Source organism: Tachypleus tridentatus, chromosome 12 (genome assembly GCF_004210375.1).
Source record: "Tachypleus tridentatus isolate NWPU-2018 chromosome 12, ASM421037v1, whole genome shotgun sequence".
Taxonomy (NCBI): domain Eukaryota; kingdom Metazoa; phylum Arthropoda; class Merostomata; order Xiphosura; family Limulidae; genus Tachypleus; species Tachypleus tridentatus.
Genome location: NC_134836.1, coordinates 40,684,074 through 40,949,742, shown reverse-complemented (window position 1 = coordinate 40,949,742; position 265,669 = coordinate 40,684,074). Strand labels below are relative to the sequence as shown.

At 34.9% G+C, this 265,669-nt stretch overlaps 1 protein-coding gene across 1 annotated transcript; it reads left to right on the top strand.

The window, feature by feature from the left end:
• The first annotated feature begins 58,565 nt into the window (after positions 1 to 58,565).
• LOC143233096 (neuropilin and tolloid-like protein 1) lies at positions 58,566 to 239,089 on the top strand. Its single transcript, XM_076468993.1, has 10 exons — positions 58,566 to 58,919; positions 107,126 to 107,669; positions 166,368 to 166,412; positions 197,810 to 197,971; positions 200,391 to 200,645; positions 202,950 to 202,973; positions 215,670 to 215,806; positions 219,364 to 219,595; positions 234,057 to 234,182; positions 236,288 to 239,089. The coding sequence occupies exons 2-10, from the start codon at positions 107,639 to 107,641 to the stop codon at positions 236,983 to 236,985; spliced, it is 1,710 nt and encodes a 569-aa protein (XP_076325108.1). The 5' UTR covers positions 58,566 to 58,919; positions 107,126 to 107,638; the 3' UTR covers positions 236,986 to 239,089.
• The last annotated feature ends 26,580 nt before the right edge of the window (positions 239,090 to 265,669 follow it).

The window sequence follows — 265,669 nt, the reverse complement described above, 5'->3', positions numbered from 1 at the left end:
CTTTCATTTTGACTACCTTAAAATAATAGGTTATTATAAGCTACAGAAATATCTATAATATAATGATTTTTTTATAAATAAACGTTTCTTGTGACGTCATTATATTAGAAAGGAGAATAAGGACTAACTTATTTTATGAAGGCGATGATACGTCACAAAATGTTGAGTTCGAATAACTAAAAAGACATGTTAATCACTTCTTATTTGGTACTACTTGTATTCAATTCATAATAGGAGAACAATTCAATGGTCAGAAAAAAGAGCTATTTTAAACAGTTGCTTGAAACTAACCCTATTTTTCATATTTTGGATTGTGGCATAGCAGCTCAGAGAATAGCTTTGAGTTTTGTGTTGTTTTCATGCATAAAGTTTTAGTTCGGACTTTCGTCATTTATTGACCGATTTGAGATTTAGTTGCAGTTTCGGACTAGAGAGGTCAAACCCTTTCGATTGGCGTATTTGACCACATCCAAGGTATCATAGATTAATTTATTCTAATTCTGTCTAAAAGAATTTCGATTTCAACCTAGGCTTGTATATATTCTCATGAGTAATACACTTTTGATTTTGTTGGTGCGCAAAAATATAGTGAAGAAAAAGGGGAAAAAAATCTCAGATATTAATTTACTCTAATCTTGTCTCAAATGTTTTAAAATGCCACGCCTATTGAGTATTCTCTCTTATTTGAATTTGTTTCTAAGAAGAAATAGAAATATACTTACTTATGTTCTTGAATTTCACATTTATCTCTCTTTTTCTCCCACAAGTCAGTGCGTAAAAGGTTTTTCGTATGATATCAGAACGAGTAAGTTGGACCTGGCAATGAAAGACAAGAGATTGTCTGAAATGCTAGCTATATATACATATATAATATGTTAAGTATTAAGGTTTAAACGCCGAATGTTAGCGAGGTATTGAAAGCCAATAAGCCTCACAATGGGCTATCTGCGTTCTGTCCATCGCGGAGAATCGTTTGTTTGTTTGTAATTAAACTCAAAGCTACACAGTGGTCTCTCTGTGCTCTGCTAATCACAGCCATTGAAAACTGGCTTCTAGCGGTGTGAGTCCGTAGACATACAGCTGTGCACTGGGGAGCACGAGGAATCGAATCCCGAACTTACCCGCCAGGGGACTTTATAGCAAATAATTACCTACATACAAAAATACTAGTCAAGAAGCTGAATGTATTTGAGTTATAATGAAAGGGTTCAGTTATTTTCGTTGATTAAGATCTTAAGGAGTCAACTAGTGAGGAAAATAGGTTTCTTGGAATGATTCAAATTGGTTAACTACTCCAAATGATTAGGAAGACAATTAGGGTTAGTAGTATTAATTTATATTTATTGTTAACCACTAATTAAGATGCGATTGCTATAATTGAAAAAGAGAAACATTTTGATTCGATATTTCGCTACACACTGAAATGAAAAGAATTTTCATCCTAATTTTTTAGAAAGTTTGTTTTCAGGCTATCAGACAATGTTTGCTTTTAGTGAATTTTAACAATGAATTAAAAAGTGATGTGGAATATATTGGAAGCTTTTTTAAAATAAATTTCTTTTAATATAATGATGTTCATGAAAACAGGAAAAGGATGACAGTGAAAATCCATCTTAATTGATTATCAAAGGCAAAAGAAGAGAAAACCTCGATAAAGACATAAGTTTAAATTAACTGATAGGTTGGGGGATTTAAAGGACTGTAGGAAGGCTGGGGACCTGGATAAGAGAGAAATTAGGAAATTCAAAAGGGTTTATCAAAAACGAGTGCCCTCGAATGGCTCAGCGGTATATCTGCGGTCAAAACTGGGTTTCGATACCCGTGGTGGGTAGAGCACAGGTAGCCCATTGTGTAGCTTTGTGCTTAATTCAAAATACCACCACCACCACCAACAACAACAACAAAAACTAGTGGTTAAGTTAACAGCAAGGATTTTTTTCAAGTACGTTGAAAGTACGTAAAGTGCTAGAATGAATATCGTGACCTTAAAACGTGTCGATGGCAAAATCATTGTTGAATACTATGAAACTACTGAGCTTTAAAATGTTTTCTACTCTTCTATTTTTCAACGAGAAAATATTAGTAATGTTCCTGATATCAAGTATTTTATGGGAAGTATTGGAAAGATTTGATAAATGTAGATATTAATTCCTTGGTGGTAAGTAGAAAGAATGGCATATTAAAACTAGATGAAGCATTGGAGTGAGACAAGGTTTCCTTAGAGTCAGAAAGTTGCTTATTATTGCCTATATTTCTAAACGTAATCATGAGAGTTGATCTTGAAATTATAAGGACAATTAATGTTCTGTAATGGAAAATATCCTAAAAACCATTTAATGAAATATTTCCAATAGCTAACATGTCATCACCAAAGGAAAGTCTTGTCTTACTGGCATCATATTTTTGAGAACATCACTTGTTAATCTAGACAAGTACTTTCTATACTCGTATATCTAAAATCCTTTGATAAGATACCGCGCAAATATTCGCTAAGAAAAATTACACCCGTACGAATCGGGAATAGACTGATTAAATGAGAAGTTAGATGAAAAAAACAAATGATTGTTGCTGTTGAAGTTCTGCTAAAATGGACCTGTGTTTCCACTCAAGTATCTCTCGAGGTCTGTGTTTGCTTATTTGCTCTTTATTTCCTATATTAATGGTACTAATATCGCATAAATAGGAAAGTTTACTGATGAAATTTACTCTGGCAAACTTATAGTTGTACTAGGAATGTTTGAGTACCACAAAACGATTTGGATAAATTGGTGAGATAGAAATATTTGGCAAATGAAGTGTAATTGTAATAAGTTGAAGGTAGTGTATTTAGGTAATCCTAATTTGAATCACACATTTAATACAGATGAGTTTGTTTGTATTTTAGGCCAAAGTCACATTAAGCTGTCTTCTGTTCATTTAGGGAAATAAATCTCGGATTTTAGCTTTGTAAGTAGTCTGTACACTTACCACTGTCGTGGATATTGGAATCAACGCTAAAACATGACTGAAGTTCTAAAAGGATCTTGGTTTATTGGTTGATGAGTTCTTCAAATCACTACTTAGACTTCTCTTGGATTACTGGTCTCATTCATTAAAAAGGTATTGCTATAATGGAAAAGGTCCACAGGAGGACCATTAGGAGAATTCCAGGAATAGAAAGGTTATCTTACAAAGACAAGTTAAGATCTCTCAGCGTATTTTATCTTGAGAAAAGAAGGGTAAGAAGGGATCTTATTGAAGCTTAAAAATTACTCAAAAGATTGATAGGATAAAGGCCTCCAATTGTTTTCTGCAATATTTCGAAGATAATAGGATGAGAGGTCACAAGAAAGAGTAGTGGAGGTCAGTACTTTACAGGTGGCGTTTTACGAGAGGAATCTATTATTTATTAAAGATAAAGAATTATATGACCCGTTGGAATTATATGGTCATAACTATTTTACGTTATGTTATTTTTACAAGAAAATATTAGCAAGACGTGCATTAAAGTAGGAACATATTAACTAACTGTGCGAATTATTGTACACTGATGTAAGAATAGATTAGAGGGACGTGTAATTATATAATACAGATTAACTGAATGTGCATTGTTAGAAGTGCAGTCATGATATTAAAACAGATATCGTTTTAGAAGAGTGAAAAGAAAATAGCCAAAAAGTAAAATGGTTTAGTTTAAGTATTTAATAAAAATAGAGAAATCGTCTAATCATTTTAACTAAACGACTTTAAAATTCAGATTCTGCTTTTTTCAGCTGAAAATTCCTGTGAATAACAAGATACAAGTATGACAGTTATAGAAATGTGTATCGAATTGTTACGACCTTATAATTTTCTTCTTTTTTTTTTTTTTTCAAATGTGAACATTGTTCACAGTTGGGCTTGTTTCGCAGTGGAAAAAGCAACGTTTCGTTGTGGAGTCAGAAAACGTTACAGTCTTAATGTAATTTCTTCTTGGCTCAACTAGACAGAAATGCTTACAAAAACATTAAAGTAGTTAAGTGGTGAGAACCAAAACGTGTGAATCTATGGAAATTCTGATGTAGCTCATGTGGTATAAAGAGAACATAAAATTATAACTGACCCGAGTCCAGTAAAACTGTATTAGTTATAACTAACCCGAGTCTGGTAAAACTGTATTAGTTATAACTAACCCGAGTCTAGTAAAACTGTATTAGTTATAACTAACCCGAGTCCAGTAAAACTGTATTAGTTACAACTAACCCGAGTCCAGTAAAACTGTATTAGTTATAACTAACCCGAGTCTGGTAAAACTGTATTAGTTATAACTAACCCGAGTCTAGTAAAACTGTATTAGTTATAACTAACCCGAGTCTAGTAAAACTGTATTAGTTATAACTAACCCGAGTCTAGTAAAACTGTATTAGTTATAACTAACCCGAGTCTAGTAAAACTGTATTAGTTAAAACTAACCCGAGTCTAGTAAAACTGTATTAGTTATAATTAACCCGAGTCCAGTAAAACTGTATTAGTTATAACTAACCCGAGTCTAGCAAAACTGTATTAGTTATAACTAGCCCGAGTCTAGTAAAACTGTATTAGTTATAACTAACCCGAGTCTAGCAAAACTGTATTAGTTATAACTAGCCCGAGTCTAGTAAAACTGTATTAGTTATAACTAACCCGAGTCCAGTAAAACTGTATTAGTTATAATTAACCCGAGTCCAGTAAAACTGTATTAGTTATAACTAACCCGAGTCTAGCAAAACTGTATTAGTTATAACTAGCCCGAGTCTAGTAAAACTGTATTAGTTATAACTAACCCGAGTCCAGTAAAACTGTATTAGTTATAACTAACCCGAGTCTAGCAAAACTGTATTAGTTATAACTAGCCCGAGTCTAGTAAAACTGTATTAGTTATAACTAACCCGAGTCCAGTAAAACTGTATTAGTTATAACTAACCCGAGTCTAGCAAAACTGTATTAGTTATAACTAGCCCGAGTCTAGTAAAACTGTATTAGTTATAACTAACCCGAGTCTAGCAAAACTGTATTAGTTATAACTAGCCCGAGTCTAGTAAAACTGTATTAGTTATAACTAACCCGAGTCCAGTAAAACTGTATTAGTTATAATTAACCCGAGTCCAGTAAAACTGTATTAGTTATAACTAACCCGAGTCCAGTAAAACTGTATTAGTTATAATTAACCCGAGTCCAGTAAAACTGTATTAGTTATAACTAACCCGAGTCCAGTAAAACTGTATTAGTTATAACTAACCCGAGTCTGGTAAAACTGTATTAGTTATAACTAACCCGAGTCTAGTAAAACTGTATTAGTTATAACTAACCCGAGTCTAGTAAAACTGTATTAGTTATAACTAACCCGAGTCTAGTAAAACTGTATTAGTTATAACTAACCCGAGTCTAGTAAAACTGTATTAGTTAAAACTAACCCGAGTCTAGTAAAACTGTATTAGTTATAATTAACCCGAGTCCAGTAAAACTGTATTAGTTATAACTAACCCGAGTCTAGCAAAACTGTATTAGTTATAACTAGCCCGAGTCTAGTAAAACTGTATTAGTTATAACTAACCCGAGTCTAGCAAAACTGTATTAGTTATAACTAGCCCGAGTCTAGTAAAACTGTATTAGTTATAACTAACCCGAGTCCAGTAAAACTGTATTAGTTATAATTAACCCGAGTCCAGTAAAACTGTATTAGTTATAACTAACCCGAGTCTAGCAAAACTGTATTAGTTATAACTAGCCCGAGTCTAGTAAAACTGTATTAGTTATAACCAACCCGAGTCCAGTAAAACTGTATTAGTTATAACTAACCCGAGTCTAGCAAAACTGTATTAGTTATAACTAGCCCGAGTCTAGTAAAACTGTATTAGTTATAACTAACCCGAGTCCAGTAAAACTGTATTAGTTATAACTAACCCGAGTCTAGCAAAACTGTATTAGTTATAACTAGCCCGAGTCTAGTAAAACTGTATTAGTTATAACTAACCCGAGTCTAGCAAAACTGTATTAGTTATAACTAGCCCGAGTCTAGTAAAACTGTATTAGTTATAACTAACCCGAGTCCAGTAAAACTGTATTAGTTATAATTAACCCGAGTCCAGTAAAACTGTATTAGTTATAACTAACCCGAGTCTAGCAAAACTGTATTAGTTATAACTAGCCCGAGTCTAGTAAAACTGTATTAGTTATAACTAACCCGAGTCCAGTAAAACTGTATTAGTTATAACTAGCCCGAGTCTAGTAAAACTGTATTAGTTATAACTAACCCGAGTCTAGCAAAACTGTATTAGTTATAACTAGCCCGAGTCTAGTAAAACTGTATTAGTTATAACTAACCCGAGTCCAGTAAAACTGTATTAGTTATAATTAACCCGAGTCCAGTAAAACTGTATTAGTTATAACTAACCCGAGTCTAGCAAAACTGTATTAGTTATAACTAGCCCGAGTCTAGTAAAACTGTATTAGTTATAACTAACCCGAGTCCAGTAAAACTGTATTAGTTATAACTAACCCGAGTCTAGCAAAACTGTATTAGTTATAACTAGCCCGAGTCTAGTAAAACTGTATTAGTTATAACTAACCCGAGTCCAGTAAAACTGTATTAGTTATAACTAACCCGAGTCCAGTAAAACTGTATTAGTTATAACTAACCCGAGTCTAGCAAAACTGTATTAGTTATAACTAACCCGAGTCCAGTAAAACTGTATTAGTTATAACTAATCCGAGTCTAGTAAAACTGTATTAGTTACAACTAACCCGAGTCTAGTAAAACTGTATTAGTTACAACTAACCCGAGTCTAGTAAAACTGTATTAGTTACAACTAACCCGAGTCCAGTAAAACTGTATTAGTTATAACTAACCCGAGTCTAGTAAAACTGTATTAGTTATAACTAACCCGAGTCTAGTAAAACTGTATTAGTTATAACTAACCCGAGTCTAATAAAACTGTATTAGTTATAACTAACCCGAGTCTAGTAAAACTGTATTAGTTAAAACTAACCCGAGTCTAGTAAAACTGTATTAGTTATAACTAACCCGAGTCTAGTAAAACTGTATTAGTTATAACTAACCCGAGTCTAGTAAAACTGTATTAGTTATAATTAACCCGAGTCTAGTAAAACTGTATTAGTTATAACTAACCCGAGTCTAGTAAAACTGTATTAGTTATAACTAACCCGAGTCTAGTAAAACTGTATTAGTTATAACTAACCCGAGTCTAGTAAAACTGTATTAGTTATAACTAGCCCGAGTCTAGTAAAACTGTATTAGTGAAGTATATTCTAGAACTCTCTCCCTTCACATCTTATCACTTGATGTACAAAGATATGTATTATTTTTGTAGTGAAATGTGGATCATTTTATAGGTTGAAAATAATTTTTGTGAAATGTTTATATAGAAATAGTGAGAATTATTACAGCAATCATACAGAAAGTGGTAGAATTAATATATTTAATTACGGATACGTAGGAAGACTGAAGGAGTACGATAGCGAGTGCACAAGCAAGAGTTCACACTACGCAATTATGACCTTCAAACAGTTGACCTTACTGACATTTCTAGATAGGAGTAAGCAGATACACAAACAATGATTTCCATTACGCAATTATGGCCTTCGGACAGTTGATTGTGTTGACAGTTCCAGATACGAGTAAGTTTACGCATAGAGTAACATAAAGAATAATATATGTTAAAGCCACTGAGAAATAAAATAAAATATTGTCTTCGATATACATGTTACATAGACATACATTATTCATTGTGGAATTATATAGAAAAATTAGACTATTTTTGGCACTTCTGAGTAATCTCGTATCCAACTTCTATCATCTGTGATTAAAAGTAGTGGTTTGGTTTGTTTTGAAATTCGCGCAAAGCTACGCGAGAACTATTTGCGCTAGCCGTTCCTAATTTAGTAGTGTAAGACTAGAGAGAAGGCAACTAGTCATCACCACCAACCGCCAACTCTTGGGCTACTCTTTTACCAACGAAGAGTGGGATTGACCGTCACATCATAACGCTCCCAAGGCTGAAAAGGCGAGCATATATGGTGCGACGGGGATTCGAACATGTGGATTACCAGCCGAGTGCCTTAATCACCTGGCCATGCCGAGCCTAGAAGTATTGGGCCAATGAAATTTTATAATACGTAGTTTATGACTGCGACAAATAAAAGCATCACAGCGAAGGTTCAGTGGTCTCATTTATGTTTTCTTATAATTTCGCTTATAAGAAAAGCCCTGTAATTCGGAAAGTATTGTGGAAGATTCGTTCAAGTCTGAGAGGATGGTAAAGTTAATATTATGAGCAGTAAAATTCAAAAACTAACTGCGATGCTATAAGAAAACTCCTATAAACGGGTTTCATTTTTTTTGCTAAAAATGAACATCTAGATCACAACTGCGAAGGCGAAAGTGCTCTAAACGTAAAAATCAATATCCCTCTTCTGTACATTCTGGCTTCTACTCTTTTCATTGACCGTTATGATACCAAGGCAGTTAATGGTCTGGTTTTTACGGACAGAGCCCAGCTTTTCCAGTTATCTTCGTTGTCGCTTTCAGGCGAAATTCGTCTACACCACTCACACTTTTACCGACATTTTACCAGGAAACCGGTCCAAAATTGCTTGTCTAGAGCTTTCCTTCGAGATAAGCATACGATATTAAGGCAAAAATTCTAGTTTTAATCTCAATATATTTTATTAGTCAACATCGTTCTCAGGCATATCACTAGCTCATTTTCCGTCTTGCTCGAGAGTTTACAGTACGTTCACGCAGTCAGAAGGTTGAAGATTTTTTTTTAATTTTTCATTCAATTTTCGCGTGGTAGTTTAAGAAATATTACCTTTCGATCTATCTTTAAACTCACATTTTAAAAAATGCAAATGTTGAAATATTATGTAATATAATATCAAAAATATTTTCATAAAAATTATAGTTAATGTCAGAACTTTGTTAACTTTTATAATTTTTGATGAACAACTTTTTGTTTTTGTAATTATTATCTTAGCCTCTAGTTCTGAGACTTAAACACATTTAAGTGTACCTTCTCTTACTTTAATAAATGTTTTTAACGTTTAGTTTTGAATTTCGCTCAAAGCTACTCGAGGGCTATCTGCGCTCGCCGTCCCTATTTTAGCAGCTTAAGACTAGAGGGAAGGCAGCTAGTCATCACCACCCACCGCCAACTCTTGGGCTAATCTTTTACCAACGAATATTGGGATTGATCGATACTTTATAACGTCCCCACGGCTAAAAGGTCGAGCATGTTTGGCACGATTGGGACTCGAACCCGCGACCCTCAGATTACGAGTCGAATGCCTTAACACACCATGCCATGCTGGACCTACTTTAATAAAACAATATCACCAAACTTTATATTAGATTATACAGCCCAGCATGGCCAGGTGGTTAAGGCACTCGACTCGTAATCCGGAAGTCGCGGGTTCGAATCCTTGTCGCACCAAATATGCTCGCCCTTTCAGCCATGGGGACGTTATAATGTGACGGTCAATCCCACTATTCGTTGGTAAAAGAGTGGCCCAAGAGTTGGCTGTGGGTGGTGATGACTAGCCAGCCACTTTCCTTCTAGTCTTACACTGCTAAATTAGGGACGGCTAACGGAGATAGCTCTCGTGTAGCTTTACGCGAAATTCAAAGCAAACCAAACCAGTTAGATTATATTTAGTTAGCCTATGGTTGATGTATACTTACATTAAAGCTATAACAATTACACCTTCGATAAACGTGTTTATTTTGCTACATTTGAGTATCATCCCCGATCAACGATATAAACGTTTTAGAAGTATTATAAGCTCAATTATGCTATAGAGTTGCGACATTGGAGTATATATACAAACAGTAAGGAATATATAACTTCCAACTGTAGTTTAACATTAAAGTTTAAAATTGAAAGCCATGCAGGAATGACCAATGTATGGCTGTATCATTCCTATATTTTTGTTTGCATTCTCTTTGCAATTGCCATTTTTAATACTTAATAATAAAATTATTTTACATAGCTATGAATATTCTAGTAACTTTGTATTTGTGTTTGATTCCAGGCTAAGAAATCCACTGTATGTAATAAATGACTAAATTGTTAAGAAATGTGTGTACGTAATGAATATTTCTATACGTGTGTGTTTTATTAAAAGAAGAACTACAAAATTTTATATAATAGTTTTAAAAATAAAATAGAATAGTATGCAGGTTTTAATGAGTTTTTTTCGGACAAAAATTCAATATTAGGCTCTTTATATTAATTAATTTAAGTTATTTCTGTCATATTATATTTCCTAATAGGTATTGATTAGTTTTATTAAAATACAGTTTGTATCTGTCGGTAAATCGTCGTGTATTCTTCTAACGTGACGGTTCATTGTTGGTAAATGTGCCTCGTGTTTATATAAGATGGAGGTTGAATGCCACTAGTTGTGCCCTATGTTGATATAAGGTGAGGGTTGAATGTTAGTTATGCATTTCTTTATAATATAAGAAAACTGGTAAATGTCAGTTAATGCCCCAAGATGGCGGTTGTTTATCAGTAAATGTGTCTTGTTTTTAGAGTGTTTTTGACATCCATCTGATGGCCCTGCATGACCAAGCGTGTTAAGGCGTGCGAGTCGTAATCTGAGGATCGCGGGTTCGAATCCCGATCGCACCAAACATGCTCGCCCTTTCAGCCGTGGGGGCGTTATAATGTAACGGTCAATTCCACTATTCGTTGGTAAAAGAGTAGCCCAAGAGTTGGCGGTGGGTGGTGATGACTAGCTGCCTTCCCTCTAGTCTTACACTGCTAAATTAGGGACGACTAGTACAGATAGCCCTCGAGTAGCTTTGTGTGAAGTTCTAAAACAAAACAAACAAACATCCATCTGCTCATGACTGTCGTTTGTTTTTTTAAAGTGTGGTTGGTTATCAACAAAACTACTTCTGTTGTTGTAAGACAATGAAAGTATTTTAATTTATACTTGTTAGAGTTGCTTTCGTGTCTTGTTTGATAGATATGAGCGTGAAGAATAATATGTGCTTATATATATGAAAGTAAACTTTTAAAGAAAGTCTTAACTTACCACTGAGGCGAATTTCTGCTGTGGTGAAACTCACTTCCATCCAAACTCAATAATAATCTACTGATTTCTACCAGTTCATTTTTGCTATTATGTAGTCTGTAAAAGTCCTGTATGTCATGCATAAAGTGACGTGTAAAGCTATTCATTTATCTTTCCAGGATTTCCAAAACATCTTTTAGTAATTCTGTTTCTCTTTTTTTCATAGGAAACTTCCCTACCATCATTTTTACAACATCCCAACTTACTATAAATTCTAATGATTTTTCTCCTGATTGCAAATGTGTTTTTTTTCTGGGAATACAAACTGTTTCTCAACTTTCAGTTAATATCAGAATTGCTTATTTTGTATCTGGAGTTAGAAAATTGGCATTAGTTTCCCTCTCTTGACCAAACTCAATTTTTGAGAGAATTCTTTCTTGTTTCAAATATTTCTCGATTTTTCTGAGATTGCCAATTTGACTGGCTTACAAAATTGCTCACGTGATGTTCCTCCTGACTTGCGGTTATTAAAGTGAATTAAATACAAAATATTAAGTTAGCCGAAAATATTCATGCATCACAACCTGTATTGTTTTAAGGAGTGGTTGTTTCTCTACTTCGTTCCACTTGTGGCTCAAATAAGTTCAACATCACGTGTTTTATTCCGGTGAGGTATTTAAAGAGCATCAGAAGATATTTTGATTCACTTTTCATTTCATGGAAGTGTAAAAACTTTTCAGTATCTTTCTGATTCCTTGTGTCATAACCCCGAAGAGTCATACGAATAGTTGCATGTGCTTTATTAATGATTTACCGAGTTTAAGAATAAGGGACGATCCTTTGGTTTTCTGATTTGAAACTCTTCCGCTTAAAATGAGGATAACTCCATGGACTGCATCAAAATGCTTTGGTTTAATAAAGATATCCTGATCCATTCCATATACTTTGATGTTCTAATATCAATAACATTAATTGGCTCATTTTATTGAGAAATATAATGAAGCTTTCTTTGTTTTTTGTTTCCAAGTTTATCAAATCCTGAAGATCTGAATGACAGAGTAAACCAATCATTCTGCACAGTTTATAACTCATTACTCTTTTGCATCTTATAAAGAACTTTCTCTTGTAAATCCGAGCTTTAAATATTTTCTTTGTTTTGGGGCTATTCTTACAGTCTTCATCCTCTGTGTTCTACGAATGAACTACTATAAACATATGTAACTATGCGTCCTCACTTATATATTTAGTACAAAATCAAAAAAGAATAGACCATAATCTTCTTTTTGAATGTTTTCTTCATTTTTTTTTTCGTAGCTCACTTAAGGCTGTTAGCTTTCTTTCTTCTGGAACTAATATTTCGAAAGTGAACACGTTTACAACAAATTTTATAAAGTAGAAATTCTATAGTAAGTTTGTTAAAAGTAGATAATTTTGCTCCATCAGTTTCTTCTTTATGGATCATTAAGTAATGTCTTCCAGTTTTTGCATACATTTTCCTCCTATAGAGAGATCAATACCTTCGAGAATAATCCATTTTACCATCTTAACTATAGTTTACTGCAGGGATTACGATTTTCGAATACTTATCACCAACAGTTGGCTCGTTTGATTACCGTAAAGTTTTGTATGGCAACTAAAAAACAGTACGACAATATACAAAGGCTACTTTGTTTTAGGATCTTTTCTCGAGAAGAAAGAAAAATACACTGAAATACGACACATTTAAAGTTTTTCTAGAATTTTGTAGGAAAAGTCGTGGGACAAGAAGTAGGGCAATGTGATGTTTCAAAAAATATTTTACTTTCCTTAAAAATATCGTGTTAAGATTTAATGTGTTTTTTTGTTCGTTAAGAATGTTAAGCATTAACAACAGTTTTAGTTGCTGATAGTTTGTTTATAGTTAAGCACAAAGCTACATAATGGGCTGTCTGTCCTGTACCTACCACAGGCACCAATACCCGGTTTCTAATGTTATAAGATTGCAGACTTACTGCTGTGTCACTGGGAGAGGGAAATGCTAAATGGATTGGAGCAGATTTTTGAAATGTTTGAAGGACGATAACATTGGTCGACAAAATCGAACTTTTTTCTCTCATAACAGGTGTTTGTTTTGTTTAAATTTCGCGCAGAGCTACACGAGTGCTATCTCCGGTAGCCGTCCCTAAGTTAGCAATGTAAGACTAAAGAACTACTCTTTTACCAACGAATAGTGGGATTAACCGTCACAGTATAATGCCCCGAGGCTGAAAGGCAAGCATGTTTGGTGCGAAGGGGATTCGAACCTGCGACCCTTATATTACGAGTCGAACGCCTTAACCCACCTGACCATGCGGTCCTTTTCCTGTGTACACCTGATAAATTAAACATCAAAGGTGTAAACAATTTTTGTTCAGTCTAGTTTTACATGCTGATTCCAAATCTCTGTTTTCGGTTTCCTTCCAGCACATCTAGTTGTCGATGTATCGTTAGGGTTAATATCAGTAACATTTAGTTAATAATCACACAGTAGGCTAGTTAACGTTACAGCTTTATTCATTATAATTCGAATAAACGCTATACACACAAAACACTTGGTTAAATTGACATAGTACACACTTATGAAAAACAGGAATATTACAACAACTTAAAAACATTGCGAGAACAATTTTCTTTTGAGCACTTTGTGCGAATTGTTACTGTATAACATCCAACAGTAGTACTTAAATATAATTAAGGTGATAACCTTTCAAGTTTGATTGTGTTTTTTCCTAAAAATTTAAGTGCTAGAGTAAAACTAAAAACAGATTTGGAATAAGCTTTTCAAGATCTATCTAGATTATACTTGATGAAAATGACTTGTTGACCAGTGTAATGATTATCTAATAGGTTATCCATTACTGACAAATCTGATTATTTAAAAATTTCTTTCTGAGAGCTCATTTTGTAAATTTTTATTTTTATTTCATCTGATTTACAGCTCAGGTGAACAACAGTAGATTCGCACATAGGTCGAGACCCTTGAATATGACAAGTCACCCTTTTTCATTTACGTTCTTGAAGCGTGTTAAAACTACTATCCAGTACTGTTACATGGAGATGGGCTTTACTGGGTAAAACATAATTTTAGACAAACTTTGTAATTTCTCCTCGAGTTTACGTTGAAATTATTTTTGAATAACATATCTGTAAAATGCGTTCTAAAAGTTTAACTGGGTGAAAACTCCTCTGAATAATAAATACAAATCTTAACAAACATTTTTGAAAACATCATAAGTCGAATATTGCATAAGCTATGGACATTATCGGGAAAAAGATTGTCTGTTTGTTTTCGTGTAATGGTACACAAATAGGCTATCTGCAAATCTCGGATTTTAGCGTTGTAAGTCCGTTAACTTACCGATTGCTATGAAAAGAAGGTTGGGTAGTTCACATTGTAAATACAATATTTTTTTTTTATTAATGTGACAACATTAAATGTTTTATTTATGATAATTCAATGTTTGCAAAACCAAATTCAGTTGGTACACTAAGCCTAACCTAACAGTATTGATAAGAGATTAGTGGCTGAATTTTTTGTTCAGCTCAGATCTTAATTTGCTGATAAGTAAGATCTTTTTATATGTAGACTATTTGTGTTATATCCCCCAGAAAGAATGCTGATGTATATGTATGTGATATTACATTCATGAAGCACGTGATCTCGTCAATCTAGGTGGTAAGGGCGATCGGTTCATCAATAATCGGGGCAGAAAGTACTTACCGTTTCAACTGTGTGTATGTTTTCTTAAAGTAAAGCCTCATCGAGCTATCTGCTGATCCTATCGAGGGGAATCGACCGTTTCAACTGTGGAGCTATTATAACGAGGCGGTTAATCTCACTACTCAATGGCTGATTTCTCTACATATAGTCGACAACTCACACTTAGGGATGGCGGCAGATAGTTTTAGTAAGATTATCACACATACTTGATCTCATATGTTTCACTTATTATAAGTAACTAAATTTACATGGTCTTTCTTGTTAGTTATGTATAATTTCAAAAATCACATCCTGAACTTTGAGGAAAGGCAGCTTGTCGTCACAGCCCAACCACTGCCGTTCCTCTCTTCTTTCACTGTTAAATTAAGGAGAGCTAGCGCAGATTGCCTTCGTGTAGCTTTGCGTGAAATTCAAAACAAACCAAATCAATAACTGTGGCAATAAATTTATCTATCTATAAAACATTTAACAAAATAATAAACTTAATAATGTAGAATATAATACGCAACATTAAGAGGTAAATTAGTAATTATGATCCATTATGCGTGGCCCGGCATGGCCAAGCGTGTTAAGGCATTCGACTCGTAATCCGAGGATCGCGGGTTCGAATCCCGGTCGCGCCAAACCTGCCCGCCCTTTCAGCCGTGGGGGCGTTATAATGTAACAGTCAATCCCACTATTCGTTGGTAAAAGAGTAGCCCAAGAGTTGGCGGTGGGTGGTGATGACTAGCTGCCTTCCCTCTAGTCTTACACTGCTAAAGTAGGGACGGCTAGTGCAGATAGCCCTCGAGTAGCTTTGCGCGAAATTAAAAAAACAACAACAACAAACCATTATGCGTATCTATGTGTACGTTCGTGTTAGGAATCATGCTGCAGAACTGGCCGACTCGATTACCATAATTTTTTTTATATGTGGTAACTGGAAACTGTATTTTCTTATAGCAAAACCACAGCAAACTATCTGCCGTGTCCACCGAGGAGAAACAAATCCCTGCTTTTAGTATTGTAAATCCGAAGACTTACCGCTGTCCCACCGGGGAAGAACGGGAAACTCCCCGACAGCGTAAAAGAACTACTTTCTTTGGGTTTTGTCCTAGAATGAGAATAGAAACATTCTGATATAGAAAATATTTTCACTTGTTTATAGAATTTTAATTTTAATTTAAAGACTCAAGTATTTAATCTGTTAAATTAATCAATTATTACCTTCCTAAACGCAGGGCATATTTGGATTGTTTTGAATTACGCACAAAGCTACGTGAGGGCTATCTGCGCTAGCCGTCCCTAATTTAGCAGTGTAAGACTAGAGGAAAGGCAGCTAGTCATCACCACCCACCGCTAACTCTTGGGCTACTCTTTTCACCAACGAATAGTGGGATTGACCGTCACATTCTAACGCCCCCACGGCTTAAAGGGCGAGCATGTTTGGTACGACGGGGATTCGAACCCACGACCCTCGGATTACAAGTCGAGTGCCCTTACTACCTGGCTATACCAGGCGCAGGATATGCAATTAGTACGTAATGAGGTGATTTTTTAGAAGTTTGTTGAGGAAAGAAGGAAGGAAGGAAACATTGTCCTTTATATCAGTTTCTCTTTCCTAACGGGTATCCCCATCTAGTTATCATAAAGATATCCCTGAATAATAAGGAGCTAAAGTTTTCGCTTAACAAAACAAAATTAAGCTACCAGTCTCTTAATACAAATTTAAGTAATGCTTGCAATGTTTCATAAAATGAAATAACGGAAATGGGATACGGCACTGTTGAGTTATAATATTAAACCGACAACAAGATAAAGACTTTCACAAAGACGTGTGTTTTGTAACTAGGATTACTTCTCTTTGTATTTCCTTTATCCAAGTATGAGTTTTTCAATATTTTGCAGGAACTTTAACTTTAAATTCGGTTTGTTTTTGTCTATTCTAAAGGCCTATATCTGAGGGAAGAAGTTGATTTCTTTGACTTCATAATATAAGAATAATGAATAAAAACTTCTTTTTATCGCTTAGTGGCATGAAATGGAAAGCGAATATATAATGTACAAACTATAATTAAAAGATGATTCTTTGTTTTAGCGTATAGCTAAACACTATAATATATTTGCTCCGTCTAAAGCGTTGTATTGGACACCGGATTTTAGAATTGTACTCATTATGATGTCAAGAAAATTTACTTTTTCGAAGCACGAAGACAAGCAATACCACTTTACATTGTAAATATCTTTTCTGGGGAAAATAGAGCTTCATAAGAAATAAAAACGTAATTTTAAAATAATTCGCTTAGCGTCTACTATATTTTTAACCAAGGACTAGACATTAACTATGCAGGCACCATGTATATATGGAGATTTAGGTGTGCATTGAAAAGCTGAATCTGTGATTCACACCAATGAGAAAGCGTGTTGCGTTGACTCTCAATACAGGAAGGTAGAAAATACGAACTTCTGAGTCAAAACATTTGTTTCGACTAACATACGTTTAATTAGAGTCTTGTGTAGATACATAGGTAAAAATATTGTACCATGTACTACGTACCAAGCACCTTTATTGAAAAACTCCACTGTTGTGATGAGAGGTTTTCAATTAGTCGTTCAAATGTCATCACTTTCTGGCGGCCATCTCGAATATTAAGAAACGCTTGAGTTTCAGGATCCACAGCTAAATATTACAGTGTGTTTTATAGTAATTGGTAGTATAAAATGAAAATAATTTTCAGCATTTTAAAGAAATGTTCAGGCTTATTATAGTACGAGGGCTGTTCAAAAAATACGCAAACTGTTTGAATTGCGCGGCTCCAGTTGGTTCCAGGGGAATCCGCTTGATGTCGCTAAGTTCGCACAAATCAGCTGATTACATTGTTTGTTTACAATTAAGCACAAAGCTACTCAATGGGCTATCTGTGCTTTGCCCACCACGGGTATCGAAACCCGGTTTTTAGTGTGTAAGTCCGCAGACATACCACTGTGCCACTGGGGGGCTCAGCTGATTACAACGCCATTTCCCGATTGCAGATATCTTCATTTGTGTATTAGCTACGTGGTTTTAAGTGAAGTGCGATTTTTCGTTTGGCGGATTTCAGAATGAATGACCTGAAGGAGCAACGACTTGCTGTGAAATTTTGTATTAAACTTGGAAAATCTGCGACAGAAACTTTTGCTATGCTTAACACGGCTTACGGTAATGTTGCTATGAAGCGTACGGCGTGTTTCAAGTGGCATGAACGTTTTAAGGATGGTCGACAGTCCATTGAAGATGATGAGCGTACTGGACGTTCTTCCACGTCAACTGACGACGCACACGTCGACAAAATCAACACCCTGGTGCGGGCAAATCGACGTCTGACTGTCAAGGAGCTCGCTGAAGAGTGTGGGATATCAGTTGGATCTTGTTACGAGATTTTGACCGAAACATTGAAGATGCACCGCGTTGCTGCGAAATTCAGCCCTCAGAACTCGTGAGTTTTTGGCCAAACACTCGATCACTGTTCTTCCCCCTACTCACATGACCTTGCTCCTTGCGATTTTTTCTTGTTCCCAAACTCAAAAGACCCTTGAAAGGAGGAAGATTTGAGACAATTCCCGAGATTAAGGCAAATGCGACGAAGGAGCTGGAGGACATTACAAAAGAAGCGTACCAGGACTGTTTCAACACGTGGAAACACCGTTGGGATAAGTGTGTGCGTTGGGGAGGAGAGTACTTTGAAGGGGTCCCAGACCTGTAACTTTTGAATAAAGTACATTTTGTTTTATGACATCAGTCCGCGTATTTTTTGAACAGACCTCGTATATTTTATATTAGCATTTTATACTAAGATTTGTTGACCAGTTTCTCAAAATTTATTCAGAAGTTATATTAATATATTCAACCGTCAATTCAAAGCATATGGTTTTAGGTTTATTGTGTTTACATTGTAGGGATTAGAAGGAAAAAGATAAGATAGAAAGGGTACACAGTTTAATTATAACTGACAGTTAACGTTACTGTACTGATTGAAATTTTGAAATGTTGTATCTCAACTAATTCATGAAAGCGAGCAGTCTTTGTACGGGGTCTTAATTGATAGCTTTAAATTACTATCTCTATTTTTTATTATACTTATAATTCACTTTTGACTACTGAACTCTACAAAAGTGCTTCAATAATATTACCATAGTCGACACTGTTAACCAACTATCAATTACATGAGCTGCACTTAGATCTATTTAATTATATAAAAATGATAAACAGTTATGTATATTTTAAATAACTAAATGTTTTCTTAATTACATTTTCAAAACTTCCACGAAGGGGAAAGGTGTAAATACCATGTTATTCAAAGGCAGGGGCGAAAATCATAGTAAAGGGCGCTAGTAGTGAGGTAGTTTTTGTTGTGCACGTAGGTGTTAATGATGTATGGAAGGGTCAGTCAAAGTAATTGATTGATAAGTACAGGAAATGTAAAGAGAGGGGTATAACTTAATTCAGTCATAAATAAAGTCGATCTGCTGGTCCTTACGTATTAACTCAAATCTAGCGTTTGGTCCTAGTGATCAACCTAAAATCTTATCTCCACAATAAACAGAGCGAGATGGAGGGCGAGGATGGATGGTTTACACTTTAGTAGCAGCAGGGACTGGCTTGTTTGCAAGAACCGTTCATTGTGTCGTAAAAGTAGCTTTAAACTACGATCAGGATAAGCTAAATACAGAGACGGGGAAAAGTGCATTGTAGAAACAAATAGTAGAAAACTGTTACTATTGTAACGTTAAAACTATTATGAATTACGATTGTAAGAAATTGAACAAAAGAACGTTCTGGTAAAAAGCACCTTCAACAGTAAAGATCCAGTTTAAACAACGACTTAAAACTTTTACTATCGATTGCTAAGACCGTACACATATTAACATACACAAAAACATGCGTGCTAAACTAAGAAGGAAAAGAAAAACAGCCCGTGTTTAGTTCTTCGTCCACTTACTATTATTATCTTACAACAAAAACAGATTGAAATACCTCACCAAACAGTTTTTAGAATACTAAATATGGAACTGCAAAGGTTTTAGGAGTATCGAAAAGTCCATTTGTTTGTTCTATATTTTATATAATTAAAAAAAATATCATAATTCTAGTGTAAACGATGTTATCATTACTCCTTGAAATTAACCTTATAGAAATAACTGGTCTCCCTTTAACCTGTTCAGTGCCGTTGACGAGATAACTCGTCCAAGCCGATCGGTAACACAGTGCCACGGACGAGTTAATTCGTGTCAATAATACCTAACTTCAACGCTAGATATCAGCACCATACACGCATTTGACCTACTTACAAATTGTTTCACTTTCGATTCAAAATGGCGTCACGAAAAATGTTACAAAATGAAGAAGCATTAGAGTTGTATTGTAGCAGCTGAAATACTTGACAGTCAACAGGTTAAAAAGCTTAAGCATAGTGTCAACAACAATTACCAGCATTAAAAAAAACATTAGATGACTATAACAAGTAGAATACCCAATACTTTGTACACTATACAATCGGCGTCTTCATGGAGTCAACTCCAATATTATGTATGAAGTGAAACAGTGAAAGAAATCAGTACACATAATATTAAATTTTATTACACACGTTCGTAGAACAATTATTCTAAAAGACTCGCAGGTTTATTTAAAGCGATATTTCAGACGTATATTTTTATTTAAAAAGCTGCTTTTCTACTGGTAAAATTGTATGGCTACTTCTTGAGGTTGTGTATTACTCTAGTTATGTATTTGCCCATTGCTCTGTATCATATCATATATAAAGATTTAGTTATACAGAAACCATAAACGTTAACTATATTCTCAAACAAATCTCCATGACAACCTCCAGCTGCAGATCAACATTTTACATCTCGAACTAATGTGATAAAATAGTCAGTAGCTACAGTCAATGTTTATTATGTTTATTAATATTACAACCTATAAAGTTAGGACCGTATCATGCAATCCTTTGCTCATAGTAGGGCATAAAAAAGCCAATAAACAAGATAAATAGAGAACTGGGAATTTAAAAACGTTCAGATAGGAGTCGTAAAAAAAGAGAAAGGATACACAGCTGAGATAATGTAGAGTTTATCTACTCAAACTATAAACCGCTGTTTTGGCTCCACGTTGTTACTCAGGATTACATTTGGCGAAGTCAAAATCGGGATTTGTAGTTTCAGTAGATAATGTCTACACTATCTACAGCCTTGTTTACGTACTTTGTATGGCTTCTGTTTGCAAGTTTATAAATTCCCTGTTTTTTACTTATCTTGTTATAAATAAAACAGACGAATGTGAGGACTTGTCGGGCCATAGTATTTTGATTTTATGGAAATATCCGAGACTTGGTTACATGTAAACAGTTCTGATGATAGAAATCGTTTTGAAATATAGAATTATGAATTGTTTAAAGCACTATAAAGATAAGATCAGTGGTTTTAAATGTAATTTATGGTTTATATCTTGTTGAAGTTGATGCTATTAAATTGTTTATTTGTTTGTTTGTTTTCAATTTCGCGCAAAGCTACTCGAGGGCTATCTGCGCTAGCCGTCCCTAATTTAGCAGTGTAAGACTAGACGGGAGGCAGATAGTCATCACCACCAACGCCAACTCTTGGACTACTCTCTTACCAACGAATAGTGGGATTGACCGTCATATTATAACGCCTCCACGGCTTAAAGGGCAAGCATGTTTGGTGCGACCGGGATTCGAACCCGCGACCCTCGGATTACGAGTCGAACGCCTTAACCCACCTGGCCATGCCAAGCCAGTGCTGTTAAATAGAATAACATTAAGGTTGAATTTGGTTTTATGTCAGTTTTTATAAGTTACGGATTACAGTATTAAAAGATGTATAGTGAGATTGAAATTGAAGCTGCAATGAGACCATGATTATAGAAGATTTAATTAATTTTAGGATTTTAGAATTGAATTGTTAAGGAAACAAGATTATAGAAACTATTCAGGATGGTGTTATTCACCATTTGGTCAGGGAACCTACTGTGAACTTCGGTATTTCAGGCTTATTGTTTATTTATAATAATAAAATGGTTGAAAAGGTAGAATTTACTTCTCGTTCAGTTCCTCGCTGGTATAGCGTTAAGTCTACGGATTTACAACGCTAAAATCAGGGGTTCGATTTCCCTCGATAGACTCAGCAGATAGCCAATGTGGCTATGCTATAAAAAAAAACACACACACACACACAAAACACAAACTTCTCGTTTATATAGTGAACTTACAATATCATAATACAGAAACGCTTTTCATGGAACAGGACTATAACCATGAACCCGTAGATTCACAGATCGAACTCGCTGACAACCAGGTCACACCTGGTACGTTAATATAACTAGCAACACGTTCTTAGTATAAGGGAAGATTCAAAGATTTGGGCTAATAACATTAATAAACAACTTGGTGACATATTAGATAACATTTTAAGTTCAAAATACAAATAGTTTCATTAAGCATTGCGTTTTAACGAAACTGTATTAACCTTTATTTTTTTAAATTTACTTTTGTTGGTATATTTATAAAAATGCTTCTGTCAGCAACGCGTTTGTTTCATCTCAAACTGCGCTGCACAACGACGTAGTGGAAATGTGTCTATCATAGGGATTGAACTCCTAATTTCAGCATTATATGATCATACGGTTACCTATGAGCAACCAGGGTTAAAATAAACGCCAGATAAATAAGAAATATGCGTTTACAACACTGATTAAGTTAATTGTTTTTATATTTTATATATGTTAGATAGATGAATTATACTAGCAATCAACCTAAGATGATTTATTGACTGTTATAAATTGTATCTGTGGTACCGTAAATCAAAACAACATTTCTTTCTTAATTAGTATGTTGACAGTTAAAACAATATCCCTCTCGTAATTAGTCTGTTGACAGTTAAAACAATATTCCTTTCTTAATTAGAATGTTGACAGATAAAACAACATTCCTTTCTTAATTAGAATGTTGACAGATAAAACAACATTCCTTTCTTAATTAGAATGTTGACAGATAAAACAACATTCCTTTCTTAATTAGAATGTTAACAGTTAAAACAATATTCCTGTCTTAATTAGTATGTTAACAGTTAAAATAATATTATACTTCAAATTACTTTATTCAATGGTTAAATAATGTTTACCTACAATTATTTATCAGTAGTCAGAATCTACCAATATTTCTATTAACAAGTTAAAAATCTTCGAAAGTGATAGTATTGTTATAATAAACAAGATTTACCGAAGAATTTATTTGTTTTCAAGCCAAGCAGTAATTCCTGTAAATTGTTGTCTGAACTAATTTTACGATTACATAAATAAGAAGCTAGTGCAATGTTGGACTTAGTCCAGTGGTTCATGTGGCAAGCTTCGAATTAAAGAATCCAGAGTTCAAGACTCGATTCTGCTAAACATTATTTTCATTTTCAACTGTTATTGCGATACAAAAGTATTATTCAGTTTAATGTTCGCTATCTGCCATCCATCTGATCAGATCGCTGGAGTCCGTGGGTAAAAATGACAAACAGATTTAATTCCAATATTGAAAAATTGTTAAATCTTACTATTTGAAATCCACAATCTCGACCACTATCGGAAGGTAAACTATCTGAGAGTATAATGGAAACATGAGATATTTAAAACTCATTCTCGTTTTCAATGAATCGATTTGTAGCTTTGTTTGGACTAAGGTATCGTTTTGAATTTCGGGCAAAGCGACACGCTTATCTGCACTAGCCATTTCTAATTCAGCAGTGTAAGACTAGAGGGAAGGCAACTGGTCATCACCACCCACCGCGAACTCTTGGACTATTCTTTTACGTAGATTCAAAGTCTTCTGGTGCCTGAAGTGAAAAGTGGTGATCAACACACGTCACATTTAATTCTTAAGGTGAACATTGTCTTCCATAAAAAATATATCTGTCATTGTAAGGAGAATTGAAAACGTCGTTGACATATTTTTAATTTGAGGGCTCATTTCTTGTCGCGTTATAATTAAATACCTGCTTACTATGGATGTAACAAAGTGTTTTAGTGTGATAGATTTGAACTGTTATTCTAACAAAGGATGATATCACAAATAGTTTTAGTGTGATGATTTTGAACTGTTGTTCTAACAAACTATAATGTAACAAATAGTTCTAGTGTAATAGTTTTAAACTGTATTCTAACAAACTATAATGTAACAAATAGTTTTAGTGTGATAGCTTAAAACTGTATTCTAACAAACTATAATGTAACAAATAGTTTTAGTGTGATAGCTTAAAACTGTATTCTAACAAACTATAATGTAACAAATAGTTTTAGTGAAATAGTTTAGAACTGTTATTCTAACAAACTATGATGTAACAAACAGTTTTAGTGAAATAGTTTAGAACTGTTATTCTAACAAACTATGATGTAACAAACAGTTTTAGTGAAATAGTTTAGAACTGTTATTCTAACAAACTATGATGTAACAAACAGTTTTAGTGAAATAGTTTAGAACTGTTATTCTAACAAACTATGATGTAACAAACAGTTTTAGTGAAATAGTTTTGAACTGTTATTCTAACAAACTATGATGTAACAAACAGTTTTAGTGAAATAGTTTTGAACTGTTATTCTAACAAACTATGATGTAACAACTGTTTTACTGTGATAGTTTTGAACTGTTGTTCTAACAAAACCTTTAACACAAATTGTTGGACTACTCTTACCTGATTGAATAGTGGAATACGTTGCGCGTAGTAGTAGGAAACAAAATGTGAACTCACAGATATACAGCCAGAGCACTCTGACTGGAACTCCACACAGAAGACAATAAATAGTATCACAGAATCAAAGCATTTTTTTGTAGATATTTCACTATCAGTTAAGTCACAGAGAAGATAAATATTTAACAAAATAAATCGATTTATGGAAGAAAAAACTTTGAAACGTAGATAAAGTTTGATGTTTCACAATCATAAATGTGACACTAGAGTTCGAGGTTCAATCTCCAAAGAGGACCATGAAGACCACCATGTCGCTTTATGATTAAATATAAAAACAAATGGGCCCGGCATGGCCAAGCGTGTTAAGGCGTGCGACTCGTAATCTAAGGGTCGCGGGTTCGCATCCCGGTCGCGCCAAACATTCTCGCCCTTTCAGCCGTGGGGGCGTTATAATATTACGGTCAATCCCACTATTCGTTGGTAAAAGAGTAGCCCAAGAGTTGTCGGTGGGTGGTGATGACTAGCTGCCTTCCCTCTAGTCTTACACTGCTAAATTAGGGACGGCTAGCACAGTTAGCCCTCGAGTAGCTTTGTGCGAAATTCCAAAAAAAAATAAAAACTTTTTTACCTTTACGTAGGTCGTGTGCTACCGCCGGAAAGGTTCTTGCTGTCCCAAAACATTCACACAGTTTGATCATAAAAATGTGTTCAGATTTTGTATTTAGATTTTCAATTATGGGGTTATCTCTTGTTTATAATTATATTGGAAAACAAAGGAATATGGATCAACGTGGTGTATTAGGACCATCCTGAAAGAGAACTGAAATAAGCAGTACCACAAATGTGTTAAGTGCAGCATCTTGTAAGAGGTGACAATAATCTAACAAAAAAGTCAGCGACAAAAGCATTGCATGTATCTTAAATAGCAGTACGCAACATAATTAAAAATAATTTTCCTCTGGAAATGAGGCCAACATAGTATAGGTTCACCAACATTAAGCTTCCTGTCATACTTCTTGTTCAACTGTTCCATAACTCAAACAGCTGGAGAATGAAATGAGTAGTCATGCTAATCTATATGAAGACATAACTGTCAAGTCACCAGAAGCAATGATTATGGATTTCTGTGTGACCTCATCTTCGTACATTATATAGACTGTGGATGTTAGCAAGGAGGAGTAGTATACTTGGAACAAGACAACCAGTGGAAACTACACTTCAGATCTGTTGTCAAGAAGAATAGTTGTCAGATAGACCATTATCGGATGTGGTGACATGAAATGTAACAAAGTCGCGTGATTCCAAAATAGTTTTAATATGACGTACTCAACATTTGCATTTTAAAGCAAAGTAAATTGAATTTGGAGGAGTGTTTACGATGAACGCTCCTTTTCATAAGAGAACTAATGCATACGTCCGTTTATGTTTATTTATCTGTCTATATTCAAGTTCAAAATGTATTTTGGCCATCGTTGCTTTTCAATAACAAAAGATAACTGACTTGTACGAAGACGTTCGACGAGTTTGTACGACCAGCGCTACTTTTTATAAGACATTATCAAGCAGCAGATTATAAAAACCAAAATAGAGAAATAAGTTAACCTCATCATGTTCTCTAAAGATATTACATCATTTGTCGGAAAGCTTCAGTTCAAACACGATTCCGTGAATCCATCAATTAATTACCACCTGAATTACTGATTGAAGTAAAAGACATATTTAGGATATTTTTTTAGAAAAAATGTAATTAAAGTTTAGAGTTAAGGAAATTTGAATAAGGAATTATAAAAATTCCATTTTGATGTTTTTAATGAAAAGATTCGAGGGAAATATAAGTAAGCACATGTATTATACATATACAAAAAGTCTTTTCATCTCGTCACAGCTTTCAGATTTATTTACAGTGTGTTCACATATAAAGTAGACGACGATTATAACTGGAGTGACTGGAAGAGGAAGACGATGGTTTCACGCTCTTGATTAACTCATGAAGACTTACTTGAGCTTATTTGGTTTTGATCCGCATCTTACGTTTCATCTTAGACTAATGTGTTCTGTTTGGTTCGTTTAAACGTTGATCGGAACATTTAGTTAGATTAGTCATAAGAGAAGTATATAAGCTGGTCGCAAACCTATATATCTGCAGCCAAAAAAATATTCTGTGATTTTGTTTTTATCTAATTGCGTTACTTTTCAAGCAGTAGTTAGCTCGTCTCACTATTTCTCACTGAAATCGCATAATCAGTAACAAATTGACATGTTCTTATTTGATGGTAACTGCGAAAAGATTTACATTTTAGTTGTGATTTTGTGAGTTTTATTTCTTTAAATGTTTAAGCTAAAATAACATAAGGTACTAAAAAAAATTTGAAAAAAATCTACCTATACTACTGATCGCCCAAAATCTTTTGTGCCTTTGTTGATTAGAATTCCAAATTTCGTCAAATATTGATTTTTGTGACTACAAACATTTGGTATTTTATCATGTTCGTGTGTTTCAACATCTGTCAGTAACTACACAATATATTTTACATCCCGTGTGTGTGTGTGTGTGTGTGTGTGTGAATCTCCGTCAACAACAAAACTGATCAGATTTCCGATATCATAAGTATGCATTTATTTGATGGCTCTTTTGAATTTTTATTCTGTAGAAAAATGCTACTGTGCTAATATTTTCCTTTTGAATTGATATTTTAAGATTTTATATCTCGAGACTTTTTATATAACAGCAAAGTATCACAAACTTTCAAGAATGTATTGAACAGATAGACGTTAAGTCTCAGGTATCATGGGTTTGAAAGTTTCTTTTACAAAAAAGACATTTAAAGTGAAAGGGAAAAATTGTTTAAAAGACAAGAATTCAGAATAGTTTCAAACCTTTCTAGACTAGATTTATTTTTAACTTCTCCAAGGTATCTCCGCGACAAGTTGGAGCGCTTATAACGCTTAAACTCGCGTTCGATACCCACAACTGACAGAAAATTACTGATATAATTGTATTCCTCAACTATAGGCAATAAAATAGTCTGTTTCTCAGTTAGTAAGAATAAGTCATTGAAATCAATATATTTTTTAAGGTAGGAAAATTATTTGGTTTGTAATTTTATTAATTATAATAAGATGAACAATTAAGTTTTCAACAGTAAGTAGGCTCGGCATGGCCAGGTGGTTAGGGCGATCGACTCGCGGTCCGAGGGTCGCGGGTTCGAATCCTCGTCGCACCTAACAAGCTCGCCCTTTCAGCAGTGGGGGCGTCATAATGTTACGGTCAATCCCATTATTCGTTGGTAAAAGAGTAGCCTAAGAGTTGACGGTGGGTGATGATGATTGGCTTTTTTCCCTCTAGTCTTGAACTGCTAAATTAGGGACAAATAGTGCAGATAGCTGTCGTGTAGCTTTGCGCGAAATTAAAAAAACAACAACAAACAAACACAAAACAGTAAGCCAATTGTAAGTTTTATTGCGTTTAGGCCTAACTTTACAAATATCACATATACAAGAACATTGAAGTCTCTTATATGTAAACAAGTCTAATATAAAAGGGTATGCTTTCCGAAACTGTCAAATAGTAATATAGTCATCAACTTTCACGATTCTATCCAATTTCAATGACGGGAAAAGTCTGCGTAAAAAGAAAGCCTAGTTCATTAATTAATTTATTGCTGAAATTTTGTTTATAACTAAGATTAATGCTGTACTCCAACAAACATACTTTACCTTAATTAGAAAAAATAATACATTTGGTACAAATGTACAGTGACTTCGTTAATTAGTTTCAAAAAATAGAAGTCTTATACCAGTTAGCAATATTACATGTTTGGTACCAGAGGATTTTACGAATGTGTATACAACAATCTTGTTAATAACTCACAAAACTTATTAAGTCAACACATACAAATGTATTTTTATAGGTTATATCTTAAAGGATTAAACTACTGTTGCTAATTTATTTCGAAATCGCAGTAAATGATTTCCGTTATGCGCCACAGAAATGTATAAGGTTGAGCAAAAGCAGTTTGAAAGAGAATTAGAAGGTTGCAGCCTGAATAAAACCTTTATCTGCACGTGGGCTAAGCGATCAGGTAAAAAATCTGGTCCTACTATTTTTTAATTAATTTCAAAGAGCAGTAACTGCTGAAACAAGGTTTTTATCTCGTTCTTTGGATAGAATAACGGTAATGAAATTATGTGCCACTCTTATAACGCGCCAAATGTCAGCACGTGGAGCTTGCTGTGCAACTTTGATATGTACAATCCGTGCCGAGCATGCTCAAACATGACCACGTCGAAACGCATATCTCAGGAAGTTAAGTATTGAAATTTATATTTGTTTCTAAGATAACGTCCCAAACCAGAAAACGATATCTATATTTTTATGCATACGGGTAACGAGATTTCTATAAGTAATCTGGAAATGAAAGAAAGTTTTAGTAAAATTTATTCAGCTGAAAGTTTAGCTATACAGTTTAATGAGATCTAACAATTTGCTCCTTATTTATTTTGGTTTCGATAATACATTGTTTGACGATGCGTGTAGCATTACTATGTGTAATAAAACACGTGCTTTAATATCTTATTTTACATATTACCTCCTACAGATAGAAAGTTTTTATATTTTAAAAAGTGTTTGGGTAATTTGTAACAAATCTTTTTTACTGGCCTTATGTGATTCTGCCCAGTGTTAAAAGATTATTACAACATTTCAACTGCATGCATTGAGTTCCTATGTCGTTGCTGACCGGTGCTTTACAAGTTGGTACACTAATGACTGTTACCCAGACGTCTCATGTCCAATTCCGATTCCAGAATCTCTCGTGGCTAATAATTTTTCACTCATATATTTAATATTGATTATTACGGTAATATAAGAATACAATTTTATGGTTTCCTAGTTAGACTTCTATAATATTTCGTTTGGTAGTGGTAAATCAAGTCAACAACTGCAACACAACTTACTGTGGTGATCACACGGTAAATCAAGTCACCAACTGCAACACAACTTACTGTGGTGATCACACGGTAAATCAAGTCAACAACTGCAACACAACTTACTGTGGTGATCACACGGTAAATCAAGTCAACAACTGCAACACAACTTACTGTGGTGATCACACGGTAAATCAAGTCACCAACTGCAACACAACTTACTGTGGTGATAACACGGTAAATCAAGTCAACAACTGCAACACAACTTACTGTGGTGATCACACGGTAAATCAAGTCAACAACTGCAACACAACTTACTGTGGTGATCACACGGTAAATCAAGTCAACAACTGCAACACAACTTACTGTGGTGATCACACGGTAAATCAAGTCAACAACTGCAACACAACTTACTGTGGTGATAACACGGTAAATCAAGTCAACAACTGCAACACAACTTACTGTGGTGATCACACGGTAAATCAAGTCAGGAACTGCAACACAACTTACTGTGGTGGTCACAGTCAGTGTGAGAAATTTTATAGTGAACATTCATGTGAGCAGGTTATACTATTGGATAACTCAGTGGTAGAACACTGGGCTTGTTAGGTAAGGGTGCAAGATTGAAGTCCAGGAGTCTCTTGTTTGTTTTGTGAATTTTGCGTAAAGCTACACGAGGGCTGTCTGCGCTAGCCGTTCCTAATTTAGCAGTGTAAATCTAGAGAGAAGGCATCTAGTCATCACCACTCACCGTCAACACTTGAGTTACTCTTTTTCTAACGAATAGTGGGATTGACCGCCACATTATAATGCCCCCATGGCTGAAAGGGCGAACATGTTTAGAGTGACGGGGATTCGAACTTGCGACCATCAGGTTACGAGTTGAGTGCCCTAACCACCTGGCCATATCGGGCCCAGGAGTTTTTTTCACATAATTATTTTACGAAAATATAATAACCATTTATTAACTTGGATGGTATGTTATTTTTTGTGCGCATCGTTTAACTCAATAATTATTCTTGTTACAAAATACGTAAAAGCCCATTCAAAGTTCATGTAGCTATGCTTTTCACAAGTCACTCAGTTTACATATTTGAAAACGTTGTGTTTGTTTGTTTTGAATTTCGCGCAAAGATATTCGAGGGCTATCTGCGCAAGCCGTCCCTAATTTAGTAGTGTAAGACTAGAGAGAAGGCAGCTAGTCATCACCACCCACCGTCAACTCTTGGGCTACTCTTTTACCAACGTATAGTGGGATTGACCGTCACATTATAACGCCTCCAAGGCTTAAAGGACGAGCACGTTTGGTGTGATGGGGATTCGAACCCGCGGCCCTCGAATTACGAGTCGAGTGCCTTAACCACCGTGGGTGGTGATGACTAGCAGTCCACACTCTAATCTCATATTGCTAAATTAGGGACGGCTAGCGCAGATAGCCCTTGTGTAGCTTTGCGCGAAATTCAAAACAAACAAACATCCGTCATATTTCTCAATATGTTGAGTAAGGTGACATCATTTGATTCCCATGCATATCGAAGGATTTGTTTGTTTGTTTTGAAGTTAAGCACAAAGAAACACAATGGGCCATCTGTGCTCTACCCGTCACTGGTAACGAAACATGGATTTTAGAGTTGTAAGTCCCTAGACATTCCGCTGTGCTACTGGGGAGCGTATATCGAAGAAACATCCACGATTCGTATTTAAGAATGCTAAAGAACTTTGCTACTTAGTTATTTTCAAATGTGATTTCCTTACTACCGTTTTCTCCAACAAAAGAATTGAGTTTATTACATGAACCTGTTAAAGAAAATTACCCTTAATTTATATCCACCAGAGGGCCAATGTTATTTTGCAGACTTATAACGCTAAAATCTTGGGTTAGATTCCTCAGATAATCTATTCTGTAGCTTTTGTATTTATCAGGGGTGGAGTCCTTTTAACATCCATTGATTGGTGGGATTATATATAACATGTGACATCAGAATCGTTAGACGATTTACGTTGTTATTTTTTTCAATTGCATAACACGTTTTTGCTTTTTCAGAAATAAACTACAATTTTCAAAGATGCCAATACTGACTTATGGTAGATATAAAGCATTTATTGAAAATGAAAATGATAATACAGAAACTTTCATGTTGTTTTTACTTTCCACATTGTGTAATTTCCTCAAAAATATATTTTTCCAAGATGGGTTTTTATTCTTAGGAAGAAATATGAATTCTTCAAACTTGTTCGACAAGTTTGAAAGTACATTTCTCCGGGAAACTTTACAGTTTGAGCCTTCAATTCATGTTTTCTAAATTTTTGTTAAAAAGTAAAATTCCTGCATAATACATTCTTCTGTCTATTCTTGTTTTGTTTTCGTCTTGTTCCGAAATATCTTGATTATAAGATGCTACGTAAACGCAGATAATCATAAACAGATTTTTGTTTGTAGTTACATATTTTAGAAATATTTTTGCAACTTTTAACGCTGTTGTTATTCTTCTGCAAACATTACTATTTTAATTATAGTGGCAGCCCCCAGGGCTCTGCGGCATGTCTGCGGATTCTAAAAACCGGGTTTCAATACCCATGGTGGGCAGAACACAGATAGCCCATTGTGTAGCTTGTGCTTAATTCCAAACAAACAAACAAAAAAGATAGTGGCTAGGAATTGGTATAAATGTGTTTGGTCTAATTTTCTATTGCCCTCTAGAGGTAAGCTAAAACAAGGGGTTCGACTACCTGTGGTAGAAAGAAAGGGCAAACACCTTTGGTGTTGCGTTGCGCTAAAACAAAGGAAACTTTTTTTATTTTGATGTTATTTTCTCTCTCTCTCTCTCTCTCTATCTCCCTAGATAGATAGATATTATATTATTCATATGACTATCTGTATGTATGTATATGTTCTTATACATATTTGTATATCTATATAATATATTAAAAAAGGATTGGTCTTTGGTAACGTACATATAAATTGAACCGATGAAGACAATTTGTTTTTAAGTTCTTCCTTCCTTTACTTGACTTAATAAGGTATAATATAGTAGAAACAGTATTATCATTTTTAAATGTTTAACATTCTGTTTGTTTGTTTGTTTTTGAATTTCGCTCAAAACTACACGAGAGCTATCTGCGCTAGCCGTCCCTAATTTAGCAGTGTAAATCTAGAGGGAATGCATCAAATCATCACCATTCACCGTCAACACTTGAGCTACTCTTTTACTAACGAATAGTGGGATTGACCGTACAATTATAACGCCCCCACGGTTGAAAGGACGAGCATGTTTGGCGCGATGGGGATTCGAATTAACATTCTGACAAAAGACACAGGAAAGAGTGTGCATTAGTGTTGTGGTTTTGGTTTTGTTTTCAAGTGTTCACTCTGATAAACACTTGGTAATATATAGTATCAAAGTGAAGACTTGAAAACAAAACCACAACATCAGTGCACACTCCCGTTTCTTTTGAAACACGGAATGAACACCGATGATTTAATCTGTTTATGTGGTTCGTAATTTTTCTGTTAATATGTTATCTCCAATTTGAAGAAAATAACCAACAAAAACGGATTGGAGATATAATAGCAACAGAAAAATTACGGACCACATAAAGAGATTCAATCATCGGTCTTGCTTCTGTGTGGACATTCCAACTAGAAAGCGATACAACTGAGGAGCAACCAACCGGTAAAACGACATATTTATAACATTAAAAATAGGATTTTTGATATCCATGGTGAGCAGAGACACAGTTAACCTATTGTGTAGCTTTGTACTTAACAGTGTAGATGAGGTATAGTACCTCTTTAACAATGTTTGATATTTATGTCTTAATCTGCCTTTAATATTTACTTAATTTCCTTTCAACATGTATTAACAACAATTCTACAACATAATTAAAAAGTACAAATAATTTTTTAAAAAATGTATTGTATAGAAAGAACAATATTTAGGGATTTAGAAATAGAACCATATTTTCTCATGCTTGTTGGAACAGAGTGAAAACTAAATTTCTGAAATAGATTTTTGAAGAAAAAGTATATTTCTTTCAGTTATTTTTTCCACAAAGTTCAATAAAATGGAAGTCAAAGGAAATAAAGTATTATTTGTAGCACCTTTTAAACCTAGAGACGTTTACAAAACGATCTGTTTTGTTTGTCGGCGAGTTTCTTACGATATCCTTATATTGTTAACGACAAATTTTATATTGATTACATAGGCCTGAGGAGTTAACTTTCATAGTTGTTTTGGTTTTAATAACGGATTTTCCATAATTCAGCTACACTGATATCGGGTCCGGTATGGCCAGGTGGTTAAGGCGCTCGACTTGTAATCTGAGGGTTGCGGGTTCGAGTCCCCATCGCATCGAACATGCTCGCCCTTTCATCCGTGGGGACGTTATAAAGTGATTGTCATTCCTACTATTCGTTGGTAAAAGAGTAACGCAAGAGTTGGCTGTGGGTGGTTATGACTAGCTGCCTTCCTTCTAGTCTTACACTGCTAAATAAGGGATGGCTAGAGCAGTTATCCCTTGTGTAACTTTGCGTGAAATTAAAAAACAAACAAAATATAGATATTGAAAATGACATTCGTTTGTTTCTATCACGTAATGACGTTTTACAAATGGGGAAGAAAACTTACAAATTTTTGGCCTGGCATGGCCTAGCGCGTTAAGGCGTGCACTTCGTAATCTGAGGGTCGCGGGTTCGCGCCCGAGTCGCGCCAAAACATGCTCGCCCTCCCAGCCGTGGGGGCGTTATAATGTGACGGTCAATCCTACTTGAGTTGGCGCTGGGTGGTGATGACTAGCTGCCTTCCCTCTTGTCTTACACTGCTAAATTAGGGACGGCTAGCACAGATAGCCCTCGAGTAGCTTTGTGCGAAATTCCAAAACAAACAAACAAATCAAATTTTTATTTCGTTTATCACAATGAACATTTTATATTATCATGTTTATTAACAAAATGAAGAAAATGGAAGAACATTGATGACAAAAGAATGTGCGTCCTCATTAATCCTAACTTTTTTGTTAAATCTACGTCTTTTAGTCTCAAAACTACGTTCTGTTGTCTTTCTTTTATATATTGTGTTTGTAGCAACTGATGACCAGCAGTGACCTGTCATCACACTTCTATGATACCTCCTGTCCATTTCCCTAGTGTTTTGATGAAACCTTTCCAGACGTTTCAGGTTGAAAACTAACCCCTTCTTCATTTCTATTGACATCAGATTCATAATCAGATAAAACTCGATCAATAGAGTCGGGTGAACTGGATAGGGGTACATCAGGTCCATGAGCAACAGGTCTTATAGCAGACTGTATGTTCGGACAAGAAATTTCCTTTTCGTTTCGAGTGTTGTAGCCTTGCACATTACGCGAGCAAAAATAGTAGTTATCTCTATGATTTATAGGCTTAAGTCAGACCACTGGAATTTCAGAACGCAAATACTTGTTTTTACTTTTAGTCTATTGTCTCAACTCTTCGACACAAACGGTGTAAACTTTGTGCGAAGCCTATGCTTTGTCTATGTTCACAAGTTTTATTCAAAAATAGGCATAATACGCTTGTTTGACGAATTCTGTAATATTTCGCCCTTGTTTCTTTATGACACATATACCACAAATATAACAGGATATGTTTGGGTCATTTACCCATTCTTTTGTTGTCATATCAACGAATAAATAATACTGAAAAGAAAAAAAATTAATGTCAAAGTGCACGCACAAATGAATACTATCCAGAAATGATACATCATGCGACCTGTTAACCGTCTATATACTAGAGGTGCGTTTCGCATGGGCTCTTGAACGATCGATAAGACTATCACGTGGCGATTGATCTAGGGAAATTTACAATCATTGGTCGTCAACGTTTTAAGCATAACAATAGTTTACATGTTTTCAATGAAAATGAGTCATTTATATAAATGTACATATGACGCTTTGTGAGAAATTTGTATGTGGCAGAGAAAAATGGATATCATTTTCAGATTAATATACAGGAATTACTTTAAAACATGCAAAAATTAAGATAATAGGACCATTGCAGGCTTGTGTTATTAAAGTGTATTAACTTTTAGGAAACAAAAGATGCCCGAAAGAATCTTTTTGTATTATAGCCCATTTCAGAGGAAAATCGTCTGCAACTGATTTGCAGATGTCAACAGAGAATGACAGTGATGATGTGACATTCTGCTTCACTGTGATCTGGTGTTCTTCCTGGTTAAAGGATATGGCTGGAAGTAAGCTCTTCTAACCAATTTCATACAATACCAGTGCTGTAGATTTTTAAATTGTAGTCTTGAAAGACATCTGTGATGTAGACGACCAGTAACAATGTGCAGATTCAATCTGAATGTCAGAAAACCTTTCGAACAAAACAAAAGATTCAACACTCATCACGAGGATCTTCTTATATGCCATTAATTCTTTTACAGCAGCTGTTTTTTTTAAACAAGAAGTATCATGTAGACCAAGTAGTTTTGTTCTTATTTTTAATTTGTCAAGATACTGAAAGTGTGAATAGTGACTTATCAGATTACGCAGTTTGCACTGTAAGCAACACTGAATCATGGTTTCTTGTTTGCACTTGAGATAAACAGATACGAGAATGGTTATCAACTACAATATTAAAGCTTATCACTACTGTTTACACTTAAGAAAAACGATTTTCAGACAAACGGTTAATATGGGTATGACATAAAAAGGTCGAAATGCTGTTTTGTACTTTATTTTAATTAAAGCTTAATACCCGTACCAGCCGTTTGTAGAATAAATTTTTACTTCAAGCGGGTTTCTCGTCATCATGGGACGTTATCTTATAGTTTATTAGATGGGTGAAATAATAGATTTAGTCACTCTATCTGTCACATACTTTGTTGAATTTATTGATGTCATATAAAGAAAAGATACGGCTAAATGATTGAACAGTTTATTTCAAAGCTTTGTTTCACAACAAAAAATATTTGTTCGAAATATTGTTCATGCTGACGATTTCTTGACTGTCTAAATTCAAAACATCTAAACAACATGTCACGTTGAAACGATATTCTAATTACAATATCTGATAGAAATTGTTAGCTTCAGTTAATGTTTTCTAAGTTAAGTTTGTTTGTTTTGAATTTCGCACAAAGCTACTCGAGGGCTATCTGTGCTAGCCGTCCCTAATTTAGCAGTGTAAGACTAGAGAGAAGGCAGCTAGTCATCACCACCCACCGCCAACTCTTGGGCGATTCTTTTACCAACGAATAGTGGGATTGACCGTCACATTATAACGCTCCTACGGCTGAAAGGGCGAGCATGATTGGCGCGACGGGGATGCGAACCCGCGACCCTCAGATTACGAGTCGCACGCCTTAATACGCTTGGCCATGCCGGGCCTTCTAAGTTAAGCTCAGATTTTTCGACTCCTGTTTCTGATTTCCTTAAATGAAGTTTGATAAGTGGGTTAATCGTTGTTTACAATAAATTATAATCAATTATTCACAATCATTACAGGCTACATGACTACCAGTTACAGTTTTGCTTTTAGCTCGGAAATAAGTGATGTAAATCCAACTTTGTTAGAAAGTGAATAACTTGTTCAGGTTTTTTTCTATTCATTAATAAAGGCAATGCAAAACGTACGAGTAAGAAGGATCAACATAAAACTGGAAAGTAAACATGTAACCATATCTCTTCCTGTTGTTAATTGTCTGTCAACTTTCCATAAATTCAAACAAAATAAACCACTAACGCACCAACCACTAGTAATGATATAATTCTGTCACGTGGCTTTAGAGCAGATCAAGAAGTTCCAAGAGTGTTCACCACATGGGTCAATAGGTGTGGATCATGTCTTTAGTATACTGAAAAAAGCAGACACAAGTTATATTCCTCTAATTAATCACAAAAGAGATGTATATTGTTTAATTTTCTGTATAGTTCAATACTAGGTTATGATTGGAAACGGGTACGAAAGATAAAACCCAGGAAATTCCTATCTGTAACATTTATGAAAATTAAAGAGAATGAATGAGCTCTCTGCTTCGGCTCTTATACTTAAATCTATCGATAGTGTACTAACAGTGGAAATAGAAAACCTTTAAAGTATGTCCAATAAAACATCTCAGACTATTTAACATTGTCGGAAGTTCAAAGGTGTACCGTTATGACCGAATAAGTTTATTTGGCAGAAGAAGTTTAGCTGGAAGTAACGATGAAACAACCGATCAGTTGTTTTGCAAAATTAAACAAACAAAAAAGTAAAAAAATAAGCTTCTTCCTATCTTATTCCAATGTCTTTATTAAATGTGAGAAAGTTACTAATAATATACGTAAATCAGTTACATAGTCATGGTAATGTGATAGGTCAACCAATTGTAGGGAAGCATCAATGACATCTGGATAATATATTACACGTATTTATTTATATCAATTTATTGTGTCAAATGGTTTAAAATTTGTTATTTTGATTTTTCAAAAATACACGGTGAAGTTTCGAAATTCACCATTTCGCTTTGAGTCAGTTTTCATGAGAGGACCAAAAGACATTTTTATGTACTAAGGAGGGGGAGATTCTTAAAACTACCTTAGTTTTTTTTCTTTCAAAATGCAACTAAAACGTGGCTGAACTTAATATATTTGTGACGTATCACTCTTGTTTAATTATATAAGAAATTTAATACTGTTGATTTCTTTGTAGTTAAGCACGAAGCTACACAATGGGCTGTTTGTGCTCTGCCTATCATGGGTATCAAAACCCGATTTGAAGCTTTGTAAGCCCACTGTGCCACTGAGGGAGCTAATCTTTTGAAAGTATGCTATGTTTAGAGCCTCTTGTAAAAACCCAGACTATACAGATTAAAAAATATTACAACGTATGTTAATATTCTTTATAATCCTGAATAGAAGTTATGACGTGAAACTACAAGAATAAAATGCCACTTTGATGTTTCTTTATTTGAAGTTAAGCACAAGGTAACACAATAGGCTATCTGTGCTCTGCCAACCATGTGTATCGAAACTAGGATTCTAGCATTGTAAGTCCGCAGACATACCACTGTACCATTAGGGGAGACTTTCGTGTAATAAAGCTCTTTCCTTATTTTAAGGCAAAGGTAGACTACATTTTGGAAACTGTAAAATACGAACGCTATTCGCTTCTTTAAAAACCCTTTAAGTAAATAAGTTTCACTCCTGGTACAGCGGTAAGTGTTCGGATTCACAACGTTAAAATTAGGGGTTCGGTTCCCCTCGGTGGACTCAGCAGATAGCCCAATGTGGCTTTGCTATAAGAAAACACACATTTCACATGAATTATTTAGTATGGGTAACTTTATTTTCAGAGCTAATCTTTATAACTATGTTTGTTTTATTTTCCAATGTTCAAAATGGTAAAAATATTTTATTTGTTAAATAGAATTTTCTTTTCAGTATCCTTAAACGTTATTTTCATTTTCTCCAAACTTTTTTCTATTGCTGGCATCAACAACACTGTGGTATTTCTCTAAAGTTCAACTGTTACACTCTTTATATTTAATCGGGTCGGGCGTAGCCTAGTGGTTAGAGTGCTGGACATACAATCTGTGAGTCGCGGATTACAGTTAACATCACCGAATGTACTCATCCTTTCGACAATAAAGGCGTTACGATATGAAAATCCATCCCCATTGTTGGAGCAGACTAAGAAAGAACTAGCAGCGGGTGGTGTTGACCTTCTAGTCTGTAACTGTTAAATTAGAGACGGCTACAGCAGAGAGCCCTTTGTAAGCTGATGTTTAATTTTAAATGGTTTCACATGAGCAATTTATTTCCTATAGCTTTATTACATTATTAAATCTATTATATAAATCTCACAAGCTCAATAAGTATACTAAAGAGCCTCCACAATATGCCAGAATGCATACTTTTCTTTCGTAGCTGATTTTTCGACGTGTGTGATCTTTAATTGGTTAGGGTAGCGAATGTAACTTCAAATTCATTTGAAAGATACTCAGTCATATTAAGAACTGGAGACTGCTTAGACCAGGAAAGAAGACAGTAGTTATTATTATGAACTTCGAACCAATTTCGGAGAATAAGTGTATTGAACTGTTACATTATTGTCTTGAAATATTTATTGTCTAACCAAGATAGAAATACAACTTTGTGCAGTCAACATGAAAGTTAAGAGTTTTTTTAAAATGAAACAAAGGGACCAACGCCTGCTATAATAGCTCCACACCACTACACCACCTCTAGCAACATAATTTGTCACAATAGAAAATGTAACGTTAAACAACGTATCTCTAAAAGTATTTCCGATAACTTCCGTTCTACTAGAACTTCATATCGTCCATGGTTTTTTACGTGACTTGCTGATTTGCATATGAAAAATAGTTTTGATGTGACGTACTCAAACCTCAGTATTAACCTAGTAACGTCTAACTATCAAATCCTATCATGTTCAAATCCTTTCTCTTTAACCGTAATAATTACGTATATCACATAAACGAGTTTTACAAACATGGTGAAGTGTATAATCTTTCCTTCATTTAATTTTGTTCAAATAGGAAAATAATTTAGAATGATATAAAGTTTAGCACCTAGTGACGCCCAAGAAAAATAGGAAGGACATGCTGAAACAGAACAAGGCACACATTGTGAACTAAATTAGGCCTGCTTGTAGTGGAACAATATAACATATATATATATATATATATATATGAACAAGAACTTCATCTTCAGAGTGGATTTGTAAAAGTGTGGTACTTATTCGTAAAAAATGAATTTTTATATATACAGTTTTCTATCTTACAGTAATGAATTAAAATAAGCCATGGTTATATATTCACCAACAAATATTTTCAGGGAGAGATTATAATGGCGTCTTTCAATGCTACTGATGTCAGTGTTTTACCAAAGAACCCCGATTCTTTAAACTGAATTAACTTGTTTTTAGTGTTATTTATCAAAGTCTCGAACTTCATTATAAGTCACTTAATTACCTTAGCGCTCGTTTAAGGGTTTAATTTAAACTTGTTAAAGATTCTGTGTTCTTAATTAAAGCACGTTTTACAGATTACTGGATAAAAGGTCGTGACTTTTGGCAGCAGACGATTCTTCAAAGCTTGCAATCATTTCATTGTTAGAATTACGACTAACTTTTGTTTTATGTTTTATACTATCTAGTTTATAGTTGTACTGAGAAACCACTTACATAAATGAAATAACGTTTATGTTTTATACTATCTAGTTTATAGTTGTAATGAGAAACCACTTACATGAATGAAATAACGTTTATGTTTTATACTATCTAGTTTATAGTTGAAATGAGAAACCACTTACATGAATGAAAAAACGTTTATGATTTATACTATCTAGTTTATAGTTGTAATGAGAAACCACTTACATGAATGAAAAAACGTTTATGATTTATACTATCTAGTTTATAGTTGTAATGAGAAACCACTTACATGAATGAAATAACGTTTATGATTTATACTATCTAGTTTATAGTTGTAATGAGAAACCACTTACATGAATGAAATAACGTTTATGATTTATACTATCTAGTTTATAGTTGTAATGAGAAACCACTTACATGAATGAAATAACGTTTATGATTTATACTATCTAGTTTATAGTTGTAATGAGAAACCACTTACATGAATGAAATAACGTTTATGATTTATACTATCTAGTTTATAGTTGTAATGAGAAACCACTTACATGAATGAAATAACGTTTATGATTTATACTATCTAGTTTATAGTTGTAATGAGAAACCACTTACATGAATGAAATAACGTTTATGATTTATACTATCTAGTTTATAGTTGTAATGAGAAACCACTTACATGAATGAAATAACGTTTATGATTTATACTATCTAGTTTATAGTTGTAATGAGAAACCACTTACATGAATGAAATAACGTTTATGATTTATACTATCTAGTTTATAGTTGTAATGAGAAACCACTTACATGAATGAAATAACGTTTATGATTTATACTATCTAGTTTATAGTTGTAATGAGAAACCACTTACATGAATGAAATAACGTTTATGATTTATACTATCTAGTTTATAGTTGTAATGAGAAACCACTTACATGAATGAAATAACGTTTATGATTTATACTATCTAGTTTATAGTTGTAATAAGAAACCACTTACATTTTATTGAAGTTAGGCAGTTTTAATCATATAAATTACAACTTAATGGACTTAAAACTGTAGATAAAAAAATAATCACTTGAGTGGAAATTTTGAAATAAACAGTCGAAGGAGAAAGTATACAATTTACAGTATTAAAAACAATAACAGGTTAAACACACTTATGAGTCCAAAACAGTAAGTAGTTGTAATTAAACGTTATAGTTTTTTTAGTACAGTGAGTTATAACGAGAAAAAGAAGCAGTTATAAAATCCACTACTTTCTTATATTCCCTTTAAATAGAACATTAAATAATTAAAACTTGGCCCTCCATTGAAACACCGGCATGTCTGCTGACTTACAACGCTAAAATACCCGTGATGGGAAGACCACAGACAGCCCGTTGGGAAGCTTTGTGCTTAACTTCAAATAAACTATTGAATGTATAGCGTGTATCAACATATAATACAGTAAACTACTAGTAAAGTCCACATATATGCTGCACACAAAAGAACAGATATATTACAGGAGTATTTGAACTCAAAATGTGCCTGAATTGAAGAATCCCCCTCACACCAAACTGTCCCTAATTTAGCAGTGTAAGACTACAGGGAAGGCAGCTAGTCATTACGACTCACCGCCAACTCTTCGGCTACTCTTTATAGTGGGATTGACCGTCACATTATAATGCTCTCACGGCTCAAAGGGCGAGCATGTTTGGTGTAACGGGGATTCGAACCCACGACCCTCGGATTACGAGTCGAGTACCTTAACCACCTAGCCATGCCGGGCCCAGTAAAGTGTCAACTATAAGCACGCGACTTAAGTTTAGCTCATTTTCACACAGTAAAAAATGTGATTAAATTCCTGTAGTGTTTGTATTTTATACTATTTATCCTCACGGTTTTCATAATTATATCCAGTTCTATGTACATGTTTGCATGTATAGAACGAAAATATAACTTATAAACTTCTCGTTTTTAGTTTGCTTGTTTTTTGTATGAATTAAATTCAACCATAGGTACATTGTGGATCACAAGTTGTATCGAGGCCTTTCCATAACTTAAGCTACTGCAAGCAACATCTGTTTTCAGTGTTATACATTGGTCTTGCAATATCTCACACACTGAAAAGCATTTGATTAAAATCATCAATCTCTTATTGCCGAAAGAATGAAAGAAAAAAGAGAAATAAAAGCAATGAAAGTTTTCCAGGAAAGCAATTTAGGTATGCAATATAATGTGCCTTGGAAACCCTAAATAGCGTGTCTAAACTTTCTTTAATAAAACGTACTAATCTCAGTGTATCTAGTGGAATTTAATTCCATTAAAACAAGTAGTTTTTAAAGTACAGTCATTCCAGATATGGTCTTTTGTATATAATCTCCCTGTTTGTAGGAACTTAAAGCCAGAAATTAGATTTTTAGAGTTTGACGCTAGGCTAACTTAAAAAAAAAAAAACCAACAAGATGATATTCATTTTCTTACAACTCTTGTCGTGCGTGGTTCAGGTGAAGTGTCAACAGTAAAGCTGAAAATTTTCCTCAATTTAAGAAAATAACGCGAAACATAAAAACAAGAAGGATGATGGAAGAATCAAATTATTAATTTTTTTCTGGAAAACTACTTCAGAGACCGTTTGTAAAAAGTCGTCGCATACATTTTGTTTAATATTATTATTTCAGAGGCTTTAATTTGCGAGATTTGACGAAGTTTTACTTGAAACTAAGTTTCAGTTTGTTTTGAATTTTGCGCAAACCTACACGAGGGCTATCTGTGCTCTCCGTCCACAATTTAGCAGTGTAAGACTAAAGGGAAGGCAGCTAGTCATCACCATCCTCCGCCAACTTTTGGGCCACTCTTTTACCAACGAATAATGGGATTGACCGTCATATTATAACGCCCCCACGGCTGAAAGGGCGAGCATGTGTGGTGTGCCAGGGATTCTAACCCGACGAGGCTAAGACGATTAAGAATTTTAATTTACATGAGAATTTAAATGCAAATCAATTGGCCCGACATGGCCAGTTGGGTTAAGGCGTTCGACTCGTAATCTGAGAGTCGCGGGTTCGAATCCCCCTCACACCAAACATGCTCGCCCCTTTCAGCCGTAGGGGTGTAATAATGTCACAGTCAATCCCATTATTCGTTGGTAAAAGAGTAGCCCAAGAGTCGGCGGTGAGTGGTGATAACTAGCTGCATTCCCTCTAGTCTTTCACTGCTAAATTAGGGATGGCTAGCGCAGATAGCCCTCGAGTAGCTTTGCGCAAAATTCAAAAGAGGAAGCAAATAAATTTCATAACATTGTAAGTTGCGAACATAATTGCAGTTTAAACATAACTTTATTTATTGTTAACAAAAATTGAATATTTAGGAGGAAATAATAACATGTATTTATATTTGCAATAACTGGTAACCAAAGTGTTATTTAATTCGACGTGAAAACTACCTTTCATCCAGTAACTTACCAAATGCTTCTCAATCTTAGAAAGACCTCCAGTACCAGAAATATTTGTATTTTCTTAAATTAAAGACTGTCATTTTGTTACTTTTTGTAACAAAAAGTGGCAATTATATTTTATAAACTGAGAGGAGACTAAGAAGCAATATAAATATTTTTATTCTACGTGAACTGATCCTTTTCAGAATAGCAGAATGAAACCATGTGGCCTGTATTTCTCATTTCTAACAAAGTAGTTTACGTAGCAAGATGTATTTGTCTCTAAATACCTGGATGAATGCAGAATCAAACATACCGTTTGTGTGAACGCTCAATAGTTGGCGGTGGGTGGTTATGGCTAGCTGCCTTCCCTCTAATCTTACACTGCTAAATTAGCTCAGATAGCCTTCGAGTAACTTTGCGCGAAATTCAAAACAAACCAAACCGTTTGCATCAGTTTTCAAATACAAAAGAGAATTTGTAACTGGAAGCTCAATCCCTCCCTAAAATACTGGACGAGTTGAATTGGGACGTAAAATGACGAATTAATACTATGAAATTAAACTTCCTAATTAAGTTATCATATCTATCAAAGTTGTATAGTGAACATGTTATAGCTACTTAGTATAAATATACTAAAAAAAAGCAATTTCATGATAGTTCATTGGTATAAATTATATCGGAATTGAGTATTTGATCAAATGACAGCAGAGGGGTGCTCCTATTCATATGGTAAAGACATTAACACTGCACTACAGCTTACCTGTAAAAACAGTTCTGTTTCTGATGCAATTGTATTAACAAAAGTAGCTCAAAATGTTCGTGATGTTCAAAATGTCTGTAAAGGAAATTAGCATGATGTGACTGGTACTGATACAACATATTAGAAAAACAAACTATTCTTTAGTTTCACATGTAGTTCTAAAAAACAACATCCATTGGGTTCAACCACCAAATACCCTAGCAGATCAACTCTAGGGCTCCTTCATCAGGTCAAATGAAAATACCATCAGAGACTGAATAGAACTATTTAGCTACTCGGCAAGAAGAAATTGAAAAGTAAGGACTTTGAGATGTGTTGCCTTCAATGCTCAGTTGCAAGTTACTCCTGATGTTTGTCCAAAAGCACGTATAGCACTTTTGCCACTTTTCTGTGAAAACGGACATCCAAATCTTATAACAAATCGTACCAAAATTTCAAAAGCTACTTAATTTCAGACCAAATTTCAGTTATCGTGGCGAACTAACTACCTTATAGTTGGTCTATACAAATTCAGTATACTTGTGCATATGAACATGATGAATAAAAGTATGTTTCAAAGTCAGGTCAGTCAGTAGTTCTCTAAATGATGTGGAATTCACCTGATGAAATTGAATGGTTTCCAGCTGTAGTTAAGCCTGACATAATACAGCAACATCTGTCAAAGTAGCAGCACTTTATTTTGCTTCAGCAATATGCATCAATATCTATAAACGTTTCACTTCAGGACTGCATACAATAAATTGTTGTAAGAATAGCAAAACTGATTAAAGAGATCATAGAAACTTTTAACACCACAGTGTGCCTTTCAGGTATGACTAACTATGAAGAGCATAAATTCCAGGGAATCTTAATGTTTTAAAAGAGTACTATTTTCCCAGTTTTCTTGTATGTTTGTTTACATGTTAATAATTTTGCTCGTATTCCAAACACACACACATAAAACATGTCTACAAAGTATTAACGTAATCTGAGGGTAGCGGGCTCGCATCTCCGTCGCACCAAACATGCTCGCCTTTTCAGCTGTGGGGGCTTTATAATGTGACAATCAATTCCACTATTCGTTGGTAAAAAGAGTAGCCCAAGAGTTGGCGGTGGGTGGTGATGACTACCTGCATTCTCTCTAGTCTTACACTGCTAAATTAGGGACGGCTAGCGCAGATAACCCTCGAGTAGCTTTGCGCGAAATTAAAAAACAAACAAAATATTAAATGAAAATATAAAAATAATTATTCAAACACGGTTTTCAAAATAATTAACAAAGAAAGCTTTTTTAAATGTTGTATTCCAGTTTAAAATTATTTCTCTAAAACGATTCAGTGTTTCTTGAAAAACAAACTACGAAGCTTATTGTAAATATCTGCTTTTGTGTAGCCTTCGTAGCTCACATCTATTGTACATTATGTACGGTGGAACATTTCGTTTGGTTAACCCGCAAACTTCAGACATGTTTTTAAACTGCCCACTACTGATCGGATCCACATGTTAATCATAATGAGTAGTTATATATATATTTTTTAACGTGTCTATCGAACCTCGAATTTCAGCGTTGAAAGTCGGTAAACTTACTGCTGTCCTGTCGAAGAATCAGTACAGGCTCAAAGTACTGACGAAACAAAAATAGGTGAAATTACTCAGTTTATATGTAAATTAAATAAAAGACCACAACAATAATAACAGTGGGATTATTCGTAATGTTGATGGCATTGTCATTTGTGTTTTATTCTATTATTTATTTTTTAAGACAAACGTATCTTAAAACGCTAGATTTATGGTTCAGGATCCACTGTCACGGAAATACGCTTAGTATTTTGATGATGCGTTATAAGAGTTGCAGCAAAATTTTACTATTCGAACAGAAAAATGTAACCAAAGAATTGACGATGGGTGCTGTAGACTAGTTGCCTTTGCTCTAGTCTATCATCAGGTAGACATTAGGAATAGTTATTGTGGGACTTTACACGAAATTTTGAAACAAGCAAACAAAAATCTGATATATTACAGACAAGTCGAAATTTTATGTTGTAATAGATAATTTTTTTATTTACATTTATCTTTAATATGAGTTTATCAAGAAGTAAAATAAGTGTAATTTGACTGTTTTTTGTATGTAATCACCAGCCTTTAGAATGAATACCAAACACCATATTAAAGATAAAAGAAAAAGCATTGACAAAGGTTTTGTATGTATCCAGTTGTGATATAACATAATAATTTTGAAATCTTAAGGACATTTATTGGTCGTTAGGCGTTGTTAGATAACACTGCATAGAGTTTTGTCAATATTGGACAAAAGAAAAAGAGAGATGCAGCCTCCACTACTGTTAACATGTTAAAAAGAGAGATGCAGCCTCCACTACTGTTAACATGTTAAAAAGAGAGATGTAGCCTCCGCTACTGTTAACATGTTAAAAAGAGAGATGTAGCCTCCGCTACTGTTAACATGTTAAAAAGAGAGATGTAGCCTCCGCTACTGTTAACATGTTAAAAAGAGAGATGTAGCCTCCGCTACTGTTAACATGTTAAAGAGAGATGTAGCCTCCGCTACTGTTAACATGTTAAAAAGAGAGATGTAGCCTCCGCTACTGTTAACATGTTAAAAAGAGAGATGTAGCCTCCGCTACTGTTAACATGTTAAAAAGAGAGATGTAGCCTCCGCTACTGTTAACATGTTAAAAAGAGAGATGTAGCCTCCGCTACTGTTAACATGTTAAAAAGAGAGATGTAGCCTTAGCTACTGTTAATATCTTAAAAAGAGAGATGCAGCCTTAGCTACTGTTAATATCTTAAAAAGAAAGATGCAGCCTTAGCTACTGTTAATATCTTAAAAAGAAAGATGCAGCCTTAGCTACTGTTAATATGTTAAAAAAATAATGATATTCTTTTATTTAAAAATTAGGGAAGATATATCATCTTTACAGAAAGAAAAATCACTTAAAAGTTTGTTTATTTTAGATCAAACTCACATTGAGCTATCTGCTATGTCCGCAACGGGAAATCAGACTCCGGGTTTTAGCGTTGCGAGTCCGTCGAAATACCATCAAAGGAAAATCACTTAAAAAACTCAGAGATTCTAATTTCATGTCACAAAAAGCGGATAATCATGCACTAAGAACGATTATAACCAAACAACTTTATAATAATATGGATTAGGAATATTTAAGTGATACAAATGTTAACCGAAAAAAATTGGAATTTTAAACATATTCACCTTTGTGAGTACAACTCTAGAAAAATTAGTAAATTTTGGGGAAGAAGGTAAGGGAAGTTTAAGCAAACAATATTTTCAGTGATTTAGGAAGAGGTTATTTTCAGGTAGTTTTGAAGACCCATAAATCTAAAAGGTATTAGGAAAACACTGTTGAAAACAACAAATGGATAAATTAATATTGAAAAACCCACTAGTATTTTGGAAATACCAATTATAGGAGATAATTATAAAATTACAGAACCTTTGAATGATCTACTGCAAGTATTATTAAAACCTTTCTTAACTCATATTTCTAGTATTATGAGGCATGATTTTCAATTTACTGAAAGCAATTGCAAGAAAACTAGAGTTTTATTTTTTTAAATGCAGTTTTCCATATTCAAGAATCCGAGGGTCGCAGGTTCTAATCCCCGTCACACCAAACATGCTCGCCCTTTCAGTCGGAAGGAATGATAATGTTACGGTCAATCCCACTATGCGTTGTAAAAGAATAGCCCAAGAGTTGGCTGTGGGTGGTGATGAATAGCTGCCTTCCCATAGTCTCACACTGCTAAATTAGGGACTGCTAGCGCAGATAACCCTCGTGTAGCTTTGCAAGAAATTCAAAACAGTCCAAACCATATTCAAGTATTAAGCATAACTATGGACTTAAAACTGTGGAATATTTCCTGAAACACGAGGAACCTGAAAAGCCCAGTACCTACTCTTACAATTGTTTGTTTATGTTTCTTACCCACGAAGAATAGATTTGCCAACAAATGCCGATACAACATTAGGAAAAACGTCGTTTCAACTTACATTAATATTATATAAAACAATTATTTAATGTGTTATTTAATTATTTTAAAGATAATTTGATGATTTGTTAAAAAGACAAAAAAAAAACAAGAAACAGATTGAAAAAAGATTTCAAGTCTATGGAAGATGCTTAACATGTTTGTAAGTTTATTGGGAATTTGAGTTCGATAAATAAGATGGTTAAATTTAAATTTGAAAGCAGTTAGAATATCATATCCTTTTCAAACGTACTAGTAAGTTTTTCATCAGAAAATAAGATCGTAAACGAAATATATATCTTTTCAAATTTAAAGATTCACATCAGGAAGTAAGTTTTATAGTAAGCATCCAAAACACATGAAGTTAAGTATTCCAATAAATCTTGTGAGAAGTCAATGTTCTATAATTTCTCAAGGATCTAACGGTCTAATTTGAACAAGAAACAATTTATTCACAATAGAAACACTTATAAATAAGTTTAACACTTACCAAAATACAGGTAATAAACATGTGCCTGGCCAAGGCTTTACGAACCAGAAAGAAATATCCGATTCTAAAAACAAATACAGCTAATACTCCAAAAGTATTTTCCAATATCAATAACGAATGACAATCAGCAATAATTATATTTTTCAACAACTATCTCGTAATTTTATCTCTCTTTTGTTTGTTTGATTTTAATTTCGCGCAAAGCTACACGAGGGCTATATAGGTTAGCCGTCCCTAATTTAGCAGTGTAAGACTAGAGGGACGGCAACTAGTCATCACCACCCACCGCCAACTTTGTGCTATTCTTTTACCAACGAACAGTGGGATTGGCCGTCATATTATAATGCCCCCACGGCTGAAAGAGCCAGCATGTTTAGTGTGATGGGGATTCGAACCCTCAGATTACGAGTCGAGTGCTTTAACTTCCTTGCCATGTCGGGCCTATCTCTCTCTCTTAAAGAAACTTCTATTAGAGTATTTATTCACAGAGTAGATCACGAGAGTACAACCTTATGCGATCACAAATTTACATATTCTTTAACTATATTAATAACTGGGAAAGCCGACGTCACTTTCATGATACACACACATATTTACTTAAAATATAAATAATTACGTAGAAGGTGAACTAACGTTTTAATAGAACTAAAAATTCGTAGATAAACCAAGGAGGAAATAATAAATAAACAATAATAACAACCATAATAAAGTTAATAGAGTAGCAGAACTAACCAGTTGTTGCCGTGTAGGATGAACAGGTTATGCACTGCACAGGAGACCATGAGCTCTAGGGGTAGTCCACCAGCCCCTAATTATGTTTGTTTGTTTGTTTGGAAATTTCGCACAAAGCTACTCGAGGGCTATCTGTGCTAGCCGTCCCTAATTTAGCAATGTAAGACTAGAGGGAAGGCAGCTAGTCATCACCACCCACCGCCAACTCTTGGGCTACTCTTTACCAACGAATAGTGGGATTGACCGTCACATTATACACCCCCACGGCTGGGAGGGTGAGCATGTTTGGCGCGACGCGGGCGCGAACCCGCGACCCTCGGATTACGAGTCGCACGCCTTACGCGCTAGGCCATGCCGGGCCGCCCCTAATTCAATTAACTTTAAGAGATCTGCTAATCAATAGGGGGAGACTTTGGACAGCAAAGTTTTCAGAAAGACTGTGATGTCAGAAATTGCGATTAATGTTCTGCCAGTCATCTATAGAACATACTCTGTCCTAACTCTATAAACAATTTTCTTAGGGTTCTCCCTTTGCTCCATTTTAGTTAATTTTTAATTACTTTGTGATGATGCGATATTTATTGTATGTGACAATTCTAACTTTTCCTTTAGAAGCATGATATCTAATAAAGGAAAGAAGATTCGTGACGTTACAAAGCGTGAAAAAAAAAGAAGAGAGCAGAGTTTGAGAGTATAGTAACGAAACTGCCCAAGGTAACAAAACTTTTTTCAAGAAAAATATAAACACCTGTAAATTCAGTTATGGACATTGAAATTCAAGTTGTCAGCAACTGCGCAACTCAAATAAAAATGCAAAACTGTGGAAGGACGATGAAAAACAATCTTCTACTCATGGTATTCAGAGTGCTTCAGAAGAACACGTTCAAGATATAGTTATTGTATCTTCGACTGACAATGTTGATTCAAATTTCTTGAAGGTGACATTGGCATCAAATAAAAAATTATTTATTGTCAAAAATAGCACTTCTGAGTCGAAGGGACTATTTCTTCAATATCCAACAAGTAATATTTGGTTTGTTGTAAGCTACTATGAAATGACGACAAAGTGTAGGACCGCATTAGAGCGTCATTGGCTATGTTACTTTTTTCTTAAACAAAACCTATTGACAACCTTTCTAGATTTTTGGGAAAGCAGTTGGTCCCCTACTTACTAGATATGATGACACCACGAAGAATCAAAATAACATCTTGAAGCATGCTAAGTTCAAGAAACATGGAACATTATGAAATCATTGATGGTGTAATGAATGCTTTAGTAAGAAAGGAAGTTATTGAAAGAAGGTCCTTGAACGTATTGTCAATGTGACCCTAACTCTAGTCAAACAAAACAGCATTTCAAAGTCACAGAGTCGAAACTGATGAAGGGAACGAGTGTGTATTTTCTTATAGCAAAGTCACATCGGGCTATCTGCTGAGTCTACCGAGGGGAATCGAACCCCTGATTTTAGCGTTGTAAATCCTTAGGCTTACCGCTGTACCAGCGATGGACGGAGGGAACGATATATATATAAACCTCTACCTCTATATATATATATATATATATTAACATCAATTATTGAATTGCTTTTAAAATAGGACTCAATGCTTGAGGATCTTTTCTATGAGCCAAGCATAACTGTCAAGTATTTGCATCATAGATGAGATAGTTCAAATGTTGTCTAAGCAAGTGATAAGTTTGTTAAAATCAGTGTCACCATCTGGAGAATGGTATTTTAAGAAGTGTCGAAGTTACTAAGAATAGCATTTACAATTAAAATAAAACATTTGGAAATATAGATGAGTGACATCAAGAGAAGGTTGTACATTTGGTAGAGGTTTATTTTCCAAGTATAAATACTTATATTTCTTACGACAGAGTGTAAGAAAGTAGTATTTGTTTTAAAAGGTACCCTTGTAGGTTATTGAACAGGCTTAATAAAAAGAGCATTTTGTAAGAAAAGTGTTTTAATTTGTGAAAGAAAAAATTTACTTTATGCAATTTAGCTTGTAATAATATCTAAGAACAATAAAAAAGTAATAAAGGAGTTTTCTTGCTCATTAATAATTTATTTTATTAGAATTCAAGAAATACTATAACTCTTAGTTTCCAGACGATATTTTTGTGTAATTTTTCTAGACAGAGATACATTTTTATTATACTGCGTACTGTTGACTTGAGCACGTGGACAGTTTTTTTCACTAACCTGACTTTACTTACAACGGCTGGAGTACGACTTGTTGCAGATCTTTTTCTAGATGTCCTGGACACCCCAAGTTGATCCATATTCCTTTGTTTTCGAATGCCATAATACAAAAGGGATGTATCGATCTTCCAAATAAATTCTAAACCCCCGATCTTAACACATTTTAACAATCCGACTGTAGTAATATTTTAAGTTGAAAAGGTTGTTACATATCCTTTCCTAAAGTTATATAGGCTCAGTTGTAATCACTACCTACGAAATGCTAAACAACGTTAGAAAGTTTTTGCATATGCCATTTCCCTGCGACTTTATATTGGTTGTGTTTGTCACGTGACTTGTTGATTTACATATTCAAAACCGTATGTATATAGCCTATTAAATTTAATTTATTAATAATTACGTAATAAAGCATAAAAACCAAAATAAAATGAATTATTTGCATGTTTTTTACAGTGAATACAGTGACAAATACGTTTTTTTTCTAAGAGCTTCTATTAGGATTTCAAAGTGTTGTGTTATTGTACTACCCCACCCATCGCAATATTATTTCAAACCAGACGTTTTCCTCAAGACAAATAATAAAAGAATCAATATTTTGTTTTAGAAAATTTAAAATGATTATAGAAGTGATAAGTTGCAAAGCAGACTTATATTGGTATTAATCTATGATGTTTAACTCTGTACATAGTGACAATGCCCATATTTCATTGTTTTTAAGACATTTTTCTAAGGCGCTTGAGCAACAAACTGCTCATGAATCGACACTTTTGCTGGTCTTGATTGGTTAGGTTAGGTTTGTTTTGAATTTCGCGCAAAGCATACACGAGGGCTAGCTGTCCCTAATTTAGCAGTGTAAGACTAGATGGAAGGCAGCTACTCATCACCCCTCCCAACTCTTGAGTTACTATTTTACCAACGAATAGTGTGATTGACCGTTACTTATAACGCCTCCACAGCTGAAAGCGAAAGCATGTTTGGTGTGACGGGGGATTCAAACCCTCGACCCTCGGATTACGAATATAGCGCCTTAACCACCTGGCCATTCCGGGCCTTCCTCTAGTATAATATTCCTATTATATTAGGGAAGTCTAGCGCAGATATATCTCGTGTAGCTTTGCGCGAAACTTAAAATAAATAAACAAAAAACAACAACAAAATAATGTTAAAAATATCGATAATGTAATCAATCCGACTAATTAGTGGTAGATTGTTACAGTTATTTCCTATAAAAAATAAATGGTTTCAGTTAATTGTTTTGATATTCTTTACATTAAATACCGTAACTGGCAAAAAAGTAAAATTACTAAACGTAATACAGCCTATGGATATCCTTCATTCGATATGCAAACAAGTCGGTTATTTGAAAATTAAAATATGCTTCGGGGTATAATAGTTTTGTTGATATTATTTGTATTTGAGGAAATTCATCTTTGTCCATCAGTCATAAAAATAGAACGAATGCAGACTTGAGAGTATGGGTAGTTCTCTTTTAATTTTAAGAAATTTCATGTAAAAATAACCACTCTACTCTAGATGTTGCCCTTTCAGCCGTGGGGGCGTTATAATGTGACAATCAATCCCACTATTCGTTGGTAAAAGAGTAGCCCAAGAGTTGGCGGTGGGTGGTGATGACTAGCTGCCCTCCCTCTAGTCTTACACTGCTAAATTAGGGACGGCTAGCGCAGATAGCCCTCGAGTAGCTTTGCGCGAAATTCAAAACAAAACAAACACTTACATGTTGTTAAAGATTCTCAGTGAAATTAATTACACTAAAACGTCGATGCTGCAAAAAATGGGATGTTGTTGTTTTGAATTATGCACAAAGCTACACAATGGGCTATCTGTGCTCTGCCCACCACGGGTATCGAAACCTGGGTTTTAGCGTTGTAAGCCCGCAGCCATACCTCTGAGCCTCTGGGGAAAGAAGAGTGGGAGAAAATGAAAAACATTCTTTAAAGTAAGTGTTATTTGAAGAAGCATAAAAAACATGTGACTTCTGTAGAAAAAGTAATCAAAAATTTGAAATAGAATTCCCTGTAAGCGATCAGCCATCAATATAAATTGCTTATACCCCATTTCTACTTCCTTTTGCTTTTCACAGATGTTCTTTCAGTCATAAATCACTTACAAATTGTCAGTTGGAAAAACTCACGTTATTGTTCACGTTTAAGGCTGCACCTACGTTTTAAGATCCATACATGTAAATCATCAAGCAAACCATTAACTTATAATGAAAATCAGACTCTTAAAAAATAATTACTATTTTTTTTTAACATGAAACACCTAATCATTTTTTTCACGTACCACTGATAGATAAAACGTAAGGACAACCTACCTTAAAGGCCACTTAACCCTTGCACTATCTTTGCGAATGTCCTGGATATAAATGCTGGTTTAAAAGAGGACTTTTCGTGGTTCATAACGATACATCTTAACTAAGAGTCAAATTTACTTAATTTAGTGTAGCTAACTTAAACAAATACTACAATGCATTTCTTAATAGTGTGAATAAATATATATAAATATATATTAGATTCAATTAATCTGTGATACTTCTCCTCTTTTTATTTTTTATTAGTTTTATTTTTGTGCGCCAGCAATACCGAATGTCGGATACATATATATCCGATTCGATTTTATTACTCATCAGGAACCCTACTAATCTACCCTCAAATATAAACTGATTTAAGCAGAATTAGAGTAATTAATCTACGAGACTTTAGGCGTTGTCCAATATATCAGTAGGAAAGATTTGTTCAAAATAAATTATAAAATGCATCTTCACACGATTATAATTTAACTATCAACTGATTTAACTTTCTAATTAATTGGTTTATTTTTAATTTCGCTCAAAGCTACACGAGGGCTAGCCGTCCCTAATTTAGCTGTGTGAGACTAGAAGGAAGGCAGCTAGTCATCACCACCGACCGCCAACTCTTGTGTTACTCTTTAACCAACGATTAGTGGGATTGACCGTCACATTATAACGTCGCCACAGCTAAGAGGGCGAGTATGTTTGCTGCGACGGAATTCGAACCCACGACCCTTGGATTGCGAGTCAAATGCCTTAACCATTTGGCCATGCCCGGCCGACCATTGGTAACAAGAAAACACAAAAGTGTATCCTGAAATCAATTTAGCTTTTGCGATTTTTTGTTCAATAAACTTTTTGTTCTTTTATATAAAAGAAAGGGTAAGAAAGGTTATCTTTCACCGTTTGTGGGGAAGTTATGACGTGTCAGTCAATCCAACTATTTGATGGTAAAAGACTAGTGCAAATGTTGGTGGTGGATGTTAATAACTAGCCGCCTTCCCTCTAGTGTTACAGTGCTAAATTAGAGACATTCAGCGCTGATAGCTTCGTTTAGTTTTGCGCGAAATTCAAAACAAACCAAGCCTTTCACCATCTGTGGAAAATAGAAAGTAATATTTCCCTTTATACAGAAAAGGTTATCATTTTCATTGGCAATGTATCTCTACCAAGTCACGATTGTGTTGCACATTGTTTGGTTTTGAGTTTGCCAGTTTGAAAGGCAAATTGGGTGATGTTATTTGTATTCGATTATAAGTCTTTTCTGTTTTCTCCTTTTATGTATCTTTTTTCTCTTTTATAGAGGATGAAAAGTCTTCTCTCACCTTTTAAAATAAATAGATCATCTTCTACCTGATGTCAACAACATATTTGTGCTATCTTCTATTTTATTAAAAGAAACGTTCACATTATGGTAAAGGAAATACAAATTAATTCATAACATTTATATATATATTTGTATTAAGATAAATAAAGGCATGGCATGGTCAGGTCGGTTAAGGTGTTCGACTCGTCATCGGAGGGTCTCGGGTTCGAATCTCTATCACACCAAACAAACTTACCATTTCAATCGTGATGGCGTTATAAAGTGATGGTCAATCCCCTATTCGTTGGTAAAAGAGTAGCCCAAGAGTTGGCGGTGATGACCAGCTGAGATACTCTTTTACAAACGAATAGTGGGATTGATCGTCACACCATAACGTACCCACGGCAGAAAGGGCGAGCATATTTGGTGTAACAAGGATTCGAACCCACAACCCTCGGATTACGAGTCGAGTGCTTCAACCACCTGACCATGCCAGGCCTAATTATATTTCAAACAGGTTTTACTACGTATAAAACTAGGCATTTCGATTATACTGAGATGCAAAAATATACGAGAAAAGTTGAATTTTTAAAATCAATTGTATGTTCGTAATATATGTATATATAAGTTGAAAAAGGTGGATAAAACTGGGCCTTTCAAAGCAATTAAAATATATTAATATATGTTAAATATAACTATACATTAAAGTTGAAAAATGTATACAGTAGTCGACCTTTTCATCATTTTATCTTGATATCGAATGATGCATTTTTATGCAGTGTTTTAGAAATCGGGGCTGTACCGATCGTTTTTAGCGTCCTCTGCGAGATATAAATTCTGCGCTCGTACGCTATCCTCGCTTAAAAAATACAAACTATGCTCTCTCACGGGTCGACACATGTATTCAAATACATTTTAGTACTAGGGATGTTAGCAACAATGGCGACATAAAAACAAAGCTGTATGAAATGTGAGTTTGGTAGGTTTACTCTGAATTTCGCGCAAAGCTACACAAAGACTATCTGCATTAGCAGTTCCTGATATAACAGCAATAGATTAGAGGAAAGGCAGCTAGTCAACAGCATCTGCCGCCAACTCTTGGGCTACTATTTCACCAACTTAAGGTGAGATTGACCATCACATTATAATGGTCCCTCTTCTGAAAGGACAAGTATCTTCGGTGAGAGTGATTGGAGATCGCGAAGCAAAAATTGCGAGTCAAGTTCTCTAACTGCCAAATTATAAAACGTGAGAAATTTATAAAAATTTGTAAATGGTTTATTTTGTATTCAAAGACATTATTTTTTACAAAACGTTAAATAACAACATTTCTCACCATAAAACAGAGAAAGTACAAGTACATATAAAATTGGTATTTAAATGAAAATACTGTATATGTTACTATAAACAAGTATAATCTAGAAATGAAGTTCGAAATTTCGTTGATACCAGGTTTCAGCAACAAGGGGCCCGACATGGACAGGTTGGTTTAGGAACTCGACTCGTAATCTGAGGGTAATGGATTCGAATCCCCGTCGCACCAAACATGCTCTCCCTTTCAGCCGTAGGGGCGTTATAATGTTATGGTCAATCGCGCTACTCATTTCTAAAAGGCAGGGAAGGCAGCTAGTCATCACCACCCACCGCCAGCTCTTGGGCTATTCTTTTACCAACGAATAGTGGGATTGACCGTAACTTTATAACACCCTTACGGCTGAAAGGGCGATCATGTTTGGTGTGGCGAAGATTCGAATCCGCGATCCTTGGATTACGATTCGAGTGCCTTAACCACCTGGCCATGTTGGGTTCTTTTGGAAGCAACCAACAATCATAAAAAGGGATACAAACTTTCTTTAAAAGAGTTCATAAAAAGGACCTTTTTCTTCATTTTTTCGAAAACTCAAGACCTAAAACATGTTTTTTAACTTGGCCTAAAACTTAAATTAAAAAATTATATTTTTATATCCTATAAAATGAAACCTCCCTCCTGAGTTGCGAAATATTATTTGCGATCTAATGTCCCAAAACAGCTCCAGTATTTTTCACATTCATTTTTAGTGATTTCTCGTCCCATTTTTGAATGAATCAAGTTTAACAAATTTCACATTGTTCGTGAATATTTGACTCAAGTTTATGTTATACTTTCCGAGTTAATCCAATAATATCATCTTTGATTAGTTCTAACTATCATCATTAGTCAAAGGATTCTGTGATTAACTTTAAGAGATACAGGGCTGAAGGTTGGTGTCTCGATATGCAGCTGGATAAGTTCTGCACTTTCAGTTCTGGAGGACATGTAGGTATGAGAGTGTCATCTTGCTGTTCGGACGTAGCCATGTAATCAGTAGGTGCTGCTGGCTGATTGTCTTCTCTTTTGTTAGTAGTTGTAAATTAGGAATGTCTATACATAAGCCTTGGGGCTTCTAACCTGGCCTTTCAGTCCACGTGCCTTTCAGCTTGAAAATATGTAATGCCAAAATATAATTTGTTAATAAATTTTAGGTCTCTTAGTACTTGTACTTTTCTAAGTTAACAATTACTTCTGTGTTTTGGGATTTTTCTTAGTTTCATTGATTGAAAATATTATAGTTTTCCTTCGAGCTTTCACTATGCTCACCAAAACTGTCCAGTCTATTTATACATTCCTTTGAGGATCTGTAATATGATTGAAAACTCAGTTGTTGATTTGCCCTTAAAGGACCTTACTCATGATAAACAAGTTTCCTTTCCTCAATCTCCACTGGTGTCGCTTCGCACGTTACCATGACAACATGCACTATTCGTCTGGTGATCTTGTGTTGCCACAGAATGTGAGACACCACTGACTAGGAACATGTGTCATGAAGGTTAGTGGTATATACAACTTTACTTATGTAAGCGCTTATTATCTGCTCCTCATCAACTTGAGCGTTTCTTGTCTCTCTAGTGTGAAGAGGGCAGTCAGGGCGGAACAGAACACAGCCACGTTTGTGTAGTCGTTTAAAAATCCGACAGTGAAAAAAAATATCAGTGTATAAATACTAGATACAATTTAGATTAATCAACTAGAGTCGAAAATAGTCATTCCAGTTATTCCTTTCTGCTATTTATTTGGTCGTCTACTAAACTATTTGGTCACAGTGGTCATACTTGTGGCTTGTCGAAGCTAAACTAAAACTTTGACAGAAAACTTCAAGGTACGTTTTTTTTTTTATTTCTGCTTTTATTTCATGGCAGAATACGCTAGGTGTTTCTTCTTAAAGTTCCTTTTATGTAGTTCGTTTAGGTTGTTGTTGTTGACGTTTGTACATTGTATAAAGAAACACAGCTTGACAAATAATTTTATAGAGTTTTATTTGTGAAATCGTGAATAACTGAGTTAATTGATTAACTTCATTCAGTTAAAAACGATATGGTTATAGAAAATAATAGCAAGCGACAAGTGGAAGAATAATATTTGCACGCAAGCATACAGTTCACAAATAAAATATAGATGTTATAATGCGTATAAACAAAATGATTGTTTATTAATATTTTTATCTGACAGACGTTTTTATTAAAGTATTGCTTCACGATTGTAATACAACTTTTTTTTAGGTATGCTTCCATTCTTGTAATTAAAGTGGAAATTCTGTTTATTTGCTCTATTTCATCTGTGGCAAGGATAATCATATCCATATGAACTCTATTGTTTTTGCTCTTATAAAGCTGTATTCTCTTTGAGCAATCATAAATTATTATGTCATACAGTGTAAGATCCAGCATAGAAAACTGGTCATATTACCTCTTCATACCTAAAAAGTGATTATTTTAAGTGAATTTTTATTCTTTCATTTGTATGAAGATCATTCAGTTTGGCTTTCTGTATTGTATGTAACTCTCAGAGCTTGGCTTTCATAGTAAGTCAGTCTGCGTGCTTGGTTTTCATTCTTGTAAAAAATGTTACAAAATTTTATTGTTGTGTGTGGACCTCTGTCTTTGACTTTCGTTCCACTACGTGGGCTTCCAAGCTATCACTTAACTCTTTAGATGGGTCATCTTTCTTTCAATGTTTTATCCTCCCACAAACAGATCATCTAATTTTCCCCTTGAGCTAAGACTATGATAACCTAATTTTGCTTTTAATTTTAAAATGAATCATTTAATACTAACCAATTCTTCGTCATTATAAGTAAACATTTATATCAATCAAGCATCCACTCTTAACGTCAACGATGTTCTTCCTAACGATGGTGTTATGAATCTAAAGAAGGCCGTTTTATGTCGCTGTTATTTTTCACACCGGATTGTGTCGTTCAAATGAATAACATTTTTCGTTCTTAAGATTTTTACCTCCTTAAGAGCCAAAGACTATTTTATATGGTTAAAATTTGAATATTTTTCACATTATTTGGGAAAGAAGGGTATTTCCATTTCTGTTTTACTTTTTCACACATGCATGTAAATACCTTTTTATTTTTCATTCGTGATTTCATATTTATGAAAACGCACATCTATATTAAGTAAATTATAGATCACATGTTTACCTTTCAGTCAAAAATTAAATTTAACTGTTTTATATCATAAATATCTCAACCCTCTCTTCTCTTGAACGTTCTACAAATAGCGTAGAACCAACCATTTGTAGAGAGAATTATACCAATACCATGTATTTTTTTGGCAAAGGCAGTAATGCTATCGTTTGCAGTTCCTTATTTTCAAGTATTGAGCAAGTGGGAAAATAGTTTCGTCAGCAGTTCCATATAATCCGCAATTCACGTTTACGGAATTATTATTATCACTTTTATAATGTATTTATAACTTTAAAATACGAGGAATAATCAAATCATCTTAGCTGCTCTGAACTAAGCCTGTGTAACAGGACCAATAACGCTCCCATATTATTTTATTTGATGGAATATTCCTTGGCCCTGTACGTTGAATAGCTTTCTAATTATAGCAACCACAAACACAGAGGGCATTACTTCCAAGATTTCTAAAGATTTTTACACATTTATTTGTACATATATATATATATATATATAGGGTTAGCTAAAGAAAATATACAAATATGTATTTATAATAATTGTAGCAACTGCTCTCTTATCTTACATTTCCGGTTTCTAGCTTAATCACATACCTTTCTTTAGATATTATTAGCCTTATACTAATGCTGCTTGATTTGGTTTTACAATTCTAAATATAATGCACATGAAATGGGTATTAGCTTTACACCTAGTTATGCCTTTTTCATAATTTGCAGTAAAAAGATAACCCACGAAAATCTATGGCATTAAATATGATTTAAAATGTGTTATCAAAAGTGCATGGTGTGGAATAGGCATTTGAAAGGTACGTTGCCTAAAATTTATGGTGTGGATTTTGCAGTTACAAGTACACCTACGAAAGGTAATCAATACAATATATCTTTATGTTAAATGCCCAGATTTTATGCGCTGGAGGAACGTTAATGAGGCTCATTCTAAGACAGGTTTTTCCATATTGTACTAGAAACGTTTCTAATATGCAATACCAGAGGCTACAATGTCAACCAAACGTAAAAAGTTTTCCTTTAAAATTAATGGTGGAGAAGGTTATGTATTCCTTTCGTTATTTTTCCAATCCATTTCAACTTCATAGGATTTGATCAGATGGTTATTTTGGTTTGTATTATTTCATTCTTTCTTTTCTGTTTTCCATTCAGGTGTTTCACATCATCTTGCCAGTGTAGTCGCTGCAAACCAAAAACTATCAATGGGTTTTCTCTGAGTCTCGCTATGTAATTGATGAGGCTAAACGTGATGATGAATATTAAATAATATTCAGCCTTTCAGCAATTTAAAGTGTTACTTTAATATTGGTAACTCTATGGAGATTCTAGTATAATGGACTTTCAATCAGCAAGCCTAACTGTTCATTTTAAGCGTTATTTACTTTAATAAAATATACCACGAAAGGAAGATCTAATTAACGAAAACGACGCTTAACTAGTAGAAATTTTATACTAACGCTGAATATGGTAAATAACACGAGGACCTTAGTTTCTTTACTTATCGTATTTCGAGTTAGATTTACCTCAAGAAAGACATTCCAATGGTGTTTTTGAGACACAACATTTTTCTTTTTAATCAAATTTCTTACAAAATTTATTCCGAGCCATAAAAGAATCACAGTTTCCATGGTAACAGTTCTTTTATTTCAAGTCAAAAAGGCTAGGGTAGAAAGAACTTGGACACTGGCATTACCTGGTTACCCGAAATAGATCTTCCATAACATAATTGGGAGAAACTGTTTGCTACTCATGACTCGACGCACGATGCCTAGCCTAAAGTGAAACCATCACATGAGAAAATGAAAATAAAGAACTAGATGCCTAAATGACGACTAGCCGAGATACTCCTTATTGGGCACAGATGAAACAGAGGGTTTTTGCGTCAATAGTAAAAAAAAAAGTTCAAGATACGATGGAAGTAAAATCTATTTTAGGCACATTTCTTTCTAGCATTTTGATTCGTTTTCAACCGACCGTTTATTTTTGTTATTATTTTTTGCTCTTTGATGTAGCACCAGAAATGGCGCCTAAAATATCTCAGACAAGCGAATACAGATTTTTTTTGCCAATACTTTTCTCTTCGCTTGCCAGTACGTTTTTTTTTAAATTTAGATAAAAAAATAAAAGTAATTTTTACGCATGTCCGAAACAGTTCCTGTTGTCACGAGACTGGGGAGTGAACATCCTCCTCACTGTGCCGTCCCTGGTTCTATGAATGTCTTATTGTCAATTACTGTAGTGATGTGACTGCACAAATCCTTTCAAATGCACTGTGCTTTCGGAAATGGAAATAGCAACAACATATTGTTTTGTTTTTTTTCTCTGATGCACTAACAACCCTCAAGATAGTAACCGAGAAAACAAGAGGTTATTGTTGTTGCTTGTTTGAATTTCGCGCAAAGCGACACGAGAGCTATCTGCGCTAGCTGTTCCTAATTTAGCAGTGTAAGACTAAAGGGGAGCCAGCTAGTCATCACCACCCACCGCCAACTCTTTTAACAACGAATAGTGGGATTGACCGTCACTTTATAACGACCTCACGGCTGAAAGGGCGAGCATGTTTGGTGTGACGGAGATTTGAACCCGCGATCCTCAGATTACGAGTCGAGCACCTTAACCACATGGCCATGCCGGGTCTAAAAAAAAAACCAAGAACATGAGGGACTGCAGAAAATGTAACACAAAGCTGAGCAAATCAAAAACAATGTTTATTAGCTAACAACAAGTGAAATAGGATGAGTGTATCATTATACATGCACAACACTTTTCTGAACGTTAGAAGATTTAGATAAAATATGCTGAATGTTGAAGAATCCTGAATCTAACTACTATGAATTTTTAAATAAACTGAGTCAACTCTGCCAGAGTGTATTACATTAAACATATCACTTCATAATCCCATAAGCAAAAATAGGGAAGATAAAGCACTCACACGTGTTTAAGCCTGTGTATAGTGACGTTTCTAGAAAGATCACCTAGTGACTCAATGGTAAGACACAGAACTTATAACGCTAAAAATCAGGTTTTGCTGAAACACGTGGTGGCCAAAGCACAGATATCTCATTATGTAGCTTTGTACTAACAACAAACAAATAAACAAACTTTCTAGAGAGCACATGGCACAGGACGAAAATATCCCTTCTGCAAATACTTTCCATTAAAAAGTTAAAAAAAATACCTAAAGGATATAACCCTAGTTTGTTTATATGCACAAAGCTGTCTGTGCTATGCCAGCCATGGGTATGAAAACCCAGGTTGTAATGCTATATTTCCGCAGACTTATTGCTGTAAACTGTATACTTGGCACATGAATTCAGGTTACTAAAAACTTAGGCTAATTTGTCTCTATGTGGAAGTTTATATACGTGCATGAATGTGTGTATATTTGAAACATTTAGGAAATTCTGAGTATTTCAATTTTTTAAATTAAATATGTTCCAAACATGATGCTGTCTCAAGTATTACTACCAAATGTTAATATTATGGTGTTTTTCAAGTATAATTACCTCATGTTAATATTATTCAGTGATTAGTTCATGGTGCACGCAATCATTTTCTTAAGATTTGCTTTAGATTTAGAACAAAACAGACACTTGCTCATCTACAACAGACGATTAATCATGAGAAATGTTGAAATTTCTTCCTTTTCTTATGTATAAAAGGCATGTAAATGGGATATTATATGTCATGTATTGTTTCATGTGTTTTGGTAAGAACTGAATATGTAATTCATATAAATAGTATAAACTGTTCACAGTTGAAAACTGTTAAGACTATAAACTTCTTATTTAAGTAACTTGACTTAAAATATTAAAAAAGGAAAAGGAAGGAGAGATCTATTGTAATATAGTAATAAGGGCAACAGAAGGTACACTTATTATGTGTTCTCTTGTCTTATCGTCTGTCATGTTATGCAATAGGTTGTGGGAAGCTGGCTGAACCATAGTCAATAGTGTTTCTGAGGTTCTGTTACTGAGAGGCCGTGAAGACCGAATACTTTGCTATGAGACAGAATAAGGGTATAATATAATTAACTATGAAATAAGTAAGATTTATTGTCTCTACGTTTCTTTCTTTAGAGGCAAGCATAAACTGCGCAATAGGCTGTATGTGCCCTGCCCATCACGAGTATTGAAACACGGTTTCTAGCAGTGTGAGTCTATAGACTAACTGTGTACTAACTCGTGCAGGCAGGTGTGCTTTGAAGATGGTACTAATTGTGCAGGGAGGTGTATCTTGAAAATGGCATACTAACTCGTGCAGGGAGGTTATATCTTGAAGATAGTATTAACTCGTGCAGTCAGGTGTGTCTTGAAGATGGTACAACTCGTGCAGGCAGGTTGTATTTTGGATGTAGTATTGCCCGGTGCAGACAGGTCAAATGTGACTCCAGTTTTTATGAATCATACTTTGGTTAAAGAAGACGAGCAGTTTAACAAACAAACACTTGGTTAGAAACTGAGAGCAAGACAAAACGTAAACCTGCAATTTTTAATCACATGTGCAAAACATTTATTACATTTTTCATTCTTAACAGAGTTTGAACAAAGAATTTTCTTAACATAGTTTTCAGCAGGTACTTAAGTACTTATAACATATTTAAGTAAACCAAAACGGACCCATGACATTTAAGGTTTAAACTAATTTTGAGTTGGAGAGATAGTTATTTTAGCGCATGACAACATTTCGTTATTGTTTTATAGCTTCAAAAGCTAGAGTCCTAAATATTCAGAGGGTTGATTTAAGTGGTGTTTATTCTGCTTTTGCTATTTGCTAATTTATCAGCAAAATTCTCACAAATCAGTGCAGCAATCATGAAACCAATTCAGGTAAAAATATACAAAACCTGCTATTTTTACAAGACAGTAAAGTGACATATATTGAATTGCATATGATAAGAAGCTAATCCTTTTTACATTAATAATGAAATACATATACATACGTATATTACTTGAAGGTTTAATAAAAACAGGATTTCATTTAAAAATATTTTTAAATTACCTAACTGATTAAGAAACATTAAAATAAATGGTCTGTATTCTTCTACAGAATAAATAATTTAAAACGTCGTTAAGGATTTGGTAAATTTGAAATTTATTCATGCAGAATAGCATTCTTGTTGCTCGACTAAGCCTAGCATGGCCTGGTAGTTAGGGCGCTCGACTCGCAATATGAGGTTTGTAAGTTTGAGTTTCCTTCACCAAACACGCTCTTCTGACCGGGCCAGTCACAAGGAAGTCAAAACTTTTGACTGACAAAACTACCGGCCAACTCGAAACCAGTTGGGATTAAAGTCGCAAACAAAAAGTTTGATGATTCCAAATGAAAACTCTGATGTGGTATACGCCTGCTATTGTTTCAAATAAGTAAAATGTACATCGTGAACAAAACTGCAATTTTCCTACTTTCTTTCTTATCCCTCTAACTTTTCATTTAATTATGAAATCAACAAAGTTGCGGTATGGTACAATTTATTTATATATGCATAAAGCAACTGATGATACAATATATCAGTTGATTGCATCAGAGCCTTATATACATAAATTCGAAGTTTTTCAGTAACAGAATATGTTCGAAGACTTTTTTAAAAGGCTATTGAAATATATCTGTCATCTGAATTTATCACCAATAATAAGTAAAAGATAACAGGTTTGACACTTGGAGATAATATTTTACCAACTTTTAGTGATAGCACAAAGCTATACAAAAGGCTATCCGTGTTCTTTTTAAAACGGGTATCGGAACCCAGTTTCTAGCGTTGCAAGACTGTTGTACTGTCGAGGTACTTTAGTGACGGATCGAAAGGAAAAGACAGTTATTGGGTAAGTTTGTAAAGTGCACCAAACTGTGTAACATTTTATCAATTATTTTAATAGTTGTCAGGATTCAACCATTTCTAACATTATCATGTAAAGGGAAGTACAAAAACTGGTCCAAAAATTCGACCCTCTCAGCACTTTATAGCACACAAACCAATGAATGATTGTTTTTGTTTGTTTTTGAATTTCGCGCAAAGCTACTCGAGAGCTATCCGCTCTAGCCGTCCCTAATTTAGCAGTGTAAGACTAGAGGGAAGGCAGCTAGTCGTCACTACCCTCCGCCAACTCTTGGGCTACTCTTTTACAAACAAATAGTGGGATTGACCGTAACATTATAACGCCCTCACGGCTGAAAGGGCAAGCATGTTTGGTGTGATGAGGATTCGAACTCGCGACCCTCGGATTACGAGTCGAGTGCCTTAACTCACCTGGCCATGACGGGACAAAAATCCTAGGACGAAGATTCCTGAGGGTTCGTTATAGCCGTGGCTGCTTTATAACTGACCAAAGAAAGGTCACTCACTCCACAGCTTCCACCATTTACTATACTTTCAATTTAACAGCAAAGTTGACTGCCACAGTTATAATGTTCCTACAGCTAATAGTGCGGCATGCGTACAACAGTATACTGTGTTTCAAACTTTAGGGCTTCCATATTTCAGATTTGCTAACCACAAGGTAATGCCTTTCTCGGGCTCTTATGACGTGTAGATCCTCTAATACAAATATCTTACTATAATAGACGGAGAAACTTATCTGTCTATGTACGTTCATCTTGACATACCTACAGTACTTACAGCAATGGCTAAATGAAGAGATATATTTTTCTCCGTATTTCTCAGAAAGATGTGAAATTCATCAAACGAATTTTTTTTGTACTACTGGTTTGAAACCTCCGTGTTACAGTATAAGTCTTGATCTGTTGCGTGTAGGTGCATAATTACCAAGTAAAAATAAATATTGTTCATTAGTTTCTCTTTACGAACCCGAATAAACACACTCAAGGTTCAGAAGATGCATCGCATGACATCAGCTTGCTGTTAGTGAAATATGATTGGATGCATTAGTCGTAAAGTATATGCATATAACTAAATGTTCCCATTCCGACGAAATGAAACCAAGAAGCAACAAGACAGTGTATCGATTTCTGGTTACTATAGTGAAGCTACTCTTTAACTTGTTTATAACCTATTTATATGCTTACTTGTTTTTAAGATATTAGAGGGTGGTCCAAAACTAGATGATCCATAAAAAATGTTCAACTTGATATAATTTTGATTCAATACACATATGGAATTACTAATTGGTATTTCCTTTTTCCTAAATTTTTTATTTGGCTGAGACTCGATTATTATTGTTTTGGGTTATGTGAATCGTATGTTTGTTTGAAATTTAATATGTTTATAAGAAGTTGAGTCACACTGCAATCACAGTCTTCATTGTACACTATTATTTAAGCTGATAAAGCAGCTGTTTTCTTGTTAACGCATCATTCAAACTAGAAAAAACAAAACACAAAACAGATGTTTAAAACGTGATTGTTTTCTTGGATGAAAGTTTATCATTTTTTTGTTACATCTAGCTCTTTATCTGCTTTATTTTGTCTTTAAAACAAATAATAACAAAATACTTACGTAGAGTATTTGTTAAAGTCAATGTTTAAAGAAGGGTGCCTTGTTTGTTTCTGAAATACCCAAAAGAAAACTTTGTAGGCACGTCTCCTTTCTAGAACAAACGTTAGATAACTGAACGGTTTGAAAGAGACACCATCGTTATGGGAATAAATGCAGAGACCTTTCTTCTTCAACAGCGAATAAGGAAACAAGTATATAAACTAACCTTATTCACTGGCGAATAGAACATGTGAAGGACTACTTAGTCCTTTGATCGCTAGGGAAAGATATCGTTGATAAATATATTACCCTTCGATTTTTAGACGCGATACCGAGTGGTTAATGTGTCGGCCTGTGAATTTTATAATCTGTAATTCGCGTCTCATTTTTGCAAACAAAACAAAACAAAAAACACAACAACAAAAACAAACAAACAAAAAACTCGCAATGATTCTGTAATAAAAACTAGTACGAATAATGAAGAAACTGCGTTGCTAATGTAATACTGAAATAACTTCTGTAAATTGTTTTCCGGATCGAAAAGTGTAAAAGATCTAGAGAATGAATACAAGATTTGAAAGAATAAAACTAATTTTATAACAAATGCGAAGCAATTTGTTTCATAAAGTTTGTCCATTTGAAGAACATTAACTTAATGAAGAATAGACGAAGAAGGCGGGAGTAATTGAAAAGCCCTTTTTTTGTGGTTTATCACTTACGCTAGCTGAATTATTATATTTAACTATCTTGCTAATATGGTGATTTCATATTCAGTTAATGACATGAGAAGCATCTATTAATCAAAAGAAGTTTCTTTCCTTCCAAAAAATTACGATGGAAAAGGCAAAGGAGAACAGAGATAAGAGAACGCACGTAAAAGTACATTCGTGAATATTGTTTTTGTTTTAGTTGGTTGCGAATAACAGTAAACTTGCAAGTCATTATATATAATTTACTTCTGTTCGTTGTTGAACGTAAAGATACACAATGGGCTATCTGTGTTGTAGCCAATTATGTTTAACGTTATAAGCCATAAGTCTTGTTGCTGAGCCAGTGGAGGAAGTACTTTAGTTATTTAATAAAGCAAAACAATATTTTTATTATATTTCATTAAACACTTAACAGGATAATTTTGGTTACATGCCAGTGAAATATGTTGTTACTTATTATTTAAAGCATATTTTTCAAAAATGATTGACCAACGATATTTGAAACCTGTTCATACAGGTATGTAATTCAAGGTGACAGCATTATACGCCCACTTTAAGGTCTGCCTAGAGTCATATCTATATAAAATAAAGTTTAGACATGACATAGGCATGGTTTAGAAAACTCGTTTCTTTAACTTGTGTGTAAGGCGGGTTTCCTTCGTCACACATTAATAAAGGAAATAAAATATGAATAGGATATGACGTAGAAAACCCTCTGTTCTTTTAAGAATTGCGCTTGCTCTGTCACTTTCTTGTACAATAAGTTAACATACAGAAAACAAGAGGAGTTCACTTCACAGACTCCCGTTTCTTAGGCTACACAATAATGAAAGAAAATAAATATAAATACGAAATTATTTAAAAAAGGTTTCTTTCAGAAAAATGTGCTTTTAATACCTCAGTGTTTTTCTCATCACAAATATACGTAGGCACATATTTAGTTATGTATCCAACGCGATCACACTGAATTATACTGAACCTATTTTCCAGACTCGTCTATTCCATAAGAAGCATTGTAAATTACTTATTATTCAAAGTTAAGTCAAACTGCCCTTTCTTATTATCTTTTTTATTAATGATTAAAAATACCATTGTTTACATCATTTAATTATGTAAAACAATATTCTATTTAGTGTGTTTAGACAATATTTTACTTCCTAATATTTGTAGAATTTGTTTTTAGTTATTTTCGGCACAATTTATTTTACTAGTTGCTTGTAACTCCTTTCTCTGAAGCATTAGCGCACGGCTCAAAACTGTTAATGATTGTTACTGTTGTCGTCATGGTGTTTGGTTGGCTGGTCGTTTTCTTCACGCATTATAGAAAAGTCAATAAATGAAATTTGCAAAAAAACAACAACAAAAAAGGTTTGATAATTCTTAGTTTGGTCGCATTTATTTTCGTTCATTATAGTATGAAATGGCAGGGATTTCCAAATTATGTTTCGTCCTGTTATTATAATGTACAAAGTTACAGTCTACGAAATAAATTTTCCTTTGTTGGGGTGCACGTGCAGTACAACAACTAAAAATAATAAAAAAATGACTGCTTTAAATTTCACATTTTCAAGTATAATAGTGGTAAAAAATAGGGGTAAGATCGGTAAAATTAATATCTTCTGTTAAACATGCCATTACAGAATGGACATAATATGAAGAGTTTAGTTTTAAGAAAAATTCAGATGACGCCTGTTTTTATTGTGTGGCAAGCTCTTTGTGGGAAACATAGAAATATATATTTGTGATAACGACACAAATTGAGACTTTAATATTTCCTGAAGTACCAACGCAAATTAGTGTACCCCCCACAAAGTGCTTGTATTCTTCCCGAGATTTAGTGTACCCCTACAGAGTGCTTGCATTCTTCCCGAGATTTAATGCACCCCCACAAAGTGCTTGTATTCTTCCCGAGATTTAATGTACCTCCCACAAAGTGCTTGTATTCTTCCCGAGATTTAATGTACCTCCCACAAAGTGCTTGTATTTTTCCCGAGATTTAATGCTCAGAGTGTTTCTTGGAGATTATATCAGATTTTTATTTCCAATTAAACTACAGTACGACTATTATTAATAGTAATAAATTGCTATAGATGTGGTATGGTAAATAGTGAATCTCATTCTCAATAACACATTACTAATCTTTGCGCTCTTACAATCTTTGTTTTTACTTATTTGTAGTTTAATTTAGAGGGTAGGACAGCCGAGTAGGTCCCATGCTGTCTTGATTGATTGATTTAGTGTTTTATGGCACAAAGCAGCTAGGCTATCTGCTAAAAGTAAAGTAAATGTAGCAAAAATTTGTAAAAGTAAACGAAGGTAGACACAAAACAGCAATTAAAAACAGAAAATTGCATAAAACCGATGTTGACATCCAGTCTATAAAGTTATAAAGGACTTCCTGTAGCAGAATGGTAATGATCATAACCCGCCAGGAAGACTAAAAGACAAGTACTAGAACCATCGTCAGTCACCTGAAGTTGGTCTTTCCAGTCCTGGTTCCGGGTTATGTGTCATTATGGCCAGTACCAAAGGGTAAAGTAATAAAAGTTTAAAAGACATGCAGCAAAATTGGAATAATAACTCGCCAGGTCGACTAACAAACGGTAGTTCAAAGAGCAGCGTTAGTCACCTGAAGTTGGCCTTTCCAGTCCTGGTGTCGAGTTATTTAATGTTCTGGCCATTTTCCAATTTCAAATTGAACTAGAGAAATTGAAACTTTGAAAAGGGAACCACAATTAAAAAGGTGTAATGAATAAATATCTAACACTTAAATGAAATTAAAAAGATTAATGGCCATTAAAAAACTAAAAACTTCATCAAGGTGGACAGTGTCACCATCACCAATAACACAGTCCAATGTGACAGATAAACACTGGGAAAAAACATGTTTAAAATAGTGCCGTCGTTGAGAGTCGTAACGGTGGAAAGAAAGTAAAATGTGGCTTACAGTGATTTGAGTGTTACACAAACTACACACTGGTGCAACAATTCCAGATAAAAGAAAACGATGAGTTAAAAAACTGTGACCAATGCGTAGTCTAGTTAGAACAATTTCCTCCTTCCGAACCTTACGGAAGCTAAATGGCCAAATCCCAATAAAGGGTTTTATTTAGAAAAGTTTGTTGTCGCGTTGCTCACTCCAAGTGGACTGCCAGCTGGCACGGAGCCGAGCCTTGAATACAGAACCATAGTCCATTTACGGAATAGGCACAGTGGTGATAGTGTCAGAGCAGATAGATTTAGCTGCTGTGTCTGCAAGCTCGTTCCTGCGAATACCAACATGGCCTGGTATCCAGAAAAACTGGATAGAAGTAACTGTTAATGAGAAATGGGCCAGTCGGTTTTAAATATCAACGAGAACAGGGTGTGAGCCAACGTGTAGCGATTCCAGGGCTAGTAGAGAACTAAGCGAGTCAGTATAAATAGTGCAGTTGGAGTACTGCTCAGCTTCAATATGATCCAGGGCAAGAGATATGGCATACAGTTCAGCAGTGAACACAGAAGCTGTAGAGGGGGATTCTGCACGCAACCACTGAACCGCAGCAAACCATGGCAGAGCCCACTGAATTACCTGATTTGGAACCATCTGTATAAATTGGAATGAAATGATTGTTTGAAAGATGTTCATTAAATAAAAGACGGTACTTCCAATCTGGAATATCTGCCTTTTTCAGATGACTGAAAGAAAAGTCACATTTGGGGGCTGTAATAAGCCATGGTGGGATGGGCTGACCTGTGGATTCTGCAATGTTATCCAAGGACAGACCCAATTCACCCAACTGTGCCTGGATGCGAAGGCCAAAAGGAGCAATGGCAGATCGTCTGCTCTGAAAACGTACAGCCCACTGAGGAAGGAAAACACATCCCCAGGTGGGATGCTTTGGTAAGGAACGAAGTTTCAAAGAATATAGTAAAGATAGTTGCAAACGGCAAAGGTGCAGAGAAGGTTCATGAGATTCAACGTATAAGCTTTGAACTGGAGAGGTGCGAAAAACCTCAGTGCAGAGTCAAAGTCCTTGGTGATAAATGGGGTCCAGCATCTTTAAGGCCGAGGGTCTGGCAGAGCCATAGACCATTGATCCATAGTCGAGTTTTGATCGAATAAGAGCACGATATATCTTTAACACAGAACATCGATCTGCTCTCCAACTGGCAGTAGAGAGGACACGGAGGATGTTCAGTGCTCTTGTGCATTTGACCCGTAGCTGCTTTAAGTGTGGTATAAAGGTCAGCTTACGGTCAAAGATAAGCCCCAAAAAACTTGGTCTCAGGAACCACTGGCAGCGAAACTTCACCGATATGAAGTTCAGGGTGAATACCTCGTTGGCGGCAAAGGTGCATGCAAACGGTTTTAGAGAGAGAAAAATTAAAGCCGTTTGCCATAGTCCACTTCAGTACACGACTGAGGGCAGTTTGTAGTTGCCACTCAATATATCTCATATTCGACGACTGACACGAGATGTGAAAGTCGTCGACATACAGCCAATTCGCAACAGTGAGAGGGAGTTGTTCAGTGATGGCATTTATCTTTATACTGAAAAGTGTGACACTCAAAACACAACCCTGAGGGACTCCAAGTTCCTGTACAAAAGAACGGGAAAGTGTCGAACCCACACGAACTTGGAATCTCCTGTCTATTAAAAAATTTTCAATAAACATGGGTAAATGGCCACGTAACCCATACATATGGAGGTCTCGCAAAATGCCATACCTCCATGTTGTGTCATAAGCCTTCTCAATGTCAAAGAATATTGACACAAGATGTTGGCATTTGAGAAAGGCTTCTCTGATTGATGTTTCAAGTCGAATTAGGTGGTCTGTGGTGGAGTGCTGTTGTCAGAACCCACACTGGGTGGGTGGGTGGGCGAGAGGAGGTTGTTTGATTCGAGGAACCAAACAAGACGAGCATTAACCATCCTTTCTAAGGTCTTACGGAGACAGCTCGTCAAAGCAATTGGACGGTAGTTTGAAGGAAACTTGGGATCTTTCCTTGGCTTAGAGAAAGGTAAAATAATAGCCTGGCGCCAGGCATCAGGAAAAACATTCTCCTGCCAGATCTGGTTAAAGACAACTCGAAGGACATCAAGAGAAGCAGGAGATAGATGGTGCAGCATGTCATAGTGTACATCATCAGGTCCAACAGATGTACTGCCAGACTGATGAAGGTCCATTTTCAGTTCCACCAGTGTAAAGGGACAATTATAGTAAAAAAGACAGTCAATTCGAAAGGAAAGAGGTGAACGCTCTGCCCGAGTCTTGACGGCTAAGAAGGTGTAGGAACAAGCAGAAGTGCTGGATACCCGGCAAAAGCTTTCACCTAGAGTATCAGCGATGCTCTGGACATTAGCTACCTCTTGGCCATCAGAGAGTAAGATAGAGAGGGAGACAGAATTGTAGTGCCCACTGACCTTTCGAATCCAGCACTGATTAGGTGTGGTAGAAGATATGCTAGTTGTGAACTTAATCCAAGATTCCTTCTGGCTTTGACATCTTACCCATCTAGCATGTGCACGGGCCCGTTGGAAAGCGACGCGGTTCAAAAGTGTGGGGTATCTACGAAAAGTTTCCCAGGCCCGGTTTTGAACCTTCCGTGCTAAGTGGCAAGCAGGATTCCACCACGGACGAGGATATCGTGAAAAACGTGTCGAGGTTTTAGGAATACACTGAGCAGCTGCTTGTATAATACAGCCAGTTACCGCTGCCACAGAGTCGTCTATTGATGGCTGATTCACGATCGCAGGATCACGTTCTGCGAGAGCAGTGAAAGTGGACCAGTCTGCCTGATCCAGCTTCCACTGGGGCACGCGGGTAGGGTGGCATCGACCACGGCCAGTCTCTCTCAAAAGTATAGGAAAATGATCACTGCCTAGTGGATTATTGTCAACCCTCCATGAAAAATGGGAGAATAATGAAGGGGAGCAAACTGAAAGATCAATAGCAGTAAAGGACTGACTAGTTGCACGAAAATAAGTGGAAGAACCAGTACTAAAAAGAGAAAGGTTGTGATCAGAAAGCATACGCTCTACAGAGCGACCCCTCCCATCAATAACAGCACTTCCCCAGAGGGGATGTTGTCCATTAAAGTCCCCCAGGAGTAGAAAGGGAGACGGCAACTGTTCAACGAGAGCATCAAGGTCTGATTGACCATATGTCTCTCCAGGGGACAGGTAGAGGGAACAAACAGTGATGGTATGACTCAAGGAAACACGGATGGCTACGGCCTCAAAGGGTGAGTTGAATGACAAAGACAGGGTGGGCACATGCTGATCAACCAATAGTGCCACCCCTCCATGTACTCGTCCATTACACAGCCTGTCATTTCTGTACAGAGAAAACTGCCGAATGGTGACTGTATCAACAGGTTTTAGAAATGTTTCTTGTAAGGAAAGACATACAGGATGGTAGGAAGCAATCAGTGTTTTGATATCATCCAGATTAGAACATACACCTCGACAGTTCCATTGTATCAAGGTGGCCATGTTTAATGACGGGTAGGCGAAGTGGCTGGAGAACCCTTCTGTTTACGACCACGTCTTTTTTCCTTACTGTCCTCAGTCGGAGGAGGTCTATCAACCTCCATGGATCCTGCCCTGGGTAGATTGGGCAGGTATTTGTTATTGGAAGGGGATTCCAGTGACTGAGAACGCAAACGAATGATTGTTTTGCCTCTTGGGGTGGGAGAAAAAGATGTATCAGAAGAAATGCCTGTATTTGAAACTGAAGGATGTGGATCTCGAGGTTTGTTGGAATGTATGGGAGGAACAGAGATGGGTGTGGAAGTCGATTCATCAACCTTTTTATCCATGGAGGTCAAAAGGCTTTTCATTTGTTTTGAAAATGATTCTCTTGGAGGCACAGAGAGATCTGTCTGCACTCCCAGTGTAGTTGTGGAACGAGGTGCAGCAGCATATGTCCGAGATGGAGTGGCGGGCAGCAATTTCCGAGCCTCAGGATAACTAATGTTATGAGTCGTTTTCAAGCGCTGCACCTCATTCTCCTCCAACCATTTTGGGCAAGAACGAAAGTAGGAAGGGTGAGAACCATTGCAGTTGACGCAGTGTGGATCCATGTCACATTCATAGGCATCGTGGTCCTTGCCACCACAACGAGCACATGTCAGGGAACCACGACATGATGTCTTCGAGTGGCCGAACCTCTGACATTGGAAAAAAACATCGGAGAGGGTTTGGAATGTATGGCCGAACCCTGCAAATTAGATAACCTGCCTTGATGGTGGCAGATTCACATGATGATGTAAATGTCAAAAGAAGAGTATCTGTTGGCAGTGTAACTCCATCTTTACCAGTGGAGATGCGCCTCACTGCAGAAACTCCTTGAGTGGAGAGACCAGCAAGAATCTCTGACTCGTGGACGTTCTTCAAATCCCTCTCAACAATAATTCCTCGTGATGAATGCAAGGTAGCATGAGGGGTAACCTCAATAGGTATATCCCCAATTGCCATTTAATTCAAGAGGAATTCACTGTGTTGGATTGTAGATGTTTCAATTAATATGTCTCCAGATCGAAGCTTCTTTACTGACTTTGGAGAGCCAGCAAGACCCTCTCGTCCCTTCTGAATAAAAAAGGGGGGACAATTGCCCTAAAGGTTTTTCTGAAAGAGAATGTAATATAAGAAAATGAGGTACGTGTGTTACAGATGTTGAAGATTGCTGCTCAGAGTCATCTAGACGTGGTCGTTTACCTATTGACTGTTTTTTCACTATTTTATTTAAAATTTTTGGAGGAACCATGGGAAAAAAGAAAAATTTCGGTACCCACTGACCCCACCCACCATGGAGCCCTACGAGGAGACGCACTACAATGTTATGCAAGGACAATGCAGCAACGCCAGGGTTTCGTGAGCATTATACCCAAACACCAGCATCAGGCACAATGTCCACAACACCCGTTGAGAACTTCTAACACTGGTACTTGGTTGACTCTAGCCCAAGTGGACCAGCCGATTGACCCAAGGGGGGCCACCCAAAGGCCGCCCGTCTACAGGAATTCAAGGCCAAAGTGGTGAGTTAGGGTTGGACCCCTCAACCACCAGAACCCTCTCCTTCCCTTCACGGATCGCCACGCACGGCAAACACGTGGGTAGATGTTTAGATCCCAGAGGAGGTAACCAGACAAAACAGAACCTTCCCTGGGAGGTCCCCTCACCACGTACAGGAATTCACACCGAGGGGCCATGTTGTTTTAAAACATTATCTTTGTTAATCTATTCCAAAGATCTTTTACACAATACGCTGGGATATGTATCTGTCCTGGACGCCCGGCATGGCCAGTTGGGTTAAGGCGTTCGAATTCCCGTCGCATCAAACATGCTCGTCCTTTCAACCTGATAGTCAATGACACTATTCGTTGGTAAAAGAGTTGGCGGTGATGACTAGCTGCCTTCCCTCTAGTCTTACACTGCTAAATTATGTACGGCTAGCGCAGATAGCCCTCGAGTAGCTTTGCGCGAAATTCAAAATAAAACAAACCGTCCTTGGTTCTATGTCTGCCTATAGTATTATATACTGAATGGTAACATTTTTGTTTATTTCTTCACTCAACCAATTTCCTGGCACATTGTTGTATTTTGTGTTTCACAACAAGAAATAAGTGGTGATATTTTGTTGACTGATATGAAAATACGGATAACATTTTAGTACAAACATATTGGTAGCTGGCCATTCCTAACTTACACACACACACACAAAAGTGCTGTGATGAAAGTATAACCTCTCCTATCTTTAACACGTCTTTCCCTCTTGAGGGTTACACTTTTTATTACCTAGAGGTTGAGTAGAGTCATGTCAGCCAAAGAAATTAGTTAGTAAAGATTCTGTATTCTTCCGAACAGACTGTTATTTCTAGATTTATTTCTTGTTAACTGTCAATCTAGAACTATTATTTCTCTTTAGTTATTTCGGCCAATGAGATTGATTATTAAGATTAGCAATAAAGTTTGAAAATGGCTTTTTCCCTTTTATTATGATAAAATAAAATTTCAGTGGTCTGAAAGGGTATTATTTTATTACTGGAAACCCGTATACATAACCCGTTAAAAATAAGTTATTAAAAAATACTACCAGTCTTATGACGAAGTGATGTAATAAAGACTAGAAATTAATATATTGTATTTCGCCAGTGTAAGGTATTATATATATCATAGTAACTTTTATATTGCAAATGACATATAAATATGTTCGTATTTTACATACACATATCACTTGGTGATCTCTGGTATTGAGCAAAAACCCTTATGAATAGTGTCATGTGGTACAGAAGATGTACAATAGAGATGCTATTATATTCTTTTTCACAGAAAATTCGTATTATATGGCCAATAAAGTGGTAGTTATTATCAATACTATTGTGATGTAGTCCTTTATTTGCCAAACAAGGGTCATCAACATCTTTATCTCGACTCGTACTGATGGAATAATAAAGGCAGGATTATGGTTTGAATACGACTCATCAAAACACGTTACATACTTCTAATTATTCGTTGTCTACAATTTCTATTCTAAGCACCACTGAACCTACTTCAAGCCGAAGTAAATGGTTTTCAGGCTGGTTGCCAGCTACTAGTTAACACTTTTTGCAATTTACTTCGCATGGAATTGTTGGAGATAGTTGAATTCTAACCATTATTATAGACACCACTGAGTCATTGCTTGGTGTTCGTTACACTTCACAGGTTTGTCTGATACTATACAGCGGTAAGCGGGCATAGTTTCCATAACGATAGTTGTTGAATGATGATAGATTGTGGTTACAGTTATCTTTATACAACCCCATAGTCTATCAATGAAAAAAAAAAAATTTAAATGATACCTCGCTAGCCGTCTACCCACTAACACACCACTTTGAAAAACAAGAAATATCTGGTTTTTATCATTTGGCTTACTTATCACCCATGATATAAATAAATATCTCCATTTACACAACTCTAACAATAATCAGCTCTATCATTCTCGGTCTATAAAGCAAATGAATTAATGATGACGAGAAACCTGCTTGAAGTGAAAATGTATTCTAAAGACAGCTGGTATGGGAATTAAAACTTTAATTAAATAAAGTACAGAACACATTTCGACCTTCTTAGGTCATCTTCAAGCTGGTAAAGAGAATGTGAAAGTAACCGTTGCTCTGCGCATGTCTTATGGAAGAGTGTGAACGGGTACGAGATTACAGGAGATGTTGCAGTTAGATGTTAGGTTATTAATTAATATAAAGACGCTCCTTTATATTAGTTTGATTTTGATTTGAACCCTTTTATAAGTAGGGTTTCTTTGATTTCACATTTGTTTGTATTTGTTTCTCTTCTGTTTCCGTTTGTTGCTGTTTTCTTTGATTATATTGAGCTTATTTTATTTGCAGTGTTCAAAAACGTGTGAAGGTGTTTTTGTGTGTGTTCTTTGAAATTGATTTCCATTTTTCTGCTTGTTTCTCCAACATGGAAGTTGTGACAGTTATTGCATTGTATTTTGTAAATGATGTTGGTGCTGTGTTTGTCGAAGTATTTTTTTACATAGTATGGATTTTAGTTTCATACCTGGTTTTTGAATGAAATTAGTGTTTACGGGAATGTTATGTTTTGTTGTAAATTTTTTCCAAATGTTGGTTATTTTATTCTTAATATCGCGAAAATATAGTATGCAACATTGTAAGATTTAATGATTAATCGTTTCTTTCAATTTATTATTGTTTGTTTGTTGTTGACTGTTTTGTTGGTCTAAGTGTGTATATTATTTTTTTCAATGGTTTTTGAAGGAAATTTGTTGATGTTGATGAAGAGTGGTTCTGCTTGGTTGATTTCATCGTTAATTTTTCAGGTGAACATAGTTTTGTGGCTGTGTTTATTTGGTTTCTTAATGTGTTGAATTTTAGTTTTGTGTCATGTGCTGAATCCCAGGGAATGTACAGTTCTGTCTGGGTGATTTTTGTGCAGATTTCTGTTTTGAATTTTGGTTAGTTTTCTTGTGTTCACAGGTGAACATAACTTTGGGGTGTATAGAATTAACATGGTTCAAAAAGGGTGTGTTCTGAAGATGTGAATCCATCAATTGTACTATCAACATATCTATACGTTTAGTGAGTATAAGGCTGGATTGAGCGTTTGAGATTCAACCTGTGTCATGAAAATGTTGGCTAGACTTCGGTAGTTGGGACTTCTGTGAAGAGGGAGATTACATCAAAACTGGCTATAAGGCTTTATGGTTTAGTTGATCAAGAATAGATTTAAAGTTAAAAGTCTTTGAAAAGGAAGCCGGCTGATGTTACACATTTAGAAAATATCCATGCGATGTATTTACCGAGGTTATAGTTGAATGGTTAATAGGTCGACATTATGGGTCGTAGTGGACAATCAGATTTGTGAAGTTTTGGGGTACTGTATAGTTGTGGTGTGCATAGGTAGGAATAAATATTTGTTAGATTTATGTGTACTGGCTTAAAGGTTTTGTATATGATAAGATTATGCTCATTTTTTTGAATTTACTCATTTGTGTTCATTATTACTATTGCATTGCCTCCATCTACTTTTATAATGTTAATGTTGTTGTCCTGTTTTAGATTGTTTATAGAATCAATATTTTTTCTGTGTAAGGTTTCTAGTTTTTATTTTCTGTGAAATAATGTCGATGGTTTTGTGTGAGAATTCTTTGGTACTATTTTGGGGTGTTTCGGGAAAATCTATGTTTTCAGTTCTACTCGGAAAGATAGGTTGTTGATTATTGATGAAACTGTTGTCGAAGTTTTATTCTTTCCAGTGGTTGTTTTCACTTGTTTTGTTGGTGTTTTCGGTTTGTGTAGAACGGATCTCTTGTCTTCTAGCTAAGTTTTCCGGACAGGCTTTCATTTCGATGATAGAAGACTCCTTAGTTTTACCGTGAAGCTGAGTCCTTTGTTGAGCAGATGTGTCGTTACAGTCCTTAATTTCCCGTTGGATCTGTGAATTATGAGATTGGTAGACGATTCGTCGTGTTGGCGTCTTTTTTGTTGTTGCAACCTTAGCTGATCCAATTTGTTGTTGTGGCGGATCTTCTTTTCCATACCATTCTTACTGATGATTAGACTGATGTCGCGTTGTACGAGTCCATAAATTTCTGGTTGAATGCAGCAGGCCAGTTGATGGTCCACAGTAATTGTTTTGTTTAACAAGTCATTAAGTTCTTTGTATTTTGAGTTTAACATACCTTTTAATAGTTTCTTCTATAAGTTCTAATTAAAAGTATTGGATACTTTTTACTTTCACAAAAGTAGCAATTAGTTTTTCGTTTCGGCACTGTTAGATAAAAGAAATGTCATTTCTTCTATTGACATTGTGCCTGGCAACGGTCAGCTTCAAACCCTATTTCTTAAGCTGAAGATGACCTAAGAAGGTCGAAACGTTGTTATGTACTTTATTTTAATTAAAGTTTTAATACCCATACCTGCTGTCTTTAAAATACAAAGTACATGAATTATTTTACAAATGTATTTGTGTTGAGAAGAGAAACTAATAAGGTAACCAATCAGTATAAATATATCTTTATAGACAAATATACAATACATGAATATTTTCAAGCTGTTAAGTGTCACAAAACATTAAAAGCTGAGTTTAGTAACTAATATGCTTATGTTTCTTTTTTACGCTGAGTATATTTATTTTCTCTGGTTATCTTTGTAGAAACAGTACTTAGTTATTTGCATATTCCTACAAGCTCTGGGAATAAGTGTGTTCGCACTTTTTGATTAGACGCCACCAATTTGATTACAGTTAATATAATCCTGGAAAAACGTCCTCACGAGAGTCATAGGTCGAGCTGTTCGAAGCCATAAAAGACCAATAAACTCACAGTTCGAAATGTACAGGGTCTTGCCTATTTCAATTTAATCCTTTGTTTTTTTTTTAACTTAACAAAAATAAAACAAATAATTTCATTATATTTTATAACAGTTGTATCTTAATTTCTGCACGCCACTATAAGATGTTAATTTACCTCTTTTTTTGGTTCCTTTTTTAGTTTTGTGATTTCGTATTATTACGTGTTAGAAATTCGTTTCTAGAGTCTGAAACTGACAATGGAGCTTGTGGAGTTTTACCAGAAATATTGAATGGACAGATACTTGGTATAATGTTAACTTAAACTTGATGACGGATTTTAGAAAATCAGTGTGTGTGTGTTTGTTAGACACACGTTTCATGTGTTCTGTTATCAGAATACGGGGCTACATGACTCATTTTGTACGCGCTACTAGTTAAGTACATGCTTCATGTGTTCTATTATGAAAATATAGAGCTATATGGCTTATTTTGTATGTGCCACTTGCTCTGACAGTTACGTTTCAGTGTTGAGTATTTGTTGTTTTTTGGCAAACATTTCAATTTTCGTTACTATATAAATATGCCTACTACTGATGGGTGAGGTTCGCTGATGAAAGTACAAAAAGTCAGAGCCATTCTAGTTTTAAAAGCCAGATACGTGTTTGCTAATTTTAGTGTATCCTGATTCATAGTGAAAAATATGTGGACAAACTGCCACACAAAACTACTCTTTCCACTGTGTAGGGAAGACATATTCATGGAATGTCCATTATGACACGTAATGACGACAAGGTGCACAATATGTTCATTAAGAATTGCCATCTCACTGCTTATAGACACTGAATAAGCTTTAGAACTGCAACTAATATGGTTATTAGTAAGAAAAGGTATGAGATTTGGACGCCATAATTCCAGTTTAAAGATTCATAACGCCGGTTTTAGCTTCACAGGTAACGGACTATATAAAGCCACACACACACTGACAATTTTCTTAAGACCACCGTAATTGACATAAATTCTATTCACAAATCAAACAGAAATGTGCGTCTTCAGAACCAGAAGTTAACGATTTATTCAACAAATATAATGATGTCGGTAAAAATTCATTTTGAATGACTAAAATTACGTATGATCAGGGGTGTAAATCTTATTGTTGTTTTGGTGGTTGATGATATAGCGATGGGATGTTGGATCCAGTTTCATAACCTTTTTTTGATGCAATGGGACATGACTTTGTCCTGATATAGAATTTCGATTGAAACTACTTGAACAAAATTTCTGAAGGTCATTTGAATGACTAGCAAGAGTTCGTCTCCAGAGTCATGAGTTAAATTTATCTTAAGCTTTCCTTCATTTATTGTTGGTATCCTTAGACAATATAATATATCTTTAGGTTTGTAATCTGGAGTAATAAATTATCCTGGAAGATGCCAGTATAAATACAACAATAAAAAAAAACGAAAAAATGAATTCTCAGTTTCATCTATAATACGCTGTTTCAAGTTTCTTTAACTCTTTGGCTGCAAACTGCTCAAGAAAAGACAAAATAGAGAAAACAGGAAAACATTCTATATCTCTGGTTTGTTCAGAAACAGGCAGAAGGCGATAAATCGAAATATATTGTCAGACGATGGCTCAGATTAAACCAAATAAAAATAAATAAATAAATCGAAATTAGATTCTACACCCAATTAAACAGAAGAATAAACAATGTTTGGTAACTCATGTGGTACGGACGAGTAATGAGAGTTAGTTAATTGAATATTTCCTTGAAGTGAGATTCTTGTGTGACCGAAATAGTTCCTACAATGAGTTTTGCGACTGTTTCTTATTGGTACATTTCGAGAAACATAAAAACGTTCACTTTTAGTAACCTATATTTAATTCAGCCAATCTCAGTTTTAATAACTTTTTTATATATTCGTTTTAGCCAATCTCAGTTTTAATAACTTTCTTATATATTCGTTTTAGCCAATCTCAGTGTTAGTATTATCCTGAATGTTTCAGGCAGACAAATACGTATGCTCAGATATATTTTCAGAATTAATTTTATTTTTGGTTTAAAAATAATCAACACAAACACTATGAATCATTTCCACATCCAAGATTTAGCTCTTCACCTCTTCTTTTTTCCCCACTCCCACAAAGTTTGGGCCCCCCGTCATGTTCTAATGGTTAGCGTGTCGGGCTGCAGATCGAACGTACTCTGATGAACCCATTTACCTGGCAAGCACGTAAATAATGTTCAGGTCCACAGTTCCAGTTTCATAAGACTTCCCTGATTTATAAAGTTTGAAATTAGGTCATAATAGAAACCAAAATATGAATGAAAATTTGGCTGTACGGAATAGTCTACTGAGCGCTCACAAGACACCACTTTTTCTCATTGTTGACTTGACGTCATAAGGCAACAAGAGGATAAGAAAGGTAAAGTAAGAGCAGCGTTATCTATTCATCTTTCTCATACTTTTATTAACTGATGGTGCCAGGAGTAAAATTAGCGAAACTTTGTATCAAACCACAGTTTTTATCACGTAGTACTCTTGGTTTGTTTCATATTTTAATTCACAAAAGGCAATAGCGAAACGAAAATGCTAGAAAAACATAACTTTTAGTGACTGTGTTTTCAGCCACAAAGAGGCCCGGAATAGCCAGGTGGGTTAAGGCGTTCGACTCGTAATCTGAGGGTCGCAGGTTCGAATTCCCGTCGCACCAAATATGCTCGCCCCTTTTAGCTGTGAGGACGTTACAATGTTACGGTCAATCCCCGTATTCGTTGGTAAAAAAGTAGCCCAAAAGTTGGCGGTGGGTAGTGATGACTAGTTGCCTTCCCTCTAGTCTTACACTGCGAAATTAGGGACGGCTAGCGCAGATAGCCCTCGTGTAGCTTTGCGCGAAGTTCTAAAACAAACAAACAAACAGCCTCAAAGATCAAAACAAAATTCCTATACATCTTTTGTCACACAGATGATACCCTAGTAGTAGTTTTCGGGTAAGTTTACGGACTTACAACGCTAAAATCTGAATCTCGATTCCCTGTGATGGACACAGTCCAATTTAGGTTTGTTCTTAAATAAACTGAACTTTATTCAATTTTCTCTTTAAGTGTGTCTACCTAATTAAAGTACAGTGCTGAGATTGAAGAGAGCTCAAATTACTTTACCTTGTATTTAGCTTTATGAAACATTTCCTATACACAGCGAAGTTTTCTATTATTCCAATACATTTGCTTATAACCTTATCCGATATGTAAATAAAAGGGAATATAGTGCATGTTTAAAATATCATAGCGCCCCTAGTCTATCTTATATGATAATGTAATAACGAAATTTGAGGTTAGTTTTCTTTTTTAATGTTAATCCGCATCTATAAACCAGGCTAAGATAACGCTTAGGGAATACTCTAGCAATTGAATATATTAAATGTGTACTGGAAATATTTTGACTGGTTTGTTATTCGAGAGTCTATATATAACAAAGTAGTGGAGCCAAAATAACTTTGACCTTAAACAGTTTATCTTTTAGAAGATGATATGAATCACCATCGGTAATTTTAAGATTAAACTATTATTGTACTTTACTTTTGGAAAACTAATTAACTTTGGGATGTTACATTATTTTAGCACGACATTCAGTTTGTTTGTTTGTTTTGTTTTTTGGAATTTCGCACAAAGCTACTCGAGGGCTATCTGTGCTAGCCGTCCCTAATTTAGCAGTGTAAGACTAGAGGGAAGGCAGCTAGTCATCACCACCCACCGCTAACTCTTGGGCTACTCTTTTACCAACGAAAAGTGGGATTGACCGTCACATTATAACGCTCCCACGGCTGGGAGGGCGAGTATGTTTAGCGCGACGCGGGCGCGAACCCGCGACCCTCGGATTACGAGTCGCGCGCCTTACGCGCTTGGCCATGCCGGGTCAGCACGACATTCAAATGGCGATTTTTATTTTCTATATCGAAACGGAATACCTTTTGAAATATCACAGCTCTTACTTCTTGTTGATTTCTTACAGACTACTAAAATATTGGAGAATAATAAACATAAACAAATGAAATATTGATTACTAAAGATTACGAAAATCTGATATATTAGTTTTTGCCTTTAGACGACGCTTAACTAAAGAAACAAATAACTCTCAATGTTTTTTAGTTAAATACCTCGAGTCATGGAAATATTGGGCCATTACTTTTCGAACAACAAATCATTTTCAATATTCTGACATAGATGGAAAATATTGATATGAAACTATCTCAACTTGTGCAGTAAAATATCGTTGAGCTACTACAACAAAATTCTTTTTTTCTTATTTGTGATATCAAACATAAATATCATTGACCTATTTTTGCATAATAAGCTGTAGTATTACAATTATAGTGAGTATAAATTGCTATATACTTTGAAGTAAACTTAATAATAATAGGATAAACGTCACTGTTAATCATAAAAGAACTAGATTTGTGTTTTAATAATCAAGATGACTATATTTAGAGATTTAATATCACTGTTTATAATGGAAACATTATTATTAATAATTAATAAGACTGTTACTTTCAAAAGTGAGGCTACTGTGTTCGTTAAGTCCGAATACCATATTTGGCAATAAAATGATTGTTTATGAGGGTTAGGTTAAAATGCTTATTCTTTACAGATAATATTATTAAGTTTTAAGAAGTAAGGTTATAATAAATAAGTATAATAACTAAACAGTTCAATTATTATTTATTAAAAAAAACCGTATAAAGAACGAATTAATTCGTTATATTCCTTTAAGCCTAATCTTATTTACGAGATAACGAAAAACTCACTTGAAGTAAAAATGTATCTCAAGACGGCTGGTATGGGTATCAAAGCTTTTACTGAAATAAAGTAGAGAACAACGTTTCGACCTTCTTAGATCATCTTCAGATTAACAAAGAGTGTTTGCAGGTACTAACTAGGGAAACAAACGCAAAATCAAAGTAGCCCTACTTATACAACAACTCAAACCAAAAGTAAACAAATATAAAGAAACACCTATACACCTGTACTAATTAATAACCTAACATATACCGCAACGCCCCATACGATCACATACCCGTTTACGCTCTCACTCTAAGACATATGCCAGGCAACGGTTAGATAGTTACATGCAAACTCTCTTTCTTAACCTGAAAATGACTTAAGAAGGTCGAAACGTTTTTCTGTATTTTATTTCAATTAAAGTTTTAATACTCATACTAGCCGTCATAAGATACATTTCTAATCTTATTTAATGAATAATGTCAAAACATAGAAACTAGGCCAATACTTCTTAACAATGCTTTACTTTTGTGTTTTATCGAGTTCATTCAGGCTCTTCTGAAATTATTTTCAGTGGCGTAGCTGGGAAGGGGGCGCGAAAACTGATTTAGTCCCCGGATGCTGAAAACCCTAGCTACGCCACTGATTATTTTACAAAGTTTGTTTAGATTCAGTTTTTAGTTGTGATCTATAATAATAGCAAAATCTGTTTTCTTATGGTAAGAATCAGAAATATTGAAATGATTTCAATTAGTTAAAAGAAAAAAAGGAAGATAATATTGTCGTAAGGTTACTCTGATAGAAACTGTGGCTGAAATAAAAATAACGCCGGAAATAAACTTTGTATTAGTCTACAAAAAATAAGCTACGGGCAAAAATTAACAGTTAAATAAATAATCATTTATAAATTTAGAAAGAAACTGATAATGTGTTAAGAATATTGTGTCGGAAGTTCATAATAGTCAATGATACGGGACATATAGAAATTGTTTTAGGTTAGTTAAGAATGAGGTAGAACAAAATGAGTTTCATATGTAGTTCGTTACGTATCCTTATTGATGAATACTCAACTTAGTTTTGATATGTTTAATGTGTTTTTTATTGCTACTCGATTTCTGTAGGCAACAGAGATGTATTAATATTAACTCCTTAAGTAACGCGTGTGTCCTATGGATGTCTCCAGCTTTTCAAACTCTTTTTTTTTCAAAACTATTTCGCGCCAAAGGTCGGTTTTGTTTGTTTGTTTTGGAATTTCGCACAAAGCTACTCGAGGGCTATCTGTGCTAGCCGTCCCTAATTTAGCAGTGTAAGACTAGAGGGAAGGCAGCTAGTCATCACCACCCAACGCCAACTCTTGGGCTACTCTTTTACCAACGAAAAGTGGGATTGACCGTCACATTATAACGCCCCCACGGCTGGGAGGGCGAGCATGTTTGGCGCGACTCGGGCGCGAACCCGCGACCCTCAGATGACGAAGCACACGCCTTAACGCGCTAGGCCATGCCAGGCCCCCCAAAGGTCGGTAATATTATTCATGCCACACAAAACGTAAAAACAACACCAGCAATATTTCAATTAATTACGCTAATTACTATGTATTTTATACAGTTTAGTTTGGTTTCTTTTGAATTTCGCGCAAAGCTACACGAGGGCTATCTGTGCTAGCCGTCCCTAATTTAGTAGTGTAAAACTAGACGGAAGGCAGCTAGTCATCAATACCCACCGCCAACTCTTGGGCTACTCTTTTACCAACGAACAGTGGAATTGACCGTCACAGTATAACGCCTTCACGGCTGAAAGGGAAGCATGTTTGGTCTGACGGGGATTCGAACCTGCGACCCTCAAATTAGGAGTCGAGTGTCTTAACCACCTGGCCATGCCGGGCGATTTTACACAGAAAATTATTTCCCTCAATTGCTTGCTTAGTTATCTATACTGACTTTTGTAACAAACAGAAATAAAAGAAATGCTTAGTATGATGCAATATTTGGACCCCACCGGCCAAGAACAATATTAAAACAAGTCGATAATCTGAAAGCTAGAACACTTAAAGAAACTGAAGAACGCGAGATATGGATAAATCGTTGTATACTCTTTTGTACTTTTTTATAACAAGCAGAGAAGATAAAAAGAGACGAATGAATTTTCGTGTTCCCGGTCCAGGGATTTCTTTAAAGGTAAACATTCAGCTGTGTGTGTGAATTACATTTTATGCAATTAGCAATCACCAAAATCACTATTATAAGCTTAGATAAGTAATCGCCAATATTTATATACCCTAGTTAAACTTTTCAATCAATAAAATATGTTTTATATGTGTAATTTATAGAAATGAAAACGACAACTAAGTAGAGGTTTATGTTAATAAAAAGTAAATCAACTAAATAAATCAAGGACGAGTCAACAGTAAATGAACATTGAGTGTTGACTAATGGTAACTCAGCGAGACTACCTTCCAATTATGAGGCGAAGGGTTTATTTTCTTTTCAGTGTTTTTCAAAGGTTATTGCGTACGCTCAGAGGGACTCTCACTAATGGCTGGCAACCATTGCCTTTTATCATTCTATAAGATACTGTGGATTCATTTTGGCGAACTAAAACCTGAAACGATACTGTGAATTGAAATTAAAACCCTCTAGATAGTCAACTTGTGAATATCGTAGTGAAACATTCATTAAGTAGGAAAAAAAGACCGAAATTATGGACATATATGTTATATAATATACATCCTTGTCTTTAAAGTAATAACGTAGTATTTTCACTGAGCAACAGGAATACTCTAGTTGTCTCGTCATAGCATCGCAAACGTCTTTGTATTACCACCTAGCAACAAAGAATATCCTAGTATTATTATTTATATAAATGACCTTAGTGTTTTCACTTAGTAACTGAAATACTATAGTATAAGGGTATTTCTTTTGTGTTATTACTTAGGAAATGATATTTATTTGCATCCTTTCCCTGGCAAAGTATTTTGTTTCAGGAGTTTTGCGCAATGTCATATAAAGGACCATCTACACATAACTGTACTAATCTTCAATTGATGGACAAGAGGAAAATCAATTAATTCAAAAGCTCCTACTGCTATCTCTATGGTTACCATTGCCCAACTATGTAGAGGGATTTAACCTACAATCTTATAGTGTACCTAGAGCCCAAAAGTCAAGAGCACTTTCTGAGGCATCGTGTGGCAAACTGTAAATCACTGAATTGGCAGATTGATAACACTAACCGAACAAAGGAATTTTGTTATTATCTCGACTTAACAAAGAAAATACACTAATACCAGCAACATAGACACTGAGTTTAGTATCCACTAATAAACGATCCAGTGTATTTGGTATTTTGTTCAATTGTTTATTTCTATTAAAATATATTAAATACATAAAAATAATCGTGTAAGACTTTTTTTTTATAAAGATATATTATTAAAACGGAGTAAATGCGAAGTTTTCTAAAAGTAAGACAATTGCTTGTGAAGTGTAATGCTTAGTGTTTTCTCACAATTGAACTAAAAATCGGGCCTCGCATGGCCAGGTGGCTAGGACGCTCGACTCGTAATCTGAGGGTCGTGGGTTTGAATCCTCATCAGACCAAACATGCTCGCCCTTTCAGCCGTGGAGGCATTATTCGTTGGTAAAAGAGTAGCCCGAGGGTTGGCGGTGGGATGATGACTAGCTGCTTTCCCTCTAGTCTTACACTGCTAACTTAGGGACGACTAGCACAGATAGCCCTCGTGTAGCTTTGCGTTAAATTAAAAACAAACTGAATCAAACCCGTCCCTTTTCAGCTGTGAGGAAATGTGATAGTGAATCACATTATTTGTTGTTAAAAGAAGAGCTCGAGATTTAGCGATGGATGGTGATGACTAGCTGTCTTTCACTGCTAAATTATGGAAGACTAGCGCAGATAGCACTTGTGTAGTTTTGCGCGAAATAGAATCCGAGCCAAATGTAAGCTGCAATAAATACATTTTTCATGAGATTACCAGTGCATTGATGAAATTGAACATTTTGTTCTATACTATTTTATAATTTTCTTTAGGTCATGAAAAACTAGGATATACAGAAGGATTTAAGCGTACCTTCGTTTCAGCCGGAATGAGATTTCTAATACAATTTTGTCTTGCTGTTTTCACATCCTTAAAAATATTCCCTATTTCAGGAAATAATGCATTTAACAGATAAGTTTATTACTATAATAGTAATGTAAGAAAATAAAGTATTGTTTAAGCTATATTTCTAATATTTTAATTTAGATGTTCGTTTGCTAGAGCGTGTTATTATGTCATGATGACGAAATACCTAGAAATTTGAAAAAGTTTAAAAATTTAGAAGTTTTAAGTAGTATTTGGAAGTAAGATTACACGTTAAATTCAAGATTCAGTGAATTAATGAGGTGTTCGGTTCATTCTCAGTTAGTAAGTTAGACAGTGAGAGTTCATGTGTCTATTTGTACCCAGTTTAGTACTTATTTGTTATAAATTGTTTAATGAGTAAATCTTACAGCACGTTTATTAGAAAGTTAGGCATCAGTTTTAGAGTTCTGTTGAAACAGTTATTTCTAATGTTAGACCCACCAGTCAATGTGGTATCAAACGTTATTGAAAGAATAAATTAATTCGTTGTCCTTAGGTACACTGGAATTGACATTATTTTTACCACGTAACATAATAATTTAAAATATCTCGGCCAACAATAAAACAAGCTATCAAGCGTGTTAAGGCGTGCGATTCGTAATCTGAGGGTCGCGGGTTCACATCTCCGTCGCGCCAAACGTGCTCGCCCTTTCAGCCATGAGAGCGTTATAATGTGATGGCAAATCCCACTATTCGTTGGTAAAAGAGTAGCTCAAGAGTTAGCGGTGGTGGTGATGACTAGCTGCCTTCTCTCTAGTCATACACTGCTAAATTAGGGACGGCTAGCACAGATAGCCCTCGAGTAGCTTTGTGCAAAATTAGAAAAAAACAACAACAAACAAACTGGTATCAAAAGTTGGATTGTTTTGATGAAAATAAAATATAACTTTGACTGAACTTCAAGATCATAACTTGAAGTGAAACAAAAACTTTGGTGGAGTTAATGAAACAAAGGATAAGAAGAAAGATACTAAAACTTTAAAGAAAGGGACAGAAAATTAACAGAAAGGGATAGAAAATTAAATGAAGCACAAGAAAAAAAGACAAAAAATTAGATGAATGAGACGAGAAACCAAGAGAATATTTAAGATTAAAAATAAATAAAATTCTATAAAGCGTTACATACAAAATTAAATTTGGTTAAACACAAGATAGACGGAGCTATTAAAGATACACAGGGGATTTTAATAGTAAGATTGGAACAGTTCAGAAAGGAATCAACAAAGTGTGGAAGTGCTGCAATAAATATGTCGAAGAAGTACAATATAAATTAACGAGTTGGCAAAGGAAATTATGGATAGAGAAAAAAAATAAGGAAAATGATTAAGTAAATGCAAATATCAAACCAATCACATTGGCAACTTGAACTCATTAAAGTCAAAATAAACAGCTAAAGACGTAATCTAAAACCTATTGGATTATCAGATAAAGTGGTATTGATCATTACTCCCTATGATGATAGTCTAGAAGAACTAAAATGATGAGTTAGATAACTAGTTACCCAAAATGGAAGAAATAACCACATGTCTAGACAAGAACCTATTGCTAGGAACTGCAGACAAAATCCTGTATGGAATAAATACTCCACCTAAAGAATACCAGAAAGAGATGATTGTTATAAACATGCCAACTACAGCAAAACCTGTGAGGAATCAACAGTTGCTAATAATCCAAGAAGGTAAATGGAACAAAATCTAGCTAGTCAGGCATCGCAAAAATAGGGATTATGGGGTATTATGAGGTAAGGTTCAGCTCAGAATACTTAATCTGCACCAAATATAATGAAACGTTCATTATTTAAAGAAACCAGTTCACGAGTCTACAGGAATATTCATGGAAAGGTTTACAGTATATTGACCGATGTTGGTTCTACAGTTACATCTGTTCCACCCGATCTAGTAAGGAAGGGAAGAGAACTGCCTCCAGAGTTGAAGAAAAATTGATTTATGTGAACAGCGAGAGGACATGAAGCTCCAACTAAATGAATGTTTGAAGTCAATAACACTATGGGAAGCTTTTCCACACAAAAGGATGTATGGTGAGGATAGACTAGCTTCAAACAGCTTCACAGTAAACGAGCACAAAATCTCTGTACACCAAATGACAATTACTACACTAGAGATTGAACTTTCAGTGATAAAAATGATGGCAGTAATTGTACCACCAAAAACTCAAACAAGTATTTATTGGGAATAAATTTACATCTAGTGACGGTGGTGAAGTAAGACTAAACACTCCAATGTCTCTTGATAAATTAATGCTTGGAAGAACTCTTGTGGATCTGAAGAATAAATGTTATCATTCGAGGCATAAACACAACAGCTTTCTAAGTTAAAATATTAAAAATATAGCATACAGTAGTTTACACATATATGTATGTACATCAATTAAAGACGAGTTTTCATTTTTATTGAACAGTTTTCATAAACTGAAAATAATAAGAAGCAAAACACTTAATTACCGATATAATTTAATATGTTGGCACTAATACTGGAAGTGGAAGGTAAAAATATAAGTCAGTAATTTAAGGGTCAAATCTTTGGAAGTGAATCGAAACAAGTCGATAATTAGGGGTTAAAATCTGCGGAAGGAGATAACACAAGTCAGTGGTTTCAGGTTAAATCTTTTGAAGCAGTTAAGTGAAAGTCGACAATTTCAGGATTAAATCTTTGGTAGTCAATTAGCGTTTTTAAAGGAAGTAGAAATAGAAAAAAATTGCCGAATAGGTAATAGAATGATCACGTATTGTTCTAGTTAGGTGTAAGGTTCACAAAGTATTGCACAAAATAAATTGATCTATGAGGAATTGAAGTCACTGTTCTACGATTCGCCACGTTCGGAGAATACATGATTTAAATTTGAGTTCTTAACATTTCGTGAAAACAAATGACAGTTGTAAAACGCCATTTTTTGCGTTCTATCAAAACTGTTGATTACGAGGAATTTCTTCAAGGAATAAAATATTATTAAAATAAAAGAAGGGAAGGATCTGGCTAGAGATCAAGTTTCGCTTTAATGTGTGCTCTACCTTTCTTTTCAGCATTTTTACTAAAAATTGGCAAAATCACAACCTTTTGCTATTTCTTATTCTCCCAGTGTTATGAAAAACAAATCAAAACAAACATTTTTTTCATTTACTGGTTGAATACTGAGTAATATGTATTTGATGTATTATATGGATACCATCAATAAATACATAGTAGTCTTGTTTGTTTGTAGGTAAGCACAAAGTTACACGATTGATTATTTGTGCTCAACACGGCTATTGAAACTCCGCAGACATACATCTGTGCCACTAGGGGGCTACAGTAGTCAATCCTTAAGTTTTCTTATATAAAAGTTGTGGATGTTTATTTGATGCATTTCTTCTAGTATTTGAGATAACTTACACGGAATGTTTGTAATTCACGTATCTTACAGAGGTGGATCTTTATCGATTATTTAAAAGGTTTAAATCTATACAAATCAGTAATGACTGTTTCTGACACATCTTAAATAATTTGTACGGAGTGTTTTGAAAGACTTATCTTACAGAGAGAAATCTTTATTGTTTCATTGACACGTTTCAGAGCGTCCTGCGGACATATCGCACAGAAAGATATTTACTGTTTCGTTAACACATTTTAAACAGTACGCACATATTCTTTGATAGATTGTTTAGGCAGAATATTCATAATGAAATTTAACTGAATGGTCATTTCAAAATTCTTCCTGAGAACTAAATTTCATCAATATGTACATGGTATTGTGTTCATGATGTTAGAAAGACACGTACGTTGAAGATGTCTTGATATAGATGAATAAAAACCGCATAACCCTTGTGCCACAACGGTATGCCTACTGACTCGCAACACTAGAAACCGGATATCGATATTCGTAGCAGGCAGAGCACAAATAGCCTATCGTGTAGCTTTGCGCTTAACTACAAATAAACGTATCTTTGTTGAACCACAGATTGTTTACCACTAGATTTTAAACAGCGTTATGAAATACTTTATATAGAATTTATTACTTTCATATTTAGCATACCCTATTTGTATTTGACTTTGATCCCATTAAAAACTGTAAATCAGTCCGGAGTGTGAGCTTTGCAAGCTTAAGATGTCCAAACCTTCGTTCGATATAATATATCAAACCTAGGAATTTGTTGACGCCTGGAACAGTTTCTAAATCACTTTCTAGTTATGAAACGCCCGCGTGTCAAAATCTGTTCCAAACAGTTATGTTCAATTTATTAACAGACGGGAAGAGGAAGTCGCTTTTATCAACGTGCATGTTTATTGTTTTATCAAAGTTAATAAGAGTTCTTTGCAATAGTTGCCGTGATAATTTTATCACAGTCAAACAAATAGTAATAAACTGAGGTTGTCAAGTTATAAAACTAATAGTTGTCCAGTAGAAATATTAAGTATTGACTTTATAAGCTAATCAAATATAATTAATTATCCGTTAGATTCAATATGCCGTAGGTCAGGCGTGGTCCAATCATTGGAGTTCTCCGATGAAGAATCGGATATTTCATTGCTACACTGTCATAAATACGTGTCCTGCACCACGTTAACAAGAAAGGTTAAATGTCGCTGTTCTGTCAATCAAGAGTAGTCCTACTCTAAATTATGGATAGTCATGTGCAGAAAGCCGTTTGTGTCGCTTTGAACGAAAATTCTGAAGCGAACAAATAAACAAACATTTTAAAGTAACAATTAATCTCAAAAATATATTTGCCTTCTGGTGAGAGTATAGAAGTAAACTGACCGCCTTTAAGCCCTCATTTCTGACTTTATATGCGGCATATTATAGCAGCCAATCAGAGCAAAGACATTGAAGTAAAAAGAACAAATTTACCCAAAAACAATAAAAAGAATAAGGTGCAGTAAGTATTGATAAAATTATGTTACGTATTGAAGCGAGAAGAAAACGTAATTGAATTTATTAAAACGAAGACTAAGACATAAAAAGTAAAATAACATTTGATGATTAAATACTGGCAAATTAAATTATTAGGTCTTCCTGTATCTTGGGTTTTGCTGATGAATCATGTTGTTCTGGTCTTTAGTTGTTGCTTTTTAATATTAGAATATTACACACAGCCTGAGTATCACAAGTTTCGATGTTGTTGTAAGACTGCTTGCAACAAGTTGGAATATTGTATAAAAGGCTGAATACTACAACTTTGGATGTTAGATTAAGGTTGATGACATAAACCTGGATGTTAGAGGTAGGTAGATGAGCATCATTAATAGGGATGTTGGAGGAAGGTTGTGTGTGTGTGTGTGTTTTATTATAACAAAGCCACCTTGGGCTATCTGCTGAGCCCACCGAGGAGGATCGAACCTCTGATTTTAGTGTTGTAAATCGGTAGACACAAAGGAAGGTTGAGTATCATAAGTATCCTGGATGTTTGTGAAATGTTAAATTGAAGTTGTAGTGTGCAGAAAAATTTTACATCACAAGATGTGTGTGTGCACGTATACCAAAGTTATACTTTATCTGGGTGATACTATTTTGTCTTTTAGTGAAAGTAATCTTTGTGTAAGGTCAATCAATTCGAACTTATATATAAAAACGTTTATTCTTAATGGCAGTGAAACATTAAAAGTAAGCAATTCTGTATCTTACCTACTTCTTAGCATTAAACTGTTGAGTCGTATTTTGCATATATCTCTCCACATTAACAGGATCAGTAAACATAAGAAATTTCTCATTCACTTTCAAATTACCATTAAGGGAATAAAACATAAAACTTATTTAGATTGTGATAAATATTCACCTAGAACGAACCGAATCAGTTTGTTAGCTTCTACTAAGCGCAAAATAACGCTCCATATTCAGAATCACGTGCAATTGTTTCTTTTGGTATAAGTTTAAATATTTTTTATGCATATAGCTAACACGAAGCCTAGATTTTATTTTCACAGATGATTTTTTTATTTTTACTGATAAGTAAAACTCAAGTATCTTCAAAATGTTTTTATTTTTTATTTCATTATTCTCTCTGCGTATTTCATACAGAAAATAAGTGGTTCCATCCATGTTTTCTGTCAATTATTTTCACCGTGTACTTAAATAAGTAGAAATGTAAATATATTTAATATGTTAAACATGTGGAGCAAATCCTACTGAAAAGTAAATGAATATATCGTTGGTTCGAAGACCAATGCTAAACTATTCCAAATGTGCAAATCAAGTATATGTTATTTCCGCTAATGAATTGCAAGTTTCTACACATAAAATTAAGCTCACTAAAAGCATATATGTTTTCTAATAAATATTACATTTTTTATCCGTGTTTCTCAAAGCGGCTGGTGTGGACATTAACACGTTTACCAAAATAAAGTAGAAAATAAAGTTTTGACCTAAGAAGGTCGAAAGGTTATTCTCTGGTTTATTTTGGTAAAGTGTTGTTACCCATACCAGCCGTCTTGAGATACATTTTTTACTTGAAGCGGGTTTCTCGTCAACATGAATTCTTTATCCATGTATATATTTAATAAAAAGTATGTTTTAAAAGTAAACATGTTCTTTCAATGCATCTTAATTCATCTGAATTTCATTCATAACAAAGCGTAGGAAACTCAATAAATGAAAAGCAGCAGGATACGCATAGTGAGTACTCTATGTAAAGTAAACATGTAGGATACTCTAAATTGGCGTTGCAATATCAACGCTAGTGTAGTTTGGCGTTGCTTGATGGTTATTCTTGCATCTCCTTAGACGTTCATAATATAAAACAATTAACAGAGAAATTAAAAAAACAATTTAAGCATTCTAAAATCATTTATATTTTTTCCTTTTTCTGTATCTCAAAAAATAAATAAATTTTCCTCCTTAATACGAGAAAAAGTGGGTGGAGATTGATCTGAAACCAAGGATCTGATAAGATGAATAGATGATTTATTTCAGTTCGCTGTGTAAAGTAACATTAATAATATTATATCGTATTCCTCATAAAAAATAGTATATGTTTGTTCGCATCTCTTTGTGCGTGTTTGATTTTGTTGGTGCGTTTCGTGGAGTTGCAGCTGCCTCAGAATTTCCTACCGTACTGAAATATTTCTTGCAAGTGGTGATGTTCGTAGTTCCTCAATGCTCGAGTGCTATAAAACACAACAATGCAGGTAATTTAACTTTCATCAGAGTTTACTTTGAAAAATTTACTTCAAAAACTTGCCATTTGATGCAATAGATTGAATTACCGACTCGTTAATTGGAACCAACCTGTAACGTACGTATGAACGTTTCTTTTGTTGTTGTTTGTTCGTGCCTCTTCTTAATGATAGTGTCTTGGTTTTGTACGTTTTGCTGATTAAGTCGTGACAGATCAACTAGTTCTGATGACAGATTGTTTTACCTTGTGCATTTAATTTAAACAGATTTATAAACAATTATATGAAAATTTAAGAGCCTTCATTGTTAAAGTAAGTAGCTCTTAGTCACTTAATTCAATATGCTTACCAAGACTTGTTTGGAAACAACCGTGTTTTATTTTAAAATAAAAAGAAATTATTTTGAATGTTGCTTGAGACAAAGATAAGTCACGATCGTGCTTCTGGTTCCATGCTAGATAGATAAGCGCTAAACTTTTTTGACGGGTCTTTCAAATGGAGGATCGGCATGACCAGGTGGTTAGAGCGCTCGTAATCTGTAGGTCGTCGGTTCGAATTCCAGTCATATCAAACAGGCTTACCCTTTCAGCCTTGGAGGTATTATAATGTAACGGCCAATTCCACTATTCGTTGATAAAAGAGTAGCCCAAGAGTTGGCTGTGGGCGATAATGACTAGCTGTTTTCCCTCTACTCTTACACTGCAAAATTAGGAACGGCTAGTGCAGATAGTCTTAGTGTAGTTATGCGCGAAAATTAAAAAAAACAAACAAACTTTGGAATGGTGTGTTCTTAGTAGATTTTCCAAGGGTATGACATAAAGATAAATATCAAATTATTTTGCTATTTTACAAGATTAAAATGAACTACAGTATTATATCGTGATTGGTGGATACTTAAAATTGAAATGAAGGAAAATCAGAGCATAATACGCATAAAGTTTTGGGTGTTCGTTAAACGAGTTTTAATTAAAGACTCAGAGACTTTATTTGTATAAAGAATACTGTAAGTAGTATTAGTAGTATGCATTATGTCTATTCCTCTGGTTTTGTTTTATGTCTTGACAACTTCGAGATGTTAGTCACTTATCTATATCGGTACATTGATAGTTATAGTAGCATCAACTGCTTCTACAGGCTAGTTACTCGTCTATATGATGGCTATTCAGCTAATGTTGTTATACCATTCTTGACTGTTTTCAAAAGCTAGTCAGTTGTCAAGATCATGAATATCAGATGTTTCAGATTTACCCATCTTGACTGTTTCCACTAAATCGCTTAGACTATAATAACTGTTTATTTGGTTCTGTTCTACCAGTCTGACTTCTTCCAGAAGCTAGTAACTCGCTTAGATTATTATGGCTATTCGTTTAGTTTTAGATAATTTACGAACCAAAGTAATTGCTTAGATTGTGATTATTAATCGGGTTTAACTCTACAAACTGATTTTTTTAAACATAGAGAAACATTGTCACAGAGACGATAGAATAAAGCTAAAACAAATCGAAATTAATTAATTAAAAAGGCCTAAGACGTATGACAAAAATCACGAAAATTGCAAATTTTTCACATTACTCTTTTTTCTTATAATCTGTTATAAACTCATCTGCAGTTTACATTATTTTTATTAGAGATTTTAGGATTATTGGTTCCTAATGCTTCATCAGCTTTAGGCGTTTAAGTTAATGAAATGTTTATTATAGTAGGTGCAGAGATAATGTTGTCATGGAGAAGACAAAAAATGAAATTAAAGACGTAACAAAACTAATATTGTTTACATTATCAGTCATACAGTCACGGAGAAGACAGACTAAAATGAAACTAAAGACGTAACGAAACTAACAGGTTGTTTACACTATAAATAGAGACTAGGCCACCGAGAAGACACACTAAAATGAAACTAAAGACGTAACAAAACTAATAGATTGTTAATTATAGTAAAGTTTAAGGAGAGAATTTTGTTCAGAAAAAAAAAACTCTAAAAAAAACATGGGTGAAAGACAAAATAATAAACAGCATATCAGTGTTAATGTTTTACCAAAAGTATACCAATACATAATCATTTGACGTAGGGCATACGTTCGAAACGTACTCAAACAAACAAAAAATTGAGAAGAATTTGTTAGCGCTCTGTTGCTTATAATAGCAATTATAAAGGAATTGTCGTTATGAGCATTTTGTTGTTGTTGTTTTATTAAATTGTTTATAGTATAATAGACATAAAAGTTAAAAATGTAACTAATTCATTGAGACTGTCTCCGTCAGGGATTAGGGTCTAAGTGACAGGTTATCTGCTTACCTGTGCTATTCAGACAGATAATAAAATTTGGTTCATTCTTAAACATTTTTGTAGATTTATTGTCTTTTGTAGAGATGACAAAACATTCAAATTGCGAGTTATCTATTTTAGATGACTAAATAATTAAGACTTTGAAATCTACTCTACTGTTTGGACTGTTGTTTACATTGATAACCTAAGTCGAAACTTTGCAAGTTATTATTGTTTTAATTGTTACTTTGAGAGGTAAAATATTGTTAACTTTGATTATGATCCTTTTTTAAAAGTAATGTGTAATAGCAAATTGAACATTTGTCAAATGATTAGCTCCCTGATGTCATCTTTGCGATAGACAACAACCTTTGTTTAGTAGTAGAGTCTTATAAGATGATCCTGAGATTGGAGTTACCAGATCGTCACTGTAACTTATACCATTTCTTAGTAATACTGACAAGTTGTTTTATTGATCTATATAAAGTTGAAGGTCAGCGGTTAGAAATTACGAAAGCAGCATTTTATTTCACTTGGGATTTAAAGTCGCCCTGAGGATAGAATTAAAATATGAGGTATATTTAAGGAGGAGAGGATAATCTGATAGTCTGAGTTTTTGAACCTTTTATTAACATTTATTCTGAACTTTTAATGTGTCCAGTAAAGTTGTTGGCTTCTACTCTATTGTAGCCACTCCAAATTGGGCTAATAAACTATATCTGATGTATATTCATATCTTGTTAGCTCGTGTTGTTTTATTGTAATCAGTAGCCATTTAGTAGCTTCCACTGGATACGCGGTGACTTATATCTGGTGTATTTCCAATTGTCTCTTTTTTTGGGCTCATGCTCCTATATTGTAATTCATAGCCACTTGTTCACTGGACCTCTGATGCATATTTCTTATACACAGCAATGAACGTTTTTTCTTGAGACTCACGTATTTAATTTAAATCAAAAACAAAAAAATATAAACACATTTCACAATGTTTTTAAGCAGAGTTCATAAGCATGCTCCGTAGTTTTGTTAACGTTTTGTAAAATAAAGCAAAGAGTTGTCCTTTCGTAGGGTAATTTTACCAAACAGCAAGCACTACACATGTTAATTTATCAAACTTAACATTAGACTTGGCGGGTTATAATGAAATCATACTAATGTCTTCATCAAGATGAAAAAAGAAGTCGTAACATTTAACAAAGAGCAACATCTTCCATCCATCTAATCTATGGATGGACAATAGAGCATTGCTTTATTTTGGTGTTTTATCATGATGTGCACATGATGCGACACTCGATTTAAGCGGCAAAGCCAGAGTCCCGAAACTTCAAACAACCCCTCTCAGATTTAGAATTACAGACTGAGAGGACAACAAATAATAACTGCATCATCTACCTGGATAACTACTCTTAATCGAATACTGGTACTGATTATCACTTTATTGTATGACATATCATATATGAAAGAACGGTATTCGTTAAGTGGTGTATTGGGGGATCGAAACATGGACCTTCCGACATGCATCGCAACACGCTAATCACTAAGCCTTGTCCGATATATACCTTTGTTTGAGATCTTGAAGTGCTTATAAATTGTACATACTTTTTTAAAATTCCTGATGTCTAGTCATTGAGAAGATGCGTTATTATTTCAAACTACTGGTTTGGTTTGTTTTGAATTTCGCGCAAAGCTACACGAGGGCTCTCTGCGTTAGTCTTCCCTAATTTAGCAGTGTAAAACTAGAGGGAAGGCAGCTAGTCATCACCACCCACCGCCAACTCTTGGGCTACTCTTTTATCAACGAATAGTGCGACTGATCGTAACATTATAACGCTCTCACGGCTGAAAGAGCAAGCATGTTTGGTGTGACAGTGATTCGAACCAGCGACCCTCGGATTACGATTCGAGCATCTTAACCACCTGGTCATGCCGGGCCTTTAAGCTACTAACTTCAGATGATAATTTACGAATGTAGTGAATTAGACAGCTAAAAGATATTGGAAAGTACCAAAAGTTAACAGCTCGTCTAACATTACAATCGTCTCTGCTGTGTTTGTTATTATTCGTTACCATATAATTTGATGAGACTATTTTAAATACATTTAAAGATGACTTTCAATATTGCCCATCTGTGGATAAGTGTTTGTTTGATTTATTAAAATACAGGTATACTTTAGGTAAAGTTGCTTATCCGGCGTCGAACATGGTTGCAATTTCTGCCTTAAGGCGTTATAATGTAATGATTAATCTTACTATTTATTGGTAAAAGAGTAGTCCAAAAGTGGGCGGTGAGTTCTAACGGCCGGTTGCTTACTCTCTAGACAGCAGTTTAAAACTGAGGTCGATGGCAGAGTCTTGGCATTTTTCTCCTAAGCGAAACAAACAGTTAATTTTAATGGCTTGAGGGAAATGGTAGCTACAGAAGACAATACCCCAAGGAATATCTTGATCACCTGTGCTTATTTTTTGTTTTGCACATTAATAATAAGCAGAATCAATGCTCTTAAATCTTGTAAGCATCCAATAAATTAATTCACCATGTTTACTGGAATCGGGGATTTTAGTGAGAAGACGATATTATAACAAGTATAATTAATTTCCGAATATGAATTGGAATTAGTTAATCACGTTTAAGATTATAGTTGTCAAAAGTAAGAGAAGTTTAATTAATCGTAAAATAAAGTACAAGTTTACCCTAACTACAAAAGTGCCCAAAAATTATTATTCATTGATTAAACTATCGTGGATTAGCATAGATCTAAGTTCTATAACTTAAATACTGGTAGCTATAAAATTTACCTTGAACAAGTCTCAGCATAAATACCTTTTTTTTTTTTTGTCTTTCTGAAAATCAATTTCGAAATAAATAAAGCTGAAAGCGTGTTTGTATTTTTAACACAAAGCTCCACAAAGAGCATGTTTACGCTCTGTACGCCGTGGGGTATAAAATCCTGGATTTCAGCGTTGTAAATCCATAAACTTACTACTAACGTACCAGAGACAAGTCAAAGTGAGCTGATTCGTGTGTGTGTGTGTTTTCTTATAGCAAAGCCGCATTGGGCTATCAGCTGAGGAGCTGATCCGTAGAGAAGAATGGTAAAAAGGTTTTGTTTGCTTCCGCAGTGGCTTAGCAGTAAGCCTGCGGACTTATAACGCTCAAAATTGTGTTTCGATACCCGTGATGGGTAGTACAGTTAGTGCATTGTGCAGCTTTGTGTTTAACAAGAAGCAAACACGCAAACAAGCCTTAACACGCTTGGCCATGCCGGGCCACAAGCAAACAAACATGTTTTGTTTTATTAAAAACTGAAAAAAGCTTTACTTTAAAAATTAATTTCTAATTCTTATTCTCTTGTTTAATAAACTTTTTTTTCTTTTACAATAATAATACAGGCAACACTTGGAGTTTAATTTTTACAGATAATCACAAATTATCGATTTGTTTTTGTCACATTCACTACTGATGAGGTTCACATGGTGCAACATTTTTAGTAACTATATGTTTTGCCTCCTGGAACTCTCAATTTAAAAATTTGACCAAATATATTAGGTAAAACCAACTATTTCATAGGTAAGAAGGGTCGGGCGTAGCCTTGTGGTTGGTATTTAGTAGTGCAGACAGAAAGGTTCGGTTTTCGAGACGTAGTGCATTCAATATATCCTGTACTCTGAGTCGTGAATACACTATAAAAGTAACAATCAATGGTACTGTAAGGTTCATAAAAACCTTTGGGGTTTGTATTGATGGTTGGTTGTAAACTAGGCATGGCTATTACATCTGAAGCTTAAAGGTCTCTAATCTAACCGCTTAGTTCATGTGCACTTTAAAGGTGCCATTCATGTAGAAAATGTCAATTGCACATCTATGTGAAATACATAGGAGGACTGAAGCAGTAATTAATTAACTTAATTGCAATATCAAAAATATGTAGATAAGTCATATAATATTAGAACTCTGTAATTAACAGGGACATGAATAGAAGTAATTCGATCTTATATAATAAGACAAATAGGTGTAAAAGATCTATATGGAATCCTCATTGGTAATTCTAATGGTAAGTACAAAATTACCATGAAACTAGAGTCTGATATCCTCACTCTCCTCATTATGTGATAACTAGAAATGTCCAAACTAAACTCTGCTGCTCTCTAGTGTCGTATTTTACTTTTATAATGTTTTAAAAGTTAACAGAGATTGAGACCATGACAAAGATGATTAAATTATGCTAAATCGTTGGCTTTGGTATTTTTGTTTTTTAAATCGTATATAATTTTTATCTGGTTAATAATAATCATTACTATTTTAATAAGTCCTCAAAATCGCTTTTGCTGGTGACTTAGCAGTATGCCTGAGGTTTTATGACGTTAAAATCGAGTTGCATTACCCGCTATGGGCAAGATCACAGATAGCCTATTGTGAAGCATTGCGCTTAATAACAATAGACTGAACTAAATTTGCACTCGTATAAAATTGAAATCAATTACTGTTGATTGTGAAAAAAACAACAACCTTAAATTTACTCGTGCTCGAGTCCTAAGCTATCAGCTCTAGCTAACTTTGTATTTAATATATATGTTAATTGAATCACAGAGGGAATTCTAATGTCCATACTGTTTTTTATTAAATATTAATTCCAGTTTTATATTTGTGTTCTGTATTTATGATAAAGACACTAAGGCTATCTGAGGTCAACCATAATTTTAAACTGTTGTCTGGAGAGAATACAGCAAGTCAGAAACATCCAGTAAGTTGTCACACTTATAATGTACCTACAACTTAAAGTTCGAGAAATAATTTGTGGTATCGCGTGAATTTAAATCCGGCTCGCCCGCTTCGAAATACAGAGCAGTACCACAGGGCAAACCTGAGTCCGTTTTGTGAAAAATACCTAGGATAAACAAAACAAAAATTTTAATTTTCACTTTGTTGAAGAATAAAAAAGTAAAAAGTAAAAAAAAACAAGCTATTAATTTCTTTCGTTTTTGTTCGGAATTTTATTTGGGACCCGGCATGTCCAGGGGGTTAAAGCGTTCGACTTATAATGTGAGGGTCGCGGGTTCGAATTCCCGTCACACCAAATATGCTCGCCTTTTCAGTCGTGGGGGCGTTATAAATTGACGGACAATTCCACTGTTCGTTGGTAAAAGAGTAGCCCAAGAGTTGGCGATGGGTGGTGATGACTAGCTGCCTTCCCTCTAGTCTTATACTACTAAATTAAGGACGGCTAGCTCAGATAGCCCTCGAGTAGCTTTGTGCGAAATTAAAAAAAAAAGAAACATTCATCTAATTTGGAAAGTTATTATCCGAGCGAGAAAATCTTGTTTCAATTTTGTTATTGTTGTTGTTCTGTAAAAATGGTACACTAACTGTTGTCAACTTTAGTGTTACATTTTTATAACCTCAAAACAATTTTTATTACACCATTATTTTTTATAATCTCAAAACAATTTTTATTACACCATTATTTTTTATAATCTCAAAACAATTTTTATTACACCATTATTTTTTATAATCTCAAAACAATTTTTATTACACCATTTTTTATAATCTCAAAACAATTTTTATTACACCATTATTTTTATAATCTCAAATTAATTTTTATTACACCATTATTTTTTATAATCTCAAAACAATTTTGTTACACCATTATTTTTATAATCTCAAAACAATTTTATTACACCATTATTTTTATAATCTCAAATTAATTTTTATTACACCATTATTTTTATAATCTCAAAACAATTTTTGTTACACCATTATTTTTATAATCTCAAAACAATTTTATTACACCATTATTTTTTATAATCTTAAAACAATTTTTATTACACCATTATTTTTTATAATCTCAAAACAATTTTTATTACACCATTATTTTCTTATAATCTCAAAACAATTTGTATTACACCATTATTTTTTATAATCTCAAAACAATTTTTATTACACCATTATTTTTATAATCTCAAAACAATTTTTATTACACCATTATTTTTATAATCTCAAATTAATTTTTATTACACCATTATTTTTTATAATCTCAAAACAATTTTTGTTACACCATTATTTTTATAATCTCAAAACAATTTTTGTTACACCATTATTTTTATAATCTCAAAACAATTTTTATTACACCATTATTTTTATAATCTCAAATTAATTTTTATTACACCATTATTTTTTATAATCTCAAAACAATTTTTGTTACACCATTATTTTTATAATCTCAAAACAATTTTTATTACACCATTATTTTTTATAATCTTAAAACAATTTTTATTACACCATTATTTTTTATAATCTCAAAACAATTTTTATTACACCATTATTTTCTTATAATCTCAAAACAATTTTTATTACACCATTATTTTTTATAATCTCAAAACAATTTTTATTACACCATTATTTTTTATAATCTCAAAACAATTTTTAATTACACCATTATTTTCTATAATCTCAAAACAATTTTTATTACACCATTATTTTTTATAATCTCAAAACGATTGTTGCCATATCCTTCCTTACCTTTTCATAATTCCAAAACAAATCTTATTACACTGTTACGCGTTCGTGATCCCCAAATGATTCTTCTCACGCTGTGAAAATGTAACAGTAGTAACATTTGTTAAGCAGTAGTCTTCGGGTGTTTTCCTAAAATTCTTTCTTTGTGCGCCGTCTTCTGGTAGGTCAGAGTTAAGCCTGAAGCATTATACTTGTTTTAAATACTTGCGGCTGGCAGAGAGCAGATAGCTTTGGGTAGCTTTGCGCCCGACAGCAAATAAACCTTTGTGAACTTAGTAGATAGCATGCTGGGCTGCTTATCGGAAGACTCGATGGACGATGTGACGTTGAAGAAGTTCCTAAATTTTACTGTAACACTTATAACAATCCATTCTGCTATGTGTTTATGTGTATTAGTGTAGATGATGGGTGGTTCCGATTTATAGATGAGACCTTACTACGTCTGAACTTTGAGACTCGTTTAACCCACGTGTCGCGTATGGTGTCGTCCATGATGAAAACACTAAATGCACACAACATCTGTGCTCTTCTCTAGATATCGGCTGCATAAAAAGTGTTGCAATGGTCGAGAACATACTATTTTATTACAATTTGCCCAGTTATGCTTCTCATAAGTCATAACACATTAGTATTAGGCCTATTATATGTTTTCAAATAGTACATTCTTTATCCCTTGGAGTTTTTCAACAATTACAAGAATGTATAATAGTATTATTCCAATCACGCTATACTTACCATATCTACTGCCAACGATGCATTTCATTCAGTCCAGAGCTCTTGAGACCGGTTTACAACAAACATAGTAGTGGTGGTAACACTATGTATAAAAGCTGTGTTACAACATCATTTGTCATATTGTGAAGGTCTGTTACGAACTAGCGAAGCATGACTCTAATTAATTATACTTATATATTGTTCTAATTCTTGAAAATCCTAAAGGGGCTAAACAACTGCGCGTTTAAAAGTATAACCAGCCTATAACTGATGTAGTATGACAAGTATAATCATTATAATCACGTTTCGGTAATTTCTAATAAACGCTTACACCACTAAAATAACTAAATATCTGTCTTTTCAAAAAGTGTATGACAATCTAATTGTGTAACTTGTTTGTTTCTTCCAGAGCCCACAGATGGATTGGCCATGCAGTAAATTGACCTATTTAATACATGCAAACAGGACAGCTGATGTAAAAATACTTGTTGTTGGTTAATCTGTGACATGTCCGTTTGCTCGAGAAAAGCTGACAAGTATCATGAATTTTAACATGAGAGAAGTTTCTCGCCGTTTCCTCACCAGAGTCACGCGCACGAGAAATTCTCGCACTTCACGTGCAAGTACGTGAGTAGTTTCTGAATATGGTGTTGATACTTGATGTATACTTTTCCTAAACAATGAAGACTGAAGAAAAGCGCTATAGAGGCAGTTATATTTCCTTCGACTTTACTTTCTTAGTTTGAGTCGTAACTGTGGAGCAACTTTTAAGAGTCTTTTCCAACACAACAAACCGATTTTGGCGACGAACCAAAAAAAAAAGAGAGAAAAAGAAAGAAGATTATGCGACTTTTGATTTTTGGAAAAGAATTCCACAAGTTTTGTTCGTATATCTTTTGTTTCCAGGTTTGATGATACCTAAATGTGGTTTCAAAAGAAGTTTCTTCTTCAAGGTAAGAGTTTGGTTTCCCTTTATGAAGTTAGTAAACGTGTTTTTTTCCCTTTATGAAGTTAGTAAACGTGTTTTTTTTTTTCAACGACGAAACGTTAATAATGTTCAGTGAATGTGCAATAATTACATTGTTTGAATTATAAAGTATAATTTAATGTTTATAATGAAGTATGATAAAATATATGGATATTTTGATAAGTGGTGTTATGACATTGTAGCCAGGCGTTAATTACTGTTCGTTGAATAGTACTATTGTGTTGGAGTTATATTTTAATTATTATTTATTGAGTAGTTTTATTATATTTTAGTAAGGTGAAACTTTGTAGAATGGATGGCAACTGCCTGTTGTGGAGACACAAGTGTAGTTGCTGTCCATTTTACAAAGTTTCATCATGAATACTCTGCCTAAACAATCCATCAAAGAATTTTAGTAAAGTGTTCGTTAGTGTTTGTTATGTAATCTTATTTTGTTGTAATTAAGGTATTAATTTGTGTCTGGTGAGAGGTATTATTATTATTGTACTGTTATCAGGTGTTAATTGTGGCTTGCTGAGAAGTACTTTTACACTGTTGTTGGTGTTCCTTTCGAAGGGATATGATAAAAGAGAGAGGGCGCTTTCTACTGCTTACTACTTTCCACAAAAAGCACAGCCTTGTAAATAATTATTGAAACAATGAAGAAAATGAGCATACTATTGAAATAAGTTAGGACTGCTCATTTGTTTTAATTTCTCAAAATGAGCTGTACCAGATTATAGTCGCGTTTTCATACCTTACAATCAGTTGTTATTCAACCAATCAGAAAATGACATTTCAGCATAATACCTATAAAAGTAAAATTCCTCATACTGTTATTCCAAGCAGCAGTATGATGGATACACTGGCTCCCACAGTAGAAATGCCACGAGAGAAACGTGAAAAAAAATCATTTTTTGACTGGCTGTGGTTACCCCTTGCGGCATATTGAGACGAAATTCATGTTTCATTTGGAGTGTTGTGAAAACTCTGAGAAAGGTATGTGAAATTAGCGCTTTAGATTAATGAAGCAGTCAAGGTACAAAGGCCAAAATTTTCAGAAGTAGCAGTAAACTCCTTATGTGATACACAATAACCCAGTAGAGATCTTGCCAATGACTCAACTGTAGATGTGACTGTTATCTCCAGAACAGTAAAATACACGATAGCACAAAGATATGTGTATCTGATGAAAAAAAAAAGGATAAGTAACTCTAACGGAAGATGATATCTGTAGATGAATTTAAATTCAAATGGCTTGGAAGCAATGAATCATAGCTTGTTCAATGGTAGAGAGAAGATCTCGTGGTTAGTGCTCAACATCAAGAGTGAAACTTGCTGAGGGACCATCCTCAACTAATGGTGTTGGAGATATACTCAAATTTAATGGCACCATGGCTGCTGATATGTACAAGTGGGATCCTACTTATCATGTCCCTTAGTAACAACACGTGTTGGGCAGAGATTTATCTGCTAGCAACGCAGTACATTTTGTTTGAAAATGTACCTGGTAAGAAAAAATAAAGAGTAATGGAACACTCACAACCATATCTCGGCCTCCATAAGGACGCGACATGAATATTATGTTACATGGATTCATGTGGTAACTGAAAAAGACAATTATAGTACTTCTACGAAGTGCAAGGATAACAATATTTTACAATATTACAATACTAAACTTATAGTATTATAAAAACAAAACATACTTCTCTCCTTGAAGCAAATACAAAATACTAATATGTGTAAATGTATGACGTATTTCCTTTTTCTCTTTTACTTTATGTAATTTGAACTAATGATAAATTATCCATTCAGTTACAATTACTAATTAATTATTTGTGATTCCTGCACGTGATTACTTCCAAAACTTACTATTACTCCATTCTGCTTAGTAATTAGATTAGTAGTTAGAAGTAAAAAAAAACAAAAAAACACGAACAAGACAACGAATAAACGAGAATTTTCGAATGTTTGAACATAAAATTTTTGGGAAAATGAGAACTAGCGAACATAAAATTATATTTCGAAGGTATGTTTATATCGCTTTTACCGATCACGTTATTGATGCTTAACATATCACATTACTACATTGGTGTGCATTGATGTTTTCTGATCACATTACTACATTGGTGTGTATTGATGTTTTCTGATCACATTACTACATTGGTGTGTATTGATGTTTTCTGATCACATTACTACATTGGTGTGTATTGATGTTTTCTGATCACATTACTACATTGGTGTGTATTGATGTTTTCTGATCACATTACTACATTGGTGTGCATTGATGTTTTCTGATCACATTACTACATTGGTGTGTATTGATGTTTTCTGATCACATTACTACATTGGTGTGTATTGATGTTTTCTGATCACATTACTACATTGGTGTGCATTGATGTTTTCTGATCACATTACTACATTGGTGTGCATTGATGTTTTCTGATCACATCACTACATTGGTGTGTATTGATGTTTTTGATCACGTTACTACATTGGTGTGTATTGATGTTTTTTGATCACGTTACTACATTGGTGTGCATTGATGCTTGCCGATCACGCTGCCAAATGGAGGACTGTTGCGATGTCTAAAACATACAAGTACAGAAGATTGTCTCTAGAGGATGACACTGAAAATATATGTTTTTAATATTTAAAAGGATGAAAAGGAAAGATACTTTAAAATAAAAGTTATTTCAACAGATTAATGAGAGTTTCCAAGTAAAAGAACGTTATTTTTTTCAACTGCTGCTCTGTGAATAAATTATAAATGTTTAAGTTTTATCATCGATATCTTTTGGTACTTTAATTTCGTGTGTTAGATACTTAAAATCAGATGGAATTGAAATCCAAGTATTGCTTGTAACAACTCAATTATGTGGTGTTGTTTCATCACATATTCTACCAACTAATTTGTTTGTTTGGAAATTCACCCAACTTAATTCATTAGTTTGAGCTTTTCTGGGGGGATTGCTGTTTTGATCAGACGAAAGTTAACAGACGAAACCAATCAAAGTTGAGTATCGTTTTAAACAATGCCCATGTGTGTGTGTTTTCTTATAGCAAAGCCATATTGAGCTATCTGCTGAATCCACCGAGGGAAATCGAACTCCTGATTTTAGGGTTGTAGATCCGTAGACTAACCGCTGTACCAGAGGGGGACCGCTTTAAACAAACGATCATGTCCTTGTATAAAAACATTTTTCCAAACAGTAGTTTTCTTTATATATTACGTGATCTGTACTCTTCTGATATAAAGTAATAGATTTTGAAGCTTGTTTCATCAGACGTACGCACACAGATAATTCTTTTTCAGAAATACTTCATGTCGTTAAATGCACCTCAAATTTTTAAATTTAGGGGCAGAAATACAATTGTTATTTAATTAATGGCGGTAATGTTTTTTCTTGTCTCCGGTATTTATAGCATCATCACATACGTGTTAGTCAGACTCAAAACTACTTATTCATATTGTGTTTAATTTAAAATAATAACAAATACAACACAATGACAAATAACACATTAAATTAAACGTTGCTTGAATTTTTATCTCTTAAATACCACTGTAGAGCAAACAACACGATAATGACACGGTACTTTCTAACTTGATATTTCTGTCCAGTGTTTGCAAATGTTTACATACGTATGTATTAGGTTTAATGCTATCACCTCAAAGCTTTGCTAACTGTTACTATATTTCAACTAGTCATATTTAGCAAAGCTTCGAGGAGACAGTTAAATAAATTTAAACCAAGAAAATAACTTTTTTAAAATTAAATTTAGTAAATAATTTTGAAACTTGTGTCTGTTTGCGACACATTTTAAAATTTCCCAGTCGATTTATTTCCTTTCGTTCGCTTGTTGCGTTCAAGAACTATATGATAGTTTGGTGATGAAATGTTGTGTGGAGCTATTACTAACTGGATATAAGTGGACAATTTCAAGATGAATTTTATATTAAAATCTTGAGTTTAGCTGTTACTTGATATTTTTGCAATTTGTCATAATAAGATTAGTTTTTTGGAATATTATATGAAAATATTGTGTTTATGTAAAGTGTGGTTTGGTTTAAGTTCGCACATAGGTACACAAGGACTATTTGTGCTATTCATCCCTAATCTAACAGTTACAGCCTAGAAAGAAAGCAGCTAATCAACACCGCCCACCGCCAACTCCTTTAATAACGAATAGTGGGATTGATCACTACTTATAACGCCCCATGGCTGAAGGGAGAGCGTATTCGGTGACGGGGATTCAAACCCACGACCCACAGATAACGAGCGAGCACTCTAACTACTAGGCCATGCCACGTCCTCTCGTGTTGAGGTGGTGCTTGAGAGCTTTGTGATTAAACATTGTCAACTTTCTGTTGAAACATTATATGAAAATCTTGTGTTTGAAAATAATGTTTATATGTTGTTTTAGTTTTTGTGATTGAACATAATAAGACAACTTTCTGTTGAAGCATTTTCTACAAGGAAATAAGTCTTGTGAAACAATATCTTGTCTGAACGCTATGCAGTCATTTTTGTTTAGATGTTAAACGTGACTGTTGCGTGCCCAAACTTCATGAAACCTAGTCATGTTAGAACATAACAATTTCGTGCTTAGATGTTACGCGTCTACAGTGTGAAATTGTAAAGTAATGGCTTTTACTCGAAACGTTCAACTTCTTAAGAAGATCATGTAAAGATTCGTAGAAACATTCTGTGGTAGACGTTACTGCTTTCTGATGATATTTGAATAAAAATAGTTGAGGTCCCTTTGTACATGCGTCAATGTTTCTCATAAAAGGTTCAAAAAATGTTTTCTTTCGTAGAAAGACAGTGTGAATAATTACTTGGGCGCGAAATGCTGGCAGTATGGTACACCTTGGAAACCGTATATTTGTTCAATGTCGAGTAATTCTTGTGAATGTTCTGAAAAGTTCAACGTAATTCGTACTTCCTTGTTTCAGAAATCGGCCGTGTACGTAACAGTTTCATAATGCACTGGAACTGAACGTGCTCACTCTTTTATGATTCAAAATAGCTAGAGTTGGTTCGTTGTTTAGCATTTTATAGTGCGAGGCAACTAGACTATCTGTAACAAACAATCGGTAAAATATTATATATGCAAAAAACGTTGTTCGCTCCTCTACATAGTGCTTTCTCTATCCATACCAGCCGTTTTTACATATATAATTTTCTCTACAAGTGGGTTTTCTCGTCATTATTGAATTAAAAGTAAAGTAAAATTACTAAAATTCGTAAAAAAAAAAGCATATTAAAACAAAACAAAGTCTAAATTTTGAATTAAAAACTTTAATAGTCTTAAAAAGGCCAATGGCCCTTAACAAACAAAACATTTGTAAGACAGACAGTGTCACTATCGTTAATCACACTGTACAGCGTCAGAGGTAAACCTATAAATAAAACATGTGTAAAATGGTGCCTAGAGAACGGTAGCTGGAGAGAGATTGTTTGTTTTTGAATTTAAAGCAAAGTTACACGAGGGCTATCTGCGTTAGCCGTTCCCAATTTAGCAGTGTAAGACTAGAGGGAAGGCAGCTAGTCATCACCACCCATCGCCAACTTTTGGCCTACTCTTTTACCAACGAATAGTGGGATTGACTGTCACATTATAAGACCACCATGGCTAAAAGGGGGAGCATGTTTGGTGTGAGGGGGATTCAAACCCGCGACCCTCAGATTACGAGTCAAGTGCCTTAACCACCTACCTGGCCATGTCGGGTCACTAGAGAAAGAAGCATTACTGAAATCTTGTATTTAGATGTTAGGTGATAATAAAAGCATCTGTTTATTCTTCCTTAAATAGTTACAGAAAACAAACTGAATTAAACCGGAATATTTCAAATACTAACTGACGTATAAGGAAGTTAACATAACTATTTCACTGTTTCTGAATTTCCGCCCACAGCTACGCAGGTACTATCTGCGCATAGGCATCCCTTAATTTGAAGTGACAGACCACTAGGATTGGGGTGGGGGGTAGCTAACAGCAATCACTATAAACTCTTGGGCTACTTTTTTCTTACCAAATAGTAGGATTTAAATATCCTATGTGTAGTACACCTATGACATCAAAATGCAGAGTGTCTTTTTGCGACAAGGGGACACAAAACTTAAAACTTCGGATTGATCCACTAGACCATGTCCAGCCCAGGTTTCTTTTGTTGCTAATACACTGACTGTCGCAATTTTATTAAATATTTAAAACACATCAAATATGATGTCAGCAAGATTCGGTTAATATGATAATTTCAACACATTGAGAAATAAGTATTAATACATTTCTTAACATTATTTCCCGACACCTTCAATTTGGAAATAGTGTCTGCCGAACAGTAGTAACTTGGATTACTCCATGCTAGTTTCTAATGAACAAGGAATGTGTTACTTTCATATTTGGTATTTTTAACCTGAATGACACCTTATGCCACAGATGGGATAAACAGTCAGATCAGAGTCCAAGGTTCAGGTATAGCCATTCTTTGCTTACAGCTGCTGGCGAAAATCGATACTTTTAAACGAAAAGAGGATTGATTACCACAGCTGAATATGCGAAACATGACTCGAACATTGGGCCTTGGGATTTGCCACGTGACCAACACGCACTTATGAGTAAATTTTTTAAACTGATGTTTTCTAAGACTAGGAGTTTTGCTGATGTCCCTCATTAATTCAGTTGGGAGTTGGTTGTGCCAGCCAGGTGGTAATTAATTAGATTTTAATTTTAACAATGAATTACCTTGTTCATAGGGAGCATGTGTTGTGAGGTAATGTAGATGATTTTAACGCGTAAATTTATATCATATTTCTGTATAGATTGGTAAGTCTAAAGGTGAAATATTTATTTCTACACTTGTATACATATAACTTTAAATGATAAAATCCACTTTTACTTATATAAATAGTACAGAACTCCTTCGAAATTTTATCAATTGTTTGAATAATTGTTCTATCTGTACTTGTTACAGAAATTTTCTTTTCAAGAAGAACACAATGCAACGTCAAAAAAATCGATTTTAGAATAGTAGTCTTACAGAAAATCTCTTGTGTGAGGGAACTGAACTCGTTTACTTTTATTGACCAGCTAAGTAATTTATAAAGACAACCAGTAAGTTGTGTGAAAATAGATTAGCTATAAAACAACGTTTATTTCTTGCATTTCTATCTAGACAATTAATATTATTCAAATCCTGGTTGGCTGCCAATATTCTACACTCATTAAAAAAGGCGTTATTCTGTGTGATCGTGTCCTATTAAAATTACTGAAGAATCACCTAGCAACAGTTTGGTTTCTGAAACCCTAACAGTCTTCTGTGATGTCAGTGACGAAAGGCTACTGATTCATTTACATATAATGTACTCAGTTGGTCTTGTTTTGAAGCACGTGAGATTAATGGACAGTAAGTCTCATTATACGGTAATAATATTGCAAATTAATTATACTTAATTTTGTGGAACTGAATCACTAATAAATAATTTGAAAGTAATATCAATAAATATTAAATAATCCATAATTGTAATTTAACATTTATTTATCTAATTTACATTGAAGTTTTGCGTATAACTGCTAAAAATTCACATAAAAGCGAAATGGACTGTTTAATTTTAAGTCATGTATAAATAACTATCAAAATAATAATAGGTAGGCAAACAACAATTTCTAAGCGTAAGGAAGTGTTTTATTGATGGTGAAATATACTACATGTTTCGACAAGGTTTATCATTCTTTTCACTTCTCAGGTATACATATTACTTAATAGAATGAAATCAGGTATACATATTACTTAATAGAATGAAAAAGTTTTGTCAAAACAAACATGCAATGTGTTCCATCATCAATAAAACATTTCCTTATGCTTAAAAATCGTTGTTTGACAACCTATTATTATAATAGCATAATGTGTTTTCTTACTTAATTAACTGCCAAAATACACGTGGAAATATTAGGAATATGTACTAAAGTTCAAACAATGTGTACACTTGGGTTAAAACAGCCAATATTTTCTTTTAGCTCAAACAGAGCATATGTTATCTCATAAACGCATCAAAACAAAGGTTATTTCTTAATTCGTCACATCAGATTTTCTTCAGTGTTGCTAAGTGATGAATAGGAGCGAAGCTGAATGTAACTCCAGTTTTACAGCACGTGAATAAATTGATGCGATGTGAGAGACTCAAAGTGGCTTTAGTTTTTTGTGTTAAAGAGATATCGCCCACTGTTTAGGCTAAAGCAGAATTTTTGTGATTTTTCTTTCACATTCAAGTCTTTTTCAATGTATTTCACGTATTTTTGTGTTACACCAACACAGGACACACTTTAATCATCACTGTTTGTCTAGACTTTTAAATGGAAGCAACGCATATAGGGAAAAATTATGTATATCATGATATCGTTAATGTTACACACAATATCAAGTAGAATACACGGGACTGAAAAGTTTGTTTCTTTAACTTGTAAAAAAAAGAGCTGAAAGCAGCAGTTACACCGATTGACTGCAGTAAGGAACTCTGTGAACAAAACTAACTAGATAATGGGAACGAGGGTATTTTTCCTCACAAGTGAGGAGGCATGCTTAAAGAGTAATTATTGATTTACAAGTAAAAATAAATTTAGTTGTGTTCTTCCTATAGTTTTAAATACGTGTGACTTAAGTTTCTTATAAGAAGCAACAATAGTGTAAGTGAAACACCAAAGATCTCTTTACAAGTGTCCCTTAGTGGATCGGCGATAAATATAGGGACTTACAATGATGAAACCTGAGTTAGATTTCCTATGAGGCCGCATGACCAAGTGGGTTAAGGCGTTCGACTCGTAATCTGAGGGTCGCGAGTTCGAATCTCTGTCGCACCAAACATGCTCACCCTTTCAGTCGAGGGGGCGTTATAATGTGACGGTCAATCTCACTGTTCGTTGGTAAAAGTGTAGCCCGAGAGTTGGCGGTGGGTGGTGATGACTAGCTGCTTTCCCTCTAGTCTTACACTGCTAAATTATGGACGGCTACAGCATATAGAGCCCTGAGTAGCTTTGTGCGAAATAAAACAAACAAACAAGGATCTCTGTGGTGGCCATCGATGTACATAGCTCCTTATGTGGTTTTGCGCTAAAACAAACAAACAATCTTTACAAAGGCAATTGTATGTTTTGAATTGTTTGTTGTTGTCAATACTATGTAACAGTCAGTTTCACGAAGTTTATTCAGAACGGCACAGCAGTATTTAGTTTTCATGTATGCATCCACACAGAAGGATAATGAAGGATGTTACACATTCAAGTGTTATCTGGTGTGTTTGCCTCATGTTGTTTACGTTGAAACACCGATTGCGTCGTCTCTAACTTTTATCGATCGAAATATTATTGTTGTTTGAGCTGAATTTCGCGTAGAGCTACACGAGAGCTATCTGCGCTAGCCGTCCCTAATTCAGTAGTGTACGACTAGATGGAAGGCAGCTAGTCATCACCACCCACCGCCAACACTTGGACTACCCTTTTACCAACAAATAGTGGGATTGACGGTCGCATTATAAGGTCCCCACGGCTGAATGGGCGAGAATGTTTGGTGCGACGGAGATTCGACCCCGCAACCCTCAGATAACAAGTAGAGTTTAGTTTGTTTCTGAATTTCGCGCAAAGCTACACAATGGCTATCTGAGCAAGCCTTCAATAATTTAGCAGTGTAAGACTAGATGGAAGGCAGCTAGTCATCACCACCCACCGCCAACGCTTGGTCTACTCTTTTATGAACGAATAGTGAGACCGACAGTCACATTATAATGCCCCCAGAGCTCAAAGGGCGAGCATGATTGGTAGGACAGGGATTCGAATATGCGATATTCAGATTGCGAGTCCAGCGTCCTAAACACCTGACTATGCCGGGTGTCGTATTAAAATTATGAATAACAAGTGACATCAGAAAAGAAAAATTACTTTAATTTATCACTAAGGTCAATTAGTTATTTCTTATTTCACTGACAAGGAACTCATCTTCTAAATAAGAATTTATTTCTAAATGAAATACTAGATAATAGTAACAGATAATCGGTAAATAGTCTGAAGGACGGCAAAACAAGAAACTGGTACTGCACTGCAAAATTATGGTGTCATGAACAAAATATGCCAGTGTTACAGCCATTGTCTTTTATGTTAGCCTAAGATAGATGTCAACTTACATGTTCTCTAAAGTTAAAATTAAAATCCGTAATGTTTAGTAATTAATATGAATAAATAACATTCAATACACATAATCAGATGTATCATGCATTTTTTATATATTGTTAACTAGGCAAAAATAACGATTTGCGACATAGATAAAATATGTATTGCTGAAGCCTCTTCTAGATGTTTCTTGGCATTTGTATTGTTGTTTAACGAGATGGAAATTTGACGTAACGTGATAGATGTGGCTTTAATATCGATAAAAGTTGGTTACTGAAGTTCAAGAAGTGATAGAATGTTTCTATTACTTTTTTGTAACTCGTTACGCGGTAAAAAGTAATTACACTACGTAACACAAATTTTGTTACTGGATAATATGTGTTATTTCTTAATTGCTTATGTTGTAAAAGTAGAGAAAATGGTCATTATTCCCTTCAAACTTTGCTTTTGTGACCTGGATAATGAAATTTAGAAATTAACCTATTTTCTATGTAAAAACGGATAAATTTGCACACTTTCATTGACATAAGGTCTGAATTAAACAACATATGAATCAAGATTTACATTTATTTATACTAAAGTTATACAAAAATGAACAAAAATATTTAAAAGTCAGTAGTTTTTCGAGATTTGCGACTGTAATGTAAATCACTTTCACCTATCATCCCCAAAATATAGTCTCCCATCATGTTTTCGTTATACGCTCCCAGGTCACAAAAGCAAAGTTTGAAGAGAAAAATAGGTCTTTTCCATTTACTTTAGGCAAAAGCAACCGGAAAATAACATTTTCTGCCCAAGAACAAGAAAAAGTAAAACTTTTGTTACATAGTGTTATGCTTGAACATTACTTTTATAGAGACTTTGAATCTACATTATATTGTACACTATCACATAATGTTGTTTAAACTTTGAATCTAATTTTATTGTACACTATCACATGATGTTGTTTAAACTTTGAATCTACATTCTATTGTACACTATTACATAATGTTTTAACTTTGAATCTACATTCTATTGTACACTATCACATAATGTTGTTTTAACTTTGAATATAATTTTATTGTACACTATCGCATAATGTTTTAACTTTGAATCTACATTCTATTGTACACTATCACATAATGTTGTTTTAACTTCCTGATTTTGGGACATAGAAGTATGCTGATCATGCAATTATGTCCATAATTTGAAATTTTCAGAGATGTTTGATTTGTTTTGAATTCCGCACAAAACTACACGAGGGCTATCTGCGCCAGCCGTCCCTAATTTAGCAGTGTAAGACCAGAGGGAAATCAGCTAGTCATCACCATCCACCGCCAACTCTTGGGCTGCTCTTTTACCAACGTCACATTATAACGCTTCCACGGCTGAAAGGACGAGCATGTTTCGTGTGACTGAGATTCGAACCCGCGAACCTGAAATTACGAGTCGAGTGTCTTAACCACCTGGCCATGCCGGGCCCATACCATAAATAAACTGATATAAAAATATAACAAACTTTACCATATAACAAGTTATTAGTATAAATACTCAAATGTAATTAATTTCGTTTCGAAAGAAATATAGTACAGAGAAATTTCATTGGCTAGATTGTATGTGGCACTAGCTTTAACGTTTCGTTTCATTTCAGTGAATTGAGTAACTGAATTACATTGCGAGCAATATGAAATGAATATTCGAAAACATATGTGCTTTTATTTACTTATTAATTTGTTAATTTCACGTTCTTTTCAACTAATGTTAATTCATAAACAATTTTTTAAAGAAGTCTTATTTTGAACAACAATTCTTGTGTGGAGAACGTGACGCTACGAGAAATATTGCTGTAGTGAGTGGTTTATGATTTTGTTTTGATTGTTTTTTTTTACTTAGGTGTTTGTACTGTCGTATGAAAAGTGGAGATGTGACATGCGCAATAAGTATTACTTTAACATCTAGAATTGTTTCTAAAATCTTAGGACAGTTTGAGTAACGTAACACTTGATATAATAATTATATTGATCTTATTAATCTGAAATAGTAAGACAATGTTTGAGTGAACATGTCACTTAGTTAACCGAGTAATCAATCCACAATTTAATAAGTTTGTGTATCGATATTAGCTAGTCAGTTAGTTTGAATATGCTTGTAACCAAATACAAGAGGTATGAAATCAATTAAGTGGACGAAAAACTACATTAAAGGGGAAATCGTAAGCCTATCGAAAACCTGGATGTGCGCTCCTTGTTATACGTTCTTTACATCAACATTATGTGTAGTCTTAAATAAAACCAGTAGTACATATAAAGTTAGCTAAGTGATGTGAACGTTGATATCGATTTATGACTCTTACAAATCTCTGAAAAAAAACTAATAAACGAGGAATACGAAAAGTCTGTTTTAAATGTCAGAGACTTCGTGATGTCCGAATTAAGACTCATACCTCTAAAACATAATGGGTATTCATTAAGTTACTCAGGCAGGAAAAGGATATGTACATGTTCCACCAGGTTAATTCGAACGACATTTTGAGTACAAAGCATCAATTTACTTTTGGCTTACAGCCAGAACAAATTTCGACAACAATGTAACAGTACCACACAATTAAGCGAGCACAAACCGTGTACAATAATAATAATAACAGTACATAAGTACTCATATTGCTTGTATTGCAACATAAAATCACAGTTGAAGTGTTTTCACTATTATTCTTTATAGAGAATTCTTTTCGTACTAATACATGTTGTACCAATTATCTCTAAAGGTGTTTTCAGTTACAGAAGTTCAAAGCTGTTAAACGACCGTCGTAACCGGGCGTACTGAGGTAGCCAGGTCCCGCACTTTGGACCTGTGTTTTACTTTCTGTCCTTTGAGTCGTTGTTGCATTATACATGTAACGAGCAAATCCCACTTTTTGGTCTAACAAGAGAAGCCAAAGAGTGGCTGTGGGTGATATTTACTAATTTACTTCCCTCGAGTTTATCACATCAAAATTACGGATGGCTAATACACATAATCATTGCGTAACTTTGGGCGAAATCCATTATTACCGACTGTCGATTACTCGTAAATTTTAGTGTCAAAATAAACAATATGGCAACAGGTAACTCTATAATTATTGATCTCATTATGTTTAAAATAATGTGGATCTATAAATTTGTTACCCGCTCTTTAATACCATGTGAGTCACATAAACAAAAATACCACTAACACTGCAGCGACTCTTACTGAGGCTCGGCATGGCCACGTGTGTTAAGGCGTTCGACTAGTAATCCGAGAGTCTCGGACTCGAATCCCAGGCGCACCAAACGTGCTCGCCCTTTCAGCCGTGGGGGCGTTATAATGTAACGGTCAATTATACTGTTCGTTGGTAAAAGAGTAGCCCAAGAGTTGGCGGTGGATGGCGATGACTAGCTGCCTTCCCTCTAGTCTTATACTGCTAAATTAGGGACGGCTAGCACAGATAGCCCTCGAGTAGCTTTGTGCGAAATTCAAAACAAACAAACAATACAAGACTCTTAATAATTTCAGCGGTGCGACCTTTCTCAGTTATTAAGTACGAAATTCTGATTACGTGATATCAATGTAGCTTTGATCTTCTAACTGCTGTAAAATGCTGGTCAAACGTTTCCTAATTTCCCACGCTTTCAAATTTCGAAACTAACATTTGAACTTGAAACGCGGTTATCTCACTGTCCATTTCCTCAACTTCCACATATTAGGAAGTTGCATGATACATATGTTACACTTACTGACTAAAGCAGAGGCGGAAGGCAAAATTTAAAGGTTTCGAAAACAATGAAACTTCACCAGTAGTTTCACGGTCATATCATCATGTACACTTCATTAACATTAATTCAGAAGTACAGTACAAGTTCTTATTCGATTATTCGGTGACTGCAGTGTGCAAATTGTTTTTAGGTTTTAGCATCTAATTATGCCATGTTGCTTCGTGCTGTCTTTAATAAACGAAAAACAAATTCTGCAAGAAGATATTTCCTTTTATATCGTGCATGTGTTGGTAACCACCAAATTATACACGTGTCTTTCTGTGGTCTGATTTAATGGTCTGGCATAGCAGAGTATTAGCTATAGCCATCATATTATTGGCCACGCAGGAAGTCAAATAAAAGGTCTTGCTAACCAAAAGATCCTGCAATTGAATGAACATTCCTGTTGTTTACGTTTTAGAATGAATAATCATGTCTAGTAAATATTCAATTACTTCTCCATTTTATTCGAGATACCTAACACAAAATAAAGTTGGATCCATCTGTTGTAATCAGGTGTTATTTTGACATAAACAAATGAGTATTTCTCTCTCTTTAACGCCACTTGTAAGCGCTTCACAAACAGTTTTACCACTAGCACAGATCATTTTATTTTGAAATTAATGTGAAATATGATCAGGGAATCACTAGGGACTAATATTAGTATTTTTTTGTAGAAATTCATCGAGATTTAGAGATTCCAGTAAACACTAAGGTCAACAACCTAAGCAAAAACTTCTCTTCTCAATGAGAATTCAGTTTATTTGTGATGAGCCAAGGTATTGATAGCAACAATCAACGGATGTATCACATACCTGCTGCCTCTCCTTGGTTGCTAACAGTTTTCTCTTTTGTGTCAGACTGAGCTACATATCTACCGAATCATTTCTGTTGAAATTGCTCAAAGCTTTTATACATTCAACGTAATGGTAGCCTTTGGCAAACTTGTGAAAGCCTTTCTTATCTTCTGGTACCTATGGCTACTATCTATAGTTATTTTGTTCAAATGTCACTTCATAACGAGGTCCTTCAAAAATCTTGCCATAAAAACATAGACCAGCATGTTTGGTTTTATTATACCCAATCCAAGGACGTGAACTAAACCACAGAGGTTGAAAACATATATTTTCACTATGGAAATGGATCTTGAGATAAGAACGCATGTCTGATACAAACCACTTTACAAAAGGCGATCCACTGGTATAAAGTCATCAAATTCACTTGCATTCTGGAACTGGAACACGGGTGAATTGACATGGAAAGGCATAAAGTTTATTAGACTGAGTTAATATCAGGACTTCAATAGCTGGAGGACACAAAATTTTTAGACATGGTTAGCACCATAAATACAGCAGCTGGATGATAAGTTTATTACACTGGATCAACATCAGGACTACAGCAGCTTTAGGATGAGCGCTTAACATCAGAATTGCAACAGCTGGAATTCAAACTTACTATACGGGGTTAGCTTCAGATTTATAGCAGCTGGAAGACATAAACTTGTTTCTCTAGGTTAAAATCGGAATTGCTGCAGCTTATTAGATGGAGAATATGTGGACATTTAAGCTGCGTCAAGAAGAACGAGCAAATAATTTTCCTATATTAATTCGGTATACATTTGTAAGTATAATACAAATGGTTCATGTTATGTGTAAAATAAAGACATTTATTACTGATATTGTTACTGAATCAGGAAATCAGTGTATAATGTTTGATTAAATGTTTAAATTGACTTGATACATTCTGCACACATTTTGTGCCTATTTCTACCGTTCTCTTGGACATTTGTAAAGACAGTAAGCTTCAAGGAAATATATCCAGCATTTTTCTCTCGTTGTAGGCCACATATTACATTATGAGGTTATATAGGCCTGAGATCTACGAGTTATTTGCAGGTGCGTTTTTCGCATTTTTCTTAATTCTTCGACTGACGGAATGTGCAAAAGTAGACTTTCAGATATATCTTTTATTTCTCACAAGTTACTTCCTTAGAGGCTTATCGCACAATAATAGAACTGATCAGTTTATTTGGACGCTGATAAACAAACAATACTCTGAAAAGCCATACAATATTTTAAAAGTTAGCATTACTTTTTTATTAGCTTATACTTACTACTTTCTAAAGGTTTTCGGGTTTTGTTTTGTGTTTGTTGTTGTTTTGGTAAAGCTATGTACATACTGTTATAAAAGTTATTCACACTAGTCCACTTAATTATAACGAATTAATTTATTTCTTCTTTAACACTTGCTACAAGCTTTGTTCACTTGTAGGCCTAACTTCAAAGAAAGAGTAGTCATACTAATATAATGTTTGCTTTATGTTAACTAATGTCTCTGTACAATACGCGCGTTAATGTCAAGTCGGACACATCTGCAACTACTTAATTTTTGTCCTGTGCTTAATTGGATCATGTTTAAAGAAAACTCCCAGTTGCATATATAATCTACGTCTTAAGAGGTTTAAAATATTTTTAAAACTGGTTCGGCATGGCCAGATGGTTAGGTCGCAGGTTAGAATCCTCGTCACACCACGTTAAAAGTGACGGTCAATCCCACCTTAATTAGCTAAGGAGTAGTCCAAGAGTTGGCGGTGGGTGGTGATGACGAGCTACCTTCTTTCTAGTCTTACACTGCTAAATTAGGAACGGCTAGCGCAGATAGCTCTCGTGTAGCTTTGCGGGAAATTCAGAACAAACAAATTTTTCAACTATAAAATATAAGTTCTTGGAGCAAACTAAAGCACGAAGTAAACCTTCAACACAACTAAACTTTCATACTACATTAACCAATGTATGGAGGAAGTCCTTATGTTATTTCAAAATATGTTAACTAAAACGTTCGAAAAACCCTCATGGTTATGAATGTTGTGTCGTATATTAAGTAATTTCTGCTGAAAACACTCGTGGCTGATAACAGAACTAATTCGTGATGAAAAGACTCATGCCTGCACTTTATTATTAATTAATACCTTATCATTCTACGAACAGAGTGGCCAACGTAACGAAACATTAGTATGTAATACCAATCTATGAATTAGTTCATATCTGAAAAACTTAAAAACTCTCTACAAATTAATAAAAATAATGAATGATGTAGAGATATTTGATTATTCAATTGACGAATGCAGAATATACAAATAAAACATCTAACCAAGCTGGAGTCGGGTTTGGTTTCAAATTATGTTCTTCATAATTAACCATTTTTTAATTTTGAAAACGTTTCCACCTATTAGATGGTTGAATCAACTATGAAAATAAGAAGTTTTACAACATACGTGCATACATAATACATAAGAGCGTATATAACAGGTCAGCTTTTCGGGCGTACACGCCTTTCTTCTGGACCTAACCTTAAAGAAAAATCCTCTGTATTTTTTGTCTGCTCTTTCTATCACATTTTATACAGTGTTTCATCACACCTATAAGTTCCCTGCTGGTACAGTTGTAAGTCTACGGATTTACAACACTAAAATCAGGGGTTCAATTCCACTCACTCGGTGGGCAGATAGCCCGATGTGGGTTTGCTATAAGAAAACACAAACACACCTATAACTCTTCTCTTGTAATTTGTGTAAAGTATTGGTAATATACACTCTTTTCGTGAAAGATTACTACTATTTCAACATGAAGGACATGAAGGAATATTAACCCGAGGTGGGCAGAGCACAAATAGACCATTGTGTAAGTTTGTGCTTAACTTATAAAAGAACAAAGAAAAACAAACAAACGTTAGTATGCTAAATAACGTGACACAAAAATCAAAAGGTACTGTTTATGTTACGATACAAAGATACAAACTGGACTATCTGCGCTTTGTATACTGAGGCCACAACATGGCTAGGTTGTTAGATTCGCAAACTGAGGGTCTCTGGTTCGAATCTCCGTCCCACCAATCATACTCGCCTTTTCACCAATGGGGTGTTATAACGTGAGGTCAAACCCATTATTCGTTGGTAAAGTAACCCAAGAATTGGCGATGGGTGGTAATGGCTAGCTTCTTTCCCTCTAGCCTTACATTGCTAAATTAGGTACGCCTGGCGCAGATAATCCACGTGTAGCTTTGTGCGAAATTATAAACCAACCAAATGATTTAGAGGAGAATTATTTCAACACTCGATTCTTATATCATAATAAGCGATAAAGAAAAGCCTACACTGAAGGCATTGAAATATGGTAAGAAGACCTAATCGTTAGTGGTTCCTGGTGGGGCTTAATCGCTAGTGTGTACAGACTGTAAATCCAGAAATATACTCTTCAAAAAAAGAAACGCAAAAGGCAAAATATGAGACAAATTGTTAACAAGTATATTCCGGGTAGTTCTGTATGACATGTGTGAAACTTTGCACATTCACTACTGCACATTTAAAGTCTGCAAAGGCGAAGTCCACGCTCACTAGTTGACGTTTAACGTCACTCAACGTCAATAACGAGTATGCCCCCCGTGAGCATCAATAACTGCTTGGCATCTCCTGCCCATGGAAGCGATGAGATGACGAATCACATCCTGTGGAATGGCTGTCCACTCAGCCTGCAAAGCTGCTTTAAGCTGAGGTAGAGTCTGCGGTTGAGGTTGTCGCCGTCACAGACGTCGGTTCAACTCGTCCCAAAGATGTTCGATGGGATTTTAATCTGGTGATGTGGAGGGCCAGGGAAGAACGTTGATGTTGTGGTGTCTCAAGAAGACAGTGGTGAGTCGAGCTGTGTGAGGACGGGCGTTGTCATGATGGGTTGCACATGGGGCCTAAGAATCTCGTCGACGGTTGCGTACGGTCTGATGTTGCACTTGCAGAACATGCAGATTTCTCAAACAAATTTATTGGACACGCATGCGTTTTGACGAAAAATCCGATGTTTTCCTCCGTTTTCAAAGTGCACAACTTTTATTATCATTTTGGTCTGACAATCAGTGCCTTAACACGTGTAACATCACATACTCTGAACTTGTAACGTTATTACATATATTTCTCTTTAAAATAAAAAAAATATCCCTTTTGCGTTTCTTGTTTTGAAGAGTATACATAAACGCGCTCCGTACTTTGAGGCTGTAGTTGTAACATGAGAGTGAAGGCCAAATCCCAAGTAGATCAGCTAACTGAAGCCCAAGTGTTGGTGGTGGGTGTTTGCTAACTAGTCGACTTCTTCTAGACTGTCAGTTGAGAATTACGAACAGTTATATACAGGTTTGTGTTGGTTTGCACGAAAAGAAACAAAGTAACTAATTTGTCTCCCGCTGGGACAGCGGTATGTTTTCGGATTTACAACGCTAAAATGAGTTGTTCGATTTCTCTCGGTGGACACAGCAGGTAGCCAAACGTGTCTTTGCTATAAGAAAAATACACACAGTAACTAATGATTAGTGCTACCTGGTGTTTAAAGTTTCAATATTTCTCGTTATAAGCGTGAAACATAATATAAATCCTGAAAAACTCGCCATAAGGTTTTAATGCCGCACTTCGTTTTGTGTCATCAGTTAACAATTTATCATAATTAATAAATCAGTTTCAAGTGCTGTGATCATGTTATTAGTATTAAAGTAATGATGACTCACTTTATTGTCGAATGATATGACACTTTTGCTTGGTAAGTATTGTTAACGTATAGTGTTTATATTGTTAAGAAACGTTCAGAACAAGAATACATTTTCCTTTAGTAATTAAGAAAAAAACATCAGTAAACACGGTGAAATCAAACACGAGAGTAACTGTTTAAGAATCGACACTTTAAAAGAAACTTTGGTTTTTATTCCCAACCAAAACGTATAATGCGCAAACATTCTTAGTTTTAAAGTATTGTACGTAAACAAACTGAACACAATAATAACGTCTTCATAGCACTGAAATAAGAACCTGGACTTTGTAGATATCTGCTCTGGTACACGTTACCAGGAACTCCTCACAATATGTGAACAGTAACGGCTGAGTTTGTGGTGTTAATTTTGTTGTGCACTGTGCTTTCAGTTACCACACCGAAGAACAAGAGTGTGGCATGTAACTGACGTGAATCTGACATCAAGCGAAATGGATGAACATGTAGCTTCTTCCAGCGATTGGAGCCGTCGTCTGGAAAGTGAAATAACTGCATTAACGGAAAATGCTTGGACAAAAAAACAGCTATGGGAAGATTATTTTGTAATGTAGCTATAAGAGATCAGATGGTCATACAGAAAAAACAATAGATAAAAACTACCTTGCAAGGAGTTAGCTAGCCAGCATACAGATAAATAGATAGAAAGACAGGAAAATTGGCAGTTAGGTAGACGGACATCGGAGAAACAGGTTAGCAGTTAGACAGACGGACAGAAAGGAAAAGGTAGCTATATATTAGATGTACTTCCATAGGTTCTCCGAAATGTTCTCTTTTAAGAGTAAATCATACCAAAATTAAAAGTAACACATATTTTTATTTATTGCTTTTGAAGTTCACATCTCATGCTGTGTTGAAGCTTACAGAGTGCACCATTATGATCGTGATTCATGGTATACGAGGTCTGTTCAAAAAATACGCGGACTGACGTCATAAAACAAAATGTACTTTATTCAAAAGTTACAGGTCTGGGACCCCTTCAAAGTACTCTCCTCCCCAACGCACACACTTATCCCAACGGTGTTTCCACTTGTTGAAACAGTCCTGGTACGCTTCTTTTGTAATGTCCTCCAGCTCCTTCGTCGCATTTGCCTTAATCTCGGGAATCGTCTCAAATCTTCTTCCTTTCAAGGGTCTTTTAAGTTTGGGGAACAAGAAAAAATCGCAAAGAGCAAGGTCAGGTGAGTAGGAGGGGTGGGGAAGAACAGTGATCGAGTGTTTGGCCAAAAACTCACGAGTTCTGAGGCACAAATGTCGCAGCAACGCGGTGCATCTTCAATTTTTCGGTCAAAATCTCGTAACAAGATCCAACTGATATCCCACACTCTTCAACAAGCTCCCTGACAGTCAGACGTCGACTTGCCCGCACCAGGGTGTTGATTTTGTCGACGTGTGGGTCGTCAGTTGACGTGGAAGGACGTCCAGGACGCTCACCATCTTCAATGGACTGTCGACCATCCTTAAGACGTTCATGCCACTTGAAACATGCCGTACGCTTCATAGCAACATCACCGTAAGCCGTGTTAAGCATAGCAAAAGTTTCAGTCGCAGATTTTCCAAGTTTAACACAAAATTTCACAGCAAGTCGTTGCTCCTTCAGGTGATTCATTCTGAAATCCGCCAAACGAAAAAATCGCACTTCACTTAAAACCGCGTAGCTAATACACAAATGAAGATATCTGCAATCGGGAAATGGCGTCGTAATCAGCTGATCTGTGCGAACCTAGCGACAACAAGCGGATTTCCCTGGAACCAACTGAAGCCGCGCAATTCAAACAGTCCGCGTATTTTTTGAACAGCCCTCGTATGCACGTTTTGCTGACTAACAGACAACACACTACAATGGTGCGTGTCGTTAAAAACATGTTATCTTTAAACATGATCTTCGCCCCTTGAGAAAATAAACTGACTTTGAGACAGACGAATGGATTAAAATAAGCCTATTACGAGCTTATTTTCTACAAAGTTGCCTACTTTTAATATTAAACGCTCGTTTTTGGTGACATTTCCTATCATAAAAATGTATTTATTATGTTTGAAGATTTTTGTTAAAAAATATAGAATGGATATCCTCTTTACTGCTATTTTTTATTAATAATGAGTCTATGAAATCTACGAGAAAAATTAATGGGTCAGTCTTATAAAACGTTTAGATATAATCTGTTTCTTGTTGGAAATTATTACAACCGCATTTAACATTTTTAGTTATGAGTCAAGAATATAATGTAAAGTGCTTGACAAGAATTTCGCAATTTCAATAATAAGAAACTTGATATAAATAGGTTGTACCTGCAGTTACAGCAAACGATGAAGTTGAACTAACCCTAACACGTGAAATTTACAATTTATTAAGCTTTGTATAAAATAAGTTGTAGCAAGACGTCAGGAAATGACGAAGATGAACAATATATGTTCAATATATTAACTGTTCAGTTGATTTAAGTTTCTTTCATATAAGTTGTAGTCAGATGTCCCGAAATGATGAACTAATTATTATATATCAATTGTACTGTTTATTTAGTTTTTTCTATATAAACTCTTAGACGTCACCAACAGATGAAGACGAAATAACTTCTACCATACAGTCTATTAATTTCCGCGAAATGTACCAGCATTATTTGGATTACTTATCAAGCCCCCGCCCAGTTACAGAAAAATGCATGGAAAAAAAAATCACAACATTCAATTAATGCTTTTCCAGACATCCTAGTAATTCCATCTTACCTCTGATTTTGTGTTAAATTGTGTTCATGAAAACTACTTAATTGCAATATAAGAGTGTAGCGGAATCCCGCACGAACAACTGAACCTCGTCAAATGTGATTTATCTGTTGACAGGGGATACATTACTTTGCAACAATATCGAATTGTTGTTCACAATAGCTAAATACTAAAGGTCTTATCACATTTTTCGTAGGTGGGATTCCGAAACTGTTCTATTATTAAAATCAAAATCGTTACTTTTTGTCCCTCTACTTCTGATTTTTGTCACATTTCTGTAAGGTTTTGTGTGTTGTTTGGTTTGACTTTATTTCACTGTTTTGTAACTTCGTTTTTCGTTTTCTCATTTTTCAAACTTTTATTATATATTTTATTGTCGTTTTCTTTGTTATTTTCTCTTACCTCTCATTTCAGCCTTTATATATCACACGATGCATTTCTTGCATATCATTCTTATCTGATTTTAATTTTAATTGTTATTTTAAATTTCTCTCATCCAAACTATCTTTTTCATATTGTGATTCCTTCCACCATTGTTTTATATTTTCGTAAACTTAAATGCTGTATGAAATTTAAGTAATACAAATACCCAAAACAATATATCACAGTTTGTTTATTTATGTTAGTAGTACAAACCTTAAGTACGTTTGTTAGAAACCTTTTTTGTAAAAAAACTTAAACAAGAAATTAAAAAAAACACTTACTTTTAAAACGACCAACTTACTCGTATAAGGCCCAGCATAACCAGGTGGTTAAGGCGCTCGACTCATTATCTGAGTTCGAATCTCCTTCACGCTAAACATTCGCGCCCTTTCAGCCATATGGGCTTTATAATGCTATGGTCAATTCCACTATTCGTGGGTAAAGAGTTGGCAGTGGGTAATGATGACTAGCTGCCTTCCCTCTAATCTTACACTGTTAAAGTAGGTACGGCTAGCGCAGATAGCCCTCGAGTAGCTTTGCGCGAAATTCAAGAAACAATACTTGAATAAATTATTTTATGTATTTTGTGATAAAAAATACCTGTGTATTTTTGACAAGCATTTACATATTTTCTCTTTTTAAGTTTAGGATATACATTAAGTAATATGTTGCTAAACGCATCGTTTGTGCTGTTAATGCTAGTCTGAAACTGAGGAAGTGTCACATTCTGCTGGTGTTCAGCCATTTCATCGTCTGTCGACCTGAGTCCTTTTATTGCTTCTCTGCGACCAAGGAATTAAGTTCCTGCCTGAAGTTCAGCTCAACATCCATTTTGCAAATATATTTTTTGCATTGTGCGTCTGGATGTCGATAAACATGTTCCTATGGCAACGACCAATCGCCTCTTTCAAGGGAGGCAAGAAAAACAGTTCCTATCTAAATTCCTGTCATACGGCATTACGAGTTATGATGACTTGTTTAAACTTTTTTCTTGTAATATAGCACTTATTAAATGCGTGTAGTATAATAATGGGTTTATTTTTTTAAGGAAAACTTGGAAACAATATATGTTAAGTAGTGATATTATAACTTCCAGAGAACTAAGATAAATCATTAGGTAGATGTTACAAGCTCTGATGGTTGACGATTATGGTTCCGCTTTGTTTTCTATTCCTCGCAGGTTGCACTAACTTTAAATTACCATCTGCAACTCATTTTCTAAATTAATCGAGCCAAATTAGTCTCTTACTATTTCTCGCTCTTCTTACTTTAGATTTACAAATCAATTGTGCATTTTCCTTTTTTTTACATATGCATAGCAGTTGTCTTTTACCCTTTCGCGTTCTATTACATTCTCCTTAATTTATGGATCTCTGTTGCTAGGAGACAAATAGTATTATAATAAATACATAATATTTCACTTGTAACTCCGAGGCCCGGCATGGCCAAGCGTGTTAAGGCGTGCGACTCGTAATCTGAGGGTCGCGGGTTCGCATCCCCGTTACGCCTAAACATGCTCGTTCTTTCAGCCGTGGGGGCGTTATAATGTGACGGTCAATCCCACTATTCGTTGGTAAAAGAGTAGCCCAAGAGTTGGCGGTGGGTGGTGATGACTAGCTGCCTTCTCTCTAGTCTTACACTACTAAATCAGGGACGGCTAGCACAGATAGCCCTCGAGTAGCTTTGTGCGAAATTCAAAACAAACAAACAATGCAACTCCGAACGTGCCCTCTGTCAATAAAGCTAAACACTATACAGTTTAGAAATTCACGTATAAAATAATATTGAAGATAAAAAGTTTAGAGTGTTTGCGTTTGTTTTTCCTTGTTCGCCACACATTTCAAGTTTACCTCTGAGCTTTGAGGGGTAGAGTATGTACAAACTTGGCAAAAAATTGAATAAAAACTCATTTCCGAAATATTACAGTAACATGAAACCAACATATTGAAACGATACAGAAAAAAATGAGCCATGTGTAACAAGTATGCCATAGAACACAAGGCAGCTTAAATTAGTTACAGTTAGTTGGCTACCTCGAAAAAAAAATGGAAGTCGACTACGATTACTAATTTGAAAAAACAACTCGTGAAAGTTGAACAGGTTTCAACGTGTAGTTCAAAGAGGTGGACCAATTATTAACATGATGTTCAAAGACAAACAAGAAATTTCACCGTGTAATCCAATAGCATGGAATAAATCAACCAAGTAAGTCATAAAGATGGATAAAATTCATTTTACAATACAATCAACTACAGTCAACAAAAAGAAGCCAAGTTGACATGCAATTTAATAAATGTAATTTAACTTAAATTAGACTCTTGTAAGGAAATCAATTTACCAATTTAAATATGAAATTTACTTAACGATGAATTTAAGTAACATAATGAAGCCTCAATATGGAACTGAATTAGCTTAAACTAACTTCATCAAAAGACGTTATCTAGCTCAAATCACCCATAACAAGTTATTGACCGAGTTTAAATAAGCCTCAATAATTGTTTAAACTAAATCCAGCTTAAACCTGGACCTTAACTACTTTAAACCAGTCTCAATAAAAAAACTCGCTCAGTTTTAACCAGTCTTAACAAGGAGTTCATCTAGGTTCAACCAGACTCAACAACAGCTTAACTAGTTTTTCTATCATCATTAACGGCGTTCGACTCGTAATCTGAGGGTCGCGGGTTCGAATCCCAGTCACACCAAGCATGCTCGCCCTTTCAGCCGTGGGGGCGTTATAATGTTAGGGTCAATCCCACTATTCGTTGGTAAAAGAGTAGCCCAAGAGTTGGCGGTGGGTGGTGATGACTAGCTGTCTTCCCTCTAGTCTTACACTACTAAATTAGGGACGGCTAGCATAGATAGTTCTCGAGTAGCTTTGCGTGAAATTCAAAAAACAAACAAACTAACATCATTAAATAATTCATTCAATTTGATTAACCCTAAACAAGGAATTTACCAAAATTAAACCACTCTCAAGAAAGAACTTATGTAGTTTAAACCGAATCATGTTCTAGACATTCAATAACAGACATGTTGATGATGGTAAATTCTCACCATCCTTTGCAGACACTGCTTTTCCTTTTAAAGAAACACTGAAGTTGCTGGAAGTACCTTTAGACAGACAACTCAATTTCACTTCAGCCATATTAACAAAGACGTCAATGCAATGAAAGGTGCAGCAAGAAGTAAAGCTGAATAACATCATTGTATAATGTGACGGTCAATCCCACTATTCGTTGGTAAAAGAGTGGCCCAAGAGTTGGCGGTGGGTGGTGATGACTAGCTGCCTTCCCTCTAGTCTTACACTACTAAATTAGGGACGGCTAGCACAGATAGCCCTCGAGTAGCTTTGTGCGAAATTCCAAACAAACAAACAAACAAACGAATAACATCATCTGCTTATACTTCACTAAAGTTTTATCCACTTCATCCTGCACTATGCACTATGAGTGATGTGTAGCTATATGAGATTCAGAAGGTATGAAAATATCAGTTTAAACCTGGTTCTAGTTGTAGTTCAATCGCTTCCATCAAAGCTATTACTATTGAGGCAGTATTGCAGAGCACGAATAGCGTTACAAGCAAAATTATTCACTTGGGCTTTGCAGTGTAAAACAGATTGCATTTCACCATTGCGCCACTATCATTTTAAATTGGGATATTTCACAATATTCCAAAAGAGAGGAGAAAAAAAACAATCAGGAAATTGCCTGAAACGTATCTCAGAAGATTGTCATGAGTGGACAACTGTCATACAGCCACAGCTACGATAGTCCATTAGAAGTCAAAAGATTACTTTTGGAATAAACAATGGCATCTGTAGAAATCAGCCTATACAGAAAATATATTGACTGGGGAGATGGTGAGACAGAAAAAGTCTGTCAGCAGCTAGTTAAAGACCATTGTGGACAGTTAGTTGCTATCATAACCACATATGCTTTTACATCACAAACATATAAAGAGATGGTTAGGCATTCACTGTCTCGTGCAGCAACAATACTCTATATAAGACTGATGAAGTTTTGAATTTTTCCACAAGCAATCCAAGGATGGACCGGGAAACCATAAACCATGTTCTCTAGAAAGATGAAAGCAGTGAATTGCAACTAGACAGTGCCACCAACATAATACACATGGTTAACGCATAACCAGTATTGCGTTGAAGAAAGGAAACAAAGCAACTACATAGTAAGACCATCAGCTGGATTTATTAACAACTTCTTCGCTGTAAAAAATGTTTTCTCAACATTCATTCATAGAACTAGTTTTCTTTCACTGTGTCCGTAATATTAACCAAGTTTTGAATCTTAGCTGTTTGTTTTAAAATGGGTCAATATAACAGAGAAAGAAACTTACTATGTAAAGCGCCCTCGAGGATTTTGTTGATAAAATTGTAAACATCGAATTAGAACGTCGCGATCCCTTGTAGCTCTATATACTTATTGCAAACCCAGTTTATTCGTCTTCAATTAATGTTGATCATTTATAATGTGCAATGTGCAATATGGCAAATTTAATATTCCAAATTTTCTATTGAACAGACATAGAATGACATGTGTAACATGTTCTGTCGGTGGTTAATACGTCCAAAAATATTTCTGTGCTCTATTAATAGACGTTTGAAGAAGGTAGTTCTTGACAAAAGGTAGAGAGTCAAGAGCAGCTTCAATGCTGTGTTTCTATTTCATTTTATCCACTCATTCTTTTTGCCAGTGATATGTCCCTTGGTACACTTCACAACAGAAAGATGACAAAACTTTTTTTTCACAAGTAGACTTTTGAATACGAAGAGAATTTTCTAGCTGGTTCATGATTTATTATCGGAAACGATTTTTTTGGCACCTGTGTACAGAAAATAAAATGAAACTACTAAAGCTAACGGGATGTGCAGCAGATTGAGAGCTAAGTTATTTCTCAGAGGATCTTACGGTATTCATTACAGAGTCATTGAAAGGTGACACTGATAGATGGATGAATGCGTATATATATATGTATATATACCCTTTGACTTACTTTTTATCACAGTTCTCACTGATGACCTTCTATTCTCTGAACATTTTAATTTTGATTAGGTTTAGAATAAAAGAAGGTTTTGATTTGTTATCTACGTGTATGAAGTGTTTCACTGTTGTCCATCTTGGTAAGAATATAAATGTGTGTGTGTTTTCTTATTGCAAAGCCACATCGGGCTATCTGCTGAGTTCACCGAGGGGAATCGAACACTTGATTTTAGCATTGTAAATCCCTAGACTTACCGCTGTACCAGCGGGGGTCAAGAATATAGATTGTTCATACAACTAATGTAAGATCTGGGTGTTTGAATTCATGAATACTGACAAAATTAAACGCATTTTAAATTAACTATAGCTATAAAGATAAAATCTCGTACTTTTTGATTATCCGCCAATGGTTATCGTGCTGGATTGTGAGTCCGAACATTCTTGGTTTGTGTTTCGTTGCCACAAATCATGCTCCGCTCTTTGGGCTCTTCTTTTGCATTGTAATAATGATAATCAAATCCCATTATTAGATTAGACTAGTCCTGGAATTGACTGTGGTTACTGTTAAATAACTACCTTATCCATCAGTTTAAAAATAAGGAAGTTTAGCGTATACAGCCTTTGTGTAGCTCTATATAAATGTACAAAACAAATTTGTTAATGAATAGAAACGTGACGTGAAAAACAAGAACAAGAGATCTAGTAAAGAAAACAATGCAAGACTGTTGTTTTTAACATTGAATTATTTTTGATTTCGCGTAAAGCTACACGAGGGCTCTCTGCGTTGGCCGTCTCTAATTTAGCAGTGTAAGACTAAAGGGAAGGTAGCTAGTTATCACCACCCACCGCCAACTCTTGGGCTACTCTTTTACCAACGAATAGTTGGAATGACTGTCACATTATAACGCCCCCACGGCTGAAAGGGCCAGCATGTCTGGTGTGCGACCGGGATTCGAACCCGCAACACTCGGATTACGAGTCGAACGCCTTAACACGCTTGGCCAGTGCCGGGCCTCTAATAGAAAGGAATGTTCCAATAAAATCGTGTTGTAATTTTAATATCAGAACAAATAAACTGACTGAATTTTACTAAGAAACAAAGTAATTGCCCAATAGAATAGTGCTGTAGTTTTGGCATTAAAATAAACTGTATTACTGAATTTTGTTTACAAACAATGGTAAATCAGTCTCTCGTTTTTCCTAGATTTACGGGTATTATTTTAGTTAGTAGTTTTAAAATATCAAATGGTTTATTTAAATTATAGAACGTTATGTAATAATAAGAGGCTCTAAGATACAAAAATATAGGAAACTCGATTAATTCCTTTGGTAAGGTGTATAATGTTTTATTAAAACAGTCATATAAACCAGTTGTATTTATTATATATGACAACGAACGTAATTTTAGATTTCTAATTATCTATATTTATTACCTATTTGACATTATATAATCCTGAGAATCTATGATTTAACAGCTTTACACCTTCAAGACCACAAACGTTTTTAAAAAGCCTAAAATGTGAGGATTTAAGGCTCAGGCGTATTGTAATAGATAAATTATATATATATATATATTTAGAAACAATATAAATGCATAAGATAAATAAAGTATACTTTCACTTGGGTTGAAGATAAAGATATAATCATTGTCAGTTGTCTGTGATGGATGTATAATATTGTATTTGTTACACCACATACACATTTGTACGTATTAATGCTAATAATATGTTTTTTAAAATCAGAGTGTTATTTATCATGTTCAAATTTTATATCGTTTTATTTTATTCTACTTATATCTGGCCTGGCATGGCCAAGCGTGTTAAGATGCGTGACTAGTAATTTGAGGAGCGCGGGTTCGCATTCCAGTCGCGCCAAACATGCTCGCCCTTTCAGCCGCGGTGGCGTTATAATGTTCGGTCAATCCCACTATTCGTTGGTAAAAAAGTAGCCTAAGAGTTGGCGGTGGGTGGTAATGACTAGCTGCCTTCCCTCTAGTCTTACACTGCTAAATTAGGGATGGCTAGCGCAGATTGCCCTCGTGTAGCTTTGTGCGAAATTCAAAAACCAAAAACAACAAACTATTTATATCTAAATCAGACTTCTTATTTAACGCGTTCGACTAACAGAGTGAGGATCATGGGATCGAAACCCGTCGCTAAACATATTTTTATTTTCAGTTGTGAATGCGTTATAAAGTCACGGTTCATCCGATTATTAGTTAATAAAGGAATGCCCAGGAGTTGTTGGTGAATTAGGAACGGTTAGCGCAGATAACCCTTGAGTAGCTTTGTACGAGAAAGAAACAACAACAAATCATTTTAGGTCTAATTAGTCCCTACGTAACTCGAGTATATAGGTACGTAATCATGGGTAGTTTATAGCTCGAGTATATAGGTACATAATCATGCATAGTTTATAGCTCGTTCTTTTGTCTGGGGGCTTGTGTTCGTTGTGACAGGACTCTTATTTATTTTCTATAGATTGAATTTTTAAGCCTTATAAGTGAAAGCGGGTAACAGCAAACCAAGTTAAAAACTTACTGAATTCTTATACGTGTATGAAAAACAGACATAATAATATGAAAGTAGTACATACAACATAGTACATAGTGCAAGAAATTGAGCAGCATAAAAAACTGATGATTGGTAAAAAAATCTTCAACAAATTTATATTTAGTTGTAATTCAGTGATGAAAGTGACACCTGGTACGTTTTTTGCTAAATGGTCAGTATATTAAATTAGCATGTCATTCGTTCCTGGTATATTATTTGAACAGAAATAATGAATAATATTCTGTATCTTACACGGAGAAAAGTAGAATATTTTTCTTTTAAACGCTAGGATCGAACCAGAGCTGTATTAACCAAAAAACAACAGAAGACCTTGACCAACAATGTTTATTATGAGTTTGCTAACACTCAAACGAGTACTTTGAAGTGCATTCTCTCTTATCGTTATTTAGGTATTTGTATTCGTATATCCGGGAGTATCAGGTTTATTATGATATAGTAAAAGAGAGCTACACGTAGTATAACGTTCCTTCATGACAGAGTAACACATCTTTATATCTAGTACCAAACTCTATCATGGTATAACAACACAATATTGCAAATGATACAAAAATCTATTATGATGTGATATCATAGCTCTGCGAGTCGGAGTAAAATGTCTAATGTCTTAAGATAATTTTAATTAATTATCAGAATGATTCGCCAGCTTAAAAAAGATGTAACAAATGACTTACATAAATAATGTTCCAACTACTGCTGTGTTTGTCTTACTTAATCTGACCTGGCGAGTTACGTATTAAGTGAAACGCATCGTCAGCAATGGATATAACAGAAGTACTATAATACACTGTTTATCATCTTCTTGAAAGACCCTAAGGGAATGAATAAAAGATATGTTGTTCAAAAATATGATCAACTTAATACCAATGTTTCATGACAAATGTATAAAGTTGTGATTCTGTAAGCCTAAATGTGCGTATTGTAATTGGTAAGTGCTAAAGATAAAGTATATCACAAGTGATCTAATCTTTATATCAGAAAATGGTTGATTTCCATAAAGTGATATACGTTGTTCTTAATAGAAGTAAATCAGTCGTAAATATTAGAATATCACTGGCTTTCCTGTTGTCTAAAGTGCTACAGTTTTACTTGTAATGTGGTTTATCAAATGTTTTGGTATTATATGTTGTTGTTTTCTCTACTAAGAGCATATCACAGGTGTGTGTGCCAATATATGCCGAATAGAAATTTATTCTGTTATGTGATATCTGACTTGCACAGTATTTCTTTTAAGAAACAGAAAGGAAATCAACAGATTTTGGAATGACTTGCAAGCAAAGTGTGTGTATGTTTTCATTTCAGCAAAGCCACCTCAGGCTATCTGCTGAGTCCACCGTGGGGAATCGAACCCCTGATTTTAGCGTTGTAAATCCGTAGACTTACCGCTGCACTAGCGGGGGACAACTTGCAAGCAAAATACTGACAAATGGGATATACTTAACTTGAAACTAAGGTTCCGTTTGTGAAAAACAAATTACTCATAATCTCTAATATGTTCGTAAGTAGGACTGTGCGTGACTTGGTAGATAGATTGTCGAATTGTTTGTTTGTTTTCTTATAGCAAAGCCACATCGGGCTATCCTGAGTATAGTATGGGGAATCGAACCCCTGATTTTATCGTTGTAAATAATACTTGCAGCTGTACAAGCGGGGAACTTGTAGAATTGTAGGTCGAAGGTTCGAACCATAATGTGCAAAATATGCAACGTAATTTCAGCTGCAAGTTCTTTACAAAAGTAATAGTCATTACCAATTATTAATTTAAAGAAGCAGATAAGACTTTTTTGATAGCATCTGTTGCTGTTTCGTTACTTTTTCTCTGATTAAAAAAACGAACTGCTATTTAATGACAGTCCTTAACTTGTCTGTTTAGTCTACAATCGTATAAGCCTTATACTATAAGCTGTCCTTCAGGCTGAACATTAGAATGCTCTCACAAATCGTGATCTTTAACTTCTGAAATGTCTGTAATACGTTATAATTAAAATAACTAATTTAGTTTGTTATATTACCTTGCTAATTCCAGTAAATTAAGGCTTGAAATATTATTTTAAAAAATCGTCAATCAGCAGTTGTTTACGTTGTTTTCTCTTAAAATATGTCTCATGTGTCCTGCCCTATCTGTTAATGATTAAATCTGTTTCAATACAACTGGTTAAATATTCTAATACGGTTTCCTTTTTCTAAAACAGAACACTCTGTAAACCTTTCTCTATCATCTAAAGATTTAGCGCCACAACAAATACAGCCAACCAAAGAGTTACTTTTGATGTAAAGATTGTAAACAATCATTCAAATACAAACGAAATGTAAAAGAGCCGCAAAATGTTGAAACTCAAATAAATTAAATTTGAATAATCATGTGTGTTTATCTGTCTTATTTTAAAGTTTATTGGGAAAGGCAAAAATCCAGAATATATCAGAAGTTTAATCTGACTAATGTTAAAATTCATTTATTATCAATGGGTGCAGGTGGGTTCAGTGAAAGAGGAGCTGACGAGTCGGGTTCAAATTCGTGCGATACAACAAGATATTTCCCATACTCTAAGCTGTAGGATCGTTAAAAAAGTAACAAAAATCCCTGAACGTGGATTGTTGATGTTATGGTACTGCTGACTGCCTCCCCTCCTTTTGGTTAGTAGCTCAAATCCTTGAACATGGATAGTTGGTGTCAGGGTACTGCTGACTGCATCCCCCTCCTTTTGGTTAGTAGCTCAAAATTAGAGACGGCGGCAGAAGCCTTAGTAGCTTTGCTAAAACAAAAGGAATGTCTGATCCCGTCACTTAGTACGTGTGTCACATAAGATTCAAGTCTGGTTGAAAATTGTAAAAACATTTTACTTTGGGTAAGTCGTAGTTTAGGAAACTACAATATTTTTTCCATTATAATGGACCCGGCATGGCCAAGCGTGTTAAGGCGTGCGACTCGTAATCTCAGGGTCGCGAGTTCGCATTCCCGTCGCGCCAAACATGCTCGCCCTCCCAACCGTGGGGGCGTTATAATGTTACGGTCAATCCCACTATTCGTTGGTAAAAGAGTAGCCCAAGAGTTGGCGGTGGGTGGTGATGACTAGCTGCCTTCCCTCTAGTCTTACACCGCTAAATTAGGGACGGCTAGCACAGATAGCCCTCGAGTAGCTTTGTGCGAAATTCAAAACAAACAAACAAACAAAAACAAACCATTATAATTCAAATAGTTAAATTTCCATTCTCTGGTACAAGTATTAAATATTTTGTATTGAAATACGTTTTGATAGATTAAGCAAGAACTTTCTGGACGAAATGTGAAAACATTTTCACATATCACAAGACTTACTTATGAAAGTATTGCCAAAGTATCACGAGGTCTACTTATGAAAGTACTTTCAAGATATCCCAAGGTTCTCTTTTAGCGAATTTATATGTAAAAAACGGCTGGTATTGGTAGAGAAAGCCTAATGTTGAGGAGCGAACAACGTTTCGACTTTCTTCGGTCATCGTCAGGTTCACAAAATAAGAAAGAGGTAACTAACCGATAGCTGAACACATGTTTGAAAGCGGTTGTGTAATTGAGTGTAGGAATGTAGAGGGCGTGCTTAGATGTTGTATTATATTTATTAATATAGGTATAAAGGTGTTTTAGCGAATTTGTATTCAAATTATTCTGACAGTAAATTTTTCCTTTCTTTCTGAATTTTTAACATTTTGATACAAAAATGGGTGTAACGAATTGACCAAAACAATTACGTGTAGCTGCTCATTTGCCATGTAAAAAACACATAAAGACCTCAGTAGAAATTATTGGGACTAATTGTAATATTGATAATATTTCTCTATTACATCATCTTATGTGATTTATATGTTATTAGAGACAATTGTGTTGGATTTACTATTATATATTTATTTTAATATCACTGTTTGTTTCAGTTAAATAGATATATATTTACAAATGCATGTAACTTATGCTGTTAAATATGTATTGCGAAAGAATTGTGTAAGATTTAATAATATATGTTTCACGAAAGCACTAGCATATCGTCAGTGTTGTTGGGCTAGTTGACATTTTTAAAAATTCGCCTAACGCTTATAAAACGTAACCAATACGAGGTGCGAAGAAACAGTATATATTATTGGTTTGCTACGGTTGATATATACAAACTTCGGAAACTATAACTGTGATTAACACTTATTAATCGAGAACTTAGGATATTGACCAGGAACATTTGTACATTTTGAGCATTACAGACTGTTTAACTTCAGTGAATTAACATCAGACGTGAGTACTTTCACAAATACATTATATAACTTTAGCTGTGAAAAATTCGCATCTGATCAACGAAGAGCTAGCTAGCTTCCCAATAAGATTCTACCTATATCAACTTAGAATTAATTCGCTCGTTGTGAAATCTTGATAAGATATCAAGGAATTTCAGGAGCAATATTGTTTATAAAACGTTTGTTTATATATCATTATTTGTAATAATCGTTATTATAAATTGTATTATTATTTTTATATTAAAATATATTTGTATAAAAAAGATTGATACATACAGTTTTGTGTGTATCAATCTTGTTGGCAAATATCATAAATTTGATACATATTGACATTTAATTAACTTGTAAATCCAAATTGCAATTTAAAGCTCTTTCTAATTGTAATGCATAACACAATAATACGTAACACTATGTAAACAAAAAAGTCGTGGATCTACAAGCAGTTTGTTTGATACGTAGTTTAGAAAAACATTGTATAAAAAGTCGTTAATTCTGGAGTTAAACATTTATCATCAAAAACACGTTAAGTCTCACCTTTGATGATATAAGTAAGTAATTTATAGGTTTTAGACCCTGTATAAATTTTCCATGAATTATTAACAGTAATGGATTTCTCTTCGTACAATGTAGACAGAAATCTTTAAATGGCAAATATTGTGTTCAATCTTAGATCATGAGAAAGTGCCTGCAATGGGGTGGGTGTGAACATTTTATTTCAGGAGTGTGGAGCAAATTTGAGGCCCCAGCAAAGTTCAAAGGTAACGGTTTCTCTGTAGGTCCAGAAGAAAGGTGGTTTTTAGCATTTTGAGATTACAAAACCACGCATGCTTGCATATTCTTGTGAGTGCAAACTAAGCTTGAAACAATAACTGAGAAAAGTAGAATAAACACAATCACAAGTGGATAAATAGTATTCTATATTTAGTTGTGAGTGCAAACTAAGCTTGAAACAATAACTGAGAAAAGTAGAATAAACACAATCACAAGTGGATAAATAGTATTCTATATTTAGTTGTGAGTGCAAACTAAGCTTGAAACAATAACTGAGAAAAGTAGAATAAACACAATCACAAGTGGATAAATAGTATTCTATATCTACAATCAGAAAATTTAATCTTTTAACAGGGGTCCTGGATAGGTCACAAACTTTTGACCTGCAATGTTTGGTAGCATAAAATGTTATTTATATTATAAGAGCTTTAGTTACATGAAAACTACCGTTATTTTATCATTTAGTTATTTACGTATTACACATGAAGTGTATACATGAATTCGTCGTAATTATTTAACGATCATTTTAGCTGTAAGAAGGTTAGCAAAGATGTGTTTTGTACCAATATGAAAACAAGCTAAAATCTGAAAGTGTGAGACTGATTTTATTCGTATATCTTGATTGTATTCATTCTTTCAAAATGAAAATCATTTTCTTTTTGCCCGTGTGAAAAATCTAAATAAGAACGAAAACGGTCTAATTCGTGATGTGAGTAATCATTGATATTTTACATATCTACCAATAATTAGAGTTATAATAATGCTAAGAAAGACATTCTGAAACTTAGAAAGAAATAAATTTGCTTGTTTTTGAACAAACCCGCATAATTACCCAAGTTTTGTTTGTCTGTAATTAACCACAACAGTATACAATAGACTCTCTGGGCTCTGCCCACCACAGCTATCGGAACCTGGTTTCTATCGGTGTGAGTCCGCAGACATACAGCTGTGCAACTGGGTGAGCTAGTTACCTAAGAGTCCTACTTTTTTAATCTCAAGATCAGAAGAAAATCAAGACAACACCTGCCGTCAACTCATGGGCTGCTCTTCTCTTAGTGAGTGTCACTCTTATAACGCACTCACAACCCTAGAGTGTTTGATGTGATTTTGTATTTTTCTGTGGTAACAGGACGGAAACGTAGGACCCGCAGATTTAGAGTCCTGCACGCTCCGCTGTGGCATAAAGCGTTTCTTTTTGATAAGATGTGTATTTGTGTTTTCTTATAGCAAAGCCACATCGAGCTATCTGCTGGGTCCATCGAGAGGAACCTAGCTCCTGACTTTAGCGTTGTAAATCCGTAGACTTACCGCTGTACCAGCGGGGGACATTTTGATAAGGCAATGAATGATAAAATTACAACATAACTAGACATGTTTGAAAGAATACTTACACGTGCATTATACCCGCTTTGCCATTTCTCTGTCAGTGGTCTGCAGTTCTTCTTGTCATAAGTGATATGTAAACTATCATTTTCACTCCTATCGTCTCAATCGTCTTATCCAAACGTTTATTCATTTTCTTATATTTTCAAACTCACTTTACAAGTTTTGTCAGCAGCAAGTGAATGCGCGAATATGGAAATTAAAAATCACAGCATGCGGAAACGAAAGTTAAAGAGGGTTACAATAAAAACCCGGATTTATACAGATAAAAGAAACGAATCACAGTTACGCAAAAAACATATAAATCAAAATATTCTGGGAATTGGATAGGAAAGATCCACCCGTGTAATGTGCATGACTCAGTGATTAACACAATATCACCTTTTCATTCTATGTCAGTTGGGTCTAGTGATGGATTCACTTTATTCAAAGTACACTACATGGCCAAAAGTATGTGGAAACCTGACCATCACACCCATATGTGATTGTTGAACATCTCATATCAAAACTATGAGCATTAATGTGGAGTTGGTCCCACCCTTACTCCTTGCTATAATAGCTTCCACTCTTCTGGAAAGGCTTTTCAGTAGATATTGGAACATGGCTGCAGGGATTCGCTCCTATTCAGCCACAAGAGCATTGGTGAGATCGGACACTGATGTCGGGCGAGAAATCCTGGCTCGCAGTCGGCGTTCCAATTCATCCCAAAGGTGTTCGATGGGATTGAGGTCATGGCTCTGTGCAGGCAAATCAAGATTTTTCGACACCAACCTCGGTAAACCATGTCTTTATGGATCTTACTTTGTACACGGGGGCATAGTCATGCTGAAACAAAAAAGGGCCTTTCCCAAACCGTTGCCACAACGTTGGAAGCACACAATTCTTTAGAATGTCATTGTATGCTGTATCATTAAGATTTCCCTTCACTGGAGCTAAAAAGCCTAACCCAAGCAATGAAAAACAGCCCCTGACCATTATTCCTCCTCTACAAAGCTTTACAGTTGGCACTATGCATTCAGGCAGGTAGCGTTCTTCTGGCATCTGCGAAACTCAGATTCATCCTTCAGACTGCCAGATAGCGAAAGCGTGATTCGTCGCTCCAGTGAACGCGTTTCCACTGCTCCAGAGTCCAAGGGCGGTGTGTTTTACACCAGTCCAGTCGACGCTTGGCAATGCACATGGTAATCTGAGGTTTGTGTGCGGCTGCTCGGCCATGGAAACCCATTTCATGAAGCTCCCGACGAACAGTTCTTGTGTTGACATTGCTTCTAGAAGCAGTTTGGAACTCGGTAGTGAGTGTTGCAACTGTGGACAGACGATTTTTAAGCGCTACGCGTTTTAGCAGTATTCGGCGGTTTCGTTCTGTGAAATTATGTGGCCTACCGCTTCATGGCTGAGCTGTTGTTGCTCCTAGACGTTTCCATTTCATGACAACAGCACTTACAGTTGACTAAAGCAGCTCTAGCAGGGCATAAATTTGACTGACTAGTTGGAAAGGTGTCATCCTGTGATAGTGCCTATTGAAAGTCACTGAGCTCTTGATTAACACCCACTCTACTGCCAACGTTTCTCTATAGAGATTGCATGAAATAGCCGAACCCACTAATTAGATGGGGTGTTTACATACGTTTAGCCACGTAGTGTGGGTTTTCTTACCCTAACGTACAAAGTATGAAGTGTCTTTCACTAAAAACAACAACCTTTAAAATACGGATTGCTGATTTACTTTTTTTACTTTTTCATGTACGTATAGTACTAAGTACTTCGAAACTCAGTATGTGTAATTCGGGTTTTAAGTTGTGATTGCAATGAAACCCTGAACATACATTTCAACACTTTTCGTTTGTAACCGAACGAAGCTTTAATGTGCTGAGGTGTTTATTGGAAGGTTCAACACTCGAACCTCGAAAAATGCTGACCATTGTCTGAGGGGGACATTTTAACCGTGAAGTTCTGTTATTTAGACAGCGGCTTCTTGTAACCCATCATATGAGCTGCATTTGTAAGTTAGAGAAAGTTTTGTCTGAGTCTTGAAGTGTTTAATGTAGTCATTTAACCCATATATTGCATGGAATGCCACTCAGATTGAAAAACAAAGAAAAGCATCATTTGTAAGTCTTTCGCATCCATTTACAAGGTCACGATAAAGTAACTTAACAAAATCGACAATGTTAGCTTGAGTAAAAATAATTTATCAATATTCATTGCTAAGAAAATAAAATATTTATAACAATTTAATCCATTTTGACGTTACATGTAGATCATGTATAGGATTACAAAGTATGTTCGACATCCTCTAGTGGGTTATACCTTCTTTCTACTAGATAGCTATTATTACTATTCTGATTAAATTACAAGAGGTTTGTTTGCCAAGTGTCAATCACACATTCGTATATTTTGCCAGTTTCTTGTTTTTCTTGAAAGATGTTTTTCCTTGACTTAAGGTAAAGTTAAAAATAAATTTCTGAGAGTGAAAACTGACAATAGTCTTTCTACAGCATTAGATATCGCATTTTAGGATCTTTTTGTTGTTATTCATAGTGTAACATAGACCTGAAGAACATATCAGTGGTTTTCATACTAATTCCAAGAATAGACTACAAGTTATATTTTTAGCACGAGCTCCAAAAACTGTGAGAAGGTTATTTCAAAAGGAGGAGAGAATATGTCTCATATTTGTCTTTTTATCTCCCATCTAACAAAACTGTGACCTTATTATTGATATAACTAAGAAAGAAATGGATGGGCGAAGAAACTATAATGTTGCAAAACATATTATAATTTCAGTTCTTATCCACTAACATTTTACCTGAAAGATTTAATTTGTGACTACGTAACGCATTTTTTCTTGTTGTTCACACATATTCACCTTAACATTAAGTGACTGAGAAATAATTATAATACTTTTTCTGAGATAGAGAATATTGATTCAGTTTTCAGCCCGTTTGGGGACACTACTTAAAGTCCACTTTTCGATTTTTCCATAACTAAGACTGGTAACAGAAAACGTCGTAGATAATAAATGAGCAATTACAAAACCTGCAATCATTTGGAAGTGTTTGTAACAGCCCTTTCTAACACAAAATATTCGTACACTCAGATCAAATGTAATAACTCGGAATACAAGGACCGTCTCGAAAGGGAACTGCAAAGTCTCATAACAAAAACTTGGTAAGCAAAGTGTGATGTCTTGTAACTTGTAAGAATTCACAAACACAAATTCAGTCACAAAAACTTCCCAAGTTTAATTAATATTATGAAAATTATTGAAAAAAAAACAAGGCCAACAGAGTATTGGTTCGCCATGAAAAGATTTCCACCTTACGGTTATAGTTCACGTTCAACCATTGTATACCTCAAGCAGCTAACGAATAAATCAGGTATTCGTGCTATTTCATATGAAAACATAATAGTTAAACCGCCGGACGCAGCGCCAATGGAATTCTGTGTCAAAACTGATACTGGGAACCATTGTACTCGTACATTAGATGAATTATGAAAATCCTGGAGGGAGGTTTTTGTTCTTTTGACTTGTCAGCCTTACGATGGAGCATTTATCAATAGTACTTACGCTGTAGGATTACTGTCAAGATGCACAATCGTCAGATAGAGCACGACTGGACGAGACGACATGTACAGTAACGATGCATTGAGGCTCCAAGATCCTTTTAACATAATTTATTCAATCCTCTGGTGATGACGAAAAACCCACTTGAAGTAAAAATATGTCTCAAGATGGCTAGCATGGGTATTAAAACCTGGTTTGAAATCTTCAGGTTAACCTGATGATGACTTAATAAGGTCGAAACGTTGGTCTCAACTTTATTTTAAATAGTTTCAATACCCATATCAGCCGTCCTGATATACATGTTTTTGTTTGTTTTTTTAATTTCGCGCAAAGCTACTCGAGGGCTATCTGCGCAGCCGTCCCTAATTTAGCAGTGTAAGACTAGAGGGAAGGCAGCTAGTAATTACCACCCACGCCAACTCTGGGGTACTCTTTTACCAACGAATAGTGGGATTGACCGAACATTATAACGCCCCCACGGCTGAAAGGACGAGCATGTTTGGTGTGACGGGGATTCGAACCCACGACCCTCGGATTACGAGTCGAGTGCCTTATTCACCTGGCCATGTTGGGCCTTCGATATACATCTTCAGTCCTCTGTTTCTATAATTGCTCTACCCTTGTGTAATATAGACCAATAAGTTTTGTAAAGTGTAGTCCTTTCCCAGAAATTTAGGCATCCTGCAACGTATTATAAAAAAAAAATGTATATACTTCTTTCTAAAAACCAAAATGGGTTACTTTTCTCTTACGCTGTTTTATGACGTCATTTACAGTTGTAGCACTATTTGTGTTAATACACCAGAACCTAAGCAAATGTAAATTCCCACAATGTTAAATACCGAAAACAGTTTTATTTCGTTTCTTCATCTATTCTTTTGTAAAATACTGCAAGAGCGATAAGTAACTTCTTCATAACCACACTTACTGATAAACATTCGACTAACTATACTGAAGTTAAAAATCTCGCTGAGTTATTGATCCGCCAAAGCCAGAAAAGTGGCTTCCACTATGATTCTAGTGTTAATAACTTAGGCTACGGAAATCTACACTTGGTGGTACATTCCAAAGCTGTGAGATAGTTTAGCACTAAATCACTTAATCGGCCTTTCATTTTATATCTGATATTTAAAATAATCTCAAGCCTTTATATTAATAAAATAAACTATCTTTACCAGTAAATTTCTCCGTTTGACTTCAGTATTTTCAAAGTCCAACTTTCAGTTTTATTAGTAACTAATAATATTATTATGAACAGTTTTGTTCAACACTGTTCTTTCCTGGCATATCTGAGATATGGGCGTTTAACTATAGCTTCATCTAGTGAGAATGTCAAAGTTACTTCAAAAACAAAGAAATAACAATAAAAAGCACGTAATATGTAATTCAGATAAATATATTGCTCGTAGTTGTTATTAGGTATATGTACTGTATAAATAATAAGATTATTCACGAAATACGTGCTCTTGTGGCTATTTGGAACTATATCAGTGGTTCTCATTAGAATGAATGTTGTATTGCATCATCTTTTCCACATGCCTTTCCAGATTTCTGTTACATTTCTTACCGTAGATCAATAGAGGAACAGTTACAGTTCAATCTCAGTGATTGTTGTGTGTGCGAATAATTCCAGTATTCTGTTTTCTGGTTTTCTTCCCTATCTTATTCTTCTTGTCTCTCTATCTTTTTTTCTGACTTATTTCTCCTTCTCTCTCATTATTTTTTCTTTTCTATCTTTTTTTCCTCTAGCCACTATTTTATTAGTGACTTTGGTATTTCTTTTCATGACTAAATTAACTGTAATAACAATTGTAACTGACGAAGCAGAATAAACTCAGAATATTAATAAACCAAAATACTGTTACATTCTTTGTTGTTGTTGTTTCAAATTGGATATTTAAAATTCAGATAAATCCAATACATAAATGTGCCTCCAGGCCTCAAAGCTTACTAAATATAGATTATAAGTGTCTGGGAAATTTTACAAAATGAACAATTACGTTTGAAAATCAAAAGAAAACACACGAAAGCTGGTCAATTACTAAATGTATATAATCGTATTAGAGACATAACAAGCGTATTTTTGGCTTTTCAACTTTAAAATCTGCTAACGTTGTTTTATTTTTTATATTAAATATTCTATTTCGTAGACGTCTATTGAAGAAATACAAACCAATAAAAATTGCGCAAATAAAACTAGTTTTATCGTGATATAATTTGATAAGCGTTTTAGTTATGGTCGATGGTTCTTTGTTAAATGAGATTGTTTTTGAACCTGTTTGTAAATATTGCATCCTTTATTTCAAGTTAACTTGGCCTTTTGTGTTCCCGCATGTAAGCAAGTCAAATTATCTTTATTTCTACCTCTGTTACTATGAGCCCAGTAATATCATTTCTGGTTTTCAATGGTACTGATTTAAGTAAAAGAAAAAAAAAGCCACCTACATTGTGACGAATTTAATATTATGTATTTATTTTAATATCGATATTTGTTTCAGTTAAATATATATTTAAAAATGTGTATAACCTATACTTTTAAATATATATTGCGAAATTCCCGCTCATTTACTGAATTTGCAGAAGATTATCGAATGTAAGAATCAAGAATGTACTATGTGTGTATGTAAATACTAGTGATTTCCAGTACTGTTGCTGTAGCTGAAATGTCTAGAACTTCGCCTAATGATTGTAAAATATGTAGTCATCGCAACGCGAAGAAACAGTATATGTTGTTGGTTTGCGGTTGGTTGGTATAATATAAACCTCGGAAGCTATAACTGTGATTAACGGTTATTAATCTTGAAACTATATATACGTTCGTATTTTTACGAAGACATTATATAACTTCAGCTGTGAAAATATCACGTGTCATCTGTGAAAAGTTAGCTAGTTCCCTGTTGAGTGAATTGTGATTATATCAACTCAGAATTAATTTCTCGTCATGAACCATCGATAAGATGTCAAGGAGGATCTGGACCAAATAGAAAAACGCAATAAGTTTTTGTAAGTTTGTAAAACTTTTGTATATAAATTATTATTTGTAATAGCCGTTACTATAAATTACATTTTTATTTGTGTGTTAAAATACATTTATATAATAAAAAAAAATCTGTATATTAATCTTGCTGGTAAATATGATACATTCCATACATATCAAAATTTAATTAACTTCGAACTCTAAATTACAATTTAATCCAGTTTTAGGTTATTCGAAATTGGTAGCTCGTCTCAGATAAATAAATTATAATACGTTACAACTTAGAAACGCGCATACCATAGGCTTACATCGATAAACATTTTAAAATTCCAAAGTATTAACAAATTAAAATACTTTTTCAGAAAATTTCGAAACCTAAAGGCACAAAATGCAACTAAAAATTATTATTGTTTGTGTTTTCGTAAAAGATGTTTTCCCCCAGAATTAGCAAAAAAATAAATGGATTTCAGAGAATTCGTATTTTCAAACGTTCTATTCCTCCATCCACCTTATCCCGACTGAGGAATTTTTTATTATACATAATAATTCATCTTTATAAAACAAAAGATCTTTTGAAGGGTTTCTAACTATCTTTCAGCAAGCTCAATAAATACAATTTTAATTCTTGTGCTTCCAAACACATTAGTAAAATGCATACAAAACGTATGTTAATAGAGGGTTAGGTTTGAATTTCGCGCAACCCTACTATCTACGATAGTCCTTCCTTAATTTAGCAGTGAAAGACTGGAGGAAAGGCAGCTGGTTATCACAACCCACCGTATACACTTTGGCTACTCTTTTGCCAACAAATGATGGACTGACTGTAACGTTTTAACGCACACACAGCCAAAATGTGAGCATATTTAGTTGGATGGTGGTTCGAACCCATGACCCTCAAACTGCGTCAAGACTTTTAACCACCTAGCTATCTAAAGAGTAGTGAAACGCATGATTAATACCTATCAAATTGTCTTTCACCTTCGATTTACATTTAATTAATTGCTTAGATCACTTTCAAATATCTGAACCAATAAACAGGGGTCAGATCCATTTTCATAGCCAATGGACAAAACCGCTTTCTATGGAAGATTAAAATTGACATAGGCATCTTTGTTGCCAGAAACAGAAGCAGTCACATGCTATTTCATCGTAACAACATGGCTGTATTTACCCTCCTGAGTATTCTATCACATCTTATTTGTCAGCTTAACAATGTTTCTGGATGTCAACATGCAAAATTCATTAAGAACTCTACCCGTCACAGACTGGTTTGACCTCCTTCTAGCCCATCTTCATTATTTTGTCTTTCGAACGTAATAAATAGTGACTGATAAAAGCGTTTATTATTTCTTCCCGGGAATAAGCACACTGGTGCACGTGTTCATTATTTCGGCTTTGGAACAAGCAATATTATTAATAGTGTCACAAAGTAAGTTGGAGAGGGATTGAAGTGTACATATATATTTAAAAATATATAAGAATTATCTTTGTTTATTGTGATGACTTCTAAGAACAGAAATATATTAAACAAACTGACATATCTGCATTTTTTACCTCTCTATAACAAAAACGGGTTTCTAATCAACACAGTACAAAAGTAATGAATAAGTTAATAGCAGAAATGCGTGAAAATGTAATAGTAATGAAATAATTACTTGCACTTTTATTTGAATTGAATAAAAAAGTACATTACGACCATAATTCACATTTCAGATTATGACCCTGATTAGTATTAATTAATTCTGTTACAAAGTTGAATGATTTTTCAATTTCCAACATTTTTTCCGCAGGGAGCGAAATAAATAAATAAATAAATAAAAAACTTTCACTGGAAGAAGCAAGACTGTTAGAATAAGTGAATTAGTCTGGGCTTACAGATATGTTTTGTTGTTCACCACTGTGTGGTTTAACTACCAGTTCTGACCACTTTTTATTTATCACTTTCAGACCATTTTTCACAAAGTTCCTTGTTGGAAACATTCACAAACAGAGAGTTAAATAGTGAATTCATTTGCAAGTTTCTTAGAATAGACAGATGTATAAGAGAGCTCACTGTTTAAATATATGCTTATTTATAATCTCGTTCTGGCTTCCCTCCTCCATTTTATATATATGTATATGCTAATGTGTAGTGTTTGTAGAATGCGTTCGCTTCAGAGCTAGATCACAGAATCATATACATGCAACATATCTTGAATTCTTAAAATATATCATTGTTGTGACCGGAAACTAATTCATTTTCTATAAATTGCATTTTTAAGCCTTATAAGTGAAAGCGGGTAACAGTAAACCAAGTTAAAAACTTGCTGAATTCTTATACGTGTATGAAAAACAGACATAATAATATGAAAGTAGTACATACAACATAGTACATCTCCATAGTACATAGAGCACGAAACTGAGCAACATAAAAAAACAGTGATTGGGAAAAAAAATTTTAAACATGTTTATATTTTGTTGTAATTCAGTAATGAAAGTGACACCTGGTACGTTTTTTGCCAAATGGTCAATATATTAAATTAGCCTGTGATTCGTTCCTGGTATATCATTTGAACAGAAATAATGAATAATATTTTGTATCTTACACGGGGAAAAGTAAAATATATTTCTTTTCTATTTTAAACGCTAGGATAGAACCAGAGCTGGCCTGGAATGGCCGAGCGCGTAAGGCGTGCGACTCGTAATCCGAGGGTCGCGGGTTCGAGCCCGCGTCGCGCTAAACATGCTCGCCCTCCCAGCCGTGGGGGCGTATAATGTTACGGTCAATCCCACTATTCGTTGGTAAAAGAGTAGCCCAAGAGTTGGCGGTGGGTGGTGATGACTAGCTGCCTTCCCTCTAGTCTTACACCACTAAATTAGGGACGGCTAGCACAGATAGCCCTCGAGAAGCTTTGTGCGAAATTTCAAAACAAACAAACAAACAAAAGAACCAGAGCTGTATTAACCAAAAACAACAGAAGACAGTTTCCACTGATCCCACACTAATTGGCCCAGTATGGCCAGGTGGTTAGGGCGTTTGACTCATAATATGAGGGTCGCGGGTTCGAGTCCCTGTCACATCAAACATACTCTCCCTTTCAATCGTGGAGGCGTCATAAAGTGACAGTGAATCCCACTATTCGTTGGTAAGAGAGTAGTCCAAAAGTTGGCGGTGGATGGTGATGACTAGCTACCTTCCCTCTAGTTTTACATTGCTAAATTATTGTCGGCTAGCACAGATAGCCCTCATGTATCTTTGCGCAAAATTGAAAAAAACAAAACCCACAGCAGTTATATTTTATTTAATAACATTGTAAAAAAACTTAAGTTGGAAACTGTGGTATTTCAGTAGTACTATATTTGGTGAAAGTAACCTCGATGGATACAATTTCAATACAGGAAAATATGGCCATAAAGTGACCATGGATCAAAACACCGACTTTAGTGTTATAAGCTTCCATGCTTGCTTCTGAGCTAACGGGGGAAGTGAAGGATATCTGTGGCTGAAACATAACCTTGGGGTTTATTTTTAAAAAGTGAAGGATATCTGTGGCTGAAACATAGCGTTGGGGTTTGTTTAAAAAAAGCGAAGGATATATGTGGCTGAAACATAGCCTTGGGGTTTGTTTTAAAAAAATGAGGTGGCAACAAATATGTAACTAACTTCGTACAATTCATTTCTCTCTAAACCATAATAGTATAAGATTTTGACTGGGCTTCAACCTAATAAGAAACGTTTAATACAAGTAATTTGTCTGCAATATATACGTGATTTACATCTAGATGTTATTTTAACATCATTAGCTTGTGTTATTTGAAACTACAACAATAAATAAAGCAGTTAGCTTTGTAAAGGAGTGTAAACATCTGAATATGAACTGTGTTCAGTTTTATAGCACTAACGTATGCTGTAAAATTTTAAATTATTTACATAAATGACTACATTGCTTCACCTGAGAACTGATTCGGAAAAGTCCGAGAGCTTGGGAAATTATGGCCAATTATTTGTAGATCTATATTTTTATTTTTTCACTACTGAGTCAAATAATTTTATTTTGTTTCTTTGTTTTTTTTATATTTATGGTGTGCATAACAGTGCTTGGTTTTGTATATAGATTTCATCCCAGAGGTGGAGCTTTTAATTATTCATTCTGTGAAATTATTTTTCCATGTATATTTTGTATGCTCCTTTTTTAAAGTTTCTGTAGACCACTTTTACTATTCTAGACAATATCATAAAGTCCAAAAGAGAACTGTCAAATTACGAAATCAGGCAAATACATAATTCATTTAAATTTTAATATATAAACTAATAATAAAATAATGGCTTAGGCATGTTATTCTTAAAAATTAATTGCAAAATAGAATAATATAATTCTTATTCAGTGTCAGAAAAAAAATAGTTAAGGTAAGAAATTTAAAATGATAACAGAGGAAAAACTTTGTTTATAGAAGAACCAAATGATATAATCTTTAATTATTCAAAATAAACTACTGTTGAAAAGTGAAAAAAAAACGTCATTAGTGTACAACAAACCGTTTCTAAACCTTGTGGTACAAGTGTATGTTATAAACGATATTGAAAAGAAAGTTTTAACCTATTGTTTGAAATGTAATATTCCAAATAAGTTGAAGATTTTTTATATGAATTGATTGATTAATTTCTAGCTGTGATTGAAGAATGTTTGACTATGATCCTGGCCCGCATGGCCAGGTGGTTAAGGTTCTCGACTCGTAATCTCGACTGTCACGGGTTCGACTCCCCGTCACACCAAACGTGTTCGCCCTTTCAGCCGTGGGGGCGTTATAATGTGACGATCAATCCCATTATTCGCTGGTAAAAGCGTAGCCCAAGAGTTAGTTGGCAGTGGATGGTGATGACTAGCTGCCTTCCCTCTAGCCTTACCCTACTAAATTAGGGACGGCTAGTCCAAATAGCCCTCCTGTAGCTTTGCGCGACATTGAAAAAAACAAACATACAAAGCTATATCTTATTTCATCGTGCCTATAAAAATGTACGTACTTATGAATTATTTTATTAAGAACATAATATTATCAAAAATGTCTCATGAAAAAGAAAATGTTTTTCTTTTACATTTTCTTTGTTCGAGCTCTTGTTAATAATTTTAACAAGCAAAATTTCCGTAAAACGTGTACCTACAAAGTTCTCAAATACCTGCTGTTACAACTTTAAAATATATTGGTAAGCGTAATAAAACATACAAAAAATCAAAAGTATATCTTCAAGTTTACTTGTAATGTATTATAAGCCTGACTGTATTTTACAGTTTATTTTATTTAACTATCATAATTATTCACTGAAATCATCGAGTGCTGTTTCTAAGTTTATCTGCTTATGTTGGCAGCATTGTTATTTTAAATAAGACAACTTGTGAAGGAATAATATAAGTTTAGGTCTATCAATATATTAAAGTAAATACACAATTGGTAAGTGTGGAGTTGTCATCACTCATTGTTTAATATATTAACAGGACCAATGATGAACATGTGTTAACAAGGCCAATGATGAGCATATATTTACAGGACCAATGATGAATATGTGTTAACAAGATCAGTGATGAACATGTGTTAACAAGGCCAGTGATGAGTATGTATTAACAGGACCAATGATGAACAGGACTTTTGTTTATAAGAGAGCACATTGTTACCACTTTCTTTAGTAATTATTATAAACATATTAAGAGGAATATCATGTCAAATGTCAGATGCTCCTCTAGATGTGTCGTTCAGTAACATACACTACATTTCTAAATACTAAAGCAAAAAAAAAAGCAATACATCTGATGACTACAGAAAGAGAACATATTTCTCATCCATTATAATCACGGAAAATTACAAACAATGTGCTTAATGTGAAGAACTGACTCATCTCGCTCACATTTACTTACACATTATCATTTAATCATTACGTTTAATTTTGAGGCAGCCTTTAGTGTTATAACGGATTGTAAAAATAATTATTAAATCTTCTGAGTGTTTTGAAGTTGCCCGAAAGGCAGTGCTGTCTGTGTAAAACATGCTGAATCAGGTTTTCCTAAATTCAGAAATAACCCATTAATCTCATTGTTTGAAGTTAAGCACAAAGCTACACAATAGGCTATCTGTGTCTGCTCACCACCGGTATCAAAACCCGGTTTCTAGAAGAGCCATTAACACAACAGTTCAGTGAAAAAAAATATATGTTTATTTGCTTACTGGGAGATCATAACTGCTCTATGGACGCGAGAGCTACCTCAATTAAACAGTAATGTGAAACCATTACTGCAACCGTAGCTGGAGTTTAATGTAACGTTATTGATATTTACACCAAACTAATCAGATGTAGATTCATTTAAAAATATTTAATATTTAATATAAAATAACTCCAACTCACAACTCCAACACCTTGTCAAACCAAGTTTCAAGAGATGGTTACATTTGTAACTTCCTCAGGCCATCTGATTGTTTTCAAGAAATATTGCGCAATCCATCTCACAATTCCAACACCTCGTCAGGTCAAGTTTCAAGAGGTGGTTACATTTGTAACTTCCTGAGGCCATCTGGTTGTTCTCAAGAAATAAAGTGCAATTCAGATTTTATTTTCAAAATATAAGTAGTAGAAATAAAGAAATCGTACATTAGGTTGTAACCAGAATTACGATTCGAATACATGTTCTACACTGTGTAAAATGATGACCACGAGGTTTGTGATAAAATCTTATTGCAAATAATTGTTCAATAAAAATTTAGATACTCAGTTTTTTTAAAAAACAGTTAGGGAATACTTGCATTTATGGCAAAGCTGATGAGGCCATTTGCCGTCGTCTTTACTTTTGTTCTACTGAACAGGGAGAGAAGGGGCTAGTCAGCAGCACACTACCACTTACTGTCAACGTTATAGAATTAACTGTCATTCCTCTAACGTACCAGAAGCATATAAAGTGGTGAATAGTTTGTAGCGTCGCACAGATTTGAATATAACTCTCCAGCTCTGAAATTCAGAGAGATTCACTCTGCTCTAATAGATATTTAACATAAAAAATTATATAAAAAATATTCATTATTTTTAACCCAACAGCAAAGGAATTTCAAAATTATCGTTTTTAACTTTAAACAAATTAAAATAAAATTGATTTATTCTCTCAGACTTATAATGTGGAATAAAACTACCAAACAGATATAAATTACAAGTTTCACCCTTTTAGTCGTCTCCAGTGGCAAAGCGGTATGCCTGTGGACTTACAGCGCTAGAAACAGGGTTTTGATACCCCTGGTAGGCAGAGCACAGATAGCCCATTGTGCATCTTTGTGCTTAACTTCAAACAAACGAGATTTTTTTTAAATTTTGGTCAATTAGAGAGCATTCCTCTTTTATATTGTATCTTGCTTGTAACTTTGTTTGCCGATGTTGAAAATGTTAATACACTGTACATAAAACAAAAAAGCTCTCCTTTCACAGGAGAAGCAAAAAGTTTAAAGAAAATTTAAAAAAATAGAAAAACTTACTGCGTGTTTAGCCGCTACTGAGCAGTTTATTAGATGGCTTTGAGTTGTTGTTGTTTTTCAAGTACAAACTTTTATCTCATAATTCCGTCATCTTTTGACCGATTTGAGTTTTCATTACAGTTTTGAACTCAATGGGTTCGAGTGATGTAACTGATCACACCCAAGATTACATAGATTAATTCCTTCTAATCCTGCCTGAAATAATTTCAATTTAAGGGTAAGCTGGTAGATGTCCTGATGAGTAATAAAACTGAAGCGGGTATATCCGCGACCCACACTTGGTATTGCTGAAACACAAAAATATACCAAAAAAAAAATAAAAAGGTCTCAGAGATTAATTTACTCTAATCCTGCTTAAAAGAATTTCAAGTGCCGCGGCTACTGAGGATCCCCTCTTGTTTCTTTTTAAGGAATTGCTGTTATTTAATGCTCTGAAAAAATAACAACAGCTTATTTCATGATTTTTATTGAAAGTACGAGTTAGTTAGCATCTGAGTTCTCTACAGTCACAGAATGAAAAACTCTGTATTTGAAACAAAGTCGAAAGAAATCTGTAATTCCCATTTGACATTTGTGAAACTGCAACTAATATGAAATCGCCTATAAAGGCTTAAAATTATAAAAAAGAAATGGTTAAGTCCTTTCCATCTCGTGAGACTTAAGCAAGTTAGATAATAATGCTATTTGCATGATATATACGTTAAAAACTTATCACCGGGCTTGGTTGATGCGTAATTTACTGGGCTGTGATAAGAGTGACAATCAAGCTCGCTATTCGATAAAATCCGGAAAGAGCGCGTGAGACGGCGGGCGCTACCTTGTCTCTAGATGGTAGCTCAAAATTAAAAGCGGCTACACCTGAACACTGGAATCTAGCCATTTAGCACATATGTCCATAAGGTACCATCCAAGTTGATCACTTCGCCTCTTCTTCTACTTACTTTAATATGGTTTCTAGTAATTACTTGTGCCAATGACACTCCATTATAAACTTGAATCTATATTTCGTGAATCTCTAGCTGATAACTAAATTAGATTTTTCATTCCGGGAAGACGTCTACAAAACCAAGGTACGAACTTTCGAATATGTCAGAACAAATTGTACCAGACAGTTAATTCATTAGGCTTAAATACATACGTGCTTAATAAAATTCTTAATACATTCCAAAGTATTCGGAATCTTAAAAAAATAAGTCTTAAGTGCAATAAATGAGGTTTACAATGAAGCTAAAGAAATACACACTTTTAGATTTTAATAATCGAAAGAGGTTGTTTTCATGTTCTCTCAGTATCCTCATGTAGTGGCTTTTAAATAAATCATTTGGAATCATGTCTCTAAGCTGTTATTGATCGATCTTTAAGAGACATTTTATCTTATCTTTTCTCGTTTGGTTTTGGTTTTGTTTAATAACAATAATATGAGAAACGCTATTTTAATCTTGATCGAAACCGCTCATTAACCTCAGACCCAGGGCGTACATGCTCAATGAAAACGGTTGTTAACCGTTTTTGAGATTCTGTATGTTTCCTGTTCTATTAAATATCTACGTAAGTAAGATTTCATGTGTACTAACTGTATGGTAACAAACCAATGTGTACTAACTGTATGGTAACAAACCAATGTGTACAATAGCCTCATGTAAAGCTGCACTTCCTTCCTCATGTTATTATATACATCTAATATACAGTTATTTTATTTAAAAAATGAAGGGTTTTTAATTTAAAATTTCGTTAAATAAACTTCGTTTTCAATTATATATAAGTTACACTTCACCTTGAATAAAACAAATTTTTCATATTTGCACATGAAAATGGAATACTGAAATAAAAGAAATATTATTTTTTCATCACCAGCTTTTTCAAAATCATTTAAATAATGCTTTAAAATATTAATAAAAAACTCTAGCGTAATAAAAATAAATGTTAAGTTCTGAGTAAAGTTTTAAGCCACACAAACAAAGTCCTCAGTTTAAATCAAAACTTTAATCCACATTGTAAAGCTCTGGGTGAAAATCATCATTCTAATCTACAAATGCAAAATTTCATGTTTTATTGGCAACTGATCCATAAGATAATTTCTTTTTTGGTTTCAATGACAAATCCAATTGACAATGTCAAGTTCTCAGTTTAAACTGCAAATCTAATCCACGTATGTAAAGTTCTCAATTTAAATCACAACTCTAATCCATATATGCAAAGTTCTCAGCTTAAACTACAATTCTAATCCAAATACATAAAGATCTTAGTTTATACTGCAACTCAAATTCACGCATGTAAAGTTTTGAATTTAAAATACGACCTTGATTCACAACGTAAAACTTCTGATGTCATTTACAATTCTAATTCATAAATAAAATTTACTGTTTAAAACACACCTGTTATTTATAGCGTAAAGTTCGCATTTTAAATCGCAAATGCAATCCACTTGCACGATTTTTAATGTTGAAAATGAAACGAGAATATTTAAACAACCAATCACTTTTTGTTTCTTTCCTTTTATATTTTATTTGTCTTTCTCTTCAGCTTGGCCTGGAATTTCGCTAAGCGCGAGGATCGAACCAGAGTTGAATCAGAGCTTTATAAGCCAAAAACCAAAATAGACAGTTTCGGCTGGTTCCATACTAATCAACTCAGCATGGTCAGGTGGGTCAAGGCGTTCGACTTGTAATCCGAGGGTCATGGGTTCGAATCCCCTTCATATCAAACATGTTTCCCCTTTTAGCTGTTGACGCGTTATAATGTGATGGTCAATTTCACTATTCGTTGGTAAAAGAGTTTCCCAACAGTTGGCGGCGGGTGGTGATGACTCGCTGCCTTCCCTCTGGTCTTACATTGGTAAATTAGGGATGGCTAACGCAGATAGTCCTCGTGTAGCTTTGCACGAAATTCCAAGCAAACCAACGTGTTCAGCTTTTCTTTGACGTGCAAAAATACATTTTCTCCGAGCACTGGCTACCCTGATAATAGCTTAATAATTCATTTTGTTGCTTTATTACACTGATAAAAATAACAATTGTAAAATAACATAGGTAGTTGTTTCAGTTCTTCAAAATATTAGAAATCTTTTTTGCTGTTATTTGTGATTATTTTCTAATTTAAAAAAATTGTCGCTAATTGCATATCGATCTGACTTTATCTAAAAGGATCTGCCTTACAGAGTAATAATCAGAGGATGGACATCAAAGGACGCCACCCAGTGGACGGTAGGGGATATTTGAAGTCAAAAGATCACGTGACTTTGAATTTTAGGTGTCAGATCTAGTCTATCTAGTTTTACACATAAAATTAGGCGAGAACTATCTGCGATAACCATCCTTAATTTCGCAGTATAGTTAAATTTCACACATGCAATAATTTCACAAAGAGCGAATTAGGGTTATACACACCTGCTGGTCGTCACACCAATGACGTTTATTTCTGCCATAAGCTCCATATGCAATCAACGTCTTCGCCTCATTCTAGTACCAACGTTCTTTTGTAAACTTTCCAATATAATACACAACTTGTACGTTGCGCAGCCTACCTTAGGAATCCTTTTATCTAATCCTCTTGGTAAAATGGTTCCTAACCACAGGAAAAAAAATGTCTGCTTTTTAATGTCCAAATAAGACCCATGCCCAATCTTTGTTTTAACTAGAAATAAGATTTATAATAAAACAAGATTCAATGTAAAGCATTTTTTTTTTCTATTTTAGTATATCTATATTTTAACTGTTGGAAACAGCATTCAAAAAGGTAACTATCTTATACCGTCTTCCATGATGTATCGTATAAAAAGAAAAGATGCAACAATTGTACGAAGGCCCTCAAAGTGACTTAAACAAGACGAGTGACCAACTGAAAAGACAAGTATTTCATCAACTTGTGAGTAGACAATAAACTTTATAATATAACGTAAAAGAACTTCTGTAGTAGTCGATTCCAGCTTTTGGAGTCTCAGAAGATCGATTACTTCATCTGTCAGTAATCTATGGAATCATCCTGCCCTATCAGCCTTCAGGCTGGCTCTGTTTAAACTATCCGCCATGTGAACCAACACCTACACCAACGAAATTCATTTAATATATCTCTCCTAAACGATATCCTCTCATTGAGCTGGATCCTTTGATTTCCACTTCCCAACGATTATCCACTGAAGCGCCTTCTATTGACAAAGGCTATGCCAGTATACTCCCGCCAATATGTGAACTAGATATTCTGCTTGCGGGAATTTTTTTGTTATCAGCCTATTGGCTTCTTTTGATAAATACCTTGTGTTTGAAGCAGGCACATTGCCAAAACAAAGATTTATCCAAAGAAAACAGTAAAACATGTGTAGTTAATAACATTTTAGCCGCGACTGGGTGGCTCATAGAACGGCTGAATTTTTTTTTTTTTTTTTTTTGCGTTGTTGCTTTTCAATATCAACTTTTATCTATATAGTTCCGTCATTTGTCGAATGATTTAAGATCTAATTACAATTTTGGAATAAGGAGGTCAAACATTTTTGATTGATGTATTTGACCATGTTTGTTTGTTTGGTTTCGCGCAAAGCTACACGAGGGCTATCTGTGATAGCCGTCCTTAATTTAGCAGAGTAAGACTAGAGGAAAAGCAGCTAGTCATCACCACCCACCATCATCTATTGGACTACTCTTTTACCAACGAATAGTAGGATTTACCGTATCATTATAAAGACCTCATAGCTGAAATGGAAAGCATGTTTGATGTGACTGGGATTTGAACCCGTGACCTTCGGATTACGAGTCGAGCGCCTTAACCACCTGGCCATGCTGGACCCGCTTTGTATTGCTGACGCACACACACAAAAAACTAATAGAAAAGGGAAAACATAATTATTATAGTTTAATTTATTCTAAACCTGTCTGAAAGGAATTTCAAGTGCCGCGGCTGTTGAGGGTTTCCTTTTGTACCTATTCGAAATTTAGAATTTTAAAACTTGATGACACATGAAAAATTTAGTTATTTGCCAATATTGTATTCTGTTTTAAAACTTAGAGGGCATACAGTAAGCTTATGGACTTAGAACGCTAAAACCTGGGGTTCGAGTCTCTAAGGTGGATAAAACTACAAATGTTAGATTGTGTAATGTTGTTCTGAAACAAGCAGTTTTATTTGATAGTTTTAAAATGAAGGATTTAAATCAGTGCATTAGAACAATTATTAGAGACAAAGTTTAAAATTTTAGTCTTTGAAAAACAATCGCACACCTCTCGTTGTTTTTTATATGAATAAAGAAAATTTTTCACATTTCCATTTTCGTTTGTTTGTTTTCATGGGCAGCAGTTGGAGGTTATCGTTTGTTTTTCTTCATTTAAATTGACAAAAATAAAAAGACTACACTCTAAAAAATACCTTATTTTTCTTTTGTTTAAATTTATATGTCGTACCATATTTTGCCCAGGCAACAGCATCAGCTGAATAAAGACAATACGCGAGAAAATATTCTTCGATGAAAACTGAGGACTTAAAAGTATGCCATAAATAACATTCTGTATTTTATAATTACTTTACATACTTTACGTTAACAGGCAGAGCTGGACTAATCATGTTCAGAATTGTTTTGTTTTCGATAAATCAGATCTTGAATGCATTTCCTATTGTGACTTTATAATATCTAGAAAGAAATAACGATAGATTTGTGAGGACCGTCGATTGGATTTTTATTTGCCTTGTACAACATGACCAATTTAAAAACCTCTCAGATAATTTATGTGTCTCCGCTGTTTTCATAGAATACTGATAACATGCTGCTCCCGCCAACTTATTGATTAAACCAGACATTCCACCATCATTTCCGCTGAGTTAGTTTTTGTTCTGAATGAAAGTGGTGTAAGATTAATAAAACGATGTATTAGGAATTGAAAAGCCTCTTTAGCTTTCTAATCCTGTTCTATACGGAACAGGAACTTTCCTGCAGTAAAGTTAATGTGTTTGGATTGTTCCGCAGTAAACTTCGAGGGGAATTTTTGAGTCAGAAGAAGTCAGTCGAGAAATCTTTTTTTTTATTGTTTTATTGGAAGTGGAATTATTAAGCCTAATAACGCAGAAAGGCTGTCATGTTTTTATTTGTTTGTGTAATATATGGAGTAGTAATTACTTTTCAGGCAAACACTGCTTTAAAGTTATTTTGGCTGTTTGTTTTAGCGCAGATTCACACAATGAGCTATTTGTATATAGAAAGTGTGAAAGCGTATAATTTCATTTCGTTAAGAATATTAAAATAAAAAATATATTGTAAGGCTGAACCCCTATATTTAAAGTCATGAACAAGACCCGTTGAAGATTTGACTCGATCTTTCGGAAATTCGCGTTTTAAAATAGAAACCTCCAGTTCATGCGCAGAGATGAACGTATAAACATTCTATATATCAAGTCTCAGTTCAACATTACAACATTAAAATTTCAGAACTCTTGACACGTATTTATACCCTTTACTAACGGTGTTGTGGGATCCGTATATTGAAAAACATTGAGTAATTCTGTTTGCTTTTGCCTTTTACGACACTCAAAGTGTAAAAACCTTGTCTCAACACAGTTAGGTGAGATCACTTATTTTCTATGAAAAGTAGAATAAGATCTCATAATAAATTACTGAGATCAATCAAAGTATTAAAGATATACTTATTTATATGTATTAGTGGGACTCGTATATTATTAGAGGCCCTCCAACGGACGAGATCATGGATTCATTTGCAGTTTCGTGCGTAAAAATTTTAGAAAAATGTGTTTGAAAAGCATATGGAGGTCAGATGAACCCTATTGGTAATTTTAGGGTTAACCTATCCGATTTGAGAAGATTATAAAGAGATTGAAGTTATAATAATGTTTGTTTGTTTGTTTTAAGAATGTTGTAGTAAGGCAAAGTACGTTAAATTGTGTGTGGTTTCTGATAGCAAAGTCACATTGAGCTATCTGCCGAGTCCACCGGTAGGTTAAACTACCGTTAGCTAGTTACTACAGTCAAACAGGTTTTATGCTGTGCAATTGATATTCATAAATCATTTGTACAAAGGTGACGATGTCTAAAGACGATAGTGTTTATTTATAAAGATGAAACTACTTATACACTGAATATAAATTTATGTTATATAAAGATACGTCAGTGATAAGTGTCTTAGAGTTTCACCATTAGATATATAACAATATCCAGCACTTCTTCTAGATCTATATTAGTAATGAAAATAAATGATAGTGTTAAATTTACTATTTATTGTTTCTCTCTTTGAAAGAGACATATAACTGATAACGATATATTTGCATTTCACATTATGAGTTTAATATTGTATTTTATATTCTGTAGGAATCTATTAGTAACAAAAATACATTATAGTTGTATATGTCCTGTCTATTGTTTTTGCATTTTATATAGATATATAAATAATAACAACATGTTTTAATTTTACATTATGAACATTACAGTGTTTTGTATATCATATATATAATGTAACGATACCTAGAAGGGGTACCTTTCGATTTGCAAAATTACTTTGTATTTGCATAGAATCTTATGAGAGATAATTTCTGATAACGTTACGTTTGATATATAAAATATTAGTATTAGGCCTATTACATTTTGAAATACTACATTCTTAATAGCGTGTCTGAAAGAATGGTTATAATATCATTAGTGTACATTGTTTTAATTCTTGATTCATTCTTTACCAGACGTAAAACAATATAAAACATTCTGTTTGTGTTAAATAGATGAATTAGAAATAATAATTGGTGATAATGATATATTTGGTTTATAAAACTTCTTGTCTGTGTTAAACAAATGAATTTATTTCTGCGTTCTTATCCATTTAGAATAACGATTTTATAACAAAACAACGTGTTGAAACGATTACATATTATAATAAATATTTCGTTCTAACAAATCATGTAACTTCTTTATTGTAACATTGGATATGGAAAGTGCTATAATCTGGATGAAAACAAACTTCATTATAATCTAAACTTTATTGTTCTCTTCATGACTTTTCATTTCAGAAAGTGTTTGTAATTAACCTAAGTAACCTTTATCTTCTCTTTCAGCACTGAGTGCAGCAGTTCTTGTGTTATATTTCAGGAAAGTAATAGGTAAGTTGTTGAATCCTACATTAGTAACCCTCGGTGTGTCAGTTATAAGTATGAGGGCTTATAATGCTAAACACTGGGTTTCTATAGCTGCGATGGGTAGAATAAAGATAGCTCATTGTGTAAGTTTGGGCTTAACAACAAATAAACAAAGCCTTAAGTAGGAAGTATAAGTGTTGCCACCTGGTGGAGTTTTTATCTACGTCTACCTTTTAATAGTAATTGGAACACGACGCATGTCTTGGGATCATTCGACAGATTAATACTCTGTGGATAAATAGACTGACTTGGTTTATTGAGATAGCTGTTACTACAGTCTATGGGTTATCAATCTTACTTAGGAAAATCTAATCTGACCTTTGACAACTCTACACTGTACGATGACAAATCTACCTTGTGTCTTTAAAATTCTGCACTTTATGCAGAGAAGTTTTTACTTTACGCTATCAACTCCTCAGTGTATGTTGAAACTTCTAAACCTACGTTGGAAATATTCACAGATATCACTTTAACAGTGAAATTTAATTGACATTTTTTATTTTTGTTTGTTTGAAGTTAATTACAAAGCTACACAATATGCTATTTGTGCTCTGCCCAAGAAGGGGATCGAAACCTGCTTTACAGCATTGTAAGTCAGCTTGCATACCGCTGACAGTTGTGATTACACTAACTGTTTCAAGTTCCCAATACTCGTGAAGTTTAATCGGTATGTTTAAATTTTTAACATCACGTGTCTAAAGGACGTTTATAGTGAATTTATTTATAGTGTAACAGATTTACCGTTTTTCGTTTATTTTAATACCTACACTTGTTTCAGTATATTTTCCTTTTTTTTGCACGTGACGTGTATTTTTGAATGTACATTGCGCAAGTCCTGCCTGTTCTCGAAATTTGTAGAATATTATTGAGAGTAAGAATTAATAATATTTGTTTTAAGAAAATGCGCTAGAACATTGTTGAAACTTCAAGAAACTCGCGTGATTCATATAAAAGCAGCTAAGCGAGAGGCAGAAGAAGAATATTATTAGTCAACTACATTTAGTGTACTATAAACTTGGAAGCTCTAATTCTGATGAATGCTTATTAATCAGAAAACTACATAACTGGGCCAGAAACGTTTATAAATTTAAAACATTAAAAACCGTTCAACTTTAGTGAATTTACTTCGGACGTTAGTATTTCTACCACGACATTAAATAACTTCCTCCGTAAGAAGTGAACTTGTAACCGGTGTGAGGCCAGTCAGGCTAGCTAGCTTAATTTAAGCGAGGTGTTACAAGATCAACTCAGAATTAATGATTTGCTTGTCGTGGATCTGGATTGTCGATGAAATATTTAGTTCTAAACTGGAAATAAGACCCAGTATTATTAGTAATTTTGTAAAAGTCTTGTATATAAACCATCATTTGTAATAACTATTAATAATAAACGTCATTATACATTGTATTGTTTTTTATTTGTATAGTAGAATATATTTGTGATATAAAAGAAAAATGTATGTATCAATCTTGTTGGCAATTACCATAAATTTAATACATATTAACATTTAATTAACTTCTAAACTTAAATTTCCGGTCACTTGAAACAGTAATACGTAGCATAATAAATCTGAAACTCGTACAAAATAAATTATAATACATAATAATAATGTCTAATAGCTGTTTGAAATGTATTAAGTTATAATATTTACTAACTGTTTCGATATTGTGTGAAACGCGGTGTCGTTTAGTATTTGTCCTTGGCTTGTATTCAGGTTTTAAATATTTCAAGCTAGGGATGGTCCCAAACTGCTGTTTGTTTTTCTTTTTTTACACATGTGGAAAGTGGTTATAGTAGTGCTAATAACAAGAAAATATGGATTTTGGCAAAATCTTGCTACTTACATACGAGGACTTAATTTTAGTTGTTAAAAATTATCTGAGATTTCCGGATAGAACTGGAATAAAGCCGTAGGAAGCTGGCACTGCTTCTTGATGTAGGTGTGTTGATGGATGACCAAGGCTGCGACAAAAGACCCATGCCATACAGTTTTTGAGTCTGGGTTGTTTGGTTGGTATGGTTTATGTGAACTTATCTTCATGGCCTGTTAATGTTTTCCTAGAGGTTGGTTGATCGGTGTTTTGCTGCTTGGAGTTAATTGTGCCGGTCATTTGAATGTGACATTTCCTGGGTGATTTGTGGAAAACGTTGGGTATCGTGTTGACAAGAAACCTACTTAAAGTAAAAACATATCTCAAGACGGCTGGTATGGATATTAACATTTTTAATGATAAAGCAGAGAACAACGTTTCGATCTTAGTAACCTGAAGATGACTTAAGAAGGTCGAAACGTTGTTTTCTGCTTTATTAGTAAAAGTGTTAATACCATACCAGCCGTCCTGAGATACGCTGGGCATCGGTTCGGTCGTTCGGCTCTAAAATGGAAAAAGAAATATAAGTAAACATGTTATATTGGTCGAACGTTGAACGTGTGTTTGCAGGAGTGATGTATAAATCAACAGTCCCTAAGATAGACAGAGAAAAGATTGGTTGATTAGTGTGGGGAGGTTTGCAGGTAAATGATAGGGAAATTTTCCAAGATGAACATAGGTAGACAACGTCTTCGTGGGCGAGGGGTTGAATGAGAATTTCTTCTCTGTGCGGTAGTCTGATCTTGGAAGAGTCGATCAAAACGCTGGGCTTGTACCTTGTAATGAAGGCATTGCTCTTGTGAATGGAAAAGTCCACCAGATTCACTTCAATTATGATGGGGTAGACTGAAGAATTATTCGACGAAGACAGTCTTCGTCAGGAAGACTTCTAAAGTGATTCTGGAATGTTCAAGGAGAGGTCTTCATAGCTCGGTGTTGAGTTCGGAGAGTAATCCACGCTAGCTGCTTCGAATCACTGAAATTACAAATGGTGTCAAATATTTCGACAGTGATTTTGAGAATGTAGTTCGATACTATCTATTATTATCGCATCGCTGTCGCGCCAAACATGCTCGCCCTCCCAGCCGTGGATGCGTTATAATGTGACGGTCAATCCCACTATTCGTTGGTAAAAGAGTAGCCCAAGAGTTGGCGGTGAATGGTGATGACTAGCTGCCTCCCCTCTAGTCTTACACTGCTAAATTAGGGACGGCTAGCACAGATAGCCCTCGAGTAGCTTTGTGCGAAATTCAAAACAAACAAATAACAGTTATTCTAGGTATTCGGAGCACAAGACACCACCTGGCGTAATGAAGATACGTGTATCGTCATCTGTCTGTGTTAAAATATTTAAGAATGTCTACAGGTATTAAGGCACGTAATCTTTCGGTATTACGAAATTTAAGTCATGTGTCTGTGTTGAGACATTTAAAATCATTAGTCGGTATTAATCCACGTTATAAAGTTATGTCCCAGTACTGAGCAATGTATAAATACGTGTTTTCATTGTGGGATTTAAAATTGTTGTCGGTATTGAGACATGAAAAGTCGTACGGTATTACTGATAAATGTAAAATGCATTGTCAGTATTTATCCATGTAAAAACATATTTGAGCCAGGTTAGCATTAAACGAAACACAGTGGTAGACGATGGTATATCAGGTAGGGCTACTGGTTGGTGATGAAGTTAAGTCAATTTGTAAGTGAAACCATCTAATAATATCGATAAAGGTAATAGTTTGTATTTTGAGTCAGCTAAATTTGACTGTATATTAAGTCACCTTTCAGATACGGTCATCTTCAAAAGAAGCAAATAGATTGTCTATCAAACTAATGGAAACAAAACGTTTTTAAATATTAGTTAAATTAAAGTACTGTCTTAATGCAAAGGATTTTACATGTTTAAGTATCATTACACATTAGATAAATGCTTCTGAAGAAGGAACGAAGAGCTGACAAAACATGCCAGATCTGATCATGATTTAATTCGTGTTTTATAAAGTTTGTTTCATGTCTTAGTTTGATGGGTTTGGATAGAAAAATCCCATGAATATACATTAACAGATCGCCTACTATGTTCATTCATTTAGTGTTGTTTAGCTAACAAACTAACAAAATATCTTGGATATTATCTCATCAAAAGGGTTATCTTGATATTATTAACCCAGCAAGGTCGTCTTGATACAGAGACAATAATAATTGTTTTGGTACTTTACAATTTTGGTGTTGACTTGAAGTTGTTCGTGAAGTAGGTAGCTTGGATCTGAAGTCAGCTGATACTTCTAAATACGTCTGGATATTAGGCCAAAAATATCATGTAGAAAAATACGTTAAGAAATCATCTGGACATTGACTTAAGTGGTTCTTGTGTAACGTTAGGCAGAACCAAGTGGTTGGTTCGGCTTTGCCTATGGAGCTTCGACTTAACACTACCTGTTAAAAGATTTATTTATGTTAAGTGAGGATGCAGTCGGCGAATGGAACACACAAGTACTAACTCGAGACTTTGCAGTTAAAGCAAAGAAGTTCGATATTAAGTTTTCGAAAATGTTTCTTTTATTAACTTTTTCATATACTTAGTAGTTACATCCAACATACATATTTTCAAATATATTATTAGCACTTTTATTATTAAATATTCGTTTAACTCTGTACTACTTAATATGATAATCGATGCTTAAGAATAATGGTATTAGAATACTTACAAAGAGTTCAGATGAGAAACAGTTGGTGGTCTCATTACGGTGATGGAGATGTTGAAGTATTGTGGAGAACTTGTATGGAGTCTGGAAGCAATTACTTTTGTAGGCCCGGCATGTCCAGGTGGGTTAAGGCGTTCGACACGTAATCTGAGGGTCACGGGTTATATTCCCCCTAGCACCAAACATGCTCACCCTTTCAGCCGTGGGGGCGTTATAACTTTGGTAAAAGAGTAGCCCAAGAGTTGGCGGTAGGTAGTGATCCTACACTGCTAAATTAGGGACAGCTATCGCAGATAGCTCTCGTGTAGCTTTGCGCGAAATTCAAAAACAAAAAACAAACAACTACTTTTGTTGCGGAAGAGCTGACTTTTCAGCTGTTACTTGACGTTTTATTTGAATTTTCCTTAGTATACGCAAACGCAAACTAACGTGGCAGGGGTTTAGTTTAGAGAGAGAGAAATCAGAAGAGTTCTCTCTCCAACTGGGTGTTCAGGAATATTGTGGTTCCTCTTCGTCCCCTTACGTGAGAAATTGTTAAAATATCCGTGGGGTTTTTCTTTTACTTCTTTTTAATGTTTTTAAGGTGGAGTGGGTATTTATGAGTAAGAGAAAAGACGGGAGAACTGGACGAGAGCAGCATATGTGAAGTGAGCCAGACCTTGGCCCGAGAATGGAGTACACTGGCGGCTGGCGAATTGGTTTAAAATTTACTATTTACTATGGCTGGATAACCTATGACTGGGTGAACGGCCCTTTTTAGAATGTGGCTGGGACCTACAGATCAGATGGCAGAGATTTTGCTGTGGGGAAACGGGAGTACCCCGAGAAAACCCACTTTCACGGCCTGGGCGTCGAAAAATCTACCCAGGCCGTGCCCTGAAGTAGCTGGGAAGAAAGAAAAAAGAATAAATAAATAAAAAATAAAATAATTAAAGGAAAAAACTAAAAAAAAAGAACTGATGAACTGTGACTGTGGTATACGTGGAAACTGTTAGCTGCGGTCTTGTAGATCGGGTGGTTTGTTTGTTTGTTTTGGAATTTCGCACAAAGCTACTCGAGGGCTATCTGTGCTAGCCGTCCCTAATTTAGCAGTGTAAGACTAGAGAGAAGGCAGCTAGTCATCACCACCCACCGCCAACTCTTGGGCTACTCTTTTACCAACGAATAGTGGGATTGACCCTAACATTATAACGCCCCCACGGCTGAAAGGGCGAGCATGCTTGGTGCGACTCGGGCGCGAACCCGCGACCCTCAGATTACGAAGCGCACGCTTTAACGCACTAGGCCATGCCGGGCAGATCGGGTGGTATCTTCGTCATTAACTTGTTTTCACACTTGAAGCCCATTGGTGCAAGTGAAAAACGTGGTCTTGATGGTGGAACAACTGGCTGTTCTTCGGTGAGTTGTGATTCGCTGGTCTGTGATGCTTTGTTTCTTCTTGTGATTTTAGTTTGAGTTTTCTGCGTGGAGGTAGTTTGTTTTTCAGTTTGAACTGTCGCGTCGATGGATATCCTGGTAGTGGTTTGAGTCTGGCATGATCTGTCCTCTTTCTTTCTTAGGTTGCTGACACTTGGCGTGTTGCTAGCAGAGAGAGTTGACGTCTTGAGTGCTAAATTAGGGACGGCTAGCACAGATAGCCCTCGAGTTGCTTTGTGCGAAATTCCAAAACAAAACCAAACTTTCAGCGTAAAGCTACACAATGGACTGTTTGTGCTGTGTCCACCACAAGTATCGAAATCCGGTTTTTAGCGCTATAAGCCATCATGTTTGTCGCTAATCCACTAGAGGGTTCTCTGAGTAGACATTGCTTTTTCGTGCGCATAAATATTGTGAGAAATGCACAAGTCTTACAAACATAGCGTATAAATATAGTTATAAATCTTACAATAATAAATATTTTAAAAATTATATTTATATGTCCTGCCTTATCCGAAACAACATGGAAATGAAACATAAAATTGTTTATATCTATATAGTGTCATTCTGCCAAACCCCCCACGGATATACAATGATTACAAGATTCTCTTCTTGCACTGCATATCAGTCGTTTATCCACCCAGGAAATGCCATCAATATGACATTTGATTTTACTTCAATTCTGGAACCAATTATCTCATTTCCGTCACTTTTATTGGATCACAGTAAAAATATTTTCTGTAAAATGTGTAGAGTTGAATCAGCTGCTCTATGACACTTGGTTAACGTACAGGCTACATGTTATGAATTCCAGCTTCTCTTTTATTCTTGTTCGTCAGAAATGAAAATAAAACAAACTTAAAAGTGATGCAGGTCTATTACTACGACAAAACGCCACACAGAATAGCATTTTCGCAACACAAAAGAAAATTTTGAAGTGATCAAAAAAAGAAAATCAAACAAAATATTAACAAAGGAAATAATTATACAACGCAATGAAATGGTTCTACCACTTTGTGATGTCTGACATCAAGCGTTGTCAGCTTGTGGGAACATACGATCACTTTCATATATATAATACTAAAATAATTTTGGAAATTAGGTTCAACACAAACTTGTTTCTATAATTTAACAAAATGGAAAAAAAAAATTGTCCGAATTTCTTTGCCTACAGGCTGTTAACACATTGAAACCTAAATGTGTTTTTTTAAATCCATGTCCAGACAAATATTCTTGAATAAGAAACTGCGATTCTGAGGTAGCGAAAATAGTTAATCAAGAGTAATAATAACGGTATCCATTATTAACCCAAAATTTTAGCTTGAATTTCGCGCAAAGATAAGTGCTAGCCGTCCCTAAATTAGCAGTGTAAGAATGAGGGAAAAGCAGTTAGTCATCTCCACCCATTTCTAACTATTGAACTGTTCTTTCACCAAAGAATAGTGGGATTGATTGTGATATTGTAACACCCTACGACTTAAAGGGTGAGCATGTTTGATGAGACGGGGATTCGAACCCGCGATCCTCAGATTGCGAGTAAAGCACCCTAACCACGTGGCTAGACCTAAAAGATGCCAATATATACCTACCGTCAAATTACAGTAATGCTATTTGTACTGAAAGTCCAGCTGCAACAATGCTCTCATCAAGTATAAGCCCTGTTAGTAAAGCATACTCTTTTCATCCGTGTTGTGAAAAATAGTGATACTGAAAGAAAGACGTTATCCAATGGTTTATGAGTTGATTTTGTGGACTGATGAGGTTGATCAATTACTTCCAAATTAAAGAAATTCCGCCTGCTACGTATTATAGTTTATTTTACAGGAGTATCCGATTTATTATGTTACGCATTTCACATAACAGGAAGTTTTAATTTTGATTTTAATTTAGAATTTAAATGCTTTTATGTATCAGATTTATCGTAAGGCGTGCGACTCGTAATCCGAGGGTCGTGGGTTCGCGCCCGCGTCGCGCCAAAGATGCTCGCCCTCCCAGCCGTGGGGGCGTTATAATGTGTCGGTCAATCCCACTATTCGTTGGTAAAAGAGTAGCCCAAGAGTTGGCGGTGGGTGGTGATAACTAGCTGCCTTCTCTCTAGTCTTACACTACTAAATTAGGGACGGCTCGGTGCAGCGGGCTAACAACCTACTCACTTAAATACCTGTTGAAGAATTCGCAAGCGATTGCGGCCCAATGTTTCTTGATGGAATCTAATGGTGAATGAATGAATCAGATTTATGGTATTCGCTAATACGATTGATACACATAATTTTCATTTTTAACATAAATATATTTTAATATAGAAATAAAAAAAAACAATTTATAGTAACGGTTATTACAAATAATATTTTATATACAACAGTTTTACAAACTTACAGACAATATTGAGTTTAATATACATTTTAGAACTGAATATTTTATCGACGATGCAGGTCCCACTTGTTTCTTCATTGGCCCCACATCTTTATAATCTGACTTTTCCCAGCTAATATTTTTAATATCCTCGTAGAAATAATGACGTCCGAAGTAATTCACTGAAGTTGAACGGTTTGCATTGTTCGAAATCTATAAATGTTCCTGGTCAAATTCTGTAGAGTTTCGATTAATAGGCGTTCACCACAATTATAGCTTCTGAGGCCTATTGCACACTGACTATAGTTTGTTTGTTTTGAATTAAGCACAAAGCTACACAAGAGCTATCTGTGCTCTGCCCACCACGGGTATCGAAACCCGATTTTTAGTGTGTAAGTCCGCAGACATACCATTGTGCCACTGGGGGACGACTATAGTTTACCAATAATAATATTCTATTCTGTCTGTCTGCTAGTTGCTTTTATACAAACCGTGCAAGTTCCTCAAAGTTTCAACAATGTTAGAAAACGAGCTAGTGTCTTTGTGAAACAAATATTGTAGATTTTTACTCTAGCAATATTTTACAAATTAGAGAACAGGCGGGACTTGCACAATACACAGTCAACAATATACGTCATATGCAAAAAAAAGGAAAATTATACTGAAAAAAACTTAGGTATCAAAATAAACGTATAACGGTGAATTCGTCACACACCATTTAAAGTGACAAACTACAACAGAAATTTTAAAGCTCGACTTATTATTAAAGCTAGGAAGTGCATGAGAACGAAAAATCTATTCCGTCAGTGGGTGTCTGAAGATAAACTGTCGTTTATTTAAGTGACAAGAATATAGTGACAACATGACAGTGTTCACTGAATCTGTTTTTCTACTTTAAGCAAAACAAATTCAATACACGTTGATGCTAGATCCAACACTTAAATTAGATCTAATGAATGCTGCTGTTAGATTCAACACTTAACACAAGAATAAGGATACTTTGTTCTGTTTTTAAATTTAAAAACGAAGAAAATTGAGGGAAAGGAAAAACTTCAAGACACTCTCTGTCAATGTCAAAAAACTCATCCGATTTTTAAAATTATTTCGGAATCATTTATGTATCATAATGCTTGTGAATTATAGGATATCTGTTGCAACTAACCATAATATTTATCGTTAGAATTACGTCAGTGTACTTTACAAAGAAAACGAGGAGCTATGTCACACAATTGTTTTAGTTTGGTCAGCTCTTCACAATGAGTGTGTCAGTGGCAAAAACACATAACTATTAAATACAAAGCAATGTGTAAACCAATCCCACATGACATCACTAAATAAACTGGTTAAACTAGAACACAAGAAGGTGAAGCAATATAAAGAACCAACTGAATTTTGTAAAATCTCTATTAAATTTGTTGAAGATGTCAAAACATAGGTCACTTGGAACACATAACTAGGCTAGAAAGTAAGACTAACAATGAAATGCTGCAAACTGATGAATTCACCTACTGTCTTTTAACATATTAAAAAGTGGACATGAACAGGGATATCTAGCTTATACATACCTGTTATATTTTCGTTAACTTTGAGATATATCCGGGATACATCAAATTTGACTTTGCAATCTTCATTCTCAAGAAACGTGAACAATATGCACTTGTTAAAGGTGTAACGGTGAGATATTCCTATATTAATTTGTTTATTTGTTCGTTGAATTTTGCTCAAAGATACACGAGGGCTATCTGCTCTAGCCATCCCTAATTTAACGGTGTAAGACTAAAGGGAAGGCACCTAGTTATCACCACCCATCGCCAACTCTTGGGCTACTCTTTTACCAACAAATAGTGGGATTGACTGTCACATTATAACGCCACAACGGTTGAAAGGGCATGACTAGTGTGACGGGGATTCGAACCAGCGACCCTCAGATAACGAGTCGAGGAATTTAACCACCTAGCCATGCCGAGACTCTCCATATTAATCTTGAGGATATAACAGATATTTTTATAATAATGTTGAGGGTACAACGGTGGAATATATCTATAAAAATACTGAGGGTGTAACAATAAGATATTTTTGTAACAATGTGTGTGTAACAGTGAGAGATTTCTATAATAATATTGAGGATATAACGCTTAGATATTTCAATAACAATGTCGAGGTTATAATGGTGAGATATTTCTCGACAATAATCGTTGCATTAAAGTTTGATTTATTAATTGTTTTGAATTAAGCACAGAGCTACACAATGGGCTATCTGTGCTCTGTTTACAACGAGTATCGAAACCTGGAAATAGTGGTATAAGCCTGCAGACATACAACTGTGCCACTAGGGGGCAGCATGGAAGATAAAATTGAAAAGGAAAGAAGAGACTGGTTTGGTCGAGAGGTGGCTCTTAAAAACAGTATTAATATCTGCCTAACGTTATATCGTTCCGTCCAAGTATGCATCTTTTTTAACATGTGTAAAGTCGTTTCTTGAAGTAACTTTGAAGATTTTTGTCAATTGATAACCCCAATGCTTAGTTTTCGATGACGTACCATATCTTTGAAACACATAAAGTGTTAAGCAAGCGTAAACGACTTCCAAAGCACATTGCATTTTTTGACAACGTGTCTCACAAAAACATTCATTTATCAATATAAATTTGGAACGTTCGATAATATAAAAAAAATTTCTTTCTTAAATATTTTGTTCCAAATAAATCTAAATTCAAGCAATAGATAGAACCTTGAAACCTAAACTTAGAGAATGTTTTTGTTGCAAACAAAAACAAAACATTCTGTCTTAATGATAATTATTTATTAAGCATCTTAAAAGAGCTTTTGTAGATTAAGTTAAGCATGTTACAATAATCTTTAGTATATGGTGCCTACACCCTTGTGCAAATTAATTGAAACAAGACGGAAAATTACGATGTTTTTCAATTTTTTGCGTTTTATTTTTGAGAATCCAAAAATTACTCACAAATTAATACATGACATGACCGTCTTTATTTTTCAAAAGATCATTAATCAGCTTTGGTATCGAGTCCACGAGTTGACTGCAATATTTACTAAATTTTGGATCGCGGTACCACACCTCAATTATGGCTTCAATTAGCTTATCTTTCGTAGTACATTCTTTTCCCCGAAGTCTTTCTTTACAAATTGCCCAAAGACATTCAATAGGATTTAAGTCCGGAGAATTTCCAGGCCAGTCCAGCACCTTTATTCGCGTTGTAGTCATAAAATTCTTCACAAGTTTCGATGTGTGGTACGGAGTCAGATCTTGCTGAAAAATGCCAGATCCATCTGGAAATATCTTTTTCAATTCTGGAACGACTCTTCTCTGCAAAACTTTGACTTACAATGATCCTCTTATCACACCTTCTATGATATGTAAGCCTCTGACGCCATAGTAGCTGAAACAGCCCCAAAACATCTTCTTCAAGGGATGTTTTACGATTGATTGATGTGAGATTCTCGAGTTTCTCACCTGGAGATCTGCGAACATGCAGACTTCTTTGACCCTGTACAAAGAAATGAATCTAGTCACTGAATAACACCTTTCTCCATTGCTCTTGCGTCCAGTTCTTGTATTTCAGACCCCATTGATACCGTTTCTTCTTCATTGAGCTGGTAAGAGGTTGTTTTTTGACTGGTCTTCTTGCTCTTCTAACGCAATTTCGAATGACGTAATATTCCTCAAAATTTCGTAACTTATCCCAAAAATAGATTGACCGTACTGCAAAACACAGCTAATGACGCCGTCTGTGTGAAAAAATGGCTATTAAAGGAAATCAGCGGGTCCAGCGAGCCTACACCGGCCGCCATGCTGAAAATATTGTAAAATGACCATTTGTTTCAATTAATTTGCACAAGGGTGTAGCGCTAAAGAACGCGTGTTACATTATTTGTTTTTCATTTCACATTGCACGTCATTCATATCTAAACCATATATATGGTAACTATACTTGAAATATACTCGAAAGAAGTTATGTTAGGAATGAGACACCTAAAGTCTTAATTCAGGATGGCCATTGTAGGAGAAAAACAAAATTTTTATTTTTGACGTTAGAATTAGTTTGAGATACTTTTTCAGAATCTGTTAAATATTGCATTGTTTGTGACCTTTGGAACTTGTTATAAGTTGTTGAAACTGGTCGAAAAATCAGTGAGAGATTTCATGAGCAAAGACGACACATATTAAATCGAAGTCTTCACCTACCAGCCTCAAGACACTTTTCAGAGGACAAATAATGCTTGTCACATTACAGATGTACACACCGTTATTTATGCGAACGCAAAGAACGATGTTTTATTCATATTCAAGTTCTCCATTTGGTTTAAACGGAAAATTTTTTCGATTGAAATTTTCTTACTTTTCCCGCTATTACTTCTTATACGGTAAATATTTGACTTTCACTTACATCATTGGTTCACCAGCATGACGGCACACTTCAAACGATGCTTCGCACCTTCCCCTTTTGTTGTCTTTTCTTAGTGATATAAGAAATGTGTCTTAGTAATATAAAAAATATGTTCCATATATACGAATTTAGCAGTGTAAGACTAGAGGGAAAACAGCTAGTCATTACCACAAACCGCAAGCTATTTTGGATACTCTTTTACCAACGAATAGTAGGATTAACCTTCACATAATAACGCTCCCACAGCTGTAAGAGCGACCATATTTGATTTTACGGGGTTTCGAACCCATGACACTCAGGTTACGAATTGTGATCCCTAACCACTTGGCCTTAATCATCATTGTATCTAGCATTTTGTTGTTGTTAGTTTTTTCTTAAACTTTGTCTTCCACCTTCTGTGCATTTTTTTAAAAATATGTCTATATACATCATGGTACAGAAAAGAAGTCCTTTACATTCCATCCCACTTTTCGTGGAAGACAACAGAAGCCGTACAGTAGTTTCTCTTAGGTGATGGCCAAAGTATAGGGTTTAATTGCTTGTAGTAAATCACAAAGCTACACTATGGGCTATCTGTGTTGTATCCTCTACGGGTATCGTAACCATATTTTTAGCATCATAGCTGTATTGATTTACCTTATATCTCAAATGTAAATATAACATTTCTTCATTTAAATCACGCTGTTCCAATAATAATAATAAAGATCATTTTTATTACTGTCAATAATATGCGCAATCCACTTTCATGGACGTAACCAGAGGAGCGAACCACTTGCGTAGACGTAACCAAAGGAGGCTACTTGCCTTCAGCTCCTATCTTCCTCCATCCAAATTTTAGCCCCCCTTTCCCTAGCGACACAGTGGTACTTCTTCGGACATACAACACTATTAATACAGCGTTTCGTGGTGAGTAGAGCACAGATTGTGTAGCTTTGTATTTAATTACTAACAAAATTTCGGAGGAGATAATTTTTCTCTATTTATTTTCTTCCTTCAAACATTTTTCACTGATTACAAAAACATTTCTGTGCATTAATCTTCAGTAACAGACTGATCACGTCACTGTTTCTTCATTAAATCTTATGACAGGAAAAGTACTTAATAAACAAGCAGGTTACTTCGAATCCAGCCCATTAAATTTGTTAATTAAACTTCTATTTGACGAAAGAACACAGCATCGTCCACTTATACCACCTAGTGCATACATTTTTCCGCTACACATACATTGTTATCATGTGTTAGATAGGCTGCATTATTGAAATCAAGGTTTCTAACCTGTATAATTAGAAAGAAGCCTGTAATGACGCATTTTTAATTTTTTCTTAATAATTTTTATATCTCCTTTAATTGGAATACCATCTATTTATTTAACCTTTTTCTTGTGAATACACTAATATATGATTAGTAATTAATTATACTTATATACATGTTTGTTTTGGAATTTTGCACAAAGCTACTCGAGGGCTAGCTATGCTAGCCGTCCCTAATTTTGCAGTGTAAGACTAGAGGGAAGGCAGCTAGTCATCACCACCCACCGCCAACTCTTGGGCTACTCTTTTACCGACGAAAAGTGGGATTGACCGTCACATTATAACGCCCCCACGGCTGGGAGGGGGAGCATGTTTGGCGCCACTCGGGCGCGAACCCGCGACCCTCAGATTACGAAGCGCACGCCTTAACGCGTTAGGCCATGCCAGGCCTACTTATATACATCCATAAGCATATATAATCAACATACCATAATTTCAAAGAGTTAGCTGCTCGGCGTAACAACTATCAAAGACACTTACACATTATAATAATTCTAAATTATGTGTATCTATTTTTACATAGTTTCTGAAATATTTTCATGTACATAATATTAAAGAAAAAACTATGCGAGGCGATTGTCCCAATATAAATTAATACTACGCTAAAATTTGGGTTTCGATTCCCCTCGATGAACACAATACAGATGTTCGAAACAAGTACGAACGTTTAATTTTCATGGGCCTCTATGTAGATATTATAAGGGCTTTGCGAGCCTTAGGATTCACTTTAAAGCTAACTAGAACTTGTATGGTATGAAGGTATAATGATATCTAACAGGCATCTAAAACTATCACCAAAACACTGGTTTAAGATATGTTAGGTAAAAAATAAACTGAACGTGGACGGTGAAAGAAGACAAACAACAACGAGTGAATCGAATGCTGAAGATGTCAAGAGTAAACTTGATCTCTCTTTGCCGGCAACAGGATTACTACATATGGATTTGAAACTAACAGACTTTTGCCCTATGCCCAAACTATGTTCTGATAGCGAGTTAGATACATGTCCCACTTCAGTACCAAATGCGACAGTAAATAAGAAACGATTACCAAAAGAATAGAACGAATAAAACACTGTTGTAACACTCTTTCACAGTATTATATTAACTTAAAAACTAAAACACATAATTATGCTCTAAGGGAGATAGAAAAATAGACAAATTATTATTCAAATTTTCTCGATCACATTTCGAATACATCACCAGCTTGTTGTACACAAAGTCTGTGCTATTATGGGTCTTTTACCATTTGTTCCAGCGCCTGTGTAAACTAAGTCTATAGTTTTAACACATTCTACTAGATGTTTGTCTCCAATAGTAGTTTATATTCTACAGACCAATCTCCTCCCTCTCTCGATTAACTAGTTGTTACGTCTACAAAACAAAATCAAACACACTCGGTACATTATATCTTTTAACGTTTCACAATGTTCTTAGAAACACAATCCACTCAGGATTCATCTTTTCTTAAAATTTTGACTCTTTAGTCAGTGTATGCAGTATAATAACTTTATCCTAGTGCTAGTTATCATTCTAATCGTGTGTCCTGGAAAACATTCTATTTTATATTTATATATCACTTTGGAACCTGTTTTCGCTCAGAAAAACAGAACAGGAAAATATATGTTTAGTAAAAATAATATTAAATGACACAGTATTGTAGCTGAAAGGTTTAGTATTCAAAAACCTAGAAACTATCTTTTCTATGAACGTTTACACGTATGCAGTCAATAAATACATGTTTTGTTGAAAACGAAAAGAACAGACTTTGGTACATTTGGTGCTTATAACTTTATGAGCTGTTTCACATTCAAGTTGTTTTTCCACTTTCAATTTTCAGTTTTCTGTACGTATTGAACTTTGTCATTCATCTGGGGTTACTTTTTCTAAATCCGTTATAAGGAATGATTTCGAGCGGTAAAACAGCACATAATTTATTGATGTGACATATAGGTAAATGTACCTGTTTTATAATAATAGCGCTGTATTCAGTTAACAATTAATCTAAGAAAGCTATTCATCTACACCTAGCTTTTCAGGGTTTTCTGTTCTTCATTAAGTACTTAGAATTAAAACTCACAGTGTAAATATAAACCAGGAAGCAGGTATATTCTAAACTTAAGATTTACATATAAGCTTTGTGAGGAGGGATACTAGTTGTGGGGCTTAAAATCATGGAGTCTTCCTTGAGTGGTGAGGAAGCATAGTCTGATGATTTGTTCCTTTTGGTTACTTACTCATAAAACCCATATAAAATAATTATATGGATAGTAATTACATCTACTTTAGAGTGGGGAAAGGCGATCCGTCCTAAATATAAAAATTTATAATATTCAATTCACTTTACGAATTGTATTTTCTCGGTTTTCTTTAAACTTATAGTTCCTGATTATATTTTATTGTATTTGTTAAACCAAATTATGTTTCTAGAACAGTGATATGGCTCTCGGTCCAGTTTAAGTCACTAAGATTTCTATTTATCCAAAAATAATTAGTTTTTCTGTATAGCTATTTTGGCTTCATTGGCTTTACAGATACATTGCAGCATTCTTAAACTATGACGAATATAATTTTCAGTAGTAAATGTTAAACTAACGTCATCAGCAAGCTGAACACCGAAGTTAATCTGGACATGACATCCAACAGTCATAATATTATCATTAACCCGATGGAAATGAAGTGCAAATTAAACCATCTTTGCATCAACTCTGTGTTACTGATATCATTTATAGACTATTAGTAAACATAAAATCATCACCTGAGAGATGATGTGCTTAAGAAAAGATAAGAAATGCAAAGGTCCAGCGGCACGTGCACATAATCCGAAAATAACTGTATTCAAAGTAAGAGGGCGGCTCAGGAAGAGGCGGATCGATGGCGTAAATGACACTGAATATTGACAGCCCTATACTGACCATAACCTCTCATCTTACTTTGGACAGGTATCCTCCCGCAATGCATAATGGAACGTGTGGAAGGAAAACTATCATTCGTGGAGAAGAGAAAATATTCAATTATAAGAATATATAACGTAGATGAACAGATACAGCATTGTATAACCCCGCTAGTCAAATTCAAAAATTTGATCAGCATGGTCGTTTGTATTCACAGTAGGTCTGATATTTCTGTAAAGTACAACTAATACATTTTATGAAGGAAGTCATAATGACTCACGCATTTAAAAGCTTTCTTTTGGTCTAGTAAAAAGGACACGAACATGAAAACTTTCTTTGTTATGTTGCAAAATGTTAAAGAAAATATTACGTTCAGGAACGGTAACTATTCGGGAAGAGGCTACGAACCCTACAAAGCATCTTAATCACAAGAATATTGAAATACTTCACAAGGATCTGATAATTAACACCACTGAGTGCACCTTCAATAAACAACTATTATGTTCTACACTGCTAGCTGATTACAACTACCTAAAAGAGGAAGGACGGCTCCCAATGCGAAGATCGTCGTCCAGTAATTAAAACGAACTTATATCCAATAATGAGCCAGAAATAACGATAGAACTCTATAAGGAGATCAAGTTAAGTGCCTGTGTAAAAGCTGTGAGCTGTATTAACATCCTCCTAAGCTGATACAAGTTAAAATCACTAGAAGATATATGTTGTCTCATTTCAATTTTCCTCATAGTCATTTGTCTCATAATTTCTCTTCGTTGAATTTTACTATGACTTCCTGTTTCTCATTTTCACAAGAAACAGATATATATATCATTAATGTCTCTGATCGTCTATTCATTTCTTGAACTGTTTTTCCTGATCATTCTTAATAGAATCACTACTAATTCTCAAACCATCCAATTTCTTTTCATATTCTGTTAAGTAATCAGATTGGACTCTAGGAAGGCCAGTTCCTCATTGGCAAATCTAGGTTATTCTGTCAGACTTCCGTGTAGGTGGCAAGTACATCTCCGACTTTCCTAAAGTCATCTCTTTACCTAGATGTTGGAAAGTAGCCGATACCTTTACTTCTAAAACATTTCATCACGTTAATGTTTTTAACAATAACGTTACTAAGTGCATTAATCTGATTGATTATGCTCGTCAGAACATCGCTGTTTTATACAGAGATACATTGAGTTTACTTCTACAGCTGTCAGTGAAATCACGAAAATCACATGTGAAAGAAACAAAGTACTGATTTATAATATAACTATACAGGAGTGAGGTTATAAGGTTACGGCTAATTCTAGAGGTATAGTAGAAAATAATTAATTTATAATTTGTCTAATCTTGTTCCTACTCCATAATAATCCAAATAGTTAGACCTATGTTATATCTTTCAAGACGGGGCCCGGCATGGCCAGGTGGTTAAGGCACGTGACGTAATCCGAGGCTCGCGTGTTCGAATCCCCGTCACACCAAACATGTCCGCCCTTTCAGCCGTGGTATATTATAATGTGACGGTCAATCCCACTATTCGTTGATAAAGAGTAGCCAAAGAGTTGGCGGTGGGTGGTGATGACTAGCTGCCTTCCCTCTAGTCTTACACTGCTAAATTAGGGACGGCTAGCTTAGATTACGAGTCGCACGCCTTAATCCCCTGACCATGCCAGGCCACGACTTCCATCCTAAGTTTGTTTTACACGGTCCTTAGCAATGTGACTCATGTTCTGTTGTTCCAGTATATTGCTACTCCGTTTACTATTTTTTTCTCTGATTTTAATGCAACCAGTGAAGTAGTGGTTTTACAGAATCTTGTGTGCAGTTAGTAATCTTCAGTTATCGCTTCAGTTGGTCTAAATGTTCTTCCAGTGTCACAACCAGAATTCATTATATTACATTATTTAATTATAACAGATCTTGAGGGATGTATGAATTAGTCCAAATCATAAAGTATAATGGCTTTTGAAAACTGTGTTGTTTCAGATCATGCTAGAACTAACGTTATTCATCACACATTGTAAGTAAATTCTTAATCTTGCATGACTTAGCTCTGTTCATCTCGGTATAGGCCCGGCATGGCCAAGTGTATTAAGGCGTTCGACTCGTAATCCGAGGGTCGTGGATTCGAATCCCGGTCGCACCAAATATGCTCGCCCTTTCAGGCGTGAGGGCGTTATAATATATGGTGAATCCCACTATTCGTTGATAAAAGAGTAGCCCAAGAGCTGGCGGTGGGTGGTGATGACTAGCTGCCTTCCCTCTAGTCTTACACTGCTAAATTTGGGAAGGCTAGCGCAGATAGCCCTCAAGTAGCTTTACGCGAAATTCAAAATAACTAAAAATAACTAATTTCGTTATATAAAACCTAATCTGATATGCTAGTGTAATGACACGAGTACATATAAAAAACAAATGAACCTTGGAAATTCGTTTTGGAATTAATTATGGAACACTGTTGTTTGAGGAGTTTTGCTTTTTTTAACTGCGTTGTTTTCCTTATAAAAAGAAAAACATTCCAAATTCCACAAACTACTGCACTGGACCACAATAAAATTCAATTGTTTAAACATTTACCGCCTTAGAGTGAAGTAGGAATAAATATGTAAACCTCTGTATCAAGTTACAGACAACACTGCTTTGGTCTTATCATTTCTTGAGTATTAATACACTAGAGTTATATGTTAAAATTAATTAAACATGTGTATATTGAATACTGTGATGGTTAATTTGCTGTATGTGAACGTTCCGAGTGCTGTATATTTCCTGCACGATTTATAGAAGTTTTCACTGTATATTAGGAGAGTTAGGAAATAACCATTTGAATTCAAGCATAGCCATTCCTTTTCCTTTATCGCATATCTAAATATAATTTTATTTCACCGTAAAGGGACAAAACACCACATGGAAGAGGACACCTGTTTTAACCACTCGTATTAATGTACGAGGTCTGTTAAAAAAATACGCGGATTGACGTCATAAAACAAAATGTACTTTATTTAGAAGTTACAGGTCTGGGACCCCTTCAAAATACTCTCCTCCCCAACGCACACACTTATCCCAACGGTGTTTCCACTTGTTGAAACAGTCCTGGTACGATTCTTTTGTAATGTCCTCCAGCTACTTCGTCGCATTTGCCTTAATCTCGGGAATCGTCTCAAATCTTCTTCCTTTCAAGGGTCTTTTGAGTTTGGGGAACAAGAAAAAATCGCAAGGAGCAATGTCAGGTGAGTAGGGGGGTGGGGAAGAACAGTGATCGAGTGTTTGGCCAAAAACTCACGAGTTCTGAGGGCTGAATTTCGCAGCAACGCGGTGCATCTTCAATTTTTCGGTCAAAATCTCGTAACAAGATCCAACTGATATTCCACACTCTTCAGCAAGCACCCTGACAGTCAGACGTCGATTTGCTCGCACCAGGGTGTTAATTTTGTCGACATGTGGGTCGTCAGTTGACGTGGAAGGACGTCCAGGACGCTCATCATCTTCAATGGACTCTCGACTATCCTTAAGACGTTCATGCCACTTGAAACATGCCATACGCTTCATAGCAACATCACCGTAAGCCGTGTTAAGCATAGCAAAAGTTTTAGTCGCAGATTTTCCAAGTTTAACAAAATTTCACAGCAAGTCGTTGCTCCTTCAGGTCATTCATTCTGAAATCTGCCAAACGAAAAAATCGCACTTCACTTAAAACCGCGTAGCTAATACACAAATGAAGATATCTGCAATAGGGAAATGGCGTCGTAATCAGCTGATCTGTGCGAACCTAGCGACAGCAAGCGGATTCTCCTGGAACCAGCTGGAGCCGCGCAATTCAAAGAGTCCGCGTATTTTTTGAACAGCCCTCGTACAGAAGTGTATTGTCTGTCTGTCAGTAAGTCAGAAGACACTAAAATGACGTTACATAAAGGACTCTTAACCTTGCAGTTTTTACTATCGTGACGTCAGCAAAATGTGCGCATGCCGTGAATCATGAGAAGCATTACACACTCTGTAGTCTACAACATAGCATGACACGTGAACTTCAAAAGCATGGAATGAAATTTTCTTACTCTTAATTTTGGTTTTATTTATTCTTGAAACAGGATACTTTCAGGGACCTTGCACAAGTACATTTAGTTAAATATTTACTGTATCTGAATGTAATATGTATCAAAACTTCAGACCCGGAGCAGTCTCTTTTGTATATATTTCAGTGTGTTTTCAGTTTGTCAAGTAGTGCTATTTCATCACTAGCGTATAACTCGTCCAAACAGACTGGGCAATGACTACCATCTATCCCCCAATAGACCCAGCGGTTTGTTTACGGACTTACAACACTAGAAGCCAGGTTTTTGTGCACAAATAACCTACTATGTAGCTTTGTACTTAACTACAAACAAATATACTACCATCCACACTCCATACTATAAATTAATCTCACGCTTCATCGTTCAAATGAATAAATTTTATGAAATCAAGCTTAATCAACAAAGAGACAGAAAAGCGCAGTCGAATCAGTCAAACTTCGGTAAATTCCTCTGTCAGCTAAACAAAGTTAAGATGATTCTTGGCTGCCTACATATTTTTAATCAGGGTTTTGTTAGTTTTTAAGTACTTTAAAAAGCTTTGTTTAAATGTGCCTTATCTACCGGTCAAATCACGTGCCCTCTAACACAAAAAGACGCCGATTTTCTCTCTGTTGCTGAGATGTTGATATTCACAGGGACATAAAGTTTGTTTACATTAAATGGACATAAAGTTTGTTTACATTAAATGGACATAAAGTTTGTTTATATTAAATGGACATAAAGTTTGTTTACATTAAATGGACATAAAGTTTGTTTACGTTAAATGGACATAAAGTTTGTTTACATTAAATGAAAATAAAGTTTGTTTAGTTAAATGGACATAGAGTTTGTTTACATTAAATGGACATAAAGTTTGTTTACATTAAAAATGAAGTTTGTTTACATTAAATGGACATAGAGTTTGTTTACATTAAATGGACATAAAGTTTGTTTACATTAAATGGTCATAAAGTTTGTTTACGTTAAATGGACATAAGTTTGTTTACATTAAATGGACATAAAGTTTGTTCACCTTAAATTCTTGAATATTTTTAACGTTGAGGTTTCAAAGAATCACTTGCATCAGTAAGTTAGACAGATATTTTATTAATTAATTGTAATTCATAGTAAGTGCGAGGCAATAATTTGGATCACACGTGTAATCTGCATAGGCTCAATAGCGTAACTGAAGAAAATGATCTTGGATCTTGGCATCATGCTGGTTTAGTTACTCGATTCAGTTTTCTGATGTTAGAAATAAAGTTATTAGACTTTTAAGGTGTATAGAGATCATGATTACGAGGCAGTTAATTCTTTATACAAATAATTGGTTAGTCGTCATTTGAAATATAATGCAGAATATTTATCTCCTTATTTAAGAAAGAAACCAGAGAATTGCTACTATGATGATTTCATGAATGAAAGTGTTATCTTTTAGAGCTAGCTTAAGATCTTTCAAATTGCTTATACCGAGAAAAGAAGTGTAATAGAAGACCTTATTGTACCTTACAAGATTATCCACAAAATAATGGGATAAAGGTTTCTGATTTATTGAGGACTGTGTTTTGAAGATAACAGCAGAAGAGGATCTAAATTTAAAACTTGGAAAGGACAGGCTAGTCTCTGTTTTATTTTTCCAAAAATGTAATTGGTTTGTAGAATAAATGGTCATAAGCAATAGTGGGAGCAGGTACTTTACAAGAGTTTAAGGGGGAAATATACTATTTTCTAAAAAAGAATAAAGTGATGTGAATAAATTAGTTTTCTTGAAGGTGTTCGTGCAAAGACAGCCTTAAAAGACTACAAGGTTCCTTACTGTAGTATGTTATGTCAGGTACGCCAGTTTTGGAAGTTATATTTAGTAGTCCCCTGTTAAATCTTTGTAAGAAACGTGGAAAGTAACCTATTAATGCTGACTATACTGACCTTTATCAGTTGGAGAGATATGAAATCATACCAAAAACTGTTACGTGGCTGACAATGACATCTGAAAGTCACGTGATTTTTTTTTATGTTGCTCACGCGTATTCTTTCCTTTCTCACTAAAATACATAAAGTCAACTCTGGTACTTAGTTTGGTTTGAAAACTATTTTTCTGATTGGCTCTTCACACTGAATGTTTCAAAACACAAAAACATCAAACTGTTCAACACGTTAGAGTATGTGACTCAATTGGTAGGGAAAGGTATAAAACCAAGTAGTTAATTTGAGGTTTGAGTTTATTGTAAATTTTTGTCATTTATTGACAAAAAAGAAGAGAGACGAAAATAATGTTTTCGTGTGTGTTTGTTCACAACATATTGGTTTCAGCTTCAGTTAAACTACTACTAGTTTTTTAAAGGTACAAAAGTGGCAAAGTGGTCATGTAGTAACGACTTTCATTTTTTTCTAGTGTTATCGGTGTCTGAATGCTTGGATATATATTAAATGGTAACAAAAGAATATTAAACTTGTTTCTTGGACCGTCAGCACCACTAGTTAACAGTTGCTATGAGGGTCAGTTGTCAGAACCGAAAGTGCACGTGGTAAATGGTTAATAATATAATCTCTAGAAAGATGGCTTAACAACATTGTTCCACCCGTTTTTATCGTATTTCGTGCAGCTTAGGGTCACTGGTCAGTTGACCTTTAAAGTTCCATCTACTTTAGACTTGGAAATGAAAACATCATTGGAAGAATCTACTATAGCGATTCAAGATTGGCTTATATTTTTTCTTCTCTGAAAATGTATATAGATGCTTTTATAAGAATACGAACGACCAAATTCACGCATGCTTGAATTTTGCTGCGCTACCTAGTGTTGTTTCTTCCAACAATTTTTTTCATATGTATTTTCATACACTAACAGCAAGTTCACTGGTTATATATATCTCCCTCCAGGTATAGGTTTATACTCAAACTACATGTAAATAGAAGTTGTAGTTCCATTAAGTTCTTTTTTTGGTAGACGAAAGAAACATAATGCTTCAAACTGCTCTATTTTTAAGCCTTCTGCAACGTACTTAACTATAATTACGTCTTCTTCTGCAGTCTTTAGATCTGTAGTAAGGGGATTATTATTAGAGAATTATAAACCCGGTATAAATGTTTTATTATGAATGAATTTTCATATGTCGATATCAGAGATGTTAATGAAGTGAAGTTCCACACTGCTCTAATGGCAGCTTTTATTCATTTTTTTTCGAACAATGTACCTACAAAAATGTCATGTAGTAAAGTTATCGGTTGGCATTTTTCATTGTTAACAAAACTATTTGGTATTTTTCCAAAGAATCTACGCGATTATTAACCCTCAAATCAATGACTTTTTATACTGTCCACATGATATTGATTTTTTTTATTGTCGAAACACTTAGTATAAGCAAGGGAATAAACCAGGAAATTAAGTGAAATACCTTATTTTCTATGTAAAATACATATACGACTCTAGAAGTAATTAATGTGTTTAATTACAATATTGATGGGTTTTTGAACTTAATTAGAAACTCTGTAACCAATTATGGGTTCCCAAGCAACTTGGTGTAGAAATAGTTCAGAAAATTCTCGTTGAACGTGTTTTGAAAATTACATTCTCCCATTATCCTTCTGTTTCTCTGCACATTTTCTGCCCAGCATGGCCAGGTGGGTTAAGGCGTTCGACTCGTAATCTGAGGGTCGCGGGTTTAAATCCCGGTAGCACCAAATATGCTCGTCCTTTCAGCCGTGGGGGCGTTATATGGTGACGATCAATCCCACTATTCGTTGGTAAAAGAGTAGCCCAAGAGTTGGCGGTGGGTGATGATGACTAGTTGCCTTCCCTCTAGTCTTACACTTCTATATTAGGGACGGTTAGCACAGATAGCTCTCTAGTAGCTTTGTGCGAAATTCCAAAACAAACAAACAAAACATATTTTCTATATTGTAAGACAAAATTTTCCTTAAAAGTTTAAAATAAACGTAAAGAATGAAAGAACAAAAAAATGAAAGTGTCGCTGATTCGTTACAAAGTATTCAGTTGCAATAATTTCCACCAATGAATATTGAAATCAAACCTTGTCATGTATATTTTTTTGTATCCAGCTACGAGAATGTCATTTTTATACACCACCTTGTAGTGCACAATTTTTCTGTTGAAGCTCGCGATGGCTTAGCGATAAGCTTGAGGACTTTAAAATGCTAAAAATTCGGGTTTTGATATTTACGGTTGACAGAGCACGGATACTACATTGTGCATCTATCTCCTTGACAATAAAAAATAAAATCACTTGTTAAGAGCTAATTTAGACAAATTAGTGCAATCTCAACCAAAGTTACGGTGCATGACTATTTCTTTCTAGTAGATGTTTATTGTGTGTCAATCTAAATCGAACATAAGTCTAAATCAGCAATGTATAGGCTAACAAAATATCAGTAATTTCTGACCAAAGTAAGCTACTTGCATAGATCGAAATTAAAAATAATAATTGTAAATAATGCAGCTAATTTAATGTTATTCTGCAAAATTATTGTTCAAATCAACTAGAAAATACATGTTTAAATAAATGTAAATGTCTTCGACCACGCCAGCTTCCGTCATGATTCTTTGTCATTTTCTGAACGCAATCTAGGGCTCGAATGAAATAAGCTTCGTGATGGAGTTTTTAATCTTTAATGGGAATAAACCAGTCATGGTGATTCGAGTTTTGTTTCTGGAGCACGCACATACCTGCGTAATGGATAGCCCGTAATGGAGGTGCTCGACTCGTAATATGAGGGTCGCGGGTTTGAGTCCCCGTCACATCAAGCATGAACGCCTTTTCAGCTGTAGGGGCGTAATGTGACGGCAAATTCTACTATTCTTTGATAAAAGAGTAGCCCAAGAGTTGGCGGTGAGTGGTGATGACTAGTCTCTATCTCTCTAGTCTTACACTGCTAAATCAGTGACGCCTAGCGTAGATAGTTCTCGTAAAGCTTTGCGCGAAACTCAAAACAAACAAGCTTACTAGATATTCAGACATTATTAAAATCTGTTCCACTATACTAATTTCTTACTGATATTCAGACATTATTATAACCAGTTCCACTATACTAATTTCTTACTGATATTCAGACATTATTATAATCAGTTCCACTATACTAATTTCTTACTGATATTCAGACATTATTATAATCAGTTCCATTATACTAATTTCTTACTGATATTCAGACATTATTATAACCAGTTCCACAATACTAATTTCTTACTGATATTCAGACATTATTATAACCAGTTCCGCTGTACTAATTTCTTACTGATATTCAGACATTATTATAACCAGTTCCAGTGTACTAATTTCTTACTGATATTCAGACATTATTATAATCAGTTCCACTATACTAATTTCTTACTGATATTCAGACATTATTATAACCAGTTCCACTATACTAATTTCTTACTGATGTCGTATACATTTTGAAGGATGTCCCTTTAAACTTTTACATATTGTAGAATGTTCACTGATACTTCAGGAATGATAATTTTTCCTTCACTAGTCACTCGCAAGGAAAACGTTGAAGAAATGCAATTTAATTTTTAGATTTAAAACTGTTTAACCTCTGTGAGAATACTTAGATTACCATCAGAGAATCGCTCTGTAATATACGTTCATGTGTAAACGAACTATAATCAGAACCATACAGATCACACAATTTATTCAAAGTTAATTTTAATAAGCTTATACAATATCCATAAAACAATATATATATATATAGAGAAAGAGAATAATTATTCTGAATAAAAAGAAAAACTAATAAAACTGAATTTTCATATTCACTCTTATTATTGAACACGAACAGTGTATGCTTTACGAAAGAATCATTGGAATGAAAACTGTGAGGTGTTATAACAACACTCGAACCTATATTATATTCATTAACCGACCTGTAAATGGAAGAAACTGTGAAGTGTTATAGCAGCACGAGAAGGTGTGCCATATTCTGTAATCGATTTGTGAATAAATAAACTTTTAAAGTATTACATCAACACACGAAACTGTGTTGTAGTCGTTAATCAACGTGGGAATAACAGCGACAGAAGTAATTGAGAAAAAGTAGTCGGTCATTGTTCGAGTTGGTTTGCTTAAAAGTTCCTTGGAAGAAACGACATGAGTGCAAGTGTTTATGTTCGTTCATTTGTTTTTCTTATAGCAAAGCCACATCGAGCTGTCTGCTGAACCCACCGAGGGGAATCGAACCCCTGATTTTAGCATTGTAAATCCATAGACATACCGCCGTACTAGCGGGTGACGTACTTGTGTCGTATGGCGCAAATTTATATTAGATATCTATGTCTATCTATTGATTATTTTATAATTTTTATCTTTGTTTTTGTCTTTAACTCTTTCGGCACGGTTGGCGACCGCAGTCCACTTGAAGTCTCAGCGCGACAGACGACCTTCCTTTTTTCCTGCTATTCTTATATATTGAATTTAACATACATAGTATTGGGTACAATCACTGAATATTTCAGGGACTTTTGTTGAGTTATTACTGAGATATCATGCTTTAGTACTGATAGATACCGTAATTAGTTGAAACATATATATTCAGCGCCATGCCAAACATTCAAAGTTGTTATTCAGCGCCGAAAGGGTTAAAGTAGTCAGTATAGAAATAAGAGGTGAAATAAAAATGTCAAAATAAAAATAAAACAGGTGTCTTTGATGTGTATTGTTAAAATGTCAAATATTTTTAAAAAGGCCAAGTACTCCTATAGAAAAGTAAAACAAAGCTGAATCATTAACAATGGCATATTTAAAAACTGAAGTGTTTGTTCTTAATTTAGCGTAAATCTACAGAAGTTCAAATTCACCGCTAAGCCTCCAAAGGAGAATACATCTACACTAATGCCACCACAAAATAGTATAGTGACAGCATGAAAGTACTTTATAGAACAATTATTTAAATCTCTTGATCGCATGTTTAAAAATCAGTTGGATCCTGGTTATCGTAATTCATCCTCTCTCATCACTTATAAATGGACACAAAAACATACATATAAGCTAAGGATCTGTATATATCTCAATTCATGGTCACGGTTTTAGATGGGTAACCTCAACTGAAGCTAAAACCTTTGGCCTGGTGGCTCGATTCCCATTCCGTGAGTTGCAGGTCTGAATTTCGTCGTCGAACATGCTCGCCCTTTCGGCCCTTGGGACGTTATAATATACGATCCATCCCACTATTCATTGGTAAAAGTGTAGTTCAAGAGTTGTCAATAGATGATATTGACTAGCTGCCTTCTCTTCAGTTAATCGCTTGTAAATTATAAACGACAAACCCTCTAGTAGCTTTACACGAAATTCCAAACACAAACAACTATCTGGCACAAACCTTTGTCTTCATGAAAGACTGATAACCCATGTAAAGAGTAGGCAGAACACTAGTGTCTCAAATGGAAGCTAATTTGGCTATGGTATCAGTAAGGTCATTCTATAGGATTTTGACATGGTCTGAAAAGCAGCAAAACTGTGTGAAAATAGATGATTCTCAAAAATGAACCGGTATTTTTCGAATATTCAAGAGAATTGACGGGAACTAATGGTAAGTAATTCCAAGGTCTTTTAAGAGCTAAGTGCACAACTTGTGTTCCACTTAGCTTCTGTAGAATTCAGGTCAAGTTAGCTTGTGTATATCTCAAAAGAAAACATAGAATCTGTACTTGCGGATCCTGCAAGCAGCCACAGGAATGCATTAATTAATATGAACTTTTCAATATTGGCTCAAGAATGATCATTTTGCTTCTCGAATTACAACATTTTAAACAATGAATACGGACCTTTTTGTTTGAATGGAAATATTCTAGAATGATTGTTTTAGTTCCAAATAGCCTCCCAATGGCACGGTGATATGTTTTCGCACTCACACTGCAAGGTTTGTTTGTTTGTTTTGAATATCGCGCAAAGCTACACGAGGGCTATCTGCGCTAGTCGTCCCTAATTTAGCAGTGTAAGAGTAGAGGGAAGGCAGCTAGTCGTCACCACCCACCGCCAACTCTTGTGATACTATTTTACCAACAAATAGCGAGATTGATCGTCACATTATAACGCCCCCACGACTAAAAGGGCGAACATGTTTGGCGTGACGGGCATTCACACCCGTAACGTTCAGATTACGAGTTCGAGTGTCTCAACCACCTAGCCATGCCGGGCCTGATAGGGGAGAGGTACTTAGGACTATTTATATCATGTATGCAGAAACGATCGAGTTTACATAGTAGATCATTCTTTAGCCAATTTTTCGCGAAATAATTTAGTGAACTACGTAGGAGTCTATCAGTTAACGTTTCGATACGTTTTTATTTTCTTTGTTTTCCTTTCGAATTTCGCGCAAAACCAGGTTTTCACACCGTCCCTGATTATAAACTGATAGACTAGAGGGAAGAGTTAATTAGCACCCACTTCTAACACCAAGGTTACTCTCATCTGACCAAAAAATGAGATTTATCTGCCTCTCTTATGCGAACCAAACAGCTCCAAGGAGAGTTTTTGTTGTTTTTGCAGCAAGAAAACGTGAACATAAACCCTCCGATTTACAGTCCAGACAACCTAATCACGAAGTCACAACCGGGACAACTTGTTTTGTACTTCACTATTAAACATTCTTAACATACAGCATGTTTTGTTGAATGTAAAAAAACGCGTTATATATGCATCAAGTAGTAATCAAGCTCACTCCAGTATCACACCTGTATAATTATTAATATTGTGTGGTAACAGTGAAAATAGTTATATTTTAATGAAGTTAAATAGTAATATAAGCAAAACCATAAGGAAGAACTGCGGTAAATACAGCAAATCCAAACCTCTGACTAATTATATAATTTGTTATAACTTTAAAAAAAAACCGAACCAAAAATAAATTAAACAAAAAACGCTGCACCAACTGGAAAGATTCCAGGGTACAAGTTATAATGTTGGATTATAAAACGTACCCTAGGTTTTGCGGGTGACTCATGATAGGACCCACATAGCGGTGGGGATACACCTTCTATCAATCTTACCCTCCATTCGCCAGTCTCACGTAATAAATAAAGAATAGCAATAGATATAGAATTAGAAATAGAAAATAAAATAAATTAGGAGAGCGAGATGTGGGTGCTGAAGCCCACAACGTCCCATATCTATGTCACCCTCCGCTGTCTGTAGACAGTTAGTTTCTTTTCATATTTTTTGTTTTTCTTTCTTTCTTTTTATTTTTATTTCAATCAATTCTTTACTTTAGTGAGCAGTCACCTTCCCACAACTGTCTAATATTGTGTGGTAACAGAAAAATAACAGTTTATTTATATATATATATATATTGTTGTTTTGAATTAAGCACAAAGCTACACAATGGGCTATCTGTGTTCTGTCTACCACGGGTATCGAAACCCGGATTTTAGCGTTGTAAGTCCACAGACATACCGCTGAGCTACTGGGGGCCGTATATATATATATATATATATATCAAGTAGCAATCAGGTTGATTCTAGTATCATATCTAAGTAATTATTTATATTGAAAGACAAACTTAGTCTAATATGTTGATGCAATAACAGTAATATAGTTAATATTTTAGTTTATTTTCACTATAAGTTAACTTTTATTAAATATTTGGAAGCAGAGATTTTTTTGTGTGGGGGCGATATTAGGACATTGTTGTAGACGCAGCCAAGCACAAATTAATCAACTTATGTTGAGGGCGTCCAGTGTTAAATTATTATACTGCCACACTTCTTCAATGTGAAGACACTCACCTAAAAAGAATTTCCTGTCGTATAAAGTGCTTCTATGAAAACAAAATTTCATAAAAGTACAAAATAACCTTATAAATGTTTGTTCTTTCTTCATCATTGTAAATGAATAAACAATGTGAAAAAACACACCTAAAAGACTTGTATATACGTTTAATATATCTATAGTTAATTCGTTTACCGTAGATTTAAAGCTTCATTGTTAAAGTTCATTTATTAACACGTTACAGTTTGAAACGTGTTTAACGATATTGCTGAAATACCAATTTCTGTCTTTTTTTTGCAAAGTAATAAAGTGAGGTTGTACACTTAGTGATTAAAATTTGCTATTGTTTTGTAAAAAGTTAAAAGAAAATTTCCAAATAAATTACTTTAGTCTTTCTTTGGTTAAAGATCTCGTATATATTAAATTTAAACAAAATAATATGTTATTTTAAAACTATAATTACAACTAAGCGCTTTCTTGAGCTATGTCTTGAGTCATCTAGAATGGTCAAAGACAATATTAATGTTTAAATTAAGAAAAAAACAAAATATATTAATAATAAAACAGAGCCAGAAAGTAAAACAAGGTAGTTACTGGTTGCTACTCACAAACTGTTATAAACGTTTTGTTTCATTTTCAGCCAAAAACGTTTCAGGATTCCATTCTGTCCAGATGAACGAAACTGACCAGGCGAGGGTGTGTTTTAACTTCACTGTTGGTAATTCAGAGAGAAAAGAGTTCTATTCACCTAATTACCCACGAAAGTATCCAAATAACACCGTCTGCATTAAAGAAATAACAGGTGAATGTTTTTGTTATGATATTCAAGATAACTTCTGAGAGAAGGTTGGATAAGACGGCCACTTTAATTGTGAGTATGAATTTCATCAGTTAGGACGAATGTCACAAAAAACACACACAAAAGGTTTAAATATGAGCTCTGTTATATTACAATTTCCATATCTAATTAAAATAATGAATGGGCATAGATATTTTATAAAATAATAAAATGCACTTTTTATGGTTAGAGCTATTTTTTCTTTGAAGTTGGATAAAACTGTTCCACAATATGAGCTAAAATAGCCGCATCCAACTCATAACAAATGCAGTTTAATACTTATCATACGATCCAGCTCAGCATCTCGGTGTAGATCCAAAAAGGTTGAGCAGTTCTAAAAAGGTTAGGGTTGTTTTGATCAGACAGAAATAAACCCTTAGCACTACTTTCGAGGTCTGGATCCATGGGTTTTATGACATTTTACTGCTAGTAAATGGATGCAGAAATTCGTTATTTCATTTTAATGTTTTCTGCATCTGTAGAATTTTTTTTTAATTTCGCGCAAAGCTACTCGAGGGTTATCTGCGCTAGTCGTCCCTAATTTAGCAGTGTAAGACAAGAGGGAAGGCAGCTAGTCATCACCACCCACCGCCAGCTCTTGGGCTACTCTTTTACCAACGAATAGTGGAATTGTTCGTCACTTATAACGCCCTCACGGCTGAAAGGGCGAACATGTTTGGTGCGACCAGGAGCATGTGTATAAATTAGATTATATCGGAATATTATAAAAACAACTATTATCATGTCATAGAACCTTGAACACAAAAATTTCTTTATAAAATTTCTACCAGTGGAAACATAAATGATAGTGTATATAATATACTATATGCTGTACATAATAGACTTTTTCACCAGCAACTTATTTAATTATTTTATTATTTAATTTATTTGTAGTCAGGTTTAATGTGATAATTTATTGGTTCATGGTAATTTGTAAGAATAAAGTATTGCACTGTGCTATGAAATGTTTTATTTTGAGAACAAAATTATTTGCAGACGGAAAAATGTACTGGTGCGGTAGTAAAATGTACCAAAGGTTATATCAATACTCCGCCAGTAAAATGTCAAGGTTGTCAAATGATTGATTGACAGTAAAATGTGACCAGGTCGCTGTCCCATACAGTTGACCATGAGAAGCAACACGAAACATTTAACTTGTAAATGTAAAGTAAACGATGTAGCAATGAAACATGTTTGAAATGTTTTAGATGTGGCTATGAATGTCATGGTTTATTGTAACATAACATTTTACCCATGATTAACAACACAATAGTTAAAATAGGAAATCAGTTTAGCTGCATAAATTGCTCTCTTTTGCTTTGTCAATCTAAAAATAGATATTAGGTAAACGTACATTTTGTTTCTTTGTGTTAGCTCTGGCCTAAAAAAAATGGTCAAGTATACAGAATGTCGTATGTTCAGCATTAATTAGCCTTATGTCTCTTCTATACCGTCTATAAATCAAACACCTTTTCTCTACCAATGATTACCTTTAGGCAAGAAAAACTGTTTGAAAACTACTAATTAAGATTTTCTAAGCACTTATGGAAATAGGTACAAAAACATTGAAAGTAATTTAGATCAGACACAAAGAGCTTGGCTTTAGAATAACATTAGAGATGACATATTAATAGATGTGCTTTGTAGAACATGAACCAAATATAAAACAACCTACTGTCATTGCCTCTCAGGTACACAAAGAAAAACAAATCTTTTTGTGTCTGCTCTCTTCTCTAATTTACGTAAAGTAATAAAAATCTTAGTTTGAAACTTTTTTAAAATAAACTTTCCAAGTTTGTTGTAATAACGTATTTTATCAATGGACGTATTCATTTATATTATTTAGTGTAAATAATGCGAGATACAGCCCCCCAGTGGCCCAGTAGTATATCTGTGGACTCATACCGCTAGAAATCGGGTTTCGATACCTGTGGTGGGTAAAGCACAGATAACCCATTTTGTAGCTTTGTGCTTAATTTCAAACAAACAAGCGAGATGCAGTCCATGAACAATGACAAATTAATTTGTTTCTTGCTTAACGTTTGCTACAGGCTACACTTGTAGTTGTAGATCTAAGTGCACAAACTACGCTTCAATATAAATTTCTCGCTAATGGTACCTACGAATAACGTGTTACTAAATCTGATTTATCAATCACAAACATTTCAAATAAGATATATGTGTTATAGTATTATATCTTCAACGTTTTAACTTTGTTTGGTATCTTGTTTACTCTCTAAACATCTTTACTATTTTCTTTTATCGCATCAGATCAAAGCATTTTTCTTTCTTCCAAAACGAATAGAGTTAAATCAAATGATATGATATTAGGTACAGTGTTTCTGTTGATAATAACACGGGATTTGCGTTTTGTTTTCGTTAGCACCCTACGGTTATCGTATCGAACTAGATTTTCGAGACAACTTCCATTTAGAAGAAGCCAACAACTGTGAATACGACTATCTGGAAATAAGAAACGGTCCCCAAGGATATTCCGATTTGCTTGGACGTTTCTGCGGCGCTAACTTTCCACCACTGCTTCGCTCAAAAGATCATCGTCTATGGCTGAAATTCTCATCTGACGATAGTATAGAATATGTGGGCTTTAGAGCTATTTACAAATTTGTTTCAATAAAAAGTAAGTTCTTAATTAGGCGAAATTAAACTTCCTGTTAAAATAATTACAAGCAAGCTTGGACTTCTAACTTCTATAAAAAAAAATAAGTTATACCGTTAACACTGAAAACCATGATGGCTAGTAATTAAATAGCTAGCAAGAAACATTAATTTTAAAGAAGCTGTTTTTTAATTAAAGATAATAGCGAAAATCTTTATCCAGAAATTGGACTGCATGCTTAGGCTCAGAATAATTAGCAATAACTGAGCTCAGGCTGAGTTTAAATTCCATTGTTACAGAACTACCTCCTATAGATGACATAATTCATTACTACAAAACTTTTTTATCACTTTTGTGACTGCTGACGGCGCGGGAAAATCACTGTGAACGAACTTTGAAATTGCTACACCATACTGTTTTGACTTTCGATTAAAAGTAGGCCTATGTAACGATAACGTTACATGTGTTCAAAGCTATCTTTAATTATAGTGTTTAGTTAGTGATAAACGAAACGTATTTCCTTGGGGTTCGTGCTGTATTTTAACTTTTATGGTACCGTAACCCTTCCAAAATTTGTGAGACGTGACGAAGGTTAATTTCAATTTTTAGCTTGTTTTAATTAAAGAAAATTAAGACACTAGTGTATCACGCAGCTAAGGACACGCTGTGTGTTATTAACAGGGTGTAAGTTGATAGATTCCCCAACTTCTCTGATCTCAGACTTTAGAAACCCAAACTAACACATATTTTCAGAATATGTGTTCTACTGGACTTTTACTTCACATACGAAGCTTTAAAGGCAATTCATTGAGAAATATCTCGCCTGAGACATAATATTTCCAACTTTAACTTTCTTCCTATTTTTTTGTCTTTGCATTAAAAGTACGGAAACTTTATTTGATAGAAAAACTTATTTAACTTTTATGGGTTCTCTTTTTCAAAACTGGTACACTGATAGATTGTTTTCAATTTACAGTTAAAAATCTCGTTTTATGTTCTACACGTGTGTAAAATTATTCAACAAAAACCGCTTAAATTAGACGAAACGTCACTTGAGCTACCGGTCTAACATTTTAAATGCAGCTTCACCCAAGAGGTGGAACGCTTTTAGTTCTTTCGTCATTGACGGTTGATTTTGTGGACAAGCCTATAAAGTGAAAGGGCATGAAAACACATAAGTATTGGTTAGGCCAAGCAAAATCAATTAGTAGGTGTTTAACTCGAGTTTTCAAAAGGATCATAGGGGTGGACGGATATTGTTTCTTATTTATTACCAGCTTTCAAGCACAGATTTACTACATTTTATACAGTTATCCTAACTAAAGAGTGTTAGCGTCACGCGGTATTAGCTTAAGCAACCAACATAAATAATATATGATATGGCTGTACCGATTGCGGGGAGGTGAAGACTAGAAACCGTTAATCTAGTTTCCATGGCTTTGGTATAAAGAAAGGTGTCAACACTCTTTTAGAGAGGAAAACTACCACTATATATTTTAAATTATCTGGTTGGTTCTGTAAAATATAGGTCTGTTCCGAATAATATGATTGCAATCCTAAAGCTAATGTGGGTTACTATGAGTGTCACTTTTTACTTGCCGTTGTTTGTTGATACATATTGACAAAATGTCATGATATCTAATCAAAAATACCTTAAGTGTGAAAAAATACGTATGTTAAATTCTTAATTATTTGAAACTACTTACAACAAAATCAAAAAATTGAATACATATATAGTAGCGAGATAAAACTTGCAATTCAACCTTCTTTAAATGAAGTAGCTAGGCAAAAAACAATTATGTACGAAATAAAAATCGCTAACATTATAAGAAGTTCTAAAATCGCATTTCGCCTTAATTTACTGTCTTTTTAACTGCACTAAATTACTAACAACAATAATTTCTGTAATGCCTTGTTTACCTTCTATCCTGCCAGCACGAATTGCTAAAAAAGTGACCTTTGGATACGTGTTCGATTATAAAAGACAATTTCATGTGTAAATTGAATAACTTTTATTATATACATATTTCTAATTTTTGAAGTGTTTGGCTCAACTCCAAATCTCATGTGCAAGATATATGTTTCGGTGCGCCCTCGTGGCGCTACGCCTCTACGTTATGGCTATTTTCATCGACAAATGAAAACGGGCAACAAAAACACGAAATGTTCAACGAAGCTTTTAGGCGAAAGCAAAACTCTTTTAATATTTCCAGCTAATTATGATACTTATAACTTTTTACCATATTTTTAGAAACGTCTAGTTTATTGTAACTTATAGATGTAATTGATTGAAAAGTAAACATTGAGTAGTTTTTCTTTTTGCAGATTTTGATCGTCCACCGGCAGAAGGTAAGGTTTAGGCCTATGTCACATAACGTTTTTTATCGTTACTTTAACAATTTAAAAAATAAATTTGTTTTCTTTAACTTTATCATTACATTTTCTGTTCAGAAACATTTATGATTTATAAATTCCATAGCAAGTTTCATTTTCGTATAATTATATTGAACCAAACCTGATATATTTCATGTGATTATCCATACTAGAAAAGACGGCTTATTTATTTACAGTTAAGGGCTAGATGAATTATATCACGAGATCAGGGCTCAAACACTTCACTGACAATTACATTGATCCTTCTTCAATACCATGTCCTTGAATGTAACATTTATATCATTTGGTGCTGTTTTTTGTTTTGTTTTTTTGCCTCACCTCTTAATTAATTTGGTTGTGTAATAGTTTTACACTTCACAAACCTTTCAGTTACCAGATCACCATTTCACTAGATTTCGTCATCAGATGCTTATTTGACACAAATACCTTCTTAAATGCACATGTGATTTCATAATGTGAGTGAAATTTCATGCTCTAGCTTAAGCTGTGCGTTTTTCTTATGGTACTTTTTTAGTGGAGATATATATATATTTAGAGCTATCATCATCATGTATAATATAGCAATTTCTGGATATTAGTAAAAGCTTTACCAGATTGCGCAGTCTAGGACTCTGTAGTGGATTGGCTGTATGTTTGCATATGTGTGCATAAAAGCTTTGTTTGTTGATCTTGATACTCAAAAAGGTGTAGTGAAATAGTGAATTTTGTATGTTTCCAAACACGTCAAGGTGCAACATTAATCCACGCTGGGTAGGTATATTCAGTTACCGGACCTATGTATTATTTATAAGTTTTAATAATATTTTCTGGTGATACTCCTGTATTTTTACCCGACAATCTCCTAGCATAGTTTGTTCGTTGCAATACTTTATTTCTGACTACCCGATTACCCGTGGCGCTAGTGTATTAGATCCGCGCGTAACGTGTTCATGACATCATACCTGCACCTTGAGAATGGAAAAAATAGTTATCCGTGACGGGAAACGGAGGCGAAACGGGAAAGTGACCCATATTGCAAATCTACATGCACATAGAATGAAAATTTCGCGAAGTTGGAGGTTACACATCGCTAATAAAATATTTTCCCAGTATTATATAAGCAAGAGTTCTATTATAGTATGATTTGGTGATATGATTTATCCAGATTAGCTTAGTATCTTATGTTATTCCTAAGAAATCTGTTGATGTAGTAGTTACGTAAGCGAATTCAATGTGTTTTGATTAATATAAAGAATAGTACCACGTTGGTTTTTGAAACATTTATTTTAATTTATGTTTTTGACAGCACTCAATTATTTGGTCTAGTACTAATTATAAGTTTGTGGCTACGATGGAGTCCTCGAACTTTTCCATATTTCCATATTGTCTACCAATTGGGAAGTAAGACTAAAATTTGGATCTGTTATTGGCATGTCGCTTACATTCATGATGAAAAGGATAGGGCTAACTACTTTGCTCTGGGGAACACCTGCTTTAGGAGTAAAATACTCTGAGCAGGTGCACTCCACATTCAATCTATATTTTCTATCTTCTGAAAAGTTAGATAACAAGCGAAACAGTACCTGTTAGTAATTCCATTTGTTTCATGTGGAATCGAAGGCCACAGTGTCATACAAAATGTTTCTCTATATTGAGAATACAGGCATCAATTCATTTGTTTTGATTAAATCTGTCTACAGTAGTTTCAGTTAATCAAACTAAATGATCTGTAGTTTGCTGAAATTTTCTGAAACCATTTCGTTCTTTCTAAAATTTTGTCTGTGCAGCTGTTCAGGCTGATTGAACTGTAGCTTTCCGTTTTTTCGTTGGTTTATCTTCATTTAGAAACACGTGAACATTTGCTTCTAAGAGGCTGGGATGTAGCCCGAGTTGAGGGATAAATTAAGCGTTGCTGCTAAGTGGTTAAATAATTTGTGAGTGCCCTTTTTAACCCTTAAACAGCGGCCATCATCAATTGATGATTTAATGCTTTGCTCTCAGTACAGCTATTTTCAATTAATGATACAGGCTAAAACATTAGCAACTTTCTTACACCGTAGTGATCGTACCCACTCAAAGCATTGCGTCTGAGTTTTGCTCTCAATGTAAGTCATGGACCAGAAAAGGAAGGGGATGTCAGCTACGGGAATGAAGTGAAAACGTTTTTAATCAAAAGACGAAATTGAAGTATTATCACGTGATAATTATTCCAATGAAGAAGAAAACTTGTCAGATTTTTCATCACCGTCAAATTCAATTGTTTCAAGCTCTGAACGTGATTTAGATAGTGAATCAGAATCCATTGGTTCCCAATGGGTAATGAGTCACGATTTGTATCCATTTCTTCATTCATTTAATAGCAGAAATGTTGGACTCACGGATAAATTTAGGTTCACGGATGAATCCAGAGAATATAGATTTTTTTACTGCTATATTTGATCAAAGTGTAATGAGTCATATTGTGTGAAAAACAAACAGATGTTATGAGTTTTGTAAATCCTTGAATTCCAAAGAAAGTGAAAGTATCATCCCTTTACTTCACAAAGTAAGGAATGAGAAGATAGAACTATTAAGTAAATGTACACTGTTTTACTGTGGCGATGTTTATGCCACATGTAAAAAAGCATGTGTTGGCTGATTATTGGAAGAATGATCCTTTTATAGGAACTCCAGTTTTTTTACAAAATACATTGCTCGAGATCGATTCAAGAAAATTCTAAGATATTTGCACTTTGCAAGTAACGTAAAACCAAATGCAAACAATCGATTATGGAAAGTTCGAGAAGTGTTTACAATGGTGAAGAATAAAACTAAGGAATCTTTTTCTCCATTTTAAAAAGTAGTTATTGATAAATCTTTGATTATTTTTAAAAGTCGTATTGTTTTTAAGTCATACATTCCAAGCAAGCGCCATAGATTTGGAATAAAGATCTTTGTGTTAAGTGATTGTGAGATAGGAATTGTAATAGATATGATTATCTATTCTGCAAATGATGTAGATGTTCCCAAAGATTGCGATTAGGATTTTCAGGATCAGTTGTCAAGCAATTGATGAAAGACTACCTTGGAAAAGATCATATATTATATACTGATAGTTATTATACAAGTCCAGAATTGTGCAACTTCCTCTTTCAATGTAAGAATGATTTTTGTGGAACAGCTAAAACTAATCGGAAGAACATGCCTAAATTTGTACCTCTGAAGAAACAAGATGTTGAGACCAAGAAACAAGAGAATATTTTAGCACTTCATTAGAAAGACAAACGTCCTGTCACTTTGCTTAGTACAGTTCGCAAAAGTGAAATAAAATACAGTGGAAAGGATGATTACAAGACTAAACAATCAATAACCAAACCCCATATTCTTTTAGATTATACTATCAAAATGGGGCTAGTTCACAAAAGTGGCATGCAAATTGGACAAATTGATTGCCTTCGTAAATGTGTGAAATGGTACAAGAAGCTTTTTTTAACTTAATTTATATCTCAATTTTGAATTCTTATAACATTTATCTAGTAAAACCTGGCCAGAAGCCATCATTGAGGAAGTTTAGTTACAATAATTGGAAAGGTTACAAGACCTTTTTCAAGAAGACATAGCCTTGCTGTTCCTGACAGATTTGTTGGAAAAGAAGCATTTTCTCGGTACTTTTTAGAAAGCTGTCCATCCTCAGCAGCTAGAAAAAGTAGACAAAGACAATGTCCCATATGTGTGCATACAACAAGAAAAGAAGCGAAAGATGGTGACTACCTGATGTAAAGTATTTACAGTAGTATTGTGCATTGAAGAATATTTTCGTAATTTTCATACCATAGAAAACATTTGAACTTTTAATAAATAAGTCTTTATTATGCTTTTAATTATCGTTCATATTTTGTTCAAAATTCACAATAAAAATGCTAAAGATTTTGTTTAAGAATTTTTGTACAATTTTTTACGTCTGTGGTGAGCCGCTTAAGGGCTAAGGAGAATGGCTGGAATGTCGCCTTATCACAGTGCTTCATTTTTATAAGTTTTATGGATGTGTGTAACAGATTTAACATTATACGTTTATTTTAGTACTTACATATGTTTAAGTATAGTTTTTCATTCATGTGACCCATATTGTTGGATGTTCATTGAGAAAATTCCACCTGTTTACTCAGTCTAGAAGCTTATCGACAGTAAAATCAAAAGTATGGGGTTTACGTGTTTTCGAACATTGTTGAACGCTCGAGAATCTCGCTTTAAACTATATAAACGAACGCGACAGCTTCAGTCAGTATACTATAAGCCTTGAAAGCTATAATTGTGGTTAATATTTATTAACTGGAAAACTACAGAGTTTGAATAGCAATGTTTATAGATTTCAAACATTACAACCCGTTCAACTTCAGTGAATGAACTTAGGACGTCAGTATTTCTACGAGGACATTAATTAAATTCGTCAGTAAACAATCAGCTTGTAAGTAGTATGAGGCCTGCCAAAAAAAGACAGTTACCAAGTTTAAGCAGGGTGTAACAATATCAACTCAGAATTAATTTGCTCGTCGAGGGCCTGTACAGTCGATGAAGTATTCAGTTATAGACCAGATAGAATATTTACTATAGTTTGTAAGTTTATAAAACTCTTGTATATGAGTTAATATTTTTAATAAGCACTCAAAACAACCGTCATTGTAAATTGTAGTGTTGTTTGTATATGAAAATATGCTTTTTGTTGAGAAATAAAATTATATGTTTCAATCTTATTGGCAAGTATCTTATATTTATTACATTTCGACAATTAATTAACTTCTAAATTTAAATTAAGACTTACAGCTATTTGAAATCGTAATACGTAACATAATAAATCAGAGACACCAGCTTTGACCTTTGCCTCAGACAGCTTAGGGAAGAAGTCTCGAAAGTACTTGAAGGTTGCAGACTCCTTATCAAGAGCTGTGACAAATTGTTTCATAAGACCCAGATTTATGTGCAATGGTGGGAACAACACCTTCTGGAGGCCCACTGGTGGCTCACTTGACATTGTGCCTCCCCACAAAGAACTCGGTCCGCTGTTGTAGTGCGGCGCGGTGTCCCTGCTGTCCCAAAGACAAAGATAACAGGGAAACTTGGTAAAGCCTCCTTGAAGACTCATCAGGAATTCCACCATTTTGAAGTCTCCGATAACCTCCCAGCCATACTCATCATACTTCAAGGCTTCTAACAAGGTCTTGATGTTGTTGTATTCCTCTTTGAGATGCACCAAATGAGCCAGGGAAAGAGACTTATTCCCGTTATGGAGCAGCACAGCTTTGATGCTTCTGGATGAGCTATCAATGAAGAGGCGCCACTCGTTCAGGTTACAGGCAATTCTAATTGCCTCTCACAGACCGAATACATTGTGGCAGAAACAGAGCCCATCTTGACGAGTAAAGAAGCTTGAAAAATGTCGGTGACGCTTCCTCTGACTTGCGACTTGCACACTTTCATTCTTAAAAATTCTTGTAAGTTATACAACATTCTTGAAAGTTCTTGTAAGATCTACAACATTCTAGAAGTTTCCTGAAAATTCTTGTAAGTTCGAGAAAATTTTCTATCAGCTACTCAGCACTGAATTTACCCGGAATGTTCTGGTCAACGGGCACATTTGAAAATTTCATTACCCAAGTCCCTAGGCCCGGCATGGTCTAGCGCGTAAGGCGTGCGACTCGTAATCCGAGGGTCGCGGGTTCGCGCCCGCGTCGCGCTAAACATGCTCGCCCTCCCAGCCGTGGGGGTGTATAATGTGACGGTCAATCCCACTATTCGTTGGTAAAAGAGTAGCCCAAGAGTTGGCGGTGGGTGGTGATGACTAGCTGCCTTCCCTCTAGTCTTACACTGCTAAATTAGGGACGGCTAGCACAGATAGCCCTCGAGTAGCTTTGTGCGAAATTCCCAAACAAACAAACCCAAGTCACTAAAGCAAAGCTTAAAGAGAAAAATAGGTCTTTTCCATTTACTTTAGGCATAAGCAGTTGGGAAATAACACTTTCTGCCCAGAAACAATAGAAAAAGTATAAATTTTGTTACATAGTGTAATTTAGTGCTTGATGTGTTTTATGGACATTTTGGTTGTTTGTGGATCGTTTCAAATGTGTTGAGAATTGCTTTGTATCTGTGTATTCATTTAATTGTGAGCTGTAAGAATCGCATTTATCTTGTTTTAACTGTTTTACTTCTTAGTGTATTCATCAGCATTTTAAAATGTGGGTCTCTTGTTCAAGTGTGTTCTTCTTAAGTATCTACTTTCTTTTGTCATGTTTATTGTTTGTGATATGTGATTGCTACCTATTGTAAATTGTGTATTGTTTCTGTTTTGGTATTGACTGGTCTGCAGCTTTTTTAATACATTCAGTAACTATTGGGTTGAGGAATAATTCGTGAGCGTTTTTTCAAGTTAAAAAATATATTCATAAATGAAACGCTTTTGCAAATTATTTCATGTCATTTGGTAGATAATTTTTTGCTCTAATAGATGGTGTGTTTGATTTTCATATGTCTTTAATTTTTGCTTGTATTTTCAGCTCATTAAATGGAATGTCAAGTGGACAAAATCGAGCATATTCGACACCATCTGCTTTTCGCATTTAATTTCTTGCAATTTCGTTTACAACAATGCATACTATATACCTAGGTATTACATGAAATAAAGTATCATAATAAATGTTTTGGGTGTAATGTGTTCATGCATTGAAGTATTGTATAGTCTTGCATGTAATACTTGAATGAAATTATTTAAAAACGCTCACGAATTATTCCTCAACCTAATATTAGACAGCAGTCATCTACATCAGACGGTTTCTGGTTAGTTATAGAGTCCAATAGTAAGTTATTGAGGATGTTTGCAAAATTATTCCAGTTTACTTTTTATTATATAATTTTGGTCTTACATGTTTCTTATTATGGTGGATTCGAGTTAAAAAACGTACGAGCTAGATAAGTGATACCGTCTAGAATGTATCCTACATTGAAATTTGACCCGGTATAACTAGGTGGTTAAGGAACTCGACTTCTACTCTGAGGGTCGCGAGTTCGAATCCGAATCACACCAAACATGCAAACCCTTTTCGCTGTGGGGGCGTTATAATGTACGGTCAATTCCACTATTCATTGCTAAAAGAGTAGCCTAAGAGTTGGCGGTGGGTGGTGATGACTAGCTGCCTTCCCTCTTGTCTTAGACTGCTAAATTAGGGACGGCTAGCGCAGTTAGTCCTCGTGTAGCTTTGCGCGAAATTAAAAAAAACAACAACAAGCATTGCAATTTAAACATATATTACTAAGTTCAGATGTACGTATGCATCAACCAAGGATATTTATGATGATGTGTGTGTAGATGTAGTGTCATTTAATAAGACGGTCGCTATTTTATAATAAATTAATAATTTTCCTCCATTTGTAGCTGTGATATAACATCCAAATACAACGTTTCTCTTACAATCCCCTCTTGTAATTATATTTTTTTAATGGATTAATTATCTATAGAAGGAGAACGGGTTTGTTTTTGTTTTTGGAATTTCGCACAAAGCTACTCGAGGGCTATCTGTGCTAGCCGTCCCTAATTTAGCAGTGTGAGACTAGAGGGAAGGCAGCTAGTCATCACCACCCACCGCCAACTCTTGGGCTACTCTTTTACCAACGAATAGTGGGATTGACCGTCACATTATAACGCCCCCACGGCTGGGAGGGCGAGCATGTTTAGCGCGACGCGGGCGCGAACCCGCGGCCCTCGGATTACGAGTCGCACGCCTTACGCGCTCGGCCATGCCAGCCGAAGGAGAACGGTAAACACTTGACACTGTAATACTTTCATTACTTATTACATGGATATCTATAGATATACGTTCATTAGTTGTAGTATTCACTGTCTCAGTGACCGGTAGAGTTAAATTATATATTAATGCCTCTACTTTGGTCATTTTTATTTAATTGGTTTGTTTTGTTTTGTTTTTGAATTTTGCACAAAGCTACTCGAAGGCTATCTGTGCTAGCCGTCCCTAATTTAGCAGTGTAAGACTAGAAGGAAGGCAGCTAGTCATCACCACACACCGCCAACTCTTGGGCTACTCTTTTACCAACGAATAGTGGGATTGGATTGACCGTTACATTATAACGCCTTCACGGCTGAAAGGGCGAGCATGTTTGGCGCGACGATGATGCGAACCCGCGACTCTCAGATTACTAGTCGCACGCCTTAACACGCTTGGCCGTGCCGGGCCTATTTAATTGGTTTTCTTCTGGTCGATTTGTGCCCGGGAACGTTGAGGGTATTATGAGTATTAAATATAATTTTTGTAAATACTAATATGTCTCTTGCAAGACCACTTTGGATATTGACATATTGTGCTCCCATTTTGTGGTTATATTTTGTATTAATGATTGAATTTATGGATATTTTTGGAGTGAAGTTTCTTTCATGGCTGTATATTTATTTGGTTGTTAGTCTTATTTAGTTGTGATTCAGTATTATTTTTTGTTTGTGTGAGTGCGATGTTTGTAAATTGGTTGTTTGATGTACGGCGTGTGTGGGTACTGGTTGTGTGATTGATGTCTGGAAGAATGATATCTTTGTGATTGTTTATTGCATGTGGTTCTTTTTTTCGTTTTGTTTAGTTCTTTCTGCAGTGTTATGGCGTATGCTATACATACTTGTTTTGATTTATTTACGTTTTTTAACAACCTTTGCAGTTCGTTATGTGTTGCTCTTTACAGATGCAGCAGTAATGGTTTTCATGTTCTTCTGGGTGATGTGTGATCCCACAAATCACGGGAAAATTTGCAGACTTCCGTCACATATTTATAGTGTTGGCAATTGAAACATTGCATCGCAACTACGGCAGGTGTTTTGATTCCTCAACCTGAAATCACTGATACCAGAGAATAACACCGTTAGATATAGATTCTGGACATCCTGTGTTTTGCATGCATATAATTTTATTCGGTTTATAGGTTTTTCAGATTAAGTGTTCTACTTTTGTAAATAAAATGTTGTGCATAACATGTTCCTACTTTACACTATATACTCCTAGTGACAAAACGTTTTGTAAATGGTTTTGCCTCTGGAAAGTTGTAGGTTATATTTCCTGATTTGAAGGCATCTTGAGGTCATTTTATGGGGGCTGTTAAGATCAGGGTCCTCTGCCCCTTTTACTAGATCGACGCGTTTTATACCCTCGAACTTGATCGCTGGATTTCTGCAACCAGATGAGGTTCATTATAAGAACCGTGGATTCTTATATAGCACTTTAGTGATTCAATAGCTTTTGGTATTGTTGATTTCTTGTATGCTATGGTTTTGTTTATCTGCATTTGCGGATAGTTTACGTTGTCTTTTGGCAATGATTAACGTAAAGCCATCGTTTTGAATGTATCAGTATTCAAGGAAGAATGTTTGTCTGTATTATTATCTTATTCTGTAAGGTTCAATGTGCAGTTTTCAGACGTTCATTTTCTACGTTATTTTTGTGAAACTTTTAGCACTAGCGTCAACCGTGGTTGTTTGTTCATCATTATCACTGGTTACTAAATTTGGTGAGATGTGTGTGCCTTTGGACACGCTTAACCATTCACTTTCCGTTTTCCTTTTATTTTCTATAATCGTCTTCTAGCGATTATTACTAAAGAATTAACTCCTGGACTTACTTCTGCATTATTTCTATTTTTACTACTATGGCCATCTATCTACACAAGCCTTAATTAGTTGAGGATGAGGCCATTGCTGAAGATGCTGAGATCTTAGGCTTTATCTTCATTAATCTTGAAAAAAAAAAAAACAGTTTGTCGCGCACAGGTGCTCAACACGCCCTGCATTAACGGGTTGTCTCCGTAGATTGTTTCGTGTTTTCCCTTTTTTCTTGATTTTTGGTAGCTTATATCTTTTTAGTTCCACAGAATATTTCTGTAGGCGAGGATATTGTAAGGCGATGAAGAATACATTAAACCCTGTTGTTGTAGGTGTGTCCATAGTTGACTCCGCCAATCTCTTGGTCGTTATTGCGTGATGAAACTCGTTGTAAAACCGAGGAAGTAGGTACTCGGTAAAGCTTACACACTGTCTAACGGTTATCAGAGCAGTGTTGATGTGTGTTCTTACTCTCTTTAAAAAAGTTTGTCACTGAGATCGCCTGAGTTGCCTAATTAACTCAAATTTTAAGTTCAATTTTAGCACTATAAGCCTAGCTGATTAACGGTGAGTCATCTGAGGAAAAAATAGCATATAGAAATAATTAATTATTAAATATATCTGTGAATTGCAAACATGCAATTTGTTTATTGGTTAGCGCACCATGTGTTTCGTTTCGCCAATGTCAAGAGAACGAATTACGATCATAACTATCAATTTTTACTAAACATTTAACGAGTTTGCTTAATGACAAAGTAAACTGGATGATACCAATCGTGTGATAAGTGGTTTGATCATTCTTCACATTAAATGTATTTTGTCTTTCATTACAATTTTCTCTCTAATCATTTAAAGATATTTTATCGACCCCCGTTCGATAACTGTGTCGCATATCACTGCCACGTGCGTACCAAATACTTGATGATGATGCAATCGATGTTTAGTCACAATACACATTTACCACTGCACGAAATGAATATTAACTGATTAATCAGTAAAGGTATTGTTTGTATACTAGTTGATGATCAATAAAATATATTATTTTTACACTGTTTCTAAATTGTATTTTTATGTGATATATATACTCTCAACTAATATAACCATACTCAGTAAATGTGGTTAATATTCCTCCCAAGGTTATTATTATAATAATAATGCTTCTGTCAAATTGCTCAAAATAACGATTACCTTTAAATGGATGATAATATGAAAGCGCAAGAAAAGCTAGAAGCGTCCAAGTTTAAAAGATTTTGTAATGGATAGTTTTATAAAAGCATCACTTATAACAGTTTCGCATTGTGGTAGAAGCTAATCGTAGATTGGACTATAAAGAATGTACTTTATGAGGATTAATTTAATACAATGCAAAATCTAGGGGTGAACACTTAGTTACCGATTTGTCAAATAATGAAGAGACCACATAATTGGAAATGCTCTTTATTTTATCATGCTGACATAGTGAGTAAACATGTTATCGCTGGTTACTTGTACAATAATAAACAAAATGTTTCATATTTCATGCTCTGTGCGTAATTTTAAAACACATTTAAAACATTCAAACGAAACGGCTCGGCGTGGCCAGTGGGTTAAGGTGTTCGACTCTTAATCTTAGGATCGCGGGTTCGAAACCCCGTCGCACCAAACGCCGTTGGTGCGTTATAATGTTACGGTAAATCCCACTATTCGTTGGTAAAAGAGTAGCCCAAGATTGGTGGTGGGTGGTGATGACTAGCGTAGATAGCCCTCGTGTAGCTTTGCGCGAAATTAAAAAGAAACAAACATTCAAACGTGGTTAGTGTATCAAAGTGTGGATCTCGTTGCCAAAAATTATTTATACTTTAGGGCTTTATAAGAGTGACCATCTTATCCGAGTAGCCAAAGAGCGATTTATACTGCTGGCTGCTTTCCCCATAGCATATCATTTGGTGTATAGGTTTGTACGAATATATAAACAAACTGTATTTCAATAATATATTCTTAAAATCGGAAGCCTTTATATTACATAAGGATTTTGTAGTTATCGAACTGTTACATTGACTGTAGAAACTGTTCTAATATTTAATTTTTCATATATCGATTTTTGTTTTGTTTTGTCCATTTATTGAAAGCTAGAATTATTTGATTGGTGTATAATCATGAGTTGTTTTCTTTGTTTTATTAAGTATCTTCCTGAGCTACTCTACGCTATCTGTCCTCAGTACTGAAATAATAGCCTAGAGGGAAGACAGCCAATCAACATCATCCACCATTAACTCATTAGCTGCTGTAATCAAATAATCATAAGTACCTTTAAAACGACGCGGCATGGCCAGGTGGTTAAGGCACTCGACTTGTAATCTTAGGGTCGCGGGTTCGAATCTTCGTCACACCAAAACATGCTCGCCCTTTCAGCCGTGAGGGGGGGATTTAATGTGACGATCAATACCAGTATTCGTTGGTGAAAGTGTAGCCCAAGAGTTGGCGGTGGATGGTTGTGTCTTGCTGTCTTCCCTCTAGCCTTACACTGCTAAATTGGAGACGCTAACGCAGATATTCCGTAGCTAGCTTTGCGCGAAATTCAAAAAACAAAACGAACCTTTGCATCTCAGTGTGTTACTCACAAGATCTTATGCAATAATACATATTCAACACTTTCCTTTTTGTGTAAAAAAAAGTAAGAGATGTGACTCACGTAAAACTTTCCTTTGGCGAGTGTAGTGTACATTAGATCAATGGTTTTCAATTTGTTCCTAAATAATATTAAAGCAAAATAATAATAATTATTTATCATCGCAAAACAACATTTTGAGGTAAAAACTGGCTTATTTGACATACTTATGCTAGAAAATACTTTACTACCAGTAATAATAAGGTGCCGTAGTGTTAAACATTTAAAATCAAACATAAATAGAGGAGTATTAGATAAAAGCTGTGTAAATCTCAGTTCATTAATAGTAAAAATAAAATAGAATAACACCCTTTAAAGTACCTTTTAATCATTTTAAAAGATATTTTAGTGATACTACAAATTGAAATATATACACATTCAAAATATTTGTCCCTTTTATCAGAGTGTATTTTCTACAAGGGTGGATCTGATGGCTTTATTAGCAATAAAGATATAACAGAAAACATGTTCAACTACTCCTTGAAGTGGAATGAGCCATTGGATTGTACCTGGTTTATAGAAATTTATACAGGATGGAAGGTAAGTGTGCTTTTTCTTGCAAGGAATCCGATATATTTAGCTGTAAATTAAATTTTGTATTTTTAGACTCGAAATTGTGTCACGATAATTTGAGAGCTATGTGCTACAGGATATCAAATACATTTACTTTCAGGGTATTGGGGTAAGGGTTTTTTTTCCTTCAGAAAACCGTATATGTGTACCTGCAAGTTAACATGTGAAGGGAATTTTTCCAGGAAATCAGGCTTCCTTTGCTGAGTTAGAAGATGAGGGCCCTTCCCTTAGGAAATCAGGTGCATCCTCCACAAACTTCAAAGTAAGGACTTTTAACTACAAGGATAGAAGTAAGGGTTTTTTTTTTCTGAAGAAAATCAGACCATCCAACTTCAACTACAAAGTAAGAGCTTTTAACTACAGGTACTCAGGTACATTGATATCCTTAGTAGAATATAAGGGCTTCTCATAGAAAAAAATCAAGTACATCCACAAGCAGAAGAAGAAATTATGAGGTTCTTCATCTTCATTCAGGAAATCAGGTACACGCACATTCATTAATAGAAGGTAAGGTGTTTTGCTGAAGAAAATCGGGTACATCCACATCAAAGAATTGAAAGTAAGAGGTTCTTCCTGAAGGAAATCAGGTACTTCTATATTCATAATGTACCCTAAGTTGGTTTATTCAAATTGGATTTTTGTTCAAAGACATCAAGTACATCTACATCTGGGAACAGAAAATAACTAGTTCTTTTTGAAGGAAGTTAGATATATCCATAATTAAGATAGAATATGGTTTAGTTTGTTTTTAATTTCGCGCAAATCTATTCGAGGGCTATCTGCGCTAGTCGTCTTTACTTTAGCAGTGTAAGACCAAGTGGAAAGCAAATAGTCATCACCACACACTGCCAACTCTTGGGCTACTCTTTTACCAACGAATAATGGGATTGACCGTCACATTATAACTCCACCACAGCTGAAAGGGCGAGAATGTTTGGTGTGACGGGGATTCGAACCCGAGACCCTTAGATTACGAGTGGAGTGCCTTAACCATCTGGCTATGCCGGGGCACAGATAGAATGTGAGGAACTCTTTCTGAAATAAATCGAAAACATCCGCAACCAGTTCAGAAGATAAAGAATCTTTCCTTAAGACAGGCAAATAAATTATTGTACAAGAGCTTTTTGCAGGTTTTCAAGATTATTTTACAAAACAAGAGGTACATTCACCACTATCGGAAGCGAGAAATGATTTGTGAGTAACATTAATAAAGTACTTCTTCCTATATATAATATGAATTTTATTATAACCATAATTTTAAGCCATAAACAAAACACATTAAAATTAAACGAAATACGGTACATATTTAAAAAAAAACGATCCTAAGGTGCAAGCTACAACGTGGGAATATAAAATTTATCCAAGGTTTTGGAGGTGACTGCGGAAGTAGGACTCACATTGCCGTCTATCAGTCTTAACTCCCAATTTGCTAGTCACACGAGAAGATCATAAATTTAGAAATTAGGAGAGCGAGATCTTGGCTCTCAAGCCCACAACGTCCCACATCTATATCACCCTTCACTGCATGCAGATAGTTAGGGGAAGGTGACTGCTCTCACAAGTTAAAATAAGAATAAGAAAAAGATAAACATAAAAAGATGAAAAATAAAATAAAAAATTAGGAAAATAAGGTCATTAAAGAACTTTGCACTACTTTATGCGTATGTACACCTTGAGCCGCATATAAAAGCACGAAAGTCACAGTAAATTACCACTTTACTGATGTCGTGTTAATTAGTACCTCTACCAAATTGGGGGCAGAAATGTGAACTTCAATAGACTATGCAGTTAAAGCTAGCCCTCTGTTTTTTGTCCTACGGTGATGCGAAATATAAAAGTGAAAAGATATACGTTTCTATCAGGTAATAAACCAATATCACGACCAGCTGAAAACTGCACCCAAAGTGAGTTATCGGTAAATGTTTTTAGAAAAATACTTTAGAAAATGAGGATTTTTTTAAAAAGATAACTTCAGTCTAAACAGTATTCAACCTTTGGTGGGTGCTAATTGGATAAATACTTCAACCCATTGATTGAGGAACCAACTCTAACTTTTTTCAATGGAAAAAGTAAAGAGGGGGGGTAACAAAATTCATTCAATCTGGGATTTGAACCCAATCCGGTTAGGAATAGGAACTTAGGTACTTCAATACAGTATTAAAGTGGTTTAAACAACTGACCTGTTGGAAAGGAGATGTTTATTATTTTAGTCTAAACTTTTGTTTCAAAGTCACAAAATTTTGTAACACCAAACGATGTTTGAAATGATATAATTTTTAATTTTATTTAACCTTTATATTTTATATAAATAAATAATAAAATACAACATAAAACTTTTTTTCTAGTAATGAAATACATTTTTTATTTTTTAAATTTCGTGGAAAGGTACTCGAGGGCTATCTGCTCTAGCCGTCCCTAATTTAGCAGTGTAAGAGGGAAGGCAACTAGTCATCATCACCCACCGTCATCTCTTGGGCTACTCTTTTACCAACGAAGAGTGGGATTGATCGTAACATTATAACGCCCCCACGGCTGAAAGAGAGAGCGTGTTTGGTGCGACGGATATGCGAACTCGCGACCCTCAGTTTACGAGTCGCACGCCTTAACCCACCTGGCCATGCTGGGCCTAATTAAATATATACGTAAAATGTTGAAAAATAAATTTCAGTTTTGACCACGGTTAAAAGTTTCCTCTGTTGATATTGTTTCATGTTCTAATTAAATATAAGTTTCAGGAAACCAGGAAAGTATCAATAAATATTTATACAAGTATTCAACATAAATATCGTCTTTCTTTCTTAGCCGTTACCTACAACTTGTTATAACTAAGAAGTTGCTTACTGCTTTTTTTTAAATCAAAATTACATCGTAAATAATATTTTAAAGCTTTGTTCAGCCTGTTAACTATTAGTTCTTATATCGTATGACGTAATAGCGAACGACAGGAGTTGCGGAAAAAAATAATATTGGGTTGAGGAATAATTCGTGAGAGTTTTTTCAAGTTAAAAAATATATTCATAAATGAAACGCTTTCGCAAAATATTTCATGTCATTTGGTAGATAATTTTTTGCTCTAATAGATGGTGTGTTTGATTTTCATATGTCTTTAATTTTGCTTTCATTTTCAGTTCATTAAATGGAATGTCAAGTGGACAAAATCGAGCATTTTCGACACCATCTGCTTTTCGCATTTAATTTCTGGCAATTTTGTTTAAAACAATGCATACTATATACCTAGGTATTACATGAAATAAAGTATCATAATAAATGTTTTGGGTGTAATGTGTTCATGCATTGAAGTATTGTATAGTCTTGCATGTAATGCTTGAATGAAATTATTTAAAAACGCTCACGAATTATTCCTGAACCTAATAGTTTTTTTTTCGTACGGTGTTGACAGCCAAAATGATACAGTTTTTCTGAGAAACCTTTGATTGATTTTTTATATGAAGTATTTCTAATACTTTTTGACCATCAGAAATAGTTTTGTTTTTCTCCCTTAAGCTGCTACTTTCTTTTTTCAGATGTATTTAACTTTCCAGAAGTATAATCTTGCTCAGCCCAACAACTGTGATCTTAACTACATCGACATTTATGGAGAAAGCCTTAGCGTTGAAGCAAGGCTTGACAGGTTTTGTGGAACAGCGACAGAACCTCAACGATCAGATACGAATATTATGCACGTTCGCTATTTTGCCGAATCAGAAGCATTGGATGGCAGTTTTACTATACTTTATACTGGATTCAGAGAGTCAGGCAAGTTTTATTTATAATCATAAGACAATATGAACATTACAATAGTTTTCATTCGTGGCTTGCTTGTAAACTCCAGATTTAAATATGTCTAAATGAGCTCCACCTGTTGTTTTCGAGATGTTCCGAATTATTTGGGCAAAAGATAATGTATAGGCCCATCATTTTGCACGGTCCTTAATGTCACACAAGTCACTCAAAGATATTTTACAAAAAATTACTATCATATCACTACTCGCTATTGGAGTTCCATAGGTATCTTCCATATAACATTAATGATTTCACCTTCTATTTTTCGATCCTATACACTAACTGTTGCAGCAACAATAAACATAAGATTACTCAGTATGAGTTATTATATTGGTAGTGAACTGTATAAAACCAAGTCAATAATTTGATGGTTAATTAGTTGGTATTATCTTTTAAAAACTAAAATAATGATTCAATATTTTAAACCTTCGACTGTCTGTGCACGTTATAACATACAAGAAAAGGAACTATAATTCACGTTCATAAATTTAAAGAAAAATATCATATTGTAAATCACTAAACAAAATCGTATTTGTATTCCTTTGTACGATGTAACATGATTATATATGTATATACATTAATATTCCAGAATAAACGTTTTAGAACAGTTAAATAATATAACATTTCGGCTAAGACAAAACCACTGTTATAAAATGTTAATCAAACCCCCTCCTGCGGTTAATTGTTTACGAAAACCAGAACTCTGATGATGAACTGTGTGTTCTCTAATATAAATTGTTTGTTTTTAAATTTCGCGCAAGGCTACACGAGGGTTATCTGCGCTAGCCGTCCCTTAAGTTAGCAGTGTAAGACTGGAGGAAAGGCAGCTTGTCATCACCACCATCCACAGTCAACTCTTGAGCTACTCTTTTTAGTGGGATTGAACCTCAACCTTATAATGCTCCCACGGCTGAAAGGGCGAACATGTTTGATATAACAGGGATTCAAACCATCGAGTTACGAGTCGCGTGCCAAAATCATCTGGCCATGCCGGGCCTTAAACATAAATATTTGACCATTCAATCAATGTTGTATGAATTAATATTTTTATAGTGCCAAAAGTAGTTACCAGCTGTACCAATTAGACATCTGATTAGGAAAAAGCACGTTCTATTTTATTCGGATACTCTGTTTTCTTCAACGGCCATTGCTAAGACTTTAAACCAGTTATAATAAACAACTACGCCACATTCTCTTGGCGCATGTTCCAACTTAGTTGGGTGTACTTATATTAATATGTATTCGGTGGTCTCATCAAAGTAGTCTCCAGATATTCCACTCACGTGTAGTGCTATCAGGCCAATGGCATACATGGTCGTCTATAATGGTGTCAAAAACACGTCTGTTGGACTAACAACATGTAGAAGTATAGTTCAAGCAGGGATAAACATCAGGGAATAGTGATTTATACTCCTCATGGAATGATTCTGTTAATTCCATACCTATTAGGGACTACATCCAACGGCTCTTTGAATGATAACTCCCATCCCGTCATATTCCCTGCATTAAGAGAAGAGTGAAGAAACTGAGTGGCCTGAACATTAACTGGATTTCATTCCCACTGCGCATGTGCGGTATGCTTTGGAAAGACGTGTCGCTTTCCGTTAAGTGAGTCCACATACTAAAGCTCTTTCAAATAAAATATTGAAAATACCTTAGGTTCTTGTTAATATCCTACACCATCAATACTAAGCTGTTCTTTCCTTTCGTGATAACCATACTCTACGTTGAAGTAAAATATCCTGAGTTCTAAAGATGATAAACCACTTGTAACAAACGTTTATTCACGATAAAATCAGGGGGTCGATTCCCCTTGCTGGATACAGCAGACAATCTGATGTGGCTTTGTTATAATACAAACACACACACACACACACACACGCATACTTTGTAATAACTAAAATATTTGCAAATTTCAATTATTTTTAATCATGTTGTGTAGAAAGTACTTATGTAGATATACCACTTTACCATCAGAGGTTTGCGTGTATGCACATGACCCATTATCCATGTGATCGTAATTAAAAATCGGTACCACTTCTGCACTGGTAAGATTAGTCTGTGTGTGTGCGTGCTATAGCAAAGCCATATTGGGTTGTCAACTGTGTTTACCGGGGGTAATCAAATCCCAGGTTTTAATGTAGCAAGTCCATAGACTTATTGCTGTCCCACTAGAGGACCGTAGAAAAACCTCAAGCATCTCACCATAACTGCGTCACAAATACCCAAAGAAGAACGTATAAAATCTAGTTTTGTGAAGCAGATTGTTTTTCTCTGAAATATCCATGGAAGACTCGCTTTAAAATACGATGTTTCAAATAAGTGAAGTATTTCCAGAGAAACACTAATAATTAGTGAATTTCCCCTTTCATAAAGTGGTTTTCCTAGTTATTAAAACGCGATTGTTTGTTTGTGCGTGTGTTATTCATAAGGCATATTTTGTCACAAGTTAGAAATCTGATTTATCTTGAAAGAAAAGAATCATATTTTCCCCTTCATAGAGGCCCGGCATGGCCAAGCTCGTTAAGGCGTACGACTCGTAATCTGAGGGTCGCGGGCTCGCATCCCCGTCGCGCCAAACATGCTCGCCCTTCCAGCCGTGGGGGCGTTATAATGTGACGGTCAATCTCACTATTCGTTGGTAAAAGAGTAGCCCAAGAGTTGGCGGTGGGTGGTGATGACTAGCTGCCTTCCCTCTAGTCTTACACTGCTAAATTAGGGACGGCTAACACAGATAACCCTCGAGTAGCTTTGTGCGAAATTCAAAAACAAACAAACAAACCCCTTCATAGATTTAGTGAAAAATATGACCAATGCATCCAGCAGCATAACTATAACTCGTTCAAATCGAAGACGAAACAATTTCACTTGTAATAACCTGGTGATTAGGGGGCTCGGATCCCATCACTGAATATACTTTCCTTTTCATCCCTGAGAGTGTAATAATGTGACAGTCAGTCCCATTATTAGTTGGTAAAAAAGTAGCCAAAAGAGTTGGTGGTGTGTGGTGTTTACTGGCTGCCTTCTCGCTAGTCTATCACTTCTATATTAGGGACGGCTAGTGAAGATAACCCTCAAGTAGCCTTGCGCGAATTTTCAAAACAAACAATGCTAAATTATTGGCTTAAGTCGTTTGGAGAAACGCGTTTATGTTTACAAATAAATCTAAACATGTATTTTAATTTCAGTTGTGGTTCTGAAAATGGTCGTTATTGTGTTATACATACAAAAGACTTCATTATCCAAAGCATATCTAAGTAATTTTAACTCCTATCTCTATCTCCGATCAGTATTTATTTTTCCTGATAAACGAATATTTAATAGACCTAGAAACCCAACATTTAAAATTTCTTATCAATCCTGGTGACCACAAACTCATTTCTACTTTTACTTCTATTAAACTGCCATGAACTTCACACTTCTACACTAATAATATCTTTTCCATTAATATTAAGTCTCAAAAGGAATGGAAAAGGAAATGAAATGCCATATGTTATTCACTAAGTATCTTTTATTTTTTTCCTTCCAAAATCTCTCTTTTCAGTTTGTGAGATGAGGAAGGCATCTCAACACTTACGTTGCAACACAAACTGTGACCTCTTTCATTCTATGGACTTTTTAAATGTGATCAAATGTTTGTTCAGTAATCTCAGATAAGGTAGTTGATGGGAAGCATGTCCTTTTCAATAAGCGTCAGTGAAATGTTTTTTAATGAGCAATTCTATTAAATTCCAGGTTGCGTTTCATACTAGTAAACATTTTTATCAGTTACTTTTGAAAGGAATGTTTTAGGGTTTCAAATATCTTATTAATTCTAGGTGTGTTTTTGGAACCTACGTATTTTCTGTTCATCAGTTCTAGATTGTGTGGGGTAAGATGATGTGCATTTTATTGTGATTATTATGAAGTGGTTTCTTTGGTAGTAGATAGTGTCTGCCCATTACATTAAGGTGATATGTTTATTATACATAATTATTCTTTTATCATCGGTGATTTATATGATTCTTTACATTTTCTTATCACCAACCCACGGTTTTATGTTGGTTATATATAGTTTCTTATGATTAAAAACGGTATTATGTTGGTTATATACAGTTTATTATGATTAACCACGATGTTGTGTTGATTTTATATAGTTTCTTATCATTAACTCACGGTTTTATATTGGTTGTATATAGTTTCTTATCATTAACTCACGGTGTTATATTGGTTGTATATAGTTTCTTATCATTAACTCACGGTGTTATATTGGTTGTATGTAGTTTCTTATCATTAACTCACGGTGTTATATTGGTTGTATATAGTTTCTTATCATTAACTCACGGTGTTATATTGGTTGTATATAGTTTCTTATCATTAACTCACGGTGTTATATTGGTTGTATATAGTTTCTTATCATTAACTCACGGTGTTATATTGGTTGTATGTAGTTTCTTATCATTAACTCACGGTGTTATATTGGTTGTATATAGTTTCTTATCATTAACTCACGGTGTTATATTGGTTGTATATAGTTTCTTATCATTAACTCACGGCGTTATTTTGATTGCATACGGTCTCAGATCATTAACATACGGTGTTATATTGGTTGTATGTAGTTTCTTATCATTAACTCACGGTGTTATATTGGTTGTATATAGTTTCTTATCATTAACTCACGGTGTTATATTGGTTGTATATAGTTTCTTATGATTAACTCACGGTGTTATATTGGTTGTATATAGTTTCTTATCATTAACTCACGGTGTTATATTGGTTGTATATAGTCTCTTATCATTAACCCACAGTGGTATGTTGATTGTATATAGTTTCTTATCATTAACTCACGGCGTTATTTTGATTGCATACGGTCTCAGATCATTAACATACGGTATTATGCTGATTGTATATAGTTTTTTTATAATTAACCCACAGTGGTATGTTGATTGTATATAGTCTCTCATCATTAACTCACGGTGTTATATTGGTTGTATATAGTCTCTTATCATTAACTCACGGTATTATGTTGATTATATACAGTTTAAGATAATTAACCTACGGTATCATGTTGATTGTATAGTTTCCTATATTAACCCACAGTGTTATGTTGATTGTATGTAGTTTCTTATCATTAACTCACGGTGTTGTGTTGGTTGTATGTAGTTTCTTATCATTAACTCACGGTGTTGTGTTGATTGTATATAGTTTCTTATCATTAACTCACGGTGTTGTGTTGATTGTATGTAGTTTCTTATCATTAACTCACGGTGTTGTGTTGATTGTATGTAGTTTCTTATCATTAACTCACGGTGTTGTGTTGTTTGTATGTAGTTTCTTATCATTAATTCACGGTGTTGTGTTGATTGTATGTAGTTTCTTATCATTAACTCACGGTGTTGTGTTGATTGTATGTAGTTTCTTATCATTAACTCACGGTGTTGTGTTGATTGTATGTAGTTTCTTATCATTAACCTACGGTCTTATGTTAACTGTATACAGATTCTATTCTTTATAATACTTTGTAAGATGTACAGGTTTCTATTCTTTAACCAATGATTACTTAATTTATTCTACTGTTTTCGTTCTTTTAATCCAAGGTTGTTTCCTTTGAGTTTCTTTTATTAAATCCATGTTGTTTGGTTGTAAACATTTTGTGTTTGATGGTATCCAGTCCTTGACTGCATGAACATTGTATTCTTTCATATACTTTGTATGATGTTCCCCGTTGTGCAGTATTTGTTCTCTAATCTAAAGTGGTTTTTTTGCATACAGATTCTAATCTAAAGTGGTTTTTTTGCATACAGATTCTAATCTAAAGTGGTTTGGTTGCATACAGATTCTAATCTAAAATGGTTTGGTTGCATACAGATTCTAATCTAAAGTGGTTTGGTTGTATACAGATTCTAATCTAAAGTGGTTTGGTTGTATACAGATTCTAATCTAAAGTGGTTTGGTTGCATACAGATTCTAATCTAAAGTGGTTTGGTTGCATACAGATTCTAATCTAAAGTGGTTTGGTTGCATACAGATTATGTTCTTTAAATTATTACTCGTGTACAGTTTCTGTCCGTTAGTGGTGGTAAGTTTTTAAAATTTCTTACAGTTTTAAAACTTTGTTCATAATAGGTTTGCTAAATCATTAAATGTGCTGGGTATGTTTGACCTTTTGAACTATGTTTGCTGTATAGTATAGTGTAGTATGCCTCACAGAAACGTTCGTTATTCAAACCTGATATAGGACATCAGTAGATAAGCTTTCCAATTCATTTTATGTGGAAAAATCATAAATATAATAACTATAGTTATTTTACTAAAATAATAGTGATTAGATTGTTAATATTACACACAAAAAGTCATTTATAGGACATCTATTACTGAATATAATATTTGTAGTAGAAATAAACAAGATATCCTTGTTGCATACACTTCCTTTTGTAACAGTGTTAATGTTGTCCCACAGTTTTTCAGTTGATTCCATTACAAGCCGAAGTTACCCTGTGCCTTCCACTAAATTATTTATTACATGAAAGCTATATATTTAGTGTTTGTGGGAAAATCTTAATGTATTTCGTGATACAAGTAGAAAATCATAGTATTCTTTTGGTAACATTAATCAACTGACAGTTAATAATAGCAGGCTTTACTGAAAAACACAAAACACTGCAGTCTTTATATATCACGTTTCAACAATTATAATGTAACTTCTGTTTTTTTTAAGTTTGAATTTAAAATAGCTTTTGATCGCGACGAAGACATTTTACTGAAGTTGAGAAAACGTTTATCGTAGATCTGACTTTATTTTAAACCAAAATATAGGTACCCAATATTCTTAGAAATCGTGTCATATGAAGAACGAATATAATTTTACGAGTGAACTGAGAAATGTTTGATATTAATTTTGTTTTTCTGTTTTATCTTTATTTTTCTAAACACTATGATATCTATTTTTTAATTTCTACTGCTTATTAAAACACTAACATTTCAGTGGAAACAACACCATTAAAATTACCCATCACTAAACACTGTATAATGTCTTATTTTAAATTTCTACCGCTTATTAAAAACATTAACATCCCATTGGAAACAACACCATTTTAATTATCCACCACTAACAATACCACTACCGCTACTAGTGAGTGGCCACAGCTGTTCTTTTTTATACTGTTTAGTTGTCTAGATTAAGTTAATGATATCTTTCTGAGTGTTTTGTAACAGTTTCAAACAAGATGAAGATAATAAATCCTGTTTAAAGTTTTGTGTTTCCAAAAGCTGAAGAAATAGTTAATTTATTATTATTTTAAATCTCACACATCAATAAAGTTTGGTATTAAAACAATTTTGAGGCGACGGAAGGCAGCTTTGGATTTTTCTTTTATTCCGTGTGTTCATTCTTTGAAATGATCACGTTCATCCAAGTTAATCCCATTTCTGAAGATGAGATTGAAAATCATGTGCAATTCCTTTGAAATTTCACACCAACCTGAAGCTTGTTGATTAAAAGTTTTTATCCCATCTTCATTCTTAAACTTTTGATGATTTGAAATTTTCTTCGTTGTATTTTTTCTTATTATTTGAAAATACGTAATAAAAAATACACAGATGTCATATAAATGTGAGGTTTTTATGTGAGAGGAATATAAGGATATTCCTTTTCAAGGAACAAATAGTTACAGATTAATTAAATAAATGAGATAACTCATTATAATGACTATGCTACTTCGTTTCATAGTTGAAACACAAAATTAAAAATCAGCACGAAAATCTGTGATTATATGTATGCTTCATACAACCATCAAGAGGGAAGTAATAAAAACATACAACCAGACATGTCACAGGGTTTGTGACAAAGGGACCTTCCTAGAGATTCCTATTTCTATTTCTTCCGCTTGGTGTATCATAACGGAAATGTTAATGAGTTTTGTGTAATCTGTTTTCCTTAGTTATAATTGAACACGTCAGGACTCGCTGATATCTATAAATTTAAGACGAAACAGAGCATTAAATATCTACATAAAAATTAAACGAGGACACGTGTTACAATTAATCTAGGTGGTTAGGGCGATCGACTTAATCTGTATGTAGCGGGTTCGAATCCTCGTCATCGGCTCGTTCTTTCAACAGTGGGGGAGTCGTTATAATCCCAATATTCGTTTGAAAAGAGTGGCTTAAGAGTTGGCGGTGAGTGGTCATGTCTAACTGTATTCCCACTAGTCTATCACTGAAAAATGAGGGACAGTTAGCACAGATTTCCCTCTTGTGACTTTGTACGAAATTCAAAACAGTCCGATTATTCTAGAACTGATTTATTTTATGCAAGATATTTACTTTGAAAAATGGTAGCATTCTGCTAAGGCTTTTGTTATGGTTCATTCTATTTTCACTTTGAAATTCGTGACATACTACTAAGAGCTTGAGTTATTGTTTCTCTACAACTATTTTTATGTGTGGCTTTGATTTGAAGTGCTTGGCATTTTGTAAGATTTTTTGTGGTGGCGACGTGTTAAAAAGATACCTGTTGTTATTAATCTAGTACTGTTTTCTTTTATGTGATAAAGCTTGGAAAATCATGTCATGGCATGTTAGTAATGCTCATGTTACTTGTTCATTCATTTATACAGGATGGGCGATTTATATGTGACATTTATTTTTGTAACACAAAAAGCTGAAATAAGGAAAACATGTTCCTATGGTACTGTGGGAAAGTACAAACTTGGGAGTTTAGTACAGATGGTTTACTTATTAAAAATTATATTCATTAAATGTTGCACATCTGTCATTAATGAACAATTAATGTTGTGATCGTCTTCATATTTATCAAGAATTCAACAAGAACAAGTTGTAGGCTTTTCAAAATCTGTATCTTTGAGTTGAACAATTTGTATTTTGTATGTGAAGATCTTCGTGGAGTAGTATACTTGTTCTACTGACTCCAGCTGAAAGTTCGACTTCTAAGGACTTTGTCCAACTGCTAAAGCCAATGAAGTGACTTTTTTTTTCTGTTTCACTGTAGAATGTCTCATGTGCTTGGATGAGCAGACACTTCCCACAAACTGGTGTTACGAAATTCCCTTCTGAAAGCTTACCGAGTTGCAACAACAGAGCCATATTCAAAGCAGAGTTCAACAATTTGAATTCGTGTTGCCACATCATGATGATGCATTATTCAAATCTTTACGGGCTTACCTGTGAGAGACAAAAAAATGAAAGTATCGACATTTATGGTTAGGCTTAAAATGATCAAATAACAATGTGTCTGATATGAATAGCCCACTCTGTATATGATTTTAACTTAGAAATTTATAGCATGCTACTAGGATCGTGTATTACGGTTTTTTTTTTAATTATTCGCCTATCTGTATTTTGTGAAAATTCCATTCCAAGACAGATAAAAAAAAAAGACATTTTCATCACTATTCGTGTGATGTGTTTTTCTATGTACAACTGAAACAGAATCTGTGTTTTCTCTTCTTTTTTTTTCACCAACTTAGTTAAGTAAACGCCCTTATATTTTATTAGTTAGTCTAATGCCGATCAAATGTTGTTTAATCTAAATTCAGAATTGTTTGATTTTGTTTTCTTTGTTTTGAATTTCGCACAAAGCTACTCGAGGGCTATCTGTAGCAGTGTATTTAGCAGTGTAAGACTAGAGGGAAGGCAGCTAGTCATCACCACCCACCGCCAACTCTTGGGCTACTCTTTTACCAACGAATAGTGGGATTGACCGTCACATTATAACGTCCCCACGGCTGAAAGGGCGAGCATGTTTGGCGCGACGGGGATGCGAATCCGCGACCCTCAGATTACGAGTCGCACGCCTTAACACGCTTGGCCATGCCGGGCCGTTTGTTTTGAATTTAGCGCAAAGCTACTCAAGGACTATGTGCGCCAGCCGTCCCTAATTTAGCAGTATAAGACTAGGGTGAAGGCAGCTATTCATCACCACCCACTGCCAACTCTTGGACTACTCTTTTACCAACCAATAGTAGGATTGACCGTTACATTATAACGCCCCTACGGCTGAAAGGGCGAGCATGTTTGGTGCGATGGGGATTTGAATCCACAGATGAAGAATTAGCTATACCTATGGTTTTCTGTTCGTTATTTTTCATAGACACGTTAATAACATCCAGAAATACAATTTGCAAAATTAAATAAAGAATTATTAAACGCATGCAAGAAGTTTGTGATAGTTATTATCCATGTTGTATTACAAATATAAGTGTCTAATAATATTCAAGAATAAGTAATAAATACTACTCAACAACTTAAAGGAAAACCTATTGCTACATCTAAAGTCATCAGACAAGCTAAAGTAAATTATCCACAGTTTGAAAAATAAAAGACAAAATATATTCAATTTTCTGTGTCATGTCAATATTATGTGAGCGAGGCAGTCATGCTTACTCACTAAACTTTCTCCAGTCTGGCATCAAGACCGCTAAATTCAGGGATTAAAGCTTAATCAATAATGAAGGCGGTTCTTGAAATTAGATGTTCAACCAATTTTTTCCTATAGGTTATATAACAATTAATATCGTATAAAAACAAATATAACTTTCTTCGGACAAAAATATTTATCTACGTGATGCATTTAACAGGTTTTTTTATTAATTTGGTCAAGTACAAAAGAATGTAGGTCATAGACTATTTGAAAACTATGCATTTTGACATCCGCCGTGCAATGGAGATTCTATTGCAATAAGTTTCAAGTAAAAACAAATTCGTGTCCAAAGCACATCACTTCTCCCTGAAACTTTCCGTAATCCATCCGATATTCAAGTGCAGTGTTTTTCGAGTGCTTGTTTTAGCATAGCGTCCGGACTTGATTGCTGTGTTTTTGTATGGAATAACGTGACTACTCTTTCATTTTCCAGGTCCTTGGGGTATGAGTAAAAGCCCGATCTTGGTGAACCCACATCCTCTTAGCTTCGTTTTGAGACAGACATCCTTCTTGATTATACTGCATATGGTTACCTAGGGCACGCGAACAGTTTTAACTACTAACCATTGTGTTCGTGAATCTTCATCTGCTTCATGATGTTGCCTTGCATTACAACAACTTCTATCTTTTTCTGAATAGTCCTAGTGCCCAAGTTGGTCCATATTTCTTTGCTTTCCAATGTCATTAAGACCAAAGACTATCCCTAAATTGGAATTTTTATCCCTGAAGTGTTTGTTTGTTTTTGAATTTCGCACAAAGCTACACGAGGGCTATCTGTGCTAGCCGTCCCTAATTTAGTAGTATAAGACGAGAGGGAAGGTAGCTAATCATTACCACCCACCGCCAACTCTTGGGTTACTCTTTTACCAACAAATAGTGGAATTGACCGTCACTTTACAACGCTCCAGGGCTGAAAGGGCGAGCATGTTTGGTGTGACAGAGAATCGAACCTACGACCCTCAGATTACGATTAACCACCTGGCCATGTCGGGCCTCCCCGAACTGAACACATCCTTTTTATTTGTTTTTGTATCTGAGAAGGCTGTTACGTACGCGTCCCGAAAGCGATCTATTTTTGCCAACATAGAAATACCTACGAATACCAAACAGGGTCAAAATGCAGTTCTGGTATTTCACCACATATTTGTATGTGCTGCGATAGTCACACAACTTGTTGATTTACATATTCAAAATCTTTTTAATTTAACGGTGCCCAACCTTGCATTCTTCATTGTGGAAATAAGTTGTCATAAATTAAAAGATACAAATATGAAAAATATCTTTTTTTATAACTTTGAAGCGAGAATCATAAAAAAACCTTTTTTAAAAATTAAACGCAGCCAGGGATAATTACAGTCATAAATCCTGTTAATGCAGTAATTTTATCTCAGAGTGTGTTCTGGGAATTTTAGTATGAATAAGTCGACGTTTCTCAAGTTTGCTCAAAATTTGTTTATCGATGTGAACGCGTATTAAATACTTAAATTAAGACAAACATGTTATCATTTGTGAAAACGTCGTACTTTGTCTTACTTTTCACACCAAAGATATTTTAATGAAACAGTTTGATGAAATGGTAAGGTTTTATAGGATCGGAATACATAACTTATGTGTTTTATAATGGGTTTAATATTTCTTGGCATTGGCTTTCACTCACTGTAAAAAAAATGATAAAATGATCTTACATTAATAGTAATTTGTTGAAACCTTTTCTTGATCTAATAATGGACTAAACAATTATTTCTTTTGTGAAACAGACCTGGTATTTCCTGGTGTTCAAGGCTTTCACGATTTGTGAGTCGTAGGTTCGAATCTCATCACCAAAGATACTTACCCTTTCAGTCGTGGGACATTGTAAAGTGATAATTCATTAGTAAAGACTAGTTGAAGAGTTAGCAGTGGGTGGTGTTAACTAGCTGTCTTCCATCTCGTCTACTGCTTCTCGTGTAGGGATGGCCAGTGCACGTGTCTTTCGTAGCTTTGCATGAAATTTAACGAACTTTTGTCTAACACTGTGTCATCTGGTAATAAGTTTAATAAATTACATTAGATTTTGCTCCAGTTCTTTCTTTTTTGACAAAAGTAAATTAAACTTTTTTCAATTTAAACGTTAATATCAAAACAAAACTCTTTCCCGTAAACGCCTCCTGTGGCTCAGTGTTACGTTTGAGATCTTATAATGTTAAAAAGTGGGTTTTGATACCCACGATGGATAGATCAAGAAATAGCTCGTTGTGTGGCGTTACTCTAAACAATAAACAACCAAATCCCTCAAAAACATTTATTTTAAAGATTTGGCGAAGAGGTGGCGTGTTAGTTGGTTTTAGAACAACCGTTGCTCTATGTTTTGGTATTGAAAGTTTTTTTTTTAAACTTAAGTGCTAGAAATCGGATTTCGATACTTGTAGTTGGCAGAGAACAAACAGCTCATTGTATAGCTTTGTGCTTAACTATAAAGAAATTTAATATACATTTCTTTAAAAATGTCTACAATAACAGTATGTTTGTTAATTTTATTAAATGTGTGTTTTCTTATTGCAAAGCCACTTCGGTCTATCTGCTGAGTCCACTGAGAGAATTCGAACCCCTGATTTTAGGATTGTAAATCCGTAGACTTACCGCTGTTCCAGCGGGGGATTTTATTAAATGCAATTATTAATATCCACAAACCAGTTTATTTTAAAACGAAAAATAAACGGCCAAAATTCTCGTGATAAATTTTATATGCGTGTTGCAATGCGCGTCGTAAAGAATTATTGTGCTTAACTTTACACTTATATACTGTTTCAGTCTCTAAATTATCGATTTGTTTTTACACAGTTCACTTTAAGGGTCTACATACTGAATAACCATGATATATGAAATACTGTATTTTCTTTCCAGTTACAACCATCACTGTCGAAAACTGACCAAGAAAAATTCTTAAAACCACTCATAATCTGTGTAAAATATATTGGAGAGCCAGAAGCAATAAGTGTCATTAATTATCATATTGTTGGTATTCGTTGATGTTTTATGCACAGATCACGTGCTACTTGGATCGTCTAACCAAGTTCTTTGCTTCATAAATAGCTTTTCAGTTCTAAAGTTTAATTTAAAAACAACAACTTTGGCTTAAGTACTAACATTGAAATAATTTTGGTAATGCTTATCGTACATCTTTTACTGAATATGTCGGAATTAGCACAGTTCATTCAACTGTATAAGATTTGATTGCTAGAATCATTAAGTAAAAGGTACTTAAAGTTGACTTTTACTTTGTTACTGAAAATGAAATGTCAATCACTTCTTGCAATGAGTTGAAATTTCCAACTTGAATGGTATTTTATTCGTACATAAGCTGAGCTTCAGGTACAATAACCATAACTTGTGATTACTGATCAGGGATAAAGGCAGCCAAATAGCAACATTTGTCACCAACTGTTTAAAGCGAATAGCGTAATTGACTGTCATTTTTATAATGCACCTAAGGAGTGTATTTAGTGACATCACATTTCGAACCATGGACGTTCGATACGCAACTTGCCACGTTAACCATAAGACCACAAATAATGGTCGTTCAAAAAATAATATTTCAACCATTTAGACCTATATTACACTTACAATGGAATAAGCTATAATTTTAAGGCTGACGGATAAACCTACATACTAGTTTATTGGTTACTATGCTTAGTACCAAAGTTTTATAGACTCAGAGTAAAGCGTTGTTACGAGTAGAGGTTCTGTGTGGTATTAAGTCTGGTAGTTTCAAACTAATTTACTGTTTTTATTAGGAATTCTAGCCAATATCAGATGTCGTAAGTTTCTTCTAGTGTAAAAGCTCACAGGTTTAAATTGGCACATTATTTTGAGTGAGGTGTCCATGCGGTAGGTTTTGTATAATATCAAAGCTGGTAGTCTAGTTATAAATACGAAATAAAAATGTACAATTATAGCAGCGCAAATATCAAAGAAATATTTAGCTAGAATAAGTCTCCTGCTTTCTTCGTTAATTTGATTATACTTCCTATTCAGAACAATGTGATGAATCTGAAGAATTCAGTTGTGGAGATGGAACGTGTATTAAGAAATCTCTCAAATGTAACGGACACTTTAATTGTAAATATCGATATGACGAAGAGGACACCATATGCTCTGTTGGTAAGTAATGTGTCATTAAGAGGAGGACACCATATGCTCTGTTGGTAAGTAATGTGTCATTAAGAGGAGGACATCATATGCTCTGTTGGTAAGTAGTCTGTCATTAAGAGGAGGACATCATATGTTTTGTTGGTAAGTGGTGTGTCATTACGAGAAGGGCGCCATATGTTTTGTTGGTAAGTAGTGAATTTCGCGCAAAACTACACGAGGGCTATCTGCGCTAGCCGTCCCTAATTTAGCAGTGTAAGACTAGAGGGAAAGCAGCTAGTCATCACTACCCACCGCCAACTCTTGGGCTACTCTTTTGCCAGCATCACATTATGACGCCCCCACGGCTGAAAGGTCGAGCATGTTTCGTGTGACGAGGATTCGAACCCACGAACCTGAGATTACGAGTCGAATGCCTTAACTTCCTGTCCATACTGGGCCCTCCTTCTCTTACATTTTTTTTCGCGCCCTGGATTAATAGACCTTCGCTCTATGACTCTATTCTACCTTTCTCTTCTTACCTTTATTTAAATCTGTTGTCCTGTCTCATCTACTTTTAATTAAGACCTTAAGACTGGTGATTATTATTATTACTATTGTTTTTTCTTACTCAGTTATACCTTTTCTCCACTCTTTCCTTCTGTCTATCTGCTGTATTCGAAATGGTCGACTCAAGGCTAACAACTTAGCATGCACCGAGTATCGCCACTGAACACCAGTACTAATGTTTCTCGGTCTCTTTCACAGTTACCCCATAATCTGTTAACCACACTAGCTGTCAGATAAAAAAGGAAACCAAAAGTTTATTTCATTCTCCTATATCGCTTCACTCAACGTTCCGTCTGTTGCTCCTAAATCTTAACAACTAAGAGCCGGAAGAAGAAAAATAAATATTTCCGAACATCCCCGGTTGTACCTTCCAAACACTACGGAAAACGTGTCCAGTAACTACTTCTGGATAATTGAGCAGTGTATTATAGTAAAGTGAGATGTGTACACTAGTTGTATCTAATACTAGCTGTAGTTGTTTCTGCGAACAATACATTATATAAGGTAAGACGTGTATAGTAAATACTCCTATATATATATGATGCACTTTCGCAGGGTCCTCGAACGTGTTCTGTTTCAAGAGTAACAAATACTTTTATTTCTTGTTTTTGAAATTCATGTGTCATGTTGTCTTGTAGCTTACAGAACGCATAATTGTTCTCAAGTTTCATGACATACGCACATCTTACTGGCATCACGACAGTATAACTTGCAACTTCAAGCGTCCCTTATATTACATTTAATGTCTTCTGACTGACTGACAGACAACACGAGTTAGTGCGAGTGGTTAAAACAGGCTACCCCCTTCAGGCGGCCATCTTTCGAAATAAAATTCTGTTTAAAATGTATGAAAGGTACTATGTGTATACTACAATAATTACTTCTGAAAATGAAGACATATATAGTAATATATTCGAGGTAGTATATATATATAATAGTTGCTTCTGAAAATGAGGTATGACTTTTATATTAATTTCTTAAGTAACGTAAATCGGGTGTGGTAGTGGTTTTAGTAAGTGGAATAAAACTAAACGGTAGTTTCTCCTGTGTTTACCTAAAGTAGGTAAGACGTTTACCGTAGTCTTTTTCTGAAAGGAGAGATGTATATGGTAGTTTCTTCTGTGAGGTAAGATTATTGTTTTTTTTTTATTTTTCGTGGAATGAGATAACACGTGTTTTGAAGTTTAATTTGTAAGTTATGTGATGTGTATAATACTTCTGCAATTTAAGCAACCTTGCTTAAAAGTTGCTTCTGTGATTAGCATATGTATAACAACTGTTTTTTATGCAAGAAAAGACGTTTATATTAGTTTCTTCTAGGTAGTTCAGACGTATAATTTATCTATAAGTGGAGTAAGATGTATATACTAGTTGGTTCTGTAAGTGAAGTAGAAAGCGTACAATAGATACTTCCAGAAAATTCCATATGGGGAATAATTAATTCTCTTTATAATTATAATGGAAGTAAAACGTAATAGAAATAATATAATAAACAAAATGAAAATATAGGTTTTTTTCAATAATATTCCTTTGCATTTATAATGAAATGTTCTTTCTGGTTTCCCCAGGATCTTCTGCTAGTGTAGTGTTGTCTTCCGAACACATGATTATCGTATTGGTTCTTTTTTTCGCTCTGGTTCTTGGCATGTGCCTGTCAATCTCTATTTCTTGCTATAATAAGATCAAGGAGAGAAAGGAGCTGGAAAGAGAATACCGACTGCGCCGATCAAGAGACGTATCACTGGAGATAGATGTGGATGAAAAGGTCAGTAGTCAAAATGTAGGGATTTTTATGACAACCCAAAATGCCAGGATTCCGGTGGAATCTGAGAAGAACAACCATAGCGAAGAAGAAGGAGACGGATGCCACGTACCAGAAATGTATTTTAGTGTATTTGACAAGCATCCTAATGGAGGTTCTTCAGTGAACAGAGTAGCGATTACCGTTTTACCTGATGGTAACCAACATTATCCTTTCTGCAGTTACCACAGAGTTAGTGAAAGTCCTCCACTCCCTTCTCCTCCACCGCCCCCTCTGCCCCCTCACTTGCGTAGAAACAGAGACGAGGAAACCGATTCCGCAAACTGCCTTGTTTTTGTTGACAGTAAGTGCCCGAAGCACAATACACCAGTCACTCTTCTCACGCAGCAAGTGAAGGACTTTGAAGTGCCTTCCTTTCCACAGGAGATGGTCACAGAAGCAGTGGTTGAACTGTATTCGAATAGTCCAGGGAGGTGTCGCTATGAATATCACCATCCAACCTGAATCTGTTCTCAGAGAATCTGCCAAGTGTCGTTAATAGCATACAGGTAAAGCATTGGATATGTAGTGAAATAAAGCTACAAGAAAGATCTTCAGATGACCTCAAATCATCTTTTGCTTTCATCTTTCTATGAAAATCCTAGAATACTTTTCCTTAGTGATGACTTATACACGTGTAACAAAAGCATCATGTTGTGGTCCTTGACAAATTATCACCAGTTAATTTGTGTGAGAAGAGTTGAAACAATAGTTACTTTTAGCTGAACAAATTAGTAGAACGTATCATGTGATTCTTACGATTTCCTGCCACGTACAAGTAAGAATAACTTGTCCATGTTGCTCAAGTAACGTGTCAAGTTTGTACTTATATTTCCACCCACCCAAAATAATTCGGTACAGCTAAACATTCTTCATTTACGAATCCAGTGGTAAAACACCAATTATAATTATTCAGTATTCTTTTCTTCTTATCACCAGCTATAGTGCTTTGCTTACTTCAAGAATTTTCCACTAGATGGATTAAAATATTAAAACCCTTAAAAATAGAAAATTACAAGTTTCCAGGATATATTGTATAATAAAATGTGTCGATAACTTTATATTATATATTCAGTCTAATTACCATTTATATTTAATGTTAAATACAAATGTGGTAATTTGTTTTTATTATCAGTGCGTTCATTCGCTAGTTAAAGAGTTATACGTCAGGATGATATCTTGAGGCAGACATTTCTAATATTAAATGGTGGTGCTATTTAATAATTTGATATCAGTGCTCGTGTGTCTAACTCAAATGTGTTAATTTTGTAGCGCTTCGTGATTTTAAATGTTGTGTTTCTTCATTTGTTTTCATGTTTAAAATATATTATTTATTGTATTTATTGTCATTTGGTTTGGGCGTAGTAACACTTTTAAAACCGAATTATAAATGAAAATAATTCTTCACCTTTTATTCTATTTTATAGCAAATGTTATTAATACCTTTGCCGAAAGGATATAGAGTATAATAAATTTGTTTTCGTTTATTACTAAAACATTAAATGGTATAGAAGTCTAATAACAACTTTCTTAAAAAATGTGTTCTAAAACAATAAAGAAACTAGAAATTTTTATCAACTTAAACTTATGAACTAAGAGTTATCATTGTACAGAAAGAAGTTAACGTTGGAAGTGTAAGAATGTGATCTCCCCCCCACGTTATGACTTCATTATTGTAATAAACACCATAATTACAACACCTAACCTGAAATGTATAAGAACTACACGTTTTTGAAACTAAGAGAACATATTTAGCTTGCAATAATACGTGTTTTAGAAATAAAGATTAGTAAAACTTTAAAGCATAGGTAATCATCGAATGCAGCTAGATAATGTAGATGAGTTATCACAAAGGTAAAAACTGTACATAATCATTTTCGGTAAGAAAACGTATCGTAAAATTGAATGTTCGAGAGAAAAAAAAAACACCTCTATAGAAACATATCACATATTAAATATTGTCGAGAAAAACTGACTGTGAAGATAATAATCTATAAGAATTGGATAACGAAGGTTAGAGGCTTAGATTAAGGAAACTGTATTGTAATAATTTTCAGGAATAAAGATTGTAGAGTCTAGGGTCAGATTTGTTCAGTATCAGATGTTATTATGGGTCATTAACAGTAATGACGAAAACATTAAAATACTTCAAAAATGAAAACATGACAACATAACACTAAGAATATATACATACATACAGCTCATATTGGATTTATTTATTTATTTTAAAAATTAATATAAATTTGTAAATTGTATAACTTTACAATCATGCTTTACATATATACTTAAAAACTCATTACGTATCTTGTTTTAAACATTTCGTTTTAAATATCTTCCGTTCCTTCAAAAATACACGTTCTGTAATAGATATCTTACATGCGTGATTAATTAAGCTCAATAAAAGGATTAAGATATTTTTTAAAGATTTATTGATGTGTTGTGTACGTTGTTCATTTGTATTTAACAAGTAGAGGTTCAATATCCTGGACATCTATAAAAGTCAGGGGAATTTCTTTCAAGATGGAAAATTTCAATAATGGGAAAAGAAGTTCGGTTAATTCACATTCCGTTTCGGATATAAAAAACAATGGTTGTATTATGAAAAAAAACAATGGTTGTATTATGAAAAAAAACAATGGTTATATTATGAAAAAAAACAATGGTTATATTATGAAAAAAAACAATGGTTGTATTATGAAAAAAAACAATGGTTATATTATGAAAAAAAACAATGGTTGTATTATGAAAAAAAACAATGGTTGTATTATGAAAAAAAACAATGGTTATATTATGAAAAAAAAACAATGGTTGTATTATGAAAAAAAAACAATGGTTGTATTATGAAAAAAAAACAATGGTTATATTATGAAAAAAAAACAATGGTTATATTATGAAAAAAAACAATGGTTGTATTATGAAAAAAAACAATGGTTATATTATGAAAAAAAACAATGGTTGTATTATGAAAAAAAACAATGGTTATATTATGAAAAAAACAATGGTTATATTATGAAAAAAAACAATGGTTATATTATGAAAAAAACAATGGTTATATTATGAAAAAAACAATGGTTATATTATGAAAAAACAATGGTTGTATTATGAAAAAAAAACAATGGTTGTATTATGAAAAAAAACAATGGTTGTATTATGAAAAAAAACTGGTTATATTATGAAAAAAAACAATGGTTATATTATGAAAACAAAAAACAATGGTTATATTATGAAAAAAAAACAATGGTTATATTATGAAAAAAAACAATGGTTATATTATGAAAAAAAACAATGGTTGTATTATGAAAAAAAAACAATGGTTATATTATGAAAAAAAACAATGGTTATATTATGAAAAAAAACAATGGTTATATTATGAAAAAAAACAATGGTTATATTATGAAAAAAAAACAATGGTTATATTATGAAAAAAAACAATGGTTATATTATGAAAAAAAACAATGGTTGTATTATGAAAAAAAACAATGGTTGTATTATGAAAAAAAAACAATGGTTGTATTATGAAAAAAACTGGTTATATTATGAAAAAAACAATGGTTATATTATGAAAACAAAAACAATGGTTATATTATGAAAAAAAAAACAATGGTTGTATTATGAAAAAAAACAATGGTTATATTATGAAAAAAAAACAATGGTTGTATTATGAAAAAAAACAATGGTTATATTATGAAAAAAAAAAACAATGGTTATATTATGAAAAAAAACAATGGTTATATTATGAAAAAAAAACAATGGTTATATTATGAAAAAAAAACAATGGTTATATTATGAAAAAAAACAATGGTTATATTATGAAAAAAAACAATGGTTGTATTATGAAAAAAAAACAATGGTTGTATTATGAAAAAAAACAATGGTTATATTATGAAAAAAAACAATGGTTATATTATGAAAAAAACAATGGTTATATTATGAAAAAACAATGGTTGTATTATGAAAAAAAACAATGGTTGTATTATGAAAAAAAACTGGTTATATTATGAAAAAAAACAATGGTTATATTATGAAAACAAAAAACAATGGTTATATTATGAAAAAAAAAACAATGGTTATATTATGAAAAAAAACAATGGTTGTATTATGAAAAAAAACAATGGTTATATTATGAAAAAAAAACAATGGTTATATTATGAAAAAAAAACAAAAGGAGAGAGAAAGGAAGGGAAAAATGTTGTGGAAATTAATCATTTATGAGCCATTTACTTGTTTTATGAGTTTTGACAGATGACGTCATCAGCGTAATGAACCATTATTTAGCATTCTCAAAGGGAAGCCTGGTCATCCATTTATAAGAAATCCAAAAACTCTTACACCGTAATTATATACTTGAAAGAAATGCTGTAAACCGAAATATTTGTCAGACGGTGGGGTAATTGAACTCTTTATAATCCAAGAAAAGATCTAAAAAAATTGTCCTCTCAAATTTTTGAAGGGATAACTGTGGCATTCTATCCTTTACGTTTGTAGTAGCAAGTAGAGTATATAATAATAAAAACTGTTAAAAGTTAATTTCCGATATTTCTTTGTTTGTTTTAGGTCAAAGCCACATTAGGCTATCTGCTGTGTCAACTAAGAAGTACAGAATACCAGATTTTAGCGTTAATAGCCTTGAAACTTAGCACTATTTCATCAGGGACGACTTTCAAAAAGGTATTTTACAGAATAGTTTTTGTTTGGTTTGTAGTCGCTATGCACAAAGCCAACCATCCCCTTCTCATCACGAGCATCGAAACCCGATTTTTAGCGCCTTAAGCCTTCGGACTTACCGCTGAGCCACTAACGTCTCGTCAAGAAACCCTGTTACTGTAACCCTCGAAAAAAATCCAAATATGAAAGCCTAGTAAAGACATAAAGTTTTTTATTATGCAAGCAGTATTACCAGGTATGTTTGAATTACTATAAAGTAACGTATATTCTGACAACTGAATAATTCATGTAAGAAGTGGTGAAAAGAAGCGCTATTCTGATACTAACAACAACAGTAGTCAGTATATTATCCGCAATATGGAAGTTATTATTTTCAAAAAATGTCTCTATTTCCTGAGTAGTGAATTATCGTTGGAAGCTATTCTAAGTTATACTATATTTTTCCTGATGAAATTCTTAAAAACAAAGCATTGGCAAAAACTGGAAACAATAGTTGTGGTATATTTAGGTGTGCTGGTAATCTTAAGGATAGTAACTTCAATACCTCAAGGATCGTCAGAAAATGTTCTACGGATTTAGAATGAATTTCCCTCATTCTGAAACAGAAAAGATACTGGACACAATATAGATGAATTTTGGTTTGTTTTGTCTAAAGATACACAAGGGTTATCTGCGCTAGGCCGTTCCTACTTTAGCAGTGGAAGACTAGATGGAAGGCAGTTAGTTATCACCACCCACCGTCAATTCTTGGGCTACTCTTTTTACCAACGAATAGTGGAATTGACCGTCAAATTATAACGCCCCATGTTTGATGTGACTGGGATTCGAACCCGCGACCCTCGGATTATGACTCGAGTACCCTAACCACCTGACCATACCGTAGGTAAAGTGAAACGTAAGTTTTAATCTCAGCAAAAATATATGAGTGCACAGGATGACGGCTAGTGCTTTAGAGATGACAGATGTTACGTATTATAATTTATCTCGGACGACTCTCCGATTTATTATGTTACATATACTGCCTATTAAGATTTCAAATAGCCGGAAATTTTTATTTCGAAGTTAACTGAATATCAATATGTTTCAAATTTATGATATTTGTAAACAAGGTTGATGCACACAATTTTCTTTCTTAACACAAATATATTTTAATATACAAACAACAACACTATTTATAGTAACAGTTATAAATACTGGTTTATATAAAAGAGTTTTTCCAAACTTGGAAACTATACTAAGTCTTCTATCTGGCCTAGAACTGAATATTTTATTGACGATCCAGTTCAACGACGACTGAATTAATTCTTACTTGATGTTGTTACATATCGCTTAAGCTTGCTAGTTGTCTTTTTTTTTCGGCTGGCCTGACACCATTTACATGTTGACTTTTTAGCGTGGGCCGGCATGGCCAGGTGGATAAGGCACTCGACTCGTAATCTGAGGGTCGTGAATTCGAATCCCCGTCACACAAAACGTCCTTTCAGCTGTGGGGTCGTTATAAAGTTACGGACAATCCCACTATTCGTTGGTAAAAGAATAGCCCAAGAGTTGGCGGTGGGTGGTGATGACTAGCTGCCTTCCCTTTAGTCTTACACTGCTAAATTAGTGACGACTAGCCCAGATAGCCCTCGTGTAGCTTTGCGCGAAATTTAGAACAAACCTTTTACCGGCGAAGGTATTTAATGTCCTCGTAGAAGTTGAAATGTCTGTAATATTTGAAATCTATTAACGTTCCTGGTAAAATACTGTAGTTTTCCGATTAATAAGCGATAACCACAGTAATAGCTTCCGAGGCTTATAGTATACTGACTGTAGCAAACAATTAATATTCTATTTCTGTGTCTCGGCTAGCTTTTATACTAATAAGACTCTCGAATGTTCAACAATATTCGAAGATACACGTATATTGTTGATTATTACTCTCAAGAACCATCTACAAATTTAGAGAACAGGCAGCACTTGCGCAATACACGTCCAGCAATTTCCGTCACATGCAACAAAATTAAACAAATGCAGATATCGAAATAAATGTATGACAGTAAATCCGTCACACAGGGAGATTGGTTTGAATTTTCTTCTAGGCTGAGAAAGTATAAGACCGTATACTAAAAAACAATAACACCATTATCCCAAGTGTGCAGGCGCCACCTACATTAATGGCTGTCCCATGTTCATGTAATGAAGATAGTCCTAGACGGTAGGTACATCAAGACTAGGTCTGCAACAGTAACTGTCGTGAGAAAGCCCAAAACTATCTAGGGAGAACATACCTCAACGAAAGAAACAAGGTCAGAACTTTACAAAGCCCACTTCCTATATGAGTTAGTATGCAGTTACCCATGCATTGTCTGACAGTTCGCGTATTGTACAATTGTTATTTGCTAATTAAACACAATAATTATAATTAGAAGGCAAGGCAGTCATATGATAAATGTGTGGAACAAGCACAGTTATAACATTTCAGAGGGGAAATTGGAACAGCATCATATGCACTCATGGGTTAAATAGCCAGTTGAAAGGCACCTGGACAACAAAGTTATCCCTAAATTTGACATACTTATAAAAGATGAAGTACCCATCAGAAAACCAGCTACTAGAATGACTTTGCCCAGCCCTTTGAACCGAAGAAATAAGATTAACTGTCATTTTTATTACGAGACCAGAAGTCTCCAAGTTTGTATATTATAACTGTGAAGCTGATCACGGCACACATTACTACTTTACATTTTTTTACTCGTGATTGTATCAACTAAAAAAAAGAGAACATAAAAGAACCCAGATGTTTCACCTAATTTCTTATCTATAACTACATCTATACAGATAGGACACACTTTTGTACACTTCTAAGTTCATAAACTTTCTAAACCAACAGTTTTATGTATGTGGAAGAACAGTTATTGGTGAGGCCATAAGTAGTAAGTTGTTTTGTAACTCTGTCTAATGACACATATGAATGATAACGGACTGTAAGCCGTACGATGCCATATGTAAGTGACTCGGCTATGTCGAGGAGAAGATAAAGAGTTAAGTGACACTCTAGTAGTAAGCAACAATTTGTAAAATGCATTAAAGCAAGTCGTGGGATGACCATATTGTAGAATTCTAGATTTCAGAGATAGAAAGCCAGTTTCGAATCCGTGTGACATCCATGATATTCCCACACTTTAAGCTGTGAGTGCATTATAAAAGTAGCAGCTATTTCCTTAGTATGGATGATAGAGTGTTATTGGCTGGTTCCCATTCCTTCTAGTCAGCAGCTCAAAATAAGGGTCGGCAACTTATAGCCTTAATAGCTTTGCCACAAATACACGTGCATTAAAAACATAATAATCTCTTGTGTGTCGTCAGTACTAACACAGTGTACGGAGTGAAATTTATATATTTGTGAAATATGTTTGGCAGAAATGAACAACAATTATTGGCCTAATTGTTTGCACCGCAGACCGCTTTATTGACGGTGGCGCTGTTTAAATAGCATGATATGATTTCTTTCGGACACTTTTTTCAAAGTTGCATGAGAGCTATCAGCATAGCCGTACTTGATTTTAAATTAACAAGGTAAAGAGAAGGCAGCTAGTTATTAACAACCACCAACGACTATTTCTTTTACAACATAATGGCGCACGACCTCAAAATAATGAGAGTTTTAGTTGAGACAAGAGGATGCGAACTGCAACTGCTTGCGTCTACGGTCCGGCTTCCTAAACATTAAGCTACACCCAGCCTCAAACAAAAAATAGATAGTCCAGCTGCACATATCATAGAGTTTATCATAACAAACATGATTTGCCAAAGCTGAAAGAGCAGTAGGGTCTGACCTCAACGCTCCCTGGGGTTCATCGTGTTGAGATTTTGGATATTTGAGCTCACTGTTAGTAGAAATAATACAAGAAGTAACATTATTTTGACATTCGTTAAGAATTTTATCTTGAAGGTAACAAAATATTTTTAATCTTAATGTTTCTACGGGCGATTTGGAAAGTAGTTTTAATAGAAATATAAGTGAGAGTTCTTTTTAAAAAGCCTTTCACATAAGGTAAGATAAATCTTAGGAACATGTAAGCCACTTTGACACGAAAAATCATTTTATTTGTTTATAAACGCTTATACGCGTTTTCTAACTTCTGCTAATTCTTTGTCTGTTTTTTTATGAAAATTATTGCGTGAAAGCCATTTTCTTCAGTAGTTTTTTTTTTACTAGAGAAACCTTGGGGATGATGCAATATAAATTACAGGTATTTAAAGAAATGCATTTGAAAACAAACATTTTTATTACAAAGAAGGGTGAGGTTTCAAAGTTTCTTTTTCAGTTAAAAACATTATGTTGGTCAATATCATTCAAGTGAGAATAGAATATCTGTGAGATGTTTTACATGTTCCTTGACCAAATTACCTACTGCAGTTAAAATCAGTGAACTATAGGAGTTCCAGTAAGTTGTTGATATAATAACTCTATAAGGTAAATTAATAGGAATACAAGTAAACAATGATATTACTTCGAATAATATAATTTCTTTTAACTTATTACATTCGTGTAATACTAAAGATTCCAGGATTGTGAACACCCTAGTCTGTCGTATTAATTAATTAAAGGCAGAGAGAAATCTGCAAGCAAACAATTTAGACGATGAAATACAGAAAAATCAGAAAATCTTCATTCAGAAGAACGAGTACGTGCGTAAAAGTAATTAACACCTAAGAAAAAAAAAAACATCTTCAAACAAACAAACAATACAAGTCGTAATAATGGAAGCAACTTCCAACCTATCAGCCTTATGATTACTTCTGTCGAAAAAAATCTAACTGGAACGTGAAAACAATTCACGAGAAAATATGACATCGACATAAATACCATAATTATACAAAATACGAGTATTACAATCGAGAACCTTATTATTACAGCAGTTACCTCACTTGAGGTATATAAAAGTGGAGTCATCTACAAAACCAGATGCAGTTTCTATAAACAGAGTTATATCGGAGAAAACGTAGGAGAAACGAACCTTAGACTTGTACTTTTTGACTTTCTTATCACTGATATAGATACAATTAAACAACACTTTATTTGTTTGAACTTTACCTTTATACGAATATTTCCAAAACTACTAGACTGATCACGTTGCGTTCATCCATATTAATAATTAGTTGCTTATAAGTTATTAATCAGTTACCTTCCTCTGAAATATGTTCAGGTACGTTGGTTGGCCTCATTATTAACTGGCGATGCTACTGGACAATCAAAATCGTAAATTAATTATTTGGCGAGACGTTCACTGAAGTTGTTTCATATTGATCTATTATAGCTACAATATTTAATATATATTTTATACACTCGCGTTTAACCTGTGAATCTAATTTATGTTTAGAAAAAATATATTTTAAAATGACAACACAGAGTGGCTACGATCAAACTTAACGTGAAATTTTCTTTCCGGAACAATCACGTGAAACTGGTAAAACAAACGACTGTATTTCAGCTATCATCAATAAGAACTAATACATTTCTATTAGAATATATAATTGAAAACTTACTACATCGTACACATTTTAATGTGTATGTTTTTTCCCTTGTTTATCTTCTTGAGTGTTTGTGTGTTTTTCTTATAGCAAAGCCACATCAGGCTATCTGCTCAGCCCACCGAGGGGAATCGAACCCCTGATTTTAGCATTGTAAATCCGGAGACATACCGCTGTACTAGCTGGGGTTATCTTCTAGAATACGTTAGATAAAATCGGAACCTAAACACAAATTCGACTTTGATTTGACGATGAAACAGGAAATGTTTGTGAAAATACAATTAAGATGTTGAATACACTTCATGAAACCAATCAAAGATGTTTCACATTTATTTGTACTATTACAAATCAACCTTGTAATCTCGCATGTTAGAATAAGATACAAATACAATACCTTCACAAAATTCACAACTGCAGCTAGATTTAGCACTTAGCTTTTATTTTTTTTTTTTTTTTATGTTCTGTTAGTATAAACCATATTATGAAATATATTTTTTCGTACAGGAAATCACCGTTTCGAACCCTGAATGTATCTGGTCTCATTAGCCCAAAGATGAAAATAAATTTAATATATACATACCAAACTGTCTCTCCTACACGGAAGCACATATAACCATTAGGTGGATAAAGATTTATAACTTAATCTAACTCGGTTGACAAGAGCACTTTGCCCTCTAAGGCTACGCCTGTTTGACCTTCAATAGGACATTTTGCTTCTGACATCAATTTTTGGCTAATCTTTACTTCTAATGTACATCCTATTGACGTGACCTTTCCTCTTTCTCTGATAGTCACATCCGTTTGTTTTTTGAATTTCGCGCAAAGCTACTCGAGGGCTATCTACGCTAGCCGTCCCTAATTTAGCAGTGTAAGACTAGAGGGAAGGCAGCTAGTCATCACCACCCACCGCCAACTCTTTTACCAACGAATAGTGGAATTGACTGTCACATTATAACGTCCCCACGGCTGAAAGGGCGAGCATGTTTGGTGCGACGGGGATTCTAACCCACGACCCTCGGATTACGAGTCAAACGCCTTAACCCACCTGGCCATGCTGGGCCAGTCACATCCGACAAAACGATTGTCTTTAGTAGGCGCAGACATATTGAGTGACGCCACTAATAATTATTTTTAATAATTTATGGATAATTTCTTATCTGGTCATAGAACAACCTAGACTTGTTGCGTTCATCCATATTAATAATTAGTTGACTGTGAGTTATTAATCAGTTACATTCCTTTTAAATATGTCCAGATACATTGGTTGGTCTCATTATTACTGGCGATAATTGGACAATCAAAATCATAAGTTAATCATTTACCATTTCTCTGGAACATTTCCAGACATGCCAGGCAATTGAAGAATTCCTAATTCGTTTTACGAAGTAGAATCGTAAGTTAATTACTTACCTTAAATAATATCCAGATATCTCTATTTTATGGAAGGACACAACCTTCAGGATACGCAGTGAATCACTGACCCTTCTATGATTATAGAACATTAAACTGTCGTTCTTGAGTATGGTCATCCAGCTTTTGTTTACTTTAAAGTAACATTAAAAGCAGTGGTAGTTTGAACAGACATGATCACCACAGAGAAAAGCAAACTGACTACACAGTGGGGTTTATGAGGCTATCGCCCTTTCTCGGAACCCAAGGCTTAAATTTTATGAGACTTTGTCCGTGCATGCCATCGAATCCTAATGTAGATGCTCTGTAGATACTTCAGTCAATCTCACTTTCTGCAAAAGAAAACCGTGTAAGCGGATTGTGCCTATAACTAGTTATCAGTAATTCGAAATTAGAGATGGCTTTGCTTAAACCTCAATAACTTTTCATCTTAGTCATTATCTCAGGTGGCACATAAGATACTGTTCAGGTGGAGGAAAAACCCAAAATATACAAGAGTTCCTCTAAGAAAAAATAAATTTAAAGATAAGTTTGTTTGTTTTGGAATTTCACGCAAAGCTACACGAGGGTTATCTACGCTAGCGTCCCTAAGTTAGCAGTGTAAGACTAGGGGCAAAGCAATTAGTCATCACCTTCCACTGCAAACTCTTGGGCTACGCTTTTACCAACGAATAGTGGGATTGACCGTCACATTATAACATCCCCACGGCTGAAAGGGAGAATATGTTTTGTGCAATGAGGATTCGAACCCGCGACCCCCATTACGAGTCGAACGCCTTAACTCACCTGGCCTCTAAACTGAGGTTGTTAAATGCTTGATCAGTGGCAGAGGTATGTGATGCTTTTTCTGAATAGAAGTATTTATACAATAAAGTTATTAAAGAATATAGAAAAAAATTATGAGAAGGTTTCCAACTTATTCACACCAGAGGATTTAATATAGCAGTACTCTAAAAAAAACAAAAAAAAAAAAAAAAAAAAAACTTACTTTTAATGTTGCTAAGAAAAAGACAAATATGATTTTAAATTGTATCTACAAAAATATTGAATACAAACCTTAAAAAGTTATAATTTTATTCTATATGTTCTTGGTTAAGCCACATTTGGAGTGTTGTATTTAATCTCTGAAACTGTTCTCTCGTAAAAAAACATTATGGGAGACCTAAATAAGATGCTGGAAATTGTTAATAGAATTGGAGCATCATTATTTGCTTCATACTTAATAGTGAGAACGGTAGCACTAGAAGACATCATATAAATTTTGGAGAGATGGGAATCATCTGGTTCAGTTAAGACTTGATCCTTTCCAACAGAGTTGTTGTCCCTTGGAACGGGTTGCCTTACAATTTGGTGAATGCAATTAAATTGAAAGAATTTAAGGGTAGACTTTATAAACATATAAGCAATAGATAATTGCTTTCAATATTTTGATTTTAAAGCCTAGTTTATTGGATGCGATGGCCAATATAAACCAACAGGTCCTTTGTTGTTGTTGAATCATTTGTATTAGTATAAAGTGTTACGTTTAAAGATGGTCCGTCTAGTTACATTTAAGTCAAAACGCTCAGTACTAATGTGACTTTGTATTGTATAATAAATTCAGAAAAAATTCCATTCAAGCAGGGAAGATTTTAGCAAAATATTGTTAAATATTGCTGCTAATCTGAGAGATGGATAAAGGTCATCAATACGTGTGTGTGTATATATATTCGTGATCATCAATTACTTCACCACGTGGGCAGAAGCCTACCTCAATGATTTATGCATTGGTCGAAGACTGGATGGCCTCTTTCAGGGCAATTGGAGAGATCTATTAGATCAGGGTGTAAACTTTAACAGCCATATATTCACATAAATGTGTAACGTGTTTGGTGTAATGAAATAAGAAACTTCCCCTTGTCACTTCCATTTGAAAGAGTTATATATGCTGTGAAGTGCGTGCTCGTTAAGTTTGTTAATCAGACAACTGTGATTACATCATCATAATATATATACAATGGAACAGGGATCAACTGATTTCCTACTGAATATCCCCATATTCGTTCGGGAGTTTGCTTCTGCGTAATTGAAATAACGTACAAATAATGATGACCTAGATAGTTAACAGTTTAAAATAATCAGGTTACATACATCTCTTCAATTACGTCATTCTTAATATCATTACAAGTACATCTTGATTACTGGGTAAGAATGTTAAAGGATATTGGTTAAGAATGTACTCGTGCCAGAGATTGTCACAAAGTGCAACGATTATCAAAAACATTTTTTTTTTTTAACATTTGGTTTAAGAGTGGAATAAATTAGAGTAAATGCAGTTTGGTGAGATTCTTTACATAGGCTGTTTCCGTAGAAATATAGTGAAAGATAGGAGAATTATCGAAAGGAAAAACATTAGCATCATACACACACATGCATCTTATGTGTGTGTGTGATGCATACCTCCGTACAATTTGTAAGTTACACCTTTTGTGGCTTTCATTCGTATTTGTGTTAATTGATTCTATTTGTACTTAATAGTAACCATGTTTGTCATGTACTTTTGTAGGGTTTTTATAGGAAGATATTAGCCTTGTTTTTTTCCCTTGCTGTATTTTGTAGTTTTTCGTCTTGCATTTTGTAGATGGATATAAACTATTTTCTTACGGTTGTGTTTTTGTTGATAGTTATCAGGTATTTTTCCATATTATTTATTTGTTGTGTTTTACAAATATTTGTAAAATTTGTTGCCTTTGCAGATAGTTATAGTCATGTGTATTTTGCGAATACACACTAATCATATATTTCATACTTTTTATTTTGTTGATAAATATAGGTAAGTTTTCATAATATTTTGTGGTGTTTTATCTTCGACTTTTCAGCTCAAGATCTAAACGCTGTTTTATATAACAATTAGTGCTTAATCGAGAAATAATAAATAGGTAACTTGTAAAACTGTGCATGCATTTAAAGATAATTAATTTTATCTTAGCATATTTTATCAGAGTATACACCAGCACTTCATTTTTTAAATTCCCAACGACCATATCACTTGAAAAAAAATTAACTTTCCATATATATGTTTATATAAAATTATTATTTTCCTCATTTATTACTCAACAAGAATAGAAATATTTCAAAGTTTTCTGCATTACGTTGGTTTTTCCATGATGTCTTCCATAGTTTGGTAGTGCACAATTTTGAAGACTGTTGGCATTACATTAAAAGTAAAATTGTTGCACAGTGCATCCTGCACTTCCATTCATGCTTCAATAGCACTGCTTGCTACATACAAAGAACCAGACGTCAATCTACTTCAAGCAGTGATAACATTCTACATAATTTTGTCTAAAAATAGCGTTGCATTTCAATAGATTGAACACGTAATAGGTACATTAAAGAAGGCTTTCAGTTCTGTCTATCGTTTTTTGTTTGTCTGTGGTACATGTATAAAAGCTTCATTTAGTATCATCTAGTTTATAAATTGCGTGTTTATTGTGAATAGTTGTGGTTACTCAATCTGCGAAAAGAATAATTCTGCGGCAGAAGACAAAAACTTAAAAATCTTGACGAAACATTAACATTAATTAATAAAAGGAATTAAATAAAGTGAGATTGAATAGAAGTGATTAATAATTAAAGTAATTACTACAGAGCTTTCTCACCAGCCCACAGTTTTGCGCTTCTTAAAGTCTGTTTAACTTAAAAGTTTGTAGTTCATTTTGATATATAACTAATTCGTTGGATTTTAAAAGCAAATTCTAAAATTTTTCACGTATTCATAGACATTTATGTTCTACATAACTAGAGTTCCAATTAAATTAATCAACTTTCACAGGTCACTTCCCTTGTGTCTGGGGAAAAATATCGATCTTTCAGGTTGATGGTACACCATATCAAAAGATAAAATTTATTTATGCATAAAACAATAGCAATCACAAAGCGCTTATAAAACAGATGTATTATCAATACACCATAAAGACAAGAAGCTAATGTTTGAAGAGTTGGAAAACTACAAAATTTGACCAGGAACATTTATAAATTTAAAACATCACAAACTGTTTAGCTTCAGTTAATTAACTTCGGATATCAGTATTTTTATGAAGACATTAAATATTTTAATCGGTAAAAAGTCAGCAATGTAACAGTGTGAGACCAGCACAAAAATAAAAAGACAGCTACCAAGCTTAAGTGAGTTGTAACAATATCAACTCAGAATTAGTTTGATCGTCATGGAACGAGGCCACCGATAAAAATATTCAGTTCTCGAGTAGATAGAAAACTCAGTGTAGTTTGTAAAATTCTTGTATATAAACTAATATTTTAAATAACCATTATTACATATCTTATAATTGTGTGTATACTAAAATACACCACATGGCCAAAAGTATGTGGACACCCCTTCTAATTAGTGCGTTTGGCTCTTTCAGCCATACCCATTGCTAACAGCGCATAAAATCAAGCCTACAACAATTCAATCTCCATAGGCAAACATTGACAGTAGAATAGGTCGTACTGAAGAGTTCAGTGACTTTCAACGTGGCATTGTTACGATAAAAATATATAGGTAAAAACGGCTTGTTTGGGTTGAGAAAATATTTCACGTAGAGGAGCGAACAACGTTTCGACTCTCTTCTGTCATCGTCAGGAAGCTTCATAAAATGGGTTTCCATGGCCAAGCAGCTGCACACAAGCCTGAGATCATCATGTGCAATGCCAAGTGTCGGCTAGAGTGGTGTAAAGCACTCCGCTATAGGACTCTGGAGCAGTGGAAACATGTTTTCTGGAGTGATAAATTATGCTTCAATCTCTGGCAATCTGATGGACGAATCTGGGTTTGGCAGACGCCAGGAGAACGCTACCTGCCCGAATGCATGGTGTCAACTGTAAAGTTTTGTGGAGGAGAAATAATGGTCTGGGGGAGTTTTTCATGATCTGGGCTAGGCTATTTATCTCTTTAGTTCCAGTGAAGAGAAGTCTTAATGATACAGCATACAATGATATTCTAGATAATTGTGTGCTTCCAACTTTGTGGCAACAATTTGGAGGGGCCCTTTTGTTTCATCATGAAAATGCCCTCATGCACAAAGTGAGCTCCATAAATACATGGTTTGCCGAGGTTGGTGTGAAAGAACTTAATTGGCCTACACAGCGTCCTAACTTCAACCCCATCGAACATCTTTGGGATGAATTGCAATTCCGACTGCGAGTCAGGCCTTCTCGTCCGACATCAGTGCCAGACCTAATTGATTGATTGATTTAGTGTTTTATGGCACAAAGCAGCTAGGCTATCTGCGCCAAACGTCCGGTAAAAAGGTAAAAATAAATTAAATGTAGTAAAATACAGGAATTGGAATTTCGCACAAAGCTACTCGAGGGCTATCTGTGCTAGTCGTCCCTAATTTAGCAGTGTAAGACTAGAGGGAAGGCAGTTAGTCATCACCACCCACCGCCAACTCTTGGGCTACTCTTTTACCAACGAATAGTGGGATTAACCGTCACATTATAACGCATCCACGGCTGAAAGGGCGAGCATGTTTGGCACGACGGGGATGCGAACCTGCGACCCTCAGATTACGAGTCGCACGCCTTAACACGCTTGGCCATACAGGGCCAGTAAAATACAGAAAAAGAAATGAAGGTAAAACAAAACATCATTGAAAAACAGAAAAAGCATAAAACCAATGTTGACAAGCAGAGTAAGAGAAGTTGTAAAGGACTTTCTCTAGCAAAATGGTAAGGATCATAACCCGACAGGAAGACTAACAGATAAGTACAAGAACCACCGTCAGTCACCTGAAGTTGGCCTTTCCAGTCCTGGTTCCGGGTTAAGGTGTCATTATGGCCTGTACCAAAATGTAAAGTAATAAAAGTGTTAAAAGACATGCAGCAAAATTCTAATAACAACTCACCAGGACGACTAACGGGTAGTTCAAACAGCAGCGTTAGTCACCTGAAGTTGGCCTTTCCAATCCTGGTATTGAGTTATTTAATGTTCTGGCCATTTTCCAATTTCAAATTGAACTAGAGAGATTGAGACTCTAAAAGGGGAACCACAATTAAAAAGGTGTAATGAATAAATATCTAACACTTAAATGAAATTAAAAAGATTAATGGCCATTAAAAAACTTCATCAAGGTGGACAGAGTCACCATCACCAATACCACTGTCCAATGTTACAGATAAACCCTGGGAAAAACATGTTTAAAATATTGCCGTCGTTGAGAATCGTAACGATGGCAAGAAAGTAAAATGTGGCTTACAGTGATTTGAGTGTTACACAAACTACACACTGGTGCAACTATTCCAGATAAAAGAAAACGATGAGTTAAAAAACTCTGACCAATGCGTAGTCCAGTTAGAACAACTTCCTCCTTCCGAACTTTACGGAAGCTAGATGGCTAAAGTCCAATATAGGGTTTGATTTGAAAAAGCTTGTTCTCGTGTTGCTCAATCCAAGTGGACTGCCAGCTGGCACAGAGCCGAGCCTTAAGTACAGGACCATAGTCCATGTACGGAATAGGCACAGTGGTGACAGTGCCTGAGCAGATAGATTTAGCTGCCGTGTCTGCAAGCTCGTTCCCGCGAATACCAACGTGGCCTGGTATCCAGAAAAACTGGACAGAAGTAGATGTTAATGAAAAATGGGCCAGTCGGTTTTAAATATTAGCGAGAACAGGGTGTGAGCCAACGTGTAGCAATTACAGGGCCTGTAGAGAACTAATCAAGTCAGTATAGATAGTGCAGTTGGAGTACTGCTCAGCTTCAATATGATCCAGGCAAGAGATATGACGTACAGTTCAGCAGTGAACACAGAAGCTGTAGAGGGGATTCTGCGCACAACCACTGAACTGCAACAAACCATGGCAAAGCCCACAGAATTATCCGATTTGGAAACATCCGTATAAATTGGAATGGAATGATTGTTCGAAAGATGTTCAGTAAATAAAAGACGGTACTTCCAATCAGGAGTATCTGCCTTTTTCAGATGACTGAAGGAAAGTTCACAGTTGGGGGCTGTGATGGGCTGACCTGTGGATTCTGCAATGTTATCCAAGGACAGACCCAATTCATCCAATTGTGCTTGGATGCGAAGGCCAAAAGGAGCAATGGCAGATCGTCTGTTTTGAAAAAGTATGGCCCACTGAGGAAAGAAAACATCCCCAGGTGGGATGCTTTGGTAAGGAAAGAATTTTCGAAGAATATAGTAGACAGCTGCAAACGGCAAAGGTGCAGAGAAGGTTCATGAGATTCTATGTATAAGCTTTGAACTGGAGAGGTGTGGAAAGCCCCAGTGCAGAGTCGAAGTCCTTGATTATAAATGGGATCCAGCATCTTTAAGGCCAAGGGTCTGGCAGAGCCACAGACCACTGATCCATAGTCGAGTTTTGATCGAATAAGAGCACGATATATCTTTAACACAGAACATCGATCCACTCCACAACTGGCAGTAGAGAGGACAGGGAGGATGTTCAGTGCTCTTGTGCATTTGACCTGTAGCTGCTTTAAGTGTGGTATAAAGGTCAGCTTACGGTCAAAGATAAGCCCCAAGAACTTGGTCTCATGGACCACTGGCAGTGAAACTTCACCAATACAGAGTTCAGGATCAGGGTGAATACCCCGTTGGCAGCAAAAGTGCATGCAAACGGTTTTAGAGAGAGAAAAATTAAAGCCGTTTGCCGTGAGCCACTTCAGCACACGATTGAGGGCAGTTTGTAGTTGCCGCTCAATATATCTCATGTTCGACAACTGACACAAGATGTGAAAGTCGTTGACATAGAGCCCATTCACAACAGTGAGAGGGAGTTGTCCAGTGATGGCATTTATCTTTATACTGAAAAGTGTGACACTCAAAACACAGTCCTGAGGGACCCCAACTTCCTGCAGAAAAGAACGGGAATGTGTCAACCCCACACGAACTTGGAATCTCCTGTCCATTAAAATTTTTTTAATAAACATGGGCAAATGGCCACATAACCCATATATATATGGAGGTCTCACAAAATGCCATACCTCCATGTTGTGTCATAAGCCTTCTCAATGTCAAAGAATATTGATACAAGATGTTGACGTTTGAGAAAGGCTTCTCTGATTGATGTTTCAAGTCGAATTAGGTGGTCCGTGGTGGAGTGCTGTCGTTGGAACCCACACTGGTTGTTTGATTCGAGAAACCATACAAGACGAGCATTAACCATCCTCTCTAAGGTCTTACAGAGACAGCTCGACAAAGCAACTGGACGGTAGTTTGAAGGAATCTTGGGATCTTTCCCAGGCTTAGAGAAAGGTAAAATAATAGCCTGGCACCAGGCATCAGGAAACACATTCTCCTGCCAGATCCAGTTAAAGACAATTAGAAGAACATAAAGAGAAGCAGGAGAGAGATAGCTTAGCATGTCATAGTGTACATCATCAGGTCCAACAGAGGTATTGCCAGACTGATGAAGGGCCATTTTCAGTTCCACCAGTGTAAAGGGACAATTAGTCAAAGAGACAGTCAGTTCGAAAGGAAAGAGGTGAACGCTCTGCCCGAGTCTTGATGGCCAAGAAGGTGGAGGAACAAGCAGAAATGCTAAATACCTGGCAAAAGCTTTCACCTAGAGTATCAGCGATGCTCTGGACATTAGCTACCTCTTGGCCATCAGAAAGTAAGATAGAGAGGGGGACAGAATTGTAGTGCCCACTGACCTTTCGAATCCAGCACTAATTAGGTGTGGTAGAAGATATGCTAGTTGTGAACTTAATCCAAGATTCCTTCTGGCTTTGACATCTTACCCACCTAGCACGTGCATGGGCCCGTTGGAAAACGATGCAGTTCGAAAGTGTGGGATATCCACGGAAAGTGTCCCAGGCCCGTTTTTGAGCCTTCTGTGCCAAGACACAAGCAGGATTCCACCATGGACGATGATATTGTGGAAAACGTGTCGAGGTTTTAGGAATACATTGAGCAGCTGCTTGTGTAATACAGTCAGTTACTGCCGCCACACAGTTGTCTATTGATAGCTGATTCACGATGGCAGGATCAAGTTCTGCGAGAGCAGTGAAAGTGAACCAGTCTGCCTGAGCCAGCTTCCACCGGGGCACGCGAGTAGGGTGGCATCGACCAGGGCCAGTCTCCCTCAAAAGTATAGGAAAATGATCACTGCCTAGTGGATTATTGTCAACCCTCCATGCAAAATGGGAGAATAATGAAGGGGAGCAAACCGAGAGATCAATAGCAGTAAAGGACTGACTAGGTGCATGAAAATAAGTGGAAGAACCAGTATTGAAAAGTAAAAGGTTGTGATCTGAGAGCATACGCTCTACAGAACGACCCCTCCCATCAATAACAGCACTTCCCCAGAGGAGATGATGTCCATTAAAGTTCCCCGGGAGTAGAAAGGGAGATGGCAACTGTTCAACGAGAGCATCAAGGTCTGATTGATCATATGTCTCTCCAGGGGACAGGTAGAGAGAACAAACAGTGATGGTATGACCCAAGGAAACACGGATGGCTACGGCCTTCAAGGGTGAGTTGAATGACAAAGACAGGGTGGGCACATGCTGATCAACCAATAGTGCTACCCCTCCATGTACTCGTCCATCACACAGCCTGTCATTTCTGTACAAAGAAAACTGCCGAATAGTGACTGTATCAGCAGTTTTAGAAATGTTTCTTGTAAGGAAAGGCATACAGGATGGTAGGAAGCAATCAGTGTTTTGAAAGCATCCAGATGAGAACGTAAACCTCGACAGTTCCATTGTATTAAGGTGGCCATTTTTAACGACGGGTAGGCGAAGTGGCTAAAGAACTCTTTCGTTTACGACCACGTCTTTTTTTCCTTACTGTCCTCAGTCGGAAGAGGTCTATCGACCTCCATGGATCCTGCCCTGGGTCGATTTGGCAGGTCTTTGTCATTGGAAGGGGATTCCAGTGACTGAGGACACGAACGAATGATTGTTTTGCATCTTGGGGTGGGAGAAGAAATGCCTGTATTTGAAACCGAAGGATGTGGATCTTGAGGTTTGTTGGAATGTACGGGAGGAACAAAGATGGGTGTGGAAGTCGATTCATCAACTTTTTTAACCATGGAGGTCAAAAGGCTTTTAATTTGTTTTGAAAACGATTTTCTTGGAGGCACAGAGAGATCTGTCTGCACTCCCACTGTAGTTGTGGAACGAAGTGCAGCAGCACATATCCGAGATGGAGTGGCAAACAGCAATTTCTGAGTCTCAGGATAACTAGTGTTATGTGTCGTTTTCAAACACTGCACCTCTTTTTCCTCCAATCATTTTGGGCAAGAATGAAAGTAGGAAGGGTGAGAACCATTACAGTTGACACAATGTGGGTCCGTGTCACACTCATAAACATTGTGGTCCTTGCCACCATAACAAGCACATGTCAGGGAACCACGATATGACGTCTTTGTGTGGCCAAACCTCTGGCATTGGAAATATCGGAGAGGGTTTGGAATGTATGGCCGTACCCTGCAAATTAGATAACCTGCCTTGATGGTGGCAGGTGCACATGTTGATGTAAATGTCAAAACAAGGGTATTTGTCGGCAGTGTAACTCCATCTTTGCGAGTGGAGATGTGCCTCACTGCAGAAACTCCTTGAGTGGAGAGACCAGCAAGAATCTCTGACTCTGGGACGTTCTTCAAATCCCTCGTGATGAATTTAAGGTAGAATGAGGGGTAACCTCAATAGGTATATCCCCAATTGTCTTTGAATTCAAGGAGTTCACTGTGTTGGGTTGTGGATGTTTCAACTAATATGTCTCCAGATCGAAGCTTCTTTACGGACTTTGGAGAGCCAGCAAGACCCTCTATTCCCTTCTGAATAAAAAAGGGAGACATTTGTCCTAAAGGTTTTTCTGAAAGAGAATGTAATATAAGAAAATGAGGTACGTGTGTTACAGAAGTTGAAGATTGCTGCTTTGTCTTAAAGACGTGGTCGCCTACCTATTGACTGTTTTTCCACTATTTTATTTAAATTTTTTGAAGAAGGATCCATAGGAAAAGAGAAAAATTTCTGTACCCACTGACCCCACCCACCATGGAGCCCTATGAGGGGAGGAACTAGAATGTCATGCAAGGACAATGTAACAACGCCAGGGTTTCGTGAGCACTATACCCAAACACCAGCATCAGGCACAATATCCACAACACCCGTTGAGAACTTCTAACACTGGTACTTGGTTGACTTTATCCCAAGTGGACCAGCTGATTCACTCAAGGGGGCCACCCAAAGGCTGCCAGTCTACAGGAATTCAACGCCAAAGTGGTGTGTTGGTGTCGGACCCCTCAACCACCAGGATCCTCTCCTCCCCTACACGTGTCGCCATGCACGGCAAACACGTGGGTGAATGTTTAGATCCCAGAGGAGGTAAACTGAAAGAACAGAACCTTCCCTGGGAGGTCCCCTCACCACGTACAGGAATCCACACCAAAAGGCAGACCTCATTAATGTCCTTGTAGCTGAATAGGAGCAAATCCCCACAGCCTTGTTACAAAATCCAGTGAAAAACCTTCCGAAAAAAGTGAAGGCTGTTATTGCAGTAAAGGGGGACCAACTTCATATTAATGCCTACGGTTTTGGAATGAAATGTTCAACAAGCACATGTGGATGTGATGGTCGAGTGTCTGCATACTTTTGGCCATATAATGTATATTTGTGTTAAGAAGAAAAATTGTGTGTATCAATCTTGACAAATATCATACATTCCATACATATTGACTTTCAATGAACTCCTAAATTAAAATTAAAATGTCCAGATATTTGAAATCTTAATATATAACAATGAATTGGAGACTCATCCAAGATCAATTATAATACGTAACATAACTTAAATATCAGGTTTAATGGTGGATAAGCTTTATAAATAGATCTTCACACTTTATTTTTCACTTTTCGAAACATAATATTTTACTACTCCTTATTAGACATATCATGTTAGTAAGAAGCGAAATGATATCTAAATCAATTTGTTAAACAACTGAAATAAATTTGGTTGGTTGGTTTGTTGGTGTTTTATGGCACAAAGCAACGGGGCTATCAGTGCCAAACAACCAGTAAAATATTAAAAGTAAAATTATATTAACATTCGCAAAAAGAAATCATGTTAATACAAAACAATGTCTAATTTTTGAATTAAAAACGTAAATAGCATTCAAAAGACCAATGGCCCTTAAAAAATTAAAAACATTTGTAAGGTGGACAGTGTTACCATTGCCAATTGACATTGTCCAGCGTCAAGAGTAAACCTTGGTGCAAGAAATGTTGAAAATGGTGGTGTTTGAGAGTGGTAACGATGGCATGATAATAAAATGTGGGCTATTGTGACTGGAGTGTCACACAGACCATACATTGATGGATCAGTCCCACATAAAAGAAAACTGAGTTAAAAAATCGTAACCAAATCGTAGTCTAGTTAAGATAACTTTTTATTTCAGATCCTTATGAAAACAAGATGGCCAAAGATCAATAGCGGGTTTTATCTGGAAAATCTTGTTTTCATGTTTCTCACTCCAAGTCAACTGCCAACTGGCACAGAACCGAGCCTTGAATACACGACCACAGTCCATGTATGGAACAGACACAGCAGTGACAGCCCGAGAGCAGACGAATACCAACGTGGCCTGATATCCAGAAGAACTGGACAGAAGTAGATGTTGAAGAGGAATGGGCGAAGTTGGTTTTGAATATTGGCAAGAACAGGGTGAGAACTAATGTGAAGCAATTCCAGGGCTATTACAGAACTAAGCGAGTCAGTATAAATAATACAATTCGAGTACTGCTCAGCTTCTATGTAATCCAGGGGAAGGAAAATAGCGTACAGTTTGAGAGTAAACAAAGAAACTGTAGAGAGGATTCTGTGCACAACCACTGAACCATAACAAACCATGGCAGAGCTTACAGAGTCACCTTATTTCAAACCATCCATGTAAATGGGAATAGAACGATGGTTCAAAAAATGTTCAGCAAATAAAAGATGGTACTTCCAATCGGGAGTATCATCTTTTCTCAGGTGACTTAAAGAAAGGTCACATTTGGAGATGGTAATAAGCCATGGTGGGATGGGCTGACCAGTGGATACAGTAATATCATCCAAGGACAGACCTAATTTATCTAACTGCACCTGGATACAAAGGCCTAAAGGAACAATGGCAAATCATCTGTTCTGAAAAAGCATGGCCCATGAAGAATGGAAATCACAACCCCAGGTGGAATGCTGTGGTAAGGATCAAAGTTTTGAAACATGCAGTAACGATGGTTACAAATGGTAGAGCTCTAGATGAGGTTCATGAGACACTATGTATAAAATATGGACTGTGGAAGTGCAGAAAGCCTTGGTACAGAGCTAAAGTTCCTGATGATGAACGGGGTCCAGCATCTTCAAGGCCAAGTTCTGGCAAAGTCATAGACCAGAGACACACAAGTCCAGTTTCAATCAAATAAGAGCATGATATATCTTTAGCATAGAACATTGATCCACTCCCAAAATTGTGGAAGAAAGGACACAGGATGTTTGGTGCTCATGTACATTTTACTCGTAGCTGCACGATGTGTGGTATAAAGGTCAGCTTACAGTCAAAGGTAAGCCCCAAGAACTTTGCCTCAGGGACCATGGGAAGCACAACTGCATCAACATGGAGTTCAGGATTGGGGTGAATACAGTTGGTAGCAAAAGCACGTGCAAACGGTTTCAGAGAGAAAGGTTAAAATTATTTGCTTTGGTCCACTTCAGTAAATGATTGAGAGCAGTTTGTAGCTGCCACTCAATAAACCTCATGTTCGATGACTGGCACGAGATGTGGAAGCTGTCAACATAGAGCCCATTTGCAACAGAAAAAGGGAGTTGTTCAATGATGGCGTTAATCTTTATACTGAAAAGTGTGACACTCAAAACAGCCCTGAGGGACTCCAAGTTCTTGTAAGAAAGAACAGAATAGTGTTGAACCCACACGAACATGGAATCGCCTGCCCATTAAAAAGAATTAATAAAAATGGGAAAATGGCCATGTAACCCTCCATAAGTAGAGGTCTCGCAAAACGCCATACTTCCATATGGTGTCATGAGCTTTCACAAGGTCAAAGAATACTGAGACAAGATGGCACTTGAGAAAAGTTTCTCCGATCGATATTTCAAGTCAAATCAGGTGGTTCACAGTGGAGCACTATTGTTGGAATCCACACTGGGTGGGAGAAAGAAGATTGTTTGATTTGAGAAACCAAACAAGCCGAGCATTAACCATCCTCTCTGAGGTCTTACAGAGACAGTCTGTCAGAGCAATTGAATGGTAGTGTGAAGGAATCTTGGGATTCTTCCCAGGCTTGGAGAAAGGTAGAACAACAGCCCAGTGCCAGGCATCAAGATAAACATTCTCCTGCCAGATCCAGGTATAATCAATCAGAAGAATAGCAAGAGAAGCAGGAAATAGATCATGCAGCATTTCATAGTGTACATCATCAGGTCTGACTGATGTACTGCCAGACCAATGAAGGACCAGTTGGAGTTTCACCAGTGTAAAGGGATGATTATAGTCATAGAGACAATCAGCTCGAAAGGAAAGAGGTGATCACTCTGCTTGAGTCGTGATGGCGAAGAAGGTGGAGGATTAAGCAGAAGTGCTAGATACTCGGCAAAAGCTTACACCTAGAGTATTGGGCAATGCTCCAGGTATCAGCTACTTCCTGGCCATTAGAGAACAAGATCGAAAGGGGGACAGAATTATATTGCACACTGACCTTTCGAATCTTGTCCCATATGACTTTGGAACTGGTGATAGAAGATATGCTGGTTGTGAACTTAATCCAAGAGTCCTTCTGGCTTTGATGTCTTACCCACCGAGCATGTGCACAGGTATGCTGGAAAGCGATGCAGTTCGAGAGTGTGGGATACCTACAAAAAGTATTCTAGGCCCGTTTGTGAGCCTTCCTTAGACATGATTCCACCACAGACAAGGATATCTTAGAAAACGTGTCAAGACATTGAGCAGCTGCCTGTATAATACAGTCAGTTATTCCTGCCACACAGTCGTCTACTGATGGCTTACAAACAGTGGCAGGATCAAGTTCTGCAAGAGCAGTGAAAGAGGGCCAGTTTGCTTGATCCAGCTTCCATCAGGGCATGTGGGTCAGGTGGCATCGATCAGGGCCAGTCTCTCTCAAAATTACAGTAAAGTGATCACTGCCTTGTGGGTTGCAGTCAACCCTCCATGAAAAGTGGGAGAATAGTGAAGGGGAGCAAATTGAGAGATCAATAGCAGTAAAAGACTGACTAGATGCATGAAAATAAGTGTAAGAACCAGTATTGAAAAGAGAAAGTTTGTGATCAGAGAGTATAAACTCTACAGAGTAACCCCTTCCATCATTATCAGCACTTCCATTAAACTTCCCCAAGATTAAAAATGGAGATGGCAAGTGTTCAACGAGAGCATCAAGGTCTGATTGATAATAGGTCTCTCCAGAAGACAGGTAGAGAAAACAAACAGTGATGGTAAGACTCAAGAAAACATGGATGGTAACAGTCTCCACCCCCTCCAAGAACCCAACCATCACACAGCCTGTCATTACTGTACAGAGAAAACTGCTAAAATGTAACTATATCAGCAGGTTTCAGAAATGTTTTCTGTAAGGAAAGACATACAAGATGGCAAGAATCAATCAGTGCTTTGATGTCATCCAGATTAGAATGTAAACCTTGATAGTTTTACTGTATTAAATTGGCCATTTTCACTTATGTGTGGGCGAATTGGGTGGAAAGCCCTTCTGTTTTCGACCACATCTTTTTTCTTTATTCAAAGGAGGTCTATTGGTCTCCATGGATCCTGCCTCGGGTCAACTAGACAGGTCTCTGTCTCTGGAAAAAGATTCCAGCAACTAAAGGCATGAATGAATGATCATTCTGCATCTTTGGATACACTGATACTTGGTTAATCCTAGCCAAAGTGGACCAATCAACTGACCCTGGGGAGCTGCCCATCTACAGGAATTCAAGGCCAAAGTGGTGTGTTAGGGTTGGACCTCTCAATCACCAGGATCCTCTCCTTGCCTTCATGGGTTGCCACACACCAGAAACACGTGGATGGATGTTTAGTTCCTAGAAGTGGTAAGGTAAACTGAAAGAACAGAGCCTTCTCTGGGAGGTCCATTCACCACATACAGGAATCCACACCAAGGAGTTGAAATAAAGCTGCCAGAGTCAAATATGAATGAGCAATTCATTTTTGTTATACATTTTACATTTAGATTTGGCATTATTATTCAGTATTAATACATTAAAATAAACAAGTTGATATACTGTTATGAATTTTATACTGTGGTGATGACTATTATGATATCTGAAAAATTAATCAGCAGGAAAGTATTATAAATACACCTCCCACAATATACAGATTTGAAATTTTTTATAATAGGAATAAATTTATGAGTGACTATGCTAACTCTGATCCAGTGTCAACTCCATTTCATTCTTTGATGGCAAGTCTTAATTATGTGTAGAGGAGGTACACAGTGAACTTTGGAAATTATCAGAGTCACTGTTAGGTAATTTTCAAGGAATGTTAGTGCACAGAGCACTATCAGTGTCAGTTCTTAGCAATACTTAAATTCCATAATTCATTAGGGAAAAATCTCTAAGGATTTATTTATTTTTAAATTGTTCAGTAAACTTTGCTAACAAATTACATACACATCACTTAAACACTTTAGTCTAACAGGATAACCTTTATATTTTCAAAACACCATATAAAGTATGTGGGTGACCATATGGAGGCTTTACAAACTATTCTCATGTTAATAAATAAACTTTTTTTAAATAATACTATAGTTCAGTTTGTTTAGTTTTAGTAGTATAATTTTTCAGTCTAATAGAATCTGTTGTACTATTCAACTCAAACACACCATTTCAATTATCACAATTCACTTCAACTATTTTCTTATTTCTACTCAGGTAAATAGGTTCATGTTAACAACCATACTGATAAAAGGTATGTACCACTTAGTGGAGTTGTAATGCCATGAAACTATTAAAAACTAGTGGACCATAAGTTTTGTTTCAAATTAGATTTCAAGGAGAAATAAACTTTATGTTAATGTTTTCTTTTGAATTTCATTCAAGCCATAATTTCAAAAGTTGATTATTAGAAATCTGAGTTAAATACATTTATTGTCTAAATTATTTTAACAGATGTGAAGAAACTATTTCAAATTGTTTTTACTTTGATTTCAATTCACTGGTTAAAAAATGAATAATGGAAATGTTGGAATAAACAAAACTCACTGTCATCAACTTCTGTAAAATTAAATGAAATGTTTTAATTTTCCTAAACTGAGGTCAGACCAAATTATCACACTGGTTGTTCATAACAAACACAATTAATTTTTGTGCATGAAGTGCAAATAATAACCAATTAAATTAAAAATGAGACTGAAGAGAATAATATTCCAAACAAACTATGCATTTTACAGAAGGCATTAGCTGACAGTTCACACTAATAAAAGTAAGTGGATCCAGGGTCTGAATAATTCGGCCTTAGATTGCAGAATATTTTATACTTTAAAGCAATTTGTTTATAAAATGATAGCAAGAGATCTCATT

Bases quoted from the DNA above. Each gene is read 5' to 3' on its own strand.
- LOC143233096 (XM_076468993.1), top strand. From the start codon at position 107,639: ATGTGGTTTCAAAAGAAGTTTCTTCTTCAAG. The intron at 107,670-166,367 runs GTAAGAGTTTGG...CTTCTCTTTCAG, and splicing joins AAAGAAGTTTCTTCTTCAAG to CACTGAGTGCAGCAGTTCTT. The intron at 200,646-202,949 runs GTAAGTTCTTAA...TTCTTTTTGCAG, and splicing joins CAAATTTGTTTCAATAAAAA to ATTTTGATCGTCCACCGGCA.